Source organism: Chenopodium album, chromosome 10, assembly GCF_948465745.1.
Source record: "Chenopodium album chromosome 10, dcCheAlbu1.1, whole genome shotgun sequence".
In the NCBI taxonomy this organism is placed as follows: domain Eukaryota; kingdom Viridiplantae; phylum Streptophyta; class Magnoliopsida; order Caryophyllales; family Amaranthaceae; genus Chenopodium; species Chenopodium album.
The window spans coordinates 59,813,400-60,065,462 of NC_137843.1; the positions used below are offsets into that span (position 1 = coordinate 59,813,400).

A 252,063-nucleotide genomic window follows, 5' to 3' on the forward strand; every position below is an offset into this window, starting at 1 on the left:
AACTTTGGTGGAAAGAGAATAGGGATACGATTCGTGAGACAATTGACTTTCGTTAGGAGAATTTGAAAACCAAGCTGGAGAGAAAAAAATTTTGAGGAGCCCATGGATTTATAAACATGGAAATATAAATCAGGCCTTTTGGGTTAATAATGTATTAACAATCATTATGGATTTAATGAATCGAGTATTTCCATGAGTACAGTAATTCGATATATATATGGCTTTATTAATGATATCTTGCTATACTTGAAGAGTGAGGAGAATTATAATAGACATTTGAGGATTCTGTGACATTTTAGGGACGACTTGTAATATGCTCAGTTTTCGAAGTGTGAATTTTTATTAATGAAAGTAAGTTTCATTTTGGGACAAAAAAATTCAAGTGGTGAGTAAGTGGTCTACACCTAACAATGTGACCGATATAAGTTGTTTATTGGGATTAGATGTTTAAAGAGGGTTGTAAAGGACTTTTGAGGATTGTTGTATATACATTGATGAAAGAGAGTTAGTTTGAATGAGATGAGAAGTGTAAACAAGCCTTTTAACTCTTAAAGAACATTTAATCGTTGCACTTGTTTTAGTCTTGCCTAATAGGAGTGGTGGCCTTGAAGTTTTTACTTAATGGATGTGTGTTGCAACAAAATGGAAAAAAAATGATAATGCTTCTTGCCAAGACAAATCTTATGAGACCAATTACCCTACCATGATCTTGAGATTGCGTATATATTGTTCACATTGGAGATTCATTTGAAATACAGTGTCACCTGTAAGATTTTTACAGCTCTTAATAGCCTTTGGTTGTTAGCTAAGGAGAGCTAAAGAGATTATTGAGTGCCTATGATTTGAGCTATTCAAATTTGAGGAAATTATAGAATAACAAGTTATGGATAAATTATTGCAGAAAGAAGAAATGAAAAAGAAATGCCTAATGATATTATTGTGGTGAGTTACGGGGGCGTAACTCTTTTCTTTAAGAGGGGTAGAATGCGATGTAATTTCGCGCTTTTTACCTCAATTATGCTATTTATTGCTTGAGTTTGCATTATTTTGCTTATTAATATGCTCTATTGTTGTATTTACATGCAATTAAAGTATGTAAACTTTGGCCAAGTATGAGTCTATTAAGCATAAAGTTCAGTTTGTTGAGTGTGCATGTTGAGAATCAATCAATTTACAGCAATATAAAACACAAAAGTTTGAATGGTTTTGGAAAATTTATGGCTTTTGGGTTAAGTTTCGAGGGCGAAACTTCTTTTAAGAGGGGTAGATTGTAATCCCCCGTATTTTTAAATATTTTATAAATGAAAATTTATTTTATTTATAATATTTATTTGTTATTTTTCATAATTTAATTTCAAAAGTTTCAAATTATAATCTGGGTCGAAAATTATTTGAACAAATTATTTTATGCACCTTTATTCTACAATTTATGTCCAATCATACAAGCCTAACCCATTTGTTTACTTAATCGACCCATTATTTTTATGAGGCCCAATCTTTCTTTTTACCCTACAATAATTCTCTCCTATAAATATCCCATGAATCTCCAAAAATTTCCCACACAAAAAGGTTAGTCTTATTTTCATCCTCCTTTGTTTCATTATTTTGCTTAATGTTAATTTAATTGTTTTGGGTTTTGATTTTAGTATAAAGATTATATTTTTAGTATCAAATTATATTTTAATGGTATAAAGATTATAAATTTCAGATTATATTTATGTTATAAATTTCATATTTTATGAATTATAAACCTAGGGTTTCAATTTATTGAAAATCATGATTTTAGGGTTTTTATGAACAATTGATTTAGGGCTTTTATAGTAATGATGTTTTGAAATTTTGGTGATTATAACTACTAATTAGTTTTACTTAATTCCAGATTATTTTGAACACATAGATTCGTGTTTTAATTTTTAGATTTCCGTTCGTTAATACTAATCCCGTTTTAATCCCGATCAGGTTCTAAACTCATCCGATTTTGACAAAAAAGTAGTGTTTTCCATGTGGAAACTACGTTTTAAGAAAGACTCACTACCTTAGGTAGTGAGCACCACCCTCTCGAGGCCAAATTCAGCCTCTAAATATGATTTTCGGGCAGTTTTTGATTTTAACGAAGTTTTTACATACTTAAAATATTATCCTTGAGTTTGATTAATAAAATTAATTATGTTTAAAGTTAATTAAGCATAAATATATGTTTTTATTGAAGTTTCAAGTGTTGGAAATAGTTTCTAAGTACTACTTTTGATGTTTTATAAAGAGGGTTTAATCACCCATTAAAAAGAGAGATTTTAGGGGTTTTTATATAATTTTCAGATTTTTATTAGACTTTGAACTTGCTGTAATTTCATGTATAAGAGTGTATTTTAAGGTTTTTATGAAGAAAAATTTAAAGAACTATATATAAGCCTTTAATTTTAACAAAAGGGAAGGTTTTAAAGTGTTGTTTGATTTGGATTTTGAAGGTTTTAAAGTAAGTTAGTATTGCTGTAAATTTAATTGATTGGGTATTGATTGAGATGTTATTATTTGGCTTAGGAGAGGATTTTATTGAAGGTGATTTCTAGTTAGTAAAGTGGCATACCAATTCGTTTGCTCAAGGTACGTACAAGTTACAAAACCTTGCTTTTAGGTGCATGTTTAAGGACGGATCGAGAACTTAGTATCATGTCTAGGGATGACTGGGTTAAATTGTTTGGTTATACATTGTGAATTTCCTTTGACGTGCACTATTCCTTATTGTAATTATTGGTTATGTTCTAATTATGCAAGGTGCGCTTAGAGGCAAAGGTATGTGATTGGTGAAATGACTTAATTATTACTCATTCATGATTTAATGAAATAGGATGAGTAAAGGAATGGTTCATGTCTTATAAGACAAGGTTAAGAGTTTGGGGTGCCTTATGCACTCAAGGTGTTTATACACCGAGGTAGTAAAGGAATAAATAATAAATGTTGCTTGCCACTAATAAATCAAGAATTGAAATTGAAAAGTTGCTTTACTTGATTGAATTGATATTGGATTGATCGTATTGTTATGCATATGAGTCATCACCAAGTCTAAACCTGTAAATCACGTAAAGTGCAAGATGGATGAGCAATAAAACTCTGGATTGGTGCACTTCTGGAGTAATGACAATCAGGGGTTGGGGTACATGGGGTATTAGCCGTGTACTTTTCTCGAGGCCGTCTGATCTACGAGTCTCTTATTTCAAATATTTTTCAAAACTAGGAGTTAGGTGAGATCTCATACTAACTACGGTCACGGAGTCGCGCCCGTGGTCGTTGGATGTTTATTGATGTTTCCGAAAGGAGGCATGGGGTTTTTCTTTTATTGATGTTCCAAATGGAGCATGGGTTGGACAACCTTGTCTATTGCGTAATCCAATGAATAAAAATAATGATTTACCTATTATTAATTAATGGAGTCTTAGTAATATAAATAGTTGAGTCGTGTGTTGAGTCTATAATTTAATGATGCATGATGATTGATTATTAGTAGCATGTTATGAAATTCTTAATTTATTTTGCAGCTTGTATGTACTCAGCTTTGCTGATTGCGTGCTTTGTGTGTCTTTCTTTGGTCATGGCCTTCGCCTTTCAATGACCCTGTGACGATCCAATTTTTACACTTGTAATATTGGGGAGCAGAATTACCACAGGTTCTTACACATGCAGCATTCATCAGGGTTGTGGGATCTTGAGTAGAGAGTTGGTTGTTTCATTTTATTTCTTTTGCAAGTTTGAATTTATTTTAATTCGATTTTATTCGACACTATTTCTTTTGGGTTTGAATTTATTTGAACACTGAATTTAATCACTTACTACTTTTATTGGGTTTTGAATAAGGGCCTTAATGGTTCCAAGTTGTATGACTTAATTTGGTTTCATTCGTTGGTTTTGAAACTTATTTATAACTGATTTAGTTTTTTCGCTGCTATTTTCTGATAAAGCCTTAACGTTTGAACACGTGGCGGTAGCACGCCAGTAATTCTCTTGAATATTGTTCAGGGTCCTCAGAGGTTTAAAGAGAGAATTATTGGGGTGTTACAAAGTGGTATCTGGGAGCTTTGGTTCGATTTAATTACCACTAAAGTTACTTTAAAAGTTTTTGGGCGCCTAATGTTTTAAATCTTATGATTCTGGATTTTATGACGTGATTTAAGGTTAAACTTTAATTTCAAAAAAATTATTTTATTTTAATTAAAATAATTCAGCAGTTTAAATAAAATATATGTATTTTTATAAATTACTATGTTATTAATTATTTTTGAAATTAGTTGAATTTGCGTACTTATTTTATTCTTTGATCCTTAGTATTATTTATTTTATTTTATGTGTGAGATTTGGGTAGTCTTCAGAAGGGCATATAGGACAAATGATTTCTTTCTATGTGCATTATAATTTAATTCTTGGTGCCATTTATTTTGAATGTAGTTTTTATGCAAGTTATATTTAATTGTATATGTTTTATATAATCATGCAAATTTGGGTGTTGTGATCACCTAGAATCATGTGTAAGGATTAAAGAATACAATATAGATTAATTTGTGATGATTTGTGCAATGTAATGTGTATGTATGGATGATCATTATATGAAGCATGTAATTATGTGACTATTTGGTTATGCTTATTTAATGATGTTATTTATTATTTATTTGGTGCTTTAGGTTATTGGTAAGATCTATATTTTTATTATTTAATATCTCCTTCAATTTTTGCAACCAATGAGTGTTTATTTGAGAAACCTTATGATCAAATTAGGAATGTACTTGGAGAATTGATGAATATATATATTTGGTGATGATAAACTACGCGAGAGGAGTGTATGAATTTTGCTTTGGTCAAGCCGCATACTTTAAGGAGAGTGGAGACTCTGCTTTTTTGTAGAACTAGGTAGTGAAAGATGAGTTTTTGTTGTTTTGAATTGCCATGAGAATTTGAGGAGCATAACTTTGGTGGAAAGAGAATAGGGATACGATTCGTGAGACAATTGACTTTCGTTAGGAGAATTTGAAAACCAAGCTGGAGAGAAAAAAATTTTGAGGAGCCCATGGATTTATAAACATGGAAATATAAATCAGGCCTTTTGGGTTAATAATGTATTAACAATCATTATGGATTTAATGAATCGAGTATTTCCATGAGTACAGTAATTCGATATATATATGGCTTTATTAATGATATCTTGCTATACTTGAAGAGTGAGGAGAATTATAATAGACATTTGAGGATTCTGTGACATTTTAGGGACGACTTGTAATATGCTCAGTTTTCGAAGTGTGAATTTTTATTAATGAAAGTAAGTTTCATTTTGGGACAAAAAAATTCAAGTGGTGAGTAAGTGGTCTACACCTAACAATGTGACCGATATAAGTTGTTTATTGGGATTAGATGTTTAAAGAGGGTTGTAAAGGACTTTTGAGGATTGTTGTATATACATTGATGAAAGAGAGTTAGTTTGAATGAGATGAGAAGTGTAAACAAGCCTTTTAACTCTTAAAGAACATTTAATCGTTGCACTTGTTTTAGTCTTGCCTAATAGGAGTGGTGGCCTTGAAGTTTTTACTTAATGGATGTGTGTTGCAACAAAATGGAAAAAAAATGATAATGCTTCTTGCCAAGACAAATCTTATGAGACCAATTACCCTACCATGATCTTGAGATTGCGTATATATTGTTCACATTGGAGATTCATTTGAAATACAGTGTCACCTGTAAGATTTTTACAGCTCTTAATAGCCTTTGGTTGTTAGCTAAGGAGAGCTAAAGAGATTATTGAGTGCCTATGATTTGAGCTATTCAAATTTGAGGAAATTATAGAATAACAAGTTATGGATAAATTATTGCAGAAAGAAGAAATGAAAAAGAAATGCCTAATGATATTATTGTGGTGAGTTACGGGGGCGTAACTCTTTTCTTTAAGAGGGGTAGAATGCGATGTAATTTCGCGCTTTTTACCTCAATTATGCTATTTATTGCTTGAGTTTGCATTATTTTGCTTATTAATATGCTCTATTGTTGTATTTACATGCAATTAAAGTATGTAAACTTTGGCCAAGTATGAGTCTATTAAGCATAAAGTTCAGTTTGTTGAGTGTGCATGTTGAGAATCAATCAATTTACAGCAATATAAAACACAAAAGTTTGAATGGTTTTGGAAAATTTATGGCTTTTGGGTTAAGTTTCGAGGGCGAAACTTCTTTTAAGAGGGGTAGATTGTAATCCCCCGTATTTTTAAATATTTTATAAATGAAAATTTATTTTATTTATAATATTTATTTGTTATTTTTCATAATTTAATTTCAAAAGTTTCAAATTATAATCTGGGTCGAAAATTATTTGAACAAATTATTTTATGCACCTTTATTCTACAATTTATGTCCAATCATACAAGCCTAACCCATTTGTTTACTTAATCGACCCATTATTTTTATGAGGCCCAATCTTTCTTTTTACCCTACAATAATTCTCTCCTATAAATATCCCATGAATCTCCAAAAATTTCCCACACAAAAAGGTTAGTCTTATTTTCATCCTCCTTTGTTTCATTATTTTGCTTAATGTTAATTTAATTGTTTTGGGTTTTGATTTTAGTATAAAGATTATATTTTTAGTATCAAATTATATTTTAATGGTATAAAGATTATAAATTTCAGATTATATTTATGTTATAAATTTCATATTTTATGAATTATAAACCTAGGGTTTCAATTTATTGAAAATCATGATTTTAGGGTTTTTATGAACAATTGATTTAGGGCTTTTATAGTAATGATGTTTTGAAATTTTGGTGATTATAACTACTAATTAGTTTTACTTAATTCCAGATTATTTTGAACACATAGATTCGTGTTTTAATTTTTAGATTTCCGTTCGTTAATACTAATCCCGTTTTAATCCCGATCAGGTTCTAAACTCATCCGATTTTGACAAAAAAGTAGTGTTTTCCATGTGGAAACTACGTTTTAAGAAAGACTCACTACCTTAGGTAGTGAGCACCACCCTCTCGAGGCCAAATTCAGCCTCTAAATATGATTTTCGGGCAGTTTTTGATTTTAACGAAGTTTTTACATACTTAAAATATTATCCTTGAGTTTGATTAATAAAATTAATTATGTTTAAAGTTAATTAAGCATAAATATATGTTTTTATTGAAGTTTCAAGTGTTGGAAATAGTTTCTAAGTACTACTTTTGATGTTTTATAAAGAGGGTTTAATCACCCATTAAAAAGAGAGATTTTAGGGGTTTTTATATAATTTTCAGATTTTTATTAGACTTTGAACTTGCTGTAATTTCATGTATAAGAGTGTATTTTAAGGTTTTTATGAAGAAAAATTTAAAGAACTATATATAAGCCTTTAATTTTAACAAAAGGGAAGGTTTTAAAGTGTTGTTTGATTTGGATTTTGAAGGTTTTAAAGTAAGTTAGTATTGCTGTAAATTTAATTGATTGGGTATTGATTGAGATGTTATTATTTGGCTTAGGAGAGGATTTTATTGAAGGTGATTTCTAGTTAGTAAAGTGGCATACCAATTCGTTTGCTCAAGGTACGTACAAGTTACAAAACCTTGCTTTTAGGTGCATGTTTAAGGACGGATCGAGAACTTAGTATCATGTCTAGGGATGACTGGGTTAAATTGTTTGGTTATACATTGTGAATTTCCTTTGACGTGCACTATTCCTTATTGTAATTATTGGTTATGTTCTAATTATGCAAGGTGCGCTTAGAGGCAAAGGTATGTGATTGGTGAAATGACTTAATTATTACTCATTCATGATTTAATGAAATAGGATGAGTAAAGGAATGGTTCATGTCTTATAAGACAAGGTTAAGAGTTTGGGGTGCCTTATGCACTCAAGGTGTTTATACACCGAGGTAGTAAAGGAATAAATAATAAATGTTGCTTGCCACTAATAAATCAAGAATTGAAATTGAAAAGTTGCTTTACTTGATTGAATTGATATTGGATTGATCGTATTGTTATGCATATGAGTCATCACCAAGTCTAAACCTGTAAATCACGTAAAGTGCAAGATGGATGAGCAATAAAACTCTGGATTGGTGCACTTCTGGAGTAATGACAATCAGGGGTTGGGGTACATGGGGTATTAGCCGTGTACTTTTCTCGAGGCCGTCTGATCTACGAGTCTCTTATTTCAAATATTTTTCAAAACTAGGAGTTAGGTGAGATCTCATACTAACTACGGTCACGGAGTCGCGCCCGTGGTCGTTGGATGTTTATTGATGTTTCCGAAAGGAGGCATGGGGTTTTTCTTTTATTGATGTTCCAAATGGAGCATGGGTTGGACAACCTTGTCTATTGCGTAATCCAATGAATAAAAATAATGATTTACCTATTATTAATTAATGGAGTCTTAGTAATATAAATAGTTGAGTCGTGTGTTGAGTCTATAATTTAATGATGCATGATGATTGATTATTAGTAGCATGTTATGAAATTCTTAATTTATTTTGCAGCTTGTATGTACTCAGCTTTGCTGATTGCGTGCTTTGTGTGTCTTTCTTTGGTCATGGCCTTCGCCTTTCAATGACCCTGTGACGATCCAATTTTTACACTTGTAATATTGGGGAGCAGAATTACCACAGGTTCTTACACATGCAGCATTCATCAGGGTTGTGGGATCTTGAGTAGAGAGTTGGTTGTTTCATTTTATTTCTTTTGCAAGTTTGAATTTATTTTAATTCGATTTTATTCGACACTATTTCTTTTGGGTTTGAATTTATTTGAACACTGAATTTAATCACTTACTACTTTTATTGGGTTTTGAATAAGGGCCTTAATGGTTCCAAGTTGTATGACTTAATTTGGTTTCATTCGTTGGTTTTGAAACTTATTTATAACTGATTTAGTTTTTTCGCTGCTATTTTCTGATAAAGCCTTAACGTTTGAACACGTGGCGGTAGCACGCCAGTAATTCTCTTGAATATTGTTCAGGGTCCTCAGAGGTTTAAAGAGAGAATTATTGGGGTGTTACAAAGTGGTATCTGGGAGCTTTGGTTCGATTTAATTACCACTAAAGTTACTTTAAAAGTTTTTGGGCGCCTAATGTTTTAAATCTTATGATTCTGGATTTTATGACGTGATTTAAGGTTAAACTTTAATTTCAAAAAAATTATTTTATTTTAATTAAAATAATTCAGCAGTTTAAATAAAATATATGTATTTTTATAAATTACTATGTTATTAATTATTTTTGAAATTAGTTGAATTTGCGTACTTATTTTATTCTTTGATCCTTAGTATTATTTATTTTATTTTATGTGTGAGATTTGGGTAGTCTTCAGAAGGGCATATAGGACAAATGATTTCTTTCTATGTGCATTATAATTTAATTCTTGGTGCCATTTATTTTGAATGTAGTTTTTATGCAAGTTATATTTAATTGTATATGTTTTATATAATCATGCAAATTTGGGTGTTGTGATCACCTAGAATCATGTGTAAGGATTAAAGAATACAATATAGATTAATTTGTGATGATTTGTGCAATGTAATGTGTATGTATGGATGATCATTATATGAAGCATGTAATTATGTGACTATTTGGTTATGCTTATTTAATGATGTTATTTATTATTTATTTGGTGCTTTAGGTTATTGGTAAGATCTATATTTTTATTATTTAATATCTCCTTCAATTTTTGCAACCAATGAGTGTTTATTTGAGAAACCTTATGATCAAATTAGGAATGTACTTGGAGAATTGATGAATATATATATTTGGTGATGATAAACTACGCGAGAGGAGTGTATGAATTTTGCTTTGGTCAAGCCGCATACTTTAAGGAGAGTGGAGACTCTGCTTTTTTGTAGAACTAGGTAGTGAAAGATGAGTTTTTGTTGTTTTGAATTGCCATGAGAATTTGAGGAGCATAACTTTGGTGGAAAGAGAATAGGGATACGATTCGTGAGACAATTGACTTTCGTTAGGAGAATTTGAAAACCAAGCTGGAGAGAAAAAAATTTTGAGGAGCCCATGGATTTATAAACATGGAAATATAAATCAGGCCTTTTGGGTTAATAATGTATTAACAATCATTATGGATTTAATGAATCGAGTATTTCCATGAGTACAGTAATTCGATATATATATGGCTTTATTAATGATATCTTGCTATACTTGAAGAGTGAGGAGAATTATAATAGACATTTGAGGATTCTGTGACATTTTAGGGACGACTTGTAATATGCTCAGTTTTCGAAGTGTGAATTTTTATTAATGAAAGTAAGTTTCATTTTGGGACAAAAAAATTCAAGTGGTGAGTAAGTGGTCTACACCTAACAATGTGACCGATATAAGTTGTTTATTGGGATTAGATGTTTAAAGAGGGTTGTAAAGGACTTTTGAGGATTGTTGTATATACATTGATGAAAGAGAGTTAGTTTGAATGAGATGAGAAGTGTAAACAAGCCTTTTAACTCTTAAAGAACATTTAATCGTTGCACTTGTTTTAGTCTTGCCTAATAGGAGTGGTGGCCTTGAAGTTTTTACTTAATGGATGTGTGTTGCAACAAAATGGAAAAAAAATGATAATGCTTCTTGCCAAGACAAATCTTATGAGACCAATTACCCTACCATGATCTTGAGATTGCGTATATATTGTTCACATTGGAGATTCATTTGAAATACAGTGTCACCTGTAAGATTTTTACAGCTCTTAATAGCCTTTGGTTGTTAGCTAAGGAGAGCTAAAGAGATTATTGAGTGCCTATGATTTGAGCTATTCAAATTTGAGGAAATTATAGAATAACAAGTTATGGATAAATTATTGCAGAAAGAAGAAATGAAAAAGAAATGCCTAATGATATTATTGTGGTGAGTTACGGGGGCGTAACTCTTTTCTTTAAGAGGGGTAGAATGCGATGTAATTTCGCGCTTTTTACCTCAATTATGCTATTTATTGCTTGAGTTTGCATTATTTTGCTTATTAATATGCTCTATTGTTGTATTTACATGCAATTAAAGTATGTAAACTTTGGCCAAGTATGAGTCTATTAAGCATAAAGTTCAGTTTGTTGAGTGTGCATGTTGAGAATCAATCAATTTACAGCAATATAAAACACAAAAGTTTGAATGGTTTTGGAAAATTTATGGCTTTTGGGTTAAGTTTCGAGGGCGAAACTTCTTTTAAGAGGGGTAGATTGTAATCCCCCGTATTTTTAAATATTTTATAAATGAAAATTTATTTTATTTATAATATTTATTTGTTATTTTTCATAATTTAATTTCAAAAGTTTCAAATTATAATCTGGGTCGAAAATTATTTGAACAAATTATTTTATGCACCTTTATTCTACAATTTATGTCCAATCATACAAGCCTAACCCATTTGTTTACTTAATCGACCCATTATTTTTATGAGGCCCAATCTTTCTTTTTACCCTACAATAATTCTCTCCTATAAATATCCCATGAATCTCCAAAAATTTCCCACACAAAAAGGTTAGTCTTATTTTCATCCTCCTTTGTTTCATTATTTTGCTTAATGTTAATTTAATTGTTTTGGGTTTTGATTTTAGTATAAAGATTATATTTTTAGTATCAAATTATATTTTAATGGTATAAAGATTATAAATTTCAGATTATATTTATGTTATAAATTTCATATTTTATGAATTATAAACCTAGGGTTTCAATTTATTGAAAATCATGATTTTAGGGTTTTTATGAACAATTGATTTAGGGCTTTTATAGTAATGATGTTTTGAAATTTTGGTGATTATAACTACTAATTAGTTTTACTTAATTCCAGATTATTTTGAACACATAGATTCGTGTTTTAATTTTTAGATTTCCGTTCGTTAATACTAATCCCGTTTTAATCCCGATCAGGTTCTAAACTCATCCGATTTTGACAAAAAAGTAGTGTTTTCCATGTGGAAACTACGTTTTAAGAAAGACTCACTACCTTAGGTAGTGAGCACCACCCTCTCGAGGCCAAATTCAGCCTCTAAATATGATTTTCGGGCAGTTTTTGATTTTAACGAAGTTTTTACATACTTAAAATATTATCCTTGAGTTTGATTAATAAAATTAATTATGTTTAAAGTTAATTAAGCATAAATATATGTTTTTATTGAAGTTTCAAGTGTTGGAAATAGTTTCTAAGTACTACTTTTGATGTTTTATAAAGAGGGTTTAATCACCCATTAAAAAGAGAGATTTTAGGGGTTTTTATATAATTTTCAGATTTTTATTAGACTTTGAACTTGCTGTAATTTCATGTATAAGAGTGTATTTTAAGGTTTTTATGAAGAAAAATTTAAAGAACTATATATAAGCCTTTAATTTTAACAAAAGGGAAGGTTTTAAAGTGTTGTTTGATTTGGATTTTGAAGGTTTTAAAGTAAGTTAGTATTGCTGTAAATTTAATTGATTGGGTATTGATTGAGATGTTATTATTTGGCTTAGGAGAGGATTTTATTGAAGGTGATTTCTAGTTAGTAAAGTGGCATACCAATTCGTTTGCTCAAGGTACGTACAAGTTACAAAACCTTGCTTTTAGGTGCATGTTTAAGGACGGATCGAGAACTTAGTATCATGTCTAGGGATGACTGGGTTAAATTGTTTGGTTATACATTGTGAATTTCCTTTGACGTGCACTATTCCTTATTGTAATTATTGGTTATGTTCTAATTATGCAAGGTGCGCTTAGAGGCAAAGGTATGTGATTGGTGAAATGACTTAATTATTACTCATTCATGATTTAATGAAATAGGATGAGTAAAGGAATGGTTCATGTCTTATAAGACAAGGTTAAGAGTTTGGGGTGCCTTATGCACTCAAGGTGTTTATACACCGAGGTAGTAAAGGAATAAATAATAAATGTTGCTTGCCACTAATAAATCAAGAATTGAAATTGAAAAGTTGCTTTACTTGATTGAATTGATATTGGATTGATCGTATTGTTATGCATATGAGTCATCACCAAGTCTAAACCTGTAAATCACGTAAAGTGCAAGATGGATGAGCAATAAAACTCTGGATTGGTGCACTTCTGGAGTAATGACAATCAGGGGTTGGGGTACATGGGGTATTAGCCGTGTACTTTTCTCGAGGCCGTCTGATCTACGAGTCTCTTATTTCAAATATTTTTCAAAACTAGGAGTTAGGTGAGATCTCATACTAACTACGGTCACGGAGTCGCGCCCGTGGTCGTTGGATGTTTATTGATGTTTCCGAAAGGAGGCATGGGGTTTTTCTTTTATTGATGTTCCAAATGGAGCATGGGTTGGACAACCTTGTCTATTGCGTAATCCAATGAATAAAAATAATGATTTACCTATTATTAATTAATGGAGTCTTAGTAATATAAATAGTTGAGTCGTGTGTTGAGTCTATAATTTAATGATGCATGATGATTGATTATTAGTAGCATGTTATGAAATTCTTAATTTATTTTGCAGCTTGTATGTACTCAGCTTTGCTGATTGCGTGCTTTGTGTGTCTTTCTTTGGTCATGGCCTTCGCCTTTCAATGACCCTGTGACGATCCAATTTTTACACTTGTAATATTGGGGAGCAGAATTACCACAGGTTCTTACACATGCAGCATTCATCAGGGTTGTGGGATCTTGAGTAGAGAGTTGGTTGTTTCATTTTATTTCTTTTGCAAGTTTGAATTTATTTTAATTCGATTTTATTCGACACTATTTCTTTTGGGTTTGAATTTATTTGAACACTGAATTTAATCACTTACTACTTTTATTGGGTTTTGAATAAGGGCCTTAATGGTTCCAAGTTGTATGACTTAATTTGGTTTCATTCGTTGGTTTTGAAACTTATTTATAACTGATTTAGTTTTTCCGCTGCTATTTTCTGATAAAGCCTTAACGTTTGAACACGTGGCGGTAGCACGCCAGTAATTCTCTTGAATATTGTTCAGGGTCCTCAGAGGTTTAAAGAGAGAATTATTGGGGTGTTACAATATAACATAGAAAGTTCAAAAGAATGACAGTTTAAGTTCAAAACAGAATAAAAATTACATTAGCTGAAGATTGCTGAGTAGATTTAGTTGAAGGATTACTATTTTTGAATCATTTTCCATTTGAAGCTTGAGAACCAGTTCTGAACCCATCACCAAAAACCTAAAAGAAAAAAAATGAAATTAAACATATATAATACAAAACAATTCAAAAAAGACAATTAAAATATTTTTTAAAAAAATACTTACATTTGTTAATGAAGAATGAGAAGCATTGTTAGTAGCTTTACTATTTGTACTCTGAACATTCTTTTTCTTAGAAAGTACAGAGAGATTTGGTCCTTGTGTTGTTGGATGTGAATAAACCAAAGGATCTCCATCATCATCTAAAACCTACAAAATTTTAAAAAATTATAAGCTGTTCAATAAGAAAAAACAAAAGTTCAAATACAAAGAACAGAGGTTCAAAATTACCTCAACAACTAATTTTTGGACAGTAGCTCTGGCTTCGTCTTTGTATTTATCTACTTTCTTTTTCCAACCCTTAGCTTTATTACATGCTTTCTCAACAGTACTCTTTGGCCTGTAGTTCCTCTCACCCTTCTTCCTAGCTATTTTTGGATTGTTTATGAACCCTTCTTCATCACCATCTTCTTTAGCTTCTTCACCAACTTCAACCTCATCAATATGAATTGGACCCATCACACTTTCCACCTTTTCACGTAGCATTTGAAAAGTATACTCAACTTCGTTTCTTGCTAAAAGATCATCTTGACATGATGTCACTAACTGAACATACTTCCTAACCATTTGAACTCTCCAAACAGCAGAAGGGACAACTTTAACATCTTCACATGGCTCTTCATCAGAAACATGACTACACATAGCCTTCTTAGTCTACCTCTTCACTATATACTGTTCTGGTATTTTTTGAACACATTGAATATTATATATACGAAGAGAGTGTCCACATAACAACCCCATCTCACTCCAATACTTACAAGTGCAATTGATGTTAAAGGTGAATTTCTCATAAGTAACTTCATGCCTTATAATGTCCTTATTTGGCCTCCAAACATAATAACAAATAGTCTCATCATCTTCATGCTTTCGCTCTTGACAACATGAAATACCTTTTGCAAATTGATCCTCAAATACCACATACACAGAAATAGTATAAATCTCCCTAGCGTGTATGAGCAAACTAACATTAGCTACTGCAAGATGACGGTTACCCCTCAGAAAACGAAAATCTTGCTTACTTTCTTTACGCCTCCATTCTGATATAACATCAAGAAAAGTACTATAAAAGTCACTCAAACCATCTGTTTTATTCAATCTATTAGAAACAGAATGATTTGTTGTTTCACTCCTTTGGGATGACAATACTCCACCCGAAAAATAATCCTTTGAATAAGCAGGGCACCATTTCTCTTTGATATCATACAAGTGATTTAACCAATCATTTTCTGAACACTTGTATTTTGTCATCATTCTATTAAAAACAAAAAACAAGATACCAATAAACAAAATAATAATATAGAAGTTCAAAAAAAAAACAGCAAAGTTCAAAATATATTACATACAGTTCATATATACTTGTTAAACAAAAAGAGTAAACATATTGAAATTAAATAATTATTAATTCATATATAAACAAAGGTTCAAATCCTAAAAAAATAAATTCAAATAATTAACAATAATGTTCAAAACGAAATAAGTCATGTTAAATTCAATAAAATTAAGTCCACAAATACGTAAATATCTGAGTTCAAATTAAGACATAAGAAGTTCAAAATATAAAATAAATAGTTCAAAGAAAATTAAAGAAAGCTTACCTTGGCCAGTAATGTTCAAATTCAGCAGGACTTTCACAGTACTTGAGCAAATAATCAAATACTTCTGGAAACCCTTTCAATATTCTGAGCCCTCCTATATTGGTCTTTGAATTCTCACCGAGGTGCCAAGTGCACAAACGGTGCCGAGTACTTGAAAAAATTTCTCGTATTGCTGTAGCAATTGAAGGGGCTTGATCAGTCATTAAGGTTATGGGGTGTCGACATTCTCCCATAGATCTCATAAAAGCCTCAAACAACCATACAAAATTGCTGGTCTTTTCATCAAGAACAAAACCCATTCCAAACATCACATTATTACAATGATGATTCATACCAACAAAAGGGGCACAAATCATGCCATATTTGTTGGTTCTATAGGTAGTATCGAAAACCATCAAATCACCAAAAGCTTCATAATCCCTTCGCATTCTTCCATCCCTCCAAAATACACTACAAAGCGCATGATTTCCATCAACCTCAAACTCATAATAAAAGTCACTCTCTTTGGCTTGTCTTGCAGCAAATGACTTGATCAAAGCATTACAATCACCACCTTCTAATCTGCCAGCTTTTTCAGTAGCTAAAGCATTGTAAACATCAGTAACAGTGTAGCATAGATTAGGAGATCCACCAACTTCTTTCCTCAAAGCACGAAGAGAATCCGTAACCCTAACACCACTAGCCTTCATAGTACTTATGAACTTCAAATGCTCACCTTGCATTTTCCTTTGAGACCTAAGGAGATGTCTTTTCTCAACAGGTATCATAGCATGATTGTGATCCATATTGTGTTTAACAGCAGTCCAAACACCTTTCTCATCAATAACAAAATCAATATAAGCTTCACAACAAGTACGATAATCCAACTTAGAATACTTCTTAGGCACCTTAGAAGAAGTATCCTTCAAACCAGCATTTGAACACACATAATTTCTGCCTCTCCAAACACTTGAAGTACCAACATACCGAACTTTCCCTTTCCTAATACTAAATCCATGCCGAAATGCATAATCATTGTACATTTCATATGCCTCCGCATCACTTTTGACTTGTTTCCACTGCAATTCAGACTTTTCACTTTCCTTATAAACAACTTCATACTTATAAACTGCAATAAACAAACAAAATGCATAACCAACATTATTATAGTTCAAATATAAAAGAACATAGTTCAAATAACAGAATTAGATTGTTCAAATAAAAGAATAGCATGTTCATAATTACTTGTACAATTCTATATTAAAAAATATAGAGAATCAAAGGTTCAATAAAATGGAATAAAGGTTCAAAAATAACATGACAGTGTTCATAATATAGTTAAACTACGAAAAAAACGACTAATACAAATTATAAACAAATAATATTCATAAAATTCATCAAAATATGATAAAATTAAGCACAAATTAATAAATTCCAGAAGATAATTTAATTAGTCGATCAATTAATAAATTGAACAATACAACTAATTAAACCTAAATATTATGCAATGTACAAAAGCACATTAAAATTCATAAATCAGCAATCAAATTCAAAACACTTTGAACAACACATACGTATATCTAACAAATTCTGGACATAAATTGTTCAGCAAGAAATTAAAAGAGGCGAAAGTTCAAAATCAAGAATTAATGAATAAATTAATCAACAAATGATCAAAATCATCACAAATTACTAAAATACTATTGCAGAATCATATTAATCACAATCTAATCAAAAATTACAGAAGATTAAAAATAATCTCATCTCCATTATAAGTAACTTTAAAAAACCTAATTATACAATGAATTGTTCAAAAATCAAATTGAAAAAACCTAATTAACAAAAATAATCGAATTCAGAAATCTTACCTCCACTCTCAAGAACTTCAGGAACAGAAATCAAATCCATGGCAAAAACAAGATTGAAGAACAGAGCAATCAACAATGGTGAGAAAAGCACTGAATAAATCGAATCGAGAAAGTAATTTGAGAGAAAAAATTGATGAGAGAAAACTAGAGGAGAGAGAAAATCAACGAGAGAATATTTTCGAATGATATTTGAAAAGGAAAAATGGAGAAATAAGGAAGGAATTGAAAATGGAAAGAACGCGCGAAAGACGTTGCAAAATAAGGAAAGAACAGCTAGGTAAGCAGAAGCTACGTGGCAGAAGCTAATTGGTGGTGCACGTAGTTCTGTGTGCACAAGGGTGCACATTATAATTTGCGCTCAATTACAGTTACGGCCCAAAGACTCCCTTGGGCCCAACCCATGCAATGTGGTATCAACTTCAATTTGTTTGAGCCCAATGGTGATAAGAATTCGATTCTACTTTCTCCATTTCTTTTTAAATGACACGTTTTTTTAGTCACGTTTGTCAATACACAACTTTAACCATTGATATTTATCGTGACGAATTTAACAATATCCCACATGACTATATTTTTCATTACGGATAAACCACGAAATACAGTCAAAGGAGAGTGTATGGATAGTGCTAAAGTTAGAACGTGTGAACTAAAAAAAAAACAGAGGTAGTATTAATTCAGTTTTTGTTTTTTTTCCCCCTTGAAGAATACCACTTTTAAGTAGGGCTGAGCTAAACTACCCGAAAAACAAAAAACCCGAAAAACCAATCCGTAACCTTTCCGAAAATTAGGGTACCCGATCCAATAACCATAACGGTTCGGTACCCGTTCCGGTAATTTGTTATCGGGTATGGTTATTGGGTATCATTTTAAAAATAACGGTTACCCGATTCGTTCCGATAAGTATTTTTTTGCTTTTTTCCCTACTTAAATCTATATTTTTAAAATCTTAACTCTTACTTTATATTATCAATGATTAGTAATATTATTAATAATTTGGTCAAAATCATATGGTATTGTTGTTAATTAGTGGTAAATTATATCATAATAACTACATAATTAAATTTAATTATTATTATTGGACATCTTATTAGGTACCCGATAACCGATCCGAAAATCTGGCTACCCGAAATCCGGGTACCCGAACTTATCGGTTCGGGTTATAGATATCACTTTTAGGAATTTTGGTTATCGAATACCCAAACTGTTAGTACTAACGGTACGGGTACCTGTCCCATGCTCACCCCTACTTTTAAGCTTAAAGTTAATGAGCGCTTTATATCTTATACTTCCTCTATTTCGATTTACGAAGTAGATTTAACTTTTAACTTTTAAATTGAATCAATTTTTTTATTTTATTTTTTTAATATTGTCCTCGCGTTGAGTACTTGCCTTTAAGGGTAATATGATACTCCTCAAATGATAATATCTACTTCATATACACTTTGAGTTGACCAAAATGTATGTAGGATAATGGATGATGCTTAATGAATAATGTACAATACTATTTTTATAGATCTTTTAGATAAACCATTGAATTATTGCAGTTTACATTAAAGTACAACAATCAAGGGCGGTTTGTTAGTGTGTTACCAACAACTTATAAACCTGTCGTATGTTGAAGTAAGATTTTAATGGATCTGAGGAATGGGGGCCATTGCATGTACTAATAAAATCATAATTTTTCAAAACCTTTTAATAAGTATTGTTCACCTTCACCTAAAGCATTGAAAACCATTTTCTATTGCAATAGTTAGGGTCAAATACTATTCCAAATAATTTCAAATCGTTAATAATATTCCATTTTTTTAATTTTTGACATATTAATTTAATTACCATACAAACTTTCAGGTTATAATTTCAACATACCATTTTCATTATTATATTACTCTATTTATTACATAATACTTTATATTACTAGTAAAATATTTACTCCGTATTTCATATATTAGAGCTCGTAAAGAATGATATAATATAAGAATTAAGGTAGAAAAAAATAAATTAACTAAAATCTTATTAGGTTGCACTAAAATTTTAGGGAAGGTAAAAATCATTAATAGATCATTATTGTCTGAAAAATTTATAAAAAAACAATTTAAATTGTCATAATACATATAATTTTCTTTATGTCAAACAAACATGATTATATTACATGTACACTATTTCTCAAAAAAATAAAATAAAAATAAAAAAAATCTTTTACACTAAACCAAGCTATGTTTGATGGAGTTGGTAGGGAACTCACATTGTGACTTTGATATCATAAGTTAAAACCCCACTCCACTAACTACAAAAATACTTGGAAGTAGAGGGATTCTCTTACCTCCCTCTTCTACAAGTGTTGACTTGAAAAACAAAGTACTCCATAATTGGTTAAGGTCGATCTGGTGAGGGTCTTCTCTTCTTACCCTATAGTTCTATACTTTCTTTGTTCCTAATTGTTTGCCCTATAAATAAAATGTGTTTTATTAAGGGTCTGTTCATATTTACTGAATTGAACTGATTGGAGCTGAACTGAATTGAACTGAACTGAATTAAACTGAACTGATTGGAACTGAACTAAGCTGAAATGGATATTTTATGAGAGAGGGAAATTAAGAGTTGAACTGAACTGAACTGATTGGAGCTGAACTGAATTGAAAATAAGCAAATGTGAACAGGTCCTAAATCAAAATAGATACAAAAAGAGTATAAAAAAAGTCCAACTATACTCTTTAGTTTTATATGGGTAATTATTGTAATCGTCTCAATAAATAAATTATTAAATTTTAATTATTAAAATTTATACTGATCAATAACTAAAAGATTTGTATCACATATATGCAGAAAGGGAGAAACTATAAATTTGTTTTTTAACCTTTGCAGCCTTTTAAACTCCTGAAAATGTGAATGGAAAAGGGAAGCATGGAGAGGGCACGCCATATTGGCATGGCGTCGTTTGATGTTAAATTGGCGTGGAAGAGTTGGCGATTCCAACCCTAACCCTTAATTTAACCAAAGGCCACCAAAATCAGGTGAGCTTCAGTGTTCTTGTTCATTTGATTTATTGTTTTCAATTCTATTTATGTATTGTATGCCATATTTATACTTCCACTCTATTTTTAATTAGAAATTACAACTTTTTGGTGCATAATCTTGGGTTTTTGTGTGCTTTAGAAATAAATTATTGGTTAATTATGGCTTTGTATAGTTGGATTCAGAACCTAATTATTTTAATTGAGTTTGGTTTCTTTAATTAACCGTGGTTATCTTTGTGGTGCTTGACGAGGCAAGTCCCACTCCTAGTATGTTATCCAGGATTATAATATTAGCTCTTTAGATTTTCAGTTACTAGTTCCTTTATTTTTATTTATCTTTTTGTAATTGGTATGTTGTTTATGGGTTGAATTTTTTTTTTTTTGTCAATTGCTAAACCAAAAAAAAAAAAAAAAAAAAAAAAAACCCTTTTTCTTTGATTAAAATGGAAATATCAAAACTGTTTGATTTAAAGATTTGTGCTTTATTTGAGATATCTGAGTTATGATGATGTTAAGGTGGTGAGGGTGGTGCCAGCTTTGACAAGGTTTTGAATTTGGAATTGCAATCCCTTTTTTTTGTTTTTCCTGCGAAAAGTATGTGGAAGGTTGGAGTTTATTTGATTTTGGGATTAAGGCTTTGACATTGTTGTTATTTTGGTTAATCTTATTGATTTTACCCATTATTAGTCAAGACTAGTGTAGAGGTCTTGATGGGTTTTTGATGTGATGTTTAGGATGATATTGTTGATAGTTCATCTGTATGATTAATAGGTTGAGTACTTAGGCACTCCGCCATGGTTACATTTAACTGGATGCTTTAATTTTGCCTATTATTTGCAAATTAATGAAAGTGGTCGAGCTTACATTGTATTGGTTTTGGATACATGTGTTTATGTGACATATTCATTTGTACAAAATCTATTATCTTGTGTGAATTTGTAAGATTGTTTTTAGTTGTGAAAGCCTGAAAGGTGCTTGAGAAGTCTTAAAAGCTTGACACGTACCCTTTACGTACGTTTAAAAAACAGACAATACTATTGTGGCATGACTTAATATAAGAATTGCTTATGAAATTGGTAGTGGTAAATTATTTTTCTTGGACAGTGGGAGTTGAAAATGATGCCAATGACAGTTATGGAAAGATCAATCCCTTTTAGCATGTACGTGCCACTTTTTTCAAGCTTGGGAAATATCATGGAAACTACTATTCTAGTTAGTTTAATCGCTAATTGTACCTAACCTTATGTGCATTTTGATTGTATGTTGTAGGTTAACGAGGGATTGCAACATGGATAGGAAAGTATGTGTCTTTATGATGCTTTTGCCTTTCGGCAATTATAAATAGCTTGTTATTGACATTCTGGAATTATGTTTAGGCATTAATCAACCCACTACATTCATTTTTGGATGGATCTTCTTGTCAGTCATTAGGTGGCATGGAGAAATTCATTTATCACCATTTAGGGTAGTTCGTGATTACATGCAGTAACAAACAAAGATACTTTATAGTTTATACCTTCACAGTTACATTTTGTGGGAATCAATCCAAGTAACTTGTATCTGTCATTAGATCCTTTCATGATTTTGTGGTTGTATACAAGTCACAACTAGGCTGACTAAACTATGAAGGTATAAGGTACAGCCGTACAGGTTGTGTTGGTGACTTGTCGATCTTAGCTACATAGTAAGTTGTTCACTTGCAGTCTACTTCTGTTACTTTTCAATTAGCCCCCGTAGATTCTAATGTATGAAAAATATACAAAGATTATTATGTTATTTTTCTGTCAAATAAACCACAGTAATTGAACAATTCATCAGGTTCCCAATGATGTGTTGACGTAATTCACTTTCCTCCAGGTTTAAACCAGTTTGTGTTCTAATGTAAATCTTGAGCTATGAATCGTGGGCAGGATGAATATGCTCATGATTGTCCATGGCTCTTTGGAGTTGATCAGTTGATGATGAGATGGAAAAGCATATATTATATTCTTCCATCAGAAAGATTAGATATTCTCGGACTGATAATAATCATTGATATGGAAGGACCACTCGATTTGCATACTGAGTCCAATTGCTGATGTACCTCCACTAAGGTGATGGTTTACTATTTTATTTGTAATAATTCAGCTGTAGTTGTTACTTGTATTTTCTATTAATCCTCCTTAGTTTTGTGGTATACTTGTCAATTTCATATGGAGTTGCAAAAGTTATTAATAACATTATAGCTTTAGGTTATGGGGACTCAAGTTAATAAGCACAATAAACTTCTTGTACTTCGTATTTCCTATGAAATTGTAGCCTTGTAAACAATTAAAATATATATTTTTAATTTTTTTTAATAGACGTGTATCATTAAAGGGTCTAACTGGTACAAGCTATTTATTACATATTTTTGCAGTGAGTTAGACTGCGTACTTTTGATTGGTTTACCAATCATTTTAATCTGAGTAATGAATGAAATGGTTATGAATTGGTATGGTAATTGCCAATTGCATACAGTTGTTTTTTAAGATTATACTACCTCTGTTTCACAATGATCTTAAGATATACTATTTGCACAAATATCAAACAAAGGAAAGAGTGTGTGTAAAAGTTGATTGTGTGAGAAAAAGATGGATAAAGTAAGATAAGAGTGTCTAAAAAGGTGGGTGAGTGTAAGAAAAAAGGTGGATAAAGAAATAGAGAGCGAATGAAAAAGTGTAAATGCTGTGCGGTAAGATAGTGAATAAGATCTACCAAAAACAGAATAAAGCACCATGTTAAGAGTTTTTAAAAACGGACCCAAATGGCAAATGTTAAAATCGCTGTGAAATGAAGATAGTACTAGTTAGAGGCTAGGTTATGTTATTTTGACTTCCTTAGAGTTGACATATCCTGCATAGGGTGATTGTTATTGTTTATAAATTAAGTAGTATAAAGTGCGTGATAGTTAATTTGGGGGTTTGTTTCTTTTGGTTTGTCTGTTTTGTCACCCTTTCTTTTGAGATTGTTGAACTCTGCACCTTATTCTCTCTAGTTGTTTTTAATGCTATCTCCGTCAAGTTGTGCTACACTTTTATTCCTTTTATATTCCAAATCACCTTTTTTCATTTCTATATGAACCTTCAGTGGTTTCTGCTTCTTGTTCATTTTATGTTTTCTTGTTGAGGAACTTCCCTTATAAAGGCATCTCTAGTGAAGTTTCTTGCATTTGTTTCTGAGAGAAGATGGCTGCAAATGATGTGCCTTGCTGTGAAACCATGTTTTGGGTTTATCTGATATTCTGATCATATGTGTGGCTCTAGTGTGCTTTGCTGGTCTTATGTCAGGTCTTACCCTAGGGCTCATGTCTCTTAGCCTAGTTGATCTCGAGGTTCTTTCAAAGTCTGGCCAGCCCAAGGACAGGAGAAATGCAGGTCTCTGTATAACAATTTTTTCTCTTAGGCTATTATTCTGAAAAGTCCTTGACAGTTAACATTGAAAACATTAAAAAAATTCTCATTTCTTTTGCATTTTCTGATCATTACAGAGAAGATTTTGCCTCTTGTTAAAAATCAGCACTTGTTACTCTGCACCCTCCTCATATATAATGCCATGGCAATGGAGGTATGTTTGCAACTGGATGTATCGATGGTTGTCTTTCCTGCCTTTTTCTTCCTTCACCATTTTTTTCTCTTCCAGGCTTTGCCAATTTTCCTTGATGCGCTTCTCCCTGCGTGGGCTTCCATATTGATATCAGTCACTCTTATACTTGCGTTTGGAGAGGTAATTGGGAACAATATGCATCATTGCAAAATTTTCAGAAGTCGTTTCCTTTTCTCCTCCTTTTTCTCGTTGTTTGTTTCCCCTGCCCCAAGTTTTGGATTCTTTTGCTGTAACAAAAGTTTAATAGTGACACTATGATTAAATTTCAGATAATTCCCCAATCCATTTGCTCTCAGTATGGACTAAGTGTGGGTGCAAAACTTTCTGTTCTGGTCCGTGTACTTGTCATTCTACTGCTACCCATTTCTTATCCTATCAGCAAGGTAAGTATTTTGCCTCATAAGTCACAAGTAAGTGTGGTGAAAACTGGGGAGGGGCGGAAAAGTGGAAAACATAAGCGAGAAACACTTTACTTAATCTCTTAACCAGTTTAAGATACTTAAAATAAGGAAGTATCAATTGTGGAGGGTAAATACTGTAGTCTGAGGTAATTGTGATCTCCAGAGGAAAAGTATGATTTTATTTCTTTATTTATATATATATACTTCCTCAGTTTCTTAATAGATGCATCATATTGACTTTAGAGTTCTAACACTATTCCTATACTAACTTTGACCATGTTTTATTACTAATAATATATAAAAATAAATATCATTATTTTAATCGTTGTTGAGTTAATCTCATTGTGTATTTTCGAAATATAAATTTCCTTATAAATTTTATCGAAGCATATTAAAGATATTAATGGTCAAAGTAATTCATTGACAAACATGTCTTGTCAACATGATGCATCTATTTAGAAATGGAGGAATTATTTATTTTGTCTCTCTTCTTGATACTCAGTACATAAAAGTAATTAAAATGTGGAGGGTATTTCTGTTTCCCGTTCCTTTTGATTACTTAATCCTATATGCCTTTCCTATGTACCAAATTTATGCCATGGCAGCTGTTGGACTGGTTGCTAGGCAGAGGCCATTCTGCTTTGCTAAGACGCTCAGAGCTGAAAACTTTTGTGGACCTGCATGCCAATGAGGTATGTAGTGAATCCTCTACTTCGTATACAATTATATTCCTTGCGTAAAAGTCTGATTGGTATAGCTTTCTAGAAGAAAGAGGTTTTGTTGTAAATTTACAACATGCTAATAATTGATTCAAGTGTCATAACACAGAGATATTTTTATCACATCAGGCAGGCAAAGGTGGGGAATTGACTCAAGATGAAACCACTATCATTGGTGGAGCTTTGGATCTAACAACAAAGACTGCTAAAGATGCTATGACTGACATGTCTAAAGTATTTTCCCTTGATGTAGATGCTAAACTTGACAAGTGAGCTTTCTCATTAGCCTTGGTTTTGTACATTTTCACATTTTCCATTCTCAAATTTTCTTCACTGGTTGTTTCCAGGGACACAATGGAGCTGATAATGAGGGAGGGGCACAGTCGAGTGCCTATTTACTCTGGCTGCCCTTCAAATATCATAGGCCTTATTTTGGTAAGGGAGTAGGGATATGTAAAAAGATTACTAGGTCTTTTACTCTAAACCGGGGAAGTTTCATTCTCGATGGAGTCTCCTGGATCGGGTATAATTGGTGGTGGTGGTGGTGGGGGGATGAAAAATAAGGGTTGGAATTGTATGCCTGTATTGGGGCTAAAGGATTGGACTTGTAATTTTTCCCCACTGAACAAGGGTATTACACTACTTTACCCCACCCTATGGTAGCTATTTGAGCAACTCTATCTCTCCTCTTCTGAATAACTTATCATCACGTTTCATTTCTCTCTTCTCTCATACTCCCTCTTTCCACGATGTTGGCCCTTTTGCAAACAATAGCTACGGTATTTTCAAGAAATCTCCTCCTCCTGTTGATTTGATGGAGACTTCATTTAGAAATTTTATCTCTCTGCAAATCTTCTACTTCTTACGGAACTTGGTTGATTGATCAATAGCCTTCATCTCCAAACACAAACAAAATTATTTCTGTCGACATACCAAACTTAGCATGGGAAAGATTATCCCTTTGATTCTCTGTTCCTTGGCAATGTTTTCTCTTAATCATTTAATCACAACTCAGAAATGGCCTGTATTTCACTTCCTATTTACCAGTAGTATGTAGTACGTAACTATGTAGTTTCATCCATGCATATTCATGGCACTTGAAAATAATTTTCTTTCAATTGCAGGTAAAAAATTTGGTTGTTTGCCGACCTGAAGATGAAACTCCTATAAGAAATCTCACTATTAGAAAGATCTCCAGGTTTGACCTTTATACATTGCTCAGAAGTTCCTGAATTTGATGCTTATTTCTTTTGTATTATTTTGATTAGCTTTCTGTATCAGTGTACTAGTAAATTCTTTTTTAGGGGGCAGCAATGGCGGTCATAATTTATAGCCATATGCACATCTTGTGTGGCTGTCTTCTCTCTGTAATGATTTGCATGCTGTCATCCTTTTTCTTTAGCTTTTTAATGAGCATTTCAACTGTTACAGATTCTACGATCACTTGCCACTGTATGATGTACTGAACCTATTTCAAATGGGTCATAGTCATATGGGTATAGTTGTGAGGAAACAAGGCGTGAAAGATATGTCAGATGCTACATCCAATTCTGCAATATCTGTGATGAAGACGAATGCAATCCCAAGACCTGAACAATCAGGAAAAAAAGGTATGATTAGTATAGGTGACATAAATCTGCCAACTTTCCTGCTGGTGCAGTAGTAGATCTTGCAGAGATGTTTGACATTGAAGTTATACACAATTCCACAGGGGTAAATCATCAAAACCATAGAAAAGATCAAAAGAAAACATCAAGGAACACATCCATTGTGCATTCAACTAAAACTGGACCTCATAGTCTTCCAATGCTTGATGCCATGGAGCTAGGAAAAAATGTAATTCTGCATCACGAAGATACTATACTGCAGGTACCTGATCTAGATTCTTGCCCCGATCCCAGTGAAGAAGTTATTGGTATCATCACAATGGAAGACGTGTTGGAGGAATTGCTGCAGGTAAAATCTTAATACTCTGTATCAGTATATTGTGTACTTTCCTTTTTTTTACTGCTTCCTAGTGCAGAGATTGTAGTGGTGCTGAGCTACTCTATGATGTTTTGTATACTCAGAAATCACCTTTTTTGGAAGGGTAGGGGAGGGGTGAAAATACTTTTTGAAGGATGAAAGTACTTTTTTGAAATTTATGATAAGACTCCCATGAACATCAAAATCACACATATTCTACATACTTTGTATATGTTTGTAAAGCTCTTGATGAGAGCTCTTGCAGTTTTAAAATACACTTTTATGGCTTCAGTTGCAGAAAATAATGCATTTCAATATGTCTGTATCAGTATAGCAACGAATATTGTATTGTCTAGCATTTTTGTGGTATGAGGCTGAAGTAATCTCTCCTACAATCTTGGCATAACCTGTCATCTTCTTTTCCTGATTTTTTTGTCATCATTGCTAATATGTTCATTAATTCTGTGTGCATTGTGTTACAGGAGGAAATTTTTGACGAGACTGACGATTATGTCGATGTACACAACAGGTAAGAGGCTACTTAATACAGTTGTAGTATTATCTTGTTAACTTGAAGCATTCTCTTCATCCCATGTTACGTGCCCTATTTCTGACCTCTGAGGCTAAACCACTATTAATGATGATTTTAAGTGCAAGGATGCTCTATAAATTTGTCTAGATTTGCTTACAAACCTAACTATTAGTACTCTTCACTACTTGCAAAGTTACATCTAGTGAATTATGCAAACTAAGGATTGAAAGAGTAATGTCATTATTGTCGCCTTTTCTGAACATAAATTTTTGTATCTGTAGGATACGGATAAATATGTTGCCTGTCATAAGATCAGCCCCAAGATCTGCTGGAGCCACACCAGTTTCTCATCTGAGTCAGAGTCCAGTTGCATCGCCTTTTTCCTCATATCATAATACTCCAATCCTGCAGTCTCCAACGCAAGCATTTATTCCATCTCCCTTGATTAGACCATCTCTATTAAGCTCTCCGATGAGATCCAGACTACCTTCTCCCTCTACTAACTCAGGTAGTCCTATGCGTACTTCTCCACTGAGGCAGGTAGCAACTAATTCATATGAGAAGCTGCGGCGTTGATCATGTATTTTTAGAGAACATGCTGGCCCACACGTATTATGCGTCTTTTTTATGTACTGATTTGTATCTGTATAGTACAGAACCAAGGACTCCCACATATTGTCAATGTATGGTATTTTTGGGATGCCTTTCTGAACTTGATATATGAATATCTTCTGACTGTCTACGAAGAAGATGGATTTACAAGCAGAATAACTTAATTATAAAACCTAGGGGTGAGCATGGATCGGATATCCGATCCGAATTCCAATTTCGGATCGGATATCCGTATCCGAAAATTCAAAAATTTGATATCCGTATCCGATCCGAAATTATCGGATATCCGACTTTTCGGGTATCCGATAATTTCGGATCGGATAGTTCGGATATCCAATATCCAATCAATTTAATAATATTGTTAAAAATTTAATTATCTGTTGGTTTTTAAAGGCAAATTGATATTTTATTGAACTTCAAGAGTCATTTCATCTTTGTCCAGTATATTAATTATTAACACTCATAACTACAAGAACAAACTCGTAATTAGCAACTATAATTCTTCAAAATTTTTGAATCTAAATATCCCACAAAATCCAGAATCTAAATGATAAAAACTCAAATGAAAAAACCAAATTAGAATTGAAATCAAAGTACCCAAAAAAATATACGAATCATATACAAAAAAAATTGTGAAAAACGAAATTAATTTACATAAATAATCTGTAAAAAAATGTAGATGCCCATTCTCCGTTCACATGGTTCTCAAAGCAGAAGAACGAACGGCGAGAACGAAACCACAAAGTCACCTAAATGAACGGTGAGAACGTGACGGTGGTGAGAACGAAACCACAAAGTCGACTGAAGGAACGAAACAGCAAAGGTAGTAAGTTGCTGTTGATGAGATCTGAGATATTGAGATTTATATTTGAGAAGATGAAAGGAGAGAGAAAGTTAGAGAGAGATGAGGAAAGGAGAGAGAGAGAAAGAGAGTTAGAGAGATGGTGAGAAAAGAGGCAGTAGGGGTCTGGGGGAGTTTTGAGGGAATTAGGGTTAGTTATTTGGGCCTTGGGCCTTTGAGGGTATCATTTATTCACCAAAACATAGTGCGTAACAATAAGTGATTTTTCGGATTTCGGATAATCGGATATCCGAAATCCAAAATTTGGATATCCGATATCCGATCCGATATCCGATTTTTTCGGATCGGATATCCGATCCGAAATTTGTTTCGGATCGGATATCCATATTTTTCGGATCAAATACGGATCGGATCATCGGATTTTCGGATTTTCAGATAGTTTTGCTCAGCCCTAATAAAACCCAATGCCTGCAGATTATAATTACATTACTACAACAAAGCTTTTAGTCTCAAAATGAATTATACTGCATTAAAAACCCACATATTATCTAAGGTGAGTGGTATAAAGAATTTCATTTATCTAGGTGCATCATCTAATTTCCACTGGGGAGATTTTAAATTAAAAAAAAAAAAAAAAAAAAAAAAAAAACCAACAACAAATAATACTAGTAATTACTTAAGCCACATTATGAGAATTTTCACGCTTATTTTCTTGGTATACTTTGTTTGCTTGATTGATAATTGATTCCTTAAATTTTTGAATAAAGGATGATAGAACAATGAGACAAAAAGGCTCTTTGAAAATATCTCCACTTGATACATACCAAATGAGGTCACCACCACCCATTTGTTTTCGGATAAACCTTGACAATATTCAAAACATACAAGTATTTTGCATTATCTTGCATTGTATGGTAGGCACTAAACTTAGAGTGCTTAACAAGAAGAAAGGATGAAAACTTTGGCAATCTTTCATCAACAACCCATCTGCATTACAAAACCATCTTTAATTCTTTATGGGATCAAAGAAGCCAACCATTCTACTCTACAACAATAAATAACCATCATTCACTTTATACAAGCTCTTGGAAGTTGCATGCTCAATCCAAAGGATTTGGGGGTGCAAATGACTCAATACAGAAGAAGGCAAATGCACCAAAAAAAGGCTCGAGTCAAGACAACAAAGAAGAAGAAGAAGATGACGATGATAAAATCCCATCGGTTGTTTTCGATAGGATGGTAAGAAGGATCTTGACCTCAGTGGGCGCGCCCATGGTAATTGGGGTGCTGTTGCTAAAACTCTTTGACATATTGAAGGAAAAACAGTTGTGGGATGTGCCTATTTGGGTGCCATTTTTAACAACATTTGTGTTCTTTGGAAGCTCAGTTCTTGGTGTTCCATATGGATCTTTATCAACTAGTTGGGATGCTGAGAAGAAAGGCTCCCTGCTTGGTATTGAAGAAGCCAAACAGAATTGGGATGAGATGTGGAAAGAGGAAGAGAATAAGAATTGATTATGATAGCAAATATGTTGTTTTTGAATATGATTAAGAAAAATGTTAAGTATATGATAGTTTTTCAAAATAAGAGGGTGTTTCGAATCTATCCTACTGTTCTACATAAATTTACATTGTCTCGTCAAAAATAAACACCCCCATTGCAATTGAATCATACTACTCCCAAGCAACAAACTTTTCTAAAAGCTTCTTTAAAAAAAAATAATAAAAAAAAATAAATAAATATTGAAAAACATTGGACCAAATATTTAGCCAAGAAGAAACAATTATGTAGCAGTAGCATGGAGATGATGCATTGATAAACATGATTATTAACATTAGGCATGAAGCCATGAATTAGTAGTCAATAAGATACAACAACCTCGAATACAATCAACACGAACAACACTGGAGATCAGTTGTCTGGTATCTTATTAGCTTTTGAAATATACAAGCCAACTTACATTTAACTAAAGAAGCAGAAGATAACTTACTGCACAGAACATACAGAATTTTATGTCTGAGACCCCAAAAAACCCTCAAATATACAGAGCCTCCCTCCTATACACGAAACCATCAATAGCAAACTGAGAGCTTTACAACCAATAGAACGACATTTCAGCTACTTCTACGAATTTCTCCTATATACACAAAAGGATACTGAAGAAAAACTAGGCTAATCCTATATCCAATTATCAACTGAAAAAGGTCAGGGAAAGTGGTCGTTCATGGTTCGCCCCTTTTTGTGTAGGACATGGCAGCACCGCAGCACTATACTTAGTCTCATCACTTGCCACATACAACATCTCTCATGCCACCAGGAATGCCCTTGTCAGAGTCAATGTCATAAGATGAGAGCAGTCTTCTCTGTCAACGAAAAGAAGGAAAATAATAAACATTTATGATACCAAAAATACCAGTAATCAGATATACATATACGGATATACCACAACCAATAGAGCCCTTAAAATAGAAAAAGAGTTGGTGGGACTAAACTCAATGTTTTTTGTTATAAATCAAAGAACATTGACAGGAACCCAAATAAATACGGGAATACAAGGATTGATGCATCGTAACATAGAAGGGAAAAAGGACCGTTGGTATCAGTTCATATAGCAACCCCACAAAAGCCTTAAAAAGCATTGATATACACACATAGTACTGAAACACCTTGTGTCACACTCATGATGCAATCACACAGGTAAATCTTCGATTGCGCTCATATTAGATCAGCAAGAGTATAACAGTACAGCTTCAGTCACATGTGATTCAGATAAGAGAGTTAGGCCAGTAAAGAAGGCCTGCAAGATAAAAGTTCTCATGCTCAACCCATACAGGCTGTCTTCTCTGTTCCCTCACTTTCTTCCAAGGAAAAATCACTCTGCACCACTTGAACACTTGGTATTACACATGTGGGAAAATTTGTTATCTCCTATTGCACTTCCCACTATATTCTAGCCTCCTACTCAATCCCAAGGGTTTTGATTAGCATGAAAGAAAAATGTGACACTACTGAGATTGTCACCTAGCATCCCAATTACATACACCTGCAGTCTGCAGATGCTTTGAGGTTCCAGAATGATGTCTTACACTGCTCTAAACACCCTCAACTCAGGGCAGGCCAATTACCAAATCAAAGGAGGGTGTTTGTATTTCTAAATAAATTTCCTGGGGAAAGAACACGATACGCTGGTTTTTAGGTCAGATACAAATAACTAAAACACCATATCCACATATAAAATCTAAGGCAGATGTTTTGCAACATATATGGGACAGAAAGAAGACCCATCCAAAAGGGAGGGAGAGAAAGCAACAACAGTGATTTAGGAAAAGAAAGTCGCTTGTAATGCAATTTTTTTTACTTACATGATCCTCAAAATCAGGACTCCTCAAATTGATTGAGAGATTCCTCATCAACAATAATACCTGCAAAAGTTCAAACAAATGAAGTTAAGCCACAATACCAACAGTCCAACATACCACATTTTCTAAAATCAAGACAAGAAACTAAACAGATATTATGAAATACAATTTTTTTTCCCTAATGAGTACTGTGAAAGCAAATGTACAACACGCACATCTTTACATGCTAGATGCTTCCAATCATAAGCACGAGTAAGGTTTCAAAGAAATTGAACTAGGATACAAAAAAAGAGATATGATTATAGAGTTTCTAGGAGTATTGACTTGAAGTTGAGGAGGTTCGCAGTGAGCTTGCACAAGGATTTTCTGTCAGAACTTAAAAATTACTTTTAAAGGATGTGAGATATGGTTTATAAGATAGGCTTTGCATGATGATGTCTGCTCCAGAATCATCTATAGTATTGATATTTAATGGGGACACAGAGGCTGCTTAATGTTCACAAAACTTTCCCAAATTACAGTGCAGTTCCATGGGCCTCAAGGCTCAAACAGGATTTAACAGGGACTTGGAAACTATCAATTGCTTCTAGTCTTCTACTGTCTTTTTATACATTTTGTCATCCCAAATTCCAAAACGACTAACGCTCCAAGTCACAACAAAATTCTTTTTTGGCCAGTGAAAGGTTTCATAGACTTATAACTGTTATAAGTGTACAACTGTACACTATAACCTTAAACACTCAAAAAAACCTGGAATTAAGCATCACCTACAGTCTTGGTCGGCATAGACATGTTAACTCAAGTAGAGAACTTAAATGCCAATGAATTTAAATTTAGGTCTAGCGACATTTATAAATTAAAAGACATTAGAATTTGAAAATTAATACTATTAATATTCAAATTTTTGGTGCAGCACACCAGATGATCTCAAAGAAGTAGTGAATTACAGAGTGATTTTCATTTATGGTTCAGATAAAAAATGCAGGACTTGCTTCTAATTTCTGAAAAGATCTTACATCAGATTCAATAATGGCTCTTGCAAGAACTTAGAATAAATCAATCAAAAATATAGTATGATCTATAGCCTCGAGGGCCACTGCCTGTTGACAGATTCAAAAGTACTTCCCTCCATCGTCTCATATTCTGTCCAAAAATTCTCTGTCACCCAAAAAATATTTCAGACATAGCAGAGCTTTCCCCCATTTATTCCTAGAGTTTCAGGATAATAACTTATGGCCTTTGTAAATCAAATTGGTCTTGGACCTTGCGTCAATTGCAGTCCACTCATTACAAGGGTATAAAGGTACCTGTAAGACTGTAAGTCATCCTAAATTTTAACTTCAACAAGAATGCTACGTCAGTCTTCAAGAAAATACACAACCATAAAATTTAACCTTCAAAAAGATTTAAACTAGGCAGCTTTGATCCAATGTCATTGACAGTCTCACCACTTCATTAGCTCTAGGAAACTCTGAAGGTTATTTACGGACTTTGCTTGACTGCCCCATTTCCCACATTTTTTGAGGTTGTTACATCTGTTAAGTGTAAATTGACTATATAGCCTGATGACGAGATCTTTATTGCGACAACAAACAATTAGCTAAATCGTAGAACGTTTAATACAAAGATGTAGCAATAGATACACAGTTTGCTTCTCAGTAATCCAAAGGGAGTATAAATTGAAAACACTACAGAAAACACTAGTTAGCAAATTACAATACCCTGAAGGCCTGTACAAACAATCCTCTTTATAAAAATACAAAATATTAATCTTCTGCTTATTCTGAATGTTTCTAAAATTAATATTGATGTCTAAAATGGAAAAATGTACCAGAAACAGGACCCAAAAAACTGACATTTCATGATTGCAAATTTTCAGCTTTTGGTTACACTTTCAGTCTTTCAGAGTAGCAGATAATGTATTCAAGCAAGCCACAAATGTGAAAGGGTTATATAGATCACTAAGAAAGGGGATGGCCGGATAGGTGAACTTGGTAATCCTAGAATGACAGATGCCTAGCATGGACATCAGAAGAAGCCATGGTTTAGTCTTTGGACTTGGCCCAGTCCTTTTCCTTAGCCTTTTGCTTGGCCTTACCTTAATCTTTGATATATTTTAGTCTGTGAATGACGTTTTTGTCAAATTCTTGGTCTACTAATACGGGCCTCAATGTTACATGTACCCTTGCCTCAAACAAGCCTTATCCTTACAAATGGAGCATGCACCTAGTTGGAAAGATGCACAAGTACTTAATGCATAGCCTATAATAGGGGTGAAACATAGCTGATTTAAGGTTTGAATGGGGCTATGCCACGTCCTAGAGATTAGATGTTGACCCAGCTTATCAATGGCTTCTGGATATAGATATTAGGAATGTTATATATACCTTGACAATGAGGCATTGACCCAATCCTAATATCAAAGAGCTAAATGAAGTTGATTTGAAGACACGGGAAATTTTATTTTTTTGTTGTGGGGGGTGGGGGGGTTGTTGAAAATGACAAATCTAATCAATTCGTTGTTTGGAAAAGACCAAGCATAAGGTTAATAAAGTAACTACAGTGAATAAGAAAAAGGAAAAAAAAAACATATCAACAACATGTCAATGACAGATAACTGAATGAGAACACACCGTTTCAACATCAATTGGATCCATCTTCTTAAGCCTCTGCATATGACCACTAACTTCTGGGTCAAAGACACTGCCAATAAAGCCGTATACTTGAGCAAAGTCAGGCAGAACTGCAGAAAATGCAACACATACTTAGAATGAGTGCATAATGAGTATATAGAAAACAGCCAAGGACATAGTAAAAAAAACACAGCATACATCATTTTGCAACAATAAAACAAAATCAAACAGACCAGAACTACACTGAAGAGCCTTTTAATATTAACTCACATCAGAGATAGGCAAGACTTATATTTAGTAGATCACTCACCTTTTCCATATAATACAGAAAAACACAAATATAAACAATAAACAAAATATAGTTATGTAGATATGGAACACATGAATGACACTATAGCTTGTTCTATAAAAAGAATAAACCCATACATACAAAATTCCATTGCGTTATTACGTAGCAGCAGGGTTAAAATCATACATTCCTTGTTGTATACAATTCATAAGTTAAAGCACCACATCCCCTGCAACTGCATTTAAGACAGTGATTGCAGCAGTCCCACCGGCTAAAACCCACAAAGAGGAAGAAAGTTGCATCAAGGGGCCATGAACAACCAAACATAGCTATTCCTTTGGCTCATGGTTGTATAAATATACACATACTTATACTGGTGAAGATGAAAGTCTGAAACTAATCACAGACATGCAATTTTCTATGAACTAAATTTCAGTTTTTTAAACAAGAAAAAGTAGAGAATTTATCAACCACCTCTTAATGGTGGAGCATGCTTTACTGCTTCATTCAGTCCACCGGTATTGCGTGCCATTGCTGTGCTCTCAGTACTGCTTGAACAGTTATTTGCAATTGGTGGCACTGGGGGTTTTAATTCACCTGATCAAACAAAACTCAAACAGGTTAAGAACTAAAAGCAGAAAATTCAGCTTGTAGATCTGAAAACATAAAATTAAAAAATTAAAAAATAAAAAGTAAAAGTAAAGAAACCTTTAGCCACATTAGGCTGAGAATTATTGACCCATGAAGATACAGCTGCAGTATTATTAGGATATTGGGGTATTGTAGTAGAATCTGGCCTTTGAAGCCCAGGTTCAAGCAAAAGAGAAGACGATTGCAAAGAACCTGTTGGTTGAGAAACTGATGGACCTGTTACAAAGATTTAAGACAAGAGCTGGCTCACACAGTGTTTTCAAACAAAATGTGCAACAAAGATAACAAAATACAAAATTGGAGATCAATCAGGCAATTCCATCATGAAAATCCTCCACATTAAGGAACCAGAAAAGAAAGGTTAGCTTTGGGGGGGGGGGGGGGGGGGGGGGGATTTCCATATTGCCTTTCAGAAGTGACAAATGCTAACCTATTTTAGGAGCTTTCTGTGGATATGGATGCGCAGCTTTTCGTTTTGGCCTAGGAGGCGGTAGATGCTCATTGCTGCCACTCTTTTGAACCTTCAGAAAATACTTCTGAGCATGACTGCGAATCTGCAGAAGCTACTATCATTATTGTCCTTACTCATAGGGAATTCTCATAGTTTGATAAAACTGAGACACCGCTTTTTAAAAAAACAAAAAAACACTAGTGGTTCATGAAAAGGACAACAATTTTGGCGTTAAACAGTAGGCATTAGTTTCTCATGAACTTCGCAAAAGCTGTTTGTTATACAGCATGAACATTTATCACAGCTGGGAAAAACATTTATTGCTTCAATTATCTAGAAAAGTTGCAATAAATTTACCTGAATAACAGTTTTTGACCCAATAAAAGCTTCAATCTTTTTCCAATCACGGTCAAAAACTCAAAACTACAGAAAGTAAGGAAAAAGAATTAGTACTACATACTTTAATACATTAAACAAAGATTTGAGTGAATATGGCAGAATCACATATTATAGAAATTCAAGCTTAGCTAGAAAGTACAAGTGTAATGTTATTCAAGGGCTTGGGGTGGATAGTTAATAATCTTAATATAAAAGGTCACCGAAAGAAAATATCAACAAACTGCCTGTCATAACACTTATATTAGTTTGTAAGGTTGTCGCCCAGCTTCACTAGTTTCAGAATCCCAAATCAATACCAGGGAAAAACTTCATCCCACTATATTTGGACTAAAATGGTCTATGTTTCTATTGCTGAAACGTGAACCCACAGATTTCAATGCTTTCAACTTAACACTAATGACATCAGGTTAACAACCGAAAAAAGAAAGAATCTGTTCTTTAAAGGTAACCAGGTGGTGGACCAATATTTATCTATGATCAAAAGTCCCACTATAAGTCCAACAAGTAGTTGATCTCATCAATCTCAGAGCCTTCAAAGGCTACTTTTACACTCAATCTCTTCACTTATGTTATTGTCTTACTGATCTTATTTTATAAATACAACAGTAAGTAATCTTCTACTTTTTTTCCATGGCATTACAAAGTTAGATTACCAATTACCTGTTACTTTTCAGTTCATCGCTTACATTACAGCAATTTTAATGACGCTTTACTTCTTAGTAGAAAAATATGAAGGAAATTCAATGTTCAGTATGCTGCTTTTCAAGCTTATAAACTGTTCATATCTTCTACTATGACACGCCTCAAGGATACATACACCTCCTTCATAATTGATATATGAGCAGCCACACCAAGTTCTCAGTCTTCTCACTTTCCTGGTCTTTCTGCTTGCCAGACCCTTCTTACATCACTATTTATTTATTTAATAACAATAAGGGGCAGTTTGATTTGAAGATGAGGAAAGGAAATAACAAAGATAAACGAAAGGAATAGTATAAAAACTCCTTCATTGATCCATCTTGTCTGGGTGGAGAGGGGAAAGAGCTTTAATTCCATTTCAAATTTTCAAGTGCTTGCAGAAAAAGAATAAAAAGGAAAAGCAATCACAACCAGCACTCATCAAGCCCAACATATCTTAATAGTCCCTTTTCCACCACAGACATCTTATCACTACCACAAACCCAACATCACCAAGCCATCACTGACCTCCAGTATCTATGATCCATGCTTCATCACCACCATCTTCCCTCCCACTCTCCACAAAAACTACTAATGAGACCACAAAGTAGCCTTCTTATGGTTGACTTTCAACCCTACTTTTTGGCCAAATTCAAGCATAATAGAGTAGAAAATTTGAAGTGACGAGACCTTTGGATTTATAATTTGGCGAAAACACTACTTGGTAAAGTGATCACGGTGGTAGGTATGTTGATAATAGTGCCGACAATTCACAGTGATTTGGAAAAGTAGTGGCATTGGGAAAGAGGCTTAGTGGCAATGATGTTACGTTGAGGTGTTTGCGGTGGGCGGTGGTCATGTAATGGGCAATGTGAATAGGTCAAGGCTGTCAGTGGCACATATTTTAAGGCCAATGGTGTTGATGAAAGATGGTGAAAGGGTTGAGATCACAAAATGCCTAATTTGAAGAATTCAAATCCCATGGGAGTGTGGGGAAACATGAAGAGGGGCTAAGGAAAAAATATTTTGAGAAGTGAGGAAAGGAGAATATATGAAAATGTCCACCAAACACTTACAAAGGGATTTTAGGTTCATAATTAGCTTTTCTATTCTCAATTACCCTCAACCAAAAAGCCCTTAAAGTATAAAGCTCAAGCTCCTCCCCTCTGAACATCCATCATTAGATGGTTTGAACTCTATGCAAGTCATATATCAAAATCCTAAAAGGAAATTATGGAAACAGGACAGGCAAACATGAAACAAGTGAAAGGAGTTAAATATATATCATTTTTTGAGTTGCAAGACTGCTCCACGATGCAGCTTTAATGGATCACGGTGACTCGGTGACTCATCAAACAAGCACAAAGTTGTGTAACCAAATAGGGACTGAAAAGTGTTTCACTGTTTTGGGGCAAAATCAGCCCACAAAAAAAAAAAAAAAAAAAAAAAACAATTGTCCATCTGCCTTTTTGTCCGGGTAAGTAGGTACCCTCTCCTATTTAGAGGATAAAAAGAGGGCCAATATAATCACAAACGTGAAAGCTTCCTAATTGTCCATGTTGCTAGCTTCATCTCCGTAGCATAAAGAGAAAAATGAGCTGCCTTTCCCAACAAAAACAGCTAATAAACCTAATTGTGTAACTAATTGACCATTTCACAAAAATGCACATTAAGGCATTATCAAAGCATGACCTAAAACCCTTACCAATCAATCTGGAAACATGTTTTAATAACTAACCCCAATTTTTATTGCCCAGTTAGAATCGCATCTTCACGAATTCCAAAGCCATAAATAAATTATAATCGATCATACAACTCACCAACCAGAATCAAGTACCTCCCCCCAATATGCCACAAAATTAGAGCGGGAAATCAAGCAAACATCCAACCAGGGATTCCTCAAATCAGTAAAATTTTCGCGATAACATTGATCATTACTAACTTACAGTAATTAACACAAAATTTCACCAATTCTTCGTAATTCTGGAAAATAGCAGAAATTTTTGACTCAAAAGGCATAATTCTAATTTCTGAGTTTCCTAGCACAATCTAAGTCAATTCAACATAACCAACAACTAATAGAGTAATAATCACTAATAAACCCTAAAAAATATCAATCAATTTTAAAATTACCAAAAAAAAAAAAAAAGTAAACTAAAAAAGCATGAAATTCAACATACAGCTGAAGAGCTTCAAGAAATTTATCGTGCTCAGGTTCAGTCCAACTCTCTCGAGACTTCGTAATCGTATACGGCTTCCTAATCTTCTTACTACTCGAATCGTCCGTCGGAGAAGACACCGTCGCAGTAGCCGCCGTCGCCGGCGATTCCTCCGGCGGCGGCGCCGAGAACGGGTTCAATCCCGGCAAAGCGACTCCATTAGCGTCCAAGTAGAATCCTTCCGGCGAACTAGGGTTCATCGACACCATTAAAGGAGAGGAGAGAGAAAAGTTGCAATAAGATAACAGAAGAAGATGATAGAAGATTTTTTTTTGTTTTGTTTTTTTGATTTTTTTTTTTTAGGGTTGAAAGAAAATAAAAATGATGAGCAGCTGAAAAATGTAGTGTAGGATACTTTATTTAGTAATTTGCTTATTTATATGGTGATATGAGTTTTTAAGTGGGAGTTTAATTAGCCAATGCGAAGTCGACACGTTATTGATTAGTGTATAATAATGTGAAATTTTTGTTAATATTTTTTATTAAGTAATATCTAATGTGTCATTTCATATTAGCCTAAGGTTGTGGAGATGACAAAATATTAGGAATTTTTTTGGTAGGAGAATACTTTATGGCAAAAAATTGACCAATAAGATTGTGACACATATGGGTGAAAAATATCTTATGCTTTGATATCCTTTCTTCCTAGGTGGTCTCTTAAAGGTGGAGCTTAGTCCATCAACATATGCTTGTGTTTGGCTACTTTTTGATCTTGATACAATTAGAGGCCACTTAAACATTGATTGAAAGATGAGTGATTGAGTAAGGTCTACTTCACATTAGTTTGCCTAATTGCCTATACTTTTCACATGATATCTTATCCTCTATTATAATGTATGGTGGGCATTGACTCTACCATTTTTTATGCGTATATACGGTTAATCAAGTGGAGGGTCATCGGCATATAGCGTTATATGTTTATTTTGACCGGATATAAGATGTGATACATCACACATGTTGGGGCAAGTGTCGTAAACCCATCATCTTCAGTAAATTCCTTCAAGTATGCTTGAGTGTATAATCAACGTTGCAACAATAAAAATAAAAATAAAATCAAAGAAGTATGTGTATAATTTTGCTAATTCGTAATTGTTAGAAAGATTTGTATGATAGATATACCTTCTCCCAAATTCCCAATCACAAGGTGGGAGTTTGATCCTTATCAAATCCATCTTTATAGTTGACTACTCTTGTGTAAGGTTTTTAGTTTTCCAATTGAAATCTCAAGTTTTTTTTTTTTTTTTTTTTTTTTTTTTCCAGGTTCAAGATTTTTTTGGGTTGATTTTCCATTGTCTTCCCCTACCTAGTCAAGACTAGATTTTTTTGGGTTGATTTTCCATTGTCTTCCCCTACCTAGTCAAGACTACAAGTTGTCAATTGATTTGAAAGAAGTTTTTCCTCTTTATAGAAAATTAGTACTTGCATAGTTGTATTACCTAATTTAACCACTATAGTGTAGGCAGCTAAGTTTCTTTGCCCTTTCTTCTTCTTACCATTACTACTACTAGTCTACTACGGACTATGGAGTACCATACATCGGTATGTTGTTTTAATTATTTCATTTTGATTTTCAATTTGTTTGACAACGCACGACTCTGAGCATTAATATATATTTTGTATATTTAATTATTTTGAAGTATAAGTTATAAAAATATTATATCAATTCATTTAGAAAAAATCCAAATATATTTAGCACTTAAATTTATTTTCTATAATAATAAAAAAAATATCAAAACGAGCTTCATAAATCATAATCAATGTTAAAATTCAAAACATTATGATTTTGCATCAATATTTTTTTATTAGAAAGCCCCCCTCAATCCTCATGCTCCTCACGAGGGAAACATCTGATAAAGAAAAATTCCTAATGTATCATAAGAAAATAAATAAATGTACCTTTTGTGCTTAGACCATCATCACTCATGGTATAAAAATTTATACCATCCCTCTCTCTCTCTCTACCACTTTCTCATTCATCCACATTATCTATACTACAATACAATATACTTTCTCCAAAAATCATCCCACCCATGGTATAAAAAAAGTTTACCACCACACTTTCTCTCTCCTATTTTGTATTAATAATACACTTAATTTAATTATAATTATATTTCATTTTATTATTGGAAATAACTAATTAATATTTGTAAAGTTGATTAAATAAAATAAGTAATTTATGTATTAAAAAGTGAATTTGAAAAATAAAACTATATCAATATGGGTGTCTATGTGTAGCTCTTGAAAAATTTTGAACAATGGTAATTTTTTACTTTATAATTTTTTCTCAAAATGCAATTGAAAAAAAAAATAAAAGTACATGATAACCGGGCCACATGACGTGACTTGGTTGGTTCATGTTTCACGGGGACCAAAGCAATTGTTTACCATGGAATGGTATATAGTCTAGGGGTGAGCATGGGAAGGGTACCCGAAAACCAAAATCACTAAAAGTGATACCCATAACTGAAACTGATAAGTTCGGGTACCCGGATTTTCGGATCGGTTATCGGGTACCCAATAAGATATCCAATAATGATAATTAAACTTAATTATGTAGTTATTATGATATAATTTACAACTAATTAAAAACAATACCATATGATCTTGACCAAATTATTAATAATATTACTAATCATTGATATTATAAAGTGATTATGAAGTAAAGTAAAAGTTTAGATTTATATTAATAGATTTAAGTAGGGAAAAAAAGCAAAAAAAATGCTTATCGGATCAGATCGGGTAACCGTTAATTTTAAAATGATAACCATAACCATACCCGATAACAAATTATCGGAATGGGTACCCGAACCGTTATGCTTATCGGATCGGATACCCTAATTTTCGGAACGGTTACGGATCGGTTTTTCGGGTTTTCGGTTTTTTCGGGTAGTTTTGTTCAGCCCTAGTTTTGTTCAGCCCTAGTATATACCACCAATGTAGTAAAAAATTGCATGTTTTTATGAGTTTTTACATCGTGGTATAAAATTATACCACGAGTGATGATGCTCTTATGAAGTGCATTTAGTCTGTACATTATTTTCACCTCAGTGGTCTGTTTATTGATGTCTAATGGGTCGAATAGTAGAACAACCGTGGGCTCCCAAAATTTTTGTTTACCTTTTTTAGCCCAACTTGAACTCTGTCAAAGCATATCCTTCTCCTTGAGCCCAATCGTTATCCTTGAGCCTACAAGGGAAAAACAGAAACAGGAAACTCAGGTCCCAAATCCATGAGTGGGAATGATACTGATTGTGCTAATATACTTTGGGAGGATCAAGTAAAACCTTGTTTTTGTGTAACCATTTTTTAGGATGTGTAAGTTTATAACACACACTTACACACGTGGTTGTGGTCGATAGTAGTCATGCCATCGAGAGAAGTCTATTTCTCGTTTTAGAGACCCACTAATAAAGCTCAAAGTGAAGTTTCATCTTAAAATCAAATGATAATTGTAGCAGTCTGTTTGCTTTTATCGCAAACTAACCCATGAGCATAGTCTTCTAAGAAGCTCAACTTAATCTAAATAGTTTTGTTATATTACTCGTAGACTCGTAGTACATGTACTCAAGCTAAAATGAATGACATACAAGATACAACTACGAGTTCTACAAATGGAAATTTTAGCTCACAACGTTATATTACCTGTGCTAAAACACTAATGAAAATCAACGCCTTTTCAATTCTTAGTATTCACAGAGTACTCCGAATTTACATCTACTCCATACAAAGTATCCCATGCATTAATTACTAGATAAATTTACATATTACTCATAGGAAAGTACCAAAACTTGGGAAATCTCCCAAAAAAAAAAAAAAAAAAAAACCTAGATCGAACATTGACTGGAAAGTCGTGGTAGGCTTAATTGTATATACTCCTTAAGCATAGCACATGAATATTGAGTAGTGAGTACATGACTTATTATTGTGATACATGATCTTACCAGCATAACTGGACAAATTTTGAGCGCAACTACCGGCAGTACAGCACACAACAAGTGAAAATTCGATTAAAATTATCCAATTGGGGAAAAAAATATAATAAAAATATTTTTGATTGATACATACTTATTTTATGAGGTAACAATGTTGATTAAGTTTTATAATTCAACCAATAGCCAACATTTCTGGGAAAAAAAATTGATGTGTTGATTGCCATTGTCACCATACAAAAATTTGTTATAAGTGTATATAACTCCGTATAAGATTATACTGTATTAGTTTAGTTAGTTAAAGCCATACCAAAGACAGCAGAAATAAAACATTTTTACTTTATTACCATAGAATACACAAGTATGAGTAATTTTTAGTGAATCACATAAGTATAGTCCAACATGGGTAATTTGAGATCACACCATTTGCTCTCGACAAGATCATATGGTGATAACACGTGTTATTGTTAGTATGTCTTTTAGTATACAGTTATTGATGAATACTGAAGTTATGAAAGAAGAAGGCAACAAAGCTTCCCAAAGAAGGCAAGTAGAGGAAAAACGGCACCACATCCAAGATCTAACTCCAATCTACACGGCAAAAGGGTTTTTATTATTGAGAGTCGACGGTGGATGGTACTTATACGAGTACACTAGTCGAGCCCACTGCTTTAAATTCCTTCATTTGGTTGACTCACTATTGACTACATCTCAATATAAATACACTTCCTTCTTTTATTTATTACGTATAGTAACTCTTTCTCTTCTCAAACTCTTCATCTTTCTCTTAATCAATCTAGGAACAAATTCTACAACACTTCAACGCAGATCTCGGATTACGACTCTCCTTATCAATAATGAAGGTATGTCATAAGATGCCATTTCTTTTTATTTCTTCCCTTTTTTTGGTGATTCATCATCAATTCATTATGCATCATGTTATATTATTATGTATTATTGTTATTACTTCCTCTATCCCAACTTAGTGGTTAGATTTATGCTCTAGTGTCTAATTACTCGGTCCCACAAGATCCTGGGATTGATTCTCACACTCGCCCTTGTGAATCTCTAAACTCCAAAAAATAAATCACGACCCAAGGGAATAGTACTTTTAGAATTGTGATGATTGATGAATGTATTATTTTGATTTCCCGTTCTCAAATCTCAATATAACAATAATAATAATTCTCTTTTAATTGTTCTATAGACTAAACTCATTATATACTCTATAGTATTATGCTACTTAATTAATTACTATTGCAATCTTGCTATATACAAGTGTGTTGTTTTAAGGCTAATACTACTTTTTTTGTTGGACCATTTAGAAAGTGGTGTTGAAATTGGATGTTCATGATGAGAAGTGCAAGCAAAGGGCAATGAAGATGGCCTCTTCTGTTACTGGTATGAATAGTTGATTTATTTCCTCAATTCTAATTTATCACAATATCATATTCGTAACAGTAGTAAGAGTGTCTTAATTTGACTAGACTCAATCTGAATGACTCATAACCCAAATATAATTAAACGGACTTGATCCGAATAATCTAATTAAATGAATGGTGAGAAAAGTGTATGTTGACAAGCTAATATTGAATTTGTAGGGCTTGATTCAATCTCAATGGACATGAAGGAGAAAAAATTGACACTAATAGGAGACATAGATCCAGTAGCATTAGTGAGTAAACTAAGGAAAGTGTATCATACAGAAATTGTCTCAGTTGGGCCTGCAAAAGAGCCCGAGAAGAAAAAAGATGAGCCCAAGAAACAAGAGGACAATAAGAAGAAAGATGAGCCCAAGAAACAAGAGCCCAAGAGTCAGGCCCAAGTTGGTGAGGTTGTAACGGGCTTTTACGCACCTCCCTATTATGTTCATTATCATCCTGTTAGCAATCACAGTGTGGAAGAAAATCCAAACACTTGTGTTATTTGTTAAATAGTTTAATTTTCAAAGCTTGTTTAGTCATTTTATGAGTTTTGCCTTGAATTTTAATTGGAGTGTGGTAGAGATGCTTGATGTATAGTTATCAGCAATAAGCCAATAATATGTAAGGTATAATTGTATAAAACATAATTTTTCTAGTTAATGAAGGGTCATTATCTATTATATGTATTCATTATTTAAGTTAAGCACTTAAGCTATTCCACTTAAAAGACATGGAATCATTGTTGACTTCTTGTTGTGAACTTGTGATTTGTGAATGATCAATTGCATAATTACATGTATATCCTCAAGGAGCTTGAATTACAGGTATATTATGCGTATTATCTTAATAAGTTTTGGACATCTTAATAAGTTTTGGACAAATAAAAAGGTCGTGCACGTGATGTGTGAAGTTTTACGTTTGTCAATTCACATTTTTTTTTTATAATATTAATAGATTTAATCATCTGTTATGTAGTAAAACTTATAAAATGTTACAATAATAATTTAATTTGGAAGTTGGATCTAGAGATAAATTCTTTCAAATTAAATATTCTAATTAGGTTTTTGATAAATTAGGTTGTATTACTATGAAAAAAAAGGCTAATTAATGATTAATCTTACTCTTGTACTCTTCCTCTTCCAAAAATGGAAAAAACTAATTTAAATATTGCCAAAGTAGTTCTTTTTTTAGTCTTAACCACTTCCTACATGCATTTAATTTGGAGTCATTGTAAAAATGTGACAATGTAGTCAATGTATGAAACATTAAAACCCCACCCAAGACGTTTGATCACCTAACAAATAATGTTCCACTCACTTTTCCAAGTTCACACTTGTTGTACAAATTGTGACAATTTACTACTGTTCTCTGTTAAATATGCCAATAATCGATTTTAGTCTTTTTAGTAAATTATATTCCATTTCCCTATTTCGCAATCAACTTAATTAATATGTGATTTTGCATGATATTGATGTCTCTAATTAAGACATTCTTTAAGAATTTTGACTATTATCTTTAATTATGCACTACCAAATCGATATTCAAGTTTGGAATTGTGTGTTGATAAGAATCTAATGAGGACAATAATTCATTTGATGCATGATGTGTAATAATACCCATACCAAATTATCAACTATCTACTACCTCCGTTAAATATTAATTGGAAAAAAAAATTATATTTTATATCTCATAAATAATACCCTTTTGTTTAATTAATATTAAATGGATGAAGTATGAATAGTATGATCATTGAAAAACAAATAATATTGTTAAGATATAGAGGAAGTAATGGACTAGTAACATCAAGTAGTACAAGTCTTTTTCAATCCCCTTAGTATTTCATTTACGGTATATGGAGTTAATGAGTTATATACTTCTTCTAACTGATTAATTAATTTAATTAATTATCAACACATATAAAAGTTCTCGTATAAACAGTATAAATATAAAGATACAATGCATGGTCTTAGCTTCTTAATGTATATATACGAAGCACTTCTTCAAAGTATATTTGACTAAATAAGATCTTGTTCTTTTAAGCAGCTGTGATCTGCTCTGATCACAAACTCAAAAAACAAGGCTTACTTTAGAAAATACGTATTTAGTTGGTGAAAACAACGTGCTAAAAGAATTATATTCGTGGTTTTATATTACTATATATTAAGGGTAAACTATGTAACATTATCTTACCATGAGTTAGTTGATGAATACTAGAGTACTCCCTCCGTCCCAAAAAGAACGACCCATTTGGGTTGATTACGCGGGTATTAAGCAAGTTAAGTAAAAATAAGTAAAGTATATTGGAAAGATAAATTTACATGGGGTTTGTAAAAAAATAGAGAGAGAAAGTAATAAAATGACATGGAAAATGAAATTTTTTATATGGGGAAGCTAATTTTGCACAAATATTGTTGCAAATTGGTGGTGTTTAAATGCAAATGGGTCATTCTTTTTGGGACAAAGTTTTGGCCAAATGGGTCGTTCTTTTAGGGACGGAGGGAGTAGTAAATAACATATTAATGCATGTCGTGGTAAAGGAAAAAAGGTCAATATTGATGGCTTAGGAAAAGGAACGACTAGAACGTAGGCAAGGGGCAAGAAACTTCAAGACAGAAAATGAGAAGACTTTGACGCATAATTCATTGACGACTAATGTTGACCATGATGAAGTCATCGTTTCTTCATTAGGCAATTTGCATTTATACGCCTCTATCACGTATATTTTGTGGGACATACTTTGATTATTACTTTTAATTTGTATTCGCAATTTTGTAAGCACACTACAAATTTGTTTTACACCTCTAACACCTACTTGTATTTGATTATTACTTTTTCAAGTAATTCATGCTACGATTGAGATATGCTATAACACAAAACGTGCATAACTGCTTAATGTTAAGCCAAGTAGGTAACTTAAATCGATCCCCTAACATGTCAAAATAAGTGATTACGGACGTTGAAAAACTCAAATCTCACATAGAAATCAAAACCTTAAGTAAGCCTGATCTTAACTAATAAAGCAACTTATAGCAAATAAACAAAATCAATAATTTACAAACTAATCAAATCAATACGTAAGTGTGTATTTAAAATAAATACTACCTTCGATTTTTTTTAGTTGTAACTTTGAAATATTTTATATCTCAAATAATATTCCAAAATTGCAAAAAAAAAAAAAAAAAAAAAAGTCAAAATCGGAGTTAGTATAAATAAGTAGGCGAAAAAAGTTACTTGTATAAGTCTAATTTAGAGATCACATTCATGAATCATGATCTGGTTATCACTATAATCACCAAAAAAAAAAAAAAAAAAAACCAAAATACGACTAAAAAACAAAAATTAAAAATGACAAATTGACGAAATTGGAAGCTGCCATTGGGCTCACCTGATTAGCCTGACACGCGGCATTTCCACTATGACAGTACAAAGGTAGATTAAAACAAGGCTTACAATAAATAAAAAAGACTTGGCTTTCATTAGTCAGTTGACTTGGTAAGTGGTCTTGATTTAATTTCCACTTTCTCTATTCATATAAATATTGCACATAATTTGTTATTCTTCATACTTCAACACTTTCATTTGTTAACACTTTCTACTCTCTTTTACAATATCATCATTTTAATTTCTTTCTAAAGTGTAAAATTCTCCAATCAAGTAAGGCAAAAACATAGCAAAAATGCAGGTTAGATCTCTTACCTTTTAATTTTGATGCTTTGTCTTTTGTCTAAAGACGCTTTTGTATCTATTAGTGATATTCTTTTTTTGGTTCTCGTCAAATAGATTAAATGCGACTTATAATTAACACTTACCTCTTTTCCTATATGTTTATTGTCAATATAATAAAATAATTCTTACTTCGTATTTTTTCTTATATTTTTTTTTTCTACAGAAATTGGTGCTACAATTGGACGTCCATGACGATTTGAATTGCAAACAAAAGGCTCTAAAATTAGTCTCTTCTATTCATGGTAATTCTATACGTCCCAAAATAACTAGCTAGCTTTTCATAATAACATGGCATTTGGTTTTTTTTTTTTTTTTTTTTTTTTAATTTTTTTATTTTAAAAAGTCAAATACTTTTTTATTCAAAAAAAAATCTAAAATTGGGTTTAAATTTTTTGTAGGGATTGATTCAATCTCAATGGATATAAAGGCAAGGAAATTGACAATAATAGGAGACATGGATCCTATAACAGTGGTGAAAAAACTAAGGAAAAGATATTCATCTCAAATAATATCAGTTGGGCCTGCAAAAGAGCCTGAGAAGCCCAAAGAAGCGCCCAAAAAACCCGAGGAGCCCAAAGCTGGAGTCCCAGTGATTCAATATGTTCATCCAATGCAAGCCCATAACTTTGGGAGTAACACCTACTACATTGATCCATACTATTCTAGATACAATGGTTATGCTTATGCAAGAAGTGTGGAAGAAGACCCAGTTGGATGCGTCATTTGTTAATTATGGTTGGAGTACTCCCTCTGTTTTATAACGATGTTTTTGATTTTTTTTTTTTTGGTTAGATATATTCATTATTAATTAATAATATTAAATAGCTCTGATCTCTCCTAAGTTCTAAATAGGTGAATAACATTGATCAGAAAAGTAAATGTGGATTACGTATAGCGGTATAGGTGTAACTTATTATTATTATTATTATTATTTATTTTATGTAATTTTTTGTAAGATGCTAAAACTTAGCACATTTGTTTCCTTCAAAGATTTGAAAATTTTTATAATAAATATTCCTATTTCTATTAAACTCCATGTCCAATTGTTCACTAATATGTAAGGAGTAGTTGTCTATAAAACCCACCACGAAACAGCTTAACTTTCACCTCTATATACCATTAACAGACAGCCAGACACTGATGTTAAAAACTAAAAAGTGTAAGTTTATCCGGCCTTCTATCCATTCTCTTTAAAAATACATTAATAGTTAGTGACTTGTGTTAGTCGATCTCAAATTATTTTGAATTACTGAAATTTTTATTTTGTTGATCCACATCGAACTTGCCTTTGAAGTGGTTTTTTTTTTTCCCTGTACTAAACTATTTCGTACATACTCGTTAGTCGTTACTATGTTATGCGAGCAGAGTTTTCAAACTTCTCAAGCGAAAGTTAGATTAAGTTGACAATTTGACGATGCAGGTCATTTTGTCATTTGCAATTTAGCATGACACTATGAATTCCTGATTTTTGTGGATACATTTAATTGTTACATGCAATTTTGCATGGAACATGTGGCCATTGAAATGAAAATAACTCGGGCCTATTCTGATTCATTGAAAACAGCTAAATTGAAGTGAACTGAATAGAGTTGAAATTAATGGTTTATGAGAGAAGGAAATTATGAACTGAAGTGAACTAAACTAAAATTAAGCTGAACAGAATAGGTCCCTTAATCATTAATTACATTAAACAAATCGTGCTTAGCACGAGTTAGAATTATGGGGTATTTATATATAAAAACTTAGTTATTAGGCAAGTACGGAGTAGTAATGTTTAATAGCAGCCTAGCAGGTCACACTCACACATATAAACAACACAAAGTCTTATATGTGGCTGGCCACACCGTGTGGTCAACCATTATAGGTAGGGGTGTACACAATATAACCCGGACCTGAAACCCGACCTGATCCGGACCTGTTTGGACCGGACCTGGACCGGACCGGTAGATTCAGGTCCGGTCCCGGTCCTTGAAAATCAGGGATTCCGGTTTCAGGTCCGGGTCCGGTCTAAAACCGGGGGTTTCAGGTTCGGACCTGAAACCTGTAAAGATGCTTTTTTTCTGTAAAATATAAATACTACCTTAACTTTCAACCCTAATTCTAACTCTCAATCTTCGCCTCTCTCTAATGCTCTCCTTCTCACTTCTCTCCCTTAATCTCCCTCAAGTCTTCACCAAGCCACCGGTGACCATTTTACCACCACGAAGACACCGGCGAGATGGTTATCCACCATCTTGGCACACAATTCCAACGAACTGTAGATCCGCAACCACCTCGCGCGACTCTAGAGATTGTGACCACTAGATCTCACGACTTTAGCAACCGCGACCACTAGATCGCGCGACTCCAGCGACCACAACCTCTAAATCGCGTCGGCGACAGCAGCCACCAGATCGCACATCGTTCCCCCTCAATTACTCGCCTCACGGTCTACTACTCTACTCCTACGCAACCACCTGCTTCAAAGGTGGCATATTTGGTGAAAATTGTGGTGTAGCTGGTGTCTGCTTGGTTGCTTGATAGTGCATGCTCTTATTTTTTCTTTTTCATTTTTTTTAATTTTGATGTTAAATCTGAATTGATACAGAGTATTGAAACTCCTTTGTAATTATGTAAGAGTAACTACAGTAGTTGATTTTGTCAGTTGCATTTTTCAATTTTCAAATTGATTTTTTTAGTAAAAAAATAATAATAGAAAAATCAGGTCCCACTAGGTCCAAAACCGGACCGGACCTGATTTTTCAGGTCTGGACCGAGACCGGACCTGATGATTCAGGTCCGGTCCCCGGTCCTCAAAATATAGAGATTCAGGTCCCGGTCCGTTCAGGTCCGGGTCAGGTCCGGTCCGGTTTTGGACCGGTGTACAGCCCTAATTATAGGGATTACTTTGCTAGTGTAATAGGGGTTACTTGATCAGTTTTAAAGGGGTTACTTAATCAATGTTATAGGGGTTATTTTAAGTGGTCACACGGTGTGACCGGCCGCACACGAGCTGTATAAACAATGCATGTACAATAGGGATTTCCTAAAAATTATTTCTACTTACCTTTTTTTTTTTTTTTTTTTTTTAATTTTTTAAATATAATCGGTACGCAAACAAAGATACCATTGTTTATTACTCCTACTCTCGTAGTTTACTGGAAAAATTTGAAGAACAATACTCCGTATGAGTTTAGCTGGTGCATGTGCCCATTAGACCATTACTCGTCGTATATCATATGATTCATATCATATTATATTATATTATAATCCGTACTAAAACAAGTAAAGAATTATAGGTTTGTTCCTTTTCAAAAAAAAAAAAAAAAAAAGAATTATAGGTTTGTTTTTAAGTGAACTACCATCATTGCATTGCATCATCGATGAGTCAGCAAATGCATTTAAGTGAACTAGATTTTTTGTTTTTTTTTTTTTTTACAAACATGGGACTCATCAATGAGTCAGCAATTGTATACAAATATTCCATCCGTTTTTAAATACTTGTTCCATTATTCTTAGACACGCATGTCGATGATAATCTTTGATCACTAATATCTTTAATTAAAAATAAGTATAAATTCTAACAATTGAAAATTAATAATCTATTCATTGAGATAATTTCAACAAGTACCCACAAGACTATATTTTTTCTTATGTATAAATCACAAATATGAGTCAAAGTAGGATAAATGAATAGTACAAAAAATAGAAATGGAGCAAGTATTTAAAAACGGAGTAAGTATAAAACAAATTCTCTAAACCCGACTAAATAAATTAAAAAAAAAAAGGAAAAATGAAAATTAATAATCTTGTTGAAACCCATTGTAGCCCCCTTGTGAATGTCGCACATTGGAAAAAGAAAAGAGGTGGTTCCACTTTATAAGGTAAAGGAGTTACTCTTACTATTGTCATTTTTGGGTGTTTAGAGAGTCACAAGACGAGTGATGAGAATCAATCACAAGAACTCATGGAATCGAACGGGATATTCTAACCATTCAAGTTATCTCTCACTCTTTAAAACTTATATATATTATGATAGTATTGATTAATATAAATTTAAAAATACTACATGAATATGTTTTTTCTTACATATTATTCACAAAAGATGGTGAATAATGTATAAGTCAAAGCGGATCAACTAAAAAATAACCCTTAAATATATATTATTCACAAAAAATGGTTAAAGAAGAGGTGGTCAATAATATACAAGTCAATGCGGATCAACTAAAAAATAAAAGGAGGAAATACAAGGATAGGAAATTATGGAGTACATTATTCCCTTTTAGGAATGACAAGCTCAACATTTAGATTCTACTCCCCCCGTTTTTAAATACCATCTCCCTTTCTTCGTGCGCGAAGTTTTAAGAGAACTTGGAGAAAGTAATAAAATAGGGAGGTAGTGAGGTTTGTGGAAGAATAAAAAATTGTAAAAAGCAAAAGTAAGTAAGAGAATTGGAGGAGAAAGAATATGAAATTAATAAAATATTATTTATGTTAGATCTACTTAAATTAAAATATTGTAAAAGTTTTTCATATAAGAAAATGAAATAAGTATTTAAAAACGATTGAAAATAAAAAGTGAAATAAGTATTTAAAAACGGAGAGAGTATTTCAAGGAGTGTTTTGCCTTGGCGGAGCTTAATTTGGAACAAATAAATTTCCCTGCTAACGTTCCAAAGAAAAAAAAAACCTCATTTAGATTCTATTCGTACTTCGCAGCCTGGTTAGTGGTTACAGACTTACAGCAATCCCTGTAATGACCATAATACTCGTGGATAATTAACACATTTGGGAAAAAAAAAAAAAGAAAAAAGGTTAGACACATTGGAAACTGCGAAATTTCAACGTGGCATATGAATGACGTAAGAACAGCGCATGCCCAACGAGTAAGGACTAAGGAGCAATAAAATAAAATACTACGTTAACAGTTATTTGCAACATTTACCAAAAAGGGGTGCTAACTATTATTTGCAACAAACTTAATTCTTTCCTATTTTAGTAACTTTTTTCTGTCAAAATGACTAAAATACCCTCATTTAAAAATTATTAGCACATAATATCACACATAATTACACAACATTATAACCTTAATCTAAATTAATTATCTTTCTCTCTCCTCCTCCATCTCTCATTTCAGCTCTCTCTCCTCCTTCATCTCACAATTCATCTTCTTCATCTCTCATCTCTCTTCAAACTCTAATCCATGTCACTAGTGGGTTTTAGATCTGGTTATTCGTGAGTGGTTTGCTTGATTCTTGGTCGGATTTGGTGGCTTGTGGGTGGATTTGCAGGTTTGTGGGGGTGGTCCGTGGGTAGATTTGTTTATCAGGTTGGTCGAGGGTATTGGCGGTGTGTGGGATTTGGAGGTTCGTCGGTGCTGTTAGTAGTTCGTGGGGGTGGTTTTGGTGGCAGTAGAAGGGTTTCGGTGGTTCATCGGTGATTTTGGTGGTTCGTGGGGGTGGTTTTGGTGGTTAATCTAATCGGCGTTTAGTGGTTCGTCGAAGGGTCAAGGTGATTAGTCGGTGGTTTTGTTGGGTTCGTGGGTGGGTTTGGGTGGTGAAACGTGGTGGTTTTGAGTTTTGTGTTTTCGAGGGTTTGGTGGTTCTGGTGGTCAGTGGTATTGGTGGTGGTTAAATCGGGGTTTGGAAGGGTCAAGGTGATTAGTCGGTAGTTTTGTTGGGTTCGTAGGTGGGTTACGGTGGTGAAACGTGGTGGTTTTGAGATTGGGTTTCGGTGGGTTTGGTGGTTCTAGTGGTCGGTGGTATTGGTGGTGGTTCAGGGTTTCGGTGGTTTGGGTTTTTGTTTAATTAATTTTTTGTTTTTTGACAAAGTTTAATTGTTTTTTTGGTAGGATTAATATTTAACCACATGCCCTTAATTTTCAATAATCATGGTTCAAAACTTTTACCTAGGAGTCAGCGCATGTCGCTTTCGTTGCAAATAACGGTTAACGGAGTTAGTATAAAGAATAAAGGCCAGCCCAACCCAAACCATTTGGCAGCCCGCAGCCCTCTCCTGCAAGGTCAGCGAACCCAACCTCCTCCCCTGCGCCGGCCGACCCAACCAAATTCCCCATAGACTATGTCGGCCGGATTGGGGAGTGGTCTTGATCAGCCGATGCTACAGGCGAGGGCTGTCGGAGGGGTTGGCGTGGGGGTTAGGATGGGCTTCAGAGTAGAATATTCTATAAAGATGGGATTATTAAATAATACTACCTCCGTTACATATTATTTGCGACATAAAGTAGAGAGAAAAAATGTCTAATCCTTGCACATAATATATAACGGAGGTAATAATAAAAACTAAACTTATTGAACCTGAATTATTATAATCAAGTTTTTCTACTCGTATAAAATTAATAAAAATGACATGACTTTTAACATATTCCACTTGTTTTGCGGCTTCGGAGTCGGCTAATGAGACTCAATAAATACTAGTGATTGCACATGATAATGCTAACACTTCTTAATTCATACTTCACCACTTTCATACTTTCATTTATCACTCTCCCTACATTTTACAATCTCCGGTTTGCTAAAATGCAGGTTAAACCTTTTAACATTGTTTCTTTGTCTTTATTCTGTAAACTGTTTTGTTTTAGTTTCGCTTCTAATAGATGAATGTAACATTATAATTACAATTCACCTCTTTTCCTAGCTATCTGTTTAATGTTAGTGTAATTTTTTTTTTTTTTTGAAGGATTTAATGTTAGTGTAAATAAAGTAATTTTAATTTGTCTTTTATTAACTTTGGTTGTTTTACTTCAGAAATTGGTGCTACAATTGGATGTCCACAATGATTTGAATTGCAAGCAAAAGGCTATAAATCTAGTCTCCTCTATTCTTGGTAATTCCATGTTCAGAATATATATATAGCTTTCCATTAAATGTGGCATTTTTTTTTTAAAAAGAAAATAATTAATATTGGGTTTCAATTTTTTGTAGGGATTGATTCAATCTCAATGGACATGAAGGAAAAGAAATTAACCGTTATAGGGGAGATGGATCCAGTAGATGTGATGCAAAAACTAAGGAAGAAATATAGTGCTAAAATCATATCAGTTGGGCCTGCAAAAGAGCCTGAGAAGGCCGAAGAAACGCCCAAAGAAGTGACCAAAAAGCCTGTGAAGCCCAAAGTTGTAGTCCCAGTGGTTGACTATGTTAATGCTATGCATGCGCATAACACTTACTACACACCCTACACTGATCCATGCTATTCCAGATACAAGGGTTACACTTACACAAGAAGCGTGGAAGAAGATCCAACCGGTTGCGTTATTTGTTAATTACGTAGTACTCCCTCCGTTTCAGAACAAAATCGTTGTTTTCTCCTTAATTTAGTTTTTCCCGGTTCTAGCTAGTAAGTTGGGAGTTTTTTTTTCAAACTTAAGTAATTAAGCTTCACTTTAAGAGCTTTTCTAAAACAGTGGATAAATAATTAGTGAAATTGCCTGAAAAGGTAGAAATGGCTATTGTGACTTTTGTGGGGCAGAATATGTATACTTGTATTATTTTTAATTACAGTGAATGAATTAAATTACTGGTCCACTTAGCTGTAAAGCTTTTTCCATGTGCAAAGCCATTTTAATAATACAAAGCAATTTTAAGTTTTTTTGGTAGATGGTAAATCTTATAAACACCCGCATTTTTCAAAGAATTGGTCAGTATTGTAATGTCTGGTGTATTATACTTCATGTATAGTGGTATTAAAATTCAATGCTACTTAGATTAATTTTGATCCATCTATAGGTATTTTTTAAACACTCCACTCTCATTGGGCTCAAAATGTAAATGCAGCATAAATTCCCATACTTAACTTTATACTTTGTATATCACTTAAAATGAAGGATGAATAAACTTTAAACTCGTGACCTTTTAACTCTAATATCGTGTTATAGGATCAAGTGATCGACAAACTCAACAAAAAACTTAAGTTATGGTTAAAATACTTAAAATCCTATAATTTAAAATAACAACTTTTTATAATTGCATAATTTTCACATAATGATAATTATAATTAATTCTGTATTATTAACCAATTGAAATTATTGACAAGCAAATTGTTGCAGGTAAACAAAATAGAGGAAGTAGTTTATAAATAAGCGTGTTCCTAAAGAATAGTTTGATATCACGTGATTGAGGTTTGGAAAAGCGAATGCCGAATGGGGGAAGATCATGTTACTATGTTGGCGGCTGGACAAAGAGTTCGAAACTTCTCAGCTGTGAAGATTTTTTTTGGACAAATTGACCATATGATGCAGATCATTTTGGATTAACATGACAAAGTCAGTTCCGATTTTGTAATTTTGGTAGGAACCTAACTAATGACAAGTACGACTGTACGACTAGTATTTTTTTAACAAGAGTTAACTCAATTGATAAGTAATTTAATGTCACTTAAAGAGATTTCGGGTTCAAGTCTCACCCGACACGGAGGGAGTATTTGCTAGTCAAACTAGCTTTTATAATCAATACTTCAATAGTATACAATAATAACTGTTCAATATTTCATCAATATTCGAAACTTTTCAAAACTAGCTTGATAAGACATGAAAAACACTTGTTCTTCTCACTTGAAATAGAGAAGTAAATTAAGAAAAGTGAATCATAATTAGATAGTCTCACTTGAAAAAAACATGAATTGAAAAATGAGGACAAAATAATTAATATGGTGTTTGGGAAGTGGGAATGATGATTAAAAATTGAAATCATACATGAAAAATTCACTCCATAACATTTATTTTAGGTTTGTTCACCTTATTAAGTTTTAACAGTGTCTGTGTATTCAGGGGCGGACCTTCGTTGAGGCGGGTCAGGGCCCGCCCCCCCTTAATTTTTCTAAGCTATTGGTTAAAAGTAATATAATGTTTAATAATTACAATTAAAAAGTTATGACATAGTGGTTAAGTATTGCTATTTTTTAGCAAAAGGTTGGAGGGTCAAACCTTGGCCCCTCAAATTTTTTGACATTGGAAGCTGCCTTTAGCCTTACCCCGACTGAAACACGCGGCATTCACAGATCCACAAAGACATAGTCTAATGAAGAAATGATTACTACTCGTACTACATATAAAAGACTTGACTTGGTCGCCCATTGATAATCTTGTCAATTTCATTTCCCTTCCCTGTATAAATAGGACTACTCATATTTATCCCTTCCTACATTCTTAATACACTAATTGTCATTGCTTTCTACTCTCTTACTTGTAATTGTTTTTATCTCCTCTCTCATATCTCCCCCTCTATAGTATTGTAAGGAACCAAGAAAACGATAACAGAATGCAGGTTAGATCTCTATTTCTTTAATATCCAACGTTACACATAATTACCCCGAATATCTCATCTTGCTATTGAATTTTTAGCTGTTATTTTCATGTAATTAATTATTTCGTTTTTGTTGGGTTTTGCTTCAGAAGTTGGTGGTGAAATTGGATATCCAAGATGATAATAACAAGCAAAAGGCTATAAAATTGGTCTCTTCTATTCCTGGTACACTTTTTTCCCCAAAATAGCCTTTCATTTTGTGGAAATATTTTCAAGAATAATTAGTTTTTTAAATAAAGAATTGGATATGAATAATTGAGGTTTTATTTTTGCAGGGATTGATTCAATCTCAATGAATATGAAGGAAAAGAAATTGACAGTAATAGGTGACATGGATCCTCTGGCAGTGGTGAAGAAATTGAGGAAAAACTATTACACTGACATTGTCACAGTTGGGCCAGCAAAAGAGCCCGAAAAGCCCAAGAATCCTGAGGAGCCCAATACTGTGGTCCAAGTGTCTGACTTTATACATGCTATGCAGGCCCATAACTCCTATACTAACTCTTACTACAATAATCCCCTTTACTCAAGATACAATGGTTATGCAAGAAGCGTTGAAGAAGATCCAAATGGTTGTGTTATTAGTTAATTGAAGTATTACTACAACAAAGAAGAAAAAAAATTATTATTCATAATGGATTAGTTAAATTGTCTACTTATTCCGTTAGGTGTAAAGCTTACGTTCATGTGTGATTAGAAATAGGGTTGAGTAGTATAGTTCATAGTTGTACTATTGAATATTATAATAGCCAATCAATGTTAAATTGTAAGAGATTTTTGTACCATCAGAAGTATTGGAATTTTTGGGACTAAGGCTTTGTTCTTGTTGTTTGTATCATCAGAAGTACAGAAAATTTTGTTTTGCATGCAGTGGCTCAAATATATTATACATGTTATACCACTAAAATGAAGATAAAAGGCTCTACAACATTTATGTTAACGTATCGATGACCATTTCATCAATAATAAATGAGAAAGTGACTCTTGGCTCATCAAATAATCCTATTCATTGTAAATATACCCACACAAATTGGTGCACCATTGCACCAAGCACATCATCATAAACAATATGCAGTTTCATGGTTTCATTCGAAAATTACTTGTAAAATGAGATCAGTTGGAGCAAAGAAAGCCAAAGGAGTACTTGAAAAAACTTGCCAAAAGTGAACTATACTTCTCATTGAGGATATATATATTCTTTGGGGTTATGTAGCTTAGACTACAGCCAGGCATCAACGGGTACTTACACTTTTACTTTATACTAAAACCTTGCCTCTGCCCTTTTTCTGCTATTCACAATTCGCACTTAATTTTATTTACATATGACAAGATTCTACTTTGTGAAACTAATTTTAATGAATCCATTTTTTTTTTCCCTTCTTTCCTTCCCCATTTCGCACTTCACTAAAAAGCACGGACTGTGTCTGATACTTCTATTGACTGTAACAACATTCTATACCTGACTTTTATATTCACAAACAAGCTCATTTTCATGCAAAGCACAAGACTACTAATTAAGTAATTATGTATTACTGAATCTTTACCAGAAACGGTTGCTGATTGCTGTACTGTAAGCCCTATGCTCTGCTGCTTCAAGACTTATCTGGGCCAACTTCCTTTGTATCTGGAGGTGATGGTTGATTGGAGAATTGTTGCTCTCTTCAGCATGAAAACCTACAAAGAGAATTGGAACATTAAGTTTACACGTATCAGGTAGAACCAGCTTATAGGGAATCAGTGTGATTTGTCGATTACTACCTCTCTTTCCCATATACATGTCTGATTTCACATTTGTCTGATAATTGAGAGGAAGACTTCTTAACACGTTAGACTCCTGATTGTATCTTGGAGACTGAAGAAACTGATGATAGATTGAAGGATCAGCTGACAGAATTTTGTCGAGGTCAGGGCAGTAGTCATCAGCACGTGGCATTTTGGGTGACAGAAAATTCTCAACAGAATCATAATTTGGCTTCAAAGGCAGCTGACCAAAGGAAGGAGGAGCAAAAGGAATGGGATTGTAACGATTCTTCCATGAATCTTGAATTGTAGGAGGGGTACTGACACGAGCCAGGGAATCAGAAGGATGGACAAATAGATTCTTGGAATTTATCTGAGGTTCATGATACTGTGGATCTGGTGAGCTCAACTTTTGCCGCACACTTTCTGATCCTTTCAGCTTGTTTGAACCACGGAAAGGAGAAACACCTCTTTCACCTCTGATAGGGATCTCAGGACTATTTGGCTCTTCTTGATCGAAGATATAGATGCCATCAACAGTAATCAAACTATCCTCATCTGGCAGATTGAGTTCCAAACTTGAACCAGCTTCATCAGCTACTTTTTCCAGCTCAGGCTCTTTAACAATCCGAGAATCAAGATTTTTGCGATCAGGAGAGCAACAGTTTAGCACAACACTGTCAGAGTCAAGGCAGTCAATAACGAATGTCTTTGATTTCTCCCTGAATGGAGCTTTCTGGCCATACGTTGATGCCTCCTTTGACTTCTTTTGACCCAAGGGATTCACCTTCGTTGACATTCCAGTAGGTTCTCCCCAAACTTTCCACCCATCTCTCTCAGCCTCAGACGAGATGTTACCATCATAATTATCTGGTAAGGAATGGCAAGAGAATTATCAACACCGGTATCAAACAGTAGGAAATGAAAGGCTAAAACTAAGAGGCCAAGGGAGGAGGGTCTATGACAGAGAGATCACTGTTGTAACAACATACCATTATCTGGAAACCAGTGTATAAATTTTGATTTAGTTCTGGAGCCGTTTCTTCCATTCACCATGACATCATATTTTCTGCCAAGGATGAAAATTCAAAGGTCAAGAATCAATATATTAAGTATTCTTCTTAATATAATTGTGTTGGCATAATTTAAGGTCTGGTCTGATCTTTACTACAAATTTACAGTGATGGTTTGCTATTAAACAAACCAATCTTAATAGCAATGTATATAATATGTTGATCTAGGCAACATACTTTAATAAAATGGCCTAGTTTATTGACATAATTGTTATATAATACTTGGACAACTCACAGGCTCTCTCTTTAGTTCACCAGCCTTTTATAACAGATAATTGCTATTTTCATGTTGCTAATCATTGCAGGGTGCTGTATAAGTGTTTTTAGACATATAAAGGTCACCTTTATGAAACGAGAAGGAAATTATGTTGCTGATTTGATACCATAGAAAGCTAGTTCTTCTTCTGGATTGCATGAATATCAAGCATTATGTAGTGCTACCCATTGAAACACTCTTGTTTCATCATTAAAACTAACCTGGTGCCTTGGTGATTGACAAAACCTAATTATGGATACATTCACAGAAACAGATGGATTTGGATTGTTGAAGTGGGATAACATAAATGGCAGCTCATCCAAATACATATAGACTATGCATGTCATGTAGGTTTTTAAATCATTTGTATCAAAATAAAGAGCAGGTGAGAAACTGGGATCAAAGACTCGAAACTTATTGCTACATTTCAAGTCTGCCGAGTTCTAAGCAAGACAAAAAATCACACAAGGAGCACGGAATAAATAAGTTTGCAATCAACAAATTAAGCACATACTGCAGCACTAAATATTTACTGGCATATAATTTTGAATAGGAATGAGTAACTGGTCGCTAAAGCTCATTTAGATTATCTTTGAGGTAGCGAATTCATATAGGCTATTGGCCTTGGATGCAATGGCAAGGTAAGGACATTTATCACTCCTCTCTCAAGAATCATGATTGCAAAAGTAACACATGAAGTTACTAATAAAATTCACCTTGAGTTCAACCAGAATTGATGAACAAGCATACCTCATCGAGAAAGTAAGCATCAATATCCTCTGCTTCTTCCAAATTCATAAGGGCAGAGAACCGACATCCATCCAAAATTTGACCCTGAAAAGGCTGCAACTGCTCTTTACTGATAGCCACTCCAGAATCCACTTCAATCAATTGGTTTTTAGAAGTAAACTGTTGCACCATTGGACAGCTAGATTAGTAAGTTCACCTTTTAGCCATTTTAAGCAAATTGTGCAGTCATTGCATAGCTTGTAGGTTTGTAAACTGAAACTGAAGCACTAGTTGGCTTAGACATCATTGCATAACAGATTGATACAGGAAATTCATTTTTGACACAATAATACGGCAATAAAACTTTTGAAGTAAAATCTAGTCATTTTATTTTAAAAATTATCATTTACTATTGCACATTCACACAATCACACGTATGAGAAGCTTACGGCATCATATATCTCCTATAAACAGATTAGTGAACAATTTGCACCAATAAAACAAATTAGCGTATAACTTGGTCATTCAGTATGACATTACAACAGCCATTCCTTTAATACATATTTGCAATAGTTAGACAGCTAGTCTAACACACACTTTGTGTTCATTGCTTTGCAATAATTTGTAGATTGGAGAAAAGGGGATTATTTTATTTTATTTTTTTAATTACAATACTTACCTGTGTCAGAGGGTGATGGTCAGGATTTTCTTCTGTACGGTACTTTTCAGAAGCTTCCCCAATAGAACAGACGCTTTCAACAGATCCAGAAATAGAAGGAGAGATAGGTGAAGGACTTTTGTTGCTGGTAACTGCTGGCGCAGCTGAATGGTCTTCCAGCACTAGACAAGTATCTGCATCAGAATTTTCTATCTATTAGTTTGACTTGTTTTTTCCTTTCCTGTATTGCCCAAAATTGAAAGGCAAAATCAAGTTAAATTATAAAGGATTGCCCACAATTGCTCATTACGCCTAATGTTGTGAATAAGCAAAAAGTTATGAAAGCTTAGGAGTGAACCAGCAATTAAGGTACCACATTAGATAAAATCATGAATATATCTAACCTGAAAGCCTATATAAATACAGAAGACACTATACATAGCTAGGGTACACAAAAAATCACCTTTCCTCCAATTTCCCTCCATTGACCTCGCCTTGTTCGACCATTCAGCACATTCAGATATTCCATTGCTAGAGGTGCCATATTTTAGTTTACCTGAATGATTCATTGCCTGAACAAAGCACGAAGGGTTTTTGAAAATCTCAATATCAACATTTTAAACCACAATCAAATCTGCAACTAAATTACAATAAAGAATAACTGCTTCCCCTCATCCTTATTACCCCTCTCCGTACATAAAGAAAGAGAAACAGACCTTATAAAATGATGGAGGACGATATGGTTCGTTGCACCTGCTCAGCAGACCACTATCAGTCCCTGGAAGTTTTATAACTGACCCTTCTGATCCAGCTGATGGTAACTTTGAAGTAGACCAGCTTCCTAGAATGCTATTATGTTCAGGATTTCGAATTGATGTCAAAATAGCAGTACTTCCAGGTTTTTGCCAGGAATGATGAGATTGATTGGTATGAACATGACCTGTGGTACATGGTACATCAAATGCTTCAGCGACTTTTTTTTTTAAAGTAATCACATAAAAAAGCAATATTCAGTTAAAATCAATCAAATGCAATCAAATTAAGAGCACCAAAGAAGCCTGTTGATTTTGCTTCCTATTATCAATTAAAAGAAAAATGTAGCTGCAAGTGAGGCACTTTGAAGGCTAGTTAGCTGCCTCAACATTAAGAGCATCAAAATTGTAGGATTTATCGATATGGCTGAATTTCCAATAGAAAGGTGCATTAAATTCTTATGTTTTCTCATGCTAGCTTTTGTTCCCACTTTATGAAAATTTGGGTCCACGATAAGAGAGACTATTATTACTAAGTAGAAAGATATACTCTGTGTGTGTTTGTGTGTGGCAGAGAGGAGGTAACAGCAATAAGACATAAGGACTTGCTGTTTTTTGAGCTCAACTTAAAACTTCCCATTTTTAGAGATGAATCTTGACTAAAATCACTGCATAGCTTGCCAGTGAATATTGAGTCATGACCTTGTAGTTTCTAGTGTCCAGGTGCACTCTTGCAAAGAAATCTGTTGACTTTGAATCCTATTAAGATGGAAGAGAAACGCGTAGCTACAAGTGAGGTGCTAAGATGGCTAGTTAAATGGATAGTTAGCTACCTCAATATTAACCATAAGAAAGATGAGAATTCATCCAAATCAAAGAATAAAATCGATCAAGATTGTAGAGCTCAACGATATCCCAGACTAGAAGCCAGTTGTCAGTTGCTCATTAAAAAAGTTCATTAAAACATAAATGGCTGACCTTCCCATAGAAAAAGGTTTTATTTTTATATAGTTTCTCATGCTTTCTTTTGTTCCCAATTTCTTACAATTAGGGCCACCACAGATGAGACTATTATTATAAAGCCAAAAGATATGTGTATACATATACATACATCGCAGAAAGGAGGTAATAGCGTTAATACCTGTGAACTTGCAGTCCTTTGAGCTCAAATTATAATTGCCCCACTTTTCTGATGAATCTCGACTTGAATCGCCCCATGTCCTGCCTGTGTAAACTGATTCAAGACCCGGTAGTTTCTGGTTCTCAGGTGCACTCTTGCAAGCATCATCCAGCTCACTGTTCAAAAGCAGATTTAATAAGGAATTATACGTGAAAGATCTATGCCTTCAAACTTGTGCAAAATGAGTTGAGGCTCTGAAAAAGAAAAATCATACATGCAAAAACAGGCAGCCTGATAAGGCATCTGATTAGACTCCTAGGATTGCACAAGATCAAAATTTAAAAAAAAAAAAAAAACAGCAAGCTGTTTCAGGTTTTAGGCCACATCCATAACATGAAGAACAAGTTATTAACAATTCATGCATGGGAAAACTTAACTCAGATGTTGCAAATGAGCAGGTACATAAAATCTCTATATATGGCAATGATACGTATAGAATAAGAAATCAACAAGTAATTAATCGGTAAATATTGTGTTACTTTTGACTCTTCATTTTACTTCTAGATCCATCTTGGATTCTTGGACTGCACATGATACTTAGATACTTCATTTTGGACCTAAATCATTCAATATTTAATAAAAAGGTCATGTCTACACTTGGATCTATCTATGCTTTGTGTAGGACACTACATATAATGGAATCCAGTTAGCATGCTGTAAAAATAACAAGAATGCTGCAAATTAGCTACTCCATAGTCTATAATGGCTTTCAGCCACGGTTATGAGTTTTATGACGCATAGAACACGAAATCAACAAAATTTCATTCGAAAATTAACCAGAATGTTGCAAATAAGTTGAGTATATACAATTTCTATATATATACATATATAATACATACACATCATGCCATCATATCATGGAGTAGTGCACAATTGCACATCAAATGTTTCTTATGTAAGAGCTAAAACCTCCAAGAAGACTAAAAACACTGAAAGTTACAGTTATCTTGTAAAACTTGATTCAAACAAAAACTTGCTTAACATCAATCTTCATGAAACTACAAATAATCTAAAAGTAAACATAAAAAGTTGCGCAGATGCTAAAAATAACTACATATTGAACTGTTACATGCAACAGATAAATCTATATGATTAGAACACTAGCGCGCGAAACGATTGCGTAAACAACAAGCCACATTGCATCAAATTTAGAAGTTTTTGGAGTGATAACTGATAATATTGCAGAATTATTACATTAATTAATCGTCATAGCATAATTACAGCAAAAAAGCGCTCAAAAATAATTCAAAATTTAGTCCGAAAAAATGCGAAGTTCACCTGAGAATAGACCGATCAAATCCAGTAGGTAACGCTTTCGTATGATTCACTTCAGCGAAAGACAACAAGCAATCTCTTGAATACGAAATCCTCGAATTTCTGAATCGTCAGAAAAATGCACACATTATAAATTTCAGTACAAATTACAGTATAGCGAAATTTCAGAAGCACAAAAAATCACAGAAATCTTACTTCCGGAAACCTCCAGAAACTTCGTTCGATTTCAAAGCTACTTCACAGCTCCGACATTCGCTATCGCAGCTCATTCTTCGAAAATTCTCTCTCCTCCAAAAACGCAAAGCCTTGACGTTACAGAAGCTAAAATAATCGAAAAACTGGAAAAATAATGATGAATTACTGAAGAATTGCAGAAAAAATAATGAAGGAAGAAGATGATCGAACTAAAAGTAGAGTAAATTTACAGAATTCTGCAGAAAAATGGAGGAGAAAAAGTAGAATTTGAGAGAAAAATGAAGAGAAAGAGAGATGAAATTGAAAGTTAGGGTGAGAAATGAAGGAATAAGAGAGTGTTGGGAGATTTATAGGGTTTAAGATTGTTTAGTAAAATTGTGCTTGTGAAGAGATTGCTAAAATTGGTAATGAAACAGGGAGAGTGGAAAAGAGAGAGGGAGGGAAGTAGTAGTAGTGTGCAAATCAGTAAATGAGTAAGATATGCGCGGAATATTTATTACCTCAATTTATTGTAATCTGGTCTTGTAAATGTCAATTAGCTTACTAGTTACTACTTGTACATTGTTGATATTAGCCTATTAGGATGATATTTAATAAACTAGTATTCCGTAGTTATTAACACGTGTACGGAGTATGTCTTTTACTATTTAAACCATTAAATTGGGGGAGGATCTTATCTTAAACAAGAAAATTTTTCAATTTGAGCTTTAAACAAATTAAGAGCTATTATAGTTTTCAACTTTTCCCACAGTTTTAGCAAATATTGGATATGCAAATATGATTTATAATTGGAGTAAATATTGTAATTTTGTTGGACGATTACCATAAAGTGGTATGGAAGAATGAGAAAGTGATGTCCGAAATTACAAAGTGATAATGACTTCTTTTTGTTCATCAAGGGGTTGCTTTAAGTAATTATGATAACTTACAAACTGCGATCATACACTCATATTCAATTAACTTCGTTAACTAAGGTCTAAGGGTCTGTTCTCATACGTTGAAATTCAGTTCAATTCAGCTCAGCTTAGCTTAGTTCAGTTCAGTTCAGTTCGATTCAGTTCAGTTTGATTCAGCTCATGTGTAATGGTATTGTTAATGATATAAAGCCAAATTTCATTCTTTTAAGCTCTTATTACAACGACGATAATAATAATAATAATAATAATAATAATAATAATCAATAAATAATAATAACAATAATAATAGTATATTTTTCTTAAATATTTTAATATGTATATTTGTATATATACATAAGTATAATAATAAATAATCAATAAATAATCAAAGATCACTAATCCGTAGTTAAAATCACTAATTAATAAGTTCAGTTCAGTCAATGAGAACAGGCCCTAACACAAACCTATTCTTTTTTTAGTTAAACCTAGCTACTTAACTTTACGGACTTGTATTATCTTATACCACGGTATACTTGTGATTATAAACTTATTTTGTTTGAAATATATTAAAATAAGGTTATACTCACGAATTTATTATTTTGATGAATTACTTAATTATGGTTCTTCTTTTTTCTTCTTATTTTGCTTTACATAGCTTGTTAGAGTTTATGTATATGCTCATTGTTTGATTTAAACGTAATATTAATATTCGCATATTAAAATGCCAGCCATGTTAGTTAGGGTCTTGAGAGAGTTCCTTATATATAGTTGTTCAATGTGGCACTTCTTTCATGAAGTCAAGACAAATAACACATAACTTATACTCGCTCCGTCTTCAAATTATTGTCCTTTTAAGTTTGAACATGTATATTAAGATAAAATATAAAGATATTTTAAACTTGAGTACACTATTAACCATTTTTAGAGGGATGTGACCCTTTCTTTGTATTTTGGTCTTTATTTTCGGTGTAATTACAACAATTAGTGGGAATTTTAACTATCGGCATTTTTTAAAAAAAATTATTTTTTTTAAATACCCAAACCAATTGTTCTTTGATCAGGCACACTCTATATTATTTTTTTCTGATGCATTGTCTTTTTCATTACTTGCTCTTTTTACCAGAACATCTAAATGACTAACAAAGTAGTGACACTATTGAATTCTCAAATTGAACCGAGAGAAAGTTTGCTACACAATGAACCAAGTAGACAGACCAGTGACCCGATTGAAACTTGAAAATAGAGAATAATGAAGAGGGATCTAAAAATGGTAGAAATATTTCATTAGTTCAATGTTGATTCTAAACTTTGTTCACAAAGAGACCGGAATATATACAAGACTTTCACAATATTAGGATTTAGGAACAAAATCATCAGACAAAATGTTCACCAAAAAATTTAGATGGTGATTTGCACAGATTGATTATCAGCAATTCATTTCAATTTGACGGACACTTTATCTTAGCTACAAATTACAAAATTGCGAAAATAAATTTTTCATGTTTCTGTTGTACATTTCCACCTTCTACAGTTCAATGTTTGCACAAACCAAAGTTTTCAAACAAAGAACAGAAGACCCCTAATCCAGAGCATCCAGGCAATTAGAGTCTGATTCAATGTGCAACAGTTAGGTATAGAATGGCATTAAATTAAAAGCAAGGAGATTTAAGTTGTGTAAATTTCAGCTTTCAAAAGACCAAAAAGTTTCAGGATGGCAGATTTTTACAGAAAACATTGAAGATTTGTCAAATTAAGGAGAAAAGAGGCAGATCAAAAGAATTAATAAACCAAAAGATTTTTACTATTGATTATTGAACTTGACCAAGTTACATATAGAGCAACACAACCAAGTTCGATTTAGAAAACCGAACAGACTCAATACTAGAAGACACTTAAAGCCACCAGACCAAAAACTCGCCTTAGGAAACTACTACTAGAAACATAACTTTGTCAGACTAGGATATATCCACTTTATCAACAATGGTAGAAAAAATTTCTGTAAGAGAATCACCAGCTTAATCAACTTCCTCCATCTTGCTCTCCTCAGCAGCATCTTCCTCCAGGGCAGGCATATCAGCATCCTCAGTCTCTTCGTCGTCAATGCTCAACCCGAGTTTCAACATCCTGTGGATCCTGGCAGCAAAGGTGTTTGGATCCTCAAGACTGAAACCAGAGGTAAGCAGCGCAGTTTCAAATAGCAGCATGACAAGGTCTTTGACTGACTTGTCGTTCTTATCAGCCTCTGCGCGTTTCCTAAGCTCCTCCATGATTCCATTGTCTGGGTTGATTTCCATAGTCTTCTTGCTAGACATGTAAGCACCCATGCTGCTGTCCCTCAATGCCTGCGCCTTCATGATTCTTTCCATGTTTGCACTCCAACCATATTCACCGGTCACCAAACAGCAAGGAGAATCAACAATTCTGTCTGACACTACAACCTTCTCAACCTTGTCACCCAAAATGTCCTTGATCACCTTGCACAAGTTCTCAAATGACTGCTTCTTTTCTTCCCGTTTCTTCTTTTCTTCCTCAGTTTCATCGTCGAGCTTCAACCCTTCCTTGGTAGCACAAACAAGTTTCTTGCCTTCATACTCCTTCAATTGCCCAACTGCATACTCATCAATGGCATCAACCATGTACAGAACTTCATAGCCCCTCTTCTTGAGCTTCTCCAAAAACGGGGAGTTTTCAACAGCCTTTTTGCTTTCACCAGTGATGTAGTAGATGTCTTTCTGACCTTCCTTCATTCTTGTGACATAGTCCTTGAGGCTAGTCATCTCCTCACCACTCTTAGTTGAGTGGTATCGAAGAAGATCAGCCAACTTAGACCTGTTCTGGCTATCCTCGTGAACACCCAATTTGATGTTCTTCGAAAAGGCCTCATAGAACTTGTTGTAATCATCCTTGTTCTCAGCTATTTCATTGAACATTTCAATACATTTCTTCACCAAATTCTTCCTGATCACCTTCAAAATCTTGTTTTGTTGCAACATCTCACGAGAGATGTTGAGTGGAAGGTCATCAGAATCAACAACACCCTTAACAAAGCTGAGGTACTCTGGGATGAGCTCCTCACAGTTGTCCATGATGAACACCCTCCTGACATAGAGCTTAATGTTGTTTGGCTTCTTTCGGGTGTCGAAGAGATCGAAAGGAGCCCTCTTTGGAACAAAGAGAATGGCCTTAAATTCAAGCTGCCCCTCAACAGAGAAGTGCTTGACAGCAAGGTGATCTTCCCAGTCATTAGTCAAGCTCTTGTAGAAGGAAGCATATTCTTCCTTGGTAATCTCCTCAGGCTTACGGAGCCAGATTGGCTTCTGCTTGTTGATCAACTGCCATTCATGCGACACCTCCTTGATCTTCTTCTTCTGTTTCTTGTCCTTCTCCTTTTCCTCATCAACATCCTCGACTTCACCCTCTTCCTCTTTCTTGGGCTCATCCTCATCCTCGTCATCACTGATCTCCTTCTCTGTAGTCTTCTCAGTCCATAGGTAAATTGGGTAGCTGATGAACTCCGAGTGCTTCTTCACAAGATCTTTGATCCTCCTCTCTTCCAAGTATTCCAACTGCACATCAAAGTAGCAGATTCATTAGTACTCAGAGAACAACATCATACAATCATATTCTTACTGACATTAATTTATTCTAACCCCTGATTTCAAATTTAATATTCTAGCTTGCAATTACTATTTTAGTTTATCAAAACACAATCATCACTCAAAGCTAATCAACGAAACAGGAAGATTATGTGAAACAATGAATATAATAAAATGTGGGCAATAAAAATTTACCTGATCTTCCTTGAGGAAGAGGGTGATCTTAGTACCCCTTCCAAGTTGCTCACCAGTAGTGTCCCTTGTGACAGTGAATGAACCGCCAGCTTGAGACTCCCAAACGTACTGCTCGTCATCGTTGTGCTTGGTGGTCACAATGACCTTTTCAGCAACCAAGTAAGCTGAGTAGAAACCAACACCAAATTGCCCAATCATGCTTACATCTGCTCCGGCCTGCAATGCCTCCATAAACTCCTTGGTGCCGGATCGGGCAATTGTACCCAAGTTGTTCACCAAGTCTGCAGTAATTCAATCATGTTGAGTAAACTTGGTATACATCATACATTTATCTTATCACAGTGCACAGGAGATTATATACAATTGACAAACATAAGACTGAATCAATAATATTAATCCGACTTTTAAAGTTTTAATTGTAAATAATGCAATATATAGACTAGTTCTGTAATTCTGTTTCAATTAACATCTGTTATTATGTTTCAATTAACATCACAAAAATACAAATCGGCTTGACTCATAAAATTTGACATATAAAGCTTACGAGAAAAAAAACAACTGTGGTACAGATCTTAACTGATTACTAAAGAACAAAACTGAGAAATTTCTTAAAAATCTAGGTGAAACCTCAAAATATGTCCATTAAAATACATATTAACAATCATGTATTTTCATCTACGTTTTCATTTACATACTCAACCTCAGGGCTCAGGTACATATGAAGAATAATCAGGTAGAACTAACAACAATGCAAACAATAACCACAAAATTGCTCTAAATTATCGTCATTGCAAACAAATTAATAATCGCATGATCCAAAATTTCCAAGCTAAATTACAGAAAAATAAAAATCATGGATTTAAACACTCACACAAATTATAAATAAATAAACCATAATGTGATTCGAGTGTAAATTGATGTCAATCAAATACATTACCTGCTTTAGTCATGCCGATACCACTGTCAATAATCGACAGGGTCTTGTTAGCCTTGTCAGGAACAAGTCTGATGAACAACTCTGGTTGAGCATCAAGCTTACTCTTATCAGTCAAACTCTCAAATCTAATTTTATCCAACGCCTACAAAATCAAAACCACAAAAATCATCATCAATCAAATGCTCAATATCAAAATCATAGGAAAAAAAAATCATAAGCCAGAGGAAAAAGGATGACATACATCAGAAGAATTGGAGATGAGTTCACGAAGGAAGATCTCCTTGTTAGAGTAAAAAGTATTGATAATCAGACTAAGAAGCTGGTTGATTTCAGCCTGGAATGCAAATGTCTCTGCTTCACCCATTGCTACGTCCGCCATTGATGAACCTTAAAGAGAACAGAAAAAACCCTAGAAATTTCGCTTTTTAGAGGAGAGAGAAAATTGGTTGCGATTTAGAGAATTGCTTTGAGATTTGCTTGCGATTAACAATGGAAGATTTTGTGATGGAGGAGAGAGAAAGAGGAAGGGAGATTTATAGGAGAATGGGATGTGTTTATGGTTCTGGAGTGTTCTACCCTTCTCTAGAGTTTGAAGTGTGTTTTATGTTTTTTTGGTGGGTTTTTTTGAAATTTTTTGAAGTGAAACGACAGCGTTTTAAGCGTTTACTTTTTTGATCGAGTCGTGTTTTATTTAAGAAGGGGAATTCGAGAAGGTTCGAGCCAGCTAGTTGGGTCTGGAATGTTCCCGGTTTTTTCGTGAAGGTTTACATTTTTTTTCGTGAAGGTTTACATGAAAGATTGCGGGTAACGAAAAATGGAAACCAAACGTTTTCTTTTTTTTTTTTTTTTTTTTTTTGTGGCATTCTATACAGTTCACCCTTTGGAGTGATTCGGATTTGGAAATCAAGATAGCGACACTTAACGTTACAGTTTTCCGTCAAGTGTCACGCCACAGATATATTTAAATAGACTTTAAAAAATTAAAAATTAGTTTGGAATTCTATTTGGATAAAATTTTATGGTAAAATTCTTAATTTTGAGTTTTATTTTCTATAAAATACCAATACTTCAAATGTAAATTGAATTTTAATTTTATTAAAAAAAAAATTGTTAGATTATAATGCTCAAATTTTATAATATAAATTTATTTTTTATATCATAATATTTTTTTTTTTAGTGAAGGAGGTAGTTTAAAACATAAAACATCGAATTTTATTACTATGTAGACTTGTCAATTAGGCTTGGGTCATGAGTCATCTCGAAGATCACTTTAGGTTACGAATCAGAAAATGTTCAACCCTTGCTCAAAGTTTTTGATTCGGATCAACCCAATGGGCTTTGAACATCTATTTATTTTGCTAATTTTTTTTAATGTATTAAATTAAAGGAAAATTTGTAAATTACCACCCATAAAGGGGTCCTATTTTGAAATTACCACCCATTAAAAGTTTTATTTTAAATAACCACCCGTTAAATTAAAAAACATTTCAGATTACCACCTTTTATGAAATTCCGGTGGAAAAATCCGGTTGAGGGCCCCACCTTATTAACTTCCTTCCTTTTTTTTTCATTTCCCTCGACCTAACACTCTGATTGAAACATTAAACTCAAAAAAACATCTTCTCTCATAAATTTCTTCAATTAATTCATCCAAAAGCATCAATCTTTCCCCTTTTTCTTCCTTTAATTCTCTGTCAACTTTGCAACTATCCCTTAAGGGTTGAATCAGAACCCTAACTTTTTTTTTCTGCAAGAAATCACCATTTGACAGGAGCTTCACCTACGAGCTCGTAGGTGAAGCTCCCGTCAAATGGTGATGTCAATGGCGATGCCTGAGGTAAGCAATTGGGACCCTTTACAATTTCAGACACGTAGCCTAATTGCAAAAAACCCCCCAATTTTAAAGCCCAAGAACCCTAATTCCAAAATTGCAGAAAACCCCCAATTTGATTGCCCTCAGAACCCTAATTCCAAAATTTCAGACATGTACCAGCAGCAATTTGATGAAATTTGGGGCAAAAGTTGTGAATTGATGTTGGATAATTTATAAAGAAAAAAAATCGAGGAGGGAAACATTCAAAAAAGTCAAATTCGCCATTTTTAGCCGTTATGTGGGACCCACAAACGGATTTACCACCGGAATTACAAAAAAGGTGGTAATCTGAAAACTTTTTTAATTTAATGGGTGGTTATTTAAAATAAAAGTTTTAATGGGTGGTAATTTCAAAACAGGACCCCTTTTTGGGTAGTAATTTACAAATTTTCCTAAATTAAATCGAACATTTGTACCAACATTATTATTAGTCATTACATCCCTACTAGATAGCAAATCATCACAAAATCAATCAATTCCTAACTAATTTTGTATAAATGATATATTTGAAAATTTGGCATATAGATTAAAAATTGATCTTAAAAATCAATAAACAGCTCGTGTATTGTACGGGACACAAGACTAGTATTAGTAAAAATCAATTTTAACTAATAAAATTATTGTTGATGAGTTATTTACAAAAATTAGATTGAATTGTAAGAACTCGTTCACTTCATCTTATTAAATTCAACTAAAATTAATTTTTATTGAAGCGAAATTCTTTTTGCTGAATATAAACTATTTAACTAATTTGAAATTAATTTTACAAAACTGAAAATGTTTTTGCTGATCTTCTATTATATTTGTTTTTTAAAGTTACTGATTTTTTCTTAAAATCAAAAGTTACTGAATTTTACTAAACCGAATTTATATTTTACTTAAATGAAATTATTTTTACTAAACTAAACTTACTTTTATTGAACTGAAATTATTGTTAATGTTGTTTTTAGGCTTTGCCGGTAAGAATGTTCATGTGGTTTAAAAAAAAATAATAAGAATGTTTTATTTTAAAAATTAGTTTGAACTTATATAACATCATGTGACCAACCATCATAAGGATTACTTCATTACTGTTATTTGTTATGGGTATTACTCGACTAGTGTTACAAAAGTTATTTTGACAGTTTTATGTGGGTTACTTGGTTAAGACCAGTTCTCTTCAGCTTGATTTCATTTCAGTTTATTTTAGTTCAGTTTCTAATTTTCTACTTTCATAAACAATTCAGTTTAGCTCAACTCATTTCTAATTTCTTTCTTTCATAAATTATTCAGTTCAGCTAAACTCAGTTCAATTCAGCTCAGCTCAATTTAGTAAATTAGAACAGACCTTAGTATTACAAGAGTTATTTCGTCATTGTTAGAAGGGATACTAGGTTAGTGATATAAGAATTATTCGTTCAGTATCACATGGATTACTTTACTCCTTTACAAGTAACCACATAATGTACTCAAGTTGTAAACAAGATGTCTCTCCCCATCCCACCCCGCCCCTAAAATGGGTCTTCCATTTGACTCGACCAACGCCAACCCTAATTGGATTGGTGACCCCAATTTTCAATTATGTTTGCTCACCCCTCGTCCTTTTTGGGAGAGACCTGGACCATTCCTCGTCTTACAAATTCTTAAATAGACCTGGTTCACACTAATTTATTGTGGACCACTAACATTAGGGAAACTATGGTTGTTTTATTAGAAAAAAAAACGGTCACTATAATAGAAAAAAGGTCTTTATGTTGAAATAAAAGTCATTTTGATAATATATATATGTTATAAAAGGTTAATTTTTTTAATGAAATATTTTATATAATGGTTAATTTGAATAATAAAGGTCACTATGTTAAAATTAGGGTCATAACGTTGTACTTTAAGTTCACAATAATATTAAACGTTATACTAGTTTTAATAAAGGTTATTATGTTAAAAATAAGGTTACTATGTCAAAATTAAGGCTTACTATGTTCAATATAATGTCAGTTACATGTGTATAAACCTCGGGTCCACAATAACATTATTGTGGACCAGGTCCACGCAAGATTTTCTGGACCTGGTTCACACTAATTTATTGTGGACCATTAACATTAGAGAAAGTATGGTTGTTTTATTAATAAAAAAAGGGTCACTATAATTAAAAAAAAAGTTCATTATGTTGAAATAAAAATCATTTTGGTAATATATAGGCCTAAGTGGTTATTTTTGTAATGAAATATTTTATATACTGATCAATATGAATAATAAAGGCCACTATGTTAAAATTAAGATAATAGCGTCGTATTTCAAGTTCACAATATTATTAAACATTGTAGTAGTTTTAATAAAGATTACTATGTTAAAAATAAGGTTACTATGTTAAAAATAATGGTCACTATGTTCAATATAATGTGAAATGTCAGTTGCGTGTGTATAGACTTCGGGTCCACAATAATATTATTGTGGACCAGGTCCACGCAAGTCTTTTTGTCCTCGTTTAGTAACGCACCATCATACTGCCTAAAAAAATGATGTAAGAAAGTTGTTGGACTTTTCTCTCTACTCGATCGTTAATGGCAGGTGGAGGAACCCAGAGAAAGAAGAAGAAACTCACTGAACGATCCAACTCAGTTCCTCACTCGTCCATGCCTTCTCCCTCTCGTTCGTCTCCTTGTCGATGGCTAACTCGAGTTATCCCAATTGCGCTTGTTCTCTTTGTCCTTGTTCTTTTTGGCATTTCGTCGAACGCCTGGGTTGCACTCCCTCACATTTCCCAGAAATTTCAATCTAATCAGATTTTTTCCATTGATGTTGTTAATGAGTTTCCCCATGATCCCAAAGCTTTTACCCAGGTTTGAATTTTTCAAGTTGTTGTTGGTTCCTGTTATTATGTATGAATTTTGATTGTTGCAATTGATTAATCATTTGAGAAATTATGCTCATTGTGCTAAATTACATGAAATTTGTTGGTTGCGATTAGGGTTTTTCTGTTGTAATTTAATTTATCGTTGAATTTCTGATTGTTATGAGTTCATGATTTATCTTGGAGGGAAAGGGGTTTGCACATTTATGACAGATTTGATGATAATTTTGTTTAGAATTGTGTGATAAGAATACATTGAATTCCTGAATTTAGGGTTTTTCACTTGTAAATTTTAGACTTAGCTCATAGGTTTTTGCTCTAGTGTTCGTTCTGATATAGATTGGATCATTGGATTGTAATGATGTTGTCACAACAAGAAGTGGTCAACTGTAGGATTTAGATGATCAAGATAATGTGCCATATCAGGATGATTAAAATCGATTGGGTGACTTTGTCGATGATAGTTTATCCCTTGAATTTATCTGTAGGATGTTCAACGAGTCTAGATTTAAGAAGTTAAGCTTTCAAATTTTAATGTGTATATTGTTAAATTACATGTTGTGGCTGGAGCTGTCTAAAATTTTCCAATTATATCGAATGAGGTTCGGAGTGGTGGGTCATTTGAGTGTGCTTATGCTGAGTTTAGATGTTTCAATTCTGAGTGTGCCAAGTGGCTGTTGTTTTGTGCTAAACAAGCAATTATACATGTGTGTGTTGCCGGAGATTAACATCAATATGTGTCTTTTTCCAGGGGCTTCTATATTGGAAAAATGACACTCTTTATGAATCAATTGGTCTTTATGGCCAGGTGAGTTCTTCCTCGAGTTTTGATTTGGTATGCTTGGAAGAAGTAAGAACTTCAATATGTCATGAATCAAGCATGATTAACTGTTTAGTGCACAAGTTATAACAAGGCCATTGCTTGATGATACTACTTCAAGTTATTCTGCAACTCTTCCTTCGAAAACACTCTCTCTTCTAGTTAAAAATAATTAGAGGTAGACTACACACCTTTTGACTTCTTTAGACTACTGTTATTTGCCATACCTGTTGGTTTTCTGTTGCCACTGTTACTGTCCTTGTTATATTGTTTCCCACTCCAATCTTAAGAAAGGAAATCAGGGTTCATCAATGTTTCTTTCTGATGGAACCATCTCAAAACTATTCTTTCATTCTGAGCTCCTCTTCTTTTCTATTCCCTCTAACCTTCTTTCCACTATCATCCAAAATAAAAAAAAATTAAATAAAATAAAATTGTCAGAATAAAAAATAAAAAAATTAAACTATACATCCGTGTTGTTGGTGTTTGGATATTTTAATGTTTGTAATCTGACTTCAATTTAAATCTTGCAGTCTGCCGTGAGGAGAGTTGCTCTACAAACAGGGAAGGTACACTTTTTTTTTTTAATTTTTTTTTTTTAAAGTACTTTATGTTCATTTCCACTTCAATTTGTGAACTTGATGATCTAACATGGTCTAGGAAGTTTTAATATCTTTGTCGGTTTGTCCTGTGAGGTTTTGTTTTTATTTTTATATTTAAATAGAAATTTTTGCATCTTGAATGAATCTGGAATTTTAGAGACTCTCCCATTGTATTAAACTATCCAAGAGTTGGTGTCCTATTAAATTCAACAGTGGTGATAATGATATACCTGCTATTGTATTATCGGGACTAACTATGGTAGTTTGTACTGGTGTTTATGTTATACCTGCATAGCATCTGGGGCTTCGATAAGATACCACAAAGTTCGCTTGAACAGTATAAGATTTAATTTAGCTGTTTTATTTTCTTGCTGGTTGCTCTTCTCCTTCTCATAGGTGATTGCAAAGATCTTCCACATGCGCTTTTCTTTTTAGTATTTTATTTTAATTTTTTACTGTGCCAATTTATTGCTTGTGTAGAGGGGCTCTAGATTTTAATTTTCTGTACTATTTCCCCCTGTATACCCAGATGAAATTTATTCGTGTTATACGTGTGAGCACATATTTATTATGCTTTTCATCTATTGAGTTTTGTTGACTGCTTCTGATAGTTGCATCCCTTGATTTAACAGGTTGAGGCTGAGTATAAGATGGATTATTCTTCTTTTGGGGAAGGATTAACTCTCTTTGGTGAAAGGTATGTATCCCTAATTGTTTTAGTAATAACTTTTTTACTTTTGGTCATTCTCTCGTTAATGCTGTATGTAGAAAAGTCCTTAAGATTTTTAGTAGTGGCTGTGAATGTATGTCCAGTTGAGTGGCTGTGATTGTATGATTCTTTTTCTTAGCATAGTTTTCTGCTGGCTTGCTCTCAACATTTGGGTATGTTGTCAAACAAGCAGCTTCTTTTATGTCACATATACGGCATACGCTCTTGTCCTTCATTTGATAGTTTGGTACAAGTTCATAGGCTATGATAGAGGGAAATTTAATTGCACCATAAATGAGAAATCTTTGTCTAATGGACATAACGATTGACTTAGAAAAATGGTAACTGAACAAGTCCTTCGATTAGCCAAATAGAAATCTCAAATTAGCAAGCAAATAATTGTGGCTGTATTATTGGCCATTATTTATAAATGTCAAAGAAAGAGGTCTTGTATATCAAGGCACAAAGACGGCTATTTTATACTATAGTTTTCTGAAATTTATAACTTCCTCTCCAATGAATCTCAGAATAATAATTTATGTATGCCTTTGAAGAACCTAATCTATTTTCTTTTACTTTAACACTAATTATTCATCTTAAGTGAATGAAAATGTTCAGTGGCACAGTACTTTGATATGTTTTCTAAATCATTGATTATTGCCTTTGTAGGTTGTATCAACTTACGTGGTTGCAGAAAATTGGTTACATCTATGACAGACAAAATTTTAACAGAGTCTGTGTTACATTCTTTATCCATCTTGATCTATTTTTATTGTTTATAATTTTTTACGACTTAAGAGTATTATGTATTGTCTGATTTGCCATAAAATATTGATGTTAAATCTCGCTGGAAGTCTGGCCTACCCATATCTTCTGGATTTGCATCACATTGCTTCAATAAAGTCCATTTTGGTTTCATTTGCTGGTTAATAAAGAACTGTCTTCTGTGTAAATACCTTGCATTTTGATTTTTTGACTGCTGTTATGAGATTTGTTGCATTTTGATTTTTGATACTTAAAGCTTTATAGCTGTTAAGTAAACTTCAATCATAGTTTTGATGTATGTCTGGTTTTATCTGTGATACAATATTTTAAATATTTGGCATGCAATTGACTGCTCATAGTCTTCAACTAAAACTCCAATTTGTTCAAGTGTGGTGAAGACTGCTAAACTTGTTCTGTGACTTGTGAAATTATCTTGATTGTGGGTATGAGATGGAATCAAATAGGGTATATGATGTCCAAAGTGAACATGTTTTGTATGCACTTCATTCCTTGTTTCTTCCATTTCTTTTTCTTATTTTCCCATGTCTTCTTTCCTTGCACCTTACTTGAGCTTGCTGTACATAATTTATGCTTTTCTTTGATCATAGTATTCATTCTTCATATTTCAATAGTAAGCCTCACAGCTTGTTATTGCTGATTCATTCACCAACACCATATCAAAAGATTGTTGTAGACTTGTAGTGAAAGCACCTGCCGTGGATGTTATGTGTATCTTTTGTTCGTTTGACAAATTTTTAAAACAAATATTAGGTCAATTGGTTATAGCTGATCTAATTCATGGACTCCTGTTTTGTGTTCTTTTTTAATGCCTTTGATTGATTAGTTTAGATGCTTTACTTATTTATGCCTACATGCTTCTTGCAGCTAGCATCATTTACGCATCAAATGAATGATGGTTGGGGACTTGCTACTGATGGTAAAATCTTGTTTGGAAGTGATGGCTCTTCAACATTATATCAATATGATCCCCAAACTATGAAAGGTACCTGTTTATGATTTCACTGCTCTTCTCATTTAGTATTCGAAACATCCGTGGTCTCAAAGTTCATTTGCTATTTCCCCACATTGCTATTTGGTGTATTATCTTTCCTCAGTCTGACATTTAGAATATTCTCCGCCTCTCTACTCCCCTCCCCCTCCCCCTCCCAAAGATAAATTCAATAGGAAAAAGGTGGAACAGATGAGATCTTAGGTTTCATATACATAAAACTTGCATGCCAAGATGTCATTCACTTGCTGTTGTACAGTGGGAGTAAGTATGTGCACGAACTGTTATTGTGCAATACTGCACCTTCAACTTCAATGTCTGTCTTTTGTTTACTTTTCTACTCGTTGCTATCTTTTCTGAAACTTATGTAATTTGAATGTAATCTCAGCTCAGGTGTGGGTGCACATAACATTTCTCATATACCCTTGGTTCTTTAGAAGAATATTTTTCTGCTCTGCTGTTTTCTTTTAGTTAATGACATACTTAACCTTACTTATGTTAGCGCTTGTTTACAGAAATTCAAAGGCAAACCATTAGATATCAAGATCTTGAAGTACACAACCTGAATGAATTAGAGTTTGTGAATGGTGAAGTGTGGGCAAATGTTTGGATGGTAATACATTTATATAATTGTAATACTGTGGCTTTCTGCTCTGTTGCTTGTGTTTTCAAACCTACGGAGAAGTTCACTGAGTCTGTAAACTTTTGCTTGAATCTTTTTGAAGCATCTGTGTTTGCATATTGAGCTTGCAGCCTGGCAGTGCCAACTCATGTGAAATATTTCATCTTTTTTCTTTCAAAATCTGAGGCCAACTTTACTTCAGTTCCAAAAAGTTATACTTATTATATGCTGGCAGTTGACAATTTTCTCTATAATTTAGCCAAGAGTCTGGTTATGTACTTATGTTATGAGAGGGCGTTATTTTAGTGCTGACAGCAGCTTTTGTAATATCTTTTATAAATGGGCTAATTACTAGTGCTTATTGAGCAACTTGTTTCATATCACTTTGAAAGTCTTCTTTTACATTAGATAATTTTAATTCATTATTTCTATGGGTAATAACTCCATTTTTAGAAAGTTTTTCTATGCTTCTTAGGAAGCCTAAAGAGTGTGTGTGTGCTTTTTTTTTTTTTTTTTTTTTTTGGGGTGGGGGGGGGGGGGGGGGGGGTTGGGTGGGTGGGTAAATATGAGGCCTGAAGGTTGCTTGTAATGGGGCTTGGTAGCACGTGTTTTTCTTGGGGCCATGTGAGCCTTCTAAAGTTGATTCGTTCTTCGTGGGCAGACTGATTGCATTGCTAAAATATCACCTGGAGATGGCATTGTGGTTGGGTGGATTCTTCTTCCCAATTTGAGGTGCTCACTGAATTTATGCAACTAATCTCATTTTTTTTTTATTTTTTCTTCCTAATATCATATTAACACCTTTTTCTTTTGCCCAAATTTTCAGGGAAGGATTGATAGCTTCTGGTGAAAAGGTAATAATTCGACTCTATCAGATGGCCCATGATTTTATTTTTCTATTATTATTATTATTACGTAATTTTTTTAATGAGTCTTTTTACAAGTGATATTCTTGAAAGTTTTCTTATGTAGCCTGCTGTGATTGCCTCAGTGTTATAGTTAGCACATGATGGGGGCCTGGGGGGTGGGTACTGGACTACTGGTTTTGTTGTGAGCCCTGCAATAGGGTATCCTTTAGAGGGAAAAAGGTTCTAAATTCTCATATATGACATTTTACATTTCTGTAGAGTATTGACGTTTTGAATGGCATAGCTTGGGACAGCAGTAAACAGCGCATCTTTGGTAAGCTATTTCTTTGCATGTTACCTGCATGAGGAATCAATCAATTTTAGCAATGCATAAGCAGAGATATTTTGAAACTTTCATTCACAAGCCACAGTGCTTTAAATGATGAGATAAATACTAGTAAATGTTTTTTTTTTGCTCTTCCTATGCCCTTTCCCACATAACTTTTTAGCCCAATGCGACTTAGCTGGGTGATTTACCTCAGTCTCTAAATTCGTTCTTTGTTCTTAGCCTAATATCAACATTCCTTAATTAGCTTTGTCTCCATTGTAAGTTTTCCGTTCTGATATATTTCTAAACCTAATTGGACCATTCCTTCTATGATGTAAATTATTACTCGTAATAATTTTAAGCTGCTATAAATAACAGTTAATAGATGTTTAGTATTTGTATAACAGAAGAGTAAATATTGGTTCTTTAACATGCGCAGGGAACATCATTAAGCAAGCTCTCTGCTAGTCTGCTTGATAGTTGTAGATCAATGCTTTTTTTTTTTGGCTGCCTGTCTAATTTGTAATGGCCAGACTTATAAACATCTGTATTACCCCGTACAAGATACTGGATCTGATTAAGGCCTTAGCCTCCTAGGTTTATTAGGTCCTAGATTCAATTGCCCCTTTCGTTTGTGCCTCATGTGTATTACAGTAAAAGGTAAAAAATTTTAGATTAAGGAGAAGACTAATAGAGTACAAAAAGGTCTTTAAGTCCATCATGACCTAGTTGGGTTTATAACATTCTTTCCTTGCAGTGACTGGTAAACTTTGGCCGAAGCTGTATGAGATCAAGTTGCAACCAGTGAAGGAAAGTGTAGATATTAAGCAGCTATGTATCCGAGAGCAATTTCATTTCTAGAGCAGCAGGCCACACCAACAAAGATACTAAATTAGTTATTTTTTTGTTCTTGATACAAATGGAGCTGGGTTTGTATATACAGTCCCCGTCGGATCCGGTTGATAGTTCCTACTGGTCAGCTAAGTTGGAATGTTAAGCAAAGCTCTGGTAGTAAGCGTTTTGTTTTGCAGGGTGCCAATGAATTTGACACCTGCGAGCTCTCTCCATCTCAATACTTGTAACTCTATTTATTTTGCTATACATAGAATACAAATCATTAGAAAAGCTTTGGGGACTTCTGGTAAAAGCTTGTAATTATCATGATGTCCAACTCTTTTTTATTTGAACAAAGATAGGTTACTCCTTACGGTTTCGAGTCGGATTTGGTTACTTTTCCATTTATTCCTTTATACTTCGTATATTTTGGAATATTGTTTTAGGGCCTGTTCTCATTGACTGAACTCAGCTGAACTGAACTGAAATGAACTCAGCTGAATTGAACTGAACTGAACTGAACTGAATTGAACTGAAATGAATATTTTATAAGAGAAGGAAATTAGGAGCTGAACTGAACTGAACTGAACTGAACTGAATTGAATTGAGCTGAACTGAACTGAACTCAGCTGAACTGAACTGAATTTCAACGTAAGAGAACAGGCCCTTAGGCTTTTGGTTTCGAATTCTGATCCGTCTTTGGGTTGATCAAAATTTGCCAGGTCAATTTTGAAATTTACGTACTACAGTATTGTTACTTGTTTCACACGATCTTCAACTCTTTAAAAACATAATGTGATTTATGTATAAGAAAATATAGAGTCATGTGGGGTTTTGTGAAGTTTATCTTGAGCTACATTTTTAGTTTGATGAAATATACAGAGTATTTACCGGTCTCCGCCCCCGGTATTTACGTCGGAATACGGAGTAAGATTTAAAGAAAAAGCTTTAAAAACTAAGGGTAAGTTTATTGCAAGTCTTAATCAAAGTCTCAACATGAGTCTTACTCAAGATTCTTGCAATAAACTCATCTAAGACTCATGTGAGTCTTACATGGAGTTTGGAAAATCCTAACCCATGTCAAGACTTTGCAAGGCCAATGAAAATTAGCCACCTCACCAACCAAAAGTTTACAATAATTTTTTTTTTTAAAAAAAAAATAATATTTTACAAAAAAAATAAATATATTTTGAAAAGGATTAAATGAGTTTGGAGTGAGTCTTGGGATAATGTGTAAATTTGGATAAAGTCTTGTATGAATCTGAATAATATAAAAGTATTTTAAAGTTAGTGGAAAGCTGATGTGGTAGAGTTCGAAATCTGAATCCGGGTCTGAGGATAAACTCACCCTAAATCTTCAAATAACTTCATTAATACAAGTAACCATTTACTTCATTTTCTAATTTTATTTTTAAGGAAAAAAAATCAATTGAGGAGTAAAATTGGCAAAGCAGTAACGTTTTTAAAGTGAAAGTTAATTAAAATAAATCACGATTAATCAAAACCAAGCTTATGAATTGTGTCCTCGGAAAAAAAAAAAAAAAGGTTTATGAAATATGTTAAAGTCGAAACGTGTCATCTAATTTGGAACGTTAGCAGTCCTTAAAATAAACGAATAAATAAAAAAACGGTTCACCTTCTCCAGTTTTCTCCTGCCCAACAAATAGAAGAAAGAACAAACCCACGTCCCACCATTAATTTTGCTGAAAAACGCAACATCCACCTCTTCCATCTTCAATACTTCATGGCTTATACTTTTAAAGTTTTAATTTCTATATCCTTCATCAATCCGTCAATTTTCAGGGCTAATTTGACTTTTATTCTCAAAAATTAGGGTTCGTGATTTATCTGTTGTAGTTTGGGGATTCCTCAATAATTTTGGTAAGTGCTCTTCATTCTTCACTTCTTATTTTGAGCTGTATTTCTAGTTAATTTTAGCTTATACTACTGATATTTACCTGTGATTTGTTTTTATCGGTCATTTGTTCATTCATTTATGATGATTTGTTGCATTTAATTGTCGATTTGAATATTGCTTGATCGATAATATGATTTATTTCAATTAATTCAATTACTTATTGACATGTTATGAATTGTAAATCTTCATGTCTTAATGCTTTTAATTTATTTTTGTGAGAGTTAGTGATCCTAAATTCACGAATCCAATTTAGTTGTTTCACCTGTAGTAGAATTATAAATAAATGTCTCCTTGTTTAGTTGTTAAGTATGTCATCATTTGTACCAATGTTGTAGAATTCATCAGCTGAACGTCTATAACAGGTTGTTGTCCGGAAGTACGGTGCACCCGTGACTCTCGAATTGTTGCCAGTTTTATTGTAATTTGATTAAGCAGGAGAGAAATGGATGATGATGGAAGTAGTTTGGCAGCTCCGACGATCTTTATCCTCGTTGCCTTGCTTCAGTTTATTCCTAGATACTTAGAGCACCAAATTAAGGTAATGCATTATTCTCTCTACTTGAGTATGGTGCACACACGCTAGTATGTATGAATAAAGAGTGCAATAAATTCCTATGAGCTCAAGAATTGAAAAATACGACGAGTAGATCACATTTTGATGTTTTACGGTTTAAGGAGTGTATTGGAAGCTTATTATTTCCTGTTACAGAAGCTGTCGTCGTACAAATCAGTTATGGTATCAGAAAAGATGTCATATAGCTCTATACTGTTATTGTCTTCTATGAAAATTGTGCACAATTTGACTTCGGATTCTTTTAGAATGGTACCATGAATTCTGATGATTAAGATTTATATGATTGTGGTTTTCTTTTCTTCTTTTTTTTTTTTTTTTTTGGGGGGGGGGGGTGGTTATCCCGCAATATGCTTAATCTTTATGATTTGTAGCACTAACCGAGACTTTATTGGCTTATTTGTTTATTTTCTCTCAAGAGTGGAGGAGCTCCGAGTGATGAGGAAAAGGAGCTGCGCGCAGAAATTAAGCAGCTTTTGAAAGAAGCTAGCACATTGTCACAGTTGAGTCTTGTTATTTCCTGTTATAGTTAGATCAAATTAATGCATTTAAGTTGTACTCTTCACCCAGGACTGGGATTGAAGCGAATTAGTGCTGCCTGCCATTTTCTGTATACAGACCTTCATGTAACTATCACAAGGAAAATATTATTGACTTTTCTGCTTTTCCTATATATTATACCTCCCTTGGCAATATCGTGTGATTCGTGTCTTCTTACCTTCGCGTATATTGTTGACAATAGACCATCGACGTTTGCACAAGCAGCAAAACTTAGGAGAACAGCAGCAGCTAAGGAAAAAGAGCTTATAAAATGTAAGTGAAAGGAAACCATAACTTGTCATTTTGTCAGATTAACAAGCATTAATAAATCATCTTGACTTGTTGGTCATGTAATGCGACTTATTATTTATTACCGAGTTGGTCTATAGCTGGTTTAATGTGTGTCCTTTTTTCTTTGTTGAGACCAAAGTGATGGTTTTGATATTGTATATTGTGTCCAAAATTTAACTTTGGATGTATTTTTTTCTTTTGGCTTTTACTAATTTCCATATGTGCTGTTGGATTAGTATTTGGTAATTTGACGCAGTACTATACAGCTGTATTAGCAAATGGAGAATTCCTGTGGGATCTTGAATTTGTTGATACATAATATTGATTTTGGTCTTGTGTTTGACATCACTTGTAGGGCAAGAACAACAAATTCTAGATAGGAAATCATTATACGATCCATATATGAAGTATGTGACCCCTGTAAAGGTGCCTATTTGCAGACTCTGCTTGTGCTAATTCTTTTGTGCTTGTACATTTCAGGTTTTAAATTAATTTATCTGTGTTTCAGGCATTAACCTATCTTTTGCTGGGAGTTTGGTTTTGGAAATACCCTGTTGGATCAATATCTAAGGAGCTTGTACAACCATTTGGTGAGGAACTTCAACCACTTGCAAGTCATTTTATTGCTATGTTTTTGTTTCTTTATTAAGCTTCTAAAAATTTAGTGTGTATGGTTTTTACATTAGCAACTAACCCATTTTTGAAACTACCTACACTAATCTTTGGAAGAATCAGAGATGGTGTTTGGGTGTTAGCTCATGATACAATTTACTGCCTACAGTCTTGTAATTATATATTTTCTTGGTGCAGGAAGGATGCTATCTTGGAAATCTGGTGGTGGTTCAGAGGACAAAGTAATGGTATGAGTGTGATATGGTTCTTTTCTCTTTAATTTTTGCATGACTGGTCGATTCCTACACCTCTCATTTTGCAAGTTGACTACTTACCTATCAAGGCTATGGTTGTTAAGGTTTTAGAAGATTTGTTGGATGCAAAGTTGAATTTTCATTAAAAAAAAATGTATTTGTTGTGTTAAGTGTTTGAAATAATTTACGAGCTTCAATCTTGATAATGATCTGCCAATGCACATACCTCAAGTCTTGAGTCTTTATCCTGCGTCATGCCAAATCTGCCTTATACCCAGAAGCAATCTTGCATGGCATGCATTGTAGCTACCTACACTACTAACCATTGGACTTTTGTCAGATTCCATCCACCCCACGCTTATTTATATCACATTGTATACATTGGGTTGGATTCCCCAACAACTTCTCCCACATCAGTCACCAGCCTTCTGTAAGATATCAGTTTCCATGATCTTAAATGGGGTCTTCTAGTCTAACTTCAGACTGACACTTTTCACGGGCTTCATAGGACTGATAGGAGCCATAGCTGATGTCTTTCATTCAAGACCCTTGAGATTTTATCCTTATTCATCTATTTGCCAGTCAGCCAGGGTGCTTGCTAGATGGTATGGCATATGTAGCTTGCTCACGTTGTAGAAAATATCTTTTTTATCCTGTTCAGTGTGCTATGTCTTGTGATTTTATTACTCCTATGAATCTGACCTATGTGCAAAAAATCTTGAGCATCCTCAGCATGCTCTTCATAAAACCCTTTATGGAATAATTATTTTTCCCTGACATCAGTGAAACTATCCTTTATGTATTTTTGTCCTGTCTTAATAGCCATACCACACAACAATGAATTTTCTTTAAAAAAGCATCTTCAGATGCAGCTAGGTTACTGAATGAGGCTCCTAGCGATCCTATATTTGTATCCTACATGGAATCTGAGATGTGATAGTTGGCCCTCCAAAATGAATGCCTTCTGTCATTGAAACAGATTTCACCCTTGTACAAAGTATTTGGGATGAGCAGGTCAGAGCCACTTACCCTTCCATTGGGTTTCTTAAGTGGATGGCCTGAACTCTGAAGTGTCTCCATTTTCAGGCTTTCAGCTGCTGAATTTACTCTACGTGCTGATCTTTTTATGATATTTTTTTTATTTAAGTTAACTAAAGATCCCATATTCATCTCACAATTACACCGAACATGCAAGTGTCTTCTTTGGTTTTTGGGTTATCATGTTCTGATGTTCATATTTTGATTTTGATACAGTTAGTGATCTCACTTCAATATAAAAATAAATTATAACAAAAAATTCTTGCTAATCCTGTGTACGCAGATTGGTATTGTACCTTGGCTAATATTATGCTCCAGGGTTAGTAAGCTCATCTGTCGGAAGGTCATGTAAGATTTTACTGGTGTTTTGTGGTCAGCAGCTAGCTGTTTAATTCAGATTTCTGAAGTCTGAGTGAGCATTTGAAATATATGGGTTCATGTTGCTGTTTTTGTCGCACTGGCACAAAGTTATAAAGCAAGCGTAAATCAATAGAAAAGGATCAACGTATATAGCACGCTGGAAGGCTTTGAAACTTTATCTTGCTTGGTCTTATGCAGATATCTCATACGAATTATAACTGATCTTTTTATGTTCTTTTTTTTCTTTTTGGATTCTTTGAAGAATACATGTCTCTTGCTGGTTCCTAATACAAAGTAAATCTTTATTATGTGCTTTGTAATTGGGTTCAATGGACAAGTATCATTTCATTCTCACATATTTTGCTGAATACATGGATTCTGAATTCGCTTCTGTCTAGATTCATTTATACTCCGTTTGAGATATATCAACAGAGTTTGTCACTATATCTCCTTAAGGATGGCATTCCAATTATTGTGTTTACTGGAAATTGAACGAAAAATTATTTAGTTTATGTTAATTGGCTCAAGATCTCCTTCAAGTTGGCTTATAGAGTTTAATGTACTTTTCTTTTTCTTTTTCTTTTTTTAAAAAAATTTGTTTTTTTAAATGACAGTCTTGGGACTAGATTACAAAGAATAAGAGCTTTATGCCTAGAATGCTAGAAAACAGGGGAAAATATAGTCGGAGTAGAAAATATTTTACCGTCCTTAAGTTAAAAACTGATCATCTTATTACCAAAACCGCGAAGTTAAAAAAACTAGAATTACATTTGATTAACCTAATATCTAGGAGGTTTTGGCCTAACTGTACAAATCTTCAACTCAACATCATCAATAGGAAGTTTATCAGTAGGGAAAGGACAAGGCACTACTTTACCAGGCTGCTTATCAGGCAACAAATCACAAGCTTGAGGATTAACTCCACTAGTAGTCCCTTCAATGTTTGTGCAATTCCACTGAACTTTCTTATGTTTCTCAGCCAAAGAAATAGTAACATTAGAGAGACAGATCCTGGTGAACTTATCATTCTCGATTCCTGCAAGATTTCCTGACATCTGAACATCCTCAGCTGTCACATCCTGGTAATTGATCCCGCTGATTATAGGCAGCGCCTTGGGATCGAAACCTGGATCAGGGTGGGATCCGTAGTCGCCAGTCATCCAAAACACATACTTCATTGTACTCAAGGTCATGCCCTTGACAAATATGTCCTTAACAAAGGCACCCCTTCCTGGGGCTGTCTTAATTCTGACCCCTGATTCTGTGTTGATTGCTGTGATTTTTTCAGCCCTTACATCTTGGATTCCACCTGACATTTCACTGCCTAAGGCAATTGTTGCACTATCAGGGGAAATGCAGGTTATTCTTCGAATGTTTACATGTTGTGTTGGCATTCCGAATTTGATCCCATATTGATCCCAACCACTTTTGATCGCGATACAGTCATCTCCTGAGACTATATAGCTATCCTCAATCCTAACATTCGAGCAAGAATCTGCATGATTATAAGAAATAGGTTGAAGAGTTTAGGCTTTTGGCGATATAAGTTTGTACACACATCCACAATGTTACTGAAATTCTATAAATCACCTGGATTGATCCCATCTGTATTAGGAGAATCCACAGGAGCTAAGATGGTTAGGCCTTGGACTATAACATTGCTGCAATAAAACTCTAAAGATTAATTTCATAGGAACAAAAGTATATATTCAGGTCAAAATGAATTATATAAAGACTAATCAACCTGCTGTAAATAGGATGCACATTCCATGAAGGAGAGTTCAGTAAAGTGAGATTAAAGATTTGAACTTGATCAGAGAACATAATCTCGATTAAGTAAGGACGCGTCAGATTAAGCTCTTGCTTCTTAAACTTGTCCCACCAGTAAGCCCCTTGGCCATCAATTGTTGCATTGCCTCCTATTGATTTAAACAAAAAACAGATGCATAAGTTTTTGATGATGACAGAGTCTGTTTAGTAAAGACAGATTAGCTAGAGAAATTGGTTATAGGATGATTAAGGTGTTAAGAATATTACCAGTAATTACAACATCAGTAAGGTTGGTTCCAAAGATGAGACTAGCATATCTCCCGGCCGGAGCGTCCCTGCCTTTTCCATAGGAAGGCAAGGGAGGAAGAACAGGCCATTCTGATTCATCCTGTTTGACATATAAGAATGACCAAGAAACTAATGAATAGGAAATGAAATCCTATGGTTTATAAATCCAATATTAGGTGTAATATGGTCATATTGGTATACTAAAAATTTTAATTCCAAGATTTACTAAATCGCCAATTATTTGGGACATCCTAAAACAAAATTGTTGCCAACTGTTGGACTGAGGGAGTATTAAAACCCTCGTCCTCCCATTTATCGATACATAAATTTGATAAGTTCGAATTGGATTTATATACTTGTATGTTGTATACACACAAATACACAATAGAGGATCTCATGCCTCCCTTTGTCAATCCAAGTGTTATGTTTAACGAGTGAGAGTATGAGAGGCCGTGTATGTAACAACTTTAAAAGCACGGTTCTCCATATTCTTAACGAGTGGCCTTGTATGTAACAACTTTAAAAGCACGGTTCTCCATACTTTTAAGTGCACGATATAATTTGACTAAACTTTAAATAGGGGCATTATAGTGACAACATTTCAACTATTAATCATGTTTAGAATTGAGTTTTATTACCTCGGAAGCAATAAGAACGGCATCTTTGTCAAGGTAAAGAGTAAAGCTACTAGTGAGATTGAAGCTGCTAGTCAGCCATTTCCCTGGTGGAACAATAAGTTCCGCCCCGCCATCGGATGCATACTTGCTTAGGCTAGCAATGGCTGATCGAAACGCCTTGGTGTTTGACGTCTTTCCATCTCCTACGCCACCAAAATCCGTCAAAAATGCACCATGCTTTCGACACCCTTTTGGAACTCCATCCTCCAACACTCTAACCGTTCGACATTCCACTAAGTTGATTCTTAGTAGTAGGATAACTGATAACAAGGCCAAAACCACTTCATAAGCCTGTTCCAATTTTTAAATGTTAGAATCAAGAAAATTGGTAAAATTCATGAAACAATTATAGTCGATATTCTCATCATATTCAAAAGATTACATAAAAATTACAAAGTACGAAGATTTTTGTAATTAATAAAAAGTTGTGCAAAGCATACAACTAGTCCTTTTAGGACCGGATCCTCAAGATGGGATCCTCTCTAGTAAGGATCCCGTCACTAAAAGGAGTTTTCCCTCTCAATTCAATAATCAGGGAAAATCATCTCCCCTTCGAAGTTATTTATGGAGCATTAGAAAAGATTTTACTCCATAACTATCAATTTAGCTATACTAAACTTTGAAAATGTTTAAATTTTCACTAAAAATTCGAATTTAAAAAAAAAAAAAAAATGGAACCCCTATAAATTGATGCGTCAAAGAACTACATGAAGAATGACACACAAAGGTTGAGACTTTACATGGTTTGTTTTGAACAGTAGAGAAGAAGGCATTATTGGAGAAGTACTTTTTTTTTTTTTTGAGGGAATTATTGGAGAAGTACTTTATTTTGTGAAATAATAAAAATGAAATAAAAACTGTCATATGAAGAATTTTATAGGCAGAAGAAAATAAATAAATAAATATCAGTGTTAGAGGAAACTGAAAGATTTTATTTGATTTATAAAAATGGAAAGAAATCATTAAGGAGTACAATTACATTAAATTGGTTAAATGGTAATAATAGATTGTTATCAATGAAATAAATGTATCTAATCTGATAAAAAAAATTAAGATTTCGTAACGCAGCGAATAATGAGATCAGCAAAAGGCCAAAGTGGGCAGGCGGAATGATGTTCGTTTGGTATGTCGCCCTTCAATTCATGGGGCTTGCATGCTACAGACTACATATCATATGAATATATGATATGAGGTATGGTTGGAATTTAATTTTTTGGACTTTTATTTGTTTTATTATTTTTCCAAATTGAGTAAAATCTTAATTGATCTTTAATTCTTTATGATTTCCTATTTCATTTGTCTAATGTAATACGAGTAGAGCAGTAGATATTGGTGAAACGATATTTTCCTACCAAGTACAATTGTCTAGGAAATTCTCTATCTTTTCAGGTATTTATATTCGCTCCGTTTCTTTTGAAATACGAGTAGTTTGATTGTGTATGGTGTATATTTGGATATAATAGCATTATGTTTGCAGGGTGAAGATTCGGGCAATGTAGTGGTTTGAGTTTTCCATTGGTCAAGTCTTGCATGAGCCCAAGTTGAGAATCAAGTTGGACACGGGTGAGATGGTCAATCCCATTTGAACCAGCAAGTATCATTTCTAAGATAATAATAATAGGACTAGACATGGATCACCATGGTTAATGCCTTAGGCCAAAATTTAGTTCATGCTCAATTTTTCCAAGCCAGAACCGACCCAACTCCTTATTCAAATCGTGATAATAACGCTCAGGCTCAGCATGAACCTCCACTCTTTAGATGAAGTTATTACTACCGGTAAGGGTAAATCAAAACATATTTAAAAAGTCATATAAACGTAAAAAGTCTTCATTATGATAAAATAGGCATTAGATAAAGGAAAAAAAAAAACTAGTATTACATAAGTAGCAAATAACCATAAATAGAGCACACCTTACATAACTTAAACTGCGAGAGGTGCTACACAATTATTGAACTCAACCTCTTCAATTGGCAACCTATCCTCAGGGAAAGGGCACTCCACAACCTTCTTATCCTCCCTTAACAACCCACAAGGCCGAGGCGAAACCCGATTCACAACCCCTTCAACATTAGTACAATTCCACATCATTTCCATAGGTTTTGAGGCCAAACCAATTGTAACATTTGACATACATATCCCCTTAAAAACATCCCCCTTAATCCCTTCCATATATCCTGGCATGCTCACATTCTCTGCTACCATATCCATATAGTTAATATTCTTGATGGTCGGTAGGGCCCGCGGGTTGAAATACGGGTCAGGGTGCGCCCCATAATAACCTGTCATCCAAAAAACATATTTCATGGTTTTCATAGTCATTTTCCTTACAAATATGTCCTTGACAAAGGCTCCCCGGCCCGGGGAGCTCTTGATTCGGATCCCTGACTCGGTGTCTATGGCAGTGATGTGCTCAGCTCGTACATTGCGGATCCCACCCGACATCTCACTCCCGAGTGCAATGGTGGCACTCGTTGGAGAGATGCACGTGAGGTAGCGGATGATCACGTGTTGCGTTGGCATGTTGAACCGGTTTCCATACTCATCCCACCCACTTTTGATTGCTATGCAATCATCTCCTGAGACTATGTAGTTGTTTTCTATCCTTACATTTGAACAAGAATCTGTATAACAATACAAAGCTCATTTAGTTAAGCAACAACTTTTCCTAAGAACCTTGGGACTATTTTTTAAAAAGTACGCAAAAGTCTGTGAATGTCAACTAATTTAACTGGTTAAACTCAAGACTTGGGATCAATTTTCCGTCTACACCATCTGTCATTCATGATTCTCTTTACACCCAAAATAAAATATGCGAAATATTTACAAATTGAATAAATGGATTAGTAAATTAGAAATTACCTGGATCAATACCATCAGTGTTAGGAGAATGAGTTGGTGCAAGGATGGTCAATCCACTAATAATCACATCTCTGCAATGTTTAAAAATTAAGTATTTAATCACCTACTCATCATTATTCACTAATTATGAAATCATCCAATTTTTTGTACTTTCATTTTTATCTTTAAATTTACAAGCAAATTAAATTAGGAAAGAGTCAAGAATGTACCTGCAATAAACAGGGTGAACGTTCCAAAAGGGAGCGTTTAGCAAGGTGATATCAGAGATTTGGACTCCATTAGAGTACATGAGTTCTATCATGTGAGGCCTTGTCTCAGTTAACTTGTTGCTCCTAAATTTCGTCCACCATGCTTCACCTTGCCCGTCAATTGTTCCATTTGCGCCTGTAACCAATCATATTCTCATTTGAAATAAACTTGCTAAGGTATCACTAAGAAAACAATTATAACATAGTCAGTATTATAGCAGGGTTAAGTTGATATAATTTTGAATGCTGATTTTTTTTTCCCCCAGTTGATTAAGAAGGACAAGGTTGTATAGTTAATTTCTAAATCTCACTTATTCACTCAATGCAGACTTAATGCAACGATCAAGATGTAAAATGACTACTTAAGAAAATTTTATACTGGCAAATCATCTTTCCAATTGTTGTACTAATGATCAATTTCGAATTGTGAAACCAATTGTTATGGACTGACTTAGTATTTTCTGATTTAAAGACTAATTAAGAGATAAAAGCTTGATACTTTGATTAATAATGGCTGAAATCAGATACAAAAGGATAGATTAATAGCTTAAGGCTATCACTCTTTTGATAACTTTAGGTTATCACTCTCCTAGTAACTTGAGGTTACTACTCTCAACATTTTTCCTCATAATTCACCTGCCATCCTACTGCATATACTATCCCTATTTATACTAAGGTGAAGTGACTACTACCCTAAAAGCATTAGACTTCCCAAAATACCCTTCCTAATGTTGGTCTATTACACAAATTATGATAAGGATTAACTACTATGGTTACATAAGCAGAGAGACATAAAAATAATTTGGCAACCAATAGAAATTTCAAATGCAATAAATGAATAAAACTTATTAGGAAATTTTTAGCTGATGATACAGGGGACTTGTTAAGAAATTTCGCCTTTTGCCTTTGGATGTTGAAGAAAGATGAGAGCACGCGATGGTCCCAAAGATGAGGGTACGCGTTGTAATACTATGAGTTCAATGTTAAATTTAATCCAAGATGGTCTCACCTACGACTACTCATGCAAGTTTGTAAGAGAATATGATCAAGTTTCAAATTTAAATATGGGTTGCAAAAGTTACCTGTAATAACTACGTCAGTAAGGTTGGTTCCTGTGATAAGGGCTTGGTAACGACCAGCAGGGGCATCTCTTCCTTTACCATAAGACGGCAATGGTGGAAGTATCGGCCAGTCTTTCTCATCCTGCCATAATCAAAAGATACACCTTAATCAAAAGTATCGGCCAGTCAAGTGAATTGACAAACGATATTTTACAATGTAAAGAATACGAGGTAGTACAACATACAAGAGATAAGGGGGTAAGACAAACGAATCTTGAGACAAGTTAGTGACATGGTCCCATCCACAACCAAGCTCAGGACACTCAAGGCAATAGGCATTGAGCCATCGAGCCACGATTAGTCCAACATAGTGCATTTTCGAAAAGATAAAAAAACTTAGCAGGGTTATGCTGGGCTAAACATTACTCTTCAACTATCCAGGATGAGAGCTACAACAATTTTTTTTAAGCAAGACTTAGGTGTTCAAAGCAAGGCATTCCTAGTAAATTGTTATTAATTTCAACTTCTTTCCAAGTAATTATATAAGTGTTTTTATCATTCAGTTATTCATTGAATAAAGGATGTGTAATTATTATAAAAATATAGTACAACTTAAAGGGTAAAACAAATTTAGAGACAAAAACATAAATTATGTAGGCCCTTGGGACCAACTTACCCATGAGTCATGAGACTCATGCCCAACATGCTCATTTTTGGAGATAAATGAGCAGCAAAAGTCAGTAACAATAATGAAACCTTTCTTGATTGGAGACATGCTTCATCATAACTCTATCAACATAATCCGGATAATGATACATTGATGTTGAGCATTATTAAAAATCTCATACACGAAGTATTAAGGTACGTATATATATAAGAGGTTGGAACAATATGACAATTATCGATTGATGAATTAAATATGGTCTAGTTAGTGATTATTTTGGAACATCATAACTAAGCCTGCAAAATTTTTATCGAAAACAACAAACTTCATCGACATTGCACCGGTCTAGAACAGGAAATCAGGCAACTAGATTCATCCTTAAGCCTTGTGTTTGAAATGCTTAACGTTTTCTGTAATTTGTACCTTTTGCCCATCATCAGTATAGGAGTCATCCATACTCTGCTGATCTAAGATGCAAAACTTCCCCAACTCCCAAAGTTGTGGCATCTTTCCTTTATTTCCTGCTTGTTTTACACTTGAAGTCAAAAAGAGTGTTGTTTTCTTTCCTTTTTGTCTAGGATTCCTTGGTACCATATCCAATGTGTACCATTATCCCAACAGCTTACGATGCAAAAGTATTTTTCAATTATCTAAAAGTTTATATTATGTTTATCAACTGGATTTGATCTAGGTATAAGGTTTTAGTATGATCCTCTATAGTTCTTATTATGAGGCGCACTTTGGAGTATAGTAAAGACGCGTACATTACATTAATGTGTGTGAAAAAACATATAATATGTTGGCGTGGTGCACACTCACATGTATTAATATGTGTACAACACTACACGACTACACGTAGGCACGTATGTGTAGTCGTGGATGTAACACGAATGTCCAAATCCTCTTGGAGAAAAAAGAAAAGAAAAAGAGGCAGGGGATACCTTTCTTTCTTTACTAGAATTTGTATCCCTTTGTTAATGGAGCAAATTAAGGAAACTATTTCAATTTCTTTCACTTTTTAGGTTGATTAAGAAAGGAATTAAAGTCTTAAAGAGTAGATGCAATGGTCAATGGACCCCTTTTTTCAACAAATGAACACTCCTAAGTCCTAGTACTGTTGGGATGAGCAATTAAGCAACAGTAGAGTTTAGTATATCTAGTCTACTACTTCTACCTAAGATTTAATTTGTGGGTCAAAAGACCTCAACTAACTGCTTGAATTTACAATAACAATTATTAGGAACAAATCTTTATCACACTATTACTTAATAGCACCTTGTAGGTACATGCGGAGTCTATTACAAACCATTATTTTGCACTCCTTTCGCTCCTAAAATATTGTCTCATTTTAAATATCTCGATTAAAGAGTCAACACTTTGACCATGAGTAACAAACTTCATTTCCTATGTTCTCCCATTCCCTTCCCAAGCTTAATGTTACCACCCTCAATCAATCCATAATATGATACAAGCAGTGGCGTATTCAGAATTTTAAAAGAGGTTGTGCACAATTATATGAAAGAAAATGCTAACATCATGAGATGTGTCAATGCTAGATTATAATCACATGATTCAATTCTTTGATAGCCCTGTTTAACCCAAAAAATCCTCACAAAAATGTTCAAATGAGACAATTTTAATGGGACGAAAGAAATACCACCGTACCAATAAGCATTACTTTCCTCTTAACTTCTCTTATTTGTTTCCATTCTACTTTGTTTCTTACACTCACAAAAACTCTATCAGCCCCTTGCCCTTATGTGGGGCACTAATAAATGATGGTAACGAGAATGAATTGAAACAAAAATGAACGCAATAACGCATATAATTTGACACATAGATAGTGATCATCATAAACAGCTAAAAAGGAAAAAAGAGAAAGAAACCTGAGAAGCAAGAAGAACAGCATCTTTGTGAAGGTAAAGAGTAAAATGGCTAATAAGAGAGAAACTGCCAGTTAACCATCTTCCAGGTGGGATGATCAACTGGGCTCCACCATCAGGGGCAAATTTGGAAAGATGATTAATTGCTGATTTAAATGATTTGGTATTAAGAGTTTTTCCATCTCCTTTGGCACCAAATTCAGTTATAAATGCACTGTGTTTTCTGCAGTTTACTGCTCTGTATGATATTGTTGGATGTCTTTTTACCAATTTGCCCTCACTTCCTCTTATTGCGATCATCAAAACCACCCAAATTGCTACATTGTATAGCAACCCTGCTTTCACCTGTTTTTTTCCAAAAAATAAAAATAAAAATTAGATTGTAATTTTATTTTATTTTTTGAAAAATAAAATAAATAAGAGAGTAAGGAAACTTACAAGAGGGTATTTGGGTGACATGATTTTGATGTCACTGATTAAAAATTTCAGCTTTATTTAAAAACAACAAAAACAAAAAAAAAAGTAATTGGATTGTGGTGATTTTTTGTTTGGTTTGGAATGAAGTCGAGTAGAATGAAGAGAGAAAGATGAAGAGAAGGGTGAATTTATGGAGTAATTTTAGATAGAGGCAGTGGAGGGCCCAAGTGATTAAAGTCTAGAAGCAGGTGTATACTGTTTTTGATGGATTGGGAACGAATGTGGTACCAATTAATTTTCAAAATTATTCAAAAATATTGCTCCTTTTATATCAACGAAGATTTTAAAAAATTAAAAGTTTGGAAAAAAAAAATGAGGAGAGATGTGATACGGAGTAATAAATTGTCAAATCAAAAGGATCGTTTGGAAAAAAAATTACTATGTATAAAATAATGAGAAATATAAAATTAACAATGTCATATACTAGTATATCATTACATACATCATTATACCTAATATTATAGTTGATGGTGTAAAATACACATGTTGTAGATTTGTGACAATTTTTGCATCAAATCTATAACAATATCATATTCTCATTAGGCCATTCAAAACTAAAGGCTTATATTATGATTTATTGAAAATAACTGAACTGACCTGAATTGATTGGGGCTGAACTGAATAGAGCTAAAATGAATTGTTTATGAGAGAATGAATTAGGAACTGAACTGAACTGATTAGATCGAGGTGAACTGAAATTAAGCTGAACTGAACAAGCCTTAAGTGACAACTATATTTGGAATCAAGACTAGCGAAATATATTACTACAAGTAATATATAAGGGATAAGAAAGACCAACTAATCGTTTTTGGGAGGTTATGCGACTAATCTTCCAGCGGTTATAATTTCAAAACTGTCTTGACAGTTAGATGACTTAGGAAAGAGGGTATGAAAGTTGAACCCCTCACCCCAAGATCAAGCTATAATCACTATTCTACCATTGCATCTTTCAAGTATTATCTACCATCATGAATTTCGATTGAAAACACAAACAATTGTAATTTCATTTGACTTCAAATTTTGGCAGAGTTGGTCTATTGTGCAAGACTTCAAGCCAAGCTCCACAAAATAAAAAACCACGTAGTTTGTTAAGTACTGTGTGTGAGAAATGAAAAGTATATTTAGCCCAAATAAAATTTATAATAATATGGGCCGCATATTTATAGTTCGGATCGCAGTCCAAAATCAGAGTATAGGCCCACTTCAGCTTCCCGTTTTCAAATTGTATGGTCCATCTCCACTTCTCCAGCATTCTTCAACTCATAAAGAATCCATAAATTTGAAGTGAAGTGAATCCATCATTCTATTCACTCATAAATCATGATAGTCATAAGTCATAACTGCATAATTTTGTACTCCGTAAATTTGAATGATATATACTTCCGTTGTTTCTTTGTAATTGCAACACTTCTTTTCACGCTTGTCGATGTATGATTTCAATCGTTAGTATCTTTAATTACCAATGTGTAAAAATTATTAACATTTGATATTAAAATAGTGTAAATCGAGACGAATCTAATAAAATACTACACAATTATATTTTTGCATAGTTATAAATCATCAAATCTACTTAAAATGGAACACATACATAGTGTAAAAGTCCAACTATTAAAAAAAAAAAAAAAAAACGGAAGAAGTATTAAGATATCATCTCAAACCACGTTTTTATATATATAATGAGTTTGTAGAAAATTTTGTATCATGAAATCAATGTTAATGGTCTACTAGTAATGTTTGTCCACCCCTTAAGACCTATTCTCTTTAGCTTAATTTCAGTTCAGCTCAGTTCAATTCAATTCAATTTCTAAATTCTTTCTCTCATAAATAATTCACTTTAGTTCTAATCACTTAAGCTCAGTTTAGTAAATCAAAACATGCTCTTATTTTATTTGTGTTACAAACAAGAAAAAAAAATCCATTTTGTGATTAAATCACAAATCCCCATGTAAAAGCACTCCGGAGTACCATATAAATTCCTATTATGACGAAAAAACATTAATTTCATAAGATGGCCTAATACTAACATACCTTTGTGTCACGAAAATAATTCCGTAGTTTTCATTAGAGTGTAGAGTAGAGTATTTATACAAGTAATTAGGGCACATGAAATAGGCCCGTTAGCTATATGATATGTACACTAAATATAGGCCCTAACACCCCCCCCCCTCAAGTTGGAGCATGCAAGTCACAAATGCCCAACTTGCCAAGTAAATACATGAATTGACTTTTACTCAAAGTCTTGGTAAATAAATCTGCCAATTGATCTGTTGTCTTCACATAAGATGGACTAATGATACCATCCTGAATCGCATCACGAAGATAATAACAATCCACCTCAATGTGCTTTGTACGCTCATGGAAAACCGGATTCTTCGCAATATACAAAGCAGATTGATTATCACAAAACAAACTCATAGCACGAGGATGCGAAACACCCAAACTCAGAAGAAGAGCCTTCAACCATTTCAACTCATCAGTAGTTTTAGACATTGAGCGGAATTCGGCCTCTGAAGAAGATTTGGCCACAGTGTCCTGTTTCTTAGTCTTCCAGGATACGGGAGAAGCACCAAGAAATACCAACCAGCCAGTGATGGAACGACGCGACAAGGGACAACCCGCCCAATCTGAATCGCACCAACCTGTAATATGTAAATCACAATCGGAACTCAAAAGAATTCCCTGACCCGGACATCCCTTCAAGTACCGGACTGTACGAAGAGCCGCTTCCCAATGGTCCTGTCGCGGTTGTTACATAAATTGAGATAAAATATGCACTGCGTATGCCAAATCCGGTCTAGTAAAAGACAAATAAATCAGACGACCCACAAGTCGCCGATACTGCTCTGGATCAGAAAGCAAACAGGACTCAGATTTTGTAACACCCCCAAATCTCCCTCTACGTAAATACTATATTTATACGTATACAAATACCGTAGAGATAGACTTGGGCGTACTACCGCCACGTGAAAACGTAAGGCTTAATTAATTACTCAAATTGCAGCGGAAAAATAACTAACTTTTATTAATAATAGGAATAACCATAATAACTGTTTCAAAGTAAACTAATAAAAACTTGTCCATATATAAATAAAATTAATTCCTAACTATGTGATCCCAATCCCGACTCTAGTATGCGCACGAACAACTTCACACCTGAAATCAAGACTGCTTACCAAAATGGTAAACAGGACGAACCAAAACAAAAGGAAAACAGATTAGCAAAAATGCTAAGTACGAATAAGTGCAAGGCATGTAAATACATTTATTAGACAAACATGCTTTCGAAATAACCTTTTAAATTTAAACCTGTCACAAGTCAGTTTCCAAAATTAAACTTTTCAAAAATAATTAAACCTTCCATGGGTAGTAATATTCATCAATAAAAGCTTTCCAAACCAATAGATTTCCAATTTATAAACTTCTCAGTTTTTTTCTGATATATTTCTAAACCAATTTTCCTCACCTAAGTGTGCACACCCCCCAAGCAAGTTATACTATACTCGAGGAAAGACCAGATCATACAAAGCTCATGGTCTTACTTAACCAGTCCCGGGTAGAGGGACAATTAAAATACCAAATACTCAGGCCCATAATGAGCTGCAAATTAATTGAATCAAGTAATTTATAAATCAACAACTTTTATTAAATCGATCAACACTTTTAAAGGTTAAACCGTTAAACCATAAAATTTTATATTTCAACTTATTATGAAAATCGTTAACTTAAAAATTCATACGTTTATTCAAACAATCATTCAAACAATCATTTACCCAAAACACGCATTGTATCAAGAACCTAGCCACCTATACGTACCTTGATCACGAGAATAATTAAGGTACGATCACTAAACTTGACCACGATCGAGGGACTCCTCCTACACAATTAAAATAACCTTAATTAATATAAGGTTAACAAAACTAACACAAAACTATGAATAATACTCTATTTGTGCATAAACTACCGAAATATTAACTTTATCAAATTGAAAAATAGCTTATGTTATTACTAAGAATAATAACATTAGTATGGAAGTGTAACGTTGGTATCATTAGTATCTTAAATTAATAATATTGAAAATAATGATAATACTCATGATGATGATGGTGTAAGGGAGTAAAGAGTCATCATTATAGTACTAGAATTCTTGCTGCAAAAAAAAAAAAAAAAAGAAGGCGAAAGAAAGAAAATGCTAAGTCCACCTTCTAGCAAAGCAAGTCACGGCAGCAGGATGGTTTAGAGGCAACAAAAGGTGGCGGAAAAAGGTAATGTTTGGTCGGCAAAAATGGTGGTGCGGTTGTAGTGTTTAATTGAGCAAACAAGAAAGGGATAGAGAAGGGCTTGAAATTGAGAGTAGAGTAAAGAATTTTCTGATTTTTGGTGTGAGGACTTGTGAAGGGTTGAGGGTCTATTTATAGTGTTTAAGGGGTAGTAAGATAGAGTTAAAGGAGGGTTGAGATTAACATGGGAACATGATAAATGTAAGTTTGTTAAATGAATATGAGTGAAATTTAGTCTAGGTTAATTTATGTGGAAAAGAAACTAATGAAAGATATTAGAGAAAAAAATAAGATAAGTGTTAAATGTTTAGGGAAATAAGGAAGTAAGAAGATTAGGAGATTTTATCATATAAAGTTAGTTGAAGATAATACTACCTTCAATTCTCACGGCCAAATCCTTTTTTCTTTTCTTTTTTTTTTTTTTTTAATAAAATCGAAAATCATAATAATATAATTAAATAAATATTTTAGATAATATCAAAATTAGTTAATACTTAATGTACATTAGATATTTCTCTTGAAATAGTTAGTATAAAATATGGACCGACCTTTAAAAGATAATTAAACCTATATTATTAATTTATAAATCCGAAAATAATTAGTTATTTAAATGATTAAATACTTATATTTGGCGCCAAAATTTAAAACTCATTTTGGCTCCAAGTTAAATACATTAGGAACTTTCCAAAATATTTTCTAAAATTCGGGGTATTACAGATTTCGCCAGAGTATGATTTTGCGCAATAGGAGTACCTGCCGGACGAGCACCTAGCAAACCAGACTCTACAATAATGTCAAGTGTATATTTCCGTTGACATAAAAATATGCCTTTCGGACTACGAGCAACCTCAACACCAAGAAAATACTTCAAAACACCCAAATCTTTCATATGAAAACAGTCACTCAAGTATGACTTGAATGTCGAAATCGCAGAAGAATCATTACCAGAAATTATCAAATCATCAACATAGACCAGAACACTAAGTTGAATAGACCCAGATTGCAGAGTAAAAAGAGAATAGTCAGAGTACGATTGCACAAATTCGTACCTTTTCATAGAGGCGGCCAATTTAGAGTACCAACAACGAGGTGCTTGTCGAAGACCATACAACGATTTCAGAAGACGACACACCAAACCAGATTGAGAACCATAAAACCCAGGGGGAAGCTTCATATACACTTCCTCATCAAGATCACCATGAAGAAATGCATTGTGGACATCCATCTGATGCAATTCCCAATTCTTTGCAGCAGCGACAGCAAGAAAAGCCCGAACAGTGACCATTTTAGCCACAGGAGCAAAAGTCTCGTTGTAATCAATACCCTCAACCTGATGATTACCAAAGATAACAAGACGAGCCTTCAATCTCTCGAGTGTGCCGTCAGAATTAAGTTTGACCTTGTAAACCCATCTGCACCCAAGAGATTTCTTGCCCGGAGGTAAGTTTTCCATTACCCGTGTTCCATTGTTTTCCAATGCATCAATTTCTTTTTGCATTGCCTCTTTCCACCCCTCATCTTGCATTTCCTCCTTGAAATTACGAGGCTTAACCATCGTGTCAATAGCTGCAATAAATACACGGTGTCGCACAGAAAATTTATCACAATTCACAAAATGTGCTAAAGGATAGGGAGTACCTGAGGAGCATGGAGTAGACGATGAACACTGAGAGATAGATGGACTAGGAAGAGATATAGTGTGAGCAACATAATCACGATGCCACCCCGGTGCTTGCCTTGAACGTTGACTACGGTCCAACACAAGAGAAGAAGAAGAATCCGTGGTAGGCGGAGCAGCCACCTCATGACTGTCCGAATCAGTAGCAGAGGCAGTAGACGCCCCATCAGAGCTGGTGGTGGCAGTGTCCTTGGCAGAGGACAGCACTGGAGAACTGTGGGCAGGAGAAGCCATGGTCTGGCCGTGGTTGGGACTAGTAGGAGTGTCGTGCAAAATGGCCTCTTCTCCAACCTCCAAAACATACTCCAAGTCATCCAAGAAATCACTATCAACCCCAACAACCTCGGGTGACCCCCCCTCAACACCCAAACCCGATTCCACATGATCAGAAGTAAACGGAAACTCGTTCTCATGAAATTTCACATCACGAGATACAAAAATGTCACTAGTGTCTAAGTCATAGCATTTCCAACCTTTCTTCCCATGAGGGTATCCAACAAATACACATTTTCGACTTCGCGGGGCAAATTTGTCACCCTTTGCCCTTTGATTGTGAGCAAAACATAAACACCCAAAGACACGCAACTCATCAAAGATTGGTGGTTTAGCAAAGAGTATTTCATATGGAGTCTTATTGGCTAACAAAGAGGAAGGAGTACGATTAATGAGATACACTGCCCCAAGGACACACTCACCCCAAAAAGAAATCGGCAAATTGCCTTGAAACATCAAAGCACGACTCACATTCAATATATGCTGGTGTTTACGCTCTACCCTACCATTTTGCTGAGGGGTACCGACACAAGAGGTTTGAAAGAGAATACCATTTTCATCAAAATAAGGAAGCATGGGTTTGAATTCAGTTCCATTATCACTCCGCACACATTTAACAATGACATCAAATTGACATTTAACCATAGCAAAGAAAGAGCAAAAAGAAGAATAAACTTCAGTTTTGTCATTTAATAAGTAAACCCAAACACCACGGGAAAAATCATCAACAATCGTCAAAAAATAATGAGCACTACAAGAAGAAGCCGTGTTATACGGTCCCCACAAATCACAATGTATCATTTCAAGAATACGACTAGCACGACTATCACTATCAGGAAAACTGTCTCGGGTTTGTTTAGCTAGAGGACAAATTTCACAAGCTTTATGTAAACACTTAGTACCAGTACTACCTCGAATAGCAGGAAGCAATTTGACAATTTTCTCTGAAGGATGCCCCAAACGACGATGCCACAACTCAAATGTAGAAATCTCCGGACCCGTAAGAGCACATACTTTTGGGATACGCCGGAAATAATATAGTCCATCTATCCGTTCACCACCTCCAATTAAGCTCCCCGAGGATTGATCCTGTATAGCACAAAGAGAATTAGTGAATCGGACAAAGCAATTAGAATCATCAATCAATTTAGACACCGAAATTAAATTGCAATTCAATTGTGGAACAAATAGAACATGTTCAAGAGTAATGCCATCCGCCAAGACAACACGACCCTCCTTAGTAGCCATGGCCTTAGCACCATCGGGAAGACCAACAGGACAAGGGATAATAGAATGATCATCTTGTAAAAAACTATCATTGCCGGTAACATGGTGGGATGCACCGGTGTCAATAATCCATGAGAAAGATAGAGAATCACTAGTCATAGAATCCATAGGAGAATCAAATACACCCAAAATAGAAGAGGCTGTAGTAGTAGTAGTACTAGGAAGCCGAGGAAGGGCAGCAACACTATAGGTAGCATCGGCCGCGGGGTGGGGTCGCGGGATATCCCCGCGGCCTGGCAGAAGCGGCGAGGAAGAGGCAGCAGCCGCGGGACAGGGTCGCAGGTTGTCCCCGCGGCCTAGCAGACCTTGCGTCGCCAAATTAGAGGGGGGGCGGATTAACGGCAGATGGCAGAGCATTAGCATAGGTAGAAGCGGCTACTGAGCAGCCGTGGTGGCCGAATTTGGCCAGCCACCAGTCAGGGAGGCCATGAACAAGGAAGCAACTATCGTAATCATGACCCGATCGATTACAATGGGTACAATATAAGTGCGATTTGCGTCGGTGCGTAGATAGAAATTTATCAGTGGATTCAGAATTAGAAGAAGACATCAAGGTATTGACAATCACCATTAGTGAACAACAAGAAGAAGTAGAGTAGTAGTATGAGGAGAAGAAGAAGAAGCGCAAAAATCGAAGGAAGTTTTGAACGGCAACTGAAGCAGTAAACAAGTATAATTGGGGAAAAACCAAAAATCGATTTAGAGCAGCAAGAATATTTGTAGAAATTGGTTGATTAAAAAAAAAATTCAGAAATTTGATTGTAGAGATTATGATAGAAATTAATTTAGGGATTAGAATGAACTTGGCTCCGATACCATGTCACGAAAATAATTCCGTAGTTTTCATTAGAGTGTAGAGTAGAGTATTTATACAAGTAATTAGGGCACATGAAATAGGCCCGTTATCTATATGATATGTACACTAAATATAGGCCCTAACACTTTGTAGTATGAGATTTGGATGCAAGTCATGCAACCAATACTCACTCACCATGAATGCAATCATAATATGTCACTTGTTAATGATGAAAAAATTAAATACTCGAATGTATGAATTTTAGACCTATAGTTATGAATTTGGATTGCTTTGTACTTTGTATTATATTGACGTCCAAGATCTAGGAAAGTATTAATTAAGAAAACTAAAAATATGAATTATCCCACATCATTGGATATTCGTAGAGCTAGGGTTATAAAGATATCCTACACCAAAAATAAGTAGGGTGTCGGATCTAAACTAGAAAGAGTAAACCGAAGGATATCCCGAAAAATGATGAAAATGGATCTGCATGAAACTATTTTAGCTGTCAATATGTGATATATGATATACAGAGTAAATTGATACTTCGTATATAGTGGCAATTATATTGTTGTGAACATTTAGCTTGCGTAGGACTGTTGACAAAATGCGTAGAGCCACAATTTTTCACATGCAAACCTTACGACATGCACATTTAGGCACAATCCTACACAAAATTTTGAGGGTAAGTGATGTCTATTTCCACAATTGAATCATTATCCATATGATGATATAAGAAGACATGAAGTCCATGCTATACTTTGCTCATTATATGGATTGGTCCACACCAAGGCAATCTAAAAGGATACTATGGTAGGGGTACAAAGGAGCATTATTAAATTTTACCAATTCGAATGTAAGCAAAGAGTATATCTTATACGGAGTACGTAACTATGTACTGTACGTCTGTACATAAAATGAATCGTGCAACCAATTGACTATTAGTGCATCAGTGAGTGGGACTGCGCTTGGTAGGGAAGATCATGTGTTCGATCCCTCGGAACAATAATTATTGAGAGAGGCGTGAGCGGATTAGTCCAAAGGGTGAACCGGTAAAACAACCTCCCAAAAAAAAAAAAAAAAAATAAATAAATAATAATAATAATAATAATAATAATAAATAAATAAATAAATAAATCATACATACACTTGAGGTGGCTACTCTTATTTTATTAGACTACTTCTACTTGTATGTTTTTGTAAGCTAGGACTTAGGAGTGAAACGTACTCATTATTTTTATTGTTTTTATTAGCGTAAAACACTGTAGTCATATGTATGTTGATTTATGTAAAAAGATATTGATAATATTAATTATTTTTAAATAATTAATATAATTTTTTACTTGCTAGTTCTAGGTACTATCTAATAATTATTCAGAAAACTTATTTATACTCCGGTATTTATTGTTTCCTTGCTAATTCGTACCAATTTGTTTGATATGTTTTGTAGATGACCAACACAATCAAAGTGTAAGTGGAAATAGGGTTAAAGATGAGCTATACTTATTTCAATACTATGTATTTGGTATTTCAAATTGGAAATTCCTAATTATTTGAATATTAAGGGAAATCTAAAATGAAATACACAAGATTAGGTATGACATTTGAAGATATAGCATCGTTATCAAGGACATTGACACAAGCCTTTAATAATGGAACTACATACATACAAATTTGTTATCGTTGCCCCAAATTTTTTTCACCAACAAAATATACACTTTAATTCTCAATTAAAGTTAAATAGTAGTGTTGACATTTGACAATTTTGACATAATTATAGTAGGTCGAAATTCCGAAAGAATTAGGTAATGTTTCTTGCAAAATCAATTCATCCCTTTGTCACCCCAAATCTTGATTTTATTCTAATTGCTAGTAGCCAATAGCTATTTGTAACCTTATACTCCCTCCGTGTTTTGATAAGTGTTACACTTACCAAATTCGGTCGTGTTTTAATATGTGTTACACTTCCTTTTTTGGCTTTTTTTGGCAAAAAACTACATTAAAATATTACTCTGATAGTTTTTCTCCTCTCATGGTCCCCTCCCAAACCCAATACTACTTTTTTTTTAATTATATATTTCCTCTCACATTCATTATTTTTCAATAAGCTATTAACCCCACTATTTTTCTTTTACAATTTTTAATACTTCACTTACCCCACTCACCTCTTATTTTATTTAAGTCAATTAATTTGCCTAAACCTATGTGTCGGTCAAATTTTAAAAAACACGAAAAGGAGTATATATATTAAAATAAAACTTTTGCCATGGAAACTTGCACATCAAACTCCTGTGTGCAACTTTGGGGAACATCCAATTAGGTTAAAAAAAAACCTATTAATTAATTAAAATGATTATTATTATGTTGATCCTTAATTCCTTATAGGTGGTTCAATGTATTGGCCTCTTATTTGCCCATTAATCACCATCATACCCAATATTTTATTTACCTTTGCTTATTGTCTCATATCAAATACTTAAAACTTAATGATACATTAAACATCAAAATAAGATAATTTGACAAAATTTTATTTAGTTCAGTTCAGTTTTTAATTTCATTCTCTCATAAACAATTTATTTCAGCTATGTTCAATTCAGTTCAATTCAATAGACTAGAACAGACCCTTAATAATAATTCTTTCTTACTATTTATTACAAAATACAGAGTACTCGTAAAATATAAATATGGTCAAAGTTTAATCAAATCGAGTGTATTAGATTAGAATTTCATGTGAGCACAAGCAAATAAAATGGTGGGGGTGGCCGAGTGGGCCAATGGGTAGTGAAAATGGGATAGGCATTACTTTAGTGTAGTGTAGAATGGACACGTGGAGGTGTAGGGGTCGTAGAAACCGTTTTATACAAACAACGCGTATAGGACTATATAGAGAGTGGTGGAGGTGGAAAAGAATTTGAGGGTGCATGTTATTATTGGTGGAGGTCCTAACATCGAATCCTTGTAACCAAAAAATATGAACTGAATTTACTGGTCTCACCTTCCACTCAAATTTGACTCAACCTGTCGGTCAACCTAATTGGTCAAATATATCCTACTCTGCGACAAATATTACAATTATCCTATAATATCTATCACTCTCAACTATAATAACATCCCATAATTGCCCAACGTGGCAGTTTCATCTTCTCTTTCGTTTCCTTATACTCAAACCAAAATTTTTTGGTTGGTGTAAAGAGCGTCTAGAAGACGATGTTTGATTTCAGTATCAGGTATCATTCTATTTAACCTAACTAAAATAATCGATCATCAAGTGTTGCATTATCGATCAATCAATCATCAATATTCAATCTTATATACTAAAAAACACACCAGCAATGACACGTGTCATCTCCTGCTGTGTCTTTAATTATTATTATTATTTTTTTATATAAAAAAATCTATTAATTAAGAAAGCAAGTCAATTTCAAAAATAATACTCCGTATTATTTATGTTCCATATTAATGTAGTATATTTAAAGTAAAAAGATTTCACAAATAATTTTTCTAAAACAGAAAATTGGACAACATAAACCAAAAATTATATTATTAAAAATATTTTGTGATCTGTTTTACAACAAAAAAAAAATATTGCTGGATTTTTTTGCCTACTTTTATTTTTAATTGTGTATTAGAAGGTACAATTAAATTTAACGTATCACATATTTTTATTATTCCTCGACTAATTTATAATTATAATATTTATCTATTAATTATCTATAACGATCATCGTGCATGGCATGGGATCTAACCTAGTATTCTACTAAATAACACGGGTAAGTGTTCTACATTGAGAATATAAGAAAAAGTTAAACACTTTTAAAGCTAAAGAGCTACTCCTTCTATTGTCAAATGATTTTAGGATGGAACATCCTTTGAATTTGTGAAGTGAACTCTCTTTCTCTTAATATAAATATCTTTTTAACGAAATATTTAACATTGTGCTAAATCATAACATAAGATATACTGCACAAGCATGCATCTACATTTATGTACACCCAAATATAAATATAAATATATATAGTTTTATATAAATTGATCTATGAATTATTATTAACTTTTCTTTCTTTCCTTGTAATGTCGACTTTTATAATTTTTTTCATTTATCGATTCACACAACTTGTAAAATTGATCACCGATTTCTCAAATATATTGAAGTACATTTGAATTTGTTTTGTTTCAATGAATTTTTTTGTTTTTGGTTTTTTATTTTAAAAAAAAAAAAATAGAATAAAGCCTTTATAACTTAATACTTTGTAAATCATTTTCCTTATATTAATGCAGATGATGGGTTTAAAAGCTAAGCCACATTTTGATATTTAAGGGTGAAACAAAAGACGGGCCAAGAAATTGCCAACACCCACAAAAAACACAACGTTTTTCCAGCAAAAAGTGTACCGTCTTTAAGTGTGTGATTCGTTTGTTGTCCATTTGTGTTACTACACAATGCTATAATGTGCCAACTTGTGGTCAGCCCTTTGTTTTCTCTCGCCCAACTCCTATTTTGCCATAAATTTTCCTTTCCCTATGTAAGAGGTTTGTAGTTTGTTTGTTGTTTCAAGAGTTTAAGTGTCAACTTGCATAAATAGAGCATCAACTAGTGTTAAAGGTTTTGTTTAATTAGCTTGTGGCTTGTACACATTTGATCTACATTTGATTTCGTTTCATTTTATTAATATTCCTTAAAGAGTTAGGGATAATCTAGTATAATGAAGTGGTAATTTCTGAAATTAGGTTTGTCTTATACAAGCACTAAAATTGAAGGAGTTTTAACTTTTAAGAATGCATTCAAATGTATGTTCATGCTAATAACATTCAGTTACGTTTATGTTATATTTCTTCGTTAATTTGAAAATTTCATATATTTTAGGTATTTGGTGTAATTTAGAATATTGTGCACTCAACTGCCTCAACCAAATACTTTCTCTGTGTTTTATTTGATGCATCGAAATTTAAATTTAGATGCATCACTTTCTCTTTATGTTAATAGATTCTCTCTATTCACTACAATATCATGAACCCTCTTCATTTTTTCTCTCTTTTGCTCTCTACTTCAAAAATTGTCTAAAAGTCCGCAATTATATAACTAATATAAATGATGCACTAATGCATCTTAATTACAAACGGAGGATGTAGGCAAAGAAAATAATTGTGGTAGTATCACATTTCTCATATGATTATATTGGCATATGTCTTCATTGTACTAACTATGATTGTGATATCAATCATATATTTTGGTTAAATTGTGACCATTTATTTACTATCATTATAGTACTATATAAAATTGTCTTGTTGTCTTTTTTTTTTTTTTTTTTTTTTTTTAGGGTGTTTAACCCGATTCATCTTTTAGGCTAATTCGGATTTGAGATTTAATTTTGGGTGGTTAGATTCCAATTTCCTCTCAATTATTATTGCGGGGATCTAACACACAATTCTCTCTATCAAGTGCAGCCCCAATCAATCACCACTACATCAACAACCAATTGGTTTTTATCGTCGTGTAACCATTGGACCGAATCATTAAAGATGTTGTTCATTTTAATTTTACCGATATTTTTCTTTATAAAATATATTATTCAAAAATTGGTTCATTGGGGAGAAGAAATGTGAATAGCATAACCTAAAGATTATACAAATGACCAACACAAGCTAAATTCGAGTAAACTAAACTAAACCAATTGAAGCTAAATTGAATCGATTGAAACTAAACTGAACCGAACAAATTTGACTCAGGGCGTGTTCGGCAAAATATAGCTGTGAAGGTAGCTGTTAGCTGTGAAGGTAACTGTAAATTGTGTAGGTAGCTTTTAGCTGTAAACAAGTTGTAGCTGTGAATATAGATAATTTAGGTATGAGTGTTCGGTAAAGTAGCAGTCGACTAGCTGTTACATATAAAAATCAATAATTTATATTTAAAACTATATATTAAATTTTCAAAAGCTAATATTTCTAACTTTTCATAAAAGCTACCTCCACCACTAAAAGTTACCCAAATCACTACTTTGCCAAACACTCACATTTTTTGTTAAGTGGTGGTTTGACCAAGTCAAACCACTAAAAGCTACCCAAACGCTAGCGCCGAACACGCCCTCATACTAACAGTAAAATTTCCACGGAGTAACCAAAGTAAAAAATAAAAAATTAAAAAAAAGTAATTCGATTGTAAACCGTTATGAAATGGAGGGTAGAGAAGGGCGGTGAAGATGACAAGTACGTGACTATAAAAAGACTGTATTCTACAAAACCCCGAGTTTATAAATTTACACCAATATGTAATTTCTAAAAACCAACCTTAAAACATGTGGTCTTCATGCACTTAACATTTTCTCACTTTCTCTCTCCTCTCCTCTCCTTTCTCCATTTAATTACACCATTCATTCTTCTCCCACTTCCTCTCTCTCACTTTCTCCAATTCTCTCGAACTTTACCACTTTTCGGCCCACTTTCAATGGCCATTGGGCTCTCCACCGTCGGGAGTTCCCAGACCCTTCCTCCTCTTTACGGGCCTGGGCCTGGGCCTGGGCCTAAGCCCACTCCCTTCCTCGCCCCAATCTCCTTCTTCTACCGTCCGCCTTACCGGAGATTCCCGGTTTACCGGTCAAATAGGAGAGAGAAAAGCCTCACTATTTGCTTCGTTCTTGAGGAACAGCGTGGATTGAGGGGTTTCGAAACGGAGAGTACCAGTACAAGCGGTAATGATGATGAAGTTGTTATTGTTACACGGGTGAGTACCGAGAATGATGACAGTCAAATCTTAGCCGCACGATTATCGGAGAAATTAGCTAGGAAGAAATCTGAGCGGTTCACTTATTTGATTGCTGCTGTTATGTCTAGCTTGGGTATTACTTCTATGGCTGTCATGGCTGTTTATTACCGCTTTTACTGGCAAATGGAGGTACAATTTTATACCCCTCCTAATTTTAATTTTACTACTTTTAGCGTCTTATATGTAGCCCTTGACTCGGCTCGGTTTGGTTCCAGTCGAGTTATTTTTTGAGCGAATAATGCTGGAATTTCGTTGGAATTTGTTTTGATTTATCTTTTTAAATTAGGGAGGAGAAGTGCCAGTTACAGAGATGCTGGGTACGTTTGCACTCTCAGTTGGCGCTGCTGTAAGTTTTTTCCATTACTATACTATAATTACGACACAATTACTCATATTTAAATCAATTATTAAAACAGTTATTAAAAAATTAATTATTGGTGGAAATGTTTGTTTAATACGGACTAATCAACTTGTAGTATTAAAACTCTTCATTTCCCACCGGCCTAGCATATTACTACGTATAAAGTTTTGTAAAAAGAATAATTGTTTATTTTTGACAAATTAGGGAGAAGAGAGAATAGAATGGCTCGATTATTATTCATCAATAGGTAGAGTATTTATAAAACCTAAGAACATAAGATAGGAATTCCTAAAAGATATACTTAAATAATATCTTAACATATAATAAACCTAAATATATTATTCCTAATAATAAGATCAATACGGAAAATATATCACACATATATTTTTCGATATTATCTCTAACACCCTCCCGCAATCGTAACGGCAGTAACACGAACGTTGCGATTGGAAATTCGTCAAATTGTTGAAGTCGAAATGCACACTCTTGTGATGTCGCCTTCATTTTTTTTTTCTTTTCTTCAATGATGAGAACGTTCATCTTTTTGAACTCATCTGTCATCAATCAAACAGGAACGTCATTCTTTTCGAACCTACAAATATAACAATTTTTGGTTTTTCCATAGCAAAACCGAGCTCCAATCAAATATTGGTTTTTCAGAGTAAACCACACTCAAATTTCTTATTGGTCTTTCAGAGTAAACCACACTCAAATCTCTTATTGGTTTTTCTGAGTAAAACCAAACTCATATCCAAAGGAGCAAAATCATGCTCGAATAAACTCACAAAAAAGAAAAAAAATTGCACAGCGGAATTTTTGGGTAAAATTTATGAATCCCGCCGGTAAGTTTAATTTTCTAACCCACCGGCGGGGGGGAATTTTTGTGAAGTATCCCAAGATCTAACCTGCTCTTGATACCATGACAAATTAATAGAGAAGAGTGAATAGAATGACTTGTTTATTATTCATCAATAGGTAGAGTATTTATACAAAACCTAAGAACATAAGATAGGAAACAATCTTCCTAAAAGATATACTTAAATAATATCTTAACATATAATAAACCTAAATATATTATTCTCCTAATAAGATCAATACGGAAAATATATCACACATATATTTTCCGATATTATCTCTAACAATTTTCGACTAGGAAAGGAGAATACATGACAAAATCACACGTCATTTGATGTTATCGGATTATTCCTAATGTACCTTAATAGTGTTTCTTAAGGGTGATTACTTTGACCAGCACTTGTGTCCATGATCTAATTTACGCTCTTCATCCCTCTAAACAAATCTCCTGAGAGGATTTATGATTTACGTCGAAAAACAATTAAAGTGATAAATTGAATAATTGCTAATGTACTTAATGATGAGTGGTGTTAATTTAATTTTGCTAAATGCTGATTTCTGTGGAGTTGATTTTAGTTTTTTTTTATTTGCCCTCATTTCAGGTGGGAATGGAGTTCTGGGCAAGATGGGCGCATAGAGCTCTATGGCATGCTTCTTTGTGGCACATGCACGAGGTTGATCTCATATTCTCATTCTATGTTTAACAATTATTGATTTTATTTTTGAAGTTCTAAATTATCTTTAAACTTTATTATGTTGAAATGTGAATTTTTTTTGGGTTAAATTTGATTAACTTTACCAAGCTTAGTTTACTTTGTTGAGAACTTAGGGCGTGTTTTATTTACTTGATTTTCCATGAAATTTTTCATGAAATTTTTCATCAGAACTTTTTTTAACTTTATGAAAACTTATTTTAGTTGTAAGTTGAACTTTGTTAGCCCTTATTAACCATTATTAGAACTTAACCTTTGTTTTTTTAGAACTTAAGGGCCATAGTCAACGAAATCTTCTTGGAGTTTCAAGCTTTGTTTCTTAGGTATGTTTTTGGTACTTTTGTAGGTGTTATAGCCATGTGTTGTATGATGCTATGGCTTCATTTGAGTCCTAAGCTCTTTTATTTATTTTTAAAAATTGGACTCTAATTCTGTATAAGAAGCATCTAGGAAAGTAGTAAGTTAAGTTATTTTGGGGCTGGATTAATTAACTTTTGTTTCATATTGTAATTTGTTTTCCTTCGAGAATTGGAATTGAGGTTAATATAGAAATATTATGAATTTTCAAACATATTTTGATTTTTAGGCCTCTTGTCATATTTGTAGAAACGTGAATTTTATGTTTCTAAAGATGCTCTATTATTTCACTGACCATGGGGCATACTCCATGTGTGCTATGTCCATCTTTCTTATTACGTGGTTGCAGTTACATTTGCCATTCAAATGACCGTATGTGTTGTACTATGAATTGTGTGATTTGGGGTTGCAGTCACATCTGCCATACAAATTGACCGTATGTGTTGTGTTTTGTGGTTGCAGTCGCATCATAAGCCGAGAGAAGGACCTTTTGAGCTAAATGATGTGTTTGCCATTATTAATGCAGTCCCAGCTATTGGCCTTCTTTCTTATGGTTTCTTCCACAAAGGCCTTGTACCTGGTCTCTGTTTTGGAGCGGTAAGTTTCCTTAATTGCCCTGCTAGATTGTAGTGCATGATGAAATAAATTATATGATGTTATGACTATCAGTAACCTAATTTGGAGATTACTGGCATAATAATGATCCAATATATTTATGAGTAACTCTTAATGCATCGATATTTTATGTATCGGAAAAGAACTGTTCCCAAATTGGATTTGTGACTGTTGTACATTGGTTATCTAGTGGACAAGACTGGTGGAATTCTACTTTTCTTATCAAATGATTCACAAAGTAGATCATTTTAGTCACTCGTGATGATTTATTAATTTTCATATTATTTGTTAGGGTACGATAATAATATCATATGCAGAATGATAATAGCCATATAATACTTTACAGGGACTTGGAATTACAGTTTTTGGGATAGCCTACATGTTTGTGCATGATGGCCTTGTTCACAAGCGATTCCCAGTTGGTCCTATTGCCGATGTTCCTTATTTCAGAAGGGTAGCCTCTGCCCATAAGGTTAGCTCAGCTTGGACTTCACCTTTTCTTTCAGATAAGGATAAAGGATATAAAGGACCTTGTTATTTCAACTTTAGTAGACTTTAGTTTGACAGGATTATTGGAACTCTGCTTTAAAACACACTTTTTGCTAATTGCGTATCAACTAACAACAAATTAAGGTTAAATTATATGCAGTACTACTAATACATTTCAGTGTATGATTGTTCTAAATAGTCTCAATTTTGTTTCACTATACACATTTTTATATACTTTATCCAAAATATAGTTGTTTTAGTAATTTCAACACACTATACCAAGACAGTTAATTTACTTAGAATGTGTTATGTTGGATCTAAGAAGACCTTTACAGTGAAAAAAAAAATGCTAGTTTTACTTTTATATATTACTTAACTAAAGAAACAATTAAGTACTCTCAATTTGAGTAGATAGTCATTAACTCATTGCAAGGAACGGATTTATAGTTGATTTCTTTATTTAAAAAGGAAAAGAAACCCACCTTCCTTATCATGAACGTATGGGGGACAAGATTGGTGGTGTGATCCTCATGTTATTTCATATTTTATCTTTAAGGATTCAAACATTCAATGCATCTCAAAAAGTCCTTACTATGTTTATACAGCTTATGCCATTACTTGCTAATTATAGAACGATTAACATGTGTAAGCTGTAGTATGAAATTTTTTTATAAGAAAAACTGTACTATAGCTACATTATTATGATTTTTATTTTGTAACTGAATCTAACGGTCGGTATCTTTTTTGATTTTGATGTCTGGTATGTCAGCTACACCACTCAGATAAATTCAATGGAGTTCCATATGGGCTGTTCTTGGGACCTAAGGTAGGACCTATTGTTTCCAAACTTGTTTTGTTTTATGTTGAAATATTTTTGTTAAAAAAATAAAATACTTTGTATATCCTTTTTTAATATACATCTATGTCTGTACCCCCTCTGTTTTGGTGTAATTGACTAATGGCAAATTGAAAATATACTACTCTGTATCCTTTTTTTTATAACAATGAAGAGTTTTATGGTTATATGGTGCAATTTCTTACCTTTCGTGTTATGTGGTGTAGGAGCTTGAGGAGGTGGGAGGTCTCGAGGAGTTGGAGAAAGAAATAAATCGTAGGATCAAGTCATCCAAGGACTCGTGATTGATCAATATGATACTAGATCGAGCCTGTTTTGTTATCATTAGAAATTTAGATGGAATCTAAAAAAAAAAAAAAGAGATTTCCTTGTGAGCGAGGAAGTAAATGTTAATCTAGGATGGCTGCATTCTGTGTATAGATGTAGATTTTTTCGCTGTGTATCATGCTGTGTCCTGCCAAATGGGAGACGAAATTTGGACATGAAGCAGTGCTGATTGAATGTAAAATTAATCCTGCAATGGAAGATAAAATGTCGATTCTAGTGGTAGTAAATATTTGTTCATTATATTTGAATAAACATGGTGCTTAAGAAGCTTTTTTTGTGAAGTTGTGATCAAATTTCATTGTGAACATACGCCATGCTTAATGACTTAGGGTCTGTTCTCATTGACTGAACTGAGGTGAACTGAACTGAAATTAACTTATTAGAGCTGAACTGAACTGAACTGAAATTAACTTATTAGAGCTGAACTGAACTTATTAGAGCTGAACTGAACTGAAAATAATCGTATCAGAACAGGCCCTTAATACATGATCGGGGAGGCAAGGTATGCGCCTGAGTCTAGAAATGATGGGCAAGACAGAGCATGCATGTAAGGCGATTCGAGACATGATTAAGAGGGATGCAAATCATGGGTCGATGATAGAATTAGATGTATGGTTCAGACACTAAATATGCCCTTGGGAAAGCATGAGAAGTAGTATGGTTCACAAATGTTCGATTGAAGGCTATAATACACAAAGTTAAACCATTTTCGTGAATTCAAATCCTGACCAGTAATAGTACTAAATCTTATATTGTCTTTTCACACTTTAAGTTGGTTACGGGCTTATAATTGTTATGGAATAATATACAATGATTCAATGAAGCTTATCTGATATGAAAAGTTTGGTATTTAAAAAGGGATCTTATGAAACCTATAGTTGATAAGAATAATCATTATTTGTTGATGGAACATTACTCCACTATTTCCTCCATTTCTCAATTTTCTTCAATTTTTTTTTCCTCTACTACTAGAAGGTTTGTTTAGTAGGCTTTCTTAATGACTTCTTTTATTTATTTATTTATTTATTTTTTTCATGTTCGTTAGGTAATTTAATAAAAACAAGATTAGGTAAAACATTTAATTAAAAAAACACAAATAAAATTAAAAAAAAATTAATGGTCATTAACGTGATTGTGCTGTCTTCTTTTGGTCTAGGACTCTATGATATCTTTATTAAACGAACTTAAATTATTATTAGATGTGTAGTTTTTATTGTAACAAACCTCTTAATATTCTTTTTTCTTATGTTGAAAAAATATAAGATGTGTGTGCGTTTAGGATTATATTATGAGATTCAGAGTAGCATTGGTTGCAATAATCTTATACTCGTACTAAAATACACCCGTAGGATCCATGCATCATTCATCAATCATCATTATACATTATGTAAATCATAGAGGAGCACATTGATGTAGATTAGTAAATAATAAGCTCTCATTAAACACTAATAATACAAACACAAAATATATGGTGGGGACTTGTTTAGTAATGCGTGCCGGTCTCTCGTTAGTTCACCTTTAACGTTTCTGTGAGTTATTATTGCCACTTTCTATTTATGTACGTAAGCTCATACAATTAATAGATATCACACTTCACACTAAATCACACCTACAAACCCATGCTTTTTTTAGTTATGTCCATGTTACTATTGGAAGAAAGTTTTAAGATAAACAACAAGCAATAAAAAAAAACTCTAATCTTTCAAAATATCTTTTAGAGTAATATCTTTTCATCACGAGTGTCAGAAAACACATACTATTCCAGATTTTTCTTACATCGGGAGGGAAGTTTTAACCACTTAAACTATCCCTCACTCTTGCGTACTCAAGATTGATTGATTGTAGAAAAATTAAAAAAATCAAAAGCTCCACCAGAGAAGTAAATCTTCTAGAGAATTTGTACTTTTATGTGTTAAGTTATCAAGTAGCACTTGAAAAATCTTAATTTTCTTGAGCAATTTCATGTGCATCAAACAATAATAATTAAAAATTTGATCTTTTTATAGATAACGACTATAGACTACCAGTAATCTAGTTGGAAGAGTTAGAATGATTATAACATTAAGAAAGTGAGACACATATATATCGTTTAATACAAGTACGTACAATTTTAACTTAATATTCAAAATATAGATGTACTCAATATGTTTGGAACTATTTTTTTTAGTTTGCCCCATTTAGTTCATCGGAGCTTAGCTTAGATTACATCCGGATTTGATCCGGATTGCACACCTAACTTATGGTGGGTGAGTGCGTAAGTCTCTCAACAAGAACTTTTAGCATTTAGTGAGGCTCGAATTCAAGACGTTTCTTAAAGGACAACAAATTATTTATCACTTGAGCGACTCTTATTAGTAATATGTTTGGAACTCATTTCGTGATTGAGAAATTTATTCCATACAAGTTAGTGTTTCACTTGTTAATGTGTTTGTTATACTTGAAGTTTTCAATCAAGACAAATGTTTACGTGTCTCCTTATAAATACAAAGTATAAATCAACATTATGACTAATCAAATATTTATGCCTTTTTTATTCAAAAAAACTAAAAAGATATTGACTAAAAGTACACCCCTAAAAGTGGAAATATAGAAAGCTAAATATCTTAGTTTAAGACTGTTTAACCAACCATAGTATGGCAAATACATCCACGAAATACGAAAGGTAGCCAATTATAGATTGGGGGTGAGTTAGGTTTTTCCCTTTTGAGATGGGAAATTGTCAACCCACATTTTGTTTCACCCCCAACATTATAATTCATGTTTGTGCTACGTGTGAGGTCGAGTGCTTCTGTCCTCAAAAGAGAAAGACATTTGTGCCTACTTTTTCTCTATTAACATTTTCTAAATGATGAGAATGTGTAAGCAAATAGATCATGATGCACTATTTAGTAAGATAAAAAGATGTATGAAAACTAACTTTAATAGTTTTGTCATTAAAACACTACTTACTTTACTCGATAAATAGTTACAGTTACTGAATACAAAGTTCATTAAGAGGGGAAAATCTAAACAATACTTCGTATAACTTAGGTTCAATCTTTTAGAATTAGGGTCTGTTCTCTTTGGCTTAATTTCATTTCAGTTCAGTTTAGTTAAGCTTTAATCAGTTCAACTCAGTTTCAGTTCATAATTTCTCTCTCATAAACAATTCATTTCAATCAGTTCAGCTCCAATCAGTTCAATTCAGTTCAGCTCAATTAAGTAAATCAGAACAGACCCTTATTTTCCAGAAATTCGAATTACTTCGTTCAATACTTGAAATTTAATTTAGATAAATTAATCCAAAAGAACATAGCCTAAGTTAAGTGTAAAACTTAACTATGTGTCTATGTGGTTGATGAGTAACAAAGATCGAACAAGATATCTGTAATTTTTTTTTGTATACTTCCTCTGTTTCTTTTTAGTTGATACGTTTTTTTAGTCACGTTTGCCAATGCAAACTTCAACCATTTATATATTTAATTATCGATAAGCAAAAATTATAAAAATTTGATATTTTGAAAATATATATCGTGACAAATCTAGCAATATTTTACATGATTATATTTTTCATTAAGTATAAAACACAAAGTACAGTTAAATAACAGTGTGTGAATAGTGCTAAATTTTAAATGTGTCAACTAAAAAAAAGAAGATAGTATAAAAAATGATAAAATTTGGAGATTGGCTAGTTGATTTAACAAATCATCATAGGAAGATAAGAAAACAAAAACAAGTAACTCATCCATATGCGGCATGCGATTATATAAATGGATGACCACGATAGTACTAATAAATAAATTAGCATAATTGTGCCTAACTTTATTACCAATAAATATTAAATATAGAGTTACCATTATTATATGTTGACTGCCGACGTAATTTCCTTCTAATTGGACGCTACTCGGCTTTGATGCTAATTTTGAACCATAATGTTCCATAGTGCGTGGATTGACGTTTCCAATTGTTGTTACAATTTTATATTGGAAAACATTTAAATTACAAAACAATAATCTAACTACTTTTCTACAAGTACTTCGTATATCATAACGAACTCTCCATATTTTGCCACGATTTAATGAGCTTCACTGTATAGGACTCCCTTAATTTGGTACTTTTAATTTTTATTTATTTATTTATTTTTTTTTTTACACAGGCAAGATAAGGGGCTCTCCTATCATAGGAGAGACGTGAGGATCGAACCCCTGCCACTCTAGGAGAAGGGGGGAGATGGAGGGACTAACCAACCTTTCACTCCGTTGATCCTCTTTCAAATTTTGTAGTGGTCATATGCCAAAATATAGTTATTTTCTCGATTAATTTTGTAAACTGAAACGCTTATATAGTTACGTACTTACTCAATTTAGGTTCATTTAAGCCCTTGAGCTTGACTGGTTTGCACATTCCTAGACAAGATTGAGAAAGATTAAACAAATCTAAGACACTAATGTAAAGAAACTTGATACAAAATATCATCTACACAGTACACACCACTACACCAGTACACCAAACACATGGAGAAATTTGCGTAAATTGTGCATGCTACAAAAATACACCTATATGACTACAGTCTATCTAGAATTTGTTATATACACCCGGCTGTATCGTGGATCTAACTAACCTAAAGTTAGTTTTTGCTCTTTAACTGATGATAAAATGAAAAACAATCATCAAAATAAGAATAAATACTCATGGGTGTACGATACACCCGAGTGTATATAATAACTTCTCTAGTCTACACCCTCTTCCTTGAAAAAAAAAAAAAAAGACTACAGTGGGGTCTTGGTGTGACATGTGGTATCTGTTTTTATACGGACATTAGACCAACTGGTAAAAAAAGAATCCTTTCTAAGCCCACCCAAAATATTAGCTTATGGCTTTCACGGGCTTTAGATGGGCTGAAAGATTAATATGGTCCGAATATTTATGGGTCTTTACTTGGTGAAAGATTTACAATGTCATGACTTTGGATTTAGAAGACCATCAAAACCTAATAAATTAATAAGATGCAAATACCTTTTTTTCTTGGGCAGATGCAAATAACATAAGGATTAAGGAGAAGATAGCAGGTTAGTAAGACGTTAAAGATAAATAGTTATACTATGCTGTAACTTGGAAATTAGACTACAATGCAGGTATAGACATGTAAAATTAGTTAATAACCTAATTTAATTACATTTTTAAGATTGATGAAGAACATTCATCACCTCCCAAGAAGATCAAGCATAGCTTGGCCTAATATGTTTCAGTCTTGTGGTGGGATTTTAGAATAGCGACGTTGAGGTCCTTAATGGGTTTTTTACTGACCACTTGTAACCGTCGATAAACGTATTTTTTTTACCTTGTGAAACGTCGGAAATACATGGGTTCGTAATCTCGTATCATGATTAAATTTTTTAAAAAAATTGTCTAAGAGAGTGAAGTAAGACGCATGGTCCTGCTCCCTCAAGTTTGACACTTTGACAACCTCAAACATCCTGTTCATTTCTTTGAGGTTTTATAAATATAAGGGACGTGCATGCAACTACATCGAATATGCACTTAATCGTTGCCCCTTTTTTTTTCGTCACCTCCCCTAGTTCTTTTAGGAGGCTCAAGTCAAAGCAGTTCCTAAAATAAAAAATTAGTGAGGCAACTAACTTATTATTATAAATAAAATAAAAAATTAGTGAGGCAACTAACTTATTATTAATACATACTGTACTTCGTACTTCAAAATTTGTAAAAGCAAATTCATATCTTAAAAAAATAGTACAGTAACAAACTAAACCACAAATCTAACCAAGTATATTAGAAAAAAAAAATAATAATAATAAAACAGCTTTTTCTAATCATTTAATTAAAATTTATTAATTTCGAATGGAATGAAAATGTAATGTCTTGTTAATCATATGATTTATGTAAAAAATTTAGTATTAAAAAAGGTGAAGACTTTTTCTTGACATTCAATTTATATTAATTAATTTCAAACGGTGTTCAACTATTGGGAGATGGTATCGAGTAATGACTATTGCATTGAGAACCCAAGATCAAAATCCGTCAACATATTACGTAGCAACTCTAATGACCCCTAGCAAAGCTTTTACATATAAGGCGGCAAGGCCAGTCAAAATACGCAATAATAAAAAAAATTCATGATGAAAGAGTCGTTAATCAGACACTAGTTCCTTGAATGCTCCAGCATTTGTATTGTCACCAACAAAACACAGAGACGTGCAAAGGTGGGTCCCTTTTGTTCTAATTCAATGGCATGAGACATGAGTTTTTCTTTTGTTTTAGCAGAGATAATCTATTAATCTCCTTTATTAGTATTCAGAGTTCAGAAAAATAGATATACATTGTTTGATTTTGCAGATATCAAACATAGTTGGACTCCAGCAATTGGTAAGTTTTCTTGATTTTAACCAACTTTTCTGTTGCCTGCATTATAATGTATATGAAATTTGACTTGCTTTGTATATCATCCAATTCATGGATTTTTCTTCCCAACTGTTTGGTTTTTGTCATGTTGACAAGGCTGCCTCTGCTAAAATCTGCTATGCCTAGGCTGCAATCTAGCACGGGTGACCCATGGCGCGACATGGTCAAAATGTTTATAAAATGAGTCATGAAACACTTAGTGTTGAACATGTATGGCCGTGCCATGCTGTGGGTTAGGTCCCTAGGATGGCCGATTTGGCACGAAGTCAAGGGCTATGCTTGAGGCCATGACACGCCCCCTCTGACATGGTTCGACTAAAATTGCACCATTGCCCCATAGGAGAAGTTGGTTGTTGATGGAATAGTTTTAATACAAAACAAGGGGAGAATTGATAGATTTCTTTCCATATGAAAGGAGGAAATCAACATTCAAAAGCTAACCTAAAACATGAAAACTTGTAACAATATCATAGCATGCATTTGATTTTCAATGTAGATAAAAAAAAATAATAACTTTGTTGATTTACCATGTTATTGCAGAGAGTCATTTGCTGCTTATTGTCAAGAAATGGCAGAAATGAAAGCCGCTGATCAAGAACAACTCCTTGTTGCAGTCGCGCTGACTGGAAGCCGAAAAAGCAAGTATATTCTGAAGTGGGCACTCGACAAATTCCTTCCAGAGGGAAATGTTACCTTCAAGCTCATATATGTGTACCCAAAAATAACTTTAGTACCTACACCAAGTGAGTAAAAGTCCTTAGAGATAAACATCTGAAAAACAATTGCAAATATGCTGAGGCTTTCTTTTTCTAAATAAAATGATGCAGATTACAGATATATTACACCTGCTGACTAATTTTCTGAGTATTGATTTCAGTGGGAACTTGGCTACCTGTATCACAAGTTCGAGAGGAAGTTGTAAATGGTTATAGACAGGAAACTGAGTGGAAGAAACAGAGGAAAATTCTCCCATACCACAAAATTCTGAAAGCACAAAAGGTTTTTTTTTCTCCTTCCTACAACTTATATAGAAGAGTAATATTATTGGAGAGTGTATATCCTTATTCTGTTAACGCGATTTTTACTAAAACTGAAACTGTATGTACAGATGTACTAACTGATCTTTACTGATTCATGATGGAGAAGTATTTTGTATATATACTGATTTGCAGATTACAACTGATTTTTTTTTTCCTACTATATTCTGCTTCAGCTGTTATTTCAGTTAACAAAACTTATTATGCTAAATGCAGGTAAAATCAGAAATTGTAGTAGTTGAGTCAGATGATATTGCAATGGCACTCTCATTGGAGATCACTAGAAAAGCAATAAGACATCTTGTCATCGGAGTTACATCAACAAGCATCTTTTCAATGTACTAACGAGATAGTGAGAAAGTATCTTACATGGTTCGTTGATGTTTTCACATCTTAGAATAAGCTCATTCAGTAAAATAACTTTTTTGTAGGAAAAATCTGACAATGATCAGGGGAGATGATCTATCACAAGTCATCTCAGAAAATGCTCCTGGTTTTTGTTCAGTCTATGTCATTGGTGACGGAAAGCTTCAGCAAATACGTCCTGCAGATTCAGAACAGAATGTGATATACATGGATGAAACAAGTAATCTGTCAAGCACGTCAACTGATAGTTCTTCTAGCTCTTCTTCACTTACAATAGGTAAATCTGCAGACAATATGAACTTATCTATTTTTTTGAAGTTGTGAGTAAATGTACTACTTCTGCAATTATCCGAGTATTTCTAAAAACTAAGGATATTCCGATATTGATGTGAAGACAATCAGTTTTTGAATCTAAGGCGTTTGCTATGATGCAGGCCGTCTATTGAAAAGCAGGCCTTCATCACCAAAATGTGAGTTTTTACGAGTTGCTTGTCTATTTAAACACAATATTATGTCATGCCTACTTTAAAGTTATCTAATACAGACAACTTTGACAGACGGAAGCTTAGCTAGTGGCCCTCCTGCTTCAGAATCTTCCACTTCTGTTTCCCAACCTAAACAGCACGAATATCTCCCAAGAAATGCTGCTGGACCAAAAGTTTTAGCAAGGGAAACAATAGAACTCAAGCATTATTTTTGCAAGGATACAAACTCATATGTTGGGAGTGCCAGTATTCGGAGTCACAGTTCTAGCAGTGGAGACTCTGGATCATGGGCCTCTGATCGAACGTCTCCTGGAAGTTCATTCGCAGGGATCCAGCCTAATGCCCAGTCACCTACAGGCACTCCACCTCCGAGATCTTTTCTTTACACTCCACCTGCTGGTTCTTTTGTTGGGAATACTCCTGCAGTCTCTTATGCAGAAACACCCCCGACAGGTTATTATAGGGGCACTCCCCCCGTGGTCTCTCCTGTAGGAACTCCCTATGCAGGCACACCTCTAGCACTCTCTCGACCAGGGACTCCACCAGGAGGTCCTTATTTGGACACTCATGCAGTCCCTTATGCTGGTACTCCGCCCACAGGTTCTTATGCAGGCACACCTTTAGCACTCTCTCGCCCAGGGACTCCACCAGGACGTTCTTATGTGGACACCCATCCAGTCCCTAGTGCTGGTACACTACCCTCAGTTTCTTTTCTAGGTATACCTTCAGGTTCTGAACAAAGTGCTTCTCCAAACCAGGTAATCTCATGACTGATAAATTATTTATTAGATGATTATCTAGCTCCTATGATGGATTTCTTATAGCCTGGTATGCAGATGTCTGAACTTGAAAAGCTGAGGATTGAACTAAGGCATATTGAAAAAATGTATGAACTGACTCAGAATAGTTCTATTGATGAACGGGTAAGCTCTTATTCAACGTCAAGTAATTTCAACCACTCCCTTTGTTTCAAAATGCTTACAGATTAATGTGAACATCTCAAAATGCTTGCTCGAAGATAATATACAAGCCACACTAATTGAACTTCATGTCAATAGATATAAGGAACTTCCATATATTCTCCATGTCCTGCTTATGTAATTTCACCTTTGTAGTTCCAATTTCCACTTGATCAGCTTCAAGAAATGAGCAAGGAGCGATTGGAGGAAGCACTAAAACTAAAAGAGGAAAAATGTAAAGAGATCACTAATCTTGAGAAGAACAAAACCAAAGCAGCACAATTTGCAGCTATAGATACAGGGGTAAAAGCTGAAAGAAATAATAGCAAGAACAGATCTGACAGTAAGGCTGCTCAAGAGGAGGAAAGCAAGAACAGGCTCAAAGAGCTGTTTGCAAGTCCAGCCGTTCAGTATCAGAAGTTTACATGGGAAGAGATCGTGGAAGCCACTTCGTCCTTGTCAGAGGAGTTTAAGATCGGGGCAGGTGCATTTGGGATTGTCTACAAGTGCAAGTTGCACCACACTACTGTGGCAGTAAAGGTCCTCCACTCCAAAGATAGTGTCACAAACAAGCAATTCGTTCAGGAGGTATGAGAATTAGTTTAATAATTGTGTTTGAAATAAACCAACAAATAATTGTGCAACAATAAGATGAAAGACATTAGTTTAATCAGATAATGATTTTCAATTTACTATTGGTAATTTAACAGCTAGAAATCTTGAGCACAATTCGTCACCCTCACCTGCTGCTGCTCCTTGGAGCTGTTCCAGAAGAGAGTTCACTTATATACGAGTACATGGACTACGGTAGCCTTGATGATGTGTTGTTTCATAAGAATGGAAAGCCTTCTCTACCTTGGTATGAAAGGTTCAGAATCTGCTATGAGGTGGCAGGGGCTCTTGCCTTTCTTCACAGCACGAAGCCAAGACCTATTATTCACAGGGACCTGAAACCAGCAAACATCTTGCTTGACCACAACTTAGTTAGCAAGATTGGTGATGCTGGTCTAGGCACAATGATCAATTTAGAGCCCTCCGATATGTCACTGAAAACCATATACAAGGAAACTAGCCCAGTTGGTACACTTTGCTACATTGATCCTGAGTATCAGAGGACTGGAAGAGTTTCAACTAAGTCAGACATATATGCCTTGGGAGTGGTGATCTTACAGTTATTGACAGCAAAACCAGCAGTTGGGATATCTTATTTGGTCGAGGATGCAATTGATGAAGACAATTTGATAGAAATCTTGGATCCAGAAGCTGGGGAATGGCCAGAGAAGGAAACACTTGAGTTGGCGTTACTAGGACTGCAGTGTTCTGAACTTAGAGGTAGAGATCGGCCTGATTTAAGAGATAAGGTTCTTCCTGCCCTAGAGAGAATGAATGAAATGGCTGACAGTGCCCGCAATTCAGCTTCAAATGCCCAAACAGCAACACCAGTACACTTTATCTGCCCCATTCTCAAGGTATGCCAGTCATCCCTTTCTCTCGTCAGATTTCATTTGCTTTCCTAACTTGACAGAACTAAAAGATTGAATCTTTGCTGGTCACCTTAATCTAGACACATTGTAAAGTTTTCATGGTTCTTACATGAACAAATAGTCCACTTACATGGACTATACGTCTCTTTTGTTCACGGCAAGGCGGCATACATCTGGAATCTGGATCCCTAAAGACTAGCCAACAGTGAATTAATTAAGCTATTGAAAGGAATTTATCCTTGATAGAAGCTACTACAGAACAATCTCAGATCATTATGAGTCCCTCAAGATCCCAAACCAGTATAATAGGATATCAGAATGCAACATTTTTTAGTTCTTAAAATAATTTGTTACCTAGCATTAAAAACCAAGGTTGTTAAGAAAGCAAATTTAAGCAGGAAGTCATAAACTAAACTTGAAATTATTGATTCATTGTTAATAAATCCTTGTGATTTTACTAACAGGATGTAATGGAGGACCCATATGTGGCAGCCGACGGATACACATACGACCGGAGGGCGATAGAGCAGTGGCTGACAGAAAATGATACATCGCCCTCTACAAATCAACCACTTCCTCACAAGTTTATAATGCCAAACACTGCTCTGCTTGAGGCTATTAAACAATGGAAGTCCAAACAACGTACAAGATAACTGACACTTTGCTGCATATACTACAGGCTTGGCTTTGTTTTGTAGAAGAGAGTGTTATAGAATGCATGGAACTTTAGCAAATACTACTAACCTTCAAGAGGACCTGGAACGGGCAAGATTGATTAATTTCTACATTGCACTATTACATTTTCTCTAATGTAATGTAATTATATATTCATTCATGAGAAGATAAATCAAAGTTATTCCATTTTTGGATCAACATGCATGACATTATAGGTTTATATACGTTGATATGAATGGATTTACATGTTATTCTGGAATGGGTTGAGTTTCATGAGATGTCTCCCACTGTTGTTTATTTTCTCATCCTAGCTTTTTTTTCTAACTTCAAAGATCTAACTTCGTAAGGACATGGGTGAATTCGTTTTTTCCAATATGCTTTGGATTGTGGTGCAATGATTTTGACAAAACAAATAGAGGAGAAAATAAGCAGAATATCATCTAACATAAACATAATATTGTGAGACATGTTGGTAGATTCATTTGTTCGCCTCTCTGTTTAATATTCTTCTCATACACAAGGCCGTAAACATCTTTACAAAACTCATGGAAGCAAATCAATGCACTTAGCAAACTATCCTGACTTCTTGAACAACATAAGACATCATGAAGCAATTTTATAGTCACTTAAAATGTAGAGCATGTAAATCAAACTTATTAGTTCACATTGTATGTCCTTCAAAATGCTTGATTTAAAGCCATTATGTTCTGATCTTATTATCCCATCACCACTCAAGATTCACTGAGTTCCTCCTTTTTATCAGTAATCTTGAACCCCCCACTCGGCTTGCTACCACCCAAAAGGCCAAAACATACTTCATGTATGAGAATCATTTCCTTACCAAAGAAGCGGAAGTTCTATATATTATAGAAGATACCCACAAAGCCTTGGGAAACAGAGCATAATCCGAGACTACAGCCTCTTGGAATGCTGACATACTCTGTACTTGATTAGTAACTCTCATCTGCATAAAAAAAATTCACACCCAGCAGCGTAATCCGCCGAGTACTGCCCACAGGCACAGTATTTTAATAACCGCCCAAGTACCCAATATAGACAATCCAAAAATAGCCATCCAAAACACACTTAAGTACACAAGGTAACACAACCCTTCTTGGCTTCTTGTCATCCTTTTCCTTACCGTTATTATAGAAAAAATAAAATACACAACTCTTAAAGTGAAATTCATAAATCAAAGCAGCTCTTTTTGAATTTACAGGTAGAAAAACCAACTAATTAGCAACCAGAACCCAAAGTTCCTCATTAAACTAACTGAAACTCCCAGCTACATAATTGGTGTACACTTCTCATACCAGAGTAACCAGACACAATATAATTATAAAGGTTGGAGAAATGAAAGAGGATCTTATACCTTCCACAGATCTTCATTTTGGACAAAATTGCTTGACCTTCAGGAAATGATGCTTTATTTCCTCCACTTCTACAGTTCCTTCTACAGTAAATGTCTTCCAAAAGAATCTACATACCACTTTCCAATAAGTAATGTCTGTACCATCCTAATAGATCTATCCTAATCTTAATCAGAATATACAGAGAATCAAGATCCAGGATTTAAAAAATAATCTTTTAATTTGTATGTTCTGGTTGAGAGTGAAGCAGAACGAAATTGCAAGGTAAATAATGAAACAGAGGTTCCCTGAGATCCTGATCACTAAAATATAATCAGCACCAGCAACCTCAACATCAGCTATCAGTGAAAACCACACTCCATCCATCATATAGACAACAATTCCCTTGATAGATTATAAAAGGCAATATAAAGCCTTTTCTTTCCCCAAATCCATTTTGACCTTGCTTTTTGCTTGAGGTACTGGGGTTTTATAATTTATATTTCCTCTACAGGCACCAACTCTCTTAAGGGGTGGCTTCTATCACTCGGTAAACTTGTCTTTTTAAGTTTTGATATTATCCCCTGCAGAATTTTAACCTTGACCCTTATGGCAAATCATGGTCTCTAAAGTCTATCTTCAAGATATCCCTTTCGCCTTGAAAATGTTATTTTAAATCCCCTCTGTCATTGGTCATTGGTGTGCTAGGTTAAATTGGGAGCAGTGCTGCACTAGATTAATCCATGATAACCAAGGGAGAAAAAATAGGTTACAATAGCACAGCGGTGAGCTGCAAAAATCTATCAATCTAATGAACTTAAGATTTTACTCAAGAGAGCCTCGGAATAGGCACTTAGGTAATGTCACAAAATATCAAGAAAACTACTTCATCCAATAGGTCATCTACAGTATCTATAACACCAAAAAAACAGTGAGACATCCATTAAGACATTAACAATCATGTCCCTCTAATGCTTTCTCATTGTGTAAAAAGTGGTCTCAGTCCCAAATGCATATGAACGCGTAACACAACTATAGCACTCCACAAGTACTACTGCGCAAAATATGCACAATATAAATGGTAACTACAAAGTAACCCTCAACTAAGGGCTTTCATTTCTTTCTACTCACATAAAAGCAAAATAAAAATAGAAAAAAAAACTAATCTATCTCAACAAACAAGTAAATCAAACAGCCTATAAGTCATACAAGTTGATTACGCAGCTAACTACATTGTGCAGATAATGATAATCAAAATATATACAGGCAAAGCAACTAAGAATAACTTCTCCAACATAAAGAAAAATGATTCAACGATGCACAACATTCCATTCAAATTAATGCAACAAAAGTTACAAAGTTTTCATGATACAATTATCCAAAGCTGCATTCCAATATTCTAGCTACTTCATAGAGAAAAAACGACAGCAAATTGAATTCCAAAATAAACTTTTAGTTAAAAAATCCCGTACCTAGCATCTGTACACAAAACTTCTCAAAGCAAATTCATAATCCAACCTCCAACAATTGACCTCCTCCACATGATCCCTATAACTACATTGTCCAAACCTCACTTCATCCTCCAAAGAACGAAAAGAAGCCGCGTTTCTTGGGCTCCTCCTCAACCATCACCGCGGTCATACTATCCTGTTCCACAAGCCTCCAAGCAGCTTGCTCGAAAGCCAATCCGGCCAATGTCGGGGGCTTATTCAAAACCAAAGGATACCCTCGATTCGTGCTCCGAATAACCTCGGTATCATCCGGAATTACACCCAGAAGCGCCAACCCAAGCATCTCCTGAACATCCAAAACAGACATCATATCTTCCCCTTGAATCATATCAGTTCTAACCCTATTAACAATCATCTTAATGTCCTTAATCCCATCACACTCCAACAATCCAGTAACCCTATCAGCATCCCTCAACGCCGTAATATCCGGTGTCGTAACCAAAATCGCCTCATTCGCCGGCGTAATTGCGGTAATAAACCCAGCATCAATTCCAGCAGGACAATCAATTATAATAAAATCTGGGGATCCCTCATTTCGATGTTTTAGGGCATCAACAAGCCAAATTAGGGCTTTTCCGCCAAATCCTAATGGCAATTTCGATCTGGGTTTAGAAATACAAAGAAGCTCGAAATGGGACCACCTCTTATCCCTAACCAACGCTTGATCAAGACGACAATCGCCATTAAGAACCTCTAAAGCAGTGTAATTCACACGATTCTCAAGACCCAGAAGAAGATCGAGGTTTCGAAGCCCAACATCGGCATCAATGGCGACAACAGAGAATCCATGACGAGCGAGGGAGATGCCGATGTTAGCAGTGGTGGTGGTTTTTCCAACGCCGCCTTTGCCGGAGGTGATGACGACGACTCTAGGGGTGGTTCCGGCCAGTTGGGGTTTACGATTGTATTGAAGAAGTGCTTTAATGGAGGTGAAATGGGGTTTTTGAGGTGGGGAAAAGTAGGGTTTAAGGAGGGGTTTGAAGGAGAAGAAGGGGTTGTTGGAAGGAGAGAGAGAGTGAGGGGAAAATGGAGGTTTTAGGGATAGCATTGCTATGGTGAATTGGAGATGGGAGGTGAATTGGGTGTTGGAAATTTACAGGTGTGAGCTCATTTTTGTTGGAAAGAAGGAAGGTTGAAGAAGGTGAGTTTTGGGCCAAATTTCTGGGGATAGAAGCACAACGGCTGATATGAACAAGGTCGAGATAATACGATTTGGGTATAACAATTAGGACAATATGTGTATGTCCAAAATAGAAGGACCTACTCGTATCACATTTTAGACAATACAACCGTTTGTGCGTCAAAGCGTCTATTCACATTTACTGAACTGAAATAATTGAAGCTGAACTGACCTGAATATTTTATGAGAGAGAAAAAATAGGAACTGAACTGAATTGAATGAACTGAAATTAAACTAAAGTGAACAGGTCCTAAGATTGCTTCATTAAACTACGGTTATGTTTTTAAACTATGGTGGATTGGTGGTAGTAAAAAAAAATGGACAAAAATTTGTCTTGTATAAGTTAATAGGTATAACTCTTATTGAGTAAAATAGTACGAGACAAATTTAAAGAGAAGGCAAAATGGATAATTGGGTTTGGGTGAGATGAGATTAGAGACACAAAGAGTAGACTGTATGGACAAATTTGAATACGGTGGAGTTGTAACTTGTAAGTGTAATACGGAGTACTCCGTATATGTTATTTGTTCAACAAAGAAGATAATAATGCCTCTATTTCATATTATTTCATTATTCTCTTAAATTTGAAAATATATTGTGTCAATAGAGGTGACTTGAAAGTTGATAAGAGTAATTTGCATTACAAAGACTACATTTTTTACGTTCTCATTCTACATATACATCTATGTTTTGTTTAACTTGATTAAAATAAGAGAAATTATATACATAACTCTTAATGCCACATATAACATGTTAAAAATGAAAAAATAAAAAATTACATCCATCTACACATAAATACCCCTTAAAGACCCATAATTATATAGCACGCTTAATGGTTGTCCTTTTATAATGGGCATAAGGAGAGTTGATGAAAAAAAAAAACCAGTTTTGGAGACACAAATGCTATGACCAAGCCATGCATGACATTAGGCAAAAAGTGGGCGAAAGATTAGGGTTCACCACTTGTCTAGTTATAAACTTATAATTGGCCGATAGTTTTTTTTATACTACGTATACATTCTTTTTAGTGTTTTACGTGCATAAGATACTTAAAGTACAAAGTACAAATGAAATAGAGAAAATATTTATGATCAAGACAACCCAACTAATATAAAAAATTTGATAACCACCATTGGCTTAGGCAACCATGACTTTGCTCTTAATGTAATACAATTGGTCAAGTATGGTTAATTGCCTAATTAAAACTTGAGTACACTTTACAAATTGTCATAGTCTTCTGGTCCAAGTGTCCAACCCATTATTAGCAATTCGTGTGCGTTTATTCCATTAGTTTTGGTCCTTCATTGCATGCATTGAGGTAGAGCTCGTAGCAACTCAAGTCTTTGATAACCAGTTATAAGATTCTCACGTTGATTAAATGACACTACTTAAACATGACAAGGTCCTCCATAAGATGATGTTTGATTTCGAAGTTACACTTCCTCTTGAACTTGCAACGTCAATAAATTTTCACTTCATACAACATGAGCTAAATTACACGGCAAACAACAAAAACTACAGAACATTATGAGATTGTATTGAATAATCGAATATACATTGAGAGAAAATAAATCTTGTAAACAAATCTTCACAATGCTCACAAAATTATACACTACAAAGTTAACTAAAGAAAATTTATCAATAAAATTACAAGGTAAACTATACATGAAGCACACCATCCTTTAATAGCAACAAGATACTCATCCTCATCGAAAATACATCCCGCCTTAAACTTCAGCAGCTCTCACATTTTCTTCACGTAATTCTCAACCAATAAACATTAACAACCTATGCACAAACAGCACAAATATTCTTCCACCTTGTATAACAACTTTTTTTTACTGCAACCTCCGAATTGTACAAACATAAAACAAGCTACCCCTAATTATCTCTGAATTCATTTGGAAAAGATAGTTAATGTCAAAGTATTATGCAAGCAAACGTATACAGTCAAAATGAAAAGATATTATGAAACAAAAGAATATCACACCACATAGATCAACTAACAAAACCAATACAAATATTCAAATACAAAAAATCAGAGTTGGAACGTAAAAACCTACAAAACACTAACAAATATTAACGAGAGATGACAATTGTTAACATTAAGAGAAGTCAGAAATCTCGTGTGGTTTAGCCACGCTCATTGCAACCCAATATATTGGGATGCTGCGTTTGCAATATTATAGAGATTCATCACCCCTTTATCTCAATATTTATCAGCACATCATATTGGTTTAATAGACTGAAACAGAAACATGCATTTTCAATAATATTCAACACCAAGCAATAAAGCTTTCACTTTAAAAAATTAGCAACAATGAAGTTTGAAAACAAGAACTGAAAAATCACAATATGTGCTTGCTCAGAACCACAGCCAAGTATGTGTTGTCTTCAGCCAAAAGGTCAGAAAATTCTATCCAAACTTAGATTCATCATAGCAGCACAAACAGCAAAAAAATTGACATGCGTAAAATAAGATATGTATGAAGGCCTTTCCAGGATCATATGACACTACAAGTAAACAAGCCACTGATCAGGATAAACCACATTAATTTATTTAGCATCCGAGCCATTACACCATAAGGAACGAAATTTATCCAACGGAATTGGTATTTGGACGCAAACTAACAATCACAAAAATGCAATAGATGATGAATTATAGATTTGAGTTTTATGCTCGGTGGAAGGAGAAGTCGTTAATAGAAAGGCTCACGGCAAGACCAATAGATCCTGTCCACTGCCCAAAGAACACTCCCGTGTTCCAATATCGTCATAGCAACATACATACAAACATAAACAAGAATTGTAATCAAACACAACAATTACAGTGAGAAATAAGAGCTTCAGTGTGTGTAACAATCAGATCATAGATCATTGATCTCACTGAAATCCGCTAAGATAATATTAAGTATCATCATCAACTCTAATCACTCCACAAACATAATACAAACACAAACAATTTACACTAAAAAAACATACTCGTATTCACGAATCTGATGGGTTTACTCAGACAGCCAAGGGTTTTGTCTTCAACCCGAAGGTCAGAAACTCTAGTCCACACTAAGCTTCATCACTGCATACCCAAAAACAAACACTAGACTTCAACTGAACAACACACAATCACAAACACATCAACAAACACAACTATACATTTTATTCTGTAACGAGTACTCAGACAGCCAAGGGTTTGTCTTCAACCAAAAGGTCAGAAACTCTAGTCCACACTTAGCTTCATCACTGTAACCCTTTAAATTTGAAACAAATAACACAATTATATTCTACTAAGCAAAAACCATTGCAAACAAAAAAACCCCCTAATAATGTATGTTATTTACTTATTTCTATGTTGATGGTGATTGTTTCGAACAAAAAACGGTAATTACTGTAATGAGTGCTCAGACAGCCAAGGGTTTGTCTTCAACCAAATGATCAGAAACTCTAGTCCACACTTAAGCTTCATCACTGCACTTCACTACATAAGATTCAACAAAACATTCGACAACGTAACACAAAACAATGAATATTGTCATCACCAAAATACGACCCCAAAACAAACAGGATAAATTGAAATATATGTGGCGTTTCCAGGATCAAGAGACACAAATTAAAAAATTCAATGATCAGGATATACCACATTGTTTAACATTGATTTGTCGCCCGAGCCATTATGCCAAGAGGAACTGAATGTATCCCCCAGAATTGGTAATGGGCGCAACATAAAATCAAATGGGCTAATTTCAAGAAATCAAATTTATAATTTTGAAAACAGATTAAGTAAAAATAATTCAAATCAATTAATAAGATTTTGATATTTTGAGCTCAGTGGAAGGAGAAGTCGTTTGTTTTAAAGCTCACGGCAAAACCCAATAAATTAGATCTTGTCCACTGCCTATTTACACTTCCAGTGTTTTTATCTCATCATCGCATCAAATATTGCATTTCTAGGGCTTAAATACGAATAAAACAATAAATTTCATATAAATAATCAAATATAAAAGCTTTTTGAGAATTAAAGATTGCATTTTTAGGGTTAGTTTAAGAATTAAAACATTTAATTTAGTACAAAAGGGCATCAGTGTGTGTAACAATCAGATCATAGATTAATAATCTCACTGAAATCCGCTAAGATTCAATTTAAATTATCATCATTTAGCCCAAATTAAATCAAGCAAAAACAAATTTCAATGAACAAAAAAAAGAGGGTCTTTCACATTTTTTTAAAAAAGAAAAAGAAGGGTATTTGAAAGATTACCACCATTATCAACCAAAAGGAAGATACTGCAATTGAAAAACTTTCCGACGCTAAAAATTCCAACGAATTTGCATTTTTGGTTGAACCTTTCCGTCGAAGTTGAGTATCAGAAACCTAATTCAGGGAATTAATGGGGTGATTTTTGATAGAAGAGCGGAGTGAGAGGAGAGAGATTGAGAGGAATGATGAAATTGAAAAGAGGGGTTAGGGTTTTGTAGAGGATGATAGAAGAATATTTAGGGTTTTGCTGACTTGAATTGCGGCTATAATTCAATGGGTTTGGGTTTTGGGTTTTGGTTGAGGTTGAACTTCATCTATTTTTAGTGTTGGGCTTTATCCGCTGGCCTCAATACGTATCTGTAATTTGTAAAGTCTACTGATTGAACATCATCTATGTGATGTTAGGCCCCGTTCACTTTATTTTATTTTTGCTAAACTAAAATTATTATTACTGAGTTGAAATTAGTTTTATTAAATTGAAATTAGTTTTGCTAAATTGAAATTATTTTTTTTTATACTCAGTTATATTTTCTTATTAAAGTTACTGATTTTTACTGATTTGAAATTATTTTTACTGAATTTAAATTATTTTTACTGAACTGAAATTATTTTTGCTGAGCTTAAATTATTTTTACTGATTATTATTTTTTAAGGTGAAGTAAACTGGACCTTAATGGTTATATAAAAACAACGTCACAGTATAGTTTAGTAGTTTACTACATAATGTGTAATATTTTAAAAAGCGAGAGCACAATTTGAAAAACGCAATAGTAGAGAGTCATTATGTATAATCTCCCTATACTTTAAATTACGATTGTTTGTTATGTAAATTTACAAAGATAGAGCCTTGTTAATTTCGTGTATAGTTACCATGCATATAACTATAAACATTAATGTTTAATTGTGCACTTTAGAATTGTGTAAAATAATGCAAATGGACAAAGAAAAATAAACTAAGGAAAAAAAAAATAATCAAAATGTTGTTCGTGACTTATAGTCTGTTCTGATTTACTGAATTAAGCTGAAATAAATTAAACTAAACTGATTAGAGCTGAACTGAACTGAGTTAAACTGAATATTTTATGAGAGAAGAAAGTTAGGAAGTAAACTAAACTGATTAAAGCTGAATTGAACTGACCCTTAATATCTCATTCAAGATTGTTGGCGTCCTTTCAACAACCTGAGTTGCTAGTGTTTCCTTCTTCCAACAACCTTAAACCTTTTTTTTTTTTTTTTTTCGTTTAACAATTCAAATCTTAAATAGTTAAAAACTTCTTATACAATTATATTTCCTTAAGAGTGATTTAAAAGACTAAATAAATTAACTTTGAAATTTTGACTTATTGTTTTCATTGCAACTACCATTGAATTGACATATGCAACACATCAACATCCACAATTATGTTCCACACTAGCATTCACATCCCATATGATATCTAGTATCCTTAACAATTATCTTATCATATTGTTTATATTTATACAAAAACACTATCTTAAAATAAAATATCATAATCATTGCATACCATGTTTCATCAACAATGCTTGTGCACATAATAACAATAGATTGATTTTACATGTGCTGGTATATCAAAATTCGCAACGCATACTGTGATTCCAAATCAAGTAATTGAAATGAAAAAATAAAATAAAAGTCTAATCGCATTTGAATTTAACATATCGATAGACTAATGGTCACTATCTCCACTTTAAAGACTTTAATAACTCAATTAATTTGTATTTTGATACTTTTAAAATTATAAGATAATACAAGTGACAAATTTCATTATAATTTGTCCTCTATCCAACTAGATTTTTTTTATACAACCCACAGAAAATGCTTAGAAGTCAACTCTACCCAACACTACATGCTCTTAAAATCTAGACCGTCAATTTCACATCCCATGATCATCATGCCATTCCCAATCAACGGTCAAGATCTCCTCAAAATCTGACCCCACACTTCACAAAATAGGGACCCACAAACTTGCCTTCAAATCTACACTGGTTGGCACACTAGTAAAACCCACGTGTCAGAATTATCTAGATTTAACGTCTGTCTTACTCAATCAAAAATTGACACCTGTCCAACCAAAACCCTTAAAATGACTAAATTACCCTTGTAATTTCTCTCACATCAATATGCTTGTGATAATCAGTTCATAATTTCCTTCTCTCTTTCTTTTCCCTTTTCTTCCTTTTTTTTCCTTTCATTTTCTCTCTCTTTTCTTTCTTGTTTTTTTTCGATCTATTGAAACTCTTTTCCTGTTAATCGTGTGCATAGGATTAGGGTTCGTATTATTTGGGCTTAATCTTGGATTAAATCAGGTATTGATTTATTAAATTGTATTAAAATTTGGAATTTTTAATTAAATTTTCGATTTTGATTGTCGGTTTGTTTGATTTCTTGATATTTCATGAAATTGTTGATCCAGCGTACTGTGATTGTGCATAATTTCATTTGGGTGGGTTGGATCTCGATTTTTTTGTTATTATTTCGTCGGATTTGAGGGTTTTATGTAATTTTTTTTGGTCGTAGATCCTGTTTTCCCCCCTTTCTGATGAGAATTTTGGGATTATTTTGTTGTAATTATTTTTATACCTACAATTTTAGCATTTCTAGGTAAAATATTTGTTGAGTTTGATTCGTTACTAATCTTGTGATTGTTATCTGTGAATAGAAATGTTTATTTCTCACATTTTGTTTGATCCAAGCTAAATTTTCATTGAATTTGATCTATATATTTGACAGAGTGCTTATTATTTATTATGAATGTTTTTTTTTATGAATTATTAAGCTTCCGTATTGGAACCATAGTACTCAATTACTTCAATTTAGTGTTCTTATTTGTTTAGCTTGGGATTTAACTTTGAATTGGGTAGATGAACTTTCGGATGTGTAACGGGATTGGGTCTTGAGGTTTAGTTGGCTTGGATACGATCTGATACATTAGATAAGTGGCTTGATTGAGTTTTAGACGAGTTTGTAAGGCACATGATGAGTTGATGACCTTTCAACTCGGCTTTGATGGATAAATTGTTGGAAGGAATTGGGATGGGTTATAGAGTAAATAATACAGCTTGGACTTTTTTTTTCTTTGGTTGTTTGGGGGTGGAGGGAGGGTGTTTGGGGGTGGAGGGAGGGGAGGGTGTTCATAGTGATTCCATGTGTTAATGTCAATTATTAAGAGTATTTGCGCTTGCTCTTGTATTGACTAATGAGTTTTGGACGAGTTTGTAAGACACTTTATGACCTCTTCCAACTTGACTTTGGTGGAAAAATTGTTGGAAAGAAATATGCTATTGGGATGTGTTTTAGATTAAATAATTATACAGCTCGTGTGTGTGTGTTGGGGGGGTGGGGGGTGGGGGGGGGGGGGGAGATATACTGATTCCTGTGTTAATGGTCAGTGGTCACTATTGAAGAGTTTTTTGTGTATGCTTTGTATATGCAATATGTGTGATAAGTCCATGCTGCTCATGATCCTGATTCCTGAGTCCTGACTTTGTTTTTGTGTTTATAACTACAGCTTGGTGGTCATGTAACTTCTTCTGGAACTGACTGCTGTCATATGTGAATTCAAATTGTATACATCCCTGGCACACACAGATGGGTGAACTGAGGACAATGATGCGAAGGAATGAATCATTCAGAACTTACCAGTTTGGTCTTCTTCTTTCCCCTGTTGTCTCAGTTTGGGGTTGTTTTGTTCGTAAGATAAGGTATAATTACAGTCCTGAGTGGGTGTAGTAGACATTGCCTCAGAATTCAGTATAGTTCCACAGCTGATAGGAAACATATAAGGAAAATAAAAAAAATAGCAGAGGAGATAAAGAAAAGGTAGATAAAACAAGTCTCTCAAAACATTTAAATAAAAAGAGAGATAATTAGAGGGTAAATGTATACTTCGTAAAATAGTTCTTATTTCAGGAAAGATAATCTTACTAACATACTATAGTTGAGATTAATTGGAGTTAAAAAGGTCGGAGATGGAGTCAGCGAAAACCCCCCATGTGAAAAAGGCAAAAAAGAAGCAGGTGAAGGATGAATTGGATCGCATGAAGCAGGCAGAGAAAAAAAGGAGGAGATTGGAGAAAGCCTTGGCGACTTCTGCAGCAATTCGATCTGAACTTGAGAAGAAGAAACAGCTGAAAAATGAAGAGCAACAGAGACTTGATGAAGAGGGTGCTGCAATTGCTGAAGCAGTTGCTCTCCATGTTTTACTTGGAGAAGACTCCAATGACACGCCTACAATTGTTTTGAAGAAAGAGGAAGACTTTGGTGGTTGGCACCATACTGCGAATATCGGACTTTTTATGGACAAATCTGCTCTGTCGCATCAGAGCCTAAGTAAGTGCTCCTTGGAGAGTTTTGGCTGGTTTCCGGGATCTTATGGACAAGAGTGCGAGTGCAATCACTTTGGAGATATCAATCAGCCCTTTTCATCATATCCACTTGAGAAAAACTTCCACATGCCATATTTGGATGATGGACCATGGAGCAATGACGATATCTCTGCAGGCCTTATTGCGGCACAGGCTGTTTCATCTCTCCAGATTGGAGAAGATGCACACGTGGACAGAGTTTTCTTCAACCGATACTGAGATTGCTAAAAATAAGGGTTATGATTCATATGGTAAAGGCAGAATATCACTGAATAAACATCCAATGTATATACTGCTTCTCTGATGTGCCCCTTGTTTTCAGTCTCCTGTAATGTTGTCGACATTGTTATTGTCATCATGTGTTTGGATTTTTCTTTTAGTATGGCTTACTGGTTCTTAGCATTTCGTATAGGATGAATTGAGTTTGAGCTTTGTCAAGACTGGGATATTCTGAATGACCAGTAATGTCTTTGTTATTGTGATTTGAACTAGTATTATTATCATCATTTTGTGTTACTGTGTAACTGGGCTATGAGATGCTAATACAATATGGTTATGTTTTTCTTCTTGTGCTTTGATTGCTAATGTTGTTGTGCGTGTAAGTTCTGGAAAAAAAGGCGGTTGCTAAGGTAGACCTTGGTGGACTTCTAATGTCTCTGTTTTTCAGTGATCTTTACCTGAATTACGGATGATTCATTTCTAGCTTGTTCGCTTAGAAGTTGTAGCCATGTAGTGTTAATTTGTTCAGCCTAGTTGTTTACTTAGCAGTTTGCAGTTTCTATCATGTAGCCTTAAGTTTAAATTGCTTCCAAAACGGCGGTTAGCTCTGCACTCGCGTTGTTGGGACCAACTGATCAGTATGGATAATTTTGTGGCAATCTTACTAAACTGTACAGTGTACACTTTTGAGGACCAGTTAATATCATTTTTTTTCTTTGGCTAATATTGAAACGACAATTTATAACAAGGGAATGCTGAATAAATTGTTTCAGTTCTGAAATACTATACCATGACTACAAAGTTCTCAGAAAATGAGTTCAATGCAAAGGAAATAAATTGCTAACTTGCTGGAAGCCTGAGAACATTACTAATGTAAATGCAATTCCATCCCACGTAGAGAACTAGAGTGGGGAAGCAGGATGGTAAAACTGGCCTAACAATTTTGTTGCAGGAATTTGAAGGAATACAACAAATTTTCACAATGTACTTCATACAACTTGAGTCGGTCATAAGTGCAAGTTTAAAGAAGAGAGAGCAGTAAATTTTACAAGGATACACAGTTACATAACACATTCTTGGAGAATAGCATGGCATCTTTTATCAGTTAAAAAATCCATGTACTCTTCCCATCAGCTACCACGACGTGAATTCTGTCTGAGGGGTGCTGCTGCCGCTGCTTCATCATCTGCTTCCTGTTGCTGCTGCCTAATCACGTCCTGATTTGGCCCGTCAATTACAGAGCTTGTGGAGGGTTTGTCACCAGCAGGAATCATATTCTTGAACCAAGAAACTTGGAATCGTGGTGAATTCCTGTTGGAATTTGGGCTGTCCGGGGATACTTGTGAGTTAGAGGCAATGCCTGCAAGGAAACGATATGCAACCTTGCTGGCTGTGACAATTTCTGTCTTAGCTTGTTTGAACTGCAGTGACATCAGAAATTAGTCATAAGAACTTAAAAACAAACAAAAGACTGAAGGGAGGGAGGACGGGCTGTTGAGATGGTATAGAATTTCAAAGAATGGCATGCAGTTGGGCTGTTTAAACCGCGGCATAATTTTTACAGAATGAAGTCTAAAGTTCACAGTTGGTGATTACTTGCTATATATGTTATATAGCATGCAGAAAAAGCTGGATAATCATCCCTAGCAGAGGGAGGGGTGCAGGGGGAAGCAAAGTCAACTTCACTGAACCCAAAGTATAAATCCCAAAGTGTATTAAGGCAAATGAGTGGCCTGCTGCACCTAGGCACATGCCTCACTGAAGTGAAGCACACTTAAATAAATCTTATAAGTACTATCATAATTTAGGAGTCAATGTTTCAACTTTAAACCACGAGATCTTTCATACTTCAATTTTAAACTATATTTCCTATCTCATCCTACCATTCAATAACCTTCCACTATTCATATTAGCACAGGTTTGTTCTAGTATAAGGAAATTTCAGAGTAAAAATTAAATTTGTGGGCCTCAAATAGTCAAATGAACTTCACCTAGCTCAATAAGTAAAGCATTTTTCCCATTTAATCTAAATCAATCTCTCTAAAACCAACAATACTTTGCACAGGTATCTCTAATTTCATAAAACAAGGACCTATGTTCACTACCATCATTCCAGCAATGCAGGTATACATGACCCATAACCTTTATAAAAGTAGATTCCCCTCTGAGAAAGGTCATGGCTCACTACCACAACAGTCTACTCATTTACTACCCCAGCAGTTTCTCCTATTTGGTACTATACAATATCATCGAATCTTAGTCCTTCGGAAGGTAATAAACTTTTTAAGGAGACAATAAGAAAGTTGATATGCTACTAACACCACTGACAACGAAAAAAAAGACAATTTTAACTTTCTAAGACAATACAGCAGCAAGCTTACACGATATGCAGTGTTTCCCGCTATTTCAACTGCAGCATCACCAGCATGTGCAAATCGGTTAACCCAACCTGCAAGTATCAGGGGCTATCTATTAATTCGTAGAAAACTTTGCTAGGAACACAGATATCTTCTCTCAAAATAGCCTAGCAGTAACTTGGGATACAATGATACATTATGAATTTATGCAACCCTGAGTTGCATAATGATTCTACAAAAAATAAAATAAAAATAAAAATAAAAATAAAAAATAAAAAATCTTGCAGCTAAAAGAGAGCCACGGAAAGAGAGAGGAGGGGGGGGGGGGTGGTAAAACCACTTTCCATCCAATGTGATTCAGAATTTTGTCAAAGCAATGATAATATGATACAAACAGTAGCTGCAATAGAATTATATTCAGGTATGCAATAGACAATTACATCCCTTACTTATTATATACATATGCACAAGTTCATAGGGAATGAGAAAAACAGAATACGTGGTTCATCATACACTATAATATTATAAACTAAAACATGATTGTCTGATTGAATGATTCAAATGAAAGTTAAGGGCCGATAATTATTAGATAAAGTACAATTCCCTAAATTCCCTGCGGAACTTAAAAGTTTAATACCACCACCTGGTCCACCCATCGGTAGAAACTTTATCTAGTAAACAGGAAAACATAAACATGACAAAAGCTGACAATCCTTGAGACACACACTAGCTGCAGCAGGATGCTAGGTAAGCATAGAAATGCACATTGGGCCAACTCATGGCCAAAAACAGCGGTTTTCACACCAAAAAAATATATAGGAAAATGAAGGAATGAAGAATTATAAAGAACGGTAACAAGGGATAGAGGGAAAGTGGAATATAGTGAACAAATCATTCCCCCAAATCACCACCACCAACAACAAAGCCTTAGTCCCAAAATGATTTGGGGTCGGCTAACATGCATCGTCATAAGGAACCGTACAATAAAGAGAAACGGACATAACAAAGATAATCAGTTGGAAGGGTTTGAGAAAAAGTGAGTAAAGAATGAGGGATTTTCTTAGTGAACAGATCATTGTGCCAATCAGCTTAAATACAGATTGCTACTAAATGTAAACCTAAGAACACGCTTACATGCTAAAGTTAAACTGACTTCGGGAATTCAGATTTCTAAACCTTTTAATGATATCATAATATGCTCCCAGATAATGTACCACCGTAAAGAGTGGTAAAATATTCATAGCTCTCAAGTACAGAGTACAGATTTGGAGCCACAGATCAGCTAGGTGATCGCATACCAAAAGAGCACAATCTTATGAATGTAAAAGTCAACTCGTGACAATAATAGGTGCAATCAAGACAAGGGCCATGAAATTAGTTACAATTAATTATTATAAAAGCAAGGCTGCACTGATACTATACCTGGAAGTTTTGGAACACCAAACCTTTCACATAACTCATCACAGAAGTGATTGCAATTTCGTGCGAGCAAATCATAGGATTCCCCTGGCCACTCTCTACTGAGTTCCCTCAAAATCTGATTAACCTTGGAGACAGAAAGATTGGTTTGTCCAAGAACAATTTTTTCACGGTATGTATACATGGGGTTTTGTGTAGCAGGGCAGCTAAAGACTCCAGTTCCTTGTTCACAATACCCAAACGACCATTCATCTTCTCCATACACCTGTAATTATTCCATGGAACTTACCAATTACCATTACTATCCTTAAAACATGTCATAAATCAAAAATTGAAAACACATAAATTTGTTACTATGAAGTATTTGGCATAACTATATACTAAAAACTAATCTGATATAACCAACAAAAACAATCAAAAATTACCAAAATATTGGAATGCAACAACGGTAGAATCAACACAGATTACAAAATAGGTCAGAATAATTTCTTGTCCCGCGATTCTAATGTGCTTGTTTAATAATTAAGAACAGTAACACACAATGATTAACTTAGCAAGGGAACATAACAGCTTGATAACAACTTAGGAAGTTCACACCCCCGTGAAGTCACTAATTTGTACTTTGTATATGGTATATGTATGATTTTCAGTTAACAACAGTAAAAGGGGAAGAGATAAATTGGCAGCTCAAAGTTTAACGCCAGGAGTTAAGGTATAATAGAAAGAGTCAGTCAGAATTTAGCACTAACCAAATATCATCCTATCAATACAAAATACTATAAAACCAACAAACTATCTAGACAAACTAAAGAGTAACAAATAAAGGAGGCTCCCAACCATCCAATCATCACGCGTAAAAGTTGATATTTGTAAAAAAAAAACAAAAACAAAAACAAAAAAACAGTCATAGAAACGCAGTAGTGATGGATATTTAATTGGCTGAAGCTGACCTGGGACAGAAACTTTTGTGATGCCTAACCCTAAATCACACGAAATAATTACAATAAGCGTAGAAGAATCCTGCTGCTAATAAGTAAGTAAACATAGCAGCAGATAACCACACGCCCTTTGCTCTTTTAACGCATTCACATACCAGGTACATTAAGATGCAACTCATTCATTCTCAATACAGACCTTCAAACTACAATTACAACAGCTATCTAATGCAAAGACGTGATATAATAACTAAGCCAGTGACATTATTCCTCTTGAAGCGTAAATAATCTACAGTCCTTCAAACCACCTCCTCATGACCACATCGTTGACAGTATTCCTCTTGCTACGTAAACAAACTCTTCAACACCACAATCAAGAGTTCAAGAATATAGTCCTTTAAATCACCTCCTCTATATAGAACTATAGAAGTAAACTACAGCCGAGACTGAAAATTCGCAACGCAATCTACTCTATAGCATCTCAACAACTATGCCACCACAAACAACCAACCAATAACAATCAGAAAACTCCGACGACAATTAATGTCAAACATACAAAAAAAACTCAAATAATGTAAAACTAAAAATTGCTAGAAATTAAGCATATGATCATAAACTAGTAAACACACAAAATCAAGTGATAAAAACAGTAAAGCAGAGCTATAATAGGTAAATTTAACAAAATCATCAAACAAAAACCCTAGATCTGGCACAAAAAATTCAAAATCTGAAAAATACAAAATTACCAAAAATATTCAAACTGAAATTACCTGAACAGCACTGTGAAAGATACCACCTAATCCAATTCCATCTTTGAAGAACTTGTTGATATGCATAATAGTATTGTTCGTCTTATCTGAACCGCTGTTCGTCACATCGTAAATGTGAAGTACAACATCCGTCATCTCTTTCTAACCAAACAAATGCTGATTTCCAAAATTATAAACCCTAATTCAACCCCAAAAAACCCTAATTTTCTCTCTCTATGCTTGAATTAACTCCTTGTTTTTTCTCTCTCTAAATTGATGATTTGAGGAACATGAATTACTCCAGGATGCATCAATTCTACACTTTCTCTCTCTTTAAGAGTGTGGAATTATGAAATTCGCGACGTTTGTGAAAGTGTCGACAAATTTGGGGGGAAATGAAAATTTTGTTTGGGGAATGTTGCAAATATCTTCTTCTTTCTTGTATTTTGTGAATTTCGGAAAACTGTAATAAAATGGAAGGAAAGAGTGATAATTGGAGTACCTTCTTCTTCTTTCTGGGTTTTTGATTTTGGTTAAAAAGGATAGAGTGTAAAAGACATAAATGACCTTCTTTCTTAAAGATTTTAATCTTTAGTACTACGCAGTTAATGCCATCATTAATGTAATAAGTTATTTTGTAAATGATTTTAATGACAATAATTTGACCTGATTTTCAAGTCTTATTTTACGTGGTGTAGTGGAGTTAAAATCAAAGCGTTTTGAATTTTGATAAGCTCATAGTTGATACAATACAATAATCCGTACACTAGTCATAGAAAATTAGAAAAAAAAATACTAATATATATGACTTATTATCTATATAATTGATGAGTGCATTTTTAAAAAAATCTCCAACGAATTTAAATATATATAATAACGATTTGAAAAAGGAGAAAAAAAAATGATATCCACCATACATGTATAACTTTTACTCTTTTAAAACTATAGGCATTGTAGGTACTTGACAATCAGATTTATCGAAGAAGTGATGGAAACAAATGAGCAAATAATTGCATTATACATTTATACGGAGTATATATATACATAACTCTGATTATATAAGGATAACCATATGAAATGAATGTTATACGGTACTTTTTGGTTATTGACATAATCATTACCTTCACCGTTATAAGTGGCTCAATTATATATCCTACAAAGTACAAGTAACACTACAATTCATAATAATATCATGCATTTATTGGTGAATTATGTATATTTATTTGAATTATATTGCCAAAATTTTCACCTTAACTTCCTAACAACCTATGATTAGTGTCTAGAGTTGCATAATTTGGAATTTTTAAAAACATAAAATCCCCTTTTACCTACACCATAAAAATAAATTTTTAAAAATTAGGTAGCAACTAACTCTAATTCCCAATTAAACGAAAAAATCAATCTAAAATCAGAAGTCAAAGGAGAGAGAATATTGTGATTTTTTTTTTTTTTGGTCTGCCTGCCTGGAATAATTTAGTAAGCTGCTTCAAGATTTATTTATTTATTTTATATTACTCAAAATTTACATTGGGTATGCAAAAAAGTAGAGAGAGAAAGTAATTAAAGTACATAGAAAAGTAAAATTTATATTGGAAAGTTAAATTTGCACAAATATTTTTGCAAATGTTAGAGAAATTTGGTAAAAAAATAATATTAATAGTATTTGAAAAAAGCAAATGTGACTAACATTTTGGGTGTCCAAAAATGACAAAAGTGACTATCAATCGGGGACGGAGGAAGTATCTTTTTTCTTTTTCTTGTTTTTTTTTTTTTTTTTTAAAGAAAGGGAAAAGCTACTTCATGACATGATTTCTCAAAAAAAAAAAAAAAAAAAACTTGAATGACATGATTGAGGCAGTAAGGAGGGGATTAGTAGGGTTGGTAATACTCCGTATAAAAAGGCAAGTGGGCCCGACCCAAGTCCAACGGAGTCCATGCAGCAACATTATTTAACCCACTAACTAATTAGTGTCATTGTCTTTTGTCACATGTTATGTGACTAACCACCCATCTAATTTTGCTACAGCTGGTATTAACATATGTATGTCATCAATCAATCCATCATGCTACTACGCCACCTCTACTTTTTTCTTTTTCTTTTTTTTTTTTTTTTGCCTTATTGGTAGAGACGGTTATGAATCCTTATGATATGGGCTTTGGATTAAAATTCAAACCCGTTTTCGAGTGTGGCCTTGGCAAATGACTGTTGGCGGTTGGCTGTTGGCTGATTCACTTGGCTTGTTTGACCAGCTGGAATGTTTGGCTGTTTATAATGACTTTTGAAATTGGCTGTTTAAGCTGGCTGTTTATAAAAGTGTGTGGTAAATTAATTGTTGGTTGTTAGCTGTTTATTAGATAATTTGTGGGCCAACAAGCCAACAAAAAAGCTACTCAAAGTAGCTTTTTCATTTTGGCTTAAAAGCCAGTTTTTTCGCTGACTAAAAAGCCAATTACCAAACACATTTTTTGGCTGTTTGACCACCTAAAAAAGCCAAAAGCCAACCAAAAAGCCATTAAAAAGCCAATTACCAAACATGGCCTGTGTCATGATCACGCAATCAATAAACTTCATTTTCAAAACCTGCTAAATTGAAATGTAATAATTGTCTTTAATACACGAGGTGTTTGTAGGATGGTCACTGACTCACTATTAGCCAACATGGTAGTCGGCATTGGTCAATGTTCGGCGAACGTAAAGGAGTGTGGGGATAAAAAGGCAGTTGAGGAATCATGATAAAATAAAGTGGGTATACAAATTGATTATAATTTCTTGATAAAAAAAAAACCTTCAAGATATGGCTAGCTATCGCGCGCGTTAGCTGCCCTAGTCTTGATAAAAAAAAAAATAATAAAGGTTATTACTGACTTTACCTGTCCTAAAGGCCTTTCCTAACATGTCCTAAATCAAAAGCCCTCTATTTTTAAGTTCACACTCGATACACTCTTTAATCATTAAGCTTCTTAATTCCTCTAACGGATGATTTTAGGTAATTGAAAACGAATTGTGAAGCCTACACCAAAGCTTGGTAACAAGTAATTTGATCCCTAAATCTTCTCCTACAGCTATGAATTTATGATTGGAGTGATCGTTACACGTTAATTGTGCACCATCATGGTGAGTGGATCATAGGACATTGTGTACATGAATATCGAAAAAAGAATGCGGTTTTCTTAAACATGCAGAGGAAACACATGTAAAATATTTATTTGATATAAGTTGCATAAATTTTCACAATTCATTATTTAATGCAATTGAAATAGGTTTGCCAAACACATAGCTCTAAAGCTGATTAGGCAACATGAATCTAAATCAATCATAAATCCGTAGTATATAATGGAGATCATGAAGCCATCAACGAAATATTTATTGCACGGATGTGCGCATAGTATATGAAAAATCTATCATTTCAAAACAACACATAACATACACAAGCCATCACCACACCTTCTGTTTATGTGTATACTTGCATCTTTTGCATTTAATAATTCATTATTTTCCACATTCATCAAATAATGCACTCGAAATAGGTTTACCAAACATATAGCCCTAAAGCCGACTGGACAACATGAATCCCTATATTGGCTATATGTCCTAGATCCTTGAAATATAATGGAGATTATGAAACCATCAACGGAATATTCATTGCACTGATGCATGCAACATGTGAAAAATATATCTTGTCAAAACAACACATAACATATAGAGACCATCATCATACACCTTGTGTTTGCTTTGTATACCTACATCTTTTGCATTTAACAATTCATTATTTAATGCAACCAAAATAGGTTTACCCAACATATAACCCTAAAGCTTAATAGGGCAACATGAATCTAAACCAATCCCGTATTCTTGGAATATGATGGACATCATGAACAGAATATGCAGAACACTAATACATGCATAGTATATTCAAAATCTATTTTGAAAGATCAACACTTAACATATACAGAGTGTTTTCACACTCTTTTTTTTATCTATATAGTCGCATCATCTGTCTTTAAACAAACGTTGCAGTAACATGAACACCGTATCAAAAGGTGGGGTGGGGATAGAGAACATGATCCTAGGATTAAAATGCACCTTAAAAATCTAGAAAGCCCAATACAATATGGGCTCATCAAAAAGTCGGTTTATTTGATTATCTTATTGTATAAAATTCTACACGAGTCATTTTTTGCGACTCCTTCTCTTGGCCTACAAGAATCCTTATTCATCTCTCTTTCCTTTCGCTTGGTCTCCAAGTATTGATTTTTCTGGTTTACCGTATAAATTCAGCGCACCCCATTTCTCTCTCTCAGAAGATTTCCGTGAACTTCTCCTGCCCAAGTCTCTTCAATCACAAGAGAGAGAGAGGGAGGGAGAGAGAGAGAGAAGAGAGAAGAGAGAAGAGAGAAATTTGAAGGGGCAAATTCGATTGTTAATTGTTCCCAAATTTTATCCCAGGTTAGTTTTCTTCGTTCATGCTGATTTCTGCTTATATTTTCTGTGAATTCGATTTTTTTTGTTTGATTTCTTGATTGAATTTTTCTGGGAACTTTGCACTTTCTTGTTATTTTATATATATATATATATATATATATATATATATATATTTTGCTATTTCAATATTGGGCAATAGGGTTGCTAGATAATCCGGAAAGTTACCAAAAATGTTTAGAATTGTTAAATTTAATGTGGGGTTTGTTATATTTTGTAACGATATGTATGAACTTCTGGGTAATTGATTGATTTTATGGAATAAATTCAGGGGTGTAAGAAGAAACTCAGAAGTTTTCGAGGGTTGTTTTGTACATACCCAATTTGATTTGAAGGCTAATTTTTGTGAGTGAGTGAGGAGTGTTTGATTTTGGGGATTGTTGTTGGAATTATGAGTTTTCAAGCTCAGATTGATCGTAGAGATCGTACAAGGTTTTCTGGACAAAATGGTCGCCAGCAGGCCCAGACCCAGACCCAGACCCAGCAGTGGGTTGCAAGAGGTCCTGGGATCTTGAGCTCCCCGCCGTCGAACTTTAATGTGTATGCCAGTCGAAACGACGGCAATGTCTCTGAGAGGCAGGGGCAAGTGGATAGTAGAGAGAGGCAGGGGCAAATGGATAACAGAGAGAGGCAGGGCCAAATGGATAACAGAGAGAGGCAAGGGCAAATGAACAGCAGAGGGGGTCGAGGATTTAGAGGTGGTGGCGGTGGCAGTGGTGGTGGGGGTCGTAGTTATATGGGTCGACCACATTATCTAAGAAGAGAGCGAAATGAGCCAAGGGAGGGCGTGGGAGAGAGAGGAGGAGCAGTTAACAAGGAAAAAAGTAATCAGAAGAAATGGGCAGGAAATGTTGTGGATTCGGATTTACCTCAGTTGGTGCAAGAAATTCAGGAGAAGTTAAGTAAGGGGATTGTGGAATGTATGATTTGTTATGATATGGTGAGGAGGAATGCTCCTGTTTGGTCTTGCTCGAGTTGCTACTCTATTTTCCATTTGAACTGTATTAAGAAATGGGCTCGTGCACCTACTTCTGCTGATACATCTGCTGAGAAGCTTCAGGGATATAATTGGCGGTGTCCTGGATGTCAGGCAGTGCAGCTAACAACATCTAAGGATATTCGTTATATTTGCTTCTGTGGGAAGAGACATGATCCTCCACCTGATTTATACTTGACACCGCACTCTTGCGGTGAGCCTTGTGGAAAATCACTGGAGAGGGAACTTCCTAGAGCTGATTTAAGCAAGGAGGATATGTGTCCCCATCTTTGTGTGTTGCAGTGCCATCCTGGTCCTTGTCCACCTTGCAAGGCTTTTGCTCCTCCTCGCCCTTGTCCTTGTGGTAAGAAAGTAATTACAACGAGATGTTCTGAACGGAAATCTGTTTATACTTGTGGTGAGGTATGCAATAAGATTCTTGAATGTGGGCGTCATCACTGCGATCAGATTTGTCATGTGGGTCCGTGTGAACCTTGCCAGGTTCCCATAGATTCCTCTTGCTTCTGTAAGAAGAAGTCTGAGGTGGTTATTTGTGGAGAATTGTCATTGAAGGGAGAGATAAGGCCGGATGATGGTCTTTACTCTTGTAGTTCTACATGTGGAAAAAAGTTGAAATGTGGAAACCATGTTTGTGCTGAAATATGTCACCCAGGTCCATGTGGGGAGTGTGAATTCTTGCCCAGCAAAGTAAAGACCTGTTATTGTGGCAAGACAAACCTTAGGGTTCGGCGAAGGAGCTGTCTGGACCCAATTCTTACATGTTTAGGTACTTGTGGCAAGCTTCTTCCTTGTAATAAACATTACTGTAAGGATAAGTGTCATGCTGGAAATTGCTCTCCTTGCTCTGAGCTAGTCACTCAGAAATGCCGTTGTGGTTCAACTTCTCGAACTGTGGAATGCTATAAGACCACCCTTGCCAGTGAGAAATTTGTCTGTGATCGGCAATGTGGGCGTAAGAAGAATTGTGGAAGGCATCGGTGTAGTGAGCGCTGCTGCCCCCTTTCTGATTCTAGAAACACTGTATCTGGTGATTGGAACCCACACTTTTGTTCCATGCCTTGTGGAAAGAAGTTGAAATGTGGGCAGCATTCTTGTGAAGCCTTCTGTCACTGTGGCCATTGTCCTCCCTGCATGGAAACTATTTTTACTGACCTTACATGTGCATGTGGAAGGACTTCAATCCCGCCACCCCTACCTTGTGGGACCCCTCCTCCCTCATGCCAATATCCATGTTCAGTTCCCCAGCCTTGTGGCCACCAATCTACTCACAGCTGCCATTTTGGAGACTGCCCTCCTTGTTCAGTTCCCATAGCAAAGGAATGTGTTGGTGGACATGTGGTTCTTCGCAACATTCCTTGTGGGTCAAAGGACATAACTTGTAACAAACTTTGTGGAAAGACGAGGCGATGTGGACTGCATTCTTGTTCCAGGAGTTGCCACCCGGCACCATGTGATCCATCTTGCGGACCATCAGATCCTGCCGTAAAGGGTTCTTGTGGACAAGTATGTGGTGCTCCGAGGAGAGACTGTAGACACACTTGTCAAGCTTTCTGCCACCCTACAACTCCTTGTCCTGAGTCAAGATGTGAATTTCCTGTGACAATCACATGCTCTTGTGGCAGAATTACTGCAACGGTGCCTTGTGATGCTGGGGGAAGCAATTTAGGCTTTAGTGCTGTGAATGTGCTTGAAGCTTCTACTCTACAGAAGCTGCCAGCACCACTTCAGCCGGTGGAAGCAAATGAGAAAAGAGTTCCGCTTGGACAGAGGAAGCTCATGTGTGACGATGAATGTGCCAAGCTTGAGAGGAAGCGTGTTCTTGCAGATGCTTTTGATATTTCTCAGCCTAGTCTGGATGCTCTTCATTTTGGTGAGAATGCAGCTGTTTCACAAGTGGTTTCAGAATTACTTCGCCGTGATCCAAAATGGGTACTTGCAGTGGAGGAGAGATGCAAACACCTGGTACTTGGTAAAGGCAAAGGATGTAGTGGTAGCAATATTAAAGTTCATGTCTTTTGTCCAATGCTGAAGGAGAAGCGAGATGCAATCCGTTTAATAGCGGAGAGATGGAAACTCTCAATCAATGCTGCTGGTTGGGAGCCTAGGCGTTTCATAGTGGTTCATGTCACTGCTAAATCCAAAGCTCCAGCTCGTATTATTGGGCCCAAGGGTTCAGCTGCAGTGAGTGCCCACCACCCACCTGTTTTTGACCCTTTGGTGGATATGGATCCTAGGCATGTTGTTGCCCTGCTTGACCTCCCAAGCGATGCAGACATCAGCACATTGGTTCTGCGGTTTGGTGGTGAGTGTGAACTGGTGTGGTTGAATGACAAGAATGCTCTTGCTGTTTTCAGTGATCCTGCTCGTGCAGCAACTGCTATGAGAAGGTTAGATAATGGATCTGTCTATCAAGGGGCTGCTGTCGTTCAACATATTGGTGTTGGAGCCACTGCAGCATCTGCTTGGGGAGGGGCGGCAGCTTCTTCTGCTCTCAAGGGTAATCCCTGGAAAAAAGCTGTTGTAAAGGAATCTAATAGCTGGGTTGAAGATTCATGGGGTGAGGAGGACTGGTCCGGTGGCAGTGTTACTGCTGATGTTGGACCTTCTACATCATTTAAAGGTCGTGAGGCCCCAGTTACTTCGACAACAAACCGATGGACAGTTCTGAATCCCGATTCTTCTTTGAGCTCAATAGAGTCATCAGCAAGAGCCTTGGACTTTGCCAAAAGAACTGCAGCTGCTGAACCCACTTCTGAGAGGGAAATGAAGAGTGTGCCATCAAGCAGTTCAACTGTGCAGCTTATGGGCACTCCTGATGACAATGCAGAAGTTGCAGACGACTGGGAAAAGGCTTATGAGTGATTCAATGTACTTTATTATTCTGTTAGTAGCCGAGGGCTGGTATTTTCACATTCACTTAATTTTGAAGAGAACATGAGATTGTGAAAACAGGCCTTTTTTGGCCACAAAGTGCAGTTTGCCTTTTTTTTTTTTTTAACTGTAGTTTGCCTTCTTAAAGTAATGTGCTGTACTTTCCTGATCTTCTCTTGTTAAGAGCGTTTTTTAGTTACAAAGTGCAGTATGCCGTTTTTTGACTGCAATTTGCCTTCTTAATGTAATGTGCTGTATCTTCTTGATCTCTCCCTTGTTAAAGCGTTTTGGTCAGAAGAATGAACCATAATTCTTCAGGAGACTGAGATCAAGATTGACTTTCAACCACAGAAACAGCGGGTAAACTGTATGGAGAAATGTGCGTTGAGAAGAATGAACCATTACTCTAATCTCATCTCCAGATTCTGTTGTTTTTCAACTGCTATTGGCTTTGCATCCCATTAGTGGCTTGTTCTTGCTGAATGTACAATTTTTATCAATTATGCACTTGTTGCAAATTATATCATAAGTAGGCTACTGAATGTACTGATGCATGCACTAAGCCATGTCATCATATCCTGGTTTTGGATCAGTAACTCTCTCTTAAAGAAATTGTGATTGCACTACTGAAGCAGGATCATCTATAATCCATTGTTTAAGGCTTGAGTTGTGTCATACTCATGACTTCATAAATGAATAGAATATAGCTATTTTATCCATAAGATTTATATTTCGTGTAGCCCACAAAAATGTACTCCATTGAAGTTGAAGATGCTCTTCTTATCATGAAAAAAGTAAATATCTGTCATATTTTTTTTTGAAGAAAAATATCTGTCATATAATCTAACTTATCAAAATTTTATCAGGGAAAGCAAGTTGGCTGAGGATGCCAAAGCACTGAAAGTGAATGCGGGAAGCCAGGAACAGCACCTGATGCTGACCTTGGTCCAGTCGTGAGCAAGTAGCTGAAGCAGGTATTGAACCTTAATTCTGTAGCTGCATCTTGCTGTGCACCTGTCATAGAGTTTTTCCTGAATGTAGGTTATCTGGAAATTCTTAATACCCAGAACTCATGTTTCAAAGGCCTGTCATATGCTAAATTAGTTCAGCAGCACATCTCATTTGATCCATCAGACAGAGATCTAATTTTAAGCATTTGGAAATTGTACTGCTTGGGCTCTTTATGGGCTCATCAAATTCAGCCTTAGAAAGATCCTCCAGTTTAGTTTTTTTTTTTTTGACAAAACTCCAGTTTAGTTCAATTAGGTCAGACTTAAAAATTATGGAAAATTCCAGTGGCTTTAAAACTAATATCATCATAGATGATTAAATATTTTCCCATAGGCCATCCAGAATACAGGTGCAGAAATTGACTAAGTAGCGGGTCTAAAGGAGTTGCAATCATATTACTTTTTCTATATATTGTCGGAATATTTGGGGATTAAGACCATTCTAATGCTCTTTTTCGCCAGAGGCTCAAACAGTATGGTGTTTATCATCTGCTAGGCTGGAGCTAAAGGGGAATGTCCTCAAAAGTAGCTTGGTACAAAAATGCAGTGAAGGTATGTGTCATTAATGGTCTTGGGAGATATTGATGATATCTCTGTGGCAAATATGGAACACCCGAAACTCTTGGGTGTTTGAGAAAAGGAGGATAGAACCAGACTTAGTATGTGCAAAAGCTCTGAAATTTCTTGATGAAGTGAAGCAGCTTGTGCTCATGAAGATTGCCCATCTGCCCGAAGCCACTATCGAGTAGCTGTTTGGAAGCCACCTAATGCAGGCTAGTATAAGCTCAACTCGGATGCTACAATCATGGGTGACAGAGTTGGTTTGGGTATGGTGTGTAAGAGATAGGGAGGGCGATGTTCTCATGGCCTGGCCATAGGGAGAGGATTAGTGGCGAAAATGGCTGTAGCACAATCTGATGCAGCAGCTATTTGTGCGGTCTGAGGTACTCATTTGAAGGTGGGGTCCACAATGATTGAGGTGGAAACTGATTGCCTCCATCTCATTGCTTTAATCCAATCCAGATCCACAGAGAAGTCGGAAACTCATGTCTTGTTGAATGATATTTGTAATATTGCATGCTCCTTTGATGCGTGTGTTTATGTTATGTTAGGAGATGCTGTAATAAGGTGTCTCACTCCATAGCCAGAGCCTCGGTTCTTACTCTTGGCTCGTTTGTATAACACACCCTCTTCCTCATCTTGCCCCGCAATTCAATGCAGAAAAGAAAAAAGAACTTGTTGAATTTGATGATATCCAAATTATTGCCTATTTAATTTCTTTTTTAGATCCCACCTCAATCCAATATTGTAGAGAATGTTGGCTTTGCTGCATCCTTGATAAGGTGCAGAAACGTCTGTTTGTTAACTTATCTTGCTGGTTGAGCTATTGGAAATATGTTTTGTTAATTCTTTATGCTAGTTAGTTTAATTTCTTCTGCCTGTTTTTTCTGGACAGCTTTCTGTTTTTTCTTCTTTGTATGAACAAGAAGAAATTTTTAAATTTGCAAAATTCCTGCTGCTTGGCCTTCAATTTGATCCTAGTGAATTTTGTAAATCAGGTTGGCGTTACTGTTCCAATTCCTGTTCATCTTCCTTAGCAAGGCATCTGCATCTTTCGCAGGCCACCTCAAGTTGTATGGCATCAATGCTCTTGTTATTTCATCGTCTAGAACCGCTCTTAAGTACAGAATAATGTTAGAAGAGAATAAGTGATGGAATTGTTCATCACCGGCTGAATGCAACAATAATTTATGTATGTGCAATATAATTTGCACATCTGCTTTCGAATTCGCGGATGTTCATTAATACAAAGATGGACATATTCATACAATATCTTAACGTGTGGATATAGATTTCAATCTGTGGCAAGAGGAACAAATTATGTACTTCAATTTACAAAGAATAAAAAATTTTAACCACCTAACTAGATGTATTGGACCATGTTTAATGCCTGAATCATATTGCACACTTTCACTTTCGTAATTGAAATATTCCCTATAACAATCCAAACAGAATTGCAGTGTCATGGACTTTGGAATGAGGAACTCCTTACACAAGCTCATTACCAAACGGATAATAGGTAACTGCAATCTTGTCCTCCATATTTTGATATTCTATAGGTCTGATGTAATCATCCAAGAATTCTGTTATTCAATCAAACATGAGACCTCATCTCAGCCATGATCTATGCCGCATCTCGCCATCTTCTATAATCTATTACAATAACAAGCACAAAATGTCAAAATCAACTAACCAAAAAAAAAAAAAAAAAAACTTTCTGAAACAAAGGGAATGGCTCTTTAAACAGAATGCAATGTAACAGGATAGTCATATGCTATCAGTGATTATCTTATAACAAGAAACTTTGGAGAAAATCCCTATATGTTTTATGTTTAACCAAAACAAGAAGTGGCATATATTCTGAGTCCTGGCAAAGCAATGAAGCTCAGTTTTGTTAGCAAAGGAAAATAAAGTGATAATTAAGGAATACATGCCCTATAACTAAGAAAAAAGTACAAAACAGATTGCAATCAACTGAATTTATCAACATGGTCACTCATATTATGCATTTTAAAAGCATGTAACGATATTGGAAGTGGAATCCTTGCCAATGTACTGAAGACAGTTTAATAAACTTCCATCTTTCTCCCTTTTTAAAGCTTATTACACTAAAGCAGATCCTAATTGGCAAACAATAGCAGCCAAGGATTTCCGCAGAAGTTAAGACTTTCCAACTCACAGTTGGCGCAACTTTATAATGGCAGATTGAATTGAAGAGTACAATAACTCTACAAATGATATGCTGTTACAGAGCCTGCTAATTAATGTGTAATAAGACTCGATAGCAACAAAAGACAAGCTCACCCATCTAGTTAAAATCCCAACCCAATCATCTTCAGCCAAAAACTAGACCAATTATTATCATGTGACCTCGTGGGTTTTACAATACTCAGTTGCAAGCAGTAGATACAAGAACTACTATAGTGATGCAGCCAAATACAAGTGCTTCGCTCAACAGCTCATGTGGGTGGAATACCTCACTCTTTGATTGTGGTTGTGTAACTTGTTTTACGGTGTGTTTGGATAGAAGGAAATGGAAGGAAAAGAAGGGGAGGGAAATGGAGAGATGTGATATCTTTCATTTGGATAACAAATGAGGAAGGGAGGGAATTGGAGGGAAGAGAAATGGAGGGATTAAATTGTAGGAAAATGATCCCTCCAACAATGGAGAGATTTGGAAGGAAAACTCACCATTCTTCTCTCCCCTCCCTTTCCCTCCCCTCCTCTTCTCCTCCCTCCCCTTCTTTTCCTTCCTCTAATGTTATCCAAACACACTGTAATAGAGCAAAAGGCATGATAAACCAAAAGTATATACAGGGACCACCAGTTAATAGTCTTTTTATACAGCTACAATGCAATATTCAGCACCTATGCAACATTCAATTGTCATTTAATATTCAGTATAAATTACAAAGCATTTTATAGTATCCACACAATGTTCAACAATACTGAAGTACTAACTCACACTAATCAGATTCTAAATATGTGAGAAAATTTGTTAAAACGACTTTTTGATTTAAATTAGAGGGCACATAATTTGACATAAATGTCCTGAGAGTAGATTTGTGAGTTAGAGCACACTGCAGATAGAATCTACTATATCACACACTTACAGGTAAAAACAACACTGGTATGCAATCATGAAGCAACTATGACCAAATAAAACAATTATGAACCCCAAATAAATTTCAAAGAATGGCATGAAATTTTAGATGATTACCGATAATATACAATGCTGAAAAACATTTACAAGCTAGAACTTGCTGGACCACGGTGTAGACTATCTGCCTTCATTGGTCACCAACTGAGAGAAAACGTCACTAGTAGACTTGCCTAAATTCTCATCACTTGTATCACCAACAGGAATAACATTGCTAGGACCACGAGCAACAATTCTAGTTACAGAAATCTCTGAAGTAAATGTGTCACTAGTATCGTCTGTCTCTGTAGTAGGTTGACCCTCTTGAAGTTGCAATGCATACTCCAAGTTCCACAGAACGTCTCCCATAGTTGGCCTATCAGCACCATATTCGGCTAAACATTTTTGTGCTGTATCTCCAAATTTCTTTAGTGAGCTTGGTTTTATCTGATCCTTGAGATGGGGATCAACAATTTCCTCTATAAGGCCTTGCTTTTGAAATTCTAATGCCCATTCAGCTAAATTTACTTGTTCCCTTGTTAGCTGGGGATCTACTGCAGGTCTAGCACAAAGAACTTCAAGCAACACGACACCAAAGGAATATACATCCGATTTATCTGTTAGCTGCTGTCTTCTAAAATATTCTGGATCTAGATAACCAAAGCTACCTTTTACACCCGTGCTTACATGGGTCTGATCAAGATGTGGGCCAGACCTTGAAAGCCCGAAATCAGCCACCTTGGCAACATAACTTTCATCAAGTAAAATGTTTGTAGATTTGACATCTCGATGAATGATCCCCTGAGCAAAACCAGTATGAAGGTAGTGAAGACCTCTAGCAGCACCAATGCAAATGTCAAGCCTTTGCTTCCAAGACAATGGAGGTGATTTACCTCCATATAGATGCTTCTTCAGTGGTCCTTTCTCTACGTACTCATATGCTAGAATCATTTCTGATTGCTCTTCACAGTAGCCAACCATTGAAACAAGGTGGCGATGTCTGATTTTTGATAAAACTGATATTTCCGTTTGGAATTCTGGAAGACCCTGCCTGGACCCGGGCATGGCTCGTTTCACAGCAACTTTTGTACCATCTCTAAGAACCCCTTTGAACACCATTCCAAATCCGCCAGTACCAATTATCAAAGTACGGTCAAAATTGTTGGTCGCAAATTGTATTTCCTCAAAAGGGATTTTCAATCCATTCCTGTGTGGAGAGGTACTACTTTCTGTAACTCTACTATACACGCTTCCTCCCGGTACACGCAAGGTAGTCCAACCTAAACTTTCTGATGCAGGTTTTTTTTTCCTCCTGCATCTTAGTGTAAGCAAAACAGCAACCAAAACAAGGCTCAAAACAGCAAAACCTCCAAGGACACAACCCAAAATGACCCACATATGATTTTTCTTGGATCCGGCTTCAGTAACCTTGCTGTTCACTACCTTCATGATCTCAACTCCGTTCAAGATAGCATTCTTCTTCAAAGAAGTACTCAACGAAGATGGACCAACACTAACTTGAATAGGCCCTGAATGGTCCATTCGCACAACGTAATCAAGATAATAAGGAGATGCAAGCGTATGAAATGTAAGGGCCGACAAATCGAGGTCTTTATATGCCATCATCCCATTGATAAACACATTGAAATAAAGCTGATTAAGGCCAATACTCACGATATCGCAAAAATGCAGCCTCACAAGATACATTACATGATCAATCACAGGAAAATTCCAGGTTATGTTGAAATCAGAAAGGCCTGACATATTATTCTGATTCATCTCCTGTGCAGTCATATACACATTACCTGGTGCAACCTCCTCACTAGCACCACTAAGTTTATAATTAGGAGCATGATTTGTGCTTACTTTTCTAGCAGCTGACTGTAAAACCAGATAATCATCATCTGGTATCCAATTCCTCCAAAGGGTATCATTAAAAGGGGTTAATTTCAAACCACCCACATTAATTCTAAAAACAGGCTCTAAAATTTGAGAAGACATGTTTTTATACTCCTTAGTACCATAATTTTCCAAAGACATCACCCCAAAATCAAGAATTAAATTATCAGGAGCAGAAATCAGCTCAATAGCATTAACAAACCCGAACCCGGTTAAGCCATCATCAGGAGTAAACACAATTTTAAGCGTATCAGAATCCACCCTCATTATAAACTCCCTCAAAAAATACTTAGAAGCTCTAAAACCATGAAATAAAGAATACCCATTTGCAGAAACACTAAAAAGTGCTGAACTAAGGTTATAATTCTGTGAATTGAAAGGCGAAAAATGAAGACGTACCAAATGAATACCCCTTGATTTGATGCTGAATTCATATGTAGCAGTTGACCCACCTATGAACACCCTAGCTGTGTTGTAAATTGGAGGTGAATTTGGTGATGGTTTTGGGTTAGAAATTGAAATTGGTGATGCTTTAGAAGAAGAATCAACTTTAAGAAATCTGGGTTTTGTTAAATCTCCAATAAAAACACGATTTTCAATTGTAAATTTTGAGCTTGAACCACAGTTTATGAGGTAATTATCAGGTGGATTAAAGTCAGCAGCAGAAAAAGAGGTCATTAAACAGAAAATTAGCAAAGAAAAGAGGAAATTATTCGTCTGGGTATCCATATTTTAGCTAGATTTCACTGAAAAATTGTGTTATTTAGCTTAATTTCATATCATTATAGCAAATCATGGGTACTATTTGAGTGAGTGTGATATAAATCATTGAGCTTTAGAATAAAACTAAGGAATTTTTATATTTGACAAAAAAGAAGAATTTGGACCGTTGGTGTATCTAGTATTGAGTTCACATGGATGATGAAAATTGTTTTATGCAACATTTTAGAAGACGCGTGTTTTATGGCGGGCCCAAAATACCACTTTGTCAAAATTTCACATCTCCGTTTTCATATGAATGAAAATTTCTTGCACTCTTTTGCAGATTGACTTAAGGGTTTGGATTATCTGTCACAAATTTTGTTATTTATGTGCACATAACCCGAATAAGGTGTAGACCATTAATAGTGATGTAATTGATCTTTGATGATGTATGGAAAGGCTTAGGCTATGATCTTGTTTCTTTTGACTTATTTTTCAGGAGGATTTTATTTCATTTCAATTCAGTTCAATTCAATATAGTTAAGCTCAAATCAGGTCTATCAAACTCAAATTAGTTCAATTCAATTCATCTTTTTTACTATAAAAGAACATGGTCTATGTTAAGCTTATATTCATATTATTTTTAATTTAATTTTAACTGTATATCATATGTTTTATTTTACCTTGAATTGTGGAGAAGAAGCCGAAATAAGATTGTTTAATTTTAAAAAATGTTTTCCCATAATGTGATAGGCAATGGGTAATCCATTTTGGTAGCTAAAAAGCCTAAAGTAGTGATCACAGGCAATAATTCCACCAGGAAGTAGCAATAGTGCAATACCATAAAGTGCAGAATCTCACTGAACTTGAGATAAGCTTTTGCTGACTTTCTTTGGATGCTAATGAGAATAATGACAACCATGAATTAGTTGGAATGCACCTTTTCAACTACTTTAAAGGAGTATTTGGTTTGTGGGAATATGGGATGAGCCGGATGAACCGATGAAGGGGATGGGGCATGGGCCAAGAATGTGGGATGCCATTATAATTTGTTATTTTCTTAAACTAACACTAATTTCCCGTGAATACAAGCAAATGAAAAATAAAAAGGAAAAAAATAATGGGTGGGCAAATGTGATATCAAGTTCAAGAGAAAAAAGTTAGGACAAAAAAAATTGCTTTAACGTGAAAACAAGAATGTAAAATTAGACACATTAAATAGAAAATCAGTGTAAGTGAATTAGGATTAAAGTAGAGAAATACTTTATACACAGAATTTGGGAACCAAACACTTTCTTATGATAAGAGATTATAGTTTTTACAAGTTAGTATAAAGTTTTTAATCCAATCAACTTGGCTAGACTATCAAGCCTCAATTGTATGTTTGTATCATTATAGTAGAACAAAAGGTAAGGTTATTTTAATATTAAGCTTATGTTATCGGATTTAATCTGTTTTTGTCTAAAAGTTGTGTTATTCATTTGAAAAAAAAAAAAAAAAACAAACTTTACTTGAATTAAGTGAACTTAATTTTTGAGAGTTGGGGATAACTCAAGTTATTTGAACTTATTGTCTTCATCTGTTTAAGCTTGTTTTACTTAATAAAATCAAAATAAACTAAGGGCTTTATTCTGTTCAGCTTAATTTCATTTCAGTTCAGTTCAGCTTCAATCCTTTCACTTCCTAATTTCTTTCACTTATAAACAATTCATGTCAGCTCTATTCAGTTCAGTTCCTAATTTCATTCTCTCATAAACAAATTCATTTCAGTTCAATTCAATTCAGTTCTTAATTTTCTTCTCCCATTTCATCTCAATTCAATTCAGTTCAGTTAAGTTTCAACAGTTTAGTAAATCGGAATAGGGCCTACATGGCCTAACTCTTTCGCTAGACATTATGTTGGGCCACGCAACCAACAATTCATTTGGGTTTATCTCGACAAGAACTACACTTAAAATCATGCTTGTGGTAACATGTAATATAATGTTGCCATACTGGCCAATCTTAAACCATAATTTAGGCTATTTTAAGTTCACCCAATCTGACCTAAATTCTAGGTTTGATTAAACTTTGACTATATTTGTTTACTTAAAAAGTTATCAAACGGGAGGTCATTAGATTTCTAAATATGAAATTTGCATAATTTTGCTAGTCACAAATATATTTAGTAATAAATGAAACGTAAATAAAAAGACCTAATCTGATCATTTCTGAAATATTTGCTGAATCGAACATAACCTTAGGCAAGGCATGAGTCAAACTTTTTCGTGCAAGGTCGTACCGGGCCTAATTTTCCCATCTCGTCCTGGATCAATCCAAAGTCCCAAACAATCGTGAATCACCCTGTGGCCAGTGCCGAGCCTAAGCAGTCGTATTACGGAGTACATGTCAAATTATCTAACCAAAAACCAAAAACCAAAAACCAATTCCAAATTCCAGCTTTGAACCCAAAGTTTGAAACACAGATAGAGTGACAGACACAATTATCGTCGGCGCTTCAAACCCTTGAATCATCATACTCGGTCGGTTGATCCTTACCATCATCACATCGTTAGCTACAATCCATTAATCTGGAGCTAATTTAAAAAGGTATTTTTGCTTTCTTCGTCTCATAGTTCAACTGAAATTTCGTTGTTTGGCTTTTGTTGAATGAATTTCAGAACATATGTGATTTTTTGCGATGCCAGTTTTATATTTGGATTCGTTTTTTATTTATATATATTTGTTTTCTTTGTTTTTAGGGTTTTGTAACTTTTTTTTTTTTTTTTTTTTTACTTTATAGTTTGGGTTTGTTGATTTTGTTGTATGCAATCATTCATTTGTAATTGAATGAGTTATTCCTACAAAATTGACTTTGCATATGTTAATATTTATGGGTATGGAAAAAGAACACTTCTTGTCATCAAATAGCATTGAACAGTAAGTTGCATGGTTGTAGATTTTTTTTCCTTGTAACTTTGTAAGTTCCAATTATGTTAAATGAACTTTCACGAATTCACCTCACATTAAGTATTTGCCTGCTCGAACGTCGGATTGGAACTATAACATTTGTGTTAGATTTGGCGTTGTATGGATGAGCCAACTCACAGGACTTCTTGTAAATAGCTAAATTAGTGTCTTGTCCTTAAATCATAGTTACTTAAATGCTTTAGAAGTAGGCTTGGAGCAGGTTTGACATTATGAGGAGTTGAAACAATTGGCATGACTTGTGTCGAGGTCGAGGTGAACATCCAAATAGTGATGGTGTGTTCTCTGGATTTATGGATTAGGTTCAATGATAAAGACTGATATCTGAAATGGCAATGGGGTATAAGGATGTCCGTGTGAAAGTTTGGTGGTTATTTGTTTGGCAAAATTAAATTTTAGGATTTTCATTTTTGTTTGGCAATGGGCACTACCCAAGTGCTGAGTTCTTTCAATGACAATAGCAAAGGATTAGAAGTTATATATACTAGGAATATCCATCTTCGCCTAGGTTAGGGGAGTTGCTTACCTTGCACCTCGAAGATTTAGTAGGACACTAGGACATCAGGCTTCTAGAGAATTTTGGGGATTTCCTGGGTATTGTCTGCATCCAACCAAACAACACCCACGGTTTTGTGTTTAATCTATGAATATGATTCCTTGGATTTGTTGTCACTTGTCATAGGTGCTCAGCATATCTTCTCCAACTTCAATTATGCTATTATCTAAGAGTTCATTCCTTTGCAATTTAAGTGCAGACTTATTTATAAGTTAACTATAGTTGTAGATTTGCGATTATGGGTGGAGGAGAGGGTACTATCGACTTGTGTAATTGAGTTAAAAAATGGAACTGCTTTGATGAACTGCATGTTATAGTACTCCCTCCGTCCCAAAAATTCGACACTTTTGGTCTAATTTTAGTCCCAAAATTATCGACCCATTTGCATCAAAATACCCACCAATTTACAACAATATTTGTGCAAAATTAGCTTCCCCATATAAAATTTTGTTTTTTCATGTATTTTTAATACTTTCTCTCTCTACTTTTTTACAAACCCCATGTAAATTTATCTTTCCAATAAACTTTTACTTCTTTTTATTTAACTTTCTAAATACTTGCGAAATCAACCCAAAAGGGTCATTTTTTCGGGGACGGAGGGAGTAGTAAAACTGTTTTTGCTGGCAGCTTCTTGTAAGAGTTGGAACAAGGATTGAATTACTTGATACATCAACTTACCTTTCACAACCATTTTCTGTATTCTGTATTTAATTTAATTTGATATTATCTTCATGCAAAGTTAACTTATGTGAAATAAACTCTTTTGTAAATTGATTAGGGTTTTTGATATATGTGAATGCAGTTGAAGAGAAATTGTGATGCTCTGGTTAATATTAGCTGCAGACTTTGTCGGTACCATTGCTTGATTGGCATCAGATTCCATGTCCAAGATTATGGTAATGTATTTTCATCTTGTAAATGCAAGATATCTTATAGCCTTGTCTATATGTGAATAGTTTGCATGCACATACCACACAACTCCTAGCTGTAAAGCTTAGTGGCCCCAAATCTTATAGAGGGTAGCTAATTGGCCACTTTAGAACTGATGTGAGGTCGAATGCTGTTATTGATGCCATTGTCATTGTTTTTTTTTGTCTTTGTTTAGCTTGTGGTGATGCACTTTTCTTGTTCCCTGTTTCGTGATCTAAAGACATGTACTCTGTTACTGTCTTCTTGTAAGGGATTGTTTAATTTAGTTATTCTGTTGTAGAGCCTAGACACTTGAGAACCAACTGCTATTTTTCTATAAGTCATTTAAGAATTTCATATATTACCTCCATCCTTTGCTGTAGAGTCTAGACACTTGGGAACCTACTGCTGTTTCCCTGTAAGTCATTTAAAAAATTCCATGTATTACCTCCATTCTTGAGGGAGTTATGTTACTAACTTACTACTTTGATTAAGATTTTAATTTCTCGTACTCAATTAATTTGCTTTGCTTTGCTTTGATTTTAAATCTTATGACAGAGGATATTAGGATAGTGATTGCCAACTGCCAAGAATGTAGCTATAACAGATATTAATGAAACCGGGGAGCCTTTGTTTACAAACTTTGTGATTTTTTTTTTCCTCAGTATCTGAAAATAGTAAGTTAGACCTTTTTGGGGATGGAGAATTGGAGAGAGGTCATCTTACGTTGTTATCAGCATGATATCTAATACACGTTTCAGATTCATTTGACTTTGGATTTAAGAATTGTCTTGATAGATAAAACGATAAATAATACAAGTGTATATATAGTCAGCATATTGGAGTATCATTTTTTGTTTTTTTACCATCACTGCAAATATGGTTCGTTGGGTAATAGAGCCATACCCATATTCCAGTACTTGGAACTTGATGTGAAACTGTTAATTCTTGTCTATACATGTTATCAGGAATAAGTCTTTGGCGGGGTAAATTTCATTTATTTTAATCTATGGTAAGGTTTGGTGGTTCAATGTAGCTTAAATTTCTTGGACTGCTGCTTTTGAAGCGGTTCTGTTATATTTGATTGGATACATTGACAAATACTTACCTCTCAAGTGCCTTTTTTGGTTGGATACATTTACTTGGTTATAGTGACCAAAGCATTATTCTGAAATCAACCTTCTTTGTAAAATTTTGGGTGTTTTTATGCACAGGATTTAAATGGTACGAGTAACGAGACCTCTGACAGAAGAATTTACGTTGGTAATATTGATCATAGGATTTCTGAGTAAGTATTATGCATCAAAGTTTGAAAGTTCCTTCCATTTTCTGCCCTTGTGACACAGTTTTTCTCAATGAAGGGCTACTCTGCTCAAGATGTTTTCTCCTTTTGGGAAGATAGAATCTGAGGATTTCTTGTTGCATACCCGGGGACCAAAACGAGGAGAACCACGTGGCTTTGCTTTTGTCCAGTATAGCACGAAAGAGGTAAGCTGCTTATATACTGAAGCCCGTCTTTGTAATTTCCTTTTCTAATTGTTGGTCTGCTAAGAAGATGAATCAAAAACAATTTCTTATGTTCTTCATTGAAGTGAGCATGCAGGAAGCTAGACTAGCCAAGGAGAAGATGCATGGGAGGTTGGCTTGTGGACGCCCTTTGGTTGTACGCCTTGCTAACGAGAAATCTGCTGCTGAATCGGTGGAAAGTTCATCTAAGGTTGCTGGAGTTGTGAGCAGATCAGCCCATTCAGGCAGTTCTTCTGGACAAATGAGTCGAAGTGCAAAAATTGCTGCAATAAAGAATAAGTTGAAGGTGCTGGAAGACGATGGCAGTAGAGCAAAAAAGCAGAAGCAGGTTGAGCATTATTCATCCTAGCTCTTTAACAATGGTTTCTCATCTATAACGTGCCATAATGATTCATGAGTTAAAGCGATGATAGCACATTTGCACCTGTGTGCTCTGTTGGTTACTATAACAGCCTGACTATTTCTGCACCTTGCTGTTTCTCTGTAAATCAGGAGTAAGTTATAGAAATTGTTTTGGTAGATTATTACTTGTATTTGCTTGTCAAGCAAATGGATTATGCATCATATAGCTGTCAGAGGGAAGAGATTTTCTAATGTTAGAAATCAGCTTTTATGAAAGTTATGCTACAGATGAAATTTTGAAGCTTCTAAATGATCATTACTCCTTGAGATTGTTAGAACATTGACCACTATAGGCGATTGATATGAATAATAAGAGGATGTCTTGACCAAATCAAAAGAGCTAGTTTTTCTGATTCTGTTTTCTCATAATAGCTTTAACAAAGAATGAAGGCAAATATAAAAATTAGCCACGTTTTTGGCGATTTCTTTAGAATCAAAAGATCTGTTTAACAAGCCATATCTTGAACTGGTAAAAATAATTGCCTAATTTGCTTGGCTTTGCGATTCATCATTCAATATACAAGTACTTATACCATAAGCATCTCACGGATTCTTAATATTTTCATAAACTTACGACCAGGGAAACATTTGAGGCCATTAATGGCACGTAAACTATAATTTATTTGGAGTAAATAAATAACGTAAAAAGTCAAAGTAAAGCACTTAAAAGAACGGGAAGTCTTCCGTTGGCCATTTCTAACAGACCATCAGAGTTCCAATCTATTTGCCAACCTGTAGACTAGACTACGGACTACCACTCTTCCATTGCCACTCTCTGCCGACCTTCCGACGGCAATGCCGTTACCCTTCCCATCGGCGGTACTTTTACCGCCGCAAATATCACACTACTTCTCGCCGGCGGCGAGTTCCCGGCATCAAAATCCACACTTACAGAGCTACTCGTCGACATTAAACTCCGAATTCCTCGGTGATAACCTCATTCTCAATCACCATAAGCTAAGTTTCCTGGCAATTTCGAGGAAATTTAGGTCGGTCAAACCGTTGTCCACCGTTAAATCGTCGTTGTCATCGCCGATCATATCTCCGACCTATTCATGGGGCACCTGGACTGCTCTCTTCGCCTCCGCCGCTTTCGGTCTCTGGTTTGTTTTCTCTCTTTCCTAATTTGGTGCTGAATATTTGAGTTTTTTTAATTGTAGATTGAATTCTATTTTTGCTTTGATTGTGAAATCAGATTGTGTGCTTAGTAGTATGGAAAAGTAAGATAGTGTGAGTGAGATTACTGAATTTTTAGGTTAAGTTTGCGAAAGTTTAGATATTAAATATGTTGAAGTAGATGTTTGAATGTTTCTATAACTTCCCAAATCCTAACCATGAAATGTGCAATAGTGAGAAAAATTGGAACTTCCATCATCCCAAATTAAGTACTCATATTTGTCAAAAAAGGTGTGGTGGTCATTTTTATCAAGAAAAGTTGTACACGAAAAGCGTAATTTCCATCTGAGCATTGTCTCGGCGATGGGTGCCATTGGAAATCTCGAGTAGAGTATTGAGTATATTTGTTGTTAGTGTTGATGATACATTTGCGGTATTGTTAATTTATGGTTGCAGGTCAGAGAAGACTAAGATAGGGAGCGCCCTGAGTGGTCCGTTAGTTGCTACACTAGTTGGGCTTGCAGCAAGTAACTTGGGGATTATTGCTTCTGAAGCAAAAGCATATTCAGTTGTCATGGAGTTTCTGCTTCCTTTGGCTGTCCCGTTGCTGTTATATAGAGCAGATATACGTAGTGTGATCAAATCAACCGGGAAATTGCTCTTGGCATTTTTGATTGGATCAGGTAGCATTCTTTAGATCATGCATTTAATGTGTAAAAGCAATCCAAAATATTTGGATCCTTGACGTTTAGTTGGTCTTTTTATGATGTAGACTATGTAGTCATGTTCAGATTTTGAAATGTTCAGTCAGTCCCGTAGTAAAGTGGGACATTTGGCACCTTAAGCACACCCTTTTTGTACAACCACTTCAGGACCCAGTAGTCAGGTGGTCTACTGGTTGCCTGAAATTTGTTAATTGGTGCTAAATTTCTTTGAATGGACATGTCCGTTTCTATCAACGAACTCTTCTGGCTTAATGCGAATGCATTGCAGCTAAAAATTGAGATGTCCAGGAATGAGGACATGGTAGAAGCTCTTAGAAGAGCAAAGACAAAAAGTACTGGGAGATGGAACTAGGTTGCTGCAGTAAGTAATAAGTTTGAGAATGCTGTCAACATATAATGAAATGTTCCTTTCACAAGTTAGTATATTTCTCCTTCATGGCTATTTATGTTTTATTATTGGGCTGAGTAGATTTCATATAGAGAAGTAGTTTAAGTAAGACTTTTCATGAACATCTCCTTCCAACATGAGTTCAAGATCTTGGAAAAGAGGATAATCACGGATTTAATTCTCCACAATTTTCCTTTAATGGCATGCACTGGTGCATTCAGGCAAATGATTAGAAACCACCAAGAGTTAGAATATGTTATCTTTATATCCAATTGCTGTGGAGTTTTCTTATAATTATGTATTTATGTGTCTGTCTTCTTTTTCTTATAGATATGCTTTGTATTAGTAATCAGTAGTTGGATATTGTGTTGTTTTTTTTTTTTTTTTTTTTTTTTTTTTTTTAATTATTGTTGTTTTTTTAGGCTAATTTTTTCTTTATCTGTAGTTGCCACCACTGTTGGAACTGTTGTAGCATTCTTTTTGGTGCCAATGCAGTCGCTTGGTGGAGATGCATGGAAGATAGCTGCTGCTCTCATGGGTAGACATATTGGCGGAGGTAATGTACTTGCTACTTTACTGGTGTTTTGTTGCTTTTTGTTTGATATATGTTTGTTAGCTTGAACAAGTTCCACTTGCAAATGATGTGTAGGTAAACTTGGTATCATTCAACTAAGGGCTTACTATTCCTCATACTTTAGTGCTGAGTTTTTTGGTTGGATTAAAAGGCTTACATGATCTGCACAAGTAAACTGGTGTTAAATGTTTTGAAAACTGAAATTTTATATTTCTCAATGTTCATTTAACTTTTCTTGTTCATTACAGTCAGTTTTCTGGATATTTTGCATTCTTCACCTTTCTATCATGAGTTTCTTCTTGTCAAAATAATGTAATTAATTAATTTTGCAGAATTTTTGTCTAAAAGCTGAGAATTTTAGTTCAAATAACCTTGTTTGTAATGGGTGCAGCTGTCAATTATGTTGCCATTGCGGAAGCTTTGGAGATCTCTCCATCAGTGCTTACTGCTGGACTAGCTGCAGATAATGTTCTATGTGCAGTATATTTTGCCACACTGTTTGCAATAGCTTCCAGAGTGCCTCCAGAAGCTGAAGTATCAACTGGTGGTATGTTGTGTAACATCGACCATTTTTTCTCAATAAAATCGAGATGCTTTTATTGTGGACCTTGTGATGCTCTTCATTTCTTCCTTTATGAGGTTATAAAAAATATTTTTCAGTTATGTTTTTCCTTTCATTTTCTTGAATGAGGGCAGAGCAGCATCTTATTTCATTTTCATATTTATTGTTGTCTTGAAGATCATTATAATTTATAGTTGCTACCAAAACATTCCTCTTAAGCAAGTTTCTCTCTGAACAGATAGCGTGATGGACATGAGCTCTGGCTCTGGTGACAAGCTCCCTGTTTTACAGTCTGCAATTGCCATAGCAGTGTCTTTTCTAATATGCAAAGCTGGAAGTTTTCTTACCAAATATTACGGAATTCAGGGTGGTATGCTTCCTGCAATAACGGCAATTGTGGTCCTCTTGGCAACTGTGTTCCCAAAACAGTTTAATCAGTTAGCGCCTTCTGGGGAAGTTATGGCTGTGGTTTTGATGCAGGTACTATGTTTCTGATTTAATTGAACATGTTGAATGTGATACTGTTTTCTTAATGTATGCTCTTTCTGGGACCTCCAAAACATAGCCATCCTGGACTTTGAAGAAAGAAAGTGCTAGTACCTTAGCAACATATTATACCAGTGTTGGTTATGTAGTGTAGTACTGAGTCTTTCTGCCTGTGATTTCTGTTTTTCATGCTAGCTCTTCTGTGATTCGATTAGGCACCATGTTGAGGTACCTGTTCTCCTCAATTACCTAATTAATTAATAAAAGAACACCTTGAATGAAATATCTGGCCTAGGATGGTAAAGGTTTTGGTCCAACACTTCTGATGCTCACTGATTCCAGTTATTCATCTACTGACATCTATTTTGTCATTGTCTTTGACACAGGTATTTTTCACTGTGGTGGGGGCGAGTGGGAACGTTTGGAGTGTCATTAACACTGCACCAAGTATATTCCTGTTTTGCCTTATCCAAATTTCTGTCCATCTTGGTCTGATTCTTGGATTGGGCAAACTTTTTGGCTTTGACCTGAAGCTATTGCTAATAGCTTCGAATGCCAATGTTGGGGGTCCTACGACAGCCTGTGGAATGGCAACTGCAAAAGGGTGGCATTCCATGGTAGTTCCTGGTATTCTTGCTGGAATTTTCGGTATTTCCATAGCAACTTTCCTTGGTTACGGATTTGGTACTATGGTTCTCCGACTCATGTGAACAAGCTCCGCAGATTTTCGGTCAGATATAATTGGTGGTTGCAAGTCTTGCAACTTTATTTTGCATAGCGAACAAGTACCTCAGCAGAAAGCAGTCAGCCATAGTTTTGTTTTGAGAAAATCTCAAGGACGTACAAGAAATAATAGACTCCACCTCCAATAATTTTCTTTGTCAGATAACATAGAATAATATCAAGCAGAACTACTCTATTGTTACACACCAATTATGAACAATAGTCTAAACAATGGAAAGCTTAAGGCACAATCACAGAAAAAAAAAAAGACATCTTATCGTAATTCTAAACAATTATTAAGGCCAGCTCTGATCATCTCAACTTCATGTTCATCAATGTTAAATGCCTGAGCTAACACATCTTTGGGCACAGGATTTTTAGTAGTAAAAAGAGCAGCTGCAAACTGCTGAGTGCCTGGTAGCTGGCTGTTAAAGGCAGCTAAAACAGCGGTTGGATATTTGGACGTGTTTTTCTGGAAGTGAGCCAAGCCTCTTGGGAATACAAATACTTCACCAGCCTTAATCTTGGAAACAAGCTTATTGTTGGTAGTTATGAAACCAACGTACAGTTCACCCTGAAGAATGTAGATCATCTCAGTGGCACGAGGATGTATGTGAGGTGTGTTTAGACCGTAGGGGGCAAAGTCGACTCGAGCCATAGAGACTCCCAAGGTGTTGAGGCCAGGGATGTCCATAACATTTGCCCCAGTGACTTTTGAACCAAGGATGTTGTTGGCGATTGGCTCGGTTTAGAAATTCCGGTGAAGAAGAAGTCTTCTGCAGTTATCATGCTAATATTTTTGCAAGGGAACCCATTCGCCATAATTCCTGTAAAGTTGATCAAGACAAGAATGGGTTGGACATAAGTGAGAGTACTTAAAAATGAGTTGACATAGAGATGTGCAAAATTTTATCTTTGAATATACCTGATGTAGGATCAGCAACACAAACATCTTGAAGCATATCAGGATCATTGGCAAAGGCCCCAATTGTATTTGCCAGCAGCACCACCAAGATGACTGTGGTAACACCGGCCATTTCGAAGTTCAAGAGTAATCAACTACCGTTCAACGTTGCAATAAGCTACTACACGCAAGCAAGAGTACAAGAACTAGTATGCTAAACTATAGTAGGCTTGAGAACAAAGATAACAGTCATCATGCTATATATAATATCAGTCTGCTGAAGAGGCCGTGTGTTAGAATCCGCCTCTTTTTCTATGTACCCCTTTCCTTTTTCTTGTATTTTCCTTAGGTTTTACCTTCTAAGTCCTTTCCTTTTATTTTCTAGACTCTAGGGAGTATTATTGTGTTACTGTAGTTCCAGTGTTCACTTGTATTTCTCTATGTAATCAATATAAAGCTCTTTAAGGAGTGATTGGTTATTGAATCATAGCTCCTTACCCCATTGCCATTGCTTTAAGACTTGTGTGTTATTTTAAGCCTTTATAGATATTGTGCTTACCTTGTTTTAAAGCATCCCCCTCCAAACCAAGAAACCTCCAAAAGACGCCCCCATTTCGTCGGTTCCGCTTGCGCCCGCTTTGAAGCATCGGCCGTCACAAGCCCCGACTTCGCACCCGTGGTTGACGAGTGCTTCCTTGAGATACCCTTGGTCCGTGTTGTTGTGTGCTCACGAACCTTTCCCGCTTTAGGCTTGCATCCTTGCCATCAATATACAAGAGCGCGCCGCACGATCCGGTGTCAAATTATTCGGACCGTGACAGTTGGTATCAGAGCCGGCTCATTCTAAAGTCGTCCAGCATGGTGATGCCTGAACATGCTGATACGTGGGAAGAGAGAATTGCCTGGCTAGAAGGCAAATCGGAATTTTGGGCTATACTCGAAGAAAGAGTACCTAAGCTCGAAGATATAGTAATAAAACAAGCGGAGCAAATAGAAAAGCTGGAGTCAACGGTTGATGGGTTGACGGAGCAGCTCAATTTCGTTCAAGGAGTAGCGGACGAGGCTCAAGACAAATGTGCTACCCTGATGCGTGCCCAAAGAGGACTCGGGGGAAGTGGGAGTAAGATAAAACCTCCCAAACCTCGAACCTTTAATGGCACAAGAGACTCAAAGGAAGTCGATAACTTCATCTTCGATATGGAACAATACTTCCGCATATGCCAATTGGAAGATGATCTTAAGGTCGACACGGCCACAATGTACTTGGTGGACGATGCGAAACTTTGGTGGCGAACTAAGTACGCTAACATACAAGCAAATAGGACGTCGGTAGATACTTGGGAGGATTTAAAAAAGGAGCTGATAGCTCAATTTTATCCAGAGAACACGGAGTTCGTGGCTCGTACGAAGTTGGCCACCTTACAACACAAGACCTCTATTCGGGAGTATGTAAAGGAATATTCCGCGTGCATGCTAGAGATCCATGACATGTCCGAGAAGGATCGCCTATTTAATTTTGTACGAGGCTTGAAGGATTGGGCCCAGAGAGAGATTTGGCGCTAGAAGATAGACACCTTGTCGGGGGCCATAGCCGCAGCTGAAAGGTTGATGGACTACTCGTCGGACAAGGGACTGAATCAGAAGAAAGGAGCTAGTGGGTCAACATCCAGTACCCCAAAGAGTAACAGGGGGAACTTCCAAGTCAGTTCGAATAGCATGGGGAATAGGTACAAGAGTGGGGGAGATGATCCTCGAAGGAGTGGAGCGTCCGCGTCGTCTAACAGAGGTGCGACCTCAAGCTCCACCTCATGGAATAAGCCCCTCACTTGTATCCTTTGTCGCGGGCCTCACAAATGGTTTGAGTGTCGCCACAAAGGAGAAATTGATAACCTTCAGAAGAAACTCTCCTCGTTGTCATTCGAACAGGAGAAAGTAGAGAGCAGGGAAGAGGCGGAGAACGACGAAGGAAAAACCTCGAGACTAAGCTCAATACGGTTCATGTACTCCATGGGAGCAGACGCGTCGGAACTGATGTACGTGGAAGTATTGATCAATGGGAAAAGGGTCAAAGCTATGGTTGACACTGGAGCCACCCACAACTTTGTTACCAGGGAGATTGCTAGCCAGTTGGGGTTGAAAATGATACGAGGCGGAGGCCGCATTAAGTCTGTCAACGCAGAAGCTCAACCTATCCACGGTATCACCAAGAATGTTCAAGTCAAGATTGGGGAATGGAATGGCACTTTCGATTTCACAGTGGCACCGATGGATGACTTCAAGATGGTATTGGGAATGGATTTCCTCCGTGTCAACAAAGCTGTCCCAATGCCCCACCTGGGCTCCCTACTTGTTGCCGGCAACCATCCTTGTCTCTTGCGAACGTGCTCGCCGGGCAAAACGGGGGAATGTAAGAAAGGCCCTCTCTTGTCCGCAATGTAACTCAAGAAGGGAATGAAGAGAAATGAGCCAACATTCCTTGCTACTCTCTCGCCGAAGGAAGATGAGATATAGACTGACCTCCCTCCTGCCATGAAGGGATTGCTCGAAGAATTTTCTGACTTTCTTCCTAAGGAGCTGCCGAAAACACTCCCTCCTCGGAGAGCCATCGATCATACCATAGAGTTGGTGCCAAGAGCTAGACCTCCCGCGCGAAGCCCCTACTGAATGGCACCTCCCGAGTTAGCGGAACTGCGCAGACAGCTTGATGAGTTACTCCAATCTGGGTTCATCCGACCTTCTAAGGCACCATATGGAGCACCAGTTCTCTTTCAGAAGAAATAAGATGGGAGTTTGAGATTATGCATCGATTATCGAGCCTTAAACAAACTGATAGTGAGGAATCACTACCCCATACCTTTGGTGGCCGACTTATTCGACCAATTGGGTGATGCTGTCTACTTCACCAAACTTGATCTTCGGTCGGGCTATCATCAAGTTCGGATTGCCCAAGGAGACGAACAGAAGACGGCTTGCGTCACCAGATATGGAGCTTTCGAGTGGTTAGTTATGCCGTTTGGACTGACAAACGCTCCAGCAACATTCTGCACGTTGATGAACCAAGTATTCCACGAGTACCTTGATAAGTTTGTAGTGGTATACTTAGACGACATTGTGATCTTTAGCCGCACCCTTGAAGACCACCTGGAGTACTTGAGGAAGGTATTATTGAAATTAAGGGAACATCATTTGTTCGTGAAGCGGGAGAAATGCGCTTTCGCTCAGAAAGAAGTGGGCTTTCTCGGACACCTGGTAGGCAGAGGTCGCATTAGAATGGATTCAAAGAAAATCAAAGCCATCAACGACTGGCAGGCTCCGAAGAATGTTTCAGAATTAATATCGTTCTTGGGGCTAGCTAACTACTACCGCCGTTTCATTCAAGGATATTCGGCAATTGCGAGCCCCCTCACAGACTTGTTGAAGAAGGATCAGAAATGAAGTTGGGCAGACGAGCAGCAGGGAGCTTTTCTCAAGCTTAAGGAAGTGGTGACGAGAGAGCCTGTCCTAACCTTTCCAAACACCAACAAACCATTCGAAGTTGAGACCGATGCATCAGACTTTGCGCTAGGTGGGGTCCTTCTGCAGGAAGGCCACCTAGTAGCTTACGAGAGCCGGAAGCTGAGTGGAGCCGAGAAAAGATATGCTGCTCAAGAAAAGGAGTTACTGGCTATCGTCCACTGCTTGAGAGGGTGGAGGCACTATCTGCTGGGATCCAAGTTCCTTGTTCGCACCGACAATACCGCAGCAAGACACTTCCTTACCCAACCGAAGCTAACAGGAAAGCAAGCACGATGGCAGGAAGTGCTCGCTGATTTCGATGTGGAGTTCACCTATAGAACAGGAGCCAGTAATCGGGTAACAGATGCTTTGAGTCGACGATCTGACTTGGCTGCACTACGGATGTTGTCCCCTCTAGCCGCCAGCAATGTTTCTACCTCGGTAAAAGATCAGGTCAAGCAACACCTATCCGAAGACCCCATGACGAGCACCATCAAGGGATTGATTGAAAACGGGAAGACAAGACGTTTTTGGATGGACGGGGATCTCATCTACACCAAAGGAAACAAGTTGTTCATACCAAAAGCGGGAGGCCTGCGGAGGATGCTCCTGAAAGAATGCCATGATACCCTATGGGCTGGACACCCCGGCTGGAAGAGGACCTTAAGCTTGCTGTCTATGGGTTATTATTGGCCAGCAATGAAGGAGGACGTCATCAACTACACCCGAACTTGCTTAGTTTGCCAACAAGACAAAGTTGATCGTCAGAAACCTGGAAGTCTGTTAGACCCTCTGCCCGTTCCAGCACGTCCGTGGGAGAGTGTGTCTATGGATTTTATTAGTGGTCTACCTAAGGTGGATCAATATTCAGTTGTGATGATGGTGATCGACATGTTCTCGAAGTATGCTACCTTCGTCCCCGTGCAGAAGGCTTGCGGCGCTGAAGAGACAGTGACGCTGTTTTTCAAACACATTGTGAAGTATTGGGGGTTGCCTCAAAGCATCGTCAGCGACAGAGATACCAGATTTACGAGCATATTTTGGACAGAGTTATTCAAGCTAATGGGGTCGAACTTAAACATGTTTTCAAGTCACCACCCCCAATCCAACGGGCAAACAGAGAGATTCAACGGGCTCTTAGAGGAATACTTGAGGCATTTCGTCAGCGCCAATCAGAAAGACTGGGTGAAACTCCTTGACGTCGCTCAACTCTGCTTCAACGCCCAAAAGAGCTCCGCTTCCAACAGAAGTCCGTTTGAGTTGGTGATAGGCCAATAACCTCTTTTACCTCACACCATAACAACGTCAGAAGAAGGGAGAAGCCGCGAAGCCCGGGAATTCAAGGAAGAGTGGCAACAGAACATGGAAGTTGTTCGCGCTTACCTAGAGCGGGCAGCAAGAAGAATGAAGAAATGGGCCAATCAGAACAGAAGGCCACAAGAGTTTGATGTTGGGGACATGGTAATGGTGAAGGTCCTACCGGAACAGCTGAAGTTCCTCAGAGGGAAAGATTGTCGTCTAATCAGGAAATATGAAGGCCCCATCCGCATTACTAAACGGATTGGGAAGAACGCATACAAGGTTGAACCCCCAGGGTGGATGAAGATACACCCTGTCTTCCACGTCAGTCGTCTCAAGCCCTATCATCCAGATCAAGAGGACAACAACCGCAACACCAGCAATCGCACCAACATCAGAACGAGGACGAGGACAACACCTGCAACAGAAGATTAGTCTTTTATGTTTTGCTTTGTAAGTCGACGAGGTCGTCGACACCTCAAGTGGGGGAGGATGTTAGAATCCGCCTCTTTTTCTATGTACCCCCTTCCTTTTCCTTGTATTTTCCTTAGGTTTTACCTTCTAAGTCCTTTCTTTTTATTTTCTAGACTCTAGGGAGTATTATTGTGTTACTGTAGTTCCAGTGTTCACTTGTATTTCTCTATGCAATCAATATAAAGCTCTTTAAGGAGTGATTGGTTATTGAATCATAGCTCCTTACCCCATTGCCATTGCTTTAAGACTTGTGTGTTATTTTAAGCCTTTATAGATATTGTGCTTACCTTGTTTTAAAGCATCCCCCTCCAAACCAAGAAACCTCCAAAAGACGCCCCCATTTCGTCGGTTCCGCTTGTGCCCGCTTTGAAGCATCGGCCGCCACAAGCCCCGACTTCGCACCCGTGGTTGACGAGTGCTTCCTTGAGATACCCTTGGTCCGTGTTGCTGTGTGCTCACGAACCTTTCCCGCTTTAGGCTTGCGTCCTTGCCATCAATAGACAAGAGCGCGCCGCACGATCCGGTCTCAGATTATTCGGACCGTGACACCGTGGCATTAAAATTGACTTAATAGGTAATGCAAGGAACATGCCCTCTTTGGCTTGACCTTCGTAATTCATTTCATCAAAGCATCACTCCGGCTTCTTAAGCATAAATAAAATCTTAATTTTTTTTTTGTTAAATATACTACCTCCGTTTTTTATTAGTTGACACGTTTTGACTTTAGCATTATTTACACACTTCTCTTTGACCATATTTTGTGATTTATATGCATGGAAAAATATAATCAAGTGGGATCTTGTTAGATTTGTCACAATGTATATTTTCATAATATCAACTTTTTATAATTTTTTGCTTATCAGTAATTAAAGATATTAATAATTTAATTTGTGCATTGACAAACGTGACTAAAGAAACGTGTCAATTAAAAAGAAATGGGGGAAATATATACTAACAACTTGTACTATATGAGCTGACCTAAATCTAATTACTTGCAATTTTATAAACTTGTACTTGCATTTTAAGTTTTAATTCGGGATAGGTTGACCTGTGACTCTGTGAGAGATTCTAGCCAAGTAGGAGTTTAAAATGTCAATCCAAACTTTAGTCCACTAATGTTCATGAATCCGGTTTCCATTCCAATAAATTTTAAATCAGTTTGGAGTTTTGTATAGCCCTACCTAGAATCATATTTTTGTTATGTCATTTGCTTTCTGTAAAAACAACTTTCCTTTAACCTTAATATCTTATACTCTAAGGACATGTTGTGATTTACTGAAATGAATAGAGCTGAAATGAATTGTTCAGAATTGATTGGAGCTTGTGAAACTGTGAAAGTATTTCCGTCCCTATTTTCTCCCTAGAATAGAAAGGCCGTCGACTCTCCGGTATCAGCACATCACCATATTAATGGCGTCAGTCACCACATTTTCTCTCTCCTCGAACCTCCAAAACCAACATTCAATCTCCATACCTCAATTCTCTTATCGTCTAAACTTCAATTTCATACTTCCGACATTGTTGCAGCTTCTTCTTCGTATGGTGGTAATTTCTTAACTACAATTTGAAATTCGGCGCTTTTCTTTAGAATTAAATCGCAATTTAAATTCAATTACCCTATCATTTCGCCAGATGATCACCGGGGGCTATGGTCTGTTCTTCTTTGAACTGGAGCTTTTAGTTTTTGGTAATTAATTCTCTTTTACACTTTTCAATGATTTGGTTGTATTATTTTTTTTAATTAAGATTTCTTTGAAGTTGACATTAAATATTGCCTTGCTGATTTTGGTTATCCTAATTTTAAATAATACATTATAATGTGGATATTGTGGAGGTTGACTTAATTTAATTTAAGACTTGAGATCGAATTCCGACTGCATGTATATCAAAATACTACTTTTGTTTCTTAATGTTCTTTGTATTTGCGTTTTGCGCACAAATTAAGCAATTTGAAAGAAAATGTCAGATGTAGCGAGTGTGTGTAATTAAGTAAAAGATAAAAAGATGGATAAAGTGAGAGAGAGTGTAAAAAAAAGAGGGTAAATTAACAGATTGGAGACTTTAGAAGATTTTGGGACCTAATGTTGAAAATTCATAACCTTGACGAGTTAGAAATAATTTTCACATGAAATCAACCCATTTTCGTAGGTTTTGAGACCCGATGTTGAAAATTCAAGTGATGTTAAGGGATGGATCCAGGGTCAAATCATATTGTTAAGAGCCATATAAGGCCACCAATTGGTCACATAAAGGCCTATGGTTGCCTTAGTCAATGAAGGGAGACATGTATGTAACCAACTAAATTGACAAGGCAAAGTGGATGGTTCCAACCACCCAAATGGCCTCTCGGAGTCTTATGAGGTTCTTGGGAAACACTTGAACCTCTTTCCTTTCGAAATTGTCAAAAGTAAGCTTAACACTGTATGTTGAATTCCGGCAAAAACATATGGGTGCTATTATTACATTTTTCACAAGTTTTGAGCCATTGATCTGCGCCCTCTTTCTTGCAATGTAGATAGTCCACCTTACCACACGCTCTCTCCAAACTTGGTTTGTATGCTTTTCTGTACTAGCAAATATTGTTGGAGGGGTTTCTTAATCTACTGACTTAGCTTAAAGATTTTGAAAATTAAAATCCTGGACAGATTTGCCAAGACATTTTAAAATTTCTCCTGCTTGCTACACTGTAATATTAGTAATTAGTCTATTCCACTTATTTGCTTTCCGTATTGGGCTTGTTTTTATTATGGAAAGACTTAAGTTTTTTAGTTCTTACTTGTGGGCTTGTATATAACTTGAATACATTAATTTGACATTTCAGAATTGACCTATATTTTTAATGCAATAATAGGTGTTCTTCGTTGTGATTGGTGCGAGTGGAAATATCTGGAGTGTTATTAGCACCGAGCCAAGTATTTTCTTGGATGCATTTGTACAAGTTACAGTTTATCTGGCCATCGTTTTAGGTCTAGGGAAGGTATTTCACTTTGACTGGAAGCTGTTAATTTTGGCTCACAATGCTAATATTGGAGGCCCTACTATAGCTTTAGGAATGACCAAAGCCAAAATGTGGGATTCTTTGATCTTTCCTGGCATTCTTGTTGGCATTTTTGGCATATCTGTTGCAAATTTTGTTGCTAGTGGTGCTGGTTTAATGGTCCTTAAGCACATTTATATTCACAAATTCGAAAATTGCTTGAATTGCAGATTGTCACCTGATTATATTGATGTTGAATATCCTGCAAAAGTTAACATGGAATCAAAATCATCTGCCTTTGACAAAGACCACCCCACCCCCTTTAAAAAAAAAAAAAAATAGGTATTGGCCTGTGTAGCAAACTAACAATTCGAGAACTTGTCCTCTATAAGTTAGTTTCCATGGTAGAAGGTGAGCCTTCTTTCTTTATTATTAGTTTATTTTTGAATACTTATTGACTTCTTTCATTTCGAAATACTTGCAACCAAACTCCTTAACAAGCAATATAAGAATGAGAAAAGTAAGGTAAATTGACAAATTAGTTGGAATACCTCAAGCACCTGTAAGAGGGCTGGGTTGGGTTATAAAGGCTATGAATTACTTATTTCATTTTTCCATTCACCTTCTGTCCCCTTTTTCTTAAATTGTGTGCCAAGGAGCTTGGTTGCAAGTATTTTGAAACATATGTATATTTTCAATTGATTATTTTGTCAGTAGGAATTTAATTTTGCGGCTCGAGCTGTGTTGTGTTTTCTAATACATGTGACAGGGATTGTGAAGATTTCCATCTCAAAGAAGATTGAGAACTCACTTAAAACTTTTCAGGGAAGGATTGCTCAAAATTGGAAGTCTGATCCTGAGTATGATCTATCAGTTGTTCTAAATGCTATATGTTCTAACAATTAATATTCACAGGAGGCACTGTAAAAATTTTCTAGTTTTGATGTGCTATATAATATAGAAGGAAGAAATTCTGATATACTTCTTTGTTACTGATTCAAACTTGATCATTAGGTCATCCGTTTTTTGTGACTTATTTGTGGGTATGGTTTTCTGAGCTTATTTGGTATCAATTATTGCTCATTTACTACGTAATATATTTAGTCTAGTGATTTTATAGACATATTTGTGCTTGATCTCATATTGTCATAAGACTCGTAACTGATATTGACAAATAATTATAATAGTGCTGGCCTTAATCTTCTGATAAATTTTTCTTAAAGTCAACTGATAATTTACTCATTTCAAAGGGTTTTGGACTTGGTCAATATGTATGCTTGAATGATTTGAAAGGCTTAACTAGTTAAGCTTCTAATATCAAGTCATCTTATAAGGGAATCTGGATCTGGGAAATTCGTTACTGGGTCATTTTCTGAGGAAAGATAGAGTATAGTTTTCTGTAAAATCATCCAGGAGTGTGCTATATGTAGTTATGTAGTACTGTAGTACGTTACTATATCTGTGTAGTACATTTGCACTCGCACCAGAGAAATTAGTCAACTGTATTAACTATTGGAAGTTGATTCCCATAAGGCCATAACTACAATTACATTATTCATCATGAGATATAATCTCCTGCCAGTCCAACACAAAGTAATAAACAATAATAACAGCGACAATTAATACCTCCAACTTAATATAAAATTTACTAAAGCTGGGTCTGACATTGTGTATTCATGTGATCCAGATACTAGCAGTTTCTTACTATAGCACATCCACATTATACTCCCTTATATTATAACTTTTAACTGCTTGTTTCCTTCTTTCAGATGGGAGTTTTCATGTAGGTTTAAACCTTTTGACTTTATACAATAAAATAATTTTTTAAACAATTACTTGTCAATATTAGAACTTTTATTTCAATTATTATATCTGTTATGGAATATAGTTTCTTATGCTTTTAGGTCTAAAGCTGCATGAAACATGCCATTTTAGTTATCAAGATCTGCTAGATTTTTAACTGGTTCACTATTGTTATTTATATGTACGACCTTCTAAGTCAGCATTCTCCATCTGAAAATCAATCTTCTGAATATATTAAAGAAAATGAACTGCCTCGTGTTGCTGAAGTTAATATGTCTTCTGTTGTTCCTTGGGTGGATGGTGGTGTGGATTGTGTTGCCCATGGAATTTTTTAAATATGATTCAACTCCCAAGTTATCAAAGGTGTTTAATCCATCATATATTGGGGGGCAAGGTTTCCATTCTCTCTTTCCCATTAATGAATTTCTTCTTCCTTTTCTTTTCTCACCCTTTTGGGGTGTTGGGTTCAGGTTATCAGTAAATAATCACATTGCCTTTAAAATTTTCAGGAATATATCTTTTCCTGCTTACGTTTCCCATGATGTTAATATCGGTCCTTGGGTGCATCTATCTTCATATTAGAAACAAAACGGAGGCCTCCTCAAAAAGGTTTTCTCTCCATTTCTTGTTTCGCATAGCATTTCTTTTAATATATTTACTACCTGCTTATTGACGCATAATATCAACAATCCTGATGAGTTCTAATTAGTTTTGGCTCTTTACTTTCAAATTATTTAGTCTTGTATGCTTTGTGATAATTTTGTTGCAGGTCTTCAACTCAGCAGCATCTCACCTCCTTGAGACGCCCACTGCTTGTACTGGGACCTCTAGGGGTTGTCACATCAATGGAGCTCATCTTTTTAATTATGGGTTTTGCACTTGTATGTTGGCAATTTGGCAACTACTTTTATGTCAGTGTCAAGCATCCATTCATGATGAGTGGCCAAGAGAATCAAAAACCGTAAGTAGAACTTCTTCATATCTTCCTTCAAAAACTCCAATCTCCTCAACATGAATATATGTACACTATTTATATGCTGTAGTTATCTATCATTAAACAAAAGTGCTACTGCAGGACTCAAAATATAAAAATTCCCTGGAAATTGCATAAGCATATTTCACACTGTTAAAGTGGTAGTGTTGTGGCTGTTGAACATAAACAGAATATCAAGAAATGAAGAATAAAGCTTATTTATAAAGCTTTGGTAATCATTGGCAGAAACAATGCTCTGAATTCTGATATAACATCTGCGTGGTTTGATCACTTACTTGAAGCCCCCTATTTTTCTCGGTGGAAAAGTTCATATGAAGGATTTACATATATATAGTTATTACCTTATAATTCCTCCTGTTATTTTATTATTGGCTCTCTATCTGCTGTTAGGCTTTCTTGATGCTATTTTGATAGGCATTACTGCAGTTGTTCACATTACTGTCGCTTTCTACAGTACTGAACTTCTGGCTGCTTCTACTTTTCATCCTATATTTCCAATATTACGCTTCCCCCCCCCCCCCCCCCCCCCAAAAAAAAAAAAAAAAAAAAAAAAAAGCATCCTGGTTTGCTAGAGGCCTAAAGTGATTCAATATAGAAGAGGAATATTCTTGTTGCATTGCTAAGAAACTGAAAAGTTTATCTTCTTTAAAATATTATTAAATGTTTCCACAGGTGGCAGTTGCAGTTCCGAAGTGCGTCATTGCGAATTGGTTATGCATCAAATATTGCCTGGGCCTTTGTCTTCTTTCCTGTAACTCGATTATCTTCAATTTTACCTCTAGTTGGTCTCACATTTGAGTCAAGCATCAAATATCATGTATGGATTGGGCAAGTAGTCATGATAACTTCTGCACTACACAGCATTGGCTTCATCATCTACTGGGCTATGGTTAACCAAATGTCTGAGGTATTTGTGCATGTGATTGTATATTTCCCTTGTCGTATTATTGTCTCCATCTTTTGTAGAATTGTGGTGACTAAATTGTGTTTCTGTATAAAATTATAAGGCTGTGTTTGGTTGAAAGGACAAGCTTTTTCCTGGAAAACCAATCTTCTCCATTTTGGTTTGTTAAGTGGGGGATTTAATTTACTCAAGGGGTGGAAAATAACTTCCTTATATGGAAGGGGTGTTTCATCTTCCTGCTCATCCCTTACCTTTCTCCTTTGTTCCCCTCCATCTCCCTTCTTTCTTTTCTAACTTTCTATCAAGGACCAAACAAAGAGAAATGAAGTTTGATAACTGGTGTTCTTAGAATGTAATTTCATAGATAATAAAACTCACTTTGAAAGCTTTTTTCCTAATCGAACAGTCTTTGTTCTTCCTAATGGTATTTCTAGCATATATCAAATTGTCTGTTACATTTTCAGCTGTGTGTAGTAATAAAATTTTTTATCTTGCAGATGCTAGAATGGACCAGAGACTATGTGTCGAACATAGCGGGAGAAATGTCATGGGTGTTTTTGATGGTAATGTGGGTGACGAGTTTTGCTTACACTAGGAGGAGGACATTTGAAGTCTTCTTTTACACACACCAACTCTATACTCTGGCAACCTTCTTTTATGTTATACACATAGGGGTTGCCTGGACTATGCAGATTGTTCCTGGGATATTCCTCTTCGCACTCGATCGATACCTAAGGTTCCTACAATCACGATCTTGTGCCCGGCTGATTTTAGCTCGGATTCTTCCTGGTGGGACTATTGAATTGACCTTTTCCAAGAGTCCAGGTAATCAGACTTATGATAATCTGTCTAACATGTGTGAATGAGCTCTTCTTAGTAAGCCGTTAGAGAGAATTTGGTTAATTACTTCCCTTTTTCCCTCTTTTCAGGAGTGCGATACAATGTCACTAGTAATTTATTTGTAAATGTGCCCAAAATTTCTAAGTTACAGTGGCATCCTTTTACTGTGACCTCAAATGATAACATGGAGCCTGATAAGCTCAGCATTGTCTTCAAAAGTGGAGGGAGTTGGACAACCAAGCTATACAAAGAGCTTTCATCATCTTCTCTAGACAGGCTTGAAGTGTCTGTTGAAGGACCACATGGACCTGCATCGACCAACTTTTTAAAGTATGGCACAAACTTGTCAGATTCTTAATTTGCATGGTCTTTTTGTTTTTCCATTTATCTATATAATAAAATGTTCGCACAACTTTACTACAAGAACAATTGCTGTTATATCATGGATTTCTGTTATTAAAAGATATTAGGGGAATGGTTAATTTAGGTTGTTGCATAATAAATAGATTGTCAAGAAGCTTGAAAAGGAAGCCAGTTAGTTTGTTAGAGTTGGAGCTAATTAAGGAGATATCAGGATGTTAAATATTGTTAAGATGGAGATACTTTGTACTTTTGTAGTGCTCCAACCTCTGGAATGTTGGCTAGGGATAGTCCCAGCCTCTTGAATGTTGGTTACGTTCTAATTGGTGATTTCCACTGTGATTATCACCAATTCTGTTTAGTGAGAGAATATTGCTAAAATTCAAGCTGATTCATTTCATAAATTCTGGTGTATGCAAACTTATGAGTTTCTGATTCAGACCAGAAAACAAAGTGTTTCAAAAAGACCTATGGGAAAATAGCTTCAATTTTGTATCGTACTAAGGAACACAACACTGTTGGAGTGCAAGAACCTCGCCTATCACCTTGTCACTTATGTGGGTTCAGGAAGTCTGAATTAGGCAGTCTTACCTTAGTCATTACCAAGTAGAGCAAGCAAACAAGTTGATATTATTAATATTAACTAATTTTGGCTAATCAAGCTTACCTATTTAGTATAACAGGCTGCAACTGTCAGTCTGGACACAATAATTTTAAGCATAGTTTAAGTTTAGTGAAGGTTAGCTTTACTAACTCTATGTCCAAGTGTATAAAATCTCACCAACATGTTCAGATGTGCTTAGAACTTGTATTTATTCCTGCAGTGACCCAAAAGATTTATTATAATTTGACTTTGGGTATTATGGAAAATGGTTTCTTAAACTATTTGTGCGTCTTTCTATTGTAAAATTGTAAACAGCCACTGTGTTTACCTAGGAGTGAGATTGTGTACATTTCACCTTATTTTACATTGCCACCGACTAGAATTTTTGAAAGTGTTGGGGGTATTATTAATGTGATTTCTCAACTAATTCTCTTCCCTGTTTCCAGGCATGAATCGCTTGTGTTGATCAGTGGAGGCAGTGGGATAACCCCATTTATACCCATAATTCGTGAGATGATATATCAATCTAATATCCAGAAAGGACAAGTCCCTCGAGTTCAGCTCATTTGTGCCTTCAAGCATGCAGCTGAGCTCACCATGCTCGATCTTTTGCTTCCTGCTAGGAATGCTGTAGAAGATCTCTCAAAAATCCAACTTGAAATTCATGCATACATAACTAGAGATTACCAGCCCTCTGAATCAGATAGCCAAAAGCTTGTCCAGACTAAATGGTTCAAGCCTAACCCATCAGATTTGCCCGTTACCTCTGTTTTGGGCCCCAATGGATGGCTCCACCTATGCTTCATTATTGTTTCCTCATTCATCCTGTTTCTTGTTCTTCTGGCTTTGGTGACTCAATACCATATCTACCCTATTGATCAAGGAACTAACCGCCAATACAATTTCACAATTTGGGTCCTATGGGATCTCTTTTTGATGTGTATCTGCATTATTCTCATCAGCAGTGTTGTCTTTCTGTTGCAAAAGAGAAAAATCACAGCAGAAGCTAAACAGATCATGAACGTTGAAGTACCAACACCTGTAACTTCTCCTGGATCTTGGTTATATGGTGGCCTTGGTGGGGATAGGGAACTGGAGAGTCTTCCATATCAGTCTCTTGTTCAAGCTACAAAAGTGCACTACGGAGGAAGGCCTGATCTCAAAAGTACTGACCGAATTAACTACTCTTTTTTCCTGTTGTGCTTCATATTGTGTTGTGCTTTCTTTTAGAGCAGTTTGTATGAAAGTTTAATGATTTAATTTTGTTGGTGTTTTACAGAAATATTGTCGGAATCCAAAGGACAAGATGTCGGAGTCATGGCTTCAGGACCTAGGGGTATGAGACATGATGTTGCAAGGATCTGTTCTTGTAGTGCTGCCAAAAACCTGCATTTTGAGTACCTTAGCTTTAACTGGTGATCTGATCCCGTTGGAACAATGTATTGAATATTTTTGCTCATTTACCGTATCATACATTCTTGTAATATCTGATTGCTTCACTTGTTATATATACTCAGCCGTGACTTGTATTTAACCTGAAAGGCTGTTTGGCAAGACGGCGTGATTTTTCATTGCACTTTGCAAAAAAGGAGTAGGACTATTGTTTAAATTTTATTATTTATGGTGTTCAAAAAACTGTAAAAAGAACTTGGATAAATATGTTGATTGTGTATTGTGTCTATTACTCCATAACTTGGTGCCATACAAACAGAGTCACCCATTTTACACTTCATAGTAGGCGAGATTCAGCCCTAGCTATGTCGCTTCGATTCGTCCTTCCCCCCAAGCCTATTCCCTAAAAACACCTATATTTTAAAAAACGGGGTTAACGGTTATGCTAAAAAATGCTAAGTAAGGGATTAAGACAAGTCACAAAGCCTAAGTGTTGGGATGTTGGATGGTGCAAGGAGGCGTGTGGCATGTGCACAAGACATGTGCACCCAAGGATAAGGCATACTTGGAGATATTTTTGTCCTTTTAGGGTATGTCGACTTTGCCTTAAGACATTATGATTAAGGATGAATGAGATGGTTTCGGGCATTATTTATGACTCCTAAGACTCTTTGGGAACATATGAAAATACTTGGATGGATAATCTTTGTAACACCCCAATAATTCTCTCTTTAAACCTGGGAGTAACCTGAACAATATTCAAGAGAATTACTGGCGTGCTACCGCCACGTGTTCAAACGTTAAGGCTATATCAGAAATTAGCAGCGGAAAACTAAATCAGTTATAAATAAGTTTCAAAACCAATAACCAAAACTAAATTAAATCTTACAACTTGGAACCATTAAGGCCCTTATTCAAAACCCAATTTAGTTAAAATAGTATAAAATGAAATTGAGTTTAATGAATTCAAAAGTAAATAGCAAAATAAATAGTGAAAAGTAACCAACACTCCACTCAAAATCCCACAACCTTGATGCGAATGCTGAATGTGTAAGAACCTGTGGTTAATCTGCTCCCCAATATTACAAGTGTAAAAATTGGATCGTCACAGGGTCATTGAAAGGCGAAGGCCGTGACCAAAGAAAAACACACACAAAAGTAGGCAATCAACAAAGCTGAGTACATACAAGTTGCGAAACATAATAAGAAATCCCTAGCATGCTATTAATAATCAATCAACACACATCATTAATTTGTAGACTCAACACATGACTCAACTATCAATTTACTAAGACTCCATTAGTTAAAAGTAGTTAACTCATCATTTTTATTCATTGGATTAAGCAATAGACAAGGTTGTCCAACCCATGCTCCATTTGGAACATCAATAAAAGAAAAACCCCATGCCTCCTTTCGGAAACATCAATAAACATCCAACGACCACGGGCGCGACTCCGTGATCGTAGTTAGTATGAGATCTCACCTAACTCCTAGTTTTTGAAAATTATTTGAAATAAGAGACTCGTAGATCAAACGGCCTCGAGAAAAGTGCACGGCTAATACCCCGTGTACCCCAACCCCTATTTGTCATTACTCTAGTTGTGCACAAATCCGGAGTTTTATTGCTCATCCATCTTGCACTTTACGTGATTTACAAGTTTAGACTTGGTGATGACTCATATGCATAACAATACAAACAATCCAATATCCATTCAATCAAGTACACCAAATTTCCAATTCATTTCTTGATTAATTAGTGACAAGCAATGTTCATTATTGGTTCCTTTAACTACCTCGGTGTATAAACACCTTGAGTGCATAAGGCACCCCCAAAACCTTAACCTCGTCTCATAAGACTTGAATTCTTCCTTTACTCATTCTATTTCAATAATCATAAATGAGTAATAAATAAATCATTCCACATATTCACATACCTTTGCCTCTAAGCGCATCTTGAAAAGTTAATGCATAAATAATATTTCAAAGTAAAATAGTGCACATCATACGAAAATCACAATGTATAACCAAACAATCATTCCCAGTCTTCTCTATACATGATACTAAGTTCGCGATACATCCCTAAACATGCTTCTAGAGGCAAGGTTTTGTAACTCGTACGTACCTTGAATAAACGAATTGGTATGCCACTTTACTATCTAGAAATCACCTTCAATAAACTCCTCTCCTAAACCAAACAATAACATCTCAATCAATACCCAATCAATCAAATTTACAGCAATACTAACTTACTTTAAAACCTTCAAAATCCAAATCAAACAACACTTTAAAACCTTCCCTTTAGTTAAAATTAAAGGCTTATATATAGTTCTTTAAATTTTCTTCATAAAAACCTTAAAATATATTCTTATACATGAAATTACAGCAAATTTAAAGTTTAATAAAAATCTGAAAATTATTTAAAAACCCCTAATAATCTCTCTTTTTAATGGGTGATTAAACTCTCTTTATAAAACATCAAAAGTAGTACTTAGAAACTATTTCCAGCACTTTATATTAAATAAAAAACCCTTCAAAACTTTATCAACACATTACTTTAATACTCAATTAAAAGTCTCCTAGGAAATAATCACTTCCTAAAAAAAACAACAATTAATATTACTAACCCACGTAATTTCCAACAATATAATATGATGAAAAACCTCTTAAAACTTCAATAAAACATATATTTATGCTTAATTAACTTTAAACATAATTAATTTTATTAATCAAACTCAAGGATAAAATTTTAAGCATAAAAAACTTCGTTAAAAATCAAACACTGCCCGAAAATCATATTTAGAGGTTGAATTTGGCCACGAGAGGGTGGTGCTCACTACTAAAGGTAGTGAGTCTTTCTTAAAACGTTGTTTACACATGGAAATCACTACTTTTTTTATCAAAATCGGATGAGTTCAGAACCTAATCGGGATTAAAACGGGATTAATATTAACGAACGAAAATCTAAAAATTAAAACACGAATTTACGTGTTCAAAATAATCTGGAATTAAGTTAAAGTAATCATTAGTTATAATCACCAAAATTTCAAAACATCATTACTATAAAAGCCCTAAATCAATTGTTCGTAAAAACCCTGAAATCGTGATTTTCAATAATTAAAAACCCTAGGTTATAAAATTTACAAAATCTGAAAATTATGACATTTATAAAATCTGAAATTATAAAGTTTAATCATCAGAATACAATTTGATACTAATTAAATTAATTTCAAACTATAAAATCAAAACCACAAATTAATAAAATAAAGGAGAAAGAAAATAAGACTAACCTTTTTGTGTGGGAAATTTTTGGGGATTCATGGTGTATTTATAGAGTAGGGAGTGTAGGGTTGAATTTGGGCTTATAAAAATGTGGGCTTAAGTTATGGGATAGGGCTTAAGTTATGGGTTTTGGAATGGGTTATTCTAATAAGAGTATGTAGGAATAATTTACAATGCCCAATAATTAATAAATGTTTGGTTCAAAATATATTTTACTTTTATAAAACCTTATACTTAAAATACTTTAACCCTTTAAAATATTTAATTAAAATACTTGAGCCCTTAACAATATATTTTATTAATACTTAAATACTTTATAAAAAGTACATAAAAATACGGGGTATTACAATCTTGTTGGGTGAAAAAATGATATACGGTAGCCAAATATGAAGTGTTGGGATCCGGTGTCGGAAATTCACGGAACACTACGGGATGCATCTCGGGGTCATATGATATTATTTTGACCTATATATGACCATTATTCGGCTATGTAAAGGACCCGTGAAAGCTTATAGCCAATACAAGAGGCGTGTACAAAAACGGGTAAATTGAATGCTTAAAGGCAAATTGGATGGTTCCACCCACCCAATTGGAATCTCCGAGGGTATTAGGTTCCATGGTAAGCATCTCAGCATTTTTTTTTTCGGGCCAAAAAAAGTCAAATATTTACAAAATTAAAGGCTATTATCCACGCTTTTTGAGCAATTTTAGAGGTTTCGGGACCCGGTGTCGAAAAGTCTTGAGATTCTAGGGGATATATCTTTGGGTCATAAAATACCGTTTGGAACCATATATGATCATTATATGTTGTCATAAATGTCTGTGGTAGGCTTGAGTTTATGAAATCGGTGCAAGTTGTAAACGGGTAAATTGACCGTTTAAAGGCAAATTGGGTGCTTCTACCCACCCAATTAGACTCTCGGAGAGTATTAGGGTCCATGGTAAACATCTCGACAATTTTTATTTTGGGCTAAAAAAAAATCAAAAATTTCTAAAACTGAAGGCTATTTATCCACGCTTTTTGAGCAATTTATCCACGCTTTTTGAGCAATTTTGGAGGTTTTGGGACCTAGTGTCAAAAAGTCTTGAAATACTAGGGGATACATCTCATGGTCATATGATGTCGTTTGGAACTATATATGACCATTATATGTTGTCATAAATGTCTGTGGTAAGCTTGAGTTTATGAAATTGATGCAAGTTGTAAACGGGTAAATTGACTGTTTAAAGACATATTGGATGATTTTAACCACCCAAATGCACTCCTGGGGTGTATTAGGGTCCATGGTAAACATCTCGACAATTTTTATTTCCAGGTCAAAAAAAGTGGGAAATTATCCGAAATTGAAGGCTAATACACGATTTTGGGTCAATTTTTGACAAAGTTTTTAAAAATGAACTGAATGTGTGGGGTGACTCCTAGAATCATATAAGGAGGTTTGAAACCATAAGACACCGATAAAGATGTCTATAAAGTACCAAGATTGAGTTTTGACTCTATTTTAAAATTCATGAAATGTAATGATGTAATAAAAGTATAATAATGTGATGTGACTTGATTATAACGATACTATACAACTATAATGATGTCATAAAAGTATAATGAAATTATGTGGGTTGATTATAATGATGCATATGAATCTAATGATGTCATATAAGTATAATGATGTCATGTAAATGTATTTGTAGTGATATGATGTCATATCATAATATGATGTGACTGGACTATAATGATGACATAAAAGTATATAAGTGATGTCATAAATAAAATGGTGTTTAAAGAGCCACAGGGGCAATTGATGAGAATCGATCCCAAGATCTCTTGAAATCAGGAGAGGAGCTCTAACCACTGGAGCTATCCCTCACTCTCTGATGTTATATAAACATAATATTATTTGATTTTACAATAGTTATGGAAAAGGAACATATGTTATATAATGTAACTATGATGTAACTATTGATTAACATATTGCTATTCACATGTGTATTGATTGATATGATGTGTTATAACTTATAAGTACATATACGCATCCAGAAATGATCCTCGAATCTAGATTAGCCCAAAGGGTGAATCGGGTAGAACACCACAAAAAAAAAATGTACATATAAGCATTAGCCAATGAGTAAGAAAATAGATTTGATCCGTCCAAAATTGACTTGAAACCAACCTAAAAAATCTAGGTTTTGAATACTAAATAGCCCAAAATTGACTTGAAACCAACCCGAAAATTCTAGGTGTTGAATACTAAATGAAGACCGCTAAACAATGACCAAATCTAATTGATTTTTTTTTTTTTAAATCAAAAATTAATCCTTACATAAATAAACATTTATTTTGAGTTTGAAATAGTAACAGTCATGTAGGGCCTATTCTGATTTATTAAGCTGAATTAAACTAAAGTGATTGAAGCTGAATTGAACTGTTTATGAGAGAAGGAAATTGGGAACAGAATTGAATTAAACTGAAATTAAAGTAAAAAGAACAAACTCGTGATATCTAAAATTGAAAATTATCCATCAAAGAAATCCTATAAACCGTCTAACCGAGGTGTCAATGCTAGATTGTGTCAAACTAATGGCGTCACTCAGCATGTTCATCAGCAAGCCAGTAGTTCCTTTCTCTCTCCTAAAACCTCCAAAACCAAAACTCATACTCCACAATTCAACTCACTCATCCTCTAAACTTCATTCTTATTCTTCTCCTTCATCCTATAATGTTAGTTTCTTAACTACTAATTTGAAATTGAGAACATCTTTAAGAATAAACTCGCAATTAAATTTCAGTTACCCAATTATTTCACCAAACGACCACTGGGGTTTATGGTCTGTTCTTCTCTCCACTGGAGCTTTCAGTTTCTGGTAATTTTAATCACTTTTACTCTGAATTTTGTTGATTTTATTTTATTTTTCTTTGGAATTAACATAAATTATTCTAATGGGTGATTTCTGTTGACCTTTATTTGTTAATTAATAATTACACAAGTTGGATATAGTTCAAATCCCCAAAGAACATCGTAATACGAAAGATATAAAAAGGTAAGCAAAGTATGGAAAAAAGTATCATTCTTGGCAAAAAAAAAGAGTAACTTATTTTGTGTTAGTAAAGTATAGGTAATACTCATAATAATGAGGTCAAAGGTCGAGTTTTGCCGTGTTTAGAAGCATGTGAGAGTTATTCATTTTGACTTCTTTATCTAATCAATCAATCAGTCCCATAAGTGAGGTCGGTTACATGATGAACCAAAAGTGATTATTCAGACCGTCAATTCACAAAAATCTTCCTCCTCCATTCCTTACGATTCACGTAAATCCATATGCTTTATATCCTTCCTAACTCCTCCCAACATAGTCATTTTCGATCTCCCTCTACCTTGTTTAACCTCTCCATGATCCCACTCTTCCACTCTTACCTAAATTGAAAAAAACATCTACATTTACCTGTTTTAGCATTATCAGGTGTGATATCTGTGCTGAAAAACTTAAAGAATTGGCCTATTTTAAATTGTGTCACGAGTTGACAGTGTTACTTTCAATTTTGGTATATTTTAGTGGAGTATTAGACTGTTCCAATTCTTCTTTGTCAGTCTATGCATCTTCAATTTTGATTTGAAAACGAAGATATAGTTACCTCGAACTTAGATACCTATATTCTCTATGAAATTAGAAAAATAGAAACAAATATGCCACTGTCTGCGGTGGTTTCATTTTCTTGATTATGAAGTCGATAAGAGGATATGTAGTTGAATGGTGGGATTGGAGATGGGTCATAAATCATAACATATTTTGGGTTGTTTGTGTCAAACTTCAGTTTGCTATGTATGACATTGTTGGTAAGACATACTTATTTTCTTTTCAAAGGAGAAAGGTAAATCTAGATATTATTTCTTGTTTTAATTATATTTCATCTGTTATCAAATGGAGGCAAATGAGTATTTTGGGGATTTAAGGTCGGAGAAGACAAAGATTGGGAGCATGATCAGTTCTGCACTAGTGAGCATTTTGATTGGCCTTGCAGCGAGTAATCTGAGGATCATTCCTTATGAAGCAAAAACATATTCCATTGTGTTGGAATACTTGTTACCCTTGACTGTTCCTTTGCTCTTGTTTAGAGCTAATATGCGTCAGCTTGCGCAGTCAACTGGGAAGTTACTTTTGGCATTCTTGCTTGGATCAGGTGGTGCTATTTTACAAGTGTATATATTTAAATCAATTATATGCGCTTCCTGGGAAATGATAAATGGTGTATGTGATGAGTAGTGGTTATGTTTGTTTCAGTTAAGAGGTGTATATATATTCATAAAAATACTTGATGAGTAATAGTTACTTTTTGTTTTGTGTTTGAAATTTTAAATTTGGACATAATGGACCCTTAAATCGTCTTAATGGATCACAAAATTGCAACTATAGTTTCTTGTCTTATAGAAGCTATTTGTACCTGTCGTCAAAAAATTTAGAGGGATGGTTAATTTCTGTTATGAGTTGCTGAATAATACAGCTAAACAGAACTAAAGGGCTCTAGGGATTTTATTGCTTTGGTGTTGTGTTATTTTTAGTCAATGAGCATTCCATTACAATTCCTAAGTTCTCATCTCCTGAATGCTTGCTTCACCTTCTTATTGCAGTGGCTACAGTGATTGGGACAGTGGTTGCATTTTTTATAGTTCCCATGCGATCGCTTGGTGCTGATGGTTGGAAAATTGCTACTGCACTCATGGGCAGTTACATTGGTGGATGTAAGTCATGTGAAACAACAATTGCAAGCTTGTTTTGCTTCACATTTTACATAAAACTTTAGGTTTAGTCCCATTGATGTAGTTCACTAACTTTTAAGCTTCATGAATAATTTCTACATTATTTTATTTATCTGATTCACTCCTAAAGCTCTATGCTTCTCTACAATTCACTGATGTCAGTTGAAGGTAGGTTTACTGTTCAAAGCAGCCAGTTATTTAGGAAAGTATTATTCTTTGCAAAGAATGTGGCATTTGATGCCTGTTTGTGATCATTATCTTGTTGTAGCCCCATGGACCAGAAGCGATTGCATCTGTTGCTGAGTTCTCTTGATGGATACTTTATGTTTGTAGGCTCTAACATAGAAAATGAGATGAATGGCTTCTGTGCTCCTCTTTGCAGTAATACTTCATCTTAAGATGCTCTTTTTACAAGAATTTGGAATTAGTCTTCTGAAATTATTTATATGATTACTAGATATTTATTGGAATCCTCCCCCCGCCCCCCCACCCCACCCTCTTCCTTAATAATACATCATACAAATTAATAAGTACGCTTTTCTAAGTAGCTAATGATGTTGAAGGGGGAGCTTTTTAATTTTTGGGCAATAACACTTTTGCTGCTGTGGAAATGTTAAAACAAGTTTCTATCATCAGTTAGTGATGATTTTAATGCAATTTATGTTGCAGCTGTCAATTACATTGCAATTTCAGAGATTCTTGGCACTTCCCCATCAAATGTGGCTGCTGGAGTTGCTGCAGACAATGTCATTTGTGCTGTTTACTTTATGGTGTTATTTGCAATAGCGTCCAGAATACCTCCTGAGGTCTCAAAATCCACCACAGGTATGTTTATTTCTGTTATAGAGTAGTAATTATTTAATTTCTATGTTTACATCTAATAGAAACTGACTTTCGCTGAATAGATGTTGCAGTTACTTCAGAGAGTAAAACTGAGATTAAGTTCCATACACTACCTACTGCCACTGCTATTGCTGTATCCTTTGCTATATGCAGCTGTGCTGCCTATATCACAAAGTTATCTGGAATCCAAGGAGGCATTATTCCAATAGCTACAGCAATCGTGGTGATTCTAGCTACTGTCTGCCCCCCAGTATTTAGCTACCTTTCACCTTCTGCAGAGGTTATATCTTCAATTTCGATGCAGGTAATATATATATATTCTTCTTGTTCATATGACTCCATGTCTTATTTGACCAAGTGCCATTTTCATGGTAAAATATGTCTTCCAAAGCTACTCTATATTAATTTATAGATTCTCAGTTATTATCCACATTGCTTCCCATATTGGATTTGTTTTGATTACGGAAAAACTTGGAATTTTATTAGTGGTGCTTGCAGATATTTATTTGACGTTTCAGAATTGACTTTTTTTTTTTTATTTTTTTTTATGCAATAATAGGTGTTCTTCGTTGTGATTGGTGCAAGTGGCAATGTCTGGAGTGTTATCAACACCGCGCCAAGTATTTTCTTGTTTGCATTTGTACAAGTTATGGTCCATCTGTTCATCATTCTAGGTTTAGGGAAGATATTTAACTTTGATCTTAAGTTGTTGCTTTTGGCTTCCAATGCTAACATTGGAGGCCCTACTACAGCTTCAGGAATGGCCACATCCAAAGGGTGGAAATCTTTGATCATTCCTGGGATTCTTGTTGGCATTTTTGGCATAGCTATCGCAACTTTTGTTGCTATTGGTGTTGGAGTAACAGTCCTTAAGCACATGTAACTTAACGCACACCCGTAATGCTTGAATGGTAGATTGTTATCTGAGTATAATTCTGTTGAATATCCTTCATAAGTTATGGAATCTGAATTATTTAATTTTGACAGAGACCTCCTCCTTTCCCTCCCCTCCTAATATCCTTCATAAGTTATGGAATCTGAATTATTTAATTTTGACAAAGATACCTCCTCCTTTACCTCTCCTCCTAATATCCTTCATAAGTTATGGAATCTGAATTATTTAATTTTATCTACATTAATTTCACTACAGCTTGTTGGATTGAGTAGCAAACTAGCAACCCTGAAATCTGTGGGTTTTGTTTGTCCACAATAAGCTATCTTCCATGTTCCATGGTAGAAGGTGAACTCTTATCTTTATTCTTGTCATTTATTTTTCATAATATATACTTTTATTTCATAATACTTGCAAGTTGCAACCGTGCTTATTAACATGTAGTTTAAGAGAGGGTAAACAGACATTTTAAAACTAAATAACTTGCACAGTAGTAAAAGGGTGGGTTGGGTTAAAGGTTTTTTTTTAATTAATTTGTCCATTTATCCTCTCTTTTTTCTTAAATTTGCGTGTCAAGGAGCTTTATTGTACGTATTTTGAAACGAAGAGGGTATATATTCTGCTAATTTATTTTGTTCTTAAGGATTTGAATTTCATGGCTTGAATAATGTTGTTTGACTTGTTTCTTCTAAAATGATGATTGATAATATATGCTACAGGGCCGTGAAGTTTTCTGAAGAAAATGAGGAGTCACTAAGAAACTATTCATGGAAGGATTGATCAAAGTAGGAAGTCTGATCCTGAGTATGATCTAATTATTGCTTTAAATGCAACTTATATGCTCTATGGATTATTTTCAGAAAAGGCACCTTAAGAATATTTATGATTGATAGGGAGATGCATTACACATAGAACAGAAATGATGTTATAATTCTTTGATGGTGATGCTAACTTGATAATTGGATTTTCTGTTTTTTGTGACTTATGATTGGGCATGGTTTTCCGAGCTTTTTTTAATGGTAATTTTAGATGTAAGGTTTTTTGTTTTATGGCTTTAGGTGTTTTGACTTTGGTTTATATGGGACATAGTAATATTTTTACTGCGTATGATGTACAATTTGTCACTAATTAATATAAATTTCACTAAAGTCTTTTCTTGTAGACAATAACTAAAAAGACCTCAACATTTTGAAAGCCTAGACCCATTTTAAAAAAAAAAAAGTTATAATCAAACTATAATTCTTAATTATTTTTACTCTCAAGGGGCCATATTCTGAGTCAATCTGTTTGTATATTTATATTATTATATATATGAGGCTTAATTAGTCAAAGCTTTAGTACAAGTAGTACATGTCCCTAATGATAGAACTTGGATATGTGAATCAATGAAAGATAGTAGGTCATTTTCTCATGAAATTATTTTTTAAGCTATCCAGGATTGCTCTGTATATGTGTAGTACTACTTTATAGTACAGAAGTATTTGAGAACTCGCAAGTCAACTGTACTAACATCCAATGGAAGTTATATTTGAGGGTCCCTAGAATCATTCTCTTATGATGTGTAGTATTAATTTATTCAACTATTAGATTAATCTTCTTTTTTTTTTGAAAAAAAAAAATATCTCCAACATGCAAGATGTCAAAGTAATATATTAGAGAGATGTACGGTAATTCTATTATATTTGGACTCTTTGTCTGATTGATATACTTCAACTTAATGTTGTCAAGGTTTTAAGCACTTGACTATTTACCACAGAGTAGCTGTCTCTAACCCTAGGACATGTACTCGACTACTCGTGCCACACACATGTATTTATGTACTTGAATCTATATTAACATTGGGTGGACTTCATTAACCTGGGGCTGTAAAACATATAGTCCACTACTATTTGAAGAGCCTGCATTAAAAGTCCACTCATTTTTGACATAGCAAATGTGTCATATTTTTTATATGATTTTGAAGAAGTGTGTCTTTATTTGATAATTAAACATTGATAATGGAAACTTTTGTATATTTTATATGATAGGAGTCACAAACTGCAAGAATCATGCTTTTCTGGTTAAGCATCATAAACTGCAAGATTTTCTGATGATGTAATAACAAAGCTGACTTACATTATTTTTCCATCTATATATATGTCTTGTAAGAAACTATTTCCATCAGAAAAAGAAAAGAATTGTACATTGTAAGAATATTCTACTGAAGCAACAATAATTTTGTGAATTATTGTTAAGAAATTAAAGAAGAAAAAGATCAATGAGCAGCCTTGCATTGCTGAAGCTAACATGTCTGCTGGTTTTTCTTGGATGGATGGTGGTATGGATTGTATTACCTTTGGAAGTGTTCAAGTATAATTGGCTTCCCAAACTAGCAGAATCCTTCAACCCAACATACATTGGAGAGCAAGGTATGAAACCGAGCTTAAATTGTTTTGTACTTTGTATGTGTTTATAGTTAGAATCAATTTAATGATTAACCTCATTATTTGCAGGAGTAAATCTTTTCTTCCTTACATTTCCTGTGATGTTGATCGCGGTTCTCGGCTGCTTTTACCTTCATCTGAAGGATAAAAGAGAATCTTCCTTGGAAAGGTTTATTCATTTCTTACATTGCATGTTTAATTATAGTGTTATACTGCTACGTACATTGTACCAACATTTTCGATATTCATTATTAATTTGTGACAGAATTGCTCTTGGGTATGGCCTTGTTTGATTTTGGGTTGTTTGCCTACAATTAGGTTGTTGGCCTTTTCATATTGATCAAACATCTAACAATTATTTTTGTATATGGCTTAAATTAAATTTGATCGGAGCAGTTTTTGTCTTTTTTGGTTTTTGGTTGTTTTATAATAAAGTTGATGATTTTGTCTATCAAAGAGCTAACAAAATCAATCATCTTTGTACATAGTACTTCATCACCTCAGACGCATCTGGCAATGTTGAGACGTCCTCTTCTTGTTATGGGGCCTCTAGGGGTGGTTACAGCAATGGAACTCGTGTTTTTGGTTATGGGGATTGCGCTTGTGTGCTGGCATTTTGGCCATTATTATTATGTCAGTGTTAAGCATCCATTCATGGGGCATGGGCGTGAGCATCAAAAAAAGTACGTGTGAAACTTACTATTTTTGTGCTAATTCTATTACGTACTACTGTGCTACTACTAACACCGAAGAATTGTGTTTTTTTTTTTTTCTTTTCTTTCTTTTGTTCGATTTTCAGGTGGCAAATTACTTTACGGACTGTGTCACTAAGACTGGGTTATGCCTCAAACATATCCTGGGCCTTTGTGTTCTTCCCTGTAATTCGATTGTCGTCACTTTTGCCTTTGGTTGGTCTCACATCTGAGTCTAGCATCAAGTATCATATATGGATTGGGCAAGTAGTCATGATAACTTCAGCGTTACACAGTGCTGGTTTTTTCATCTACTGGGCTATAGTTAGCCAATTGTATCTAGTAAGTTCATTTCAAAGCTTAATTTAAACAAAAATTTACACAGGGGCCACTTATTTCAAATCTACTTAAAGCTAATTAGTTCTGACAAGGGAAATTCAGATGAAAAGAATGAAGCCAAACTAATCCGCCTACATTATTAAGGCATATTATTGTGGTAATTGGTGCTAACAAGGGTTTTCGGTTATGTAGGCACTTGAATGGAGCAAAACTCATGTGTCAAATATAGCAGGAGAGATATCTTGGGTTTTCTTGATAGCAATGTGGATAACAAGCTTTGCATACACCAGAAGAAAGTCGTTCGAAGTTTTCTTTTACACTCACCAACTTTACGCCCTAGCCACCTTTTTCTACATCGTGCACATAGGAGCTGCCTGGACGATGCAACTCCTTCCTGGAGTTTACCTCTTCACACTCGATCGATACCTAAGGTTCTTACAGTCACGCTCTCGTGCAAGGTTAACCTCAGTTCGCGTTCTTCCTGGTGGGACTGTGGAGATGACATTTGCCAAGAGTCGAGGTGATTGTCGAACTTTAAACATTTGTCTACAATTGATTTTTAATAATCCACCGGTAGTGATCTCTACACTATTAGATTGGTTTTGGCCTCACACTTCCGTCTGACTTATATAAATAGGTTATACTCTCACAATGAAAGTGTCAAAATCAAATTTTGGAGTGGTATCGGAAAATTAATTCTCATTTGTCAGAATTGTTACTGTATACTATTTTTGTTAGTTAAAAAGAACATGCAATGATCTTTTATTGACTAATAAAAGCTGTAAATGACAATCAAAATACTAAAATAGGATAGTCATTTTAGAACTTATAAGTATTTCTTTCTTAGGTAGAAACAAAAACTTTAGAGTGATTGTTGAGATTAAAAAAGCTAAGTTTTCTATTTTACTTTGTTTGTTTTACAGGTTTACGTTACAACGTCGCAAGTAACTTATTCGTAAGCGTGCCGAAAATTTCCTCGTTACAGTGGCACCCTTTTACTGTGAGCTCAAATGATAACATGGAACCTGATAGGCTAAGTATTGTGTTCAAGACTGGAGGGAGTTGGACAACCAAGCTGTACAAAGAACTGTCATCTTCTTCTCTAGACAGGCTTGAAGTGTCTGTTGAAGGGCCATATGGTCCAGCTTCTACCAGCTTCATCAAGTAAGTAAAGTGGTAAAACTTAGCTCAATTTTGTATGTTCGTAGAAGTTGCGAATTGATGTAGATTCAGCTTCTAGTATGCCTTTAAATATTTCATTGTGCTCGGGCTACCAAAGTAGAGACCTTTTTAGGATGTGTTTTCTTCACCTAAAAACTTTTATGATGATCTAATTGTAGTTATGGAAAGAGCTTGGGTAATCCTTATGCAGAACTTATCTCAGTTTTCAGTATTTTTGTTTTTTTTGAAATATTTCATTAGTGAAATAAGTTGATGAGACACACATTGGCCTAAGACTGATTCTTTATTTTCTTTTGTAATGAGCAAAAGATCAAATTAACTCAATCAAATATAATACTTAGAATTGAGAAGGGATGGTGGATGGTTATATCTTCTACATGCCAGCTTAATTATAAAGTTCAATAATCTAAAACTTTTTCCTTCTTCCAGGCATGAAACTTTGGTTCTGATCAGTGGAGGAAGTGGTATGACCCCATATATATCCATAATTCGAGAGATAATACATCAATCAAATACCCAAAAAGGCAAAGTCCCAAAAGTTGTCCTTATATGTGCCTTCAAGCATGCAGCCGATCTCACCATGCTTGATCTCTTGCTTCCTGCTGAGAGCTCTCCAGCTGATCTTTCAAATATCCAACTTGAAATTCAGGCATATGTGACTCGAGAGGATCAAGCACAACCTGCATCCAATAGCCAGGATATGTTAGTTCATACCAAGTGGTTTAAACCTAGCCCATTAGACTCACCCATCACTCCGGTTTTGGGACACAATAGTTGGCTCTGCCTTTGCCTCATTATCGCATCTTCCTTTGTCCTGTTTCTTATCCTTCTTGCCATAGTGACTCAATACTATATCTACCCCATAGATAAAAACACTAACAGCTTATATGACTTCACTAGCTGGGTTGTCTGGGATATGTTTCTTATGTGCATTAGCATTATCTTCATAAGCAGCATCATCTTTTTTATTCAAAAGAAGAAAATGGCTGCATTAGAAGAGAAGCAGATCAAGAATGTGGAGGTGCCTACGCCAATGACTTCTCCAGGATCTTGGTTATGTGGTGGGGGCGGGGAGCTCGAAAGTCATCCCTATCAGTCTCTTGTTCAAGCTACTCAGGTGCATTATGGAGGAAGGCCTAATCTCCAGAGTAAGTTATTGCTATATCTACTGCGTAATTACAAATTTTACCTACCAATTCATATATGTCATGTCATATAAGGTTACATGCGAGTTTTCAAAACCTGTTAATCGTTGAATTAATAATATTGCTATCAAGCATTTCGATCAATTATATCATTGATATCAATCAAATTTGACAAAAAATAGTGCATTGCTGCATTCCTATGTTGAACCAACAAATGATATTGCATTCATACTAATGACTATAAATGTGCATATAGTTGAAATATATGAATTATCAAACACATACCTTCTTAATAATGAAAAATCTTGGGTTGTACTCATAATTTTTAGACTAGGAAAAAAAATTGTTTTTTGTCTTCAAATAGCAGTTAAAGTTTTGTTTGAAATTTGGGCAGAAATATTGTTGGAGTCCAAAGGAAATGATGTGGGAGTCATGGCTTCAGGACCAAGGGGATTAAGACATGATGTTGCAAGAATTTGTTCAGGGTGTGGCGCAACCAACCTGCATTTCGAATACCTTAGCTTCAACTGGTGATTCTGATCGCGCTGCATAGTTTGAATTGCTTGCTTTCTATACTTGTTTCTTTCTTTTGTTCTTTTATTATATTGAACATCTTGCTTAAGATTTGTATGTAAATCAAAACTAGGCTCAAGTCGCTCAATTATCAATTTTCTCATGTATTGATCTTGATTATGGTGATATGACGAATTATTTGGACTCAATCAACACTTCAACATAAGTGTTACAGAGCTCGTTTGTGACAAATCTAGATCTTTTGTCTTTTTTTTTTTAATTCTTTTTCTTAAATAAATGCTCTTATTATAGTTCAATCTTAACCACCTCTCGTTTAAAAGATGTACATGATACATAATATTGATACTAATTATTCATACATATAACGAACTGACTGAGATCAAAACAAATTCATATTTCAGCCCTAAAACCACCACCAAAATCCTTCCTAGAATTGCCTCGTTGTTAAAGTTGCTCGTGTTTCATGGTGCACTGGTGGGTACTTGTGAGGGAGGAGAGAGAAATTCAAAGGAAAGTTGAAGAAGAAGACACAACTCACCCTCAGTTACCGTGGGTTAAGCTTGGTTAATGTAGAGGAAGGAGCAGTAACGGAGTGAAGTGCACTTTTTGAATCAAACGTGCTGGACGTCAGAACTTTTGTAGACAAAACAATATTTTATTGCTCCAGCGCGAAAATCAACACACTTTAATTACCATTCTGCCGCGAGATAAAAAAATTCTAGTTTCTAACGGATATCAACCTGGGCAAGCTCCTTTTGAATGCTATGACCAAGCCCTCCAATACGCACAACCTTTAAGTTCACTAAGAAAGGCAATTGACTCGGTTTCATCCGCTGTTGGACCCTCTAGTGCAGCCAATACAGGAGGTATTCTTTGTTTAGCTTCTGGCAGAAGGTGCTTTAGATCAAGCAGCGTTGTCTCACTTTGGTTTTTATTTATAAATGTCGTTGCAACTCTAGTTTTACCACGTCTTCCTGTCCGGTTTATATGATGTACATAGTTTTCAATCTCAGCAGGCATATCATAGTAAATGACATGCTGGGTGTGGGGCAAATCCAGCCCCTTTGAGGCCACATCGGTGGCTAGTCTGGCTACTAAGACACCTTTCTGTCCTGCTTTGAAAGCTTTTAATCGCGTACTGCCTCTCCTCATGATCAACTGCTTCAAACCCTTTCAATAAGAGATACTCGTGTATTTCATCCACGGCAGCTTTAATTTGTTTGCACAAAATGTTAGAGCCAGGGGTGGAGTCTCCTGCAAGCATTCGAGGAGGTAAACTGTTTTGGCCTCCTGTTTCACATACTCTTCTTGGATGATATCAAGATTAAAAGCAGTAGGCTTAACTATCGCGCTTCTAGCAAAGTTTTGGATCTTTGTTGGCATTGTAGCAGAGAACAAGATTGTCTGCCTTTTGTTCTTTGAAGTGACCAAAAACTTCCCTAACATCATCCTCGAAACCAAAATCGAGCAAACGATCAGCTTCATCCAAACATACATTTCTACAATCATCAAGATTCATGAACTTCTTTACAAGCAAATCCTTGAGCCTCCCTAGAGTAGCGACAACAATATGCACACCCTCCTCAAGATTCATGATTAAATAAAACTACAGTGCTGATAAATTTCTAAGGGGAGGTCACAAGCTCATATACTGCCTCCGTTTTTTTTAAGTGTTATACTTTGACTTTTTTTTACAGTTCAAGTAATGGTTTTGAATCGACTATTTAACTAATACGAAGTATATAAATAACAAACGTTGTTGTGTAATATATTGTTGGATTCGTCACAATGTAAATTAAAATATCACATTCTTTATTATTTATACTAACATATAATCTGAAGAAACAATGGTTAAAGTTGTGTCTCGGCATACTTGTTTGGTCAAAGTGTAATACTTAAAAAAACCAGAGGGAGCATATACTTGTTAGCATATATTTGTACGTATGCACTTTTGTTATTGAATTTTTTTCGGAAAATCTTGAATTCTGAATTCTAAATTTTGGCAAGATGTTTTTGAAAACGTTCATGTTTCTGAAATCAAAAAAAATGTTGTCAACAAAAAATTGTCAACTATCAATCATTATCCTTATCATTATCATTATCCATCAATTTTGTGTTCTTATATTAGAAGTAGAATTTATAGAACTGATAGTAGATAATATAAAAATCCATAGATTGGTCAACTAACAGTATTTAATTGTCTAATTGATACTTATATACAAGTAGCAGATAGTAAAAAAATCAATTTTTTACTTGTTAAGTTTAAAGGAAAGAGCAATGGAATGTTTTTTATGTTTTGTATGTATTATTAGTGTTGAAGTGTTCAGAACTAAGAAGGCATGTTTCTTGCCTAATTGCTCATCATTGACTTATTCTATAATAATATATGATATGGTACTAGTACTATATAAAGCATGGTTCCTGTTATTAATTCTCAAACCTGCACCTAGACTTGAGTATAGTACCCTTCTTGTACTCATACACTTACAACAAGCCTATTGCAACGGTACTTGAACGAGTAGTGAACCTTCGAAATGGCCGGTGTTAGGGCAGTCGTCTTTGTTGTGCTGCTGGCATGTTCAATTGGGGCCTTTGCCAATGATCCAGACATGCTTCAAGATGTTTGTGTTGCTGATGCATCAGGTATATTCAAAGTTGTGAAAATATTGAACATCTCTATGTATGTCAACTCGCTTCATATTACTCTTACTTAATTATGTCAACTCATATTTTGTATTGATCTTTGTCACAGGAATACTAGTGAATGGATTTCCTTGCAAAAATATGAGCATGATAACCGCGGAAGACTTCTTCTTCATGGGGATTTCTAAACCAGGCCAGATCACCAACAAAGTCCTTGGATCGAAAGTCACCGGGGCAAATGTTATGGACATCGCTGGCCTCAACACCTTAGGAGTTTCCATGGCTCGAGTCGACTTTGCTCCCTACGGTCTAAACCCACCTCACATTCATCCCCGTGCCACAGAGATAATCTACGTTCTTGAGGGTGAATTGTACGTTGCTTTCATAACAACCGGTAACAAACTCATTTCTAAGGTTGTTAAGACAGGTGAAGTATTTGTTTTCCCTAGAGGTTTGGCTCATTACCAGAAAAACAAGTCTAAATACCCGACTTCTGTTATAGCTGCCTTTAACAGCCAATTGCCAGGCACTCAACAGTTTGCAGCTGCTCTCTTTACTTCCAACCCTCCTGTGTCTAACGACGTGTTGGCTCAAACATTTAACATCGACGAACACAATGTTGACAAGATCAAGGCTGGCCTTGCTGCCTAAAATTAGCCTTTTTCCTTAGGGAATTTCGACGAATCTGAATTCCTAAACATGTTCGTTCATCACATTGACATTAATAATGATTGTTAGGACCAGATTGGCTTTTGATATCTCATGTTGATTCTATGTTTTTTGTTGTTAAAACTATTATTCTTCATTGGTTGTGTATTAATGCTATTTGACATCGTAAATGTAATTGACAGAATAAATGAAGTTAGCTGTGTTCGAACTCCTTCGTTCCTAATACACTTTTGTAAAACTCCATTCAATTATTTCTCTAGTTCGAGAAGGATTCTGAATAGGTTTCCAGCCATTGCATTGTAACAGCAATGGTAAAGTCTAGGTCAATACAAGAGAAGAAATTTATCAGTGAAATTGCACAGCCGATTATATAAATGATTATTCATCAATAAGTGAAAATTATCAATTAGTTTTAATCACAGAGTTCGCCTCTTTCATTTACTGTTTTTCATAATAGCAACCAATTAATTGGTTCAGATTGAATTCTTTAAACCTGTTGTAACAAAATTAGAAAGTTACCTGGGGTTAAGAGTTGAATTCAATTGTACCAACATACACTGTAATTAATTTAATCAAACAAGCAACATAATAAAAGTACCACTGGATGGGTTATGCTTGAACCTGAATCGGACTGAACCAATAAACCCGGAACCTGTTTCAGACTTTCAGATTGGATATTCATCTGCAATACAGCATCATTGGATTCAAGATTATTAATTCAAAACAAGAAAGACTTCTCTGTCATTGTTAGAGTAGGATTGCATACATCTTTGTCAATACTCAATAGCTTAAGTTACTCAGCATATATTTCTTATTTCATCTTAAAATAACAGCTTTCCTACATGTTACAGAAGAGCATATATATATGTCATGTACTCTGCGTCAGTGTGTGGTAAAATTACAAGTAATGAATTGCTCTAAGAAATAGCTCCGATTACTTTCATTTATCACCTCAAAACGGTTACAAAGAACTGAATAAGAACAAACTAAGGCGAATATTTAAACCAACTAACAGAAAACCTAAAGATCACTGGTAGACTACTACTAGCCCAGGATTGCTTAAAATTAACCTAAGTGATCATCATGGCCGGGGTCTCCTTGGAACTGCAACATCCTCATCCTCACCCATTTTTAATCCTTGTCAGCAGTTGACAACACGTCAACTTTTCAGCTGAAAACCGTTAAGACAGGGAAAACAGAAAGAGAGCTGTGAAACCAATTCTTAATGTGTCGACAGGCATTGTTAGAAACGATAAACAGGTGTGATGCATGATTGTGCTATGAGGATAAAACAGACTAGTAAAACAAAGAGCTCTGGAACTAATATTAATACTCCAATTTTAATATTGGATCGATACAACCAAGTGAGGAGATAACACAAGAAAGTATTGTTCTCCCTCTAGCAGCAAAAGAAAGCAGCAATCTATGTTATTCTACCATCATGGAACTATACTAGGAACCTGATAAAGCCAAAGATGTCACAACTCACAAGGAAATGAATGTTACTCCGTAATCACTAGGGTTTTTATGAAGAGAAACTAAATCCTGAAGCTCCTCCTGACTGGTGACTCTTTCAGCTTCAAGGGTGAAAACTCCAGATTAGGAAAATCCATACTCCAATCAGGGGACCTTGGAGACTTTGGTGATTGAGGACTTGCAGGAGCGCAGATATCCCAAGTTTCGAATTCCATCTCTTCGATCTCCATAGGAATTTCAAGCTGAAACATAGAAAACATGTGTACGATGAGCAAAACAGATAAAGAAGTGGGGCATGGGGGAGGAATAAGAGATGCAAGTAACATCATTATTAGGACAAACCTCCAGATTCAGGGCCTTAGACAGTTCAGGGTGCTGAGGAGTTGCAACTGATGCAGAATCTGAAATTGAAAACCATGTATAGTTTATCATCAAAACAACCAAATCAGTAGAAAGTATATTATCCAGCAAGAAATTCTTTATCTTAGGCATCATACCTCTTTTAAGGGCAACAGTTTCCAGGAAATAATCCAAGCTCATAGATTGTCGATTTGCCTTGATGCACTCATCATGGTTATGCAGAAAACCTTCCCCTAAAGCAAAACTCTGGACTTGCTCTTTCTTGACAGCAGCTGAAACACTCCGAGTGCAATTATTTTTAGCCGATTTCTCTTGAGCAGTCGGCTTCTTCGAGTTTGTTAGATCACCAAGAGGTTTCCTGCCAACCTTATTAGGCTGCAACACCTTCTCTGGAGCCTTGAAACCACTGATATTCTTCACTGATGACTTGTCCTTTGCAGTTGGCTTCCTAGAGTTGGTCATATCAGTAAGAGGTTTCCTGCCCACTCGAGGCTGCTGAATCTTCTCATGAGCTCTAAACGCATTTTCATCCATTCGAATGATAGGTTCAAACGACGTCATTGCTAAGTAATGGGCAGATTTCAGTACACTTCTGTTTCAAAACTGCAAGGAAATCAACCAATGACACAATCAGAATACAGATATAAGCTTAACTTGTAAGAATCATCCTAAAATGCTTGCCTATACGGGGCAGTCAATTAGACAACACAACCACAATGCACACGATTACACAAAGAAAGACAGCACCACGAAAATACACAACAGACACAGAAATCCAGCAAATTTCACCACAGTAAAGGCCAAAACTATGTATGCACTGAGAATATATTGAGTTGCCTAATTTACATCGTATAAATCCATTCCCAGAAATATAATTTCTTTTCCACCTACCATACGAGCTTTCATTTCCTAAACAATCCCGAAATAACAATTCGAGTAAACAACAATTTCACAGAAGAACTGATCATAATTAAGTAAATCACATAGACAGAAATCCTCTAAAATCATATCAATAAAAACTCTAAGTTTCAATAACATCAATTTTCTCATTTGCTTCCATTTACCGCAGTTGGACAATAATTCGAACTACGATATCAAATGAGTTTTTAATTCGAACTACGATATCAAATGAGTATTTATCATCTAACTCCCACCACAATTTCCACAAAAACCCCTCTAGAAGAAAAGGGAAAAACTACAATTCATCAAAATTAAGCTTTAATAGTATTAGTTCTTTGAAAATTTGATTATAAATAATAAACGATTTCTGACAAAGTATAAAGACCCCAAAATGATTGAAGCCGAAAAAACCCTAAAACCCTAACTGGAAATTTCGGAATTGCAGATTTCAAATACCAAGTGAAAAATTACCAAGATTTCTACAAACAATTTAATATTTGATTTCAACAGAAACAATCAATAATTATGCTAACTTAATAATCAACCAGTTTGACATATAATCGCTGCAGAAAATTTGTAAAAAAAATTGTACCAAAAAAAAAAACAAAGAAATTAGGGAAAGATTAAAGAAGAAATTGATGCTTACTTATGTACGAACTTCTGTTGATCGAAAATTTGAGTGAATTTTCCGGCGCTTTATTTGATCTTCTCAACGGAGCAAAAAACGACAAAGTATGAGTTTACAGGGAAAGAAAATGAGAGTGAGTTTCTTTGTGATGTGTGTATAAAAAGGCGCTCTTTGCTACAACGGTAACATTTTAAAGTCGGTTTACCATTATACCCTTTTTGTTTCTTTACTTTTGTGGATCGTACTTCTTGGCCCAGAAACTACTTGGATCATATAAATGGGCCGTTTGAGTTTATATGAATGATTGATCGGATTTGGACGAGTTTAATTACCAACTCTATGTTTGTATTATTGTATATAGACCCAAATTTAACTCAGTTCCACACTATTAATTAGTTCTATTTGTTTTCAAAAAAAAAAAAAAAATTAGTTCTATTAGATCCACAGTTGGAAGCAGAGGGGACTTTCAACCGGGGCCATTTTGGGCCTGGCTTCTGGTATATTATTGTAATTAATTAGTTTATGAACTTAAAAACTAATTTTACTCATAAAATATTAGGACATGGGATTAGTTTTAAGCAAGCGGTAAAAGATTCGAATCCCTGCCCCTTTATTTTATTTTATTTTTATTTTTTTCCCTCATCAAAAAAAAAAATTTAAAGGAACTTCTAGAAAAAAAAAAGGTTTAAATTATAGGAAAATGATAAACATAGCCCTTAGGACTATGTATAAGGAGCTAAAAAAGGAAATATTAAGATTAAATTTACATTAATCACACCGATTTGCGTGTGATTTTGTCATGAATTCCCAACTTAATTCCATTTTAGGAAGTATATTTAATGATTATACACATAGCCATAAGGGCTATATATATCATTACCCTAAAATATATAATGTTAGGATTTATTGTTCAAGGATAAGTTGAATATCTTTGGACCCAAACCATTTCCAAAAAAGTTTGGCCTTGGACCCTTAAAAAGGCTGGCTCTAATGAATCCTAGACTCATCGTCATTCATTAGCCAACATGTATTCATTAATGGTTATATTATTACAAATTGTATCTTGTAAATAAAAAAAATTGTAAATTGTTTCAGTTAAAGAATTTTGTTTACAGGATTTAACTCACGTTTATTACGAGTAATCTCTTAATTTTAGCTTTATGCTTGTTATACTTGCATAATATTCTATGTTAATTAGCCTGAATTGGTTCAGCTACAGCCCGCTTTTAGCAAAAAAGAGTACAGCCCCAATGCCCGAAATTGTTGGACCCTATCATTAGCTCCAACCCATACTTTATGATTCTTAATAATACTTGTATTGTATATCAAGACAACGTATCGCAATAAACGCAATCATTTTTATTACTCCGTATAATATTTGGAAGGAGGTAACTTAAGCTATAATTAATTAATTAATTATACAATAGTTCATAGTTAAAGTTTAAACTGTGAACCTTATATTATAACTGAATGAATAGAAAAATGCAAGTAGATGTGGAAATTGTTAGGTAGAAATCGAGTTGATTCTAGCTTCTAACAAAATTTCCATGACTTGCAACTTGAAATTTTAAAAAAGGGTATAATTATAACGTGTGAAAGAATAAAGGTGTATTTTTAAATCCAAGTTTGTATGAAATGCTCTAGCTAGCTACTAGCATATTCAAACTGTTAGTGGAAAAAAAAAAAAAAAAAGTAACACGATAAATTGTTTGTGAATTGTGATGCAATAAATGAATTTAAAACATTTATGAGGCTGGAAAAGAAATGCAGTAACATTCTGTTACATCTTTTGGGTAATTTAGGCTCACATAAGTACACATACAAAATGTTGTTCTGTTGGAAACTAAATTTAGAATTTTTGTTATTCCATTGGTTCTATAGTGGTTAAAAATTCTTTAAATACATTAGGAGTACGGAAAACTAATTTTCTTGTTCAAACTTGGCCAATGGTGTTTTTTCTTTATTTTTATACGATACGAGGTGCAATATTTAGCTTATATACTCCGTATTAATTTAATAATATTTAACTTTCAATATTTTACAAATTTCTTTTTCATCAATTTATTGTTCACAAATTTCTTGACTGTATAGATATTTTTTTAATGTTTATTTTTTTTAGCAAATGGTGTAAATGGTGTACAGATAATTAAATCATCAAAAAAAAAAATTATTTATTCTGTTTTCATTTAATGTGCTATAAATATAAATCATATTTTTCTATCTAATCAATGCCACTTAATACGGAGTATTTTTTTCCCCTAAATAATATATTCTATATGAATTCGAAAGTAGTATACGAACTAAATAACAAATGGGGTGGACAATTTGAACATGTAACCAATGTATACAAGCCCTAGGAAACCATTAGGCCAAGACCAGAAGACCTCATTAGTTCAAAATGAAAGTTGTTGATTGTATTTAATAGGTCCGGTTTCTAAAATTTACTCTTGGTCATAAATATATATTAATGACCAAAAATCAATCGAGTAAGATCGGTGATCCGCAACCTCTAATGGATAATATTGCTTAGTGTATCCTTTTGCTCAAATCACGTTGATACTACTTTTAATAAATGACTTTGTAATATTATTGAAATTGAAGATTGATATCTCCTTGAAGCAGATTAGCTGCATTTAGACTTGATCCTTAGTGGCCGCACAGTACAATTTGGCACTGCATAGTTGCATTGAGCGCAAATGAAGCAATTATTTTGGCATTAAGTAAAATAATATTTCCACATTGCATTCCATTCAAGGAAAATTAACCAACTTCCCCTTTTAGCTTGTTACAATCCATATCAGATAATAATAAGCTCTCATCTTTAATCCAAAGAAAGGCCAAATGAAATATGTAGAAAGTACTAACATATTTGTACTCCGTTTTGCAATTTTCGGATTTATAAAAATTCATGTTTAACAACACTGGACTTGAACCATAAATAGACTTTGTACATTACTAGGTTAAAGTAATAAAAAATTTACGTTTTGAAACTCAACAACAATTTTTGTTAGATACATTATTCTTACACAATAAACATAAAATATGGCCTGGTCACATTTATTAATCGTGTGCAAAAACTTAAAAATAGTACACATGGTGAGAAACTTATAAAGTAATTGATGAGAGGATTGCCACGACTTATTATCTGTTTAATGTGATCGATATTCTTTGTATTGCAAAAAGGTCAATGACCTAACATCGTACACTCGTACAATTGATTAGTGAACTAACTAAATAATTGATGAGAGGACTAATTGCAAAAATAGGTTAGATTTTTATATATCCTTAGAGAAATTTTTTAACCTCAACCAATCTTATTTATACGCATGTGTAGTATGAGACTATGAGGACTTTGAGCGATTATGTTTGCGTGCATCCAAAATGATACTAGTAATTAATTTGGCGAAATAAGTGCAACAAATAAATTCTAATTATAGTTGGTTGGCATTTGACAAAATAAGTTGGCAACCAATTCGTGCTGACCTAACTTTTACATCTTGTTTGTACATGAATGAAGATAAAAAAAAAATACGAAAACCATTGTTGCAATTGTATCATAAATGATTATTGCAACTTGGTGAAAAAGATTAAATTTTTTTTGCCTGTTTAAGTCAAAGCATGCTTTTATAAGGCTCATAAACAACTAGCCATTCATAGCCCTAATCAATTATGTGTATTTTTTTTAATCAACTCGAGATATTATTAGAAAAAAAATTATTATTATCGTTCTACATTTAGGCAATAAAAATAGGACAAGTAAACACTATTTCTCTAACACAACCTTACATTTTGTTTGTTAAAAAGAACATATTCAAGCATATGATCCAAAGTATCCAATAACTTTATTTATGATAAAAGAGAAGACAATTTATAAAAATATAAACATACATGCCAAATAACAAAAAGGATATAATACAATAATAATACTTCAAATTCTAATAAAATAGTGGACCCCATTCAATATATTTTTGCCAATTAAGAGAAGAACCTATCCATACAAGTCAGCCCAATTTGCCAAACAAACTTTTCCAATTTCAACAATCCCTTAAATCCCACCTTCCTTTAACCACTTAAAATTAAAAATTAAAACAAAATAAAAAAGAAAATAAAATAATTGATCACAAGAATTTTCTCTCACATCCATCCAAACACTTCCCCCAACCTTCTTTTTATTACTTTGTTTGGTGGGGTTTTTCCCTCCTTACATTCCCCTCTCCCTTAAACAAAATTTAAAAAGGAAAATTTGATTAAAAATATACTAATACTAAAATTAAAATTAAGCATATACTATGACAATTGTGGGCAAAAGTAAGTAAACAATAATATACTAATACTAATTTTCCTTAAGGGTGTGTTTGGAAAGATAATGAGTGAAGTTAACGCCAAGCAGATGCGACGGTAAGAGTCCGACCCATCCACCCGAACCCGACCCCACCATTTTCTTCCTTAACCGTAAAACCCGGGTTCCCACCACGGGCCGAGTTTAACTTAGCCCGCATTGACTCCGCCACGCTCTGGCTAAGCGGTTTTAGCTCAAACCCAGCCATCCCCATCCGGGCCCGCCACTTTCCAAACACTTCCGCACGCTCCACGCGCTCCCTCCCTTCACACGCAATCGAGTTGGACATCTTCCGCCCTAGCCCCTCCTCGACTCGAGCCCGGTCCGAATTCTCCTTAGGGAGAGTCGATTCGAGCGAATCCAACAAGGCTCCGTAGTAAGCACATGATTCATTCACGCGAGTCATAAAAGGCGCAGTATTCCCATTCATTTCCTGCTCCACTAACGTAACTGCGCGTGGGTTAAGTCCTTTCACGCGCCTAAGTAGCTCGTCACGTAAATTCTCCATTGATACACTCTCATCCGGTACCCGGTGAAGCTTGAAAGCAAAATTCACAACAATCGCCTCTCCATCTTCGCACCCAAGTGACTCGCGAGTCAATTCGGTGATCCTCCGAGTCAAACCCTGAAATTTCAAATTAATTCCAACCCGCTCAGCCAGCTTGATCAACCCTTCCTTCACAGACTCCTTAACCCCGCGATTGTTAACCTCAGTCTCGACGACTGTGACCTTCAACTCATAAGACCCGGCCCCGGCCGATACGATTTGTGACCGACGCTCGGCCAGGGCGCGCAGCAGATTAATGTACTGCGCGCCGTGGCCGACGTCGAAATCAATGACATGTACCTTAATCCCTTCCTGCAAAGCACTCGTGATTGCTTCCAACATCACGAGGTTTGCGGCCAATAGCCCGAACTTAAAGCAAGGGGAGATATCATACAGCGAGTACATCGCTAGCATTTGTTCCTCCGAGTAGAGTTCATGCACAGGGGCAGAGATCTCACCGGGGCACGCGCGACAACGTAGCGCGTTCCCCATATAAAAGGCCAACCTTTGCTCCGAACTCCCTTTCGAGTTCGAAATTCGACTCAAACGAGCCAGCAAATCGGTTGCTGCCTCGTTCTTTCCTTCCGCAATAGCCATCGCCGCCTCGGCAATCAGTTGCTTTGCCGAGAGCGTCTCGGGAGGCGGTTGTTGCTGCGGTGGAAGTGGTGGCGCAGACGTAGAGCAGCATGATGAAGTGGACGATGTTGGCGAAGGCGAAATCATGTTATTGTTATTGCTTGCAATGGTATTTGTATTATTGGTGTTGCTGCTCCCGCTTGTGCTGGAAGAAGCATGGTTGGTATTCGGGCTTGGGCTTGGGCTTGGACTCGGGTTCGGGTTTCCGCTCGGACTTACGAGATTCTGAAACGTTTCGGACCATTCACTGTTTGTGATTACCGAAACGGCATCGTTTTCATCGTCGTTGTCGTCGTCGTCGAGAAGTTGTTTCTCAAGCTCTTGAAGGGTGTTGAGAATCTTGTGATCTTCGGAATCCGCTTCAATCTTCGGCTCAACGAGGTTGGGATTCTGCCCCAAATTTGAAAACCCAGAACCAGAAAAATTTTCGGGCTGAGGTTCGGGTTTTGGTTTGACCGAATTCGGCCCGTATTTTGAATACCCCATGTTCGGGCTTTGAATCGGGCTGATGAGGTTATTGTTGGTATTATTAGAAAGGGTTGGGATTAAACAATTATTTGTGGGGTTGTTGAATTGGTTATGGTGGAGAAATTGGTGATTATTGTTGTTATTGTTTAGAACAGATATTGCTTGTTGTTGCTGGTGTTGCTGTTGCAGTTGTTGTTGTTGACGGAGTTGCTGGTAAATCGGAACACCGAAACGAGTCGAGGATGAAGAGAGAGAATTGTTATTACTAGTAGGAGAACAAAGATCAATGGTTTGTGAAAGCGGAGAAATCGGGGAAGAAACAAAAGCATTGGTTCTTTGTTTTACCGATCGCATCAAGTATTGTTGTTGCAAGAACGACAACTGCTGATGAGATTGCTGTTGTTGTTGCTGCTGCTGCGACTGTTGTTGTTTTTGCAAATACAAAAGCGTATTCTGTTGCTGTTGTTGTTGTTGCGGTTGTTGAAGGAGAATTTGTTGTTGGTAAAAATCACCAAAAGAGCGTTTACCCATCAACAAATCCGCTCTCCTTTGAGCGATCTGGTCAATCGGCGAGATTAACATCCCTTGCTGTTGTTGTTGTTGCTGCTGTTGTTGTCGAAAACCCGCCATCCCGGCTAACGATGATGGCCTTCCTGCACCCGTCCCTGCCCCTCCTCCGGCGTAGAAAAGATCACCGGAATACCCTGACGTCATCTTTTTCTGGTGCTCTTTCAATTGATTGATTTGGGTAAAGAAATTGCTAATACATTAGAAACGGACAAAAGGAAGAGAAACAGAATTTAAGAGAGAGAAATTTCATACATTTGGTGTGATGTAAGGGAAGAAAGAAAGAGAGAGAATATCAATGTGAATGTTAAAAGAAGGGAGAGTTTCTCTTGTGATATTGAATTGATTCTCTTAATTATAAGCCCCCAGGAGAGAGAAAACATTAGTTTCTTCTTAAAGCCTGTGTGGTATTATTATTATTTTTTTTTAAAATTATTATTATTTCTTATTTTTGGAAATATTATAGGTACCCATCAAAGCGAGTTAAAGCAATAACCCTCGTATTGATATCAATAACACTAATCGACACGTAATTACTACGGAGTACGTCCTACTTTCTTTTCATAACTCAAAATTATTGTTTACTTATTGACATAATTAAAATTAATATCATAAAGAATTATATTAGAAAATATATTAAAAGCTTATATTTAATCACAATAATGCTGTAATAATTATTGATTTTTTAAGATAAGGTGAAAGTTTTAACAAGTTGAAACATCTCACATATCAATCTAATTCGAAAAATATTGATGAAAAATTGTGGAAGAGTTGATTGCGTATTAGTGGCCGTTGGATTGGGTGTTAAGTGTGTTAGCGTCGATGAAAAGTAAATAACTCCGACGGTGCTGACTCACCAAACACGTATTCTATTTTGAAGTACTTAAAATTTTGTAGAGAATATTTTAAAATTAATTATTCATATAAATGGGTACAATTTCCAGCTCTTTCACACCACTACTAGCTATTAATTTCTTCACACACTCTCTTAACTTTGGCGCGTGTGGCATCATATAAATATTAAAAACACTTTCTTTTTTTTTTTTTTTTTTTTTTTTATTGAACGCCTACTACAATTTGATGGGAAGGTATGTGGTCCCATGATAGTACATTTCATATCAAAAGATTGGTACAAATTTAGCTTATCTTAAATTTGTTAAAATTGTTTTGGAATTATAGTGATACCATAGGTAAGTGTGCAATAAATGTAAGATTTTAAACATTTTGAAATTTACATAACGATTTACTCCTATTTTACCATGAAGGATATATAAATTGAAGGTGGTGAGAATTGAACCCTATAAATCGTTGTTGGAAGTGAAAGCTTAATATCCTCATGCAATTAATGTAAGTTTATCCATAGAAATAAGGATTGCGTAATAAATTATACGGAGTACAAAATAGATCTTTATATTTATCGATAATGTGTTTGTGTGAACATAATATGAAATTGTTGATAGATACATTAGTTTGTAGTTTATTTTAGAATGTAAACTTATTAATAGTAATAAAGGGTAAAAAATAAAACTAAAAAATCAAATTTGGATGGTGGAATAGGATTTCTTTGAATTTTCTCATATTGATAATGTAAACATAATTATCATATCATTGATAGGTGTGTTAATCTCTAACTTATCTTACACAAAGTTTCGTATACTGCTGGTCGTACCGTGCGGCCAGCCATAATTTTTTAAATTTTTTTTTCCATTTTCTATCTCCTCTCCTCTCCTTTCCTCCAAGCTCCAACCTAGATCGTTGTTGCCGTCAACGATTCGTTGTCATCGAAGCTCCAAACCAACCCAAACCTCCGTCGTCGTCGTCTTCGTCTTCATCTTTGCCGGAGAAATCTCCAAACCAACCAGACCTCCGTCGCCATCGTCTTCGTCTTCATCTTTGCTAGCGAAATCAGCCAAATCGACCTCCACCTCCGTCGTCGTCTTCATCTTTATGGTGAATTGCAGATTTGAAGGAGAGATTACGAGGAATTGCTCGAAGCTCCAAACCCTAACATTTCCCCCAAATTTTAAAGCTCCAATTTTCGCTTGAGTTTGCGTGGGTTGTGAGGAAGGTCAGGTGCGGTGGTTTGGGTGGGTCTGGTTGGGTAGCGATCTAGTGGTGGGTAAGGTTTGGGTGTGGTTTGGGTGCTATCGTGGTGTGGGTCTGGTTGGGTGTGATTGTGGTTTGGTTGTGGGTTCTATGAATTGTAGTAGTGGCGTGGTGTTGGTGGCGTTGGGCAATGGGTACGGGAGTTAATGTGCATCAGGTGGTGTAGGTTAGTCGGGGGTTAATAAGTTGGGGGTTACTTGGTCGATCAGGGGTTACTAGGTCGGGGGTTATTAGGTCGGTTAGGGGTTACTTAGGGTTACTAGGTCAGTCAAGGGTTACTTGGTCAAGGGTTATTATTAAGTCAGTCAGGGGTTACTTTTGTCTGGGGGTTACTTTGCCATTTGCTGATTTGGCACCCTGCTGCATGGTGCGGCTGAAACGCGCGGCTTATCTTATTGCTTAAACTAATCCAAAGGATAAAACCTTTTTTTTTTTTTATTTTAAAGGTGGAATAGGGTCAAAAAAATCTAAGATTTATCCATTACTGGATTTACATAAATTAATGTGCAAAAATACTATTCCGTAGTAATCCATAAGTATATAGTTTGTTTATATGTTTTTTGTTTTTGGAAATTTCTGTACATTCAATGTGAGTGTATAAGTGTATTTATTCAACGGACATTGTTGATTGATCAACTCTCATATCATTTTCAATGGCCAAACTTGATTACATGAGCATATACCGAACATATTAGCCTTTAGCTCCTCTAAAATCCGAGATGAGTGGTGAATAAAGAAAATCTTTGTAGTTTACTTTTTTATAGGAAAGTTTTAATTTGTGTAACTTTACTCAAGAGTGCAACAATAAAATCCAATTATCGTGAATTCTTAAAAGAGAAAATTATTGAGAATTGTATATGACTTGAAAATTCACACACATTATTGGATACATTTGCACGATTGTTCATTATTTATTTGTAGAAATTGATCAACTAAATAGTTTTGGAGAAACAATCCGTTTAATACATGCATTCCATTTAACTATTTAAGTGAAAATAAAGTAAGCATGAAAAAGGGCATTCCTCATTTTTTTTTATTTTTTTTTTGGGTGTGTATATTAGATTTTCGTATAAAATACGACCCAACCAATAAAGGAAATTGAATGACATTTAGCTTCAAACGACCCCTTACTTTTTTTTTTTGGATGAATAGATCTTCATGTAAAGTACGACCCAGCCAATAGAGAAACTTAAATGACATTTAGCTTCAAAGCATCCCTTTATTTGCTAATCAATTAGCAACTATACTGTTTCCATCCGCACGGTAGCTAGCAATGGAAAAATTAAAAGAAGTGCACTTTATACTGATTAATCAATGTGAATTTAAAACTATGAATTGATTCAATAATGTGTAATAAAATCTCATGTCGATCACTATATACTATTTTCACTTAAAGATTGCATGTTAATTTTTTAAAATGATTTATATCTTTTCTTCTTGGTTTCATAAGCCATGTGGCCAAATGGGTATATAATTTTTAATTTGTAAAGGTGCGTTAATATTAATCCCATTTATTTATTTATCATTCCTAATGGAAATCTCAAATCCCATTCAAGATCTTTAGTGCGTGATCGAATTTTATAGAATAACAAATCACGAAATAACATTTAACGTGCACCCCCAAAAAAAATAAGAAAAACTGTATCCACAATGCTTCATATTCGGACAGATCGGGTATGATTATGATGTTGTAAAAAAAAAAAAAAAAAAAAAAAAAAAAAAGCTTGTGAGAGAATTACCGCCACGTGTCGGTGTGATCACGGGGCTTTACGTCAAAATGCAAAATTTGAAACTAAAAAGGTAGCCTTATGTTGGCCAAGCCCCAACCATTAAATTATTCCCACATATCCAACAACATTATTAGAGTATTAATCACGTATCATCCTCTATATACATATTCGATACTGTATTATTTTCCAACCATCTTTTTATTTTTCCCTATAAAATTTTTTAATAGTGACATTCTTTAAAATTTTATATTTTTTCGTTTATTTTAAGTGTTACACTTTGTCTGACACATAAGTGGAGTAATTTTAAAGTTAAAACGTTATACGGTATCACCGTATAATATAAAGAATATAGCTATTTGTTTGAGTCCGGCTTTAATTATTCATAATCACTTTCTTGTATCATACAAAATGAACTTTTTTTTTTATTTGATTTATTTACAAAATAGAAACATATATAATAATCAATAATGTGTAGTTAATATCGCTAAGGAAATTCTTTCACACTAATCTTCATTGATGTGGTTTATTTTGAAAATAATATCGGTCGGCCTTGTGGTAACAAATGTGTACGTATCAATATGGTTTGACTAATTAGGCTTTAAATTAATTTTCATAGGAATGGAATGGTTACATATAAAAATATGACTAAAATTGACCATATTTCTCAGTGTCACTGACTAAGTTAAATAAAAACCAACAAATTACTTCAACTACTGGAAAAAAGGTATTATCATAATCATAAAATTGATATGGTAAATCCATCTCAAAATAATAATTAGTAGAGTTTAAGAAAAATAGGAAATTACGAAAGGATGACAGACTATATATTAATTTAAATTTTCTGAAACGAACCATGAATGACTAGTAAAGAAAATTGTGATGTGGAATAAGGTGGCGAAGGCAATCCAACTATATCCAGGAGACCAATGCAAGACAAGAAGCTAGGAAGAACTCCTTTCGATTTAATCAATAAAAATGTTTGTATATTAAGCTCTAATTTCGTCTCTTTCTCTTGTATTTGCCATATCCGTAGGGCCAATTATGATGTAACTCAATTAGTGGCTTGATTACCACCCCTAATGGGATTGATCAAGTATTCTAAACACTCCCCCACCCCCCCCCCCCCCCCGGCGCACTAGTTACCTTGGTGGAACTTGATTTGTTAGCATAATGTCAATAATCCGATCAATATTCCTCTCGAAAATAATAAAATCACAAACTTTTTTTAATGGCTCCTTCACGTGAGTTATCAAATCTTTAAGAAAATGTTGTCCCTGGCTACGACAACCCTACTTCCATTTCAAGATTTTTAACTGATTAAGGTTAAAATAAATAAATAAATAAATAAATAAAACCTTAAAATGTACTAGGTCAAAAAAAAAAAAAGAATACTATGGAGTAGTTTTTCTTGAGATGAGAACTAATTATTTTAATACATGGTATATTAAATTCACAAAAATCGCGGTTAATTTAAAATTACATGGTTGTCAAATGTCAACACGCATTTTTCATGCATGAAGAGTCAAATTCTCTTTCATTCACTTTTTTGCTTGTTCTTTTCCCCATTGATGATGATGATGGTGAATAAGGTTTGTGAGGTGTTGACCATTTCCACAAGTTCCTTATTAGGGGGTAAAAATTTTCATACTGCTACCTAAATTACTATAGAGTTTCACCTAATTTAAGATAACAGGGACTTAGGAACTTGGGAGTATATACATATCTTATATACGTAGTATATATATGAATATATATATATAGATTATATACTACCCTCGTTTCATATTACTTGTAACGACTAGATACTTTTTACGCACACTTTATATCAAATCGTTGCAAATAGTATAAAACGGAGGTAGGACCTGTTCACTTCAGCTTACTTTCAGTTCAGTTCAGTTAAGTTCAGCTCCAATCAGTTCAGTTCAGCTCCTAATTTCCTTTTCTCATAAAATGTTCATTTCAGCTCTATTTAGTTTAGTTCAGTTCAGCTCCAATCAATTCAATTCAGTAAATGTGAACAAGCCCGTAGTATGTGGATTATCATAGATATAATTAATGCTATGTTTAGTTTAAGTTATGAAACTAATACTTATATCATGTATAATCAAATTAGACTAGATTATAATTATTTTATTCGTCTAACCACGCTAGCTAGTATATTGCTAAATATTCTTAATTTGTAAAAACAAAAATTGTAAAATCTTATTTGAAAATGTACACAATAACTGAGTCTAAAGTCTATTATTGACGTACATAATTTTAATTATTCTGAATAGCAATTGTAAAAACATGGTCAAATTTTAGTCGGATTAGATCAAATAAAATCAAATCATAACCTAATTAATTAAGTGATTGTGATTTGATATAAAACAAGTTAAGATATGTTCGAGAAAATAAATAGATCTGAACTCAATTTTTACTTTCCATGTTTTAGAGTTAATAAAATCCAACTAGTTGCGTGTTGGCAATAAAATAAGGACATTAAAAGAGATATAATTTGTAGTCTTATAAATAGAATATTTAAAGGGACAATCCACTGACAGTTGTCTAATAGTAAACCATGTTTAAGAAACTTGTACACTTGTTCAATTTTCCTGAAATGATCAAACCCTTTATTTAATTTGATTAATAATAATATATTATCCTCTAATTTAAATGGCTAAATACCAAACTGCCCAATTAATCTCCCTAATCCAAACAGTGCCTTAGATTATTATAAACAAGTATTATTGTCTTACCAAACTCTCTCATTCTTTCTTACCCTTTCCAATTTGCAACTAAGTTACAGCCAACTACCACTTATTAATAGGCGAAGGAACCACACGAAGGTCATGAGTTAATTAAATTTATTAATTAGTGCGGTTTATTTCATTTAATTATTTTTTTCTTTCATGAGATCGGTGTTGCAAAATAATTGTCATCATCATCAATGTTTAGTTTTACAACTGTGTATGTATTATTTGGATTACATCTCCCACTCCTCCCCCCTCTAATGCATCTCCGCATGTACATGTGTTGGGTCTTGTTTGATTTATCTCGATGAATAGTTTATTAATATTCAATTGTTATATATTTTATTAATATGTATATAAAAATAATATTCATGGTCAAAGTAACGTGTTGACAAATGTGTGCGTTTAAAGTGAGAAGATTATTTTAAAACAGAGGAGGTATTTTTGTAAAGATATTTTTATTGAAAATTTTAAGGTACAGCAGTCTGTACCTTACTTGGTACAGACAAAAAAAAGCTGAAAGAACATGCAGTTGTTTTGTAAAAAACATACACTTGTTTTGTAAAGAATATAAAACTGTTTTGTAAAGAACATCTAATTTTATATATTTTCTAAAAAATCTAAAGAACATGAAAATATTATGTAATGAACATTATTTATATATATCCACTTTAATACTAAAACAAAATTTAAAAAACATTTCACAATAAGCAATGAATATTATATTACAAATAAAAGTACATTACATAGATGATCAAAGGACATGGACATATGTTCTTTTCAGTCTTTTTTAGTGCAAATATGTTATTTTTACTCGGTATATGTTCATTACATTTTCATAATATGTTCTTTTCACTATAGTTATATGTTCCTTACATATGTAAATTATGTTCTTTCCGCAAAATGGTTGTACAATGCAAGGTACCCACACGCCTGTAGGAACCACGCATTGTATTTTTATTACATACATACGTAGTGCTAGTTACTAGAATACTAGGAGTATGTAATTATCTAATTTCTGAACCACATACAAAAGATACAATAATAGATTTATTTTTTGGTATTTATATCTATGTAATCAACCACCAAAATATAATGTCAAATAGGGACTGCCTAACAGAAAAACGGATCACACACAAAGTCCAAATAGTCCCAACACGTTGCATCTGAAGGGCATGATGGTCATTTAACTGCTATTTTAAGGTCTTATTTCATTTGTTTAGCACATATATTACAACATTTTCATTACTTGAAAAGTCCTCAACTTTAATTGAAAAATCAATTGTTGTTATTGGCACTTTCTCTCTGTTTTTAAACTACTAGAACACCTTTTTATTGGGTCCACAACATTATACCATTTTAAAATTAATCATCATTTAAAATAATATAATTAATAACTCATAAAGTTACAGAGTATATAATTATACTTCGTATAAGCTAAGATGCAAAACTTTACAATATACTTGTACGAAGTAATAAATAGATTTTATAAATCATCTCACCATTCATATATAGATTGCACAATTATATTGTAGTATATTTTACTCCGTGTCAATGATTATTTCATGCGATATACCATATACGCAATTTGTAACTCTCGGAAATTTCATGTATGATACCATACATATATTAGATACATAAACTTTCAAACAATACACATGAATATCCAAATCTGTAGAATCACTATTAGCCTGAGCATGGTCAGTAAAAGAAAGAGGCAATTTTCAATTTCTCAGGGATTATGTATCTTTTTTTTTCTCGAATTCTAGGATGTGACTTTTTGTTGGAAAATTTTAAGATTTTAACTTACAATTCATTATTAGCCTGAGTTGTGTAGGCCTTGTTTGGTAATTAAAGAGCTTTTTGAAAAGTCTTTAGCTTATTAATCACTATTAGAGGTTTGACCATTTTAAAAAAGCTAATTTGGGTGTTGGGTAAATTACTTATTAAAAGAGATTTTTGGGTCCAAAAAGCTCTTTTTAGAATAAGCTCATTATAAGAGCTTTGTGCAATTAGCTTATTGGGTAAATACACTAAAACAAGTATTGTAATAACAAACAATTATTTACCAAACACTTTTATATGATCAACTATTTACACCTAGCTAGTCAAATAAGCTAATATAACCAACTTATCAAACCAATTTATATAATCAGCTATATCAATTAGCTAAAAGATATATCTATTACAGGTATTGGGTATGTAATTTATTTGGGATATCATTGGGTAAATATATGGGGTTTGGGTGAATATTTTGAGCCTAGCCTAAATAATGACATCAAATTATGCGTGGCCTTATTAATTGAGATAGAGGGTGTACAATTGTACAAAATATTTAAAAAGTAAGTTAGCCATACAGGTAATATAGAGGTCAGGGTTTAGTGAAAATAAGGATTTTGTTTCTCACAATAGTCACAACTAAGGGCAATTCTCACTAGCTAGGAGGCTAGAAGCAACTTAACTTAATTGGGGGTGGGGATTCTCTTACCTTTCCCCCTTAGATTTTACCCGCTAACTCGTGTTGGATTACCTTAAAATGGTTCAAGTTTGACAGGTGCATTCTCTTTATTTCAATAAAAATTAAAGTAGATAACACAAAGTGCATATGAGTTCGAATTAACTAATTATTGATATTCATTTTAAGGTTCTCCAAAAAATATATCCCTTTAAGATGATGCTTATTCTTTGATCATAAAAATATGTTGTTGAAGTGCATACTTGTATATTATTTTCTCAACATAGAAAAGTAATAATCACTTGTGCATATTAATCTTAATTAATTAGTCATATATTGAATATGATTACTTGCTTTACAAAAAATTTAAAAAGGGGAAAAATTGACATTTCTATGTTGCAGTTGAAAAATCTTATTATCTTACCACTTACGCAGACTTAAGAAGCTTTACCCATTCAATGCTTATTAAAATAAACTTGCACCATCTACTAATCCACGCATTTATATACCAAATTTTTAATAGAACTTTCAAGATAAATACCCTAGAAGTTTTTCGTTCTAAGTAATAATTTATTATTGTTACATGATGTATTCAAATACTGTATTTATCATTTATCAATTCGCAAATTACTGAGTATATGGAAAAAGATGGCCAAATTATAATGATTAAAAATATTTCTTTAGACTTTTTAATCTTAATTAAACTTTTGAGCAAGGCAAACATCATTGCTTTAAAAATCAAATCAACTAATAATAATCAAGTGCTAGACAGTAGACACTGGTAGTTGTTACCTGTTGGACGCAATTAACATATTTACAACTTAAGTTATGACCAAAACTTCAAAGTAACGTACGCAAATATTCAAACCAACCCTTTATATGTAACTATTAGCCTGTAAGGAAAATAATATGTAGTTTATCAATCTATCCGTCCTTTCTAAGAACTTATTTTCTAATCTGTTTTTAATACTTCTTCGTTTCAAAATATCGTTTTTAAAAAAGTAGATTCACATATCTCGAAGATTTAATTACTCCATTGTAGAGTGTGAAAATGATCGAAGAGAAAAATTGTAACTACGAGAGTGTTTGAAATAAGCTAGGTGGATCTAACAATTAAGGTTATATAGGATAAAGAAATATTAATAATTCGCATGCTTAAATATTTTTATTGAACAACTCGAAACAAAAAGTATAAAGAAATTGAAACATTATTAGAGTATAAAATATGAGATTATCCATTACACTAACATCGTCTTTTAATATTTATGATTTAGATAAAATAAAATTCTTATAATTATATTAGGGTATTAGTAAAAGCAATATGGAGAGCTTCAAAGCAACCTTTGTTTGAAACGGTGTAACTCGTATAAGCTATAGTCCTTAACGTGGCATGGACGAAGAGAGTTAATTAATTCTTTTATATTTGTTGCCGACATGTAATTAACAAGTTATATTGCACATTTTGTATTGTCATGTACGTATTATATCCTAAACTCATGTGAAACACACACAAAAATAAGGGATTATTAGATAGCCTGAATTTATACAAGTATGATGTCATAAATATTACTAACTATTAATGGTTTGTTTTCTTCAGCTTAATTTTAGTTCAGTTCAGCTCCAATCAGTTCATTTCAGTTCAATTTCTAATTTTCTTCTCTCATAAAATATTCAATTCACTTCAATTCCAATAAGTTCAGTTTAGTAAATCAGAACAATCATAGTCCATATTTTTTTTTATACTACGACGTTTTTGTTTTAATTAAATTTATAAATTATAGGTGCCGGCATAGAATTAATTTATATCCAAACTAAAATTCGAGTTAGTTAAAAGTCAAGAAAATTCATAAGTTGGGTAGAAGCTTTTATCCTTGGATTTCAGAACCGCCGCCCAATGGCTACACTATACTTTTCACATCACCACTATTTCCAAAGTTAATCACCTCACGCGCCGGTTTCTGTTGAATATCACGCGCTTAAAATATGAAAAAATAAATAATAAAAAATTAATAATAAGAACGAATTTGGTAATTGACACACGCCAAATTGATTAATTTGACGGCATACGAAACCCCACAAATTACCAAATTATATAAGTTAACAGGTAATACCGGTTACCGGTCAACTCAATCCAACGATTTAGGTGTCTAGATCCAAAGACTTGGTTCAACCATACTTTAATTTTTAGAATTTCACAAATTTATTTTGATATGAAAAATTAAAATTTTATTTGATTTTGCCTACAATATGAAGCATCTATAGCTTTAACTACCCAACTAAGGGTTTGTATTTATTAATGATTCCAAAAAGACACCATCCCATAAAAAGGAGGATTATTTTCATGTATTTGTATTATTTTTGTTTTTCAAGGATTGCATTGCATAAGTGCCATTTTTGGGAACGTGTCTTCTCTTTTACTTGCATTGTCTTTAAAAACACTTCAAGTTTTTTTTTTTTTTTTTTTTTTTTTTTTTTTTTTGTTCCTTCAATTTTTGTGGAATTTTATTTTGTAAATACTTCGAGTTTTATTCTCTAATTTCATATGAATTCGAGGTTTCAAGAAGTTTGGATGGTTCAGGAACCGTTTATTTCGACATCAATCAATTATATAGGATGTTAATGTATTTACATGGGTATTATATTCTTAACAACTATAATTGGTTATTTAAATTTTGAAATTTACGTTTCTGGTAATAGTTTATGAATTAAGTCAAGTTCAAGGTAGATTTACAAAAATATAGTTACTTTAAAACTTATTTACATTTTTGCGTCGGAATGAAACTTATTTACGGAACTACTGTTTACGTAGGCTCAGATAAGTTTATTTTTGTTTTTTTAATTTTTAGAGGAAAACCGCTACCTCAAGTAGCGGTTTTAGTACCTAAAGGGAACGGTTTTACCCTTCATAAATTGTTACTCCATATCTTTATTTGGAGTACTAAACACTAACCGCTACTTAAGGTAGCGGTTTGTCTCTAAAGAAAAAATTTCCCCCAAATGTATTACTGAGCCTACGTGGACTGTATTTTCATAATTAAGTTATATTCCAACGCAAAACCGTAAATAAGTTTTTTAAAAGTTATATTTTTGTAAATCATCTGGTAAATCCTTGGTAAATTTTGATGGAAAATATTCACATATAGACGTAAGCATTAATAGTAGTCTTATATTAATGTCACTTGGATTTTACCCTTACATTGTTTCGGACAGGAAAAAAATATATCCGACAATAATTACATTGCATGAAAATGTATGTGATAGAAGATTTTGTTACTTGTTAGTGAACTACCAAAAAGTATCACTTACCTACCACTAATAAGTTACTTAGGGAAAAAAAATTAAAATAAAAAGGAGCTTTATAGATTATAAGACAAAGCTCTCATTAATTAATCTAGTCGATCTTACTCAATTGGATTCCTTAGCATAGAACAACGTTTGTTAAATGTTGGTATTTGGGAAACTTTCAGCTTCATTTTTCTAATACTATCTCCTATACGTATATTGGTGACAAAATATGATCGTATGATTCTCTATATATTTCTCATTCATCACAATGGCCACATACAATATATATATATTAGGTATACTTGGAGGGCAAGACCAAATAACCTAAAATATCTCATAATATTCTCTAGGATATATTTTCACAATATTCACAATTATCTTGTTTCCTGAAATATATCCCAATACCCCCCCTCAAGTTGGAGCATACGGATCACAAATGCCCAACTTGCGAAGTAGAAACTCGAATTTAGCTTTTCCCAAAGCTTTTGTAAAAATGTCAGCCAGCTGAACTGTCGTAGGAACATACGAGGGTATAATCGTCCCATCTGTAATCGCATCCCGAACAAAATGACAATCTGACTCAATATGTTTTGTTCGTTCATGAAATACTGGATTCTGCGCAATGTATAACGCAGACTGACTATCACAATAAAGGTGCATCCCATTCTCATGTCGAACACCTAAATCACCAAGTAGTCGCTTCAACCACTTTAATTCACAAGTCGTTGCATTCATACAACGATATTCTGCTTCCGATGAAGAAAGGGCTACAGTAGGCTGCTTCTTGGTTTTCCATGACACTGGAGACAAACCAAGAAGCACAAACCAACCACTCAAAGATCGTCTGGAGAGAGGACAACCTGCCCAATCTGAATCACACCAACCTTCCAACTGTAAAGCACTATCAGATCTCAATAAAATTCCCTGTCCCGGACTCTTCTTTAAATATCTAACAACTCGCAGAGCTGCTTCCCAATGATCAATCCTAGGATTTTGCATAAACTGTGATAAAATGTGTACAGAATATGCTAAATCGGGTCTCGTAACAGACAAATAAATCAGTCGACCTATGAGACGACGATATTTCGCAACGTCATGAAAGTACTCTCCCTGAGATAGTGCTAACTTGTGATTTTGTTCCATAGGGAACTCTGCAGGCTTAGCATCAAGTAAACCTGCTTCAGTAATAATATCCAGTGCATACTTCCTCTGGAAAATAAAAAATCCCTGTTTATTTTGGGCTACCTCTAGCCCCAAAAAATATTTCAACACTCCAAGATCTTTCATCTTGAAACAATCTCCCAGATATGATTTAAAACTGAGCATAGCATTTTTATCGTTGCCTGCAACAATTAAATCATCGACGTATACTAACACATTAAGCTGCATTTTACCCTTTGTCAGAGTAAACAAAGAATAATCATAATATGACTGTTTAAAGCCATAAGTTTTCAAAGCTGTAGCAAGCTTTGCAAACCAACATCGAGGAGCTTGTTTAAGCCCGTACAACGATTTCTGCATCCTGCAAACTTTGTCAGAATTATCTTTCTCAAAACCAGGAGGAATTTTCATATATACCTCTTCTTCCAAATCACCATGAAGAAATGCATTATGAACGTCCATTTGATGAACTTCCCAATTTTTCACTGCCGCTACTGCTAGAAAGGTTCGAACAGTCACCATTTTTGCTACCGGAGCAAAAGTCTCATTGTAGTCTATTCCTTCAACCTGATGATTGCCAAAGATGACTAATCTCGCTTTTAATCTGATCAAATTTCCATGCTCATCATATTTTTCTTTGTAAACCCACTTGCTTCCAAGTGCCTTTTTACCCGGTGGTAGTTTCTCTAGCACCCAAGTACCCTGCTCTTCTAGAGCCTGGATCTCATCCGCCATTGCTTTCCTCCAACCCTCGTGTTTCATAGCCTCCTTGAAACTTTTGGGTTCATTTCCTCCAGTAATGGCAGCAATATATGTTCTATGCTTCACAGAAAAACGGTGAGAATCAATAAAATGTGTTATAGGGTAAACAGTACCTGAGGAAAATGATGTCGCAGGTGAACTCTGAGATGATGTAGATGGACTTATATTTCGGATCGTGTGTGTCACATAGTCACGGTGCTTCACATTCGGAAATTTCTGTCTCATGCCTTTACCCAAGGCCTCATGCCCAATTGGTTGCTCGGGAATTGATGTAATATGTTCACCCTCTTGCTGCACACTTTGCCCCCCCTCAAGAGACATGTGTTCACTCGTGTGCTGTCCAGAAGCCAAGACAGAGGAGCTGTCAGTCTTCTCCGCGGGCTGGTCGCGGTGTGTGGGCTCTTGCCGCGGCCTGCCTGTGGTGTCTCCTGCTGCCCTCATTTCAGCGCACCCAGCAGAGGCAGGCTCCTCCGCGGGCTGGTCGCGGTGTGTGGGGTCTTGCCGCGGCCTACCTGCGGTGCCCCCTGCTGCCCCTATTTCACCTTCCACACAAACATACTCCTCCCCCACGCAGCTTGTATCCATACACCACTCATCATCACTCACACATCCAACATCACAAGACACATTCTTTGACACCGAATTGTTATGCCCACTAGTATTAAGGTACGGAAATTCACTCTCATTAAAAATCACATCCCTTGAAACAAATATTTCCCGTGTCTCTAAATCATACACCTTCCACCCCTTTTTCCCGAAAGGATAACCGAGGAATACACATTTTCTACTTCGACTAGCAAATTTGTCACCCTTACTTCTCTGATTGTAAGCATAACATAAACACCCAAACACCCGAATATACTCATATGAAGGTTGTTTGTCAAATAAAATATCACAAGGGGTTTTATAATCTAGTAAACGAGATGGTGTTCTATTAATCAAATGACAAGCAGCTTGGACACACTCCCCCCAAAATTTGAGAGGCAAATTTGCTTGAAACCGCAAGGCTCTAGCAACATTCAAGATATGTTGATGTTTTCTCTCAACACGCCCATTTTGTTGGGGCGTGCCTACACATGAGGTCTCAAAATATATCCCATTTGTAAAAAAATACTCCTTCAAAGAATTAAACTCCGTACCATTATCACTCCGAACAACTTTAATTTCTTGAGAAAATTGTCGTTTCACAATAGCCACAAAATTATAAAACATGTACTCAACTTCCGTTTTATTCTTTATTAAATAAGTCCACACACCCCTAGAATAATCATCGACAATGGTTAAAAAATAATGAGCACCACAAGATGATGGAGTTTTATAAGGACCCCATAAATCTAAGTGTACTAGTTCAAAAACCCGACTAGCTGTATTTTGACTCAAAGGAAAACTACTCCTATGTTGTTTTGCCCGAGGACACACATCACAAGATTTAAATTTATTACTACTACGACTCACAAATGGAAGTTGTTGTAGTACTTTTGTCGAAGGATGCCCCAAACGTTTATGCCACAACTCTGTCGAATGATCCCCATCTATCTTTAAAGTCTTCACCGTAGGAACACCCCGGAAATAATAAAGTCCATCTATTCGTTCACCTGCTCCAATCACCTTCCTCGTCGCTAGGTCCTGTATAACACAAAGGTTGTTAGTAAATTGCATGACACAATTTGAGTCATCACACAATTGAGTCGCCGAAATTAAATTACAATTCAATTGCGGGACATAAAGAACATTCTCAATAGTCAAACCCCCGTGCAAAATCACTGAGCCAATTTTATTAGCATTGGCATATTTTCCATCCGGCAATCCCACCGGACAATTTTGAACATTAGAAACATTCGTCAACAAAGATAACTCGCAGGTGACATGATTTGATGCCCCGGTATCAATGATCCAACCCGGGTCATGGTCACTATTAGTCTTGGATTTAAGACCATTTAGATGACTAAGAAGCTGCTGATATTGATCAGAAGAAAGGCCCACAAAACGTTGCTCACCACGGCCAGCCATCACACTCACAATGCAATGTCACGTAATTGATACAATTAATTTCACAAGTCCTCACAAATAAAAGAATTAATCTCACAATTCCTCACAAATAAAGGAATTAATCTCACAGTTCCTCACAAAATTTGTGAACCCCACAAACTCACGAACCTCACAAATTTGTGTACGTATAAATCTCAAAGCAGTGAACTCTCACTCACACTCTAACAATGAATGTTACGAAAAAAAAATTAATTTTGGATCTCACTCAGGCTCTTGATACCATGACAAAATATGATCGTATGATTCTCTATATATTTCTCATTCATCACAATGGCCACATACAATATATATATATTAGGTATACTTGGAGGGCAAGACCAAATAACCTAAAATATCTCATAATATTCTCTAGGATATATTTTCACAATATTCACAATTATCTTGTTTCCTGAAATATATCCCAATAATTGGAGATCATGGGAAAGGGCGGCATACGGAGTACTAATCAAGCTGTTTAGTTGAATTAGGAGTTGGTGCAAGGTTCTAATTAATTATTTAGACGGTATTCTATATTATACGCGTTAATCAAAGCTATAAAAAAAACAGAGTAGTCGAAACATGCATATTCACCGAGACTAATCCAACAATATATTACTTCCTCCATTTCTTAATACTTGCAACACACCTTTTTTTCATGATTTTTAAGAAAAGTGGGTCTCATGTAATTTAAAATACTTAAAATGGAGGAAAGAGATTGTTAAAGAGTATAATTTAGTGGGCCATGAGATTATAATAAGGATAATAATACAACTTTTGATATAAAATACTTTTCAATTATAGTGTGTTGTAACTATTATGACATTTCCATAAAGTACTAAATTATACAGAGTTCTAGTTTTTATATATAACGTTAAATTTTTTTTTACTCATAGTTAAAAAAAAAAAAAAATAAATAAATAAAAAAGCACTTATAAAAGTAAGAGCAGAGGAAATAATTTAATAAAGCTTTATCCAATAAGATAGATTCTTCATCTCGTTATTTTAATATCCCTACCAAACCAAATTATGTATATTGTGTTTATTAATTGGAAGGTCAAAGCATCAAAGCTTTAAATAAATGACATTCTAGGGCACTACCTAATTGCGATTAGTTTGGTGTTTTAGCCTATCAAGGATAAGAAGGGGTGGGAAGGGAGGGTATTTTGAACATTAAGCATCCGATCCAACGTTAATTTAATAACGAAGTTCCTCAAAAACTAGTACCATCTACAAATAAAATTACCTTTTTTTTTTTTCTTTTTTTTTTTTTTTTTGAAGGATACAATTAAATTACTTAGTCATATAGTGTACTCCGAAATTATGATTTGCACCCTAGCTTCAACATCACTTACACAATATTAATATTCGACATCAACATATCTACTGAGAAACAAATTAGGTAGTAAATTATTTACATCTAATTGAGAAACAAATTTAATATATAGTAGATTATTTATATAGCAAAAAAGGGGTTTGATTTCTAATAATAATAATATAAATATAGTCCTTAAAAATGTACTCCGTACTAGCTTGGTACAATAATTAGTGTGAGTTTAGATGATAATGGTTGACTATGGTTTTACAGATTCACGAACAAAAAAGAAGAGTGGAAGCATCATAAGAGTTGACTTTTTTACTTGCATGCCTCAGTTAGCTGGCCCAAGCTATGCTAAATTGCTACTCCGTAATTGCTAAGTACTCTCTATACTACAATTAATACGAGTACGTATAACTCTTTTCTGTCAAAAAAAAAAAAAAAAAAAAAAAAATGTAACTCTTCAGCTTTTTACTCCGTATTGTAGAGTACTTGTATCATTGTATGGAAGTACCCTTTTTTTCCCCCTTTTTTTTGGGTAATGCCAATTTTGGAGATAGTTGATGAGTATTCTGAATTCACTTGCTTGGTAAATATTACTCTGTAGAAGTTTTTACAGTTCATTGAAAATTTAATTTAACATAAAATAAATATTTTTGAGAAACTATAAAATAAGAATAAAAATTACATCATTGAAATAAAAATTTGATAAATAAAAAAAAAAAAAAAAAAAGAAAATGCTATACATAGCCCTTAGGGCTACATATAAGCATTAAATTTACACTTGAAAATCGTAAAAATTTAAGAAATCATAAAAATATAAACACTAATTACACTGATTTACGTGTGTTTTTGTCATGAATTCCTAATTTTATACAATTTTCAAAAGTGTATTTAACGCTTATATATAGCCCTTAGGGCTACATATGACATTAAAAAAAAATGTTGATAATAGTATTCAATACATTAATAAAGTAATATGATTAATTATTTGAAAAAAATATGTCAAATTATGAAATATATAATCATTAAAACATTATGATAGTCATATTTCAAACGACTACTGCAAAATTTTCAAGGAATTGCTCATATTATCATCAATTTGTTTTAATATGGAAACTTATTGAGCCTTGTAAGGCTGGCCCATTCACTTCACCTTATTTTTGCTGAAATGAAATTAGTTTTACTGAATTAAAATTATTCTTGCAGAACTGAAATTATTTTTGCTGAGTTGAAATTATTCTTATTGATTTTCTATTATATTTCTTCTTTAAAGTTATTGATTTTTACAAAATTGAACTTACTTTTGCTGAACTGAATTTTTTTACTAATTTTCTATTGTATTTCTTCTTTAAAGTTACTGATTTTTATAGAACTGAACTTACTTTTGCTGAATTGATTTTTTTTTTTATTGATTTTCTATTATATATCTTGTTTAAAGTTCCTGATTTTTACAGAATTGAACTTACTTTTGCTGAACTGAAATGCACAAGTAAGGTTACAATTTCAAAATGGTGGATGAGACTTATCCAATTAATGTTTTAGTTAGGAGTATGAAGTAATATTTCTCAGCTCTTATTTTTTTTTTCCCTTCTAATTGGTAAAAAGTTAAATATTAATTTAAGTTTTAAACCTTTCACCAAGGTATAAACATTATTTTAGCCTTTATAAAGTAATATTGTACTCAACTACTCATTAGACACAGTCACATAAGTAAATATGAAAATTTGTTTAATTTTTTCTTTTATTTGGTAAGCTTATATAGGTGGTTAGACTCAAATTTGTAAGTAAAAAATCACAAATCACAAGATGAGTTTTCCATCGTCTCCACCAAGCAAGTTTGATTACTCCATACGATAATAGACATGTACAAGTGTATTTTCACAGCTCTACATATATTTGTTGTATTTATAGAAAATAATCAATCATAAAACTCAGCCCCTAAAAATCCAAAAAAATGGACAAAATTCCAGAATCTTAGGCAGTTTGCAATGATCAGTTAGCCAGATTTACCAGAAAAAGGGCACCAAAATGGAGGTGAGAGAAACCATCTTACGTTTCAGCTTCTCATTGGTTATAACTTTGAAAGATATCACACATTACTTTTTAGAATTATTATTATTAATAATAATTTAAATTTTAAAATTTGATGATACAATAATATCTGAGAAAATAAAACCGGTGACCCCTTTTTCTTTACTTAAAATCCAACTTGGAAAACTGATCCACGTAGCTTATTAACAAATGGTTATGATATTATGTGGTGCTCTTTGGCTGTCATTTTGTTAAGTCACTTTGTTGTACACGCAAATTCATCACAAACATAGTACATAGACAATTAGACATACCCCATTTCTATTTGCGGCTCTGAGTTTGTTTAACCCCCACAAACTCCCTTGTGGTGTTTTTTGATTTTGTGAAACACATGCTGCGTTCGGTTTAATCATGGATGTCAATTAGATTAATTGGTTTGAAAGTCGCAAATATTCAATCGAATGTTATATGCACTAATTTTATATTTTTACTGTATTTAGATTGTTATTGACTCATTGCACCTATATATGAATAGATTTTATTTTATTTTTATTTATTTATTTTTAATAGATGACTAGATGTGGCATATATCCACTACAATCTTGAGATCGAGAGTTCAATTATCACTATAAGGTTTTTGAGGGTGAGAATCCTTTGCTCTTAAAGTATATAACCTACTAACCTGAAATAGATTAACTTGTGAAGTTATGAGAGATTTCAAGCTTATAGGACAATTCTTCTTATATTAAAAAATTATGAGATTACTACTTAAATCAATTACATACAAGTAATATTTATTAAGTCTCTACTACCGTCAACAATGTATCACTCATTATCAACATTCATCTTATTTTACGTGATTTAATTAGTAGCTTTAGTATAAAATTAATGGGTTATCTTAAAGTCAAGACAAGATTCTAAGAAAGATAACAAAATCTTATACTTTTACAAGAAGACATTGATTCTAACATCAAGAATATCAAAGTTCTTGATTGTGGAAATTATTAAAAAGACGAGATCATTGAACAAGTTTTGCACCCAACATTTTTTTTTTGAAACATTTGCACCCAACATTTTGATGAAGCATTTTTAATTTAGACTATATAAAACAAACGAAATACATATTATTTTACTACTTACACTATGTTAATTAAATAAATTGGAAAAAGAGTGTATGTGTACCGCGTTTAATTTGTTTACAAAATCTTCCCTAATCACAATCGTTGTCATCTTAAGGACTAAAACAATAAACTAATACTTAATTGTACTCGTGTAATGTATACTACTCTCTGGATAAAAGTCAAAGGATACGCACCTAGAAGAGAAAAAAAAAAAAAAAAAAAAAATCAGTAGAAGTAGAAACACAAATTATATACGGGGTATATATACTTGTACTACGTATTGCACATGCATGTAGATTTCGTGTTATAATTTGTATATATTTTTCTAATCTGGATTGGATAATTGATTTATTTTTGGTAAAAATTGCTCAATTCACTCGGGGCCTGTCGTCTTCAGATTATTTTCAATTCAGTTCAGTTCCAATAAGTTCAGTTCAGTTCAGTTTTTAATTTCCTTCTCTCATAAAATATTCAGTTCAAGTTCAATTCAGTTCGGTTCAGTTCCAATAAGTTTAGTTTAGTTCAGTTCAGCTCATTCAATCAGAACAGGCCCTCAGTCCACTAAAAATAATCTCAACTTCCGTTTGTTTTTATTAACCCCAACTTTATACCCTATTTGCCCAACTTTCGTTTACTATTATTTATCAATCCCAATTTTGCTCCGTTGAAAATTAGCGATTAAATACCCGCTTTAGAAGAGACCACTACTAAAATTCGGCCAATTTGCGACACGTTTTTCTACGACCGTCATGAAAACGGTCGCAAAATATGAAATTTGCGACCGTTTTTAAGGCGGTCGCAGATTTGCGACCGTTTTTGGGTTATAAAACGGTCGCAAAGGTATTTAAATAATTTTTTAAAATAAAATACATGTCAAAAATAATTCAAAAAAAAAATAATGATATTGCGACCGTTAGTAGCGGTCGCAAATTTATACAATTGCGACCGTTTGAGAGTCGGTCGCAAATTTCTACAACTGCGACCGTTTTAGAGTCGGTCGCAAATCACTAAAATTGCGACCGTTTGTGAGTCGGTCGCAAATCACTAAAATTGCGACCGTTTATTGCCTGTCGCAAAAGATTTATTTATTTTTTTAAAAAAAAGGTAATATAAAAGAGGAACACGCTCTAACCCTAATAAGTGTACAGCCGCTCCACTTCCCCTTTCTCATTTTTTTCATTTCTCTTTCTTCTTCTCACGCCTCTCTCCTCTTTCCTCTCTCTCTTTCCTCTTCTTCTTTCCCTGATCTACTCCCCCTTCTCTTTCTGATTCATCCCCGTTTTTTTTCCTCTTCTCTTTCCCCTCTCTCTTCTCTATCTATCCTTCTCACGCCCCTCCTCTTTCACTCTCATCTCCTAATTCTCTGAATTTCACTGCCGAAAATGAAGCAAAGCACTTGAGAATTGAAGAATAAGAAGCCAAAAATCGCTGCTCATTCAAGCTTTGGCTCAAATCGAAAGCTTCGCTTGTGGTGTTGATGCCGGCGATTTCTCTCTCCTCACCGTCACAAGAACGAGCCTAAGAGAAGTCAAGGTTTTTTAGATCTGATTTTTTTTTTTTTTTTTGAAAACTTCTAGATCTGATATTTAATTTGGGTTATATTGTTGATCTCAATTTATTGTTTCGAATTTTTTATTATGTATAATTATTTAATTGTAATTTTAATTTTTAATTTTGAAAGATCTATATTATTGTTTTATTTCTGATTTGTGTTTTTTTATTGTAATTTTAGTTTATAATTTTTGAAAGATCTATGTTATTGCTTTATTTTTGATTTGTGGGTAATTTTCTGTAATTTGTATAATTATTGTATAACTTTATTTCTGATTTTGTGGGTAATTTTCTTAATTTTTTTAAATTTTGTGGGCGGCGGTGGGTTGAGGTGGTTTCGGGTAGCGGCGCTGAGTTGAGGTGGTTACAGGTGAGCGGCGTTGGGTTAAGGTGGTTTCAGGTGAGCGGCGGCTGATTTACTATTTAGGGTGGGGAGTTGTGGTGGGTTGGCGGTGGTGGTGGGTTAGGTGGTTTCTGATGAGCGGCGACGGGTTTTCGTGGTTAGGGTGGGCAGAAGTGGTGGGTAAAGGTGGTTTGGGTTGGCAGTGGTAGTGGGCAAAGGTGGTTTCGGTGGTGTGAGGCTGGATGTGAAGTACAGTAGTGTGATTTTTCTTTTTTCTTTTTTTTTTTTTTAAAATTTTAGCGACGGCTTATGGCGGTCGCTAATTCCAAAAATTGCGACCGCTGATATTACCTGTCGCAATTTTTAATTTTTGCGACCGTTTTCTAAACAGTCGTTGAAAATAATAAAAACGGTCGCAAAAAATCCGCGACCGTCAAACGGTCGCAAAAATGATTTTTTGCGACCACGTGAATAACGACCACCACCTTACGACCGTTGACGGTCGCAATTACTAATTGCGACCGTTTTTACTATAATCTGCGACCGTCAGAGACGGTCGCAATTTGGCCGAATTTTAGTAGTGGACTCGAACCTGGCTCTGATACCATGTTAAATTTTGAAACAATATGAAATGAGCTTGAGCAACCTGAACGAGGAGGAGGAGAGTTTGGTCCACAAACAAGGCTTAAGAGCTTCCATACCAAAACCAATTGTAAATAATAGCAGTTACTTTTCTACCTTATAAAGTGGAACCACCTCTTCTCTTTCTCCTATGTGAGACACAAGTGGGCTACAATGGGTTTCAACAAATGTGTTAAATGAAAACCACGTACTCAGGGCCTGTTCTGATGGACTAAACTGAGCTGAACTGAACTGAACTTATTAGAGCTGAACTGAACTGAACTAAACTGAGCTGAACTAAAATGAAAATAAACTGAAGATAACAGGCCCTAAATATAATACTCATATAATACTACTACTACATTACAAAGAAAATAACTTCAGTGATAAGAATATGCATTAATATTTTGGTAAGTTGGGCATGGCTGATCATGATATAGTAATTGCTTTATGAAACCCAAAAAATAAAAAAATCATAACAACTACTGGTTGACGGAAGGAAAGGGCCATAAAATCATTATTATTATATGTATAATGTTTCATGAAGGGTCACATCTAAACAGCTTCTTTTATTTCCAGCTTATATTCGTATTATATATGATCCTTCTATGAACCTTGCAAATTAAATTTGCAACACGGAGTATTAGCCTAATTAAATTATTAGTGTTTTTTTAATGATTAATATCGCATTGATCTTTTAATTAATTAATACGGGCCAAAAGTTTATTTTTAGAAATTAAAGGCAGATTGGTAGTGAATTAGTGATGTACGGATAAGATGAGATTTGCGTCGGTCTATTTTCATCCTTAATAATTCACAATCCAAGAATTTGCTTACTTAGGGACTTATTCCATTTAGATTAATTAAGTTTATACTTTGTAGAAAATAAGCTAGCATAAAAAAGGTTTAGACACAAAAACACTTACGCGTTACAATAAGTTTAGAAAATAATATGTTCGAATTAAATACGTACACCATTTTTCAAAATTCAAAAGAGAAAAGTTTAGACACAATTTGTTTAGATTATCGTAAATATAGGTAAGTTAAACATCCGACGTAAAGTAACAGGCTGCTTGATGATAAGAATATAGTTGATACTCGGATAATTTTGTAAATAATGTCGAATTAATTCTTATTTCATAAGCTATTTTAATCGGCATAACTAGAAGGATCAAAACAATTATAGGCAGAATATTGTGTTGGTTGAAATAGCATCCACAAATATCTTAAAAAATTGATTAATGTGGGTCGTCTTTTTTGATAAACGAATCATGTTCACAGATAAAATTTGTGATGTTATAGCAACTTGGACGCTAAAGTGTTAAAAGCTACGGTGTACTTTCTATTACGGTTACTACTTACGTACCAAATGAAAAGAGTTCGTATATCCTTCACCAAATTAACAACTAATCCCTGTCAAAAAAAAAAAAAAAAAAAAAAAAAAAACAACTAACTGATCAAAACCAATCTAATTCTATCTAATAAACTAGTTATTGTTTAGTAGACAATTAATTATTCTAGTTTGTATTTACTAGAATTGAAATGGTAAAGTGTCAAGTTTTATTTCATGCCTTGTTTGCCGATTTGTGATGAGTTGAGGTGATGCGAATGGATTAAATGTAAACTTATAAGGTGAAATTGATGTTAATGTCTATGATAATGTTATATCGTCCATCTTGTTTTCATTTATATACATTGCATTTCAATGTAACTAACCAGAAGGGTGATGTTAATTGAATGCGCTATAAACGAAAATTTATGAAGAAAACGCTCAATTTAAAAAACACATTTTTAATTATGTTGTTTGTTCGGTCTGTTCCCCGCCAATTAATACGTCTTATGCACACAAGCATCTCAAGCCGAGTTATCAAATGTCTCGCAAATACGTAGTATATTGAATTGAGCTAAGTACGTACCTCTTAAGTCAACTAGGCTAACCATAACCCTAATGGCCAAGTCATAATGCATGCGCCAGCTGTAATGGGCACAAAAAGCACTCGAACCACAATGTATAGCTTTCATTGCAATTGTATCATATGATTGACGTATTTATTGTAAAAGAGCATAATCCAATATTTTCACCCATATAATTTTTGTTTATTTATTTTTCAGTTTATTTTTTAAAAAAGCAAGCATAATCTAGTGAGATACCCATGACTTATAATTGGACATGATGGATCATTGGTGCGTTATATAATAAAATAATACAAAGATATAAAAAGACCTCTTTAGATATTTTGAATTATAAATGGTATATTTTTATAAAGCTATAAAGGTCATGGGGTTTGTATGCGGCTTGTCGATTTTATTATCACTAGGGTATCATGAGAAAGAGAGAACATAACTTCAAAGTTCAAATTAACACTTCTTATAGTATTAGTCCTAGAAGAGTAGTACCATATTACTATAACAAGAACAATTTAATTATTTCATAGTATATGATTATAATTACATGGAAATTCATAATTATAACATCTCTATTTTTACTTTTTTTATTTTGTGATGACCATTTTGAATGGATCTAATCATTTTACCACATGAACGATTTGTGAGGCAAACTATGTACTTCAATATTCATAATATCATCTTAAGATTTTATACTATTTGATTGGTTTGCCGAAAAGCCGCATTCTCCAATTTAATTAAGTTTTTATTATGGAATAATTCTTGTTATCAAGATGGCTTTACGGGATTGGTCTAAGGTATAAATGGTATAATGACATTAATTTTGTCGATAGAGATTAAAATAGATGCGTGTTTTATTTAACAAAAATTATAGAAATTAATAATTCTTAAATCATAATCCTTGCACCATGTATATTGTTTGGTAGATATAACTCATATACTCGTAAATGATAATGTGTCTTCATCCTCAATATAGTTTCTCCATTTAACCAATTAAATTCTCATTACAATCTATAGCTAATTTACATGTAATATTGACTACAGAATTTTATAATGAAATCATATACTCACATCAGTTTATTTATCCGATGAGGTTTCAATGACTGTTTTTATTTCAAAAGATACAGTAAATTCTATGGAGTAACCAATTCAAATTATACAAAGTACTCCGTAGTATAAAGGCTAGATTTGTAAAATAATTTTTTCCTCTATACTATGAAGTGGTTTAGATTTTTCTCAAAAAAATTAAAGTGGTTTAGATTGGGCTCTTTTTTGGGGACACTTGAGGTTTAAGCCAGTTTCTTTCATTAAGGCTGTAAAATAAAAAGAACCTTAAAGTGTGCTTATGAATGATGTGCAAGGATATTCCAATAAAATGGCCCATCGGGTCACTTTGGATAGCCACTACATGGTTTCACACAATCTATGCTTAATTTGTAAGCCCAACAATACATATAGGTTTAGCACAAAACCTCATTGATTCACACTCTAAATCTATTACTCCATCCGTTTCAGAATTATGTTCCTGTTTAAGTAAATCAGTACAAGTTTTTATCCATCTTTGAGTGCAAATATCTTTAAGCTCACACTAGCAAAAATTATAAAAGTTAGATATTAATAATGTACTCATCAAGACGAATCAAACTAGATTCCACATGACTATATTTGCTCTTATAGATTGAGAGAAATTTAAAAGATTCTATCTTATTTTTTAAAAGTCAATAATTTCAAACAAGAACATCATTGTGGAACGGATGGAGAAGTTAAGGAAAAAAAAAAGCCCACCCTTACAGACTTTGAGAGGGAAGAATATAATATGAAGCACGTAGTAGAATATTAATTTTAAATGATATATTTTTCTTAAATCTTTATTTTTTTTAATAATTAACACTTATGGGATTAAAATTTTGACTAATTGGTTTAACTTATAGTTTCTTCTATAATCCCCCGTATTTTCATCATATGAAAATGTTGAAAAGAGTATTGACATAAATTCTTTGTTTCATGTCTGGATTTGTTAAAGATATAGAAAAAGGCCCATAATAATTTAATGTCTGGATCTGTTTCAGATATCAAGAAAGGCCCAAAAGGCCAAAATGAATTTATTATCTTTGTGGACTTGTTTATAGAAAAGGCCCAGAAAAGGTGTCCATGTTTAAAAAAATCAATTCTTTGATGGTAATGATATATAACCATTTAATATACTTCTTTTTTACGAGTAAATTAGTGTAATAAATGTTAAGTTGATAATTTATCGATAATTTACGAGTAAATTAGTGTAATAAATGTTTATTCAATGTCTATTTTTTCATTTTTAGCTTCTTATATGCAGTTTATTTAATAGTATGACTCATTTAATTAACTAGCGTGTATGAAGTTTTAAAACTAGGATGGCTAACGCGGCGTCATACCTAGCAATATTTGGAAAATTCTTTCAATTCGGCCTTACATCACAATTTTAATTGTTAGTAACATTAGTAAAGGAAAATAGGTAAACAAATACTTTTAGGGGTATAAATGTCCACACACTATTCTTAAGAGTTTCAAAAAAAGAACTAATTAACAATAATGGAGACAATTAAGTAAATAAACATTTAGAGGGTACAATTGTCTAAACACTATTCATAAGAGTTATCTCATACTTTTTAAAAGGTAGGAAATATAGTTACACTGAGGATATGCTCGGATTGGGGGTAATATATTAAGGGGTATAAAAGTCAAACTTGAAGAAACATAGGTAATTAGAAGTGTTGTTGTAAGAGACAAGGTGTTTACAAATCTAAAATATAACTAAAGTAACAACCGCTGACATCATCCCTATTTAAATTTTACAGATGTCAAGTTGTGGTAAATAAATTTTCCGCCTAAATCAATTGCTGACATCATATTCTTATTTTTATTTTTACTTATTTTTAAAACCTTCTTATTTTTTACCTTAATTTATTAAATTATATATACGAAGTATATTTTTTTTGAAGACAATTATTATAATATGTTATTTCTATTTTTTTTTTTTACATTATTATGGATTATAAAAAAAACTTTCTGAGTTCCAAGTATAATTACTCTCGATTTAAGAATACTCCGTATTGTATAATTTGGTTAAATTTTTTACTATCTTTAAAATTATTTAGATCTAAATACCATTGCAATTAATGGTTATGTTTCTATATATTTTTTTTCTCATATGAGGTACATATATAAAATATATTTATTTCAAAGAAATTTATTATGGCGTGCATCGCTAGGGGCTAATTTAGTTTATAAATATAGATCACCGTGCATGACACGGGATCTAACCTAGTGAAATAAAATAGTTGTGCCGTGAGGAAAAGAGAGAGATGGAGGAATTATTATCCTCGAAATGAGGGTGATAGTTAATTATTATCCCCCAAATGAGGGTATTAGTTCCTCTTTCTTTACCTCATACCACACAATCACTATATAGTTTTCCTTACAATCACACCATCACAATCCCCTCCTTCCCTATATTTACTTTAATTTTGCTTAGTTAGACTTTTATTACCCTAGTAATACATCTTCCTCAATCCAAGCATGCTCTGAGAGCGAGAAGTAAGTAAATATGCACCCTAGATTAACAATAAGTTTATGAAATCATATTATGGAGTATCATGTCTTTCAATCTAATTCAGGTTTAACTTTTATGTATAGGCCATAGAGTAAAATCAAAGATGAGAGTGAAGGATAGCTTATGTTATTAGAGCTTCTTTTCCGATTTTACAGGATATTGGGATCGATTCTCATCATCTGCCCCTTGTAGCTTTCATGGGTTGGATTTGGGTGATGACGCTCCCATATTTATCAACATGTTAATGAATTTGATGTGTATGAAAGATTAATTATTAGGTGATGGATTAATTGAATATCAGATCATTCAGTGGTAGATGGGGGCAGATGAAGAATCACCCGATCTACCTCCGTTCCATTACCATTTACCACCCCTAGACCCCTACGTACGTTCATGCTAATTGGTCTAGTACAACATTATCAAATTATTGAAAAATAATGACTATCCTTGTCTCTGGTTGGGAGTAGGACACTAGTTGAGAGATATGATTATATACACTGCTTTGTCCTCTACATTAATTGAGAGATAGAGACTACAAAGTGTAATTCTAGACCGTGAATTGTAAACCATAAAACCAATTGTAAGGTAGTTTAATTATTCTTTTTAATTTAATGTGGTGTTGTAGCCTTGTAGGATTAAACTAACGTTAACAACAAATTTGTAGATATATTTCTATACCCAATCTTATTATTTGATCAGCTTTGAGAATATCTTCAACAAATTGGCAAAGATAGACTAATCAATAACATAATACTAAAACAGACACTGGGAATAACACATGTCACTTCCTGGTGTCGTTTTTTCCCTCCAAAAACCACTTTCTTGAAATATATTCTAACTTGATTTTTCTTTTTATACCTTTTTTATTGATATCTTATTTAAGACAATAAAATTATATATACTTCGTATTTAATTTCTATATTATAATAGAAATTAAAGATTCTTTTTAGTAATATCAACATTATTTGCTTAAAATGATTTTTTTTATAATACATTATCAAATGGATTTAATTTATAGTACGAAATAAAAATAAAAAAAAATATTCACATTATATTGCATCAAATTGACTTTAACTCATAAATCTATAACTATATATTATATTATACTAGATGAAGCACGTGCAATGCACGTTTGTTTGAATTTTTTAAAACAATTTTTTTTAATTAATGTGCTAAAATTGGTTATATATTTAGATAAAATTCCTAATATAAAAAGATAATATTTTATAATTAATTAATTTAAATTTTGAAAATGACATTCACCAATTTTACTTACGTGGCATTTGAATCATAGAATTATAATTTAAATTTTAAAATCTCATTCGCCAATTTTGCTTACGTGACATTTGAATTATTTAATTATAAAAGATTTTAATAATCTCTTATTTAATTGACTACAATTAAAATTTATAATCCTACATGGTACACTAAGAAAATTAGATCCTATGTGGCTCTCTAAAAACTCGGGAAAAAAACTCCCCTTTATACATATATATTAGATATTAGATTATATTAAAGGTGACACCAGGAATGACATGCATGTATCATCTTCTTTTTAAAAATTTCCTGCCATTTTTTTTTGGCCAAAGGTTCCTAGAGAATATTTATACTATGCAATAATATTTCCGTAACTAATTGGTATTTATATTTCATTATTTAAATTATACACACTCAACAAATATTATTACTTTAATTAATACTATGCAATTATTAAACTAATAATAAACAATAAAAGTTATTGTGTATGGCACGGGACCTAATCTAGTTACATGATGTAATTTCTATTACAATTGATTGTATAGGGTTAATGAAGACTAATTGTTCATTTGAAGAGTTATAAATGAGAGGATTAAAAATGAGTGATGTTTGTGTTTATGGTACAATTGATTACTCCATGAATGATTTGCATACAATTGTTAGTAGTTAAAACCTCACTTTAAGTGATATTCCGTACTAAATAGTAAATACTGATCTAACTTTTTTTTTTAATAGCAAAGATTTTCACTGATTAAAAATCATATGACATGTAAAATAAAGATTCGACGTTAACAACTATATAAGATATTAAATTAAATAAAATTTTCCTTCATTAAAACTACGATCGTCGAGTAGATCTTGCACTGTGAAACATCTCTCGCTTATATCGCTGGAAAATACAGCCTTATTGGACAGACAATCTAACGATCCTTTGTATTCCCTCCGTTTTTAAATACTTCATTTCATGCGCGGAGTTTTAGGAGAAGTTGGAGAAAGTAATAAAATATGGAAATAGTGAGGTTGGTGAGAGAATTAAAAAATTGTAAAAAGCCAAGTAGTTGAGAGAATTGGAGGAGAGAGAATATGAAATTAATAAAATATGATTTATGATGAGTCTACTATTTGAGAGAATTGAATAAAATATTGTAAAAACTTTCCAAATAAGGAGGAAGCATTATTATAAATTTAAACAAACTTTAAAGAAACAAGGATTGGAGCTTTCTACCGGTTGAAATCGATGAAGCCCCTTCAAAATTCAACAATGACGGTTAGGGTTTTGGAGAGGGGAAGGAGGAGAAGGGGGAGAAATTCTTATGTTTTCTTTTTCGAACCCATCTAACTCATTTAATTAATAACTAAAATGTTAGCATACTTGATTTTAATATTGCCCGTTTTTCTTTTTTTTTTTTTTTTTATTTTTATTTTTTTGAGGGAGATATTGTCGAAGGACCAATCAATCAAAATGTTAAGCTGATGGTTGAGGTTTAGGATTATCTTTTATACTCTATCACGTCCCCTCACACGAAAGCCCATTGAGCTTGAAGCGTGGATGCAACATGGGTCCTCCTCATACACAAAATATCTACTGAGAATATATAAATGCATCCTTTTGGATAAAGTGAAAGAGACTCCATGACTCTGATATTATGTCAAAGTACCAAGTCAACTAAAAATTTAAGCTGATGGTTGAGACCTAAAATTATGTTTTATAGTCTATCAGATATTGCATGTGTTTCATCTTCTCTAATTAAGCAAGTTAGTCATATACCACTATTAAAATAGGTCTTCTTATTAAGAAAAATCTTGTTCTTGAGCAGCGTGCTATTCCTGTACTCCTTGAATATGTTACGTAGTACATCATTCCTGCCAATAGTTTGAAATCCATATTATTTCGGTAAAAATCTTTCTTAAAGAGTAATGATACAAAACTTCTGAACTGTTAGTCACAAGTTTAATTTACAACTGTCAACTGATGATATAATGTAGGAGTACGTAAGTTATTGATGTAATATTGTAAACCTCGTGATAACAAAGGTCATTGTCCCAAGAAAATTGCAAACTTTAAAGGTAAGGTAATTTGTAATATTGTTATAGTGTTGATT

General features: G+C 34.4%; 23 protein-coding genes, 9 non-coding genes and 8 pseudogenes across 43 annotated transcripts; 18 read left to right on the forward strand and 22 right to left on the reverse strand.

The window, feature by feature from the left end:
• Window positions 1-14,849: 14,849 nt before the first annotated feature.
• LOC145565604 (protein FAR1-RELATED SEQUENCE 5-like) lies at window positions 14,850-16,812 on the reverse strand. Its single transcript, XM_081625553.1, has 2 exons — window positions 15,791-16,812; window positions 14,850-15,447 (listed from the first exon to the last, which is right to left on the reverse strand). Exons 1-2 carry the CDS (start codon window positions 16,810-16,812, stop codon window positions 14,850-14,852), a joined length of 1,620 nt encoding a protein of 539 aa, XP_081481679.1.
• A 3,679-nt stretch (window positions 16,813-20,491) lies between these two features.
• On the forward strand, window positions 20,492-28,691 carry LOC145562751 (DUF21 domain-containing protein At5g52790-like; annotated as a pseudogene). Its single transcript, XR_014094446.1, has 15 exons — window positions 20,492-20,648; window positions 21,756-21,811; window positions 21,921-21,951; window positions 22,509-24,046; window positions 24,160-24,236; window positions 24,312-24,395; window positions 24,545-24,658; window positions 25,282-25,368; window positions 25,525-25,664; window positions 25,743-25,830; window positions 26,520-26,593; window positions 26,827-27,005; window positions 27,107-27,351; window positions 27,843-27,889; window positions 28,174-28,691. The product of XR_014094446.1 is annotated as a DUF21 domain-containing protein At5g52790-like (transcript).
• Window positions 28,692-30,258: 1,567 nt separating this feature from the next.
• On the forward strand, window positions 30,259-30,910 carry LOC145562752 (uncharacterized protein PAM68-like pseudogene; annotated as a pseudogene).
• Window positions 30,911-31,191: 281 nt separating this feature from the next.
• Window positions 31,192-40,326, reverse strand: LOC145562754 (protein REVEILLE 6-like; annotated as a pseudogene). The gene is made up of 8 exons (XR_014094447.1): window positions 39,944-40,326; window positions 37,048-37,113; window positions 36,670-36,793; window positions 36,297-36,455; window positions 36,063-36,185; window positions 35,300-35,409; window positions 32,670-32,729; window positions 31,192-31,670 (listed from the first exon to the last, which is right to left on the reverse strand). The product of XR_014094447.1 is annotated as a protein REVEILLE 6-like (transcript).
• A 4,324-nt stretch (window positions 40,327-44,650) lies between these two features.
• On the forward strand, window positions 44,651-46,047 carry LOC145562753 (heavy metal-associated isoprenylated plant protein 39-like). The gene is made up of 3 exons (XM_081623125.1): window positions 44,651-44,778; window positions 45,241-45,316; window positions 45,517-46,047. The coding sequence occupies exons 1-3, from the start codon at window positions 44,773-44,775 to the stop codon at window positions 45,846-45,848; spliced, it is 414 nt and encodes a 137-aa protein (XP_081479251.1). The 5' UTR covers window positions 44,651-44,772; the 3' UTR covers window positions 45,849-46,047.
• Window positions 46,048-48,866: 2,819 nt separating this feature from the next.
• Window positions 48,867-50,005, forward strand: LOC145564395 (heavy metal-associated isoprenylated plant protein 39-like). The gene is made up of 3 exons (XM_081624705.1): window positions 48,867-49,021; window positions 49,229-49,307; window positions 49,464-50,005. Exons 1-3 carry the CDS (start codon window positions 49,016-49,018, stop codon window positions 49,793-49,795), a joined length of 417 nt encoding a protein of 138 aa, XP_081480831.1. The 5' UTR covers window positions 48,867-49,015; the 3' UTR covers window positions 49,796-50,005.
• A 5,120-nt stretch (window positions 50,006-55,125) lies between these two features.
• LOC145565605 (heavy metal-associated isoprenylated plant protein 39-like) lies at window positions 55,126-56,329 on the forward strand. Its single transcript, XM_081625554.1, has 3 exons — window positions 55,126-55,200; window positions 55,812-55,890; window positions 55,989-56,329. Exons 1-3 carry the CDS (start codon window positions 55,126-55,128, stop codon window positions 56,327-56,329), a joined length of 495 nt encoding a protein of 164 aa, XP_081481680.1.
• A 1,843-nt stretch (window positions 56,330-58,172) lies between these two features.
• LOC145564396 (heavy metal-associated isoprenylated plant protein 39-like) lies at window positions 58,173-59,205 on the forward strand. Its single transcript, XM_081624706.1, has 3 exons — window positions 58,173-58,328; window positions 58,457-58,532; window positions 58,643-59,205. Exons 1-3 carry the CDS (start codon window positions 58,323-58,325, stop codon window positions 58,954-58,956), a joined length of 396 nt encoding a protein of 131 aa, XP_081480832.1. The 5' UTR covers window positions 58,173-58,322; the 3' UTR covers window positions 58,957-59,205.
• Window positions 59,206-63,451: 4,246 nt separating this feature from the next.
• On the reverse strand, window positions 63,452-66,449 carry LOC145565606 (uncharacterized). The gene is made up of 5 exons (XM_081625555.1): window positions 66,226-66,449; window positions 66,034-66,132; window positions 64,717-64,871; window positions 63,540-63,763; window positions 63,452-63,457 (listed from the first exon to the last, which is right to left on the reverse strand). Exons 1-5 carry the CDS (start codon window positions 66,297-66,299, stop codon window positions 63,452-63,454), a joined length of 558 nt encoding a protein of 185 aa, XP_081481681.1. The 5' UTR covers window positions 66,300-66,449.
• Window positions 66,450-68,919: 2,470 nt separating this feature from the next.
• LOC145562755 (heat shock protein 90-1-like) lies at window positions 68,920-72,429 on the reverse strand. The gene is made up of 4 exons (XM_081623126.1): window positions 72,091-72,429; window positions 71,850-71,991; window positions 70,913-71,193; window positions 68,920-70,687 (listed from the first exon to the last, which is right to left on the reverse strand). The coding sequence occupies exons 1-4, from the start codon at window positions 72,226-72,228 to the stop codon at window positions 69,137-69,139; spliced, it is 2,112 nt and encodes a 703-aa protein (XP_081479252.1). The 5' UTR covers window positions 72,229-72,429; the 3' UTR covers window positions 68,920-69,136.
• A 3,796-nt stretch (window positions 72,430-76,225) lies between these two features.
• On the forward strand, window positions 76,226-83,468 carry LOC145564397 (glutaminyl-peptide cyclotransferase-like). The gene is made up of 11 exons (XM_081624707.1): window positions 76,226-76,541; window positions 77,304-77,360; window positions 77,906-77,941; window positions 78,607-78,671; window positions 79,353-79,416; window positions 80,334-80,451; window positions 80,973-81,070; window positions 81,741-81,811; window positions 81,906-81,933; window positions 82,207-82,261; window positions 83,013-83,468. Exons 1-11 carry the CDS (start codon window positions 76,263-76,265, stop codon window positions 83,114-83,116), a joined length of 975 nt encoding a protein of 324 aa, XP_081480833.1. The 5' UTR covers window positions 76,226-76,262; the 3' UTR covers window positions 83,117-83,468.
• Window positions 83,469-84,742: 1,274 nt separating this feature from the next.
• Window positions 84,743-89,064, forward strand: LOC145564398 (protein GET1-like). Its single transcript, XM_081624708.1, has 8 exons — window positions 84,743-84,970; window positions 85,370-85,545; window positions 85,998-86,080; window positions 86,321-86,391; window positions 86,765-86,835; window positions 86,918-86,999; window positions 87,220-87,269; window positions 88,597-89,064. The coding sequence occupies exons 2-8, from the start codon at window positions 85,450-85,452 to the stop codon at window positions 88,663-88,665; spliced, it is 522 nt and encodes a 173-aa protein (XP_081480834.1). The 5' UTR covers window positions 84,743-84,970; window positions 85,370-85,449; the 3' UTR covers window positions 88,666-89,064.
• Window positions 89,065-89,358: 294 nt separating this feature from the next.
• Window positions 89,359-92,215, reverse strand: LOC145564399 (putative polygalacturonase). The gene is made up of 6 exons (XM_081624709.1): window positions 92,149-92,215; window positions 91,370-91,699; window positions 90,711-90,831; window positions 90,418-90,592; window positions 90,264-90,334; window positions 89,359-90,168 (listed from the first exon to the last, which is right to left on the reverse strand). Exons 1-6 carry the CDS (start codon window positions 92,179-92,181, stop codon window positions 89,453-89,455), a joined length of 1,446 nt encoding a protein of 481 aa, XP_081480835.1. The 5' UTR covers window positions 92,182-92,215; the 3' UTR covers window positions 89,359-89,452.
• A 993-nt stretch (window positions 92,216-93,208) lies between these two features.
• Window positions 93,209-98,772, reverse strand: LOC145564402 (putative polygalacturonase). The gene is made up of 6 exons (XM_081624710.1): window positions 98,566-98,772; window positions 98,131-98,472; window positions 95,602-95,722; window positions 94,481-94,655; window positions 94,272-94,342; window positions 93,209-94,033 (listed from the first exon to the last, which is right to left on the reverse strand). Exons 1-6 carry the CDS (start codon window positions 98,584-98,586, stop codon window positions 93,333-93,335), a joined length of 1,431 nt encoding a protein of 476 aa, XP_081480836.1. The 5' UTR covers window positions 98,587-98,772; the 3' UTR covers window positions 93,209-93,332.
• Window positions 98,773-113,262: 14,490 nt separating this feature from the next.
• On the forward strand, window positions 113,263-118,532 carry LOC145562756 (beta-carotene hydroxylase 2, chloroplastic-like). Its single transcript, XM_081623127.1, has 7 exons — window positions 113,263-113,807; window positions 113,965-114,024; window positions 115,497-115,568; window positions 116,427-116,561; window positions 116,926-117,051; window positions 117,838-117,894; window positions 118,131-118,532. The coding sequence occupies exons 1-7, from the start codon at window positions 113,361-113,363 to the stop codon at window positions 118,206-118,208; spliced, it is 975 nt and encodes a 324-aa protein (XP_081479253.1). The 5' UTR covers window positions 113,263-113,360; the 3' UTR covers window positions 118,209-118,532.
• Window positions 118,533-125,218: 6,686 nt separating this feature from the next.
• Window positions 125,219-129,902, forward strand: LOC145564403 (U-box domain-containing protein 35-like). Its single transcript, XM_081624711.1, has 11 exons — window positions 125,219-125,393; window positions 125,528-125,649; window positions 125,904-126,025; window positions 126,119-126,330; window positions 126,488-126,523; window positions 126,611-127,296; window positions 127,375-127,461; window positions 127,654-127,770; window positions 127,828-128,085; window positions 128,208-128,966; window positions 129,446-129,902. The coding sequence occupies exons 1-11, from the start codon at window positions 125,219-125,221 to the stop codon at window positions 129,632-129,634; spliced, it is 2,763 nt and encodes a 920-aa protein (XP_081480837.1). The 3' UTR covers window positions 129,635-129,902.
• A 2,409-nt stretch (window positions 129,903-132,311) lies between these two features.
• Window positions 132,312-133,712, reverse strand: LOC145564404 (septum site-determining protein minD homolog, chloroplastic pseudogene; annotated as a pseudogene).
• A 2,464-nt stretch (window positions 133,713-136,176) lies between these two features.
• LOC145565951 (small nucleolar RNA snoR80) lies at window positions 136,177-136,310 on the reverse strand. Its single transcript, XR_014095300.1, has one exon. It is a non-coding gene; the product is annotated as a small nucleolar RNA snoR80 (small nucleolar RNA).
• Window positions 136,311-136,371: 61 nt separating this feature from the next.
• On the reverse strand, window positions 136,372-136,479 carry LOC145565947 (small nucleolar RNA Z152/R70/R12). The gene has a single exon (XR_014095296.1). It is a non-coding gene; the product is annotated as a small nucleolar RNA Z152/R70/R12 (small nucleolar RNA).
• Window positions 136,480-136,537: 58 nt separating this feature from the next.
• On the reverse strand, window positions 136,538-136,623 carry LOC145565944 (small nucleolar RNA R11/Z151). The gene has a single exon (XR_014095293.1). It is a non-coding gene; the product is annotated as a small nucleolar RNA R11/Z151 (small nucleolar RNA).
• Window positions 136,624-136,697: 74 nt separating this feature from the next.
• Window positions 136,698-136,782, reverse strand: LOC145565936 (small nucleolar RNA Z157/R69/R10). The gene has a single exon (XR_014095286.1). It is a non-coding gene; the product is annotated as a small nucleolar RNA Z157/R69/R10 (small nucleolar RNA).
• Window positions 136,783-136,862: 80 nt separating this feature from the next.
• Window positions 136,863-136,946, reverse strand: LOC145565939 (small nucleolar RNA Z157/R69/R10). Its single transcript, XR_014095289.1, has one exon. It is a non-coding gene; the product is annotated as a small nucleolar RNA Z157/R69/R10 (small nucleolar RNA).
• Window positions 136,947-137,086: 140 nt separating this feature from the next.
• On the reverse strand, window positions 137,087-137,172 carry LOC145565937 (small nucleolar RNA Z157/R69/R10). Its single transcript, XR_014095287.1, has one exon. It is a non-coding gene; the product is annotated as a small nucleolar RNA Z157/R69/R10 (small nucleolar RNA).
• Window positions 137,173-137,266: 94 nt separating this feature from the next.
• LOC145565949 (small nucleolar RNA snoR80) lies at window positions 137,267-137,403 on the reverse strand. The gene has a single exon (XR_014095298.1). It is a non-coding gene; the product is annotated as a small nucleolar RNA snoR80 (small nucleolar RNA).
• Window positions 137,404-137,513: 110 nt separating this feature from the next.
• On the reverse strand, window positions 137,514-137,627 carry LOC145565946 (small nucleolar RNA Z152/R70/R12). Its single transcript, XR_014095295.1, has one exon. It is a non-coding gene; the product is annotated as a small nucleolar RNA Z152/R70/R12 (small nucleolar RNA).
• A 139-nt stretch (window positions 137,628-137,766) lies between these two features.
• Window positions 137,767-137,855, reverse strand: LOC145565945 (small nucleolar RNA R11/Z151). Its single transcript, XR_014095294.1, has one exon. It is a non-coding gene; the product is annotated as a small nucleolar RNA R11/Z151 (small nucleolar RNA).
• Window positions 137,856-140,119: 2,264 nt separating this feature from the next.
• Window positions 140,120-142,902, forward strand: LOC145562757 (uncharacterized). The gene is made up of 2 exons (XM_081623128.1): window positions 140,120-140,276; window positions 141,479-142,902. The coding sequence occupies exon 2, from the start codon at window positions 141,939-141,941 to the stop codon at window positions 142,551-142,553; it is 615 nt and encodes a 204-aa protein (XP_081479254.1). The 5' UTR covers window positions 140,120-140,276; window positions 141,479-141,938; the 3' UTR covers window positions 142,554-142,902.
• A 520-nt stretch (window positions 142,903-143,422) lies between these two features.
• Window positions 143,423-148,519, reverse strand: LOC145562758 (deSI-like protein At4g17486). The gene is made up of 4 exons (XM_081623129.1): window positions 148,035-148,519; window positions 146,333-146,594; window positions 144,935-145,002; window positions 143,423-143,974 (listed from the first exon to the last, which is right to left on the reverse strand). Exons 1-4 carry the CDS (start codon window positions 148,167-148,169, stop codon window positions 143,684-143,686), a joined length of 756 nt encoding a protein of 251 aa, XP_081479255.1. The 5' UTR covers window positions 148,170-148,519; the 3' UTR covers window positions 143,423-143,683.
• A 3,703-nt stretch (window positions 148,520-152,222) lies between these two features.
• On the forward strand, window positions 152,223-156,532 carry LOC145562760 (NF-X1-type zinc finger protein NFXL1 pseudogene; annotated as a pseudogene). The gene is made up of 2 exons (XR_014094448.1): window positions 152,223-152,460; window positions 152,765-156,532. The product of XR_014094448.1 is annotated as an NF-X1-type zinc finger protein NFXL1 pseudogene (transcript).
• Window positions 156,533-159,138: 2,606 nt separating this feature from the next.
• On the reverse strand, window positions 159,139-163,856 carry LOC145562761 (putative receptor-like protein kinase At5g24010 pseudogene; annotated as a pseudogene). Its single transcript, XR_014094449.1, has 2 exons — window positions 161,153-163,856; window positions 159,139-159,585 (listed from the first exon to the last, which is right to left on the reverse strand). The product of XR_014094449.1 is annotated as a putative receptor-like protein kinase At5g24010 pseudogene (transcript).
• A 2,065-nt stretch (window positions 163,857-165,921) lies between these two features.
• Window positions 165,922-170,286, forward strand: LOC145564405 (uncharacterized). Its single transcript, XM_081624712.1, has 5 exons — window positions 165,922-166,261; window positions 167,998-168,091; window positions 169,319-169,392; window positions 169,466-169,592; window positions 169,708-170,286. Exons 2-5 carry the CDS (start codon window positions 168,077-168,079, stop codon window positions 169,978-169,980), a joined length of 489 nt encoding a protein of 162 aa, XP_081480838.1. The 5' UTR covers window positions 165,922-166,261; window positions 167,998-168,076; the 3' UTR covers window positions 169,981-170,286.
• A 433-nt stretch (window positions 170,287-170,719) lies between these two features.
• Window positions 170,720-175,603, forward strand: LOC145562762 (uncharacterized). The gene is made up of 6 exons (XM_081623130.1): window positions 170,720-171,136; window positions 171,606-171,832; window positions 172,708-172,818; window positions 173,228-173,383; window positions 173,637-173,878; window positions 174,271-175,603. Exons 1-6 carry the CDS (start codon window positions 170,829-170,831, stop codon window positions 174,592-174,594), a joined length of 1,368 nt encoding a protein of 455 aa, XP_081479256.1. The 5' UTR covers window positions 170,720-170,828; the 3' UTR covers window positions 174,595-175,603.
• Window positions 174,882-175,644, reverse strand: LOC145565608 (germin-like protein 1-1; annotated as a pseudogene).
• A 6,360-nt stretch (window positions 175,645-182,004) lies between these two features.
• On the forward strand, window positions 182,005-190,870 carry LOC145562763 (ferric reduction oxidase 4-like). 2 transcript variants are annotated; one of them, XM_081623132.1, is made up of 11 exons: window positions 182,005-182,324; window positions 182,412-182,466; window positions 183,631-183,756; window positions 183,987-185,953; window positions 186,069-186,168; window positions 186,329-186,520; window positions 187,226-187,460; window positions 187,955-188,282; window positions 188,387-188,627; window positions 189,708-190,426; window positions 190,541-190,870. In XM_081623132.1, exons 4-11 carry the CDS (start codon window positions 185,803-185,805, stop codon window positions 190,678-190,680), a joined length of 2,106 nt encoding a protein of 701 aa, XP_081479258.1. In that variant the 5' UTR covers window positions 182,005-182,324; window positions 182,412-182,466; window positions 183,631-183,756; window positions 183,987-185,802; the 3' UTR covers window positions 190,681-190,870. The 2 variants fall into 2 exon arrangements, with proteins under 2 accessions (XP_081479258.1, XP_081479259.1); XM_081623133.1 differs by lacking the exon at window positions 183,631-183,756.
• A 5,605-nt stretch (window positions 190,871-196,475) lies between these two features.
• Window positions 196,476-200,928, forward strand: LOC145562765 (uncharacterized). Of its 3 annotated transcripts, XM_081623139.1 has the most exons (7): window positions 196,476-196,791; window positions 197,880-198,106; window positions 198,555-198,665; window positions 199,353-199,508; window positions 199,589-199,830; window positions 200,086-200,437; window positions 200,677-200,928. In XM_081623139.1, the coding sequence occupies exons 1-6, from the start codon at window positions 196,487-196,489 to the stop codon at window positions 200,407-200,409; spliced, it is 1,365 nt and encodes a 454-aa protein (XP_081479265.1). In that variant the 5' UTR covers window positions 196,476-196,486; the 3' UTR covers window positions 200,410-200,437; window positions 200,677-200,928. The 3 variants fall into 3 exon arrangements, with proteins under 3 accessions (XP_081479265.1, XP_081479267.1, XP_081479266.1); XM_081623141.1 differs by lacking the exon at window positions 200,677-200,928 and having other exon boundaries at window positions 197,854-198,106; window positions 200,086-200,421; XM_081623140.1 differs by lacking the exon at window positions 200,677-200,928 and having other exon boundaries at window positions 199,598-199,830; window positions 200,086-200,421.
• LOC145562764 (ferric reduction oxidase 4-like) lies at window positions 200,632-206,898 on the forward strand. Of its 5 annotated transcripts, none has more exons than XM_081623137.1 (10): window positions 200,632-200,766; window positions 201,138-201,222; window positions 202,761-202,826; window positions 202,911-203,010; window positions 203,330-203,524; window positions 203,641-203,875; window positions 204,065-204,392; window positions 204,796-205,036; window positions 205,484-206,202; window positions 206,594-206,898. In XM_081623137.1, exons 2-10 carry the CDS (start codon window positions 201,186-201,188, stop codon window positions 206,731-206,733), a joined length of 2,061 nt encoding a protein of 686 aa, XP_081479263.1. In that variant the 5' UTR covers window positions 200,632-200,766; window positions 201,138-201,185; the 3' UTR covers window positions 206,734-206,898. The 5 variants fall into 5 exon arrangements, with proteins under 5 accessions (XP_081479263.1, XP_081479262.1, XP_081479264.1 ...); XM_081623136.1 differs by having other exon boundaries at window positions 201,138-201,203; window positions 202,654-202,826; XM_081623138.1 differs by having other exon boundaries at window positions 201,138-201,203.
• Window positions 206,899-207,458: 560 nt separating this feature from the next.
• On the reverse strand, window positions 207,459-208,327 carry LOC145565609 (DEAD-box ATP-dependent RNA helicase 35 pseudogene; annotated as a pseudogene).
• A 940-nt stretch (window positions 208,328-209,267) lies between these two features.
• On the forward strand, window positions 209,268-210,027 carry LOC145562767 (germin-like protein subfamily 2 member 4). Its single transcript, XM_081623142.1, has 2 exons — window positions 209,268-209,376; window positions 209,486-210,027. Exons 1-2 carry the CDS (start codon window positions 209,268-209,270, stop codon window positions 210,025-210,027), a joined length of 651 nt encoding a protein of 216 aa, XP_081479268.1.
• Window positions 210,028-211,115: 1,088 nt separating this feature from the next.
• Window positions 211,116-213,551, reverse strand: LOC145564406 (uncharacterized). The gene is made up of 4 exons (XM_081624713.1): window positions 213,428-213,551; window positions 212,019-212,484; window positions 211,864-211,922; window positions 211,116-211,763 (listed from the first exon to the last, which is right to left on the reverse strand). Exons 2-4 carry the CDS (start codon window positions 212,440-212,442, stop codon window positions 211,584-211,586), a joined length of 663 nt encoding a protein of 220 aa, XP_081480839.1. The 5' UTR covers window positions 212,443-212,484; window positions 213,428-213,551; the 3' UTR covers window positions 211,116-211,583.
• Window positions 213,552-217,344: 3,793 nt separating this feature from the next.
• LOC145562768 (scarecrow-like protein 8) lies at window positions 217,345-220,349 on the reverse strand. Its single transcript, XM_081623143.1, has one exon. The coding sequence runs from the start codon at window positions 220,111-220,113 to the stop codon at window positions 217,786-217,788; it is 2,328 nt and encodes a 775-aa protein (XP_081479269.1). The 5' UTR covers window positions 220,114-220,349; the 3' UTR covers window positions 217,345-217,785.
• Between the last annotated feature and the right edge of the window lie 31,714 nt (window positions 220,350-252,063).

What these genes read in the sequence shown, in the direction of transcription:
- LOC145562755 (XM_081623126.1), bottom strand. Translation starts at nt 72,228, where the DNA reads ATGGCGGACGTAGCAATGGGTGAAGCAGAGACATTTGCATTCCAGGCT. An exon ending in TCATCTCCAATTCTTCTGAT is followed by an intron (nt 71,992 to 72,090) that starts GTATGTCATCCT and finishes TTGATTTTGTAG; the next exon opens with GCGTTGGATAAAATTAGATT. An exon ending in TATCGGCATGACTAAAGCAG is followed by an intron (nt 71,194 to 71,849) that starts GTAATGTATTTG and finishes GAATTACTGCAG; the next exon opens with ACTTGGTGAACAACTTGGGT.
- LOC145565605 (XM_081625554.1), top strand. Translation starts at nt 55,126, where the DNA reads ATGTCGGCCGGATTGGGGAGTGGTCTTGATCAGCCGATGCTACAGGCG. An exon ending in TCGGAGGGGTTGGCGTGGGG is followed by an intron (nt 55,201 to 55,811) that starts GTTAGGATGGGC and finishes GTTTTACTTCAG; the next exon opens with AAATTGGTGCTACAATTGGA. An exon ending in TCTAGTCTCCTCTATTCTTG is followed by an intron (nt 55,891 to 55,988) that starts GTAATTCCATGT and finishes AATTTTTTGTAG; the next exon opens with GGATTGATTCAATCTCAATG.
- LOC145562762 (XM_081623130.1), top strand. Translation starts at nt 170,829, where the DNA reads ATGCCGTTACCCTTCCCATCGGCGGTACTTTTACCGCCGCAAATATCA. An exon ending in TCCGCCGCTTTCGGTCTCTG is followed by an intron (nt 171,137 to 171,605) that starts GTTTGTTTTCTC and finishes TTATGGTTGCAG; the next exon opens with GTCAGAGAAGACTAAGATAG. An exon ending in TGGCTGTGGTTTTGATGCAG is followed by an intron (nt 173,879 to 174,270) that starts GTACTATGTTTC and finishes TCTTTGACACAG; the next exon opens with GTATTTTTCACTGTGGTGGG.
- LOC145562756 (XM_081623127.1), top strand. Translation starts at nt 113,361, where the DNA reads ATGGCCATTGGGCTCTCCACCGTCGGGAGTTCCCAGACCCTTCCTCCT. An exon ending in GCTTTTACTGGCAAATGGAG is followed by an intron (nt 113,808 to 113,964) that starts GTACAATTTTAT and finishes TTTTTAAATTAG; the next exon opens with GGAGGAGAAGTGCCAGTTAC. An exon ending in CACTCTCAGTTGGCGCTGCT is followed by an intron (nt 114,025 to 115,496) that starts GTAAGTTTTTTC and finishes CCCTCATTTCAG; the next exon opens with GTGGGAATGGAGTTCTGGGC.
- LOC145562753 (XM_081623125.1), top strand. An exon ending in GATGGCCTCTTCTGTTACTG is followed by an intron (nt 45,317 to 45,516) that starts GTATGAATAGTT and finishes TTGAATTTGTAG; the next exon opens with GGCTTGATTCAATCTCAATG.
- LOC145564405 (XM_081624712.1), top strand. An exon ending in ATTGATCATAGGATTTCTGA is followed by an intron (nt 169,393 to 169,465) that starts GTAAGTATTATG and finishes TTCTCAATGAAG; the next exon opens with GGCTACTCTGCTCAAGATGT. An exon ending in TCCAGTATAGCACGAAAGAG is followed by an intron (nt 169,593 to 169,707) that starts GTAAGCTGCTTA and finishes GTGAGCATGCAG; the next exon opens with GAAGCTAGACTAGCCAAGGA.
- LOC145562768 (XM_081623143.1), bottom strand. Translation starts at nt 220,113, where the DNA reads ATGACGTCAGGGTATTCCGGTGATCTTTTCTACGCCGGAGGAGGGGCA.
- LOC145562767 (XM_081623142.1), top strand. Translation starts at nt 209,268, where the DNA reads ATGGCCGGTGTTAGGGCAGTCGTCTTTGTTGTGCTGCTGGCATGTTCA. An exon ending in TTGTGTTGCTGATGCATCAG is followed by an intron (nt 209,377 to 209,485) that starts GTATATTCAAAG and finishes TCTTTGTCACAG; the next exon opens with GAATACTAGTGAATGGATTT.
- LOC145564398 (XM_081624708.1), top strand. Translation starts at nt 85,450, where the DNA reads ATGGATGATGATGGAAGTAGTTTGGCAGCTCCGACGATCTTTATCCTC. An exon ending in GGAAAAAGAGCTTATAAAAT is followed by an intron (nt 86,392 to 86,764) that starts GTAAGTGAAAGG and finishes CATCACTTGTAG; the next exon opens with GGCAAGAACAACAAATTCTA. An exon ending in GTTCAGAGGACAAAGTAATG is followed by an intron (nt 87,270 to 88,596) that starts GTATGAGTGTGA and finishes CTGTGTACGCAG; the next exon opens with ATTGGTATTGTACCTTGGCT.
- LOC145562763 (XM_081623132.1), top strand. Translation starts at nt 185,803, where the DNA reads ATGAACTGCCTCGTGTTGCTGAAGTTAATATGTCTTCTGTTGTTCCTT. An exon ending in ACGGAGGCCTCCTCAAAAAG is followed by an intron (nt 186,169 to 186,328) that starts GTTTTCTCTCCA and finishes ATTTTGTTGCAG; the next exon opens with GTCTTCAACTCAGCAGCATC. An exon ending in GCATCGACCAACTTTTTAAA is followed by an intron (nt 188,628 to 189,707) that starts GTATGGCACAAA and finishes CCCTGTTTCCAG; the next exon opens with GCATGAATCGCTTGTGTTGA.
- LOC145564399 (XM_081624709.1), bottom strand. Translation starts at nt 92,181, where the DNA reads ATGCCTTCTTCTCTACTGTTCAAAACAAACCAT. An exon ending in TACTGATGTTGTAATTACTG is followed by an intron (nt 90,593 to 90,710) that starts GTAATATTCTTA and finishes TTAAATCAATAG; the next exon opens with GAGGCAATGCAACAATTGAT. An exon ending in TACAGATGGGATCAATCCAG is followed by an intron (nt 90,169 to 90,263) that starts GTGATTTATAGA and finishes ATAATCATGCAG; the next exon opens with ATTCTTGCTCGAATGTTAGG.
- LOC145564396 (XM_081624706.1), top strand. An exon ending in ATTGGTCTCTTCTATTCCTG is followed by an intron (nt 58,533 to 58,642) that starts GTACACTTTTTT and finishes TTATTTTTGCAG; the next exon opens with GGATTGATTCAATCTCAATG.
- LOC145564395 (XM_081624705.1), top strand. An exon ending in ATTAGTCTCTTCTATTCATG is followed by an intron (nt 49,308 to 49,463) that starts GTAATTCTATAC and finishes AATTTTTTGTAG; the next exon opens with GGATTGATTCAATCTCAATG.
- LOC145562758 (XM_081623129.1), bottom strand. Translation starts at nt 148,169, where the DNA reads ATGACGGATGTTGTACTTCACATTTACGATGTGACGAACAGCGGTTCA. An exon ending in TCTTTCACAGTGCTGTTCAG is followed by an intron (nt 146,595 to 148,034) that starts GTAATTTCAGTT and finishes GAATAATTACAG; the next exon opens with GTGTATGGAGAAGATGAATG. An exon ending in TGGTGTTCCAAAACTTCCAG is followed by an intron (nt 145,003 to 146,332) that starts GTATAGTATCAG and finishes TGATACTTGCAG; the next exon opens with GTTGGGTTAACCGATTTGCA.
- LOC145565606 (XM_081625555.1), bottom strand. Translation starts at nt 66,299, where the DNA reads ATGAGCTGCGATAGCGAATGTCGGAGCTGTGAAGTAGCTTTGAAATCG. An exon ending in TTTGATCGGTCTATTCTCAG is followed by an intron (nt 64,872 to 66,033) that starts GTGAACTTCGCA and finishes GCTTTTGAACAG; the next exon opens with TGAGCTGGATGATGCTTGCA. An exon ending in AAAGGACTGCAAGTTCACAG is followed by an intron (nt 63,764 to 64,716) that starts GTATTAACGCTA and finishes CATGTACCACAG; the next exon opens with GTCATGTTCATACCAATCAA.
- LOC145562764 (XM_081623136.1), top strand. Translation starts at nt 202,676, where the DNA reads ATGAGCAGCCTTGCATTGCTGAAGCTAACATGTCTGCTGGTTTTTCTT. An exon ending in GACATTTGCCAAGAGTCGAG is followed by an intron (nt 204,393 to 204,795) that starts GTGATTGTCGAA and finishes TTTGTTTTACAG; the next exon opens with GTTTACGTTACAACGTCGCA. An exon ending in AGGAAGGCCTAATCTCCAGA is followed by an intron (nt 206,203 to 206,593) that starts GTAAGTTATTGC and finishes AAATTTGGGCAG; the next exon opens with AAATATTGTTGGAGTCCAAA.
- LOC145562765 (XM_081623139.1), top strand. Translation starts at nt 196,487, where the DNA reads ATGCTAGATTGTGTCAAACTAATGGCGTCACTCAGCATGTTCATCAGC. An exon ending in GGGCAGTTACATTGGTGGAT is followed by an intron (nt 198,666 to 199,352) that starts GTAAGTCATGTG and finishes TTTATGTTGCAG; the next exon opens with CTGTCAATTACATTGCAATT. An exon ending in TATCTTCAATTTCGATGCAG is followed by an intron (nt 199,831 to 200,085) that starts GTAATATATATA and finishes ATGCAATAATAG; the next exon opens with GTGTTCTTCGTTGTGATTGG.
- LOC145564406 (XM_081624713.1), bottom strand. Translation starts at nt 212,442, where the DNA reads ATGACGTCGTTTGAACCTATCATTCGAATGGATGAAAATGCGTTTAGA. An exon ending in AACTGTTGCCCTTAAAAGAG is followed by an intron (nt 211,923 to 212,018) that starts GTATGATGCCTA and finishes TTTCAATTTCAG; the next exon opens with ATTCTGCATCAGTTGCAACT. An exon ending in CTAAGGCCCTGAATCTGGAG is followed by an intron (nt 211,764 to 211,863) that starts GTTTGTCCTAAT and finishes TCTATGTTTCAG; the next exon opens with CTTGAAATTCCTATGGAGAT.
- LOC145564402 (XM_081624710.1), bottom strand. Translation starts at nt 98,586, where the DNA reads ATGTCACCCAAATACCCTCTT. An exon ending in TGTCACCCAAATACCCTCTT is followed by an intron (nt 98,473 to 98,565) that starts GTAAGTTTCCTT and finishes GGAAAAAAACAG; the next exon opens with GTGAAAGCAGGGTTGCTATA. An exon ending in GTTCACCCTGTTTATTGCAG is followed by an intron (nt 94,343 to 94,480) that starts GTACATTCTTGA and finishes TAAACATTGCAG; the next exon opens with AGATGTGATTATTAGTGGAT.
- LOC145564397 (XM_081624707.1), top strand. Translation starts at nt 76,263, where the DNA reads ATGGCAGGTGGAGGAACCCAGAGAAAGAAGAAGAAACTCACTGAACGA. An exon ending in ATCCCAAAGCTTTTACCCAG is followed by an intron (nt 76,542 to 77,303) that starts GTTTGAATTTTT and finishes GTCTTTTTCCAG; the next exon opens with GGGCTTCTATATTGGAAAAA. An exon ending in TGATAGCTTCTGGTGAAAAG is followed by an intron (nt 81,934 to 82,206) that starts GTAATAATTCGA and finishes ACATTTCTGTAG; the next exon opens with AGTATTGACGTTTTGAATGG.
- LOC145564403 (XM_081624711.1), top strand. Translation starts at nt 125,219, where the DNA reads ATGGCAGAAATGAAAGCCGCTGATCAAGAACAACTCCTTGTTGCAGTC. An exon ending in AAATTCTGAAAGCACAAAAG is followed by an intron (nt 125,650 to 125,903) that starts GTTTTTTTTTCT and finishes TGCTAAATGCAG; the next exon opens with GTAAAATCAGAAATTGTAGT. An exon ending in ACAAGCAATTCGTTCAGGAG is followed by an intron (nt 128,086 to 128,207) that starts GTATGAGAATTA and finishes GTAATTTAACAG; the next exon opens with CTAGAAATCTTGAGCACAAT.
- LOC145565604 (XM_081625553.1), bottom strand. Translation starts at nt 16,812, where the DNA reads ATGTACAATGATTATGCATTTCGGCATGGATTTAGTATTAGGAAAGGG. An exon ending in TTTGAACATTACTGGCCAAG is followed by an intron (nt 15,448 to 15,790) that starts GTAAGCTTTCTT and finishes TGTTTTTAATAG; the next exon opens with AATGATGACAAAATACAAGT.
- LOC145562757 (XM_081623128.1), top strand. Translation starts at nt 141,939, where the DNA reads ATGGAGTCAGCGAAAACCCCCCATGTGAAAAAGGCAAAAAAGAAGCAG.